The sequence below is a fragment of the Ranitomeya variabilis genome, chromosome 4 (assembly GCF_051348905.1).
Source record: "Ranitomeya variabilis isolate aRanVar5 chromosome 4, aRanVar5.hap1, whole genome shotgun sequence".
NCBI lineage: Eukaryota > Metazoa > Chordata > Amphibia > Anura > Dendrobatidae > Ranitomeya > Ranitomeya variabilis.
Genome location: NC_135235.1, coordinates 489,445,499 through 489,733,856, shown reverse-complemented (window position 1 = coordinate 489,733,856; position 288,358 = coordinate 489,445,499). Strand labels below are relative to the sequence as shown.

General features: G+C 44.5%; 1 protein-coding gene across 2 annotated transcripts; it reads left to right on the top strand.

Annotated features, from left to right (window-relative positions):
* The first annotated feature begins 59,688 nt into the window (after nt 1-59,688).
* NECAB3 (N-terminal EF-hand calcium binding protein 3) lies at nt 59,689-242,970 on the top strand. 2 transcript variants are annotated; one of them, XM_077251953.1, is made up of 13 exons: nt 59,689-60,264; nt 65,776-65,800; nt 69,107-69,215; nt 73,681-73,706; nt 77,724-77,821; nt 180,320-180,456; nt 188,528-188,640; nt 188,717-188,784; nt 192,247-192,300; nt 192,853-192,965; nt 220,644-220,721; nt 232,237-232,328; nt 242,522-242,970. In XM_077251953.1, the coding sequence occupies exons 1-13, from the start codon at nt 60,142-60,144 to the stop codon at nt 242,545-242,547; spliced, it is 1,062 nt and encodes a 353-aa protein (XP_077108068.1). In that variant the 5' UTR covers nt 59,689-60,141; the 3' UTR covers nt 242,548-242,970. The 2 variants fall into 2 exon arrangements, with proteins under 2 accessions (XP_077108068.1, XP_077108067.1); XM_077251952.1 differs by having other exon boundaries at nt 192,244-192,300.
* The last annotated feature ends 45,388 nt before the right edge of the window (nt 242,971-288,358 follow it).

Here is a 288,358-nt window from a genome sequence, read left to right as displayed (position 1 = left end):
CAGAATAAGGAAAAATGTGCAGAGAAAAAAAAAGTGAAGAAGAGGTACATGTATGCCTGCGGGATTACCTGTAGGACTGTCGTGCCACCCGCCCCAAGGCATGTTTCGGCACAGTGCCTTCTTCTGGGGGTTACAAAGAGACAGGAAAAATCTTTCCAGGGTCCCAACCTAGTGGGACCAGGGGTCAGTACGATTCACAGACACAAAAGAGAGGACGTCGTACAAGGAAGAAGAATAGAGGGGGTGTGGACTGTTTATTAAGATTTTGGAATATAATGGTTTTTATGTGTTTCTTCCAGTACAATATGGTCAAGAACGACCATCTTTTGCCGTGTGTGCATGCAAGAGAAAACATTGTGGTAAGAGAGAGTTGTATTTTATAGAAGTGTCATATGGTGACAGGTTTTATATATATATATATATATATATATATATATATATATATATATATATATATATATATATATATATAAATGTGCATTTTGTCCTTATGACTGGTCTGTGTTTCAGTTTCCTAGAGGTTTAAATTGAAGGCCGTCCCCTGGGATTGAGGAAGGCTGTCCACTAGGGAAACCAGTGTAAGGCTGTAGGGATATAGTTAGTAGATATGGGGTTAAGAAACAGTTAAATATTTTGGGGATAGCCCACATACTGAGAGTGGCTGTATCAAACAAAAGGCGGAATCACTTCTTGATTAAAGAGTTCAGAAAGAGTGAGAGTCTCAGACAGGGCTAGTGCCAGGTTCAAGTCACTTCAAGTACAAGCTGCGATGGGCCCTAACAGTATAAAGCTGCCAAACATGAGGAGGGCGCACCGAGAGTCTAGCGTAGATCCCTGGACAATCCGGGGCCTATGACCCGGAAGAGGCATTGCAGTCCATGTCTCATTCTCTTCTAAAAGGAAGAGGCCAGTTGGGGAAGAGCAAGAGGATACATTAGCAGACCTCAGAATAGCTGGGTTGCTGGATAAGGAGTCCCTAGTGCCAACAGAAGCTGTTGAGGTGGAGACCGTTTGGACAGACCAGAGACAGGACCTTGAAGTGTACTGTTTTATAGGAACATCAACTGGAGGGGACTTTGCCTCAGATGTAGCAGAGATTTCCAGCCCACAAGTGCAGAGCGAGCACAACAGCACAACACACATGGGAAGAATATCCGTTTAGAGGAGGACTTCCAAGGTGAAGAGAAATTAGAACCGGTCCACATCACCAGCCTTCAAAACAACCATTAATAACCTCCTTAATAACATGCTATGGAGTGTAAGTGCGAGGATTTCTGTGTGTGGTGTTCATACTCAATAATGAATAAATTGAAACCTTTTGAAAATGTTGTTTCCATGTTTTCATCATATGCATATCACTAACATGTTTTGAAAACACAAAAAAAAGCACAGTAAAACCAAAACCACTCTGTTGCAAAAAAATCACAGTGGACAGCAAGTGCTAGTAAAAAGATGGAAAAAACAGGGTATTTGGTTAATACGTTTTTTGCAAAAAATGTATATTAAGCCGCTGTACCAATCGCCAAGGTATACCCATATCACAGCAGTCCTAACTAATGAATGTAATCCCTATCTGATGTATTTAAAACCTGGTCATATGTACAATACCTGTATGAGCAGGATTCAGAAAAGGAATATCACTAACATGTTGCAGCTTCAATATTGAGGAGTGCGTATCCTTGATATTCCACTAATGGTGTTAAATGAGTAAAACCCTGTCATAGCATTGTCATTGTGTCAGAATTTCACTAGAAGATGCCCTTTAAGAAGATCTGTCACAGCAGAATAACATCTTTTAATATCACAGTTTGCTCTCTTATGACTCAGAAGCTCAAGCTTTTTCCTACCTCCAATGTCAACCACTGCCTGGAGCAAAAAAACATGAAGACCTTTTGGTGTCAGAAGTGTAAATGATCCAATAATTACATCAGCCCTATCGTTTTGTCGTGATGCACATGTACATTGCAGATAGTTGAAATACATAATTATTGAATAGAATATAATAAGTATAAATTGCACGCGGAAATGGCATTTTGTGATTGATTAAGTGAACTTCCTTTTTGAGTGCTGCTTCACATATTAGATTGTTTTGGTGCTCCAGACCTTTTCCTCCTTATTTTGACCCATATCTAATTAATGGTAATCATTTTTAAGTGATTTTTTTTCAGTAAATGACCCTTTTAAAATTTTATTTGTGGTTTATGGTTACTCTACTTGCTCTGCTTTTTTGGTAACTGTTTTAGGATACTCCACCGTTTGATTAAAATCAGTCTCTGTAATTGATTAAGGCTTCTTTTACACTTGCCATGATTTTTGCAGCCCGTTATTGCAGGCCTTTTTTGCGGGCCGTACTGCCGTGATTTTCACAGTCTGCCGCAAAAACGGACAGCAAAAATCTTGCGGATCGCCGTTTTCTTGGTTTCGAATACTAGGGAAAAAGTATTGAAAAAAAACGGCGTTCTACAAATACGGTAATCATGGCGCACCGCAAAAACAAGCTTCCGATGCTTTTGCGGCCCCATTGATTTTCAATGGGGCCCGTGTCCTTAGGCCGTGAAAAATATCGAGCAAGCTCAATATTTTTTCACGGCCCTAAATATGGCCCTCACGGCCATACGGCATACGGCGCTCTGTCAAATTTATGAAGCCTGTTTTTGCGGCCCCATAGAAATATATTGGGGCCGCAAAAACATATATTAATGGTGGTGCCCTTCTGTATTCAGCGATGCAGTGTGGGGGGATGTCTTAGTCAGTAAACAAATGTGCATAGGAGCATAGGAAAAGAGGATGGGGGAACATAGGGACCTAGGATGGGAAACATTATTAAATAATGTATATAGTGTCAGTGTACAGGTAGTACAGTAATAACTGATGACTATGCACAGGAGCTCTGTATATAGTGTCAGTGTCCAGGTAATACAGGGATTACCAATTACATTGTACACAAGCGCTCTGTATATAGTATCAGTGTACAGGTAATACAGTGCTCACCGGTGACAGTATATATAGGAGCTCTGTATATAGTGTATAGTGTTAGGTAATACAGTGATCATCAGCGACATTATACACAGGAGCTCTGTATATACTGTATAGGTACATGTAATACAGTGATCTCTAGTGTCATTATACACAGGAGATCTAAATATAGCGTCAGGGTACAGATAATACAGTGATCACAAAGTGACATTATAGACAGGAGCTCTGTATTTGGATGTTTTGGGTTGTCATTATGATTTAAAAAGAGAAAACACAGTAGTTTGATGATAAACAGCTTCACGCAACCACTAACCATCAGTGGAGAAAAAGTTTTGGTGTTATCATTCATATTCTCTGAAAAAAAGCCAAGACAGCAAGAATTCTGTTCGGGTATGTAAACTTTTGAGCACAACTGTATTTGTTATTATTCAGTCACTATGTGGTCGTAATATGTGGTCTGGTCATGGCTGTATTTGTACATTGCATTTGTTATTATTCGATCACAATGTGGGGTGTGGCGGTATTTTTCCCTTGTACAGTCATGGCCAAAAGTATTGACACCCCTGCAATTCTGTCAGATAATACTCAGTTTCTTTCTGAAAATGATTGCAAACACAAATTCTTTGGTATTATTATCTTCATTTAATTTGTCTTAAATGAAAAAACACAAAAAGAATTGTCCTAAAGCCAAATTGGATATAATTCCACACCAAAAATAAAAAAGGGGGTGGACAAAAGCATTGGCACTGTTCGAAAAATCATGTGATGCTTCTCTAATTTGTGTAATTAACAGCACCTGTAACTTACCTGTGGCACCTAACAGGTGTTGGCAATAACTAAATCACACTTGCAGCCAGTTGACATGGATTAAAGTTGACTCAACCTCTGTCCTGTGTCCTTGTGTGTACCACATTGAGCATGGAGAAAAGAAAGAAGACCAAAGAACTGTCTGAGGACTTGAGAAACCAAATTGTGAGGAAGCATGAGCAATCTCAAGGCTACAAGTCCATCTCCAAAGACCTGAATGTTCCTGTGTCTACCGTGCGCAGTGTCATCAAGAAGGTTAAAGCCCATGGCACTGTGGCTAACCTCCCTAGATGTGGACAGAAAAGAAAAATTGACAAGAGATTTCAACGCAAGATTGTGCAGATGTTGGATAAAGAACCATGACTAACATCCAAACAGGTTCAAGCTGCCCTGCAGTCTGAGGGTACAACAGTGTCAACCCCTACTATCCATTGGCGTCTGAATGAAAAGGGACTGTATGGTTAGAGACCCAGGAAGACCCCACTTCTTACCCCGAGACATAAAAAAGCCAGGCTGGAGTTTGCCAAAACTTACCTGAAAAAGCCTAAAACATTTTGGAAGAATGTTCTCTGGTCAGATGAGACAAAAGTAGAGCTTTTTGGGCAAAGGCATCAACATAGAGTTTACATGAGAAAAAAAGAGGCATTCAAAGAAAAGAACACGGTCCCTACAGTCAAACATGGCGGAGGTTTCCTGATGTTTTGGGGTTGCTTTGCTGCATCTGGCACTGGACTGCTTGACCGTGTGCATGGCATTATGAAGTCTGAAGACTACCAACAAATTTTGCAGCATAATGTAGGGCCCAGTGTGAGAAAGCTGGGTCTCCCTCAGAGGTCATGGGTCTTCCAGCAGGACAATGACCCAAAACACACTTCAAAAAGCACTAGAAAATGGTTTGAAAGAAAGCACTGGAGACTTCTAAGGTGGCCAGCAATGAGTCCAGATCTGAATCCCATAGAACACCTGTGGAGAGATCTAAAAATGGCAGTTTGGAGAAGGCACCCTTCAAATGTCAGGGACCTGGAACAGTTTGCCAAAGAAGAATGGTCTAAAATTCCAGCAGAGCATTGTAAGAAACTCATTGATGGTTACCGGAAGCGGTTGGTCGCAGTTATTTTGGCTAAAGGTTATGCAACCAAGTATTAGGCTGAGGGTGCCAATACTTTTGTCTGGACCATTTTTGGAGTTTTGTGTGAAATGATCAATGTTTTGCTTTTTGCTTCATTCTCTTTTGTGTTTTTTCATTTAAGGCAAATTAAATGAAGATAATAATACCAAAGAATTTGTGTTTGCAATAATTTTCAGGAAGAAACTGAGTATTATCTGACAGAATTGCAGGGGTGTCAATACTTTTGGCCATGACTGTATGTGGTATTATTGGTCTTGGTATTTAGGATTGTGTTGTATATGGAAGTCACTTGTTCTCTCTGATATCAATAAGGTGAAGATTCTTTATTTCCAGTAGAGATTAAATACTTGGACGGTTAACCCCTCCCAATTCTGTGACTATTACACAGTAACAAATATGCACTGACAGAGGTTACCCAGTGAAAACAAGTAATCACCTATTCTAAGTCCACATTAACACGTTGACTATTTTACATCCCTATTTGCAAGCCAAAACAGGAGTTGGTGAAAAACGCAATAGTGAAGCACCTGTTTCTATTATACTTTTCCTCTGACTAGTCCACTGCTGATTTTGGCTTACAAATACTAATGTAAAATACTGACTAAATACAGAATGTGTAATCGTGACCTAAGGATAAGTGATACATTATTGATTGGAGGGGGTCTGACTGTTGGGACTCGCACCGACTGGCAGAGTTTTCAACTTTTATCCCCATTAGTATGGAGCGGCATGGTCGACTCGGCCACTGATCCATTCACTCCCTAAGTGGCTGCACTTGGCTTTTTCTGGAAGATCAAAGATGAACGGACCTACCACTCCATTTTAAAATGGGTATAAAAGTGCTCTACCAGGAATAAAAGTTCCCCATTCTTGCGATTTGTGCGGCTTCCAATGGTCGGATTCCACCGATCAATGTTATCACCTACCTTACCAGTGGATCGGTGATAACTTGTTTTCATCAAAGAATCCCTTTAATGCAAATTACCGTAATTGTACGTCCTAGTTATGGTGTGTGCACAGCAGATGTGCAGGAGCCTCCTGTGTTTTACAGTCGACGCTGCACTATAACAGGAATAATGGCTAACAGGTATTTGCATATAGCTGGAGGGTGTGCCCCTGGAGTAAATTCCTTCTGTGGGCCCCAGACACCCCAGTCCGACCCTGCCTACATTCAAGCCAATTGGCGGTTATTTAACAGCCTCATTATACAGGCCGACCATCGCACTTCCATTCGTGCAGTATGGAGGTGGTATGACAAGTTTAGCAGGACCTATTCCATCAGCCGTCAGCAATCTGTGGCTGGAAGGACAGAAGTCCTGAAAACTGACTCGTACCTCCTGGCAATGGCAGCTTCTTTTGATTTGCCGGCCTATTATAACATCATTGTTGCTGCATGATGTATATGTGACATTGTGCAAGGACGGCTAGTCAAAAGAAAAGCCGCAGATGCCAAGAGGTACAAGTGCTTCTCACTAAATTAGGATATCATCAAAAAGTTAATGTATTTCAGTTCTTCAATACAAAAAGTGAAACTCATATATTATATAGAGTCAATACAGAGTGATCTATTTTAAGTGTTTATTTCTGTTAATGTTGATGATTATGGCTTATAGCCAAACCCAAAAGTCATTATCACAGTAAATTAGAACACTTTATAACACCAGCTTGAAAAATACAAAATGTTGGCCTACTGAAACATATATTCAGTAAATCCACTCAATACTTGGTCGGGGCTCCTTTTACATCAATTACTACATCAATGCGTTGTGGCATGGAAACTATTAGCCTTTGGCACTGCTGAGGTGTTATGGAAGCCCAGGTTGCTTTGATAGCAGCCTTCAGCTCATCTGCATTGTTGGCTCTGGTGTCTCTCATCTTCCTCTTGACAATACCCCATAGATTTTCTATAGGGTTAAGGTCAGGTAAGTTTGCTGGCCAATCAAGCATTTAGTGAGAATTTAATGAGAAGCACTTGTAGAAGGTGGCTTCTAGAGCTCCTGTCTGATGGCTATAGATTACTGACATTGCTGACTGGACTGTGTTCTGGAAATCGATTAGCACCAACTCTCTCACAGAACAATCATCAATACAATCAATTTATGCACATACTGTAACATTTCATTGTCCTCAGCATGACATTGTGCTACCAAGAATGATGATCTTTACACAACCTTCAAAACATTGCTCGTTGTGTGATTGGTGTCCTATTTATAAAGGCCAATAATCAGAAAACAAGTTTTCCGAGGAATGCTCATTACCGATTATCAGCCAGTGTAAATGCACCCTTAGTTTTAATTTAAAGGGAATCCGGGGCTTGCGGTGCCTGGAAGGAAAATCAGCCTCTGGTCTTCAATTACTCGCACCTGCACAGAAGAAACAAAAAGCCAGTGCCCACAAAAGGGCGGAATATCGCAATTGCAGGGCGCAGGGACAACCACTACACGTCACAGAGTCCTGTGACGCTGATAGGAGGCGACAGGAACGCAAAAGAAGACAGAAGGCCCAATTTCCTTCCAGGAACCGAGCGCCCCGGAGCCTGAAAGACCGGATTAACATAAAAGATTAAAAGAGAATATCTGATGAATAAGACCGCAGATAGGAGGCATACAGGTATGACTACTTTAAGTATTCTAGTACCTGTATGCCCATATTAATAGCTTAGGTATGTCAAAGGGAGTGACAGATTCCCTTTACAGCGAACCTGTCAGCAGGATTGTGCACAGTAACCTACAGACAGTGTCAGGTCGGCACAGTTATTCTGATTAAAATGAAACCTGGTTGGTGAAATCCGTCTTGTGGTTGTTGTTTAATCTTTATTTTCAGTTTTCAGTTAATGATATGCCCGTGCTTCGGGGCTGCCTGTGGGGGGGGTCTTCATGTGGTGCTCTGATTAGGTATTCACCAGTATGGCTGCTGACAGGTCACTGATCCCTCACTGATCAGTTTTTGAATTTCCACAAAAATTTAAAATAACCAATACATTTCGTTCAACTTCACAATTGTGCTCCACTTGTTGCTGATTCTTCACCAAAAATTTACATTTGATATCTTTATGTTTGAAACATGATATGTGGGAAAAGGTTGAAAAGTTCCAGGGGGCCGAATACTTTCGCAAGGCACTGTATGTATTCTATGTGTATATATCTATTCTATCTATTCTATTCTAACCTTTCAGTGTGATTTTACTGTACCCGCATATGAATTGCCGTTTTTTTCAAAATGAGATAGGTGTATAAAAATCAGACAGCACTTGCATGGTGCGAGTGCTGTGCGATTTTTTTTCTCCCACCCATAGGCTTCTATTGCGGGATGTGATCAGAATTCTGATTACAATCGCAGCATGCTGCAAGTTTTCTCCAGTCCGATCGTGATCGGATCCGAGCTGGAAAAAAAAGCAGATGAACACACTATCATAGAATAACATTGGTCCGAATTCAATCCGATTTTTTATCGGATTGCATTTCTTCGATTTCATCGCAAGTGGGAATGAGCCCTTACCCACAGTTACGTGCCCCACCTGCTCCTCTGTTGCTGAGTTTCACCCCTCTCCTCTCTCCAAACATCTGAGGAGCAGCTAGATACCTTATCATAGTCCCCCTGATTGCCTGTAGTTACTCTCACTTCTATATGGAGGTCCCTCGACATGTGGGGCAGCCTGCTGCAGCTTCCTCAGCGATGCAGCACTGTGTGCTTCCTCCTCTCCGATTGGTGGAGTACTAGTCACACTGTCATCAACCGCTAGGGATTAATGCTCCACCAAGCAGAGAGGAGGAAGCAGACAGTGCAGCCTGTGACCCACCAATCAGAGAGCAGAGGGCACACTACAGCCTCAAGTGACTGGTGGTCTACAAACAGCAGGATGCACACAGTAGGCTCCGGTGACGTCTGCTGCGCCAATCAGCGTGATGTGACTGTGTCAGAAGAGCATGTAAAGGCACTGTGCGGCTGCCAAAGTAATGTAGCTAGGAGACCAGCCCAGGGGGCATATGCACCTCTGCCCCTGGCCCAGCCCGCCCCTGCATATAATAAACATTAATTATTTATAGGTAACCCCTCTTTTTCATACTTTTCTTTCTTATTGTAGCTTTTTGGTATGCAATAGGCTTATCCCTATTATTAGATTTGTGCCCTCTTTATCCCCCTTGTTATCTTATTACAGGGGAGCTTTCTTCACCTTCTCTGTGACTCAGTCAGCGCGATGATGTCATGGGGCCAGAATGCATGCGCCCGGTCAGAAGACAAGGTGGAGCCACAAAAGACTGTATGGAGAGGTAAGTATTAATTCTTTTCAAATTAAGTGAATGAAATGGGGGTGGGAGAGAGCAAATTATATTATCATGAATTGAGGGTGGGAGGTGGGAGAGAGTACATGACATACTTACTTGGGGTAGGGGGGCACGTGTATATAATGACTTGGAGGGGCATGTATTTATAACAAATTGTGGATGCGGAAGGTGCACAGTTGTGGACCGTTGAGAATATACAAAAGTGACTGTTAATGAATTGGTGAAAAGAGTACAGTAACTAATTAACATCTATTTGTTGGACTGCGGAAAAGTGTCTAATTATAGTTCATGGTGGGCACAGTGGTGAATTATCAATTTATATTTGGGATCGAGGGTTGCATAACAGCTAATAATATATTTAAAGGGTTAAACAAAAAAATGTCCTAGGTAAGAAAAGGCACTTCATTATAGATATAACGACAAAACCCCAAAACATAAGGCAGATGTGGTGAGACAAAGAAGAGATCCACAAAATGTCATAAAAATTAATCAATTTTATTTAAATATATATTAAAAACATATCATAAAAAATCAAAATGCCATAAAGGGACATCGAAAAAGGGGAGGAAGAAAAAAGTGATGTTGTGTTCTAAATAGCAAATTGTAAAGGGGATGACTACAATATTTCCCCATAGCACAATAACAAATAATTAAACTATACTAATGGCACAGAACATGGTTATAATCCTCCAAAAACATCCTCACTGTGGTGGCAAATATAATATACAATTACACCATATAACATGTCAACATGGAAATATATTATGTACCTCCTAACAAAAGGACAAAGAAAGGCTGGATACGAAACCAATAGTAATGGGTACAATAATGCAGTGCTGACAGCCTGGTACAAAACGTGTCAATGGGTAAATGGAATGAATAATTATTGTTATGAAGTATAAGTCAGCCATGGGAGGTGTGCTCGGCGTCCCCTCACCCCAATGCGCGGGCCCCCAAAAGAAGCTGACTGCGAAACGTGCGTCGGGGTGAGGGTGAGGCGTTAGGACATCATCATGAAGGTTTGACAAGATGAGTAAGAAGGCTGTAATCAGACTAGACTTAAGTGCTGGATGTACAGTAAATATTTATTCTGTATCTATACTGTATAGGAGTATGTTTCAACGGACCGACCGATGTCACTAAATTACCACTAATCGGTAAACCGCTACCAATTGGCAGTCGTTTACTATGGTCTGTTTGTTTAAACAGGCTATTAAACTTTGTGCTCTCAGCGATCCATCCCATATTATATAGCATTCCTTTTTGTTATATATAGCGTCGTCCCATATTATATAGCGTCCTCTCGTTAAATATAAAGACATTTATTACGTTTCTTATTCCTATTATGTATAGTGCTATGCTATGTATAGCTCTCTGTGTAAAGGAAAAAAATTGCTGCATAGCTCTCTGTGTAAAGGAAAAAAATTGCTGCACTCTCTGTTTTTTTCATCTGCAGATGTGCACCAGAGCACCTGTGTGTTAATCGAGTGACCTATTACATGATCTCTCAAGGAAATCATGTAAGATGTCACGTGATACATCGGGTGCTGTGGGGTCCACTCCCTTTGAACTGCCTGGGGGTCCCAGCTACTCTTAATCTGCACCTGAGTGTGATGCGCTGGGCAATGTACTCCTGGGAAGCTTTGGGTCCTAACATTACGTAGATGTTATTTTGGAACAAACCACATGCCAAAGAATGTGGCAGACCAAGTACACACTTTAATGGCGGTCATATTACTTAATCACAGATTTTGCAGGATAATGCTCTTTGCCACACTACAATTTTTTTTGAGGAACGGTTTGAAGACAAAGTTTAAGGTGGTGATGTGGCCTCCGAATTCCTCTGTCTGAATCCTCTGATCCATCACCTTTCGGTTGTGCTGGGAAATCCCAAAGTCCAATACATGAAAGCTCCAATTCACAACATCATGACTAAAAATATCTGCTACTAACATCTTGTTTCCAGATACTAAAGGACACCTTGAGAGTTTGTGAGGAGTCCACGTGTCAGAAGTCTATTGGCAGATGGTCTTAATGTTATGACTTCATATAGCTGCTCTTGTTGCTGACCAGGCCTGTAGTAGGAAGTTAGGAGTAATGAACCATAACATCGACATGAACCAAAACACTTTTTTTCATTTTGGAATCAGATCCGAAGACAAGACAAGAGACAGTCATTCGTTTTTTTCTACCTGCGGTACATGTCTTCACAGATATAGAAAGCTTCATTTCTCCATTATTAGGGAGATGCCACATGGCAGTGACTGAAGCCTGTGCTCCAACAGAACATTTTTTTTTTCAAAAGGTTTTTATCTTACATAACAGACCTATTATACTAAGATTTTCTTGAAGAGATCAATGTTGTTATTTCAACAGTTTGTTCCACTTTCAGATACTTCTCCATTGCATAACCTGATGCCTATATGTTACTGTTCTCCACAGAGATTGAATTCAAGGCTGCCTGGAAAGAGTCAGAAAATAAGGCTGCCCTCGGTCATGGCAATAGCAGAAAATAGAAGTTTAATTACTGAAAATCATTCCTGTTTCTCTTCTAATAGTATATAAAGCTTTTTGAAGAGAAGAAAAGAGATCCAAAAGTCAAGAAGCAATGTGCTATGAAGAAAGTAATAAGAAAACTAGTTCTGTAAAGTGTATAAAGCCAGTGACATACATTTCTATATACTGGGATTCAAGAAGTATGGTTTCTCCTTGCGGAGAGTGACATGTTAAGCATGTCGAGGTGAGGAGACTTAAAGCCGCAATGCTCCTCTGGGAAATATGCAAATTGTCTCTTCAGAGATTCTGGTTTGGCTATTATCCTAAGTCATGTGACAAGGCTCGTTAAAGGGTCGACATTGACTGTTAGGATTGCCATTTCTATATACTGTAATACTACACTTGGCCTACCACTAGGTACTGCCTAAACCACCAGTCTTCTTGTCGCAGTCATCAAATATAACTAGCCCTGGAAACTCCTGGGTATTATCAATAAAGTCCCTTCTCTTCTTCTTCAATATTCCTGCTCTATAAGACAGACACTGGCAGCCGAGGGTCCCCGTTTAAGTGTTTGTGGGTCTACACACTACTTGCTTGTTGGTTGTGTACTGAAAATGCCCAATGACACACTGGAAATGTGCCTCATCCTCCTCGCTCCCATTTGGAACACATGCTTCACATGTGACCCCACTGGACATGTGCTCCCCCACCTCCCCCCATGCTGTACACTTGCTTCACGTTTGACTCCACTGGACATGTTCCTCACCCACCTCGCTTCTATGCTGTACACTTGCTTCACATGTGACTCCAAGGACATGTGCCTCACCCGCAGGGCCGGACTGGGACTAAAATTCAGCCCTGGCATTTGAAGTTACACAGGCCCACTTGTCACATGGTGACTGTATAATATCTTTGTACACTTGTAGGTTACAAGAAGTGAGGGGAGTGTAACACGCAGGGGCAGGCTGGGCCGGGTGGGAAAGGGGCATGTGCCCCCCGGGCCGGTCACCAAGCAGCTGATTCGGGCTGCTGGTGGCCGGCGCTGTGTTCTCTATGTCCTGGCAGCTGCCTCACAGTGGAGCAGACACGCCCCTTGCTCCCGGTGTGCAGCCGGCTGCTGAGGTAGAGGGAACACTGCTGCATGTAACTGCTGGAGATCTGCATGTGGATGGCTCAGACATCAGTGAGTACCTTCAGATCTCTGTGTGGTGAGGAGGTGGACGCTGCTGCTCACCTACCGATTAGTCCAGGGCCGGTCCCTGTATAGTATCAGTGGCAGCTCTGCTGATGCTCACAGATTTATTGCAGGAGTCTGAACTTTCACCCTGTCAGTGCCAGGTCATCGGCTCCAGAGTCACCAGACTGCAGGAAAGTTCAGTCTCCTGCAATAAATCTCCCTATACTGAGAATGAGCAGAGACTGTCTGCAGAATCCAGCACTGGAGTGATCAAGCCTGAACCTGGTGACTGGACATCACATGCTATACACATGGCCCTGTATATATACAGTGCATGTATGTCCTGGGCCAGGTGCAGGATTGATCCATCCAGTGTATATAACATTGTATATCTGTGCCTATGGTATACCACCGTCAGGGACGTAACTACAGAGGTTGCAGCGGGGCCCGGAGTGCTAAGGGGCCCCTAAGCACGCTGAGCTACAAAATGGGCCGCCGGCCCCTTAAAATCCTCTCCACAGGCCATGGTGCGTGCTCAATTGGTGAACGCGCTGACCAAGGCCGTGGCGGCCCACATGAGCACGGCCCTCGTTCATGCTTGCGTACACGGCTGCAGCCTTTGTCAGTGAAGGCAAACAGGAGAGCGCACGCACCAGGGCCTGTGCATAAGTTTGAAAAAGCCGCCACCGCGCACAGAGATGCCTGAGCCTCACTGTGTCTGACCCTGGCCAGAACCAGCGTCAGAGAACAGTGCTCTCCTCACCAATCCCCGGCCGGCATCTGCTCCACGTCCTCAGCACCTCCAATGCTGGCTGGACAGTGGACCCTCCTCATCCCCCCTATCTCAGGTGAAAACCAAGATGAAAACTTTTTTATGTATATGCAACATTTGCAGTTTGACCTGTCTAATGTATATTGACTGTTGTATATACAATATATACAGTAAGTGATACTGCGATTATATACCGCAGTAGCAGTATCACCTATATTATATAGGTGAAACTGCGGTACATACGTTATATAGGTGATACCACTGTGTGTAATATACTGCGACCGCTGTATATAGCCCATATAGGTCAGCCACAGTGTATATATGTGTGTGTGTGTGTGTGTGTATATACATACATAAACACACACACAGCGCCTGGCCTATATGGGCTTTACATAGCGGCCGCAGTATATTACACACACAGTGGTATCACCTATATAAAGGACGTACCGCAGTCACAGCTTCACCTATATAATGTGTGAGTGAGTGTGTGTATGTATGTGTGTCTATGTGTGTATGTATGTATGTGTATATATATATATGTGTGTGCATGTATGTACAGTATGTGTGTATGTATGTATGTATGTATGTGTGTGTGTGTGTGTGTGTGTCTATGTATGTGTGTGTGTGCGCGTGTATGTGTGTCTATGTATGTGTATATATATGTGTGTGTCTATGTATGTATGTGTGTGTATGTGCGTGCGCGTGCGCATGTATGTATGTGTGTCTATGTATGTATGTGTTTGTATGTATATACATATATATACGTGTGTGTGTCTGTCTATGTGTGCGTGTGTGCGTGTATGTATGTGTGTCTATGTATATGTGTATATATATGTGTGTATGTGTCTATGTATGTGTGTGTGAGCGTGTCTATGTATGTGTGTGTGTTTGTGTGTCTATGTGTATATATATATATATATGTATTATACACACACACACACACTTATTTTTTGGATTATATGACGTATCCGGCATATCCGGTGCTGCTGCCGGGTGTCTCTGGGTGCCTGGCGGTTGCTGGCCGGTGCTGCGGGTGTCTCCGGTGCCCAGCAGTGCTGCGTGGGTGTCCGGCGCTGCCATTTTGCGACAGACCAGAGCCTGTTATGATCCTTAGTGGTTGAGGATCACAAATACTCCAGCTAAGTAACAAACATAGGACAAGCTCTAGGGAGGTGGCAAACTGGACTGACCGCAAATCTGAACCTATCCAAACACACTAGAAGTAGCCGGTGAACGTGCCTAAAAATCCTAGACGTCTCGAGCCAGCCTGAGGAACTAACTACCCCTAGAGAGAAAGAAAGACCTCTCTTGCCTCCAGAGAAATAATCCCCAAAGATATAGAAGCCCCCAACAGATAATAACGGTGAGGTAAGAGGAAGGCACATACACAGGGGTGAAAGCAGATTCAGCAAATGAGGCCCACTAATACTAGATAGCAGAAAATAGAAAAGGGAATCTATGCGGTCAGTAAAAAACCCTTACAAAATATCCACTCTGAGATTTCAAGAACCCCCACACCAACTAACGGTGTGGGGGGAGAAACTCAGTCCCCTAGAGCAACCAGCAAGCGAGGAAATCACATTTTAGCGAGCTGGACAAAAAACATAATGAACACTGATAATCAAAAAATGATCAAACAAAAACTTAGCTTGTCTTGGAGAGACTGGGAGCAAGGTAGACACAAGGAATCTGAAGAGCACTGAATACATTGATAGCAGGCAAGGAACTGAGTCTCCAGGTGAGCTAAATAGGAAACCAACCAAGGATAACGAACCAGCTGATGCAGCCAACCTGCAGAAAGACAACACTACACAGTACCGCTTGTGACCACTAGAGGGAGCCCAAAAATAGAATTCACAACAAGAGCCCCGGTAATTCCACGGTTCCCTGTGTGTGTGCGGTGGACTCCGAGAATATGGCATAGAATATGGGCTAATAAAGAGTCCACTGCTTAAAGGGATTGTCTCCCACTAGGACAACCTCGTCTTAAACTGAATGTTCGGCCCCGATAAATTAATAAAACCTATACTCACCTGCCGTGCCAGCGCCGTTCCCACAGTGGCTGTTATGTGGTGTTGTGCCACATGTTGCCCGGAACCAATCAGTGCTGGTGTCACTGTCTCTGCCTTCAGACAAACTGAACATGAAGAGGAAGTGCAGGATAAGCTGCTTGATCCCAGACATCCTCTTCATGTTCAGCTCAGTTCTGCTCCCATATGTCTGTAGTAAGCTCGGTTCTGCTCCCATATCTCTGTAGTAAGCTCGGTTCTGCTCCCATATCTCTGTAGTAAGGTCGGTTCTGCTCCCATATCTATGCAGCAAGCTCAGTTCTGTTCCCATATCTCTGTACCAGGCTGTTTTTAAAGCCTGTTATGTCTGCTGCTTTAATGCAATGGCCAGAGGTAAGCAAGGAAAAGGAGGGCCACCGCAACTCGAGGGCCACTGCCTTGTGATTGCCCCCAGGCTGAAAAGTGCCAGCCAGCCCCTGGTAACACGACTATATAACATATAATTACAGCTGTATCCAGCATTACAGCTCAGTCCTCCTTATTGCATTTAGTTGCAGTACCAAGAAAAGCCGCTACTTTACCTACATAACTGGATCTCGTAGATAATGAAGGGATGAGACGACCAAAGGCTATGGAACCTCATTCTGATGCTCCATAAACGTTGCCTACAGCCACTTTTGGTTCCGCTGCATAGCACGAGACCCGGTGACTCTGAAAAGCGGTGATATCAGTAACGTCACCGCTCTTCAGATATTCCGGGTCTTGCGCTGAGCTCGGTGACTTTGAAGAGCAGTACTGTTACTACCGTCACCGCTCTTCAGAGTCGCTGGGTCTCGCCAGGTCTGGGCTAGTAGTGGGAGTGTCTGATAGACACCTCTCCATTACTTACACCAGGGATTGATAGCAGCTGACATCAGCTCTAAAAATCATTACACATACCAGAATTAAATGCTTTGCCGGCTGGAAAAAGCAGTAGAGTTAGCGCTATTCCCAGGCGCCGGGTGCTAACTACAACTGTCATCATCCTTGCCTCATCTCCCTGCGAAGCATTTCTGCTGTATTTACATGCGCTGATCTCATTATGAATAATTATGGGGACAGAACAATCACAATTAGATCAATCTGTCCCCATACAGTATCATGTTAACTGCAGCACATCTACAGTTTACCCTGGCGATGTGCTGCTGAGAACAAGGATTTCTGTTCCCACGTAAACAATCCAATCACTTGATGAATAGGCAGCATTTTGCTTGTTTGGTATAATACACCCCATAGTCCTCCATATATTATAATGTGCACCTCAGTCCTCCATATAGTATAATACACTCCTCAGTCCTCCATATAGTATAATACACTCCTCAGTTCTCCATATAATATAATATACTCCTCAGTCCTCCATATAGTATAATACACTCATCAGTCCTCCATATAGTATAATACACTCCTCAGTCCTCCATATAGTATAATACACTCCTCATAGTCCTCCATATATTAAAATACACTGCTCAGTCCTCCATATAGTATAATACACTCTTCGGTCCTCCATATAGTATAATGTACTGCCACAGTCCTCCAAATAGTATAATACACTCCTCATAGTGCTCCATATAGTATAATGCACCACCATTGTCATCCATGTAGTACAATTCACTTCCCATAGTATATAATGCACCCCATAGTTTTTCATATAGTATAATGTATTCCCCATAGTCCTCGATACAGTATAATGCAGCCCACATATAGTATAATGATGCCACTCCAGAGTATAATGCAGCCACCCCACAGAATATATTGTGGCCCCCTGAGTATAATGTAACCCCCCAGAGAATATAATGCAGCCCCTCATATAGTATAATGCAGTCCCTGCATATATATGGATGGTAGCCCCCTCATAGAGCATAATGCAGCCCCCATATAATATAATGTAGCCCCTCCATAGAATACAATACAGCCCCCTCATATAGTATAATGCAGCTCCTCATAGAATATAATGTAGCCCCCTCATAGAGTATGAAACAAAAAACCCTCATAGAATATAATACAGCCCCCCATACAATATAATGTAGCCCCCAGAGAATGTACTACAGCCCCCATAGAATGTAATAAAGCCTCCCAATAGAATGTAATACAGCAATGTAATGCAGCCAGCCCCATATAATGTAATGCAGCCAGCCCCATAGAACGTAATGCAGCCAGCCCCATAGAATGTAATGCAGCCAGCCCCCATAAGAATGTAATGCAGCCAGCCCCCACAGAATGTAATGCAGCCAGCCCCCATAGAATGTAATGCAGCCAGCCCCCATAGAATGTAATAAAGCCCCCCATAGAATATAATACAGCAATATAATGCAGCTAGCCCCCATAGAATGTAATGCAGCCAGCCCCCATAGAATGTAATGCAGCCAGCCCCCACAGAATGTAATACAGCCAGCCCCCATAGAATGTAATGCAGCCAGCCCCCATAGAATGTAATAAAGCCCCCCATAGAATATAATACAGCAATATAATGCAGCTAGCCCCCATAGAATGTAATGCAGCCAGCCCCCGTAGAATGTAATGCAGCCAGCCCCCATAGAATGAAACGCAGCCAGCCCCCATAGAATATAATAAAGCTCCCCCATAGAATGTAATACAGCACAGCCCCCATAGAACGTAATACAGCCCCCCCAATTGCCCCACAATCCAGTTATCACTCACTGATATATTTAAAAAAAACAACACTCTCCTCACCTTTCCTCGTACCCGTGCTGCTCCCGGCTCTGGTCTCAGCAGCTGCAGTCTGCCCAGCCACACAGCAGGTGCGTGATGATATGATGTAATCACGCACCTGCAGTGTCAGCGCAAGGCAGAGCGGGGAATGATGTGAGAGGGAGCGACAGCGGACGCTCTCTCCTCCATCATTGCATTCAACTGTATCGGCATCATAGATGCTGGTACAGTTGAATGCGGGGCGGGCGATGGGGGGGGTGAGTCAGCGCTGGCGGGAGGAGTCAGCCTTGGCGCCGCTGATAGTGGCAGCGGCCCACTCCTGGCACCGGCCCCTCTGGCATTTGCCAGAAGTGCCCGATGGCCAGTCACCCACCTCGCTCCCATGCTGTACACAGGCTTCACATGTGACTCCAAGAACATGTTCCTCACCCACCTCACTCCCGTGCTGTACACTTGCTTCACGTTTGACTCCACTCGACATGCTCCTCACCCACCTCGCTCCCATGCTGTACACTTGCTTCACGTTTGACTCCACTGGACATGTTCCTCACCCACCTCGCTCCTATGGTGTACACTTGCTTCACACGTAACTAAAAGGACATGTACCTCACCCACCTCGCTCCCATATTGTACACAGGCTTCACATGTCACTCCACTGGACATGTGCATCACTCACCTCCTCCCATGCTGTACACTTGCTTCACATTTGACTCCATTGGACATGTTCCTCACCCACCTCGCTTCTATGCTGTACACTTGCTTCACATGTGACTCCACTGGACATGTTCCTCACCCACCTCACTCCCATACTGTACGCTTGCTTCACATGTGACTCCAGTAGACATGTGCCTCACCCTCCTCGCTCCCATGCTGATCACATTCTTCACATTCACAATGGATACACGCCTCATGTGCCATTTACGCACTGAGTGCCACCTTTATGCTGGGCATATGCCACACATGCACCATTCACACAGTAGACACATTCCACAGGTGTACTACATACACACTATACGCATATTGCTCATAAGACACACGGACACAAGTGCCTCTCTGAAGTGCCACACTAGTAGCAGGATGTGGCTTGGTATAAAAGCAGTGATTATGGTTTCATCTTCTCCATGACCTTGTAATACCTAGCAGACTAAAAAGACAATATAGCATTGAAGAAAAGAGATTTGTATAACGTAAATTTTAGCCTTCTGAGATCTGATTGGCTGCTGCTGATATACTTAGACGGATCACGTACCGTTATATGGAGTTTTAATAAAACACCCATATATACACATCTGTCCTCCAACAGTAAAGTAATGGTGCCATACTTCCTCAGACTCTGTGTTAGGGCTGTCCCACACGTCCAGATAATTCCGGTACCGGAAACAATCGGTACCGGAATTATCCGTGTCCGTGTGCCCCTGCGTTTCTGGTGAACATCAGTGTGGCACACGTGTGCCGCCCGTGTGCCCACTGGGTACCACACGCACCGTGCTGGGTACCACACGTACTACCAGCATCTGGTGCTGAATCCGCAATTCATATGTTCCCTGCAGCAGCGTTTGCTGCAGAGAAAATATGAATACTAGTGTTTAAAATAAAGATCTATCTGTCCGCTGCCCTCCCACCCCCTGTGCGCCCCCCCCGCTGTTCTGAAAATACTCACCCGCCTCCCTCATTGGCTGTCGCTGCTTCCTGGTCTGGCCCCATCTTCTCCTGTATGCGGTCACGTGGGGCTGCTCATTTACAGTCATGAATAGGCGGCTCCACCCCTATGGGAGGTGGAGCCACATATTCATGACTCTAATCGTCGGCCCCACGTGACCGCATACAGTAGAAAGGGCGGCCAGCACAGAACACTGCGAGGGAGGCGGGTGAGTATTTTCAGAACAGCGGGGGGGCGCACAGGGGGTGGGAGGGCGGCGGACACATAGATCTTTATTTTAAACACTATTATTCATATCTTCTATGCAGCAAACGCTGCTGCAGGGAAGATATGAATGGCGGCTTCAGCACCATGTGGGGGGGACAGCGCTTACTGTAGCGCTGTCTCCTGCATGCCACACGGACTGCACACGGAGAAGGTCCGTGTGTGGTCCGTGTTTTACACGGACCCATTGACTTTAATGGGTCCGTGTAATACGTGCGCTCCCACGAACACTGACATGTCTCCGTGTTTGGCACACGGAGACACGGTCCGCAAAAAATCAATGACATCTGCACAGATGCATTGATTTTTATGGGTCTACGTGTGTCAGTGTCTCCGGTACGTGAGGAAACTGTCACCTCACGTACCGGAGCCACTGACGTGTGAAACCGGCCTTACGGAGCTAGTCTTTTCTAGAAGCTGTACCTATTACGGTGCCGAGCAGAACAACATGCCCCATCACAGGCATTACACAGGTGCTATGTCATATGGAACCTCAGGGACAATGCGTGGTGCCTTACAGTCTCCTCCTGTGCATGACGCCTTAGGCTAGTTTTACATTAGCGTTTAAATCCGCAGCGTTTAAAACGCATCCCCAAGTGGTGGAAAAAACGCATATAAACGTGTAAAAACGCGGCGGTTTTTAGACGCATGTGGTGTCGCATGCGGTTAAAAAAATGCCGCGTTTGTACGCGTTTATATGTGTTTTTTCCTGCGTTTGCGTTTTTGGTGCGCATGATGAGAAATTTCACGAGAGAAAAATCAAGATAACCAGACACTGCCAATGGGACTACAGAGGGCGTGTATTATTGGATCTCTATATATAGGCCCTAGGGCTACTGAAATCTTAACAGTTTACTACTGTATCCTGTGTCATGATGGATCTTCGCATGGAGAGCTTTTATTTCAACCTGGATTTAAGCATCAAGCTGTTTCTTGCCTGTGCTTTTGGTTGGGAGCAAGACAGAAATCGCGAAAGATGGAGAAGGAGACAACGTAGGTGTTTTTGGAGACACCCCATTATCGAACTACGTGAGAGCCGTGGAGCCTATCACACATTCTATGCCGAGCTTAATGCCAACCCGGAGAAATTCCAGGAATACACAAGGATGTCGCAAGACTCGTTCCGGGATTTGCTTTCTCTTGTCCAAGGAGCCATACGGAGACAGGACACCCAGCTCCGTAGAGCGATTCCACCGGAGGAACGTCTGCTGGTTACATTAAGGTACGTTCCAAATCTAAACCAATGGCAGTCCAAATTTTGTGTTTTCTGACATGTATTTTTTGGGTATTTTCCTTTCTTTCTTTAGCTTAACCACACCATAAAAAGAATAGATTGTAATATTTTTGGTGTTTGTTTTTCTTACAGATTTCTGGCAACCGGAGAGAGTTTATCATCCCTCCACTTCCAATACCGGCTTGGAATATCCACCCTGTCCGGAATAGTTGCGGACACCTGCCGGGCTTTGTGGAATGTACTCCGGGATGAGTTTATACCCCTACCCACCGTCGACATGTGGCTTGAAATTGCGGAAAAATTCTGGAGTGTGTGTGATTTCCCCAACTGTTTAGGAGCGGTGGATGGAAAGCACATTCGCATTATCAAACCAGCCAGAACAGGATCGGAGTACTTCAATTACAAAAAATATTTTTCTGTTGTGCTCATGGCAATAGCTGATGCGAACTGTCGCTTCATCGCCGTGGACATTGGAGCTTTTGGCCGTGGCAACGATTCCCAGACTTTCAAGAACTCGGATATGGGCCGCCGTGTGTATGGCAACAATTTCAATTTTCCCCCACCACAACCTCTCCCCAACACTCAAGGTCCACCTATGCCATTTGTTATGGTTGAGGATGAGGCCTTTCAGATGTGTGAAAACCTACTGAAGCCCTATTCCAGTCGGGACTTCAACCACACTAGAAGGATCTTTAACTACAGACTGACCAGGGCCCGAAGAACAGTAGAGTGTACCTTTGGCATTCTGGTCGCTAAATGGCGCATTCTTGCATCAGCCATAAATCTAAAAGTGGAAACAGTCAACGAGGTGGTCAAAGCCTGTGTGGTTCTGCATAATTATATAATGGTTAAGGAGCAACCCAACATTGAACTGGATGAACCAGTTGCACACCCACTGCCCGATTTCCAGCATCACCCGCTGCAGTCAACTGCAGCCGTTGGTCACATGCGGGACCAATTTGCTACCTTTTTTGATTCAGATATTGGACGTGTGTCATGGCAGGACAATGTTGTGTAAATGTCCTGTTGTAATTCGATCTGTACCAGTAATTTTCTACAATGATAATAATATTTCTCATTAATAAACTTTACTTTTGGTTGTGTTGACCGTGTCTCCTATTTTTTCCTCTCCAAACCAAGGCTGTCCTAAAACTGGCAGTATTTGATCTGTATTTAATATCAGTTTTTGTAATCCAAAACCAGGAGTGGGTGATAGAGGCAGAGGTGCTAGTTATTATGTTAATATCATAATTTAACTCTAATTGTTCCACTCCTTGTTTTGGCTTACAAATACTGATATAAAACACTGGCCACATACTGCTAGTGTTATGGCAGCCATGTTGCTTTATTGGTAAGCTTGTTGACGTCATTGCGTCCTGATTCTGTTCTGCTGTATCCTTTGGACACAAACTGAAGAGACAATGACTGTCACACTATCTATACTCATCAAGTCAGGTGTCAGAAATAATGAATTCATGATGCACATATAACAGCCTCATGAATTCACTATTTCTGACACCTGTGCAGGTGAGCATAGATATGCAGTATGTGACCACCATTGTCCCTCAATTTGTGTGTAATAGATTATGTATAAAGAAGAGAAAATGGTGGTTATACAAGGCAGTTCTCTACTCAACAGGTCAGGTGTCATAACTAATGAGTTTTTTGACACCTGTCCTGTTCAGTAGAGGTCTGCATTGTATTTCCACCATTTTCTCTTCAGACTGCCACACTAGGCACAGACAAAAAGAGATTATGGAGATACATGTAATATTTGTTGGCCCACCTCATATCTGTATACTAAAGACACACAAAGCTGCATTTTTTTTAACTACTGGAGATATGATGTGGCCCAAAAAGTAAGTGTGTGGCGAAGTTTCTTGGCGCACGGTGTGTGTTGCCGGCGGCGGAAAACACAATAAACCAAACATAATTGTGGCAAATCAAACTGTTTTTATTTTGTAACAACCAAAAAATTTATTTACTGCGCCGGCTTGGAGTAGAGTGATGTAAACGGGGGGTGTGAAGCACTGAGGCCTGGCTAACCGTGGACGATGCAGAGGTGGCAGGAGAAGGGGCAATGAAACTAGAAGAGTCTGGAAGTTTGGGGATGGGGCTTGACACATGAGAGGCTTGAGATGCACTGGAAGGGTGAGACAAACCTGACATTACAGACACATTGGGAGGTGAAGGTGGAGGAATGCTAAGAGTCCTCTGTTGTTTTTTTTTGTGTTTTTTTTTGGTTTGCCTGATTGTGGGAGGTCTTGGTGGGCTCATATGGCGTGGTGGCGGGTGACCAGTCAGGGTCCGGCTGCACTGTGTCAGAGTCCATAGTGCTCGTAGAGCGTGCAGCCATGCCAGAGTCCATAGTGCTCGTAGAGCGTGCAGCCATGCCAGAGTCCATAGTGCTCGTAGAACGTGCAGCCATGCCAGAGTCCATAGTGCTCGAAGAGTGTGCAGCCATGCCAGAGTCCATAGTGCTCGTAGAGCGTGCAGCCATGCCAGAGTCCATAGTGCTTGTAGAACGTGCAGCCATGCCAGAGTCCATAGCGCTTGTAGAGCGGAAGGCCATGCCAGGTCCTGCTGCATCGTGGTGGTGGCGGTACGGAAGGCCATGCCAGGGTCCTGCTGCATCGTGGTGGTGGCGGTACGGAAGGCCATGCCAGGGTCCTGCTGCATCGTGTGGTGGCGGTACGGAAGGCCATGCCAGGGTCCTGCTGCATCGTGGTGGTGGCGGTACAGAAGGCCATGCCAGGGTCCTGCTGCATCGTGGTGGTGGCGGTACGGAACGCCATGCCAGGGTCCTGCTGCATCGTGGTGGTGGCGGTACGGAAGGCCATGCCAGGGTCCTGCTGCATCGTGGTGGTGGCGGTACGGAAGGCCATGCCAGGGTCCTGCTGCATCGTGGTGGTGGCGGTACAGAAGGCCATGCCAGGGTCCTGATGCATCGTGGTGGTGGCGGTACGGAAGGCCATGCCAGGGTCCTGCTGCATTGTGGTGGTGGCGGTACGGAAGGCCATGCCAGGGTCCTGCTGCATCGTGGTGGTGGTGGTACGGAAGGCCATGCCAGGGTCCTGCTGCATCGTGGTGGTGGCGGTACAGAAGGCCATGCCAGGGTCTTGCTGCATCGTGGTGGTGGCGGTATGGAAGGCCATGCCAGGGTCCTGCTGCATCGTGTTGGTGGCGGTACGGAAGGCCATGCCAGGGTCCTGCTGCATCGTGGTGGTGGTGGTACGGAAGGCCATGCCAGGGTCCTGCTACATCGTGGTGGTGGCGGTACGGAAGGCCATGCCAGGGTCCTGCTGCATTGTGGTGTCAGTGGAGGAGGTCCAAGCAGGAGCAGCGGATGTCATGGTGGTGGCGGTGGGATGTCCAACTGCACTCGGCATGGTGGTGGTGCTGTAGTGGTGTCCGGCTGTGGAAGGAATTGAGGTGGCCGTGCAGTGGGATGCAGCAGAGGTCGGCATTGAGGTCAATCGTGACAGTGACGGCACAGGTGGATATGCCGCCACTGTCTGCTGGAAATACCAACTCTGCTGCATAGCCTGCACGTAATACCCCAAAGACCCCCCAAGATATTATATAGGCCACAGAATGTTTAGTTCAAAAGATATAAACTTTATTTTTCATCAATAAAATTATTATATTTCTTTAGTATCCATTTTATAATGTGCAAAAGTACCTCCAATCCAAAAAACTGGTCATATATGCTTAAAATTGATAATTATAACAATCTGACTACCTGTTGCATATATTACATGAATTTCTTTTTTTGTCAGATCAATGTTTTGCTGTATCCTCAGGTAAATATACTTCAATTCCAAAAAATACCGTTATACATAAATAAATAGCAATGCCCAAGAAGCTGTAACAGCCTAGTTGAGATGATGCCTTAATTAACATCCATATATAAATAAATAGAGTAAGGCTATATGCCATTTGGCGTTTTTCCCACAAAGGTGAAACTTATGCCGAATTTATCCCGTGCATTTTGGAAGAGAAGGGAAGAAATAGCTAAGTATGATATAAATTATCTAAACATATTTACCGTGCAAGCACATATGAACCAGGAACCCCTACGCGCGTTTCGATTTCTCTTCTTCCGGGGGCGTGTACTAATGAGAGGAAGGTAGGTCTATTTAAGCTCACAGCCAGCCAATCGCTGCTACGCTACAGTTATCCAATTGCTATCCGTATACCAAAAGGTTGTCTCGACCTATAGTTGAAGCCGAATCTCAATACCGTACATTCTGAAGATACGTTGCCATAGATATAAACAGCGTGTCATGCATATTACAAAAATTACAACCCCGCAGCACGCTCACCTTCCCAACTTAATAAGAAGCGCCGTGTAAAGACATAATTCTTCTAATTAAATAGCTTTATTTTTGTATAAAGGTGCGTCACCTAGCAACCTATTACACGCAGTTCAAGGGGGAGAGGACGTTTCTGCGGTGACCAAAGTATCACGTGGGAGTACATTGCTTAGCAACCCATAGAAACAAAAAGGTTTGTATTGGGAGCGTACACTTTTAAGAAAAAGGCCACATAATACATATATACAAAAAGCGCTACTCCAGAAACAAAAAGGACTCCATGCTAATCCTTATAAGCATGTCCCCATAATAAAACGGCCGAATACCGCGCACAACACGCAGCTTCAATAGATAGTCTGAACGATATTTAGTTCCAATAAGTATCTAGATCCAAATAAAAACCGTATAGAGGGACACTCTGGCCCTATATCAATAGTCAAACAATCAATACTAAATGGCCAGAAATTAAGTAAGTGCAACCATGTGTGAGTGTATAAGAAGGCACCAGGTTATAGCAGTCGGACTGAATGGCGCATGCGCGCATGGGGTTGGAGCCTATGGATCCACGCACCGGCGGTCATGGCATGACCCGCACCCTGGCCCAAAATTGGGAGAGGATGAGAGCCCCAGCCCGTGCCGCCAGCGAGAGGGTCCGGCGCCGACGCCACCGCGCATGCGCACCACCGCTGCCAACCATGGTGGAAATGACTGATTGTCCAGTGTAAAAAATAAAATCAGATTTAGGCAATGCATACACATAAGGCACTTATGTGCCGTGCTTTACAACTAGCATACTTAATCAAAATAATATACGTTGCATAATCAAAAGCAACAAATGTGCATACTATTAGTGCAATTGGCAGTACATTAATAAATAAAGTGCTAGTTTAAAGTGCTAAGTGCTAAGGTGACACATATTAAAATATAACAATTGTGCAGATGAACAAGATATAAGTATAATTAAATACAGGAAATAAAAATAAAATGCAAGAAAGTGCTAAACGTGGTAGATGAACATGAATGCAAGCCATATAGATGATTACTAGATCAATAAAATGTTCATAGATCCCGGTTTTCACTCAGACTTGATGGCCACTGATTTTCAACCGTGTTCCAAAATAACGACCGAGACTTCCATTCCCATGGTAAAGGCAATTACAGCAATGGATGGTAAATCTAATTACGAGATGCTGACTGTATGTGGATATAAATAAATGAATAAGGTTAAAACATGAAATAAAACCAACAAAAACCCACCTCACCCATAAAACTGTACCAAATAGAGACAAAATCAAGATCTACTTTGATCTACCCCAATGCTAAGGTCGAAAAATTCAACCTTTCTACCCGCTGTAAAGGTAAGTTTCACATTGACATTGTTATTATTAAGGCCTGTAGTGCGCTAGGGTTAAAGGTGAGGGGAATAGACTCTGTTACAATGGGTATACGGGAAGGCGACTTGAAACAAATTCTGTCACAAATTGAGAGCCGATGGATATATAGATTAGGTACTATGGCTCCTCAAGGATTGAATGAAAGCTTTGGTTTCGGAGCTTTCTTGTAATAACATTAAGCAAGTATACTGTCTTGATTTTGTCTCTATTTGGTACAGTTTTATGGGTGAGGTGGGTTTTTGTTGGTTTTATTTCATGTTTTAACCTTATTCATTTATTTATATCCACATACAGTCAGCATCTCGTAATTAGATTCATGGTAAATTGCTGTAATTGCCTTTACCATGGGAATGGAAGTCTCGGTCGTTATTTTGGAACACGGTTGAAAATCAGTGGCCATCAAGTCTGAGTGAAAACCGGGATCTATGAACATTTTATTGATCTAGTAATCATCTATATGGCTTGCATTCATGTTCATCTAGCACGTTTAGCACTTTCTTGCATTTTATTTCCTGTATTTAATTATACTTATATCTTGTTCATCTGCACAATTGTTATATTTTAATATGTGTCACCTTAGCACTTAGCACTTTAAACTAGCACTTTATTTATTAATGTACTGCCAATTGCACTAATAGTATGCACATTTGTTGCTTTTGATTATGCAACGTATATTATTTTGATTAAGTATGCTAGTTGTAAAGCACGGCACATAAGTGCCTTATGTGTATGCATTGCCTAAATCTGATTTTATTTTTTACACTGGACAATCAGTCATTTCCACCATGGTTGGCAGCGGTGGTGCGCATGCGCGGTGGCGTCGGCGCCGGACCCTCTCGCTGGCGGCACGGGCTGGGGCTCTCATCCTCTCCCAATTTTGGGCCAGGGTGCGGGTCATGCCATGACCGCCGGTGCGTGGATCCATAGGCTCCGACCCCATGCGCGCATGCACCATTCAGTCCGACTGCTATAACCTGGTGCCTTCTTATACACTCACACATGGTTGCACTTACTTAATTTCTGGCCATTTAGTATTGATTATTTGACTATTGATATAGGGCCAGAGTGTCCCTCTATACGGTTTTTATTTGGATCTAGATACTTATTGGAACTAAATATCGTTCAGACTATCTATTGAAGCTGCGTGTTGTGCGCGGTATTCGGCCGTTTTATTATGGGGACATGCCTATAAGGATTAGCATGGAGTTCTTTAGTTTCTGGAGTAGCGCTTTTTGTATATATGTATTATGTGGCCTTTTTCTTAAAAGTGTACGCTCCCAATACAAACCTTTTTGTTTCTATGGGTTGCTAAGCAATGTACTCCCACGTGATACTTTGGTCACCGCAGAAACGCCCTCTCCCCCTTGAACTGCGTGTAATAGGTTGCTAGGTGACGCACCTTTATACAAAAATAAAGCTATTTAATTAGAAGAATTATGTCTTTACACGGCGCTTCTTATTAAGTTGGGAAGGTGAGCGTGCTGCGGGGTTGTAATTTTTGTAATATGCATGACACGCTGTTTATATCTATGGCAACGTATCTTCAGAATGTACGGTATTGAGATTCGGCTTCAACTATAGGTCGAGACAACCTTTTGGTATACGGACAGCAATTGGATAACTGTAGCGTAGCAGCGATTGGCTGGCTGTAAGCTTAAATAGACCTACCTTCCTCTCATTAGTACACGCCCCCGGAAGAAGAGAAATCGAAACGCGCGTAGGGGTTCCTGGTTCATATGTGCTTGCACGGTAAATATGTTTAGATAATTTATATCATACTTAGCTATTTCTTCCCTTCTCTTCCAAAATGCACGGGATAAATTCGGCATAAGTTTCACCTTTGTGGGAAAAACGCCAAATGGCATATAGCCTTACTCTATTTATTTATATATGGATGTTAATTAAGGCATCATCTCAACTAGGCTGTTACAGCTTCTTGGGCATTGCTATTTATTTATGTATAACGGTATTTTTTGGAATTGAAGTATATTTACCTGAGGATACAGCAAAACATTGATCTGACAAAAAAAGAAATTCATGTAATATATGCAACAGGTAGTCAGATTGTTATAATTATCAATTTTAAGCATATATGACCAGTTTTTTGGATTGGAGGTACTTTTGCACATTATAAAATGGATACTAAAGAAATGTAATAATTTTATTGATGAAAAATAAAGTTTATATCTTTTGAACTAAACATTCTGTGGCCTATATAATATCTTGGGGGGTCTTTGGGGTATATCGAATTTTTGGATGTGTTCTTTTTTATATGGACTAATATGTATAAATAGCCTGCACGTAAGCAGCATTGCAGGCCTGCATGACACTCAGCTGGAGATGAGGAGTAAGGTGTTCCGACATGCCCTGCTCAATTTGGTTAAAAAAATGATGTGCTGGCCTCTGGAGGTCGGCTTTCACTTGATCAAGGCTTTTGCTGACCTCCTGGATACGTGCATTCAAGAGGTTATGTGAAACAACCATTCGGTCACCCAAAGCCTTGATTGCTTCGTGTAAAACCGAGCTGAAGTGCAAAAACTCGGGCATGAGTGACCTGTCCGAAGCCCTCTGCCGCTGCCAGGAGGAGCCCAAAAAAAAGGGGCAGTGGAAGAGGACTGCGAAAGGGGAAGACCTGATGGACCAGCTCCCTGGTCTCCAGTTAGTGTGGCAGGCCCACTTGCTGCAGCGCAGCTGGATGGCTGGGACTGGTCCGTGGCTGTCGGATGAAGGACCGCTCCAGAACCTGGGCCAACAGTAGTGCTGTATGTGCTGTGAAAAAAGGGAAAAGAAAATTAATATCAAAAATTTACCAGACGCAAAATCCTGTGGAATGTAAAAATACATATTATGGAAATACAATACAACCTAATGCACGTGATAAATACTTACGTTCTCTGGACAAGGACCGGTCTTAAAAATGCCAGAACTCGATGGTATTTGTATCATCTGATGCTTGCTCCTGAACCACTGGGAACACGGCTCTCTTGACGCAGGTCCTTGTTGAAGCGGTCCTTCATCGAACGCCAACGTGTTTTGACTTTGGCCACTGTTAAAAAAAAATTGTGGTCAGAAAAAGGACTTTTGGCCGTGCTCACACAACTGTGTGTGATGACAGAAACTCCTGAGAGTTTCTTTCATCACACACAGTTGAGTGAGCACGGCCAAGGTCTCTGCTGCTTCACACTGCAGTGCAATACTTACCAAATGCATTTCGGACCCGTGTCGGGGCGTTGCCCCAGCCATCCCACATCGCTTGGGCCACCTCATTCCATAAGCGCCGGATCGTGACGTTGATTGAGTGCAGTGGATCCCGGGTGTCCCACAACGGGACTCGCTCCTCGACCAGCGAGATGAGGAGGTCATTCTCAATAAGATCATCCTCCCGTTGTGAAACCTAAAAATTAAAGAAAGTCATTAAAGTTTGCTCAATTAACATAAGGAAAAGAAAGAAAAAAGATGCTGAGAAATGGCATGAATAGGAAAGTCAACATACAAAAGGATTCCAGAAGAAAAAAGTAAAGTGGAAAGAAAGGAAGATTCAAGAATATTACACTGAGGACAGTCAAACTTGTATACGTACCCGCTGCCGTCTTTCCACCGGACCTTGACTCCGCTGCTCCTGCCCTGTCTCTGCCGCAGTAGAAGAGCTCTAAAAAAAAGGAAAAATCAAATTGTCACATGTGTCGATGTGACAGTGAATACTTACCAATCTGACGAGGCAAGTACTCACCTCACTGACATGCTCTACTTCCGACGGCCCAGGACGAAACTCCTCACCAGAAGAAGAATCCGAAGAAGACATTCTGATGCATGTAGAAAGAAATAAATGACAGAAATTAGGACATGTAGAGACAGAAAATAGAAAATAAAGGCATTGGCTAGAATATACTCACATTGTTCTGAGGCTTGTTTGCTCCAAGGTGCTGTGGTCCGTCTGCTCTGCTTGGCTGTCCACTGTGGTCCATCTGCTCTGCTTGGCTGTCTGCTAAGAAGTGACCTGCTACTGTCCACACCCTCCCTTTATCACCTTGATGGTGGGGGGTGGCTTATCAGTGTCTAGACATGTTTTTCTCAATTGAAACGCATGTGTTCAAGAACGCAACCAAACGCATGTGCTTGTAAACGCATGCGTTCATATAGACAGCAATGCGTTTTTTTGTCGCAATACTTGCGCAATCGACCGCATGCGTTTCCAGGCGGCAAATAGACTCCTCTAAAAACTACTACATGTTGCATTTCCGCGCCAAGCCGCAAACGACGAGACGACGCATGCATCTTCAAACGCGGCAAAACGCGAACAAACAAAAATGCATGCGTCGATAATGTTAAATATAGGAATACACAACGCATGCGGTTATATGCGGTACAAACGCTGCGGCCACAACCGCAAATGTGAAACCAGCCTTACACATACAAATACAGAATGGATTTTGGGGGGATTGTTATTCCATACAGAAGAAAAGAAACTCCCAGGAAGTAGAAGTGTCCATCTGCTTGTAGTGTAAATGAGCCTAACGCTATTTGTCTTGTCATCCCATCTGCTGCTGCTGGTGACAGCTATACTTACACTATTTGGCTGCTTTTCTTCTATGGCATGTTTTTAATTCCATTTGTTTCATTTTTGCAAAGCAGATCACAATAATTTCTATTACATTAGTCTGTATATTAGGCTACAGTCACTCTATCAGTATTTGGTCAGGATTTTACCTCAGTATTTGTAAGCCAAAACCAGGAGTGGGTGATAAATCCAGAAGTGTTGACGTGTTTCTACTTTTCCTCTGACTGTTGCTCTCCTGGTTTTGGCTTACAAATACTGAGGTAAAATACTGACCACATACTGAAAGTGTGACCATAGCCTTAGCTGCGGAAACAAACGCTGTGTTTTCTCGCATCAGCACACATAATGATGCCAGAGCTTGTGATGTATATCAAAAGCTAAAACATCACTATACTCTGCTTGGAAAGGTTAGGCAGGGAAAGAGTAATGAATATTACCTAGACTCCTAAATCCAAGTATTGTTTGCTACTATAAAAAGGTTTGGTGCCATACAGTGTGTTGGGTCAATGTTTTATCGGTTGGATTTGACCACCAGAAGTGCCCCTTCATTGGTAACACAGCAGCACATTCATATGAGAGGCTGTGTCCGCTCCCAGTGCTTGTCCAACACGTAGGGCGAGGCCATCAGGTAGAGCACTGAATAACTCTTTAAGGATGGGGCTTCACAGTGACATACTGAATGTTGCTAGGCAGGAATTCTCAGACTCATTTGCTAAAAAATGGATCAGCACACGGTAATTAATACATGAATTGCACTATTTCTGTGTCAGGAGCAGAAATTAGTTAAGTCAAACTGGGGTTTGGGGTTTGTACTGGACACCTAGTGTCCAGTGCTGAACTCCGAATATGGACTTTTTCTGGAAGTCCTTTTTAGTGTTCAGAAAAGAGAACTTTGGCAGCCCAATAGCTATTACTACAACCATTTTGCAACTCCAAAGTTCAAGATTCTATTGACTTTTTTGGTTAAAGTTCAGGTAGAGTTCTGGCACCCAAACTAAACTTTGGACTAAACTTCGTACAAACCTGAACTTCACAGAAACAGCACACGGTTCCTCGCAGACGATCACCATTCTGTTCCCTGTATTGTCCCTCACTCCTCCAGAAATATCCACTGGATCCGCTGGTGCCACAGCTTCCTGACTGGTCAGACTAACCCGCTTCAGGAGTTTCCCGCCCGCTTCCCTCTCCAAAGGTGAAGTGGAAGAATGGCTCTTCCATTCCTTACTAGGCCGTAGGTTGTTAAGCGTTGCTCCCATGAAGTTAGCTGCTACCATCTTTATGCTGCCTGATATTCCTCCGCTACCGTGTGACTGTCAGCTTTTAGGCCCTGGACCGCTGGCTCTTCTGCTTGAATGTTCCCCTGGATACGTCTGTCCTGTGCCTGCTCCCAGATCATACTCTGGGAAGCTCCCCAACTACTCTTTTTCTAGCCCCTCCTAACCAGACAAAATCCTATTGGTCTAACTAATCCCTATTCTATTCCACTGTGCTCTCCCTACTCGTCTAAGTCCTACACTATCCCTATATCTTTACAAACCATGAACATCAGTACAATGCAATGCACAATATATAAACATTACATGACATGTGAAATATACCAGGGACGTATGCAAGGAGTGCAGGGTATTAAACTGGCCCCTCCCTGCACCCCTTACAATTGCAATACAGAATAAATGTGAGTATTGGACTTGGACAAGCTATTTGTCCAAGGCAGATTTAAGAAAACCTGCCGGGCCTTTATTTTTTAAATAGACTACAGGATGGCAGTGGGGCAGTCCGTTTCCTTCCTGGCTGGGTTTTTCAGGTGGCCTATGGCCACAGATTGCTTGTAAAAACCCCTGAAGCAGAGGGTTGGGTGTGTCAGGGACAGAGTCAGTTTGGGTTTGGCAAGTGTGCAGAGCGGAGAGCTCTGCAGGGCTCCACTTGTCCACTTGTGTGAGGCAACACAGCCAAGTGGAGCTGAAAGGCCTGGCCCCACAGCGTACACGGCAGTGTATTCGCCCACGGCAACCGGTCTCTGAGGTGGACTGACGTGTTTCTCGGCTGCAATCTGGAAGATATGTTTCCCGGCTGCGATCCGGAGGATATCATGTGCTGTGTATTTATGTAAGTTGGACATTCAGGCTATGTGCACACGTAGGTTGGGTCCTCTGCGGGTTCTCCCGCAGCGGATTTGATAAATCTGCAGGGCAAAACTGCTGCGGTTATCCCTGCAGATTTACCGCGGTTTGTTTTGCGGTTTCCGCTGCGGGTTTACTCCTACTATTGATGCTGCATATGCAGCAATATGCAGCATCAATAGTAATGTGAAAAATAATAAAAAAAATTGGTTATATACTCACCCTTTGACGTCCCGATCTCCTTGGCGCTGCACGCGGCGGTCCGGTTCCAAAGATGCTGTGCGAGAAGGACCTTCGTGACTTCACGGTCATGTGACCGCGACGTCATCGCAGGCCCTGCTCGCACAGCAACCCTGCCACCAGACGGCCGCGTGCAGCGCTGAGAGGTGAGTATATCATTATTTTTTATTTTAATTCTTTTTTTTTAACACAAATATGGTTCCCAGGGCCTGGAGGAGAGTCTCCTCTCCTCCACCCCGGGTACCATCTGCACATTTGCCGCTTACTTCCCGCATCGTGGGCACAGCCCCATGCGGGAAGTAAGCGGATCAATGCATTCCTATGTGTGCAGAATCGCAGCGATTCTGCACAAAAGACGTGACATGCTGCGGAATGTAAACCGCTGCGTTTCTGCACGGTTTTTCCCGCAGCATGTGCACAGCAGATTGCGGTTTCCATAGGGTTTACATGTAACTGTAAACGCAATGGAAACTGCTGCGGACCCGCAGCTGCAGAAACGCTGCGGTTCCGCGGTAAAAACCGCTATGTGTGCACATAGCCTAAAACTCATTTTGCATTGAACTTTGCTGGGTCACTGCCTCATCACTGCATAGTGTGAATACCGCTGCGCTACAGGGTATTTAGTATGTGTATGGAGGTATTTAATGTGTGTGTGGGTATTTAGTGTAGGGATGGAGGTATTTATTGTGTGTGGGGCTATTAAGTGAGGCCGTCGTGCTAATAAGGGGATAGATAGAATAGACAGAGAGAGGGAGGCAGTAGGGGTAAATAAGGATTTAGGGGAGGCTGGGATATTCAATGAAAGTAGGGAGTTGTGTAGTTGTAACAAATGTGCTAATAAATAATATTAAATGTCTGCTGGCAAATGCAAGAAGTCTAGCAAGCAAAATGAATGAACGAGACTCTTATGATGGTCACAGAATTTGATGTGGTGGGCATTACAGAAACCTGGCTTGACGAGAGCCATGACTGGGTAGTAAATGTAGATAATTATACTATTTAGAAAGGACAGGAAAGATAAAAAAAGGTGGAGGGGTGTGCATCTTTGTAAAATCCACATTAAAACATGTGCTCAATGAAGACATTGGGGGGAGGCACAGCAATGTAGAGTCACTATGGTCAAATGCACATGGGGATGGCAATAATGGAAAGCTGCTAGTCAGAGTTTGCTACAAGCCTCCTAATATAGCTGAACAGGTAGAGGATAAAATGCTGCAGCAAATTAAGCTAGAAGAAGAGGGGATGGGAAGAAAAACATTAGACTCTAACATGAAGCCAGAAAACATACTGATGAAGGATATGAGGTTCGGCAAAGACCCAAGACAACATACTCAGAAGGGAGGTAAGAAAATTTCTAAAACAATCCAGAGTCCACAGGGAGGAGACTGGAACAAAACAAAATCCTCTAAACTGCATGCTCGCAAACGCCAGAAGCCTGACAAACAAGATGGAAGAACTAGAAGCAGAAATATCTACAGGTAACTATGACATAGTGGGAATAACCGAGACATGGTTAGATGAAAGCTATGACTGGGCAGTTAACTTACAGGGTTACAGTCTGTTTAGAAAGGATTGTAAAAATCGGAGAGGAGGAGGGGTTTGTCTCTATGTAAAGTCTTGTCTAAAGTCCACTTTAAGGGAGGATATTAGCGAAGGAAATGAGGATGTCAAGTCCATGGGCAGACATACCGCCTGTTCAAACAGTGCGGCTGCACCGGGGCCCAGAGGATCCGGGAGGCCCTGCAGGGCCACTAATAATGAGGGCAATCTGGCCAGTTTATCTGGCCTCGAGGCTCCAGGGGGGCCCTGGCCAGATTGTCCTCATGTGTGGCGGACAGGGAGCAATCCCTGCAGCTCCGCTGCCTGCAAGAGGAAAAATGGCAGCAGAGCGGAGGTGCAGGGATCTGTCCTGCTTCTTGTTGTGCTTCCTGTCTCATACAGCAGTGGCTCAATGACATCATCATTCAGCGTCGAGGCTGTGCGAGACAGGAAGCTGCCGGCGATGGTGTGGCTTCAGGATACCATTCGCAGAGGTGAGGTGTGTGTATCCAGAGAGGTGAATAGTGCTGTGTGTGTCTGTGTGTGTAGGTGGAGGAGAGGGCAATGATGGGGCTGAAGGCAATGATTGGGTTGACGGAGAGGGCAATGATTGGGTTGACAGAGATGCCAATGATAGGGGTGGTGGGGGAGAAAGCAATGATGGGGTGAAGGAAAGGGCAATAATGGGGGTGGTGGGGGAGGAGGAAATGATGGAGGTCATGGAATGGGTAATGATGGTGTGGTGGGGGAGAAGACAATGATGATGGCAGTGGAAAAGACAATGATGGGGTGGTGGGGAGGATGCAATGATGGAGGTGGTGGAATGGGTAATGATGGGGGAGGAGGGGGAAAAGACAATGATGTTGGTGGTGGAAAAGGGCAATGAAGAGAATGGTGGGCGAGGAGGAAATGATGGAGGTGGTGGAATGGGTAATGATGGGGTGGATGGGGAGAAGGCAATGATGGTAGCAGTGGAAAGGACAATGATAGGGGTGGTGGGGAAGAGGCAATGATGGAGGTGGTGGAATGTGCAATAATGGAGTGGTGGGGAGAAAGCAATGATGGAGGTGGTGAAGAGGGCAATTATGGGGGTGGGGGAGAGGGCAATAATGGGATACAGGGGGAGGAGGACAATGAGGGGTGTGGGGGATTGGGATGGGAGGAAGGGGGATTTATAATGGATTTGGGAACAGGGGGGAGGTGGGGGTAGACAATCTTATTATGTGTAACACAGTCCCTTAGTATATAGTGTACTCACTTATTATGTATAGCACAGTCCCTTAGTATATAGTGTACTCACCTATGTACAGCACAGTCCCTTAATGAATAGTGTACTCACTTATTATGTATAACACTATCCTTAGTTACATAGTTTCCTCTTTTGTTATGTATAACACCGTCCCTTATTACGTATCATCCTCTCTAGTTATATATGATGCCCTCCCTTATTATATAGCTTCCTCTACTGTTATGTACAGTGCTGTCTCTTACATAGTGTTATCTTGTTATTTTTATTATTCACAGCACCCTCTTAAATTACATAGTTCCCTCTCTCATTAGATATAAAATGACTACTGATGGGGGAGTCGGTGACCAGGTGACCAGTCCATCAGCTCCTCCTTTAGAAAAGAAGCTTTCCCATGCTCCATCAGCCATCATTCAATTATACAGCTAACAAGAGAGGACAGTATGTAATGAAAAACAGGGTTCTATAAAATCCAATATGTAAGGGACGGTGCTGTATATAACAATAGAGGGCACTGTATAATAAGGGACGGTAATATACATAATAAAGGAGACTATGTAATATATACATGTATGTGTGTGTGGCTATATATATATATATATATATATATATATATATATATATACAAACACACATATATATATGTAGCTTTGTCGCCAAAAAAGGAGGGGGGCCCAGACACATTTCCTGCACAGGGGCCCCAAGCTGTCTGTGTCCGCCCTTGGTCAAGTCCATATGGGTCGAAATACATGGAGGGAAAAATAGTAACAAAATTCTCATTGGGTTCTGTTACAAACCCCCAAATATAACAGAAATCATGGAAAGTCTACTACTAAGGTAGATAGATGAAGCTGCAACCCATAATGAGGTCCTTGTTATGGGGGACTTTAACTACCCGGATATTAACTGGGAAACTGTGACCTGCGAAACCTATAAAGGCAACAGGTTTCTGCTAATAACCAAGAAAAATTATCTTTCACAATTGGTGCAGAATCCAACCAGAGGAGCAGCACTTTTAGACCTAATACTATCTAATAGACCTGACTGAATATCAAATCTGCAGGTCGTCGGGCATCTAGGAAATAGCGACCACAATATTGTACAGTTTCACCTGTCTTTCACTAGGGGGACTTGTCAGGGAGTCACAAAAGCAATGAACTTTAGGAAGGCAAAGTTTGACTAGCTTAGAGGTGCCCTTAACCTGGTTGACTGGGACAATGTCCTCAGAAATAAGAATCCAGAAAATAAATGGGAAATGTTTAAGAACATCCTAAATAGGCACTGGAGGCGATTTATACCTTGTGGGAATAAAAGGACAAGAAATAGGAAAAACCCAATGTGGCTAAACAAAAAAGTAAGAGGGGCAATTAAGAGTAAAAAGAAAGCATTTAAACTACTAATGCAGGATGGTTCCGTTGAAGCTCTAAAAAACTATAGGGAGAAAAATACTTTATCCAAAAAACTAATTAAAGCTGCCAAAAAAGGAACAGAAAAGCACATTGCTAAGGAGAGTAAAACTAATCCCAAACTGTTCTTCAACTATGTCAATAGTAAAAGAATTATAAGTGAAAGTGTAGGCCCCTTAAAAAATTGTGAGGAAAGAATGGTTGTAGATGGCAAGGAAAAAGCTAATATATTAAACACCTTCTTCTCCACGGTATTCACGGTGAAAAATGAAATGCTAGGTGAAATGCCGAGAGACAAAGAAAACCCTATATTAAGGGTCACAAATCTAACCCAATAAGAGGTGAAAAACCGGCTAAATAAGATTAAAATAGATAAATCTCCGGGTCTGGATGGCACACACCCACGAGTACTAAGAGAACTAAGTAATGTAATAGACAAGCCATTATTTCTTATATTTAGGGACTCTATAGCAACGGGGTCTGTTCCACAGGACTGGCGCATAGCAAATGTGGTACCAATATTCAAAAAGAGCTCTAAAAAGCAAACCTGGAAATTATAGGCCAGTAAGTCTAACCTCTATTGTTGGTCAAATATTTGAAGGGTTTCTGAGGGATGTTATTCTGGATTATGCCAATGAGAATAACTGTTTAACTCCATATCAGCATGGGTTTATGAGGAATCGCTCCTGTCAAACCAATCTAATCAGTTTTTATGAAGAGGTAAGCTATAGACTGGACCAAGGTGAGTCATTGGGCGTGGTATATCTTGATTTTTTCAAAGCACTTGATACCGTGCCACACAAGAGGTTGGTACACAAAATGAAAATGCTGGATCTGGGGGAAAAATGTGTGTAAATGGGTAAGTAGTAACTTAGTGATAGAAAGCAGAGGGTGGTTATACAGTAAATGGTATATTCTCTAACTGGGTCACTGTGACCAGTGGATTACTGCAGGGGTTGGTGTTGGGATCTATTCTCTTCAACATATTTATTAACGATATGGTAGAAGGTTTACACAGTAAAATATCAATATTTGCAGATGATACAAAACTATGTCAAACAACCAAGGCAAACAGGATCATGGGTTGCATTAAAAGAGGTCTGGATACACATGATGAGAGCATTATACTGCCTCTGTACAAATTCCTGGTTCCATCGCACATGGAGGACTGTGCAGTTTTGGGCACCGGTGCTCAGGAAGGATATAATGGAACTAGAGTGAGTACAAAGGAGGGCAACAAAATTAATAAAGGGGATGGGAGAACTACAATACCCAGAGAGATTAGCAAAATTATTATTATTTAGTCTAGAAAAAAGATGACTGAGGGGCGATCTAATAACCATGTATAAGTACATAAGGGGACAATACAAATATCTCTCCGAGGATCTGTTTATACCAAGGAAGGTGAAGGTCACAAGGGGGCATTTTCTGCGTCTGGAAGAGAGGTTTTTCCACCAACATAGAATAGGATTCTTTACTGTTAGGGCAGTGAGAATCTGGAATTCCTTGCCTGAGTAGGTGGTGATGGCGAAATCAGTCAAGGGGTTCAAGAGAGGCCTGGATGTCTTCCTGGAGCGTAACAATATTGTATCTTACAGTTATTAGGTTCTTTAGAAGGACGTAGATCTGGGGATTTATTCTGACGGAATATAGGCTGAACTGGATGGACAAATGTCTTTTTTAGGCCTTGCTAACAATGTTACTATGTTACTATGTAAAAAGGCAGCAAACAGTAATAGGGTTCTTATAATGGGGATTTTAACTATCTAGACATTCAATGGGACATAGAATCTTCTGGTTGTGCTAAAAGCTACAATTTCTTATTCACAATTCAGGACAATTAGCTCTTTCAGCTGGTTGCTGAACCAACCAGGGGAGGTAATCTGCTGGATCGGGTTCTATCAAATAGACCAGATACAATTTCAGATCTACAGGTCAGGGAGCATTTTGGAAAGAGTGACCATAACATGGTAAGTTTCAATATGATTTTCAATCAAACATTCAAAAGGGGAAATGCCAAAACCTGTAACTTTAAGAAAACAAATTAAGGGAAGAGCTTAATCGTATAGATTGGGACAACATCATGGTAACTGGAGATACCGAACATAAATGGAGCATTTTTATGGAAATACTGCTAAAATCCAGCAGAAAACTCTGGTAGTAAAATGTCAAGGAATAAAAAAAAACCATTATGGATGAATAAGGCATTACAAAATTCAATAAGACAAAAACAAAGAGCATTCAAAATCTTGAAAGCTGAGAATACTGAAATAGCATTTTAGGAATATAAAGATCTAAATAAGAAATGTAAAAAAAGAAATCAAGCTAGCAAAGTTATCTACAGGGAAACAAATCGCTAATGACATTAAAATAAATCCCACATTTTTTTATAAATACATCAATGCCAAAAAGAAAAAAATTGATGGTATTGGCCCCCTAAAAGATGACAACAACAAGATAATCACAGAGCATAAAGAAAAGGCTGAGATATTAAACAGGCACTTTTCATCCGTGTTCACCAATGAACTGTCTGTTACAGGGATCATTCAACGAGGCAAAAATCAAAGTTCACAACCTGATATAACTAGTTTAACACAAAAAGAAGTGCATCTACTGTACGCCTGAGCAATTTAAACATTGACACATTTCCCAGCTCAGATGGCATTCATCCACAGATACTGAGGGAATTGATCTCAATAATTGACAGACCACTGTATCTCATATTCTGAGACTCTCTTGTAACAGGGGTGGTGCCACAGGATTGGAGGATGGCTCACGTGGTACCGATATTTAAGAAAGGTAAGAAGGTGGCTCCAGGCATCTACCGTCCGATAAGCCTGACATCAGTAGTGTGCAAAATTTTTGAGGGCATTATAAGAGATGACCTGCAGAAATTTATTGGAGATAATAATATAATAACTGACAACCAGCATAGATTCATGATGAATAAGTTGTGTCTAACTAACATGTTGGGTTTCTATGAGGAGGTAAGTGCAAATCTGGATCTAGGTAATGGGGCTGATGTGATTTATCTGGATTTTGCAAAGGCATTTGACACAGTTCCACATAATAGCCTTATAGTGAAGCTACAGAAACTGGGGAAACTATATGCAGATGGGTAAGGAATTGGCTAAATGACATTAAACAAAGAGTGGTCATAAATGGTAAGCTCTCTAAATAGGATATAGTCAGTGGGGTACCACAGGGATCTGTGCTAGGACCGATTATTTTTTACCTCTTTATTAATGACCTTGTGGATGTGATTTAGGGTACCGTCTCACTATACGATTTACCAACAATCACGACCTGCGATACGACCTGGCCGTGATCGTTGGTAAGTCGTTGTGTGGTCGCTGGGGAGCTGTCACACAGACCGCTCTCCAGCGACCAACGATGCCGAGGTTCGCTGGTAACCAGGGTAAACATCGGGTTACTAAGCGCAGGGCCGCGCTTAGTAACCCGATGTTTACCGTGGTTACCAGCGTAAAAGTAAAAAAAAAAAAAACGTACATACGCACCATCTGATGTCCGTCAGGTCCCTTGCCGTCTGCTTCCCGCTCTGACTGAGTGCCACCGTACAGTGAGAGCAGATCACAGCGGTGACGTCACTGCTGCACTCTGCTCTCACTTTCCGGCCGGCAGACAGTCAGAGCGGGAAGCAGACGGCAAGGGACCTGACGGACATCAGATGGTGAGTATGTACGTTTTTTTTTTTTTTTTACTTTTACGCTGGTAACCACGGTAAACATCGGGTTACTAAGCGCGGCCCTGCGCTTAGTAACCCGATGTTTACCCTGGTAACCAGCGAACGCATTGCTGGATCGCTGTCACACACAACGATCCAGCGATGACAGCGGGAGATCCAGCGACGAAAGAAAGTTTCAAACGATCTGCTACGACGTACGATTCTCAGCAGGGTCCCTGATCGCTGCTGCGTGTCAGACACTGCGAGATCGTAACTATATCGCTAGAACGTCACGAATCGTGCCATCGTAGTGATGAAAATGCCACTGTGTGACGGTACCCTTAGAGTAAACTGTCAGTATTTGCTGACAACACCAAACTATGTAGGATATTAAAATCTGACCTTGACATTACAATTTTGCAAAGCGATCTGAATAGGATAGCTGAATGGGCAAACACTTGGCAAATGAGATTTATTGTAGATAAATATAAAGTAACTAGATGGTGGCCCGATTCTAACGCATCGGGTATTCTAGAATATGTATGTATGTATATAGCAGCCACATAGTATATAGCACAGGCCACGACATATTGTAGAATACCCGATGTGAATACAGGCCACACAGTATATAACAGTGGCCACGCAGTATATAACACTGCCCACGTAGTATATACCATTGCCCACGTAGTATATAGCAGCCACGCAGTATATAACAAAGCCCACGTAGTATATAACACAGCCCAAACAGTATATAACACAGCCCACGCAGTATATAACACAGCCCACGCAGTATATAACATTGCCCACATAGTATATAACACTGCCCATGTAGTATATAACAGCCATGTAGTATATAACACTGCCCACGCAGTATATAGCAGCCACGTAGTATATAACACTGCCCCAATGGTGGATTATAATAAGGTCAATCTGGGCAGTAGCCTAGGGCCCAATGGTCTGGTGGGGCCCTGGGCTACCGCTCAGATCGACCGCCGCCATCAGGGCATTACTGCCCTGACTGGCATATGGGTCCGGTGGGCAAAGGGGGCCAGCATCGGGGCCCGTCTCATCTGCTCACCGTCTGATTTCATTGTCAGTCACCAGCGAGTGCACGCTGCTGGAGGGAGCTTCGCCGCTGGAGCGCAGACAGGTGAGGAGAACTCGGTCTTTTGTTTTTTTTTATTGCGAATCACAATCCGGGGGGCCCGGGCCAGAATGCTGGACACTGGGGGCAGAGATGTTGGACACACTGGGGACAATATGCTGGACACACTGGGGGCAATATGCTGGACACACTGGGGACAATATGCTGGACACACTGGGGGCAATATGCTGGACACATTGGGGGCAATATGCTGGACACACTGGGGGCAATATGCTGGACACACTGGGGGGCAGGATGCTGGACACACTGGGGGCAGGATGCTGGACACACTGGGGCAGAATGCTGGACACACTGGGGGCAATATGCTGGAGACACTGGGGCAGATTGTTGGACACACTGGGGGCAATATGCTGGAGACACTGGGGCAGATAGCTGGAGACACTGGGTGCAATATGCTGGAGACACTGGGGCAGATTGTTGGAGACACTGGGGCAATATGCTGGACACACTGGGGCAGGATGCTGGACACACTGGGGCAGGATGCTGGACACACTGGGGGCAGGATGCTGGACATTGGGGGCAGAGATGCTGGACATTGGGGGCAGAGATGCTGGACATTGGGGGCAGGATGCTGGACACACTAGGGGCAGGATGCTGGACACTGGGGGCAGATATGCTGGACACTGGGGGCAGAGATGCTGGACACTGGGGGTAGAGATGCTGGACACTGGGGGCAGAGATGCTGGACACTGGGGCAGAGATGCTGGACACTGGGGCAGAGATGCTGGACACTCAGAGCAGAGATGCTGGACACTGGAGGCAGAGATGCTGGACACATTGGGGGCAGAGATGCTGGATACTGGAGGCAGAGATGCTGGACACTGGGGGCAGAGATGCTGGACACTGGGGGCAGAGATGCTGGACACAGGGGGCAGAGATGCTGGACACTGGAGGCAGAGATGCTGGACACTGGGGGCAGGACTGGAGACAGATGGGGCAGGATTGGAGACATGGGCAGAATGTAGATACGGGGCATGATTGGAGACACGGGGCAGAATGAAAGACATGGGGCAGGATTGGAGACAGATCGTGCAGGATCATGGGGCAGGATGGATACGATGGAGACTGATGGGGCAGGATGGGGAGATCATATGGGGCAGAATGGATACTCATGAGGGCAGGATGGGAGAACATATGGCTGGAGCCAGGAATGAGATACACGGGGCCAGGATGGGGTATATTATTATTACGATAGGGGCTAATTAAGGGATATTACTACTGCAGTGATGTATTTATTTTATTTTTTGAGGGCACTGTTTTAAATGGGGGGGGGTTCCTGTTACTGTGTAGAGTGACACTATGTCGCATCTTTTTCTTCATGTGGTGTAATATAGAAGTTGGGAAAAATTAAGTAATGTGTTCTGCAAGCGGAGCTCTAGATAACTGTTATTTCCTGTAGAGACGAGCCCTGGCTGGAAGAAGTGATGGCGGTCTGTGCTGGATGAAAGATGAAGGACTTCACCTAGAGACGTCACTGATGAGTCAGTGTTACCTATACACTGACACTATACACTGTATACTATATACAGAGCTCCTGTGTATAATGTCACCGGTGATCACTGTATTACCTCTACACAGACACTGCATACTAAGTACAGATCTCCTGTGAATACTGGCACTTATGGTGATAGTATTGTGTTTTTTTTTTGTTTTTTTCTTCCTAACTGAAGGGTAAATTGACTAGATCAATAGATGTTTGGCAGGTTATAGTTTCACATAGCAACTATTTTTCTGGAATAATCTGGTTCAGGTATATGATGACCCCGTCGCATGACCCCATCGCATGACCCTGTCACATGACCGGGGGGCCCACAGTGTCTGAACAGCCCGGGGCCCTGGCTACCCTTAATCCACCCCTGCACTGCCCATGCAGTATATAATGCAGCCCACGCAGTATTTAGCAGTGTGGGCACCATATCCCGGTTTAAAAAAATAATTAAAATAAAAAATAGTTCTATACTCACCCTCCATCGTCAACCGAAGCTCTGTCGATGCGCGCGCGGCTGCCGCCATCTTCCATTCCCAGGATGCATTGCGAAATTACCCAGATGACGTAGCGGTCTCGAGAGACCGCTAAGTCTTCTGGGTAATTTCGCAATCCATCTCTGGGAACGGAAGCTGGCGGCAGCCGCGCGCGCCCCGACGGAAGGTGAGAATAGCAGGTTTTTTGGTTTTTTATTATTTTTAGCAGATCTTTTTACTATTGATGCTGCATAGGCAGCATCAATAGTAAAAAGTTGCTCACACAGGGTTAATAGCAGCGTTAACGGAGTGCGTTACCCGCGGCATAACGCGGTCCGTTAAAGCTGTCATTAACACTTTCTCAGCACTGACTGGAGGGGAGTATGGAGCGGGCGCCGGGCACTGACTGGACGGGAGTAGGGAGGGACTAATTCTCGTGTGCCCGTCGCTGATTGGTCGCTGCAGCCAGGACAGGCAGCTGGCGAAACCAATCAGCGATGTGGGATTTCCGTGACGGAAGTTGCAGATAGACAGAAGGACAGACAGAAAGACGGAAGTACCTCTTAGACAAATAAATAGTAGATGCACCTAGGATGGAGAAACCCTGTTGCTGCATATACATTAAATGGCAGTATAATCGGGACTACAGATCAAAGACTTGGATAGTCTGGTTACAATTAAGATGAGCAGCAGTACTCAATGTCAAGCAGCAGCTGGTAAAGCTAACAAGATTTTAGGATGTATAAAAGCAGAGATAAAATCCCGCGATCCCAATATATTATTATTACCCCTTTCTAAATCACTGGTGAAGCCACATCTAGAATATGGGATCCAGTTTTGCTCTCCACATTTTAAAAAGGATATTCAGAAGTTATAATCAGTTCAAAGATGGGCAACTAGATTATTATGAGGGATGGAAGGCCTGTCATATGAGGAGAGGTTGGAAAAGTTGGGTTTGTTTAGGTTAGAAAAAAGACGCCTCATAGGGGATCTCATTTACATATATAAATATATGTGTGGTCAGTACAAAGGACTGGCACATGACTTATTCCTTCCAAAGACCATACTGAGAACTAGGGGGCACTCATTATGGGTCGAAGAAAGGTGATTTTGACAGCTAAACAGGAAAGGGTTCTTTACAGTTAGAGCAGTCAGACTGTGGAATGCCCGACCACAAGAACAGTAATGGCAGACACTATAGCAGCTTTTATACAAGGGCCGGATAATTTCCTTGATACACATAACATTGCTGGTTATTGTTAAATTACTGGCAAAATGTACATTTGGTGGAGAAAGGTTGATCTTGATGGACCGAGGTCCTTTTTCAACCTACATAATTATGCAACTATGTAACAATACAGAAATAATAAGTACAATGAAGTTACAATACAGGGATAAACAGTGATGTCACAGTACAGGGATAATAAACAGTACATTGATAATGTTTGAGAATATGGATAATAAGCACAGAGATCATTGTGCTTATTGTTCATGCATGTATTTTGACATCTCTGTGTTTATTGTACTGTATCATTTTCTCTGTACTGTGACATCACTATTTTTATTATCCCTGTACTGTGACATCACTGTTATTATCCCTGTACTGTGACATCACTGTGTTTATTATCCCTGTACTATGACATCACTGTTTATTATCCCTGTACTGTGACATCACTATTTTTATTATACCCTGTACTGTGACATCACTGTGTTTATTATCCCTGTACTGTGACATCACTATGTTTATTATCCCTGTACTGTGACATCACTATGTTTATTATCCCTGTACTATGACATCACTGTTTATTATCCCTGTACTATGACATCACTGTGTTTAATATCCTTGTACTGTGACATCACTATTTTTATTATCCCTGTACTGTGACATCACTATGTTTATTATTCCTGTACTGTGACATCACTGTTTATTATCCTTGTACTATGACATCACTGTTTATTATCCCTGTACTATGACATCACTGTTTAATATCCTTGTACCGTGACATCACTATGTTTATTATCCCTGTACTATGACAACGCTATATTTATTATCCCTGTACTGTGACATCACTAATTTTATTATGCCTGTACTATGACATCACTGTTTATTATCCCTGTACTGTGATATCACTATGTTTATTATCCCTGTACTATGACATCACTGTTTATTATCCCTGTACTGTGACATCACTGTGTTTATTATCCCTGTACTATGACATCACTGTTTATTATCCCTGTACTATGACATCACTGTGTTTAATATCCCTGTACTATGACAACACTATGTTTATTATCCCTGTACTGTGACATCACTAATTTTATTATGCCTGTACTATGACATCACCATTTATTATCCCTGTACTGTGACATCACTATGTTTATTATCCCTGTACTATGACATCACTGTTTATTATCCCTGTACTGTGACATCTCTGTGTTTATTATCCCTGTACTATGACACCACTGTTTATTATCCCTGTACTATGACAACACTATGTTTATTATCCCTGTACTGTGACATCACTAATTTTATTATGCCTGTACTATGACATCACTGTTTATTATCCCTGTACTGTGACATCACTATGTTTATTATCCCTGTACTATGACATCACTGTTTATTATCCCTGTACTGTGACATCACTATGTTTATTATGCCTGTACCATGACACCACTGTTTATTATCCTTGTACTGTGACATCACTATGTTTATTATCCCTGTACTGTGACATCACTATGTTTATTATCTCTGTACTATGACATCACTGTGTTTATTATCCCTGTACTGTGACATCACTATGTTTATTATCCCTTTACTGTGACATCACTATGTTTATTATCCCTGTACTGTGACATCACTGTTTATTATCCCTGTACTATGACATCACTGTGTTTATTATCCCTGTACTGTGACATCACTATGTTTATTATCCCTTTACTGTGACATCACTGTTTATTATCCCTGTACTATGACATCACTGTGTTTATTATCCCTGTACTTTGACGTAAATATGTTTATTATCCCTGTACTATGACATCACTGTGTTTATTATCCCTTTACTGTGACATCACTATGTTTATTATCCCTTTACTGTGACATCACTGTTTATTATCCCTGTACTATGACATCACTGTGTTTATTATCCCTGTACTTTGACGTAAATATGTTTATTATCCCTGTACTGTGACATCACTATGCTTATTATCCCTGTACTGTGACATCACTATGTTTATTATCCCTGTACTGTGACATTGTAATGAGCTGGCCGGCTCTGACTGTTCTGTTATCATTGACATAGGATCTGCTGACATAGAATCTGTGACAGACACTGCCCCCGTGTGGCCAGAAGTTATACCTATACCAAATGTAATTACAGAGAAACAAACTGTATTGGCTAAGCTCCCCCCTGTTATGTCATGTGACCAGGAAGGAGGAAGAGAGGAAAAAGAGCCCGGGAAATCTGTCTGTGCAGAGAGAAGTCTGTGTATGCTGGTGCCCTCCTGTGAATGCGATATAACAGATTGCCTGGACGATTCCCCTCTCTTGAAAGCTGACTTTCAGATCCAGCTCCCAGGAACTGTAAGCGGGTCCTCTGTTGAGAGGCCGAATATTCACTCAGCGGTGACATCTCCACAGATCCTGAACCCACGAACTGTAAGCGGGTCCTCTGTTGAGAGGCCGAATATTCCACCCCTACCTGCCGTACCCCAAGGACTACAGTCTGGACCTGAGAGACGGAGCTTTGTTTAATCCCTGCAGAGACAGACAGGCCTGCGACGTGGGAAGATAACCTCCTGGAGTAAAGAGACTGGTAACGTGTGGATAGGGATAGTGAGGGAAAGTTTATTATTACACGTTAATTCTGTGAATAGGCATTTTTTGTATTGTCTACAATTGTGTTCCGCTGTGTTAAGAAAATGTTTAACAGTAAAGATACGTTTGTTAAAATGGAATCTGAGTGTGGAAGTTTTGCTGGGCCAGATCATGGATATACATGGGCGAACTTGCCCTCGGTCACTTCATCTGGCGTAGTCGGCAGGATCTGTGCCCAGCAAGATTCCCACCCAGGCCCAGTATACAGTCAGAAACCGCCGCCGGTGTCCATTGTAAACCAGGTCAGGAAATTTGGCGGGCGAAACTACCCCGTACCAGAGTGGGCGGAACAAGTGCGGATACTGGGAGAAATGTATAATATTGACCCTAAGACCTTGGCAGAAATGGCGGTACTGACGCTAGAGGGGGAGGCATGGACGACAGTCAGACTGGAGACGGTCAGGGGGCAGCGTGTGTTAGAGGATTTGGTGCGGGTGCTGGAAAAGACCTATGGACCTACTACGTACCAGGGAACACTGCGATACCTGTTCTTTAGACGGACACAGCTTGAATGGGAAGACATTCCCCAGTATGCAAATGCCCTTCAGGTACTCCTTGAACAAGTCTGTGCAAGAGGGGAACAACTGGCTACTATAGCTCCTCGTGACCTGGTACTGAGAGACCAATTCGTTATAGGGCTGAGAGACCAGTATCTTAACCGTACGCTACAGGACTTGATTCGGATGACGCCGACTCTCACCTTCGCTGAAGTCAAGCAGGAAGCCATAGAACGTTCTAGGGGACCCGTCATGGATGTGGGGACTCAAAGAGCTGCGTGCAGATCCATATTAAACAGTAACCAGCCCAACAGTGACACCGAGGAGCTGAAACAGATGGTAGCAGATTTACAGCAACAGGTGTCACAGTTAACACTAGAACGGCAGAGAGACCAGCGGATGCAACCTAGCCGTCCTGCGGGACCGTGTTGGTCATGTGGTGACCCCCGTCATAGGGTGAATCGTTGTCCTCAACGAACAAACCATCAGTTACCACGACGAACAGAATATCAGCTACATCCACGAGCAGAGCCGCCACGCCAGGTCTCACCACAATGGCCGCCGTTAAACTAGACACCCCTGCAGCTGAGGCTCGAGCAGCAGGGGGGACAGAGAATGGGGTGTAGAAAAACAGAGCCAGCAACGGAGTAATCTTGCCTCGAGTAGTCCTACACTTGAAGTTATTCTGGAGGGAGTTGCAGTACAAGGATTGATGGACACTGGGTCGCAAGTGACCACGATCTCTGAACAGTTTTATGAAAAGTACCTCAAACCAAGGACTGCTTGTGATCCAGATACCACCATTAAGATAATTGCGGCTAATAACCTACCCATTCCAGTAACCGGAGTCGCCTGGATGGATACGAAGGCCTGTGGACAAGACCTAGGGAAACGAGGAATCGTCATTGTCAAGGAAGGCTTCGGCTCCGAGACTCCAGTAATAATCGGAATGAATATCTTGAAAGACCTGGATCTTATGCTGTTGAAAAGAAAAGGGCCCAAGTACTGGCAGAAAGTTACCAAACATAAACCAACTCGTCTGGCGTTCCAGCGCGTAATCCGGACCGTTGGACTTCAACAGATGGCAAAGGAACAACTACCCCTAGCAGCCATTAAAGTGCCCCGCTGTACCCGGATTACTTTGCCCGCTGAAAAAGAGACAGTCATTTCCCTGCCTCTTAACACCAACCGACAACTTGAAGGAGTTGAAGTGTTAATCGAACCGAGGGCTCCAAGTGGGGGTAAGCTAAACCCACTAGTCGCCCGCACCCTAGCCGTCGTGAGGAACGGAAGAGTCCCTGTCAGGCTAAACAACACCGCAGACGTAGGTGTAGCTCTCGAGGCTGGTATGCAACTTGCCAGAGTATATGCTCTACCCACAGAAGTGAACCCCATGGGACCCTTACAATTCACCCCGTCTACAGAAGATGGCCGGACGGTAACTGTCTCAGCCATAAATGCTCAAGCAGATGATGAAGACATTGGGCGAAAACTACTGGAAAAAGTGCAACTGGACCCTTCCCAGTACACCAAACAGGAAGTGTCTCAAATGGAGAAACTACTGCGAGAACACCAAGACTCCTTTGCAAAGCATGACACTGACTTCGGGTACACCACCAGTATCCAACACGAGATTCCCACGGGCGACACTGCCCCTATTCGCGAGAGGTACCGACAAATACCACCTCAACAATACCAGGAGGTGAAAAGCCTCTTAGAATCTATGCTACACGCCGGAGTGGTGCGGGAGAGCCAGAGCCCATGGGCTGCACCCGTGGTGATAGTCAAAAAGAAAGATGGATCCCTGAGATTTTGCGTAGACTACCGTCGGCTGAACGCTTGCACGATCCGGGACTCCTATCCACTCCCCCGGATCGAAGAGTCACTGACCGCCCTAAAAAAGGCCAAATATTTTTCGTCTCTAGACTTGGCCAGTGGATATTGGCAGGTCCCCATGAGTGAGAGGGACAGAGAAAAGACCGCCTTCATCCTTCCCATGGGCCTGTACGAGTTTGACCGGATGCCATTCGGCTTGAGTAACGCACCAGGGACCTTTCAAAGACTGATGGAACGCTGTCTGGGAGATTTCAACTTCGAATTCACGCTGATATACCTTGATGACATCGTGGTATACTCCGCCACCTTTGAGGATCACCTTCACAAGCTTGGCAAAGTGTTCCAGCGCTTGAAGAAACACGGCTTGAAGTTGAAGCCCAGCAAGTGCCGTCTATTCCAGCAGGAGATCGATTACCTGGGACACCGGATCTCAGCCGAAGGTGTCCAACCCTCTCCAGAGAAGATAGCAGCTGTCCGAGAATGGCCACAACCAACTACCATCAAAGAAGTCCAGGCTTTCCTGGGGCTAGCGGGCTATTACCGCCGATTTGTCAAGGACTTTGCCCGGCTTGCGGAACCACTGCATGAGACCCTCCGAGGGACCGCGAACAGTCCCAGAGGACGACGCATCAGCTGGGGGCCCGACCAAGAAAAATCCTTCCGGGCGCTTCAAACTGCTCTGACATCACCCCCTATTCTGGCATTTGCGGACTACACCTTGCCGTTCCAGTTATACACCGACGCCAGCCTTCAAGGTCTCGGGGCGGTCCTCTCCCAAGTCCAAGATAACAAGGAACGCGTAATAGCCTATGCCAGTAGATCCCTCCGTGATACCGAAAAGAACCCCGTCAACTACAGCTCTTTCCGCCTGGAACTCCTGGCCCTGACCTGGGCTATGACAGAGAAATTTGCTGGCTACCTGACAGGAGCGGAGGTGCTGGTCGTGACAGACAACAATCCTCTTGCCCACCTAGAAAATGCCAAACTAGGGGCAATGGAACAGCGCTGGATGGCAAGGCTCTCTAGATTCCAATACAAAATTAAATACAGAGCGGGGAAGGAGAATCAGAATGCTGACAGCCTTTCCAGAGTGACCTCATCCCCGCCAGTGGGGAACCGGGATGAAGAGTTGGAGGAAGATGAACTGCCCGACTTTGCCCGGCTAGCTAAACAAATAGAAGATAGCCGCCAGTATGCTGTAGGCGGGATTGAAGCCGTAGTGGGATCCCCCCTGTCCCAACAAGAATGGGCCAAGCTTCAAGATCGAGACCCTGAACACGTCTTACTGAAACAGTATGTGAAGACACAAGAGAAACCACCCTCCGAAGTAAGAGCCCGACTATCAACCAGGGCCTCTGCCCTACTTGCACAATGGGATCGGCTGATCGTGAAGGATGGAGTCTTGTATCGCAGGGTCCTTTTATCCCACATGCTGGAAGAATGTTTGCAGATTGTCGTCCCGGTGCAGCTAGCCCATGAGATGGTGGCTGAAGCCCACAGAAGGAACGGCCACTTCGGCGTAGACAAAACCCTCCGGTGGACCCAGCAATTCATTTTTTGCCCAGGACTCCGTAAGCTGGTTGAAAACGTCTGCCTGAGCTGTCGTACATGTGAACTCCACAAGTCTACTGAGCAGCGTGCACCTGTCCAGACCATTAGCACATCCAGGCCCCTCGAGTTGTTGATGGTGGACTATCTGTTGATCGGAACGGCGAATAGTGGCTACCAGTACTGTCTGGTGATGGTGGACCACTTCACGAAATTCGCCGTCGCTGTTGCTACCAAAGATCAGACTGCCGAATCAGCTGCACAGGCCATCTGTCAACACTTCGTTCGGGTCTACGGGTGTCCGGAGCGGCTGCACTCGGATCAGGGGGCGTGTTTCGAAGGGCGAGTCATTGAAGAACTTCAGCAGATGTATGGAATCAAGAAGTCCAGGACCACCCCGTATCATCCACAAGGGAATGGCGCCTGTGAACGTTTCAACCGGACTCTCTTACAACTGATCCGAACCTTAGCAGAAGACAAAAAGCCCGACTGGCCTCGATTCCTCCCAGAACTGCTGTGGGCCTATAACAATCAAGTCCATTCTGTCACCGGATACACGCCTTACACCCTCCTGTTTGGCCGCCCAGGCAAAGGCATCCATGAGCTACACCTGTCTAACTCTGATGAAGACACCTGTGGTACCTATCCTTCCTGGCTACAAGCACACCGTCAAAGGATGGAAACTGTCTACCGGCTGGTGGAACAGCAGATCCAGGACCAGGTCCACACTGATCCACTTCCAGTACAAGAAGACCTACTGAGTGTGGGTCAACTAGTCCTAGTTCGTATAAAGAAACCGCAAGGAAAACTCCGGCCCAAGTGGGAGACCGAAGTCTATCGAATAATTGGACACCCGTACCCTGATGGCCCCGTCTACCAAGTACAAGGCGAAGACAGCGGCAGCCTCCGCACCCTGCACCGTAACATGTTGCGCCCCTGCCGTTCTCAGCCTGACTCCCCTCCTGTGATACCTAGAGAGATGGATATCACTAATACTGTGGGAGACACCGATACCGGGGATGTAGAGGTAGAAGACATACCTACCCCGGCTCGCCTGACTGACACGTCTGATACCCTTACCTCCTCGACTGACTTACCGACTGGGGCAGAGAGTGGAGTGACTGATCGGGGAGAGAGATTAGCACCCGTTAGGCGGACAGCTAGGACCACCGCAGGAGTGCCCCCGGGACAGTCCTACAGAGACCAATATGTGTGGCCCTCTTCACAGCCGGGTCCTGCAACCTCCACAGCCATCGCCGCACAGGAGTCAGTCGTTGACAGGGACTGCCAACCTTCAAGTGGGGGGGCGTGTAATGAGCTGGCCGGCTCTGACTGTTCTGTTATCATTGACATAGGATCTGCTGACATAGAATCTGTGACAGACACTGCCCCCGTGTGGCCAGAAGTTATACCTATACCAAATGTAATTACAGAGAAACAAACTGTATTGGCTAAGCTCCCCCCTGTTATGTCATGTGACCAGGAAGGAGGAAGAGAGGAAAAAGAGCCCGGGAAATCTGTCTGTGCAGAGAGAAGTCTGTGTATGCTGGTGCCCTCCTGTGAATGCGATATAACAGATTGCCTGGACGATTCCCCTCTCTTGAAAGCTGACTTTCAGATCCAGCTCCCAGGAACTGTAAGCGGGTCCTCTGTTGAGAGGCCGAATATTCACTCAGCGGTGACATCTCCACAGATCCTGAACCCACGAACTGTAAGCGGGTCCTCTGTTGAGAGGCCGAATATTCCACCCCTACCTGCCGTACCCCAAGGACTACAGTCTGGACCTGAGAGACGGAGCTTTGTTTAATCCCTGCAGAGACAGACAGGCCTGCGACGTGGGAAGATAACCTCCTGGAGTAAAGAGACTGGTAACGTGTGGATAGGGATAGTGAGGGAAAGTTTATTATTACACGTTAATTCTGTGAATAGGCATTTTTTGTATTGTCTACAATTGTGTTCCGCTGTGTTAAGAAAATGTTTAACAGTAAAGATACGTTTGTTAAAATGGAATCTGAGTGTGGAAGTTTTGCTGGGCCAGATCATGGATATACATGGGCGAACTTGCCCTCGGTCACTTCATCATCACTGTTTATTATCCCTGTACTGTGACATCACTATGTTTATTATCCCTGTACTGTGACATCACTATGTTTATTATGCCTGTACTATGACATCACTGTTTATTATCCCTGTACTGTGACATCACTATGTTTATTATCCCTGTACTGTGACATCACTATGTTTATTATCCCTGTACTGTGACATCACTAATTTTATTATGCCTGTACTATGACATCACTGTTTATTATCCCTGTACTGTGACATCACTATGTTTATTATCCCTGTACTATGACATCACTGTTTATTATCCCTGTACTATGACACCACTGTTTATTATCCCTGTACTGTGACATTACTATGTTTATTATCCCTGTACTATGACATCACTGTTTATTATCCTTGTACTGTGACATCACTATGTTTATTATTCTTGTACTGGGACATCACTATGTTTATTATCTCTGTACCATGACATCACTATGTTTATTATCCTTGTACTGTGACATCACTGTGTTTATTATCCCTGTACTGTGACATCACTATGTTTATTATCCCTTTACTGTGACATCACTATGTTTATTATCCCTGTACTGTGACATCACTGTTTATTATCCCTGTACTATGACATCACTGTGTTTATTATCACTGTACTATGACATCACTATGTTTATTATCCCTGTACTTTGACGTAAATATGTTTATTATCCCTGTACTGTGACATCACTATGCTTATTATCCCTGTACTGTGACATCACTGTTTATTATCCCTGTACTGTGACATCACTATGTTTATTATCCCTGTACTGTGACATCACTATGTTTATTATCCCTGTACTGTGACATCACTATGTTTATTATGCCTGTACTATGACATCACTGTTTATTATCCCTGTACTGTGACATCACTATGTTTATTATCCCTGTACTGTGACATCACTATGTTTATTATGCCTGTACTATGACATCACTATGTTTATTATCCCTGTACTGTGACATCACTATGTTTATTATACCTGTACTGTGACATCACTAATTTTATTATGCCTGTACTATGACATCACTGTTTATTATCCCTGTACTGTGACATCACTATGTTTATTATCCCTGTACTGTGACATCACTAATTTTATTATGCCTGTACTATGACATCACTGTTTATTATCCCTGTACTGTGACATCACTATGTTTATTATCCCTGTACTATGACATCACTGTTTATTATCCCTGTACTATGACACCACTGTTTATTATCCCTGTACTGTGACATTACTATGTTTATTATCCCTGTACTATGACATCACTGTTTATTATCCTTGTACTGTGACATCACTATGTTTATTATTCTTGTACTGGGACATCACTATGTTTATTATCTCTGTACTATGACATCACTATGTTTATTATCCTTGTACTGTGACATCACTGTGTTTATTATCCCTGTACTGTGACATCACTATGTTTATTATCCCTTTACTGTGACATCACTATGTTTATTATCCCTGTACTGTGACATCACTGTTTATTATCCCTGTACTATGACATCACTGTGTTTATTATCACTGTACTATGACATCACTATGTTTATTATCCCTGTACTTTGACGTAAATATGTTTATTATCCCTGTACTGTGACATCACTATGCTTATTATCCCTGTACTGTGACATCACTGTTTATTATCCCTGTACTGTGACATCACTATGTTTATTATCCCTGTACTGTGACATCACTATGTTTATTATCCCTGTACTGTGACATCACTATGTTTATTATGCCTGTACTATGACATCACTGTTTATTATCCCTGTACTGTGACATCACTATGTTTATTATCCCTGTACTGTGACATCACTATGTTTATTATGCCTGTACTATGACATCACTATGTTTATTATCCCTGTACTGTGACATCACTATGTTTATTATACCTGTACTGTGACATCACTTGGTTTATTATCCCTGTACTGTGATATATGTTTATTATCCCTATATTGTGATATCACTTTTTATTATCTATGTACTATGATACATTATCCACGTAATGTGACGTCACTAAGCAAAGTCACACAATATTGATAACAAATACTGTGACGGGGATATGGCAAAAGCGAACTTGGCTGTAACAGTCACAGTTCTGTCACAGCACATCACATGGATGATAAGGGGTGATGTTTTAGGAGAGTGTTATTTCTTATAGTGCAGGGAGGATTCACAAAGTTAAAAATCAGGAATATAGGGTTTTCCAGTACTAAAATATTGATGACCTATCCTTAGGATATGTCATTATCGGATCGGTTAGGGTCGGACACTCGGTGTCCCCATGATCAGCTGTTACTAGCTCTGGCATTGGCCAAATGTATATTGTACAAAGCCAGAAAACCACAATTCCATCAAACTGTTTAGTTTTGCTCCCAGGTCCTGTTCATTTCATTTGAGTTGGCGTCCCACTCCGTGCACTGTTTACATGCGCCCACTACTGGAGCTGGTAACAATTAATCATTGGGGGGCCAGGAGAATGATGACGAACAACCTTTGTAATATAGTGTGTTACCAGCTGGCAAAGTTTGTATGCCTAGTGCACCCATATTAGCATACAAGGCTAGGATCACACACTGTGCCACATCTATTAGCACATCTGGAGCGCCGCCATGGGGCCATGGGGTACTGGGTACCGGGTCCTGCGGTTCACAGGGGGATGTCATGGTGGCTGACCCAGTCCGTGGCCCTGGGGACGTCCGTTTAAAAGGGAAAGGTCTTTAAAGGGATAGAGTTTATGTTTGTGACGCCACCAGTGGTATTCGGTCAGGGTGACCGATGCTGCTTTAAGGGGTCCGCTGGGGAGATGTTATGTCAGCTAGATGGTATACCTTCCCACAGGTGAAGTATATCCCCAGGGCTTCCCAGTGTGTAGACGGTGGATGGTGTGAGGCACCTTGAAGAAAGAGGACACAAGGTTGCAGTCTCTTTACCTTTACTGAAGACTTCAGCATCCACAGTCCAGGGTACCAGATCACAGGGCAGGCAGAGTCCGGCCGGTTTGGAGGCAAGTCCAGAGTCCCCTTGTCCAGGTGGAAATCCGTAGCCTTCCCTTGCGCTGCAATGTTGTAGTTCCTTACTGCCTAAGGCTTCACATAAGGTCCTCACAGATGTAATGTCTCTCTCTCTGTCCCCCGTATAGGATAGGACAATCCCGTATGACTGGTGGCTTGAGGCGGTGTATAGGGACTCTATCATGCCCCAGCCTCTAAGGGGTGCCACCGTGCCTCCTGGGTGTAGGGCGGACAGGTAACATGAAATTAGCTGTCCTGCCAGTCTCTGGAGCAAGGCATAAAGGTCGTTACTCCCTCGGTGTTCTGGCTACTGGGATTCTGCACCTCAGAAGGAGGCAGCCTGTTCAGGGCTGGTCCCCTTCTGGGATCCACTCCTTTGCTACGACTTCCTTGCACACTCGCTGCAATACAGTTCTGCCTTCAATGTCTCTTTCTAGGAGCTGCAGCTCTGAGGGCATGCACAGCTCCATGTCCTTCTCCTTCGTTCTCTGACAGGATCCCACCCCTGCCAGGGACCAACCAATTGAGCGGAGCTCAGCCAGCAACTAATTTTCCCTAAATGCGACCAGTTTTATCAATGTGGGGAGTGACCTAATAAATAGGAGCAAGAGCTCCCCCTGGTGGCCTGGAGTGTGAAATGTGTTGCATGTTTGTGATACCTGGATGCAGTTATCCTTCTTTGCCTCCAAACCTCCAAACATAGCATCACTCTCCCCGAGAGGAAATCATTACCACTGCAACGACCAGGACCCTGGGGCGCCGCACTCCCCCCATTAAATCCAGTACTCCCGGACTGGGAAAAGAAAACAACAGCTACAGGTTAGCAAAAAGACATACAAATTTTTGAAATGCAATGAAAACAAATTAATATAACTGATGCTTACCTTTATGGGAGGTGAGGACTCTTGAACGTTGCATAATGGAAACACATTTACATTGTGTGCACACTTTTAATAAGAATGGAGAACAGTTACTAACTATGAAATACAATTACCCGAACGGGTATACTATCTGTTAAGTGCAAAGGCAAACGTTCTATCTTTATTCAAGTACAAATCAACATCTGATTACTTTTATTCTTCTTCAAGTGCAAAGTTTCTGTTTTTGTTTTCTCTATTTTATTCAAACGTATATCAGGATATCAATACTCATTATCAGCTATATTGAAACATCATTCTAACTAGATTCAAGTTTCAGTTTTCAATACTATCTACTATATTAACTCTCCAATATATTCTAGCAAAGTGCAACTAGCTGCAAAAGAGATGCAAAGAATTTAGACCTGAAAGTATTTTTATGTTAGATCGAAGAAAATAGTGAAAGGTGCAACTCCACATTTCTCATGTTGTAAATGCCCTGCTAAACACTTATCTGCTAGGGGACACCTGTATAACAGATGTGTGGTATAACAGATGACATGAAGACCTCAATTATTCTTGTGTATTACAGACTACCTTATATCACATTCCTTTTGCAAATGTCTAGCAGCTCCTCTATCTAGTTTTCTGCTTGATGCACTGCATGTGCTATACATCTTCATTATCTTTTCTTGTATAGGGATAGAAAATAGTACTGGCTTCTCATTGGTCCACTAAATACTAAAGGGAAATAGATAAGCCAATCAGAATGGAGAGACTGGAGTCATATGTTAAAGGGAAGAGACAGAGCCAGGAGCATCCTAAGTAATAACAGGACTGCAGTGAAGAGACCTGGCTCCTGCATTGAGGGTTCTCCTCCATCTGCCTGGCAATCACAAGCAACCTTCTCTCTGCATTTACATTGTCTCCTCTGTAGCTGATCAGCCTCTTTTAAGCTGGAAACTGCTCCTGCTTCCCTCCTGCCTCTGCATCTTGGAGATTGCACCTACTTTTGGAGCAAAGCCAAAATCTGCATGTCCAGCTCCAACTCTTCATTTCAGTTCAAGAAGACAAAGAGCTCAAACTCTACATGAGATATATGAGATCTGCTCTATTCTACTCCTAACATACTCATAATCTACTCCTATCATTGGGGTTGCTGATTCTCTCCATTTCTTCTACGGTTCCATAAACTGCATTTCCCGGCTGCTCCTTGGGCATTGGACACACTTCCTAATTGCATTGTCATTCAGAAGCAACTACAGGAAGATGATGTCTTGTACTGAGCTGATCACTATGTGTCTATTGTCTCCCAAACAATTCCAGAAGGACAAACCCATCAAAGCCCCTCCAAAGCTCACCATAGACCAGGACCTGTCAATATTCAAGGATGTAAGTGTTATCATATATGTCTGTATGTGCTTGATATATCAATTCTCATGCTTGTATTGGATACATAGTATCATCAGCATGGAGTTGACCACCATTCAATCGCACTTTATTTGGCAGCTCAGAGGTTAACCCCCTTTTGCTTGCTCCTGTCTCACCCCCTTCTGTTAGGGATCTGCTGATATTACTCTGAGATAATTGCCTTCTGCTTATAGCAATGTCATGTTGTTCTGTACTGACGTCTAATTGGGAAAGTGAACTCATTTCGATCGAAATAACGGATCACTGCCCACTTAAGTTAATTAAAGGGAAAATATATATTATATCTTATTATTTTGGGCAGAAATGAATATAAAAATATCCTTAAATTATATTTACCAAATTTTATATCTAAGTATTTTGTGTTATCAGTATAGATCCAACATGTTCTACAGCTGAGAATGAATTTGTATACATTGACTGCATCTTGTCCCAAGTGAAGCTCATATTATAATTTGGATAAATGAGGTAGTCATACATTGACCGTTACACAAGATGGTTAATATTCAAAGCCTTCCGAGCCTGTTCTCAATCCTCGATACCACAAACGGGTCCAGGAAGCTGAGATAGAAGGCGTTGTATGATGAGGGTCCTCATACAGAGCTGCTTTAGCACGCAGTTACCTGAGGTTTTCTTTCCTAACTAGTGTCTAAAGGAGTTTGGTGGGTTCTCAAAATCTGTCTTTGACCATGGTTGAAACCCTCCGGACAGTTCATAAAAATAGGACACTTTTTTGCATTGTACGTAAAAAAAATTTGAGGCGTCCATGATTTTTTGAGGCATAAGCTTTTATGGAAAATTTTCACTGTAATTATTATCATTTTACAGTGAATGCAGCTGATCTTGTCATATCAGAATTATGGGTTGTAGAAAAATATCCCTTCATATCCATAATGATTTATTATGGTGTTCCAAAGTTCTGTAAAAAATATTATCTGGCCATGATTTTTGGATAATCTGTCTAAAAAAAATAAAAAGTCAGGTTGGCAACCCTGAGTATGACTGCGTAATTTTACAGGTCCTTTATTTTGCTAGCCAGTAAAGGAAAACCAGTCACCACTCTGTTCTTTACATGTCATAGGTATCATAACTAGGCAATAGCTAGATTTTATTCTGGGACAAAGATTCAGATTTCACCCAGTGCCCTGTATGTAAATACCGTGACCAATGCAGAGTGGTGTGTTTGTGATTCTCAACACTTCTACCCCGGCTTCAGGACACATACCTACTGTATCTAATCCTCGATACCTACTTCCACCAAACAGGTTCCCAAATCTCTGCGTTTTGAAGCCCTCTCAGTGTTGAAGGGGTATTTCAATTTCAAATATTCAGAGCATAGGATATGCCATACATGTGTGATAGACATTGGTTTCATCTCAATAACAAGGCTTCGTTTCACACCACCAGCCATGGAAAGGTAGTTGTGTATGTGCAGAATCTCTCCATTCCCTTCTATGGCCTATGGTAGTTCCAAAAAAAGCTAGAGATGGAAGTACACCTTTAATTATAGTCACACGTAAATTGTTAGAAAAGTTGATCATTTTAGGTGGTCTTTTCTTTCTGCATAAGGAGTGCCCCTCTAAATGAGTCACTTTAGTTACTTTTCCCTTTGTATTGGTTATGGAGGTAACTTCATAAATAAGCAATTTTCCTTGAAAGTGGAGGCTTTCACCATTATTGTCTAACATAGATTGTCAGATGTAATAATTATCATTCTAATCTTTATCATTATCTTCATCATTGTATCTTGTTTTATCTGTACACTGATCCCAGCCTGGCGAGGCGTAACCACTGTTTTACTTCGTGCGTACCACAAATGTATTATTCATGTACAGGATTATTAATGTGGACATGGACCTGAAAAATGTGCTTTTTGCATGGTCTCCACTCGTGATGTCATCAGAACAGGGACTGTTCTTGAGATGCTTTATATTTTCAAACCAGTGGAATCAATTTCGGAAACCAATAGGTTAGACAATAGGATTCACAGTCTGGTCTCTAAAGTTTATAGCCACTTTTAACTATTGTACACCTCTGCACACCTATGCAAAACCTAAAAGCATATACTATTGTAACATTATCTTTTTCTTTGCTGGACATACATATTAGTGATGCCAATTACATGAACATCCCAGAACTTTCCCGTAATTCCAACTAAATGTATAAGTGCTAGTGGTTACCTATACATTGTCCAACATCTGTAGATACCACCTAAGAGTTCTAAGAATGAGATTAAAATACCAGTTAATATTTATCTTTAGGTACAAATCATTGTTACAATGACATAAAAACTAAAAGGTTGAATTTTATTGGCAGCATTTCTTAAAAGTTTGTGAGTTATAAGCATTATAGACAATCTAAATTATTCTGGAGAAGTTCTTCACGACCTCCATTAATGATGCATAATGGAGAGTTACCCCAAAGAGTATACATCTCTTTGGAGGACTTGTCATGTCCTTGCTTTACACAGATAAGCCCATTGATTTAATTGAGCACCATGTTATTCTTCATTTCTCTTGTGGTGGCGCTGCTAGTGGATGATTGCTGTTGAATGCTCCAGTGGTTGGACATCCTGTGATCAGCTCTTCTCTGAGGAGGCTTGGTAATAAAAAGAGATTGCATAAAATGAGTGACAAAGATATCCAAACTATATGATTGGAGGAGCTGTCAATTAGAATACAGTTTCCATGTTACTTGATAGTGTTTGCCCTTCTTATCGGCAAGCCTTTGATTTGAAGGAGAGCCATGTAATCAGCAGGGTTCTCCGTTCTGGTAATGTAGATTTTGATTTGCATATTGTAACTAGGGAATGGATAGGGCTAGATGGCAACCACAGTGGCTGCAGACACTCATCGCAGGTGCTATATGGGATCACTTTGACTTGCCATGATGAAACCTTACTGTACAATGTTCCTACAAATGTATTAATTGTGATGGTCATTTATGCAAAAGTGACAAAAGAAGGTATGTTATGATTGAATTAGTTTTTCCGAAACTCATGGTAAACTTCCATTCGTAACAGTTTTTCCATCAGGTTAAGAGAGGCAAAACTACAATATAGGGGAGACTATAGTCAATAGGATATATTAAAATAAACATTATTAAGCCATATTGCCCATAAAATTGATATAAAAGCTTAAAAAGATAGAACTGCGATAAAGAAATTAATGTTTAGAAGGGCATCATAAAACTTGAGTGTCACAATTTTGTTGTTGGGTGTCCTGGGATCAGGGGCTCCCTCCCTGTCCCTAATGCTAGGGGAGCCCTAGCTTGCCCTTTTCCCAGGATTACTTAGGATGGTGAAGACGCCAGGGCTACGTACCTTGCCTTAGCTCCTGAATCCGCCCTCAGTGTGTACCTTTCCCCAACTCAGGGAAGAGGGGAGTAGTAGGGTACCATAATACACCAACCAGACTAACAAGGTAATACAAACAGGGGTAATGAAAAATACCAAACATACAAATATACTCACACATACAACAGATGAATGCATCGGGGAGTGGAGAATGGGGTTAAACCAAAGTAGGAGAAGAAAGGGAATTATCACACACTCTAAACTTAGGAACAGTCACAGATAAATCCACCAAACGCCTTCTCCAATAATAACCACCAACAACCTCCAGGTATGCAGCATAAGCTAGCAATGACAATGAGTGTTAGCCAGGAACCAGATTATATAGGAGATGGGAGTGCCTAACAGTGCACAGCTGAGAGCCTTAACACAGGAAGTTTCCAGGAGCTCTCAACTAAGCAGATTATCCCCTGCACTGCTAAAAGAAATTTACACCGTTTAATATGAAAGTGAAGTGCTTCTAATCAGTGCAAGAGTAGGAGAAATCAGACCCTGCGGCCTTCTGGCTCCTCTCTGTCGCGGTAAACATGTGACACTAGGGAACCACAAGTGCTGGTGTATATAAAACCCAAGGAAATTATAAAAGGATTCACCAAATTATTGCATACCAAAGTAGTGCTCAACTCATAAATAATGTAAAGCAAAGTTGCAAACCTAAGACGTGTACATTCCACTGAATCCACACGGTAAAACCAAAAGTTTCAAAAGCACAAATAACCATTAACAATTCGAAAAATAGGGTCACATAGTAACAGGTATATGTTGCTCAGTCTTAGAGAACTCCAAAGCATGTTTCTCATTTAACCTCTTCAAAGGGGCTTTTTCCATTTGAAGAAGATAAATGCGAAACGTGTGTTTTAGCAATTTAGGCTGTGGACACATATAATATGATCTCTCAATGAGTAAGATGGATTTTAGCTGTTTTTCAGAGCGGTGATGAGTTCAGGATGCGAAGGGAGGGAATAAGTCGCTCATACGTGAAAAACCATACTTCTTTGGTAAGAGTGTTTGTTTTCTGAGCAGACTAATGTATTAGAAAACTGAGTCATTATTGAAATGAAATCCCTTTCCTCTTCTGACTATAAGGGGAGGATCACAAGAACGTATCAAACTTTGATCAGAGTTTGATCAGAGTTGGATTAGAATGGCATCAGTTTTTCTTAGGCATGGAAAGGGAAAAAAGTTTCTCCACCGTCTCCATTTTGTCAGTCTGTGAAAATCGGACCGTACTCAGATGTCGTCCGAGTGTGAGTGCGTTCCAATTTTTTTTCCACGGATCCATAAACTTGCATTGCCGAATTTGATCCAACGCTCGGATCAAAATTGGACATGTCTCCTTTCCACTGACCACTTTGTCCGAGGAAAAAAATCGAACATGTGCACAGCCCCATAGATTATCCTAGGTACGAATGCTATCCGGGAAAACCAAGGATAGCACTTGTCTGAGAAAATCGGTCATGTGCACGAAACATGAGACTCTACCATTAAAATACCATTTTATCATCCAAGGAAATTATAGCACCCTGCGGCAGAAGATAGAATTGCCTCCTCTCACAAAAAAGACATCTAATACTTGCTCACTACCTGTGCTGCAAGGAATGCCCAAAACACCTCCCCTGTACCAGGAGAAGAGAGTGTAGAGCTGGGCACTTATTGAACGTAGGACAAAGTTCTAAGGAAAAACACAAGCCTTGGGTAGCTGTGCTTGTCCGCCAATATGGTTTGTGTAACTGTGGGTGCATGGATTCCCAATGTCCCAATGTAATGTAGCAGAGGGTGGTGGGACAAAGACATGGGAAATGAAGCATAAGACTCCTTCACTATACAAATACCCCCTAACCCACAGTTCCAACACCATTGTGTGGTCTGCTCCATCTGACAGCCTTGATAACGACGACAGAAATTTTCCTTTCTTTTTTCAGCTTGGATCCTATTAGACAACTGTGAAACTGTGATGTGTATATTATTCTTCATCATTTATTTGTATGCACTGTATAATACGCATTGCTCAGCAGCGGGGAAAAGTCAAGGACTAGAGTGCAGGTCTTTTAATGACATTACCTGCCGTGTATGGCCGTGGTTTTTATAGTACATTGAAATTAAACACTTTTTTCTCTCTACAGATATTCCGGAGAGCTGACAAAAATGGTGAGTAACACATGTATATGAACTGAAGAGAATTGGAAATTATTATTCACCGTTTCCATAATAACTCATATTCCATTCTACAATATTCTATTTGTGAATCAGAAATGTCCTGCCGAATTTGATATGATCAGGAACTTCTGTCTGCAAAAACCCATTCATCACGCTAATATGATGCCTGCCACATACTCCATTCATGTGGTGCAGCCCTACTTTGGGTATAGGAGGGGACACCTTGGTGCAAGTGGTTTGGATGCTTGGGCACTATGTGGTTGCATGCATACGACTTCTCTTAGTATCTTTGTTATACATTTCAAATACTATATTATGACAATGTACATGTATAGATAGGGGGAGGGGGGACTGTATTTTGGATGGTAACAGTCTTTAGCCTATGATACCCAGATAAAGAACCAGATGAGATTTTATCATTAGCAGCTCCTGCCATATAGTGCCCACTACTAGAAGGGTATAATCCTTAGAGGACTAGGGAGGTCAGTTAGCAACAGGATTCATGGAGATACATTTGGGTTGAATCTTAAGCATTGTCAGGAACACAAGGGTAAGAAAACATTAATCTTGTCCAGGCCAGAGTGTGGTACACCTATGGTAGTCAGGACTCAGGAGACATGTAAGGGTTTAGTAATGGTGATACAACAGAGACAGGTACGTGATACTAAGAGGATGAAGAAGTAGAAAGGTAAAACCAGCTGAGTCAATCAGGAGTCAATATGCAAATGGTCTCTTCAGAGAGAAAGAGGATTTGAACTCTAGTGCCACCTATTGGAAGTAGCAATCCTAAAAGTCAATGTCGACCCTTTAATAAGCCTTGCCACATGACTTAGGATAAAAGCCAAAGCAGAATCTAAAATTGCAGACACGTGTTTCAAGGAAGTTGCTTCTCCTCAGCGCAAAGCTTCCTCTCTGAAGAGACAATTTGCATATGTAATTTTCAGATCTCATACTTTGCACTGAGGAGGGGCAATACCCCGAAACACATGTCTACAAGTTAAGATTCTGGTTTTGTTTTTATCCTAAGTCATTTGGCAAGGCTTGTTAAAGGGACGATATTAACTTTTAGGGTTGCTGCTTCCAATAGGTGGCACTACAGTTCAAGTCCTCTTCCTCTCTGAAGAGAGAATTTGCATATTTTATTTCTCAGAGAAACAATGCATAGCTTATAAGTCTCCTTACCCGGGCATGTCACATTCCATAAGGAGAAATGTTATCCTTCAGACCCCAATCAAGAATCAAAACAGAGCAGTCATACCAGTGTGTGAGATATACTGTGCATGCATATGTCTCCTGCCTGTAGTCCTTGAATTGGTGTAATTGTTTAAAATTGGAAGACTCTTTTTTTCCTTAAAGGTTCTCACGTGTTTGGTATGACCAATTGCCGCATCCCATATTTGATATTTGGGGTGCTTATCAATAAATTGAGCCCTATATATATTCATACCAGGACTGAGGAGGGGGCCTCTGGGTCTCATTTGCTAAGCACACTAATGTCCATCTCTTCTTCTTTCTAAATATAGGATTAGAGGAGATGAGACAATTGTGTTCTTGTGAGACGCGAGTTGTAGTAAGGTTTCAAGGCTCATACTGTCTGTGCTTCTAGATGGCAATGGGAACAGATGGCTCTGTAGACAATCTCAGCAAGAGACCAGGACTCTGGCAGGACCATAATAAACCCAGGAAATGCCCGTCATGCTGAATATTCCCTGTTGCGAACCTTTTTGTGTCCTCCTGCTCTTAGTCCTGTGTAGATAACCCTTTCAGTGTGATGATGATGATGAAATACTACTGGAAGGTAGGTATGGGGTAATAATGTTGGAAATTGTATAGCACACAAATGTGATGCGACCATGACCAGAATGGTGATCCCCAGACCTTCAGGATAGGAACACATGGCATTGCCTTATGTGTTATGTGTCCCGCTCCTGAAGGAGTTAAATGGCGGGAAAGTGGTTTCATGCCGTTTTCTGCTATGGCACGTGCCCAGCAGGTGATTGGTGGGCAGCCTTGGCTAGGTGGGGGGCCGTAGCAGGGGAAGATTGCTTCCCTGTGAACACCCCTTGATTGGGCTCAGGTATTAGTAAACAGAGTGGTAAGAGGGGGGTTAAAAGAGGAGAGTGCGGGAGGTTCACTGCCAGAACTGCTGACATCTGTAGTCATTACTGCATTATCCATGAAATAACAATGCTGGCTGAGGTTTTCTAACACTTCCATGTAGTTCTGTCCCTCAAATTGTCAGCTGGGCATTACCATTCATCTATGCAAAAATAATTATAGCATGTCAAATTGTGTGTGGTCATGCCCCGTGTAATGCCTAATTTATCCTGTGGAGGTGCTGCAGGGGAATCAAACATTTGCTTTCAGGTTCTAACCAGATTCTAAATACCTCCTGGGAGTCTCAGCATCACAACACCCTTTTTATTAGGTTCTTCTGAACAAAACAATTGTCAAAAGCAGCCCAGTCCTGAAATGGACAAACTATATTGGACAAATCTAGTTCAAAGGGTATTTTCTTTTATTCAATCAAGTTTCAAGATTTAATTTTTAGAGGCGTTATTCTGTCTTGAAAGACTTGTGCTGACATTGTTCTTTATGAATGCCGATGGTTATAAATTTGTGTTATTCCAAATACTACAGTGTATTTAAGAAAAAAAATGTAGACACCCTCATCATCCTGTTATCACCTAACCCACCTGCGAATATACTATATCACCCATCTAGAATGTACGTAAATAAGAACCTGTCACCAGGTCAAAAGTGACCAGATTTTGTCCCTTTTTTTATTCCCACTGCCATTTTGTTTCTTTTAAATCCGCCATACTGCTCCAGAGGTACGGGCCTTTTTATTTAGTGCTAATCTTTATGATCTTTTACAAAGGGGCGTGGCTCATATGATCCTCTGGGGTGGGTCATTAGGCTGCTCTGCATTTTTACCCTGTGAGCCATGACCCCTTAGTAAAGACAACAGAAATTAGCACAAAATGACAAGGTCCAAAGGTCCATATCGCTGTAACTGTATGGTGAATATATATATAAAAAAAAGAATTACTCGGGGGAGCAGCGGGAATAAAAGTAAAAACTTATCATTTGTCACATAGTGACAGGTCCTCTTTAAGGTTGTTTCGGAATTCTGAATCCTTTCCTCTGGTCCAGAAGTGATGACGGGTCTCCTTCCTGCCACTATGTTATTGCTTAGCTTCATTAACTATGAAAATGTGTGGGAGAAGCTAGATTTGCGCTGGATGAATCATCATTACTTTATAATTAATTGTATATAATACTTATCTCCTGTAGATGATGGAAAACTGTCCTTTGAAGAATTCCAGAGCTATTTTTCTGATGGTGTTCTGAATCAGGAGGATCTGAGGAAAATGTTCATCCGGATAGACAGCCAGCAAACCAAGTGAGTGACGGAAAAGAACATGGAGCGTATATAATAAAACTGGCTGGTTATCATGAGGAACAATGTAAAAAGTAGTCATACTGTATATATAGAAATTATGTTTTTATCCTTGTCTGTGCACATTTTCAGCCCTTTTGGCATTAACAATGAGCTGAAAAGCCGGAACTGGATGATGAAGGTATAAGAGGATCCCCTAGGGGGTCCAGGATCTAATTCAAATGTCCCCCAAAGGTCTGGCAGAAATAACCACACTAAAGAGGTTGTCCACTACTTTAACATTAATGACCTATCCTTGAGATAGGGCATCAATGTCTGATCGGTGTGGTGGCAACACCTGGGACTACCGCTGATCAGCTGTTCTCTGTGTCGGTGGCATCCGGAGGTGCTCATTTACGGAACTGTTCCATCCACTGATGGTAGCCGCGGCCAGGTATTGCACATCTGCCCTCTATTCAAACCAAACATCTGGCCGCGGTCACTGTCTATAGATGGAGCAGCTCCGTGACTGAGCACCTCCGGAAGCCACCGACACAGAGAGCAGCTGATCAGCGGTGGTCCCAGGTGTAGCCACCACACCGATCAGACATTGATGACCTATCTCAAGGATAGGTCATCAATGTTAAAGTAGAGGACAAGTTCTTTAAAGCCTACTTTGGATCCAGTTAATGGGCACTAGGTGTCTATTTTTTTGTGGGATTACCACAGGTTATCTTTGTCCCTGGGGCCATGATCTAGGTGTGATATCTCACAATTACACACCAATTTTCTCTCTACTGGAAGCCAAACTGTGTGTTCTATAAGAGATGCAACTTAAAACTTTTGGGTCCCCCTGCTATCATGTGCCTGCTATGCATAATGCTAATGTATTCTTATGAGACAAAGAGGCCTTTGGATCCCCATAGGTTGCATGCCCAGTAAGACTGCCCTTTATTAGACATGTATTAGATTTAAAGGGATTTACCCTCAAAAGACTTAAATGGGTTATCCACTACTTGGACAACCCTTTCTGAATCCATATGTTTCCCCCCAGTAAAATAATAACACTTATAGTCAACTCCTGTGACATTCCAGTTGTGTTGGCACTGGCTCTCCCAGGGCTTGAGTGACAATTTAATATAACAAACAAGACAATTTATGTCATGCAATCCCTGCTGATTGACTACAGTGATCGCGTGACATAATGTCACTCAAGCCTTGGGAGGGCCATTGCAGAGACTGCTGGACTGGCACTAGCACCAGAGTTGAGTATAGGTGTTATTATTTTACTGGGGGGGAAACATATAGACTCAGGAGTTGTCGAAATAGTGGACAACCCTTTAATATAATCGATGATGAATGTCTGATCACCACAATCACTAGAACGAGAGCCCTTATCTCCTCTTCCACCTTATTATTTTCAAATTAAATGGAGCAGCATTGTTGAGCAATATCACTGTCTCTCCATTTATTGATTATCACTGAGAATGAATGACGCTTTTTCTTAGTCACACAGAAATTGAATCCAGCAGCAGTTGTGCGTGACCATGCAACTTTATTTAATCCCTTCAGAGTGGGGATTGGGACATCTGCTCTAGTGATCTTTGGGGGTCCCATTGGTGGAACCTGCAGTGATCAGGCTTTTATCATCTATCCTTTAAGCCATAAATATCTAATAATACACTCCAAAGACATAGTGATAGGGACTTTAGATTGTGATCCCCAATGGGGACAGTGATAATGATGTCTGTAAAGTGCTGTGGAATTAATGGTGCTATAAAAGTGAGTAAAATTAATATCTAATAGATGCGGGTCCTACCTCTTGGACCGGAACCTATCTCCAGAATGTTGTTGTGCGGCATCTCTCTCCATTCACTGCTAGGAGTTCGAAAAGAGTCAAGGAAATGTGAAATGATAACAAAGATTAGACGAGCGCATGTTCTGCATGGGTGCAGGATGGGCCCTCACAATCTTTTACTCTGTGATCCAAAGACGGTCAGTTCAACTTTATTAACAAAAACTCAGATGTCCTATTAAAAAAAAAACCTTTCGTTATTCAGATCAATGAATTATGCGATGGTGGAGTTGGTGCATCCAGGCAATCCTTGTGCGATCTGAATGGGACTAAAGCTGTTACTGTATACAGTACATAGAAACCATCAACAAGCAGATTAGATGCTGCTAATGGCGGGTTTAGGGCTGTTTTCTATTAGTGTTTGCACTTAGTAGTCTGAACACTGGCGGACACAGACAGTTGAGGGTCCTATGCAAGAGCAACATATGGACCTTACAATCTAATAGCTCATCATAATGCACAAGTCCACCTGCTTTAGAGGGGATAAGGGGACCCCCTTACCTCTTAAGACCCCCTGTGTAGCTGCACAGGTTGCACCAATGGTGTGTCTGCTCCTGAGTCTGAAGACAGAAGGCTGTTTTGAAAGAATTGTATGTCTGCTTGTCTCATTAACCTATAAATACCTGGTACTCATTAGCACATGAGCATCCAATATATCTGATTAACATAAAACAGATGGATAGAAATAAATATGGCACGGTATCTAAGTAGAACATACACAATGTAGGGCTAAATATATTCGAGAATTTAGGTTTTGTGCTGCAACGATTGTTGTCATTGTTCCTAACTTCTGGTGTTACTTACATAGTTCTCCAGGAAACTGGAAAAGTAATTGAACTGTCTACATTTGCATCTTTCTAAATTAAGGTCTTAATCCCTTCTTGAGCTTGATGTGGAAGCAGGAAAAATAGGCAATGGATCTGAGGGGCTTTGACATAGGGGAAACTTGTGATGACAACAGGTCATGTGTTTTCCCAGTATGCAGTGGTTAGAGTCTACCAGAAGTAGCCCCAATGGTGAATAGACGGCACGATGATGGGTGCCCAAGGCTCATTGACGTGCATCCTATGTAGTTAGGGCCAACACTGACCAAACACTGGCAAAAATGTGATCCAAAACACTGATGAGCAATGGTCCAGGTTTTACTAGTAAAATCATAGATGTCTGAATAAAGCCTTATTTGTACTGACATGTCGGTTTAGCCATCATTTCCCACCTGCATTAATGAGCCTTGAATGATATGACCTTGCGATCATAATTTGGTGTTTGTCAAGGTAACTCAAATCCATTTATTAATTTTTTCTACTTCCATCTCATCATTTTCAAGAAATGCCTGTTCACTAGTTTTCTAATAATAATAGTAGTAATAATAATAATATAATATTTGAAATGTTATGGTTTAATGCTCATCGCCTGCAGTATATCAGTAGCGGTCAGGTTCCTAGGCACGAAGCGCAGCACTTACAAGTTCTTTCCAATAGAGCTTACAAACACTGCCGTGCAGTTGGCCAGATCCCTGGATTCGGCTAGCTTCAATGCCTTTGTGCTACTCTGAGAATCAGGGGCAATCCCACTCAGGACAACATCTGCAAGGAGTTTGTATGTTCTCCCTGTGTTTGCGTGGGTTTCCTCCAGGTTCTCTGGTTTCCTCCCACATTCCAAAGACATACTGATAGGGAATTTAGATTGTGAGCCCCATCGGGGATAGCGATGATAATGTGTGCAACCTGTAAAGCGCTGTGGAATATGTTAGCGTTATATAAAAATAAAGATTATTATTATTAAAACTACCTCTGTGTCCAGCAATGTAGAGCACCCAGTTTGGGACAGAGTAATAACCACGCCGCTGATCCAAACTGTCAACCAATCAAAAGCAGGAAGCCAGGAGGCAGAGGAGCGGTGCGCTCCCGATCAATGATCTGGAGATGACCCCTTTAGCTTTACCTGTGTGTGATGATAATGGCTAATTGGTGTATTTATCACATACACTACCAAGAGTAATCACAGGCTTCAAAAATGACCATAATGAAAATTAACATTCTAAAGTTTTGTTCTTTTTTCAATTTTTAAAAAAAAATCTAAATTGGATTAATATTCTGGCGTATTCAATTTCCTTGCCTATAATTTTAAAGCAGCTGGAGCTTTGCTATGTTGATTCAGCGCTCCAAATACTCTACAAAGGCATAGGGGCCTTCATAAATTAGGCTCCTAAAGTTTAATGACACATTCTTGGCTTCTTGCCACCTGGAAGGTTCTCTTTAAACATTGGGGTAAATAATTTAAAAAAAAGATTATAAGCACCCCCTAGTGGTGGCTGCATGAATTATCATGTCACAGTGGGATCACTGTTTGTAGGATTAATGCTCGGAGCCGAGTTCTGATTCTCCGTCTCCTGCCTCCGACTGCCTCTTTGTCCTCACTTGTTGTATGAGAAAAGCTCCAACCTCTAGAATAATATATAAGACATGAATTAGTACAATTTGGACTAAAATATGAGCTAGTGTCAAAAGGAAGAGCTTCAAGTATAACCAAATTGTGTTTCATTAGACTCTCAGATCCTGGAGTGTAATGTTTTTGCAAAACTGTGAAATTTATTTTTAGGAATGTTCTAATTTTTTTTTCTTTTTGTTGTAGTAACATGGATACAGAGCTGCTATGTGGTAAGCGGATTTATATATATTTTCTTTTAATTTAGCTCTCGGTATCCCATATAGTCATTTGTATTTTTAGCCAGGACAGAAACAGTTACCTATTCCAGGATCACAGGCATCTACTATTATTTGGATTGCAATAGAACAAGATTTAGAATTTTTCAATTTCATTTTAAGAATTACTGATCCATTAAATATAGCTTTAATCCCTTAAAGAGGTTTTCCTTAGAATTGATCACCAATATCAGATGCTCAGTACCTCCACCTCTCAGCTGATACTTGGTGCTGCGGCTGCTGGAGGTCCGCAGTGTATGGACGTGGAATGCGACAGCTTTGTACTTGTTCTAGTGGTCGTTCTCAGTACTGCAGCTCAGCTCCAATTGATGTGAATGTGATCTGAGCTGCAGTACCAGATAATGACCACTAGGCAGTGTATAGACCTGAAACACTACTGTTTAGTGGCCATTTTCAGGTACTGCAGCTCAACTTCAATTAAAGTGAATGAGATCTGAGATGAAGTACCAGATAACCCTACTAGGCAGTGTATAGACCTGTACACCACAAATTAGTACACTGTGCTGTGTAGTGACCGTTTCCTGGTACTGCAGCTCAACTTCAATAAAAGTGAATGTGATCTGAGCCGCAGTACCTGACAATGGCCACTACAAGGTGTACGGAGCTGTCATGTTTCAGTTCTGTTCTGTGCACTGTAAACCTCCGACGGACATGGCAGGTATCAGCTTAGAAGTGCAGGTTCCTGATTTGGGACCCTCCACCAAGATGATATTGATGAGTATAAAAATGGGAGCCTGATCTTCATGTGGCCAATGATGTAATTGTCACCCACTTTATTGACATCAGTGACCCCTGAGAATGCCCTGTAGCAAAGGTAAAAAAGTTAATCCATGATCACTTTTGATCTTTATCTTCTGTGTAAGACCCCTTAACTGCTGGGCCTGTGTGCAATGCCCAAGTGTCCATCTGCCTGTTGTGTATCTGGTTTGCCCACCAGTGAATGAAGAGTGGGCGCCCACGTGGACTCAGAATCTCCTGTAACTGATTCCAGTGATAAACTGTTCCAGTTCTTCCAATAATGTACGTTTATTTTATACCAGCGCTAGATCTTTGCTATGCTATGTCCATATCTGCAGAGTAGACATTAGACGGTCTTATGGGATCACCATTCGTAGGCTTGATGCTCGGAGATGAGTTTTGATCCTCCATCTCCTGCCTGCAGCTGCCTCTTTGTACTCACGTGCTGATTTCAAGATCCCGCATCCTTGTTATGTCTCATCTAGCGAAATTTCATCAAACACCTAACCCTATGGCACCTCTCCTGGGGAATGTTGATTTAATGAAGTGTGTGACTCATTTTAACCCTTTTATTGGTACAAAGAGGAATGTTATTTTGCCGTCACCTTACCCTTCAGCCAGTGAGGATGACATTACATCAGAGACTCACATTTCATTTGATATGTACCGCGGCGGCTCTTCCATCATGATGAACACAGTGATTCCCTTTAGACTACAAGACATTTGTGAGATCAAATTCTTCAAGATTTCTTGTGAACTAATTGGTGGAAAACTATAGATTGCTTCCAATTATTTCAAAAAAGAAGATTCATAGGGGAGTATAGCGCTGTAGTATAAAAGAAGACATAATGAAAGAAGATCTTTAGATACCCCGTATGCCGGGGCACATGCGTCAGGTTACTGCTATCCAGGTTGGACTGGCCCACAGGCGAAGAGGTGAATCTTCTGGTGGGCCCCTGGGCAGAAGTGACCTCCACCCTCTTGTATGAGCAGTACTTGGCACAACACACTGGATTCACTATGTACAGACAAATACAGCATTTAATTCAATTCACAATCTACACAGACCACTGCGATAGAAATTTGTCATTGAGGATAACATCACATTTGGATGTAACTTAAAAATGGGACCCTAACGCTGATGTTACTGGTGTGCCCTGCTCCCCAGTCTGACACTACTGCTCTCATTCCTGATAATAGTGCTTACTGGTTAATAATCAGTGTGGTAGGTAATTAGCTAACTTTACCTGTACAGTCATTAACATAGAATAAAAAGACTTCTAGATGAGAACATTTTTCTAATATTGAGCTGTACAGAGGCCCCATATAGCAGCCCAGTATGTATCTACCAGTTTGTAGTATGGAGATGCAGGGACAGTGTGCACCGCTATAAACTGATCTAAACACATTTTTTACTTTTTTCAGATGTGGTTTACTTTCTTTCTTAGTCATTCATTTTCCTTTTTCACCTTACTCTACTTTTTGTAATTCTACTACACCTTCATCATCATATTTAAAGAATCATAGTTTAATGAAGGTCTGTCACCAATCATGACACTTGTGTTTTAGCAAATACTTGTATTCATCATGAAATTGCAATTCTAAAGCTTTTCTACATCTAAATCTACAAGTGGGTGTTACCATTTCCTGCCCATGAAAAGGGTGTGTCACTACACAGTCTGACACTGTCAACACTGAATGGACAATGACATACTATGTATAGATGCACCCCTGACTAGTAGTGCTGTGTATCTGCACATGTAAACTTTTAAAAATGTTTCTAGCAGGAATAACTTAGGAATTAATTTCACAATTATTATTTCATGGGGAATACAAATCTTTGTTAACACAGATATAGTGTCACGACTCGGTTGTCGGATGACCCGTGACCAGGGACTGCTTCCCTGTGCCTAACGCTAGGGGGCGCCCTAGCTCACCCTATTCTCCGTGGTTACTTCTGAAGGTGAAGATGCTGGGGCCACGTACCTTATCTTTTCTCCTGTAGCTGCCCTCCGTCTGTACCCTTTCCAAACCCAGGGAAGAGGAGAGCAGCCGTGCACCGCAGTACACCAACCAGACAAACAAGGAAACACGAACAGGGACAAATAAAAATACCAGACATACAAATATTCACTCACATATAACAGAGGACTGCACCGGGGAGTGGAGAATGGGGATAACCAAAGTAGAAGAAGGAAAGGAAATTATCACACTTACTAAACCAAGCAACAGTCACAGGTACATCCACCAAACTCCTTCTCATATAACCACCAACTACTATCCTCCCAGCCATGCAGCATAAGCTATCTCTGACGATGTGTCTCAGTGAGGACCCAGATTATATAGGGGATAGGAGTGGCTAACTGTGCTCACATGAAAGCTCAGACTCTCAGAGCTCTTAACATGGCCGATTAACCCCTGTACTGTCAAAAGAAATTTACGCAGTTTAAAAAGAAGGTGAAGTGCTTCGGTCTTCTGGCTCCGCTCTATCGCGGTAACCCTGTGACATATAGTAGACAGGGAAGGTGCCATCTTTAACATTTTGTTTTCATGTTTTTTATCCTGTCACTCAGTATATTCTTTGCAAGTTGTGTAATGACTGCATTGTGAAAATTACAATTACCAACCTTCAGCCATGAGCTGGAAGGGATGCATTCTAACTGTGAGAACACGTGAGAGTAATGAGTCCAGAGCAGGTATGGTGGCACATAGAGTTCCTCTGTTTCATATTACAGAGCCTGAGGAACTGCATGTTCTGCCGTCTAGCAGAAGATGACAAAGGTGTTCTGCCCTAAAATAAATGCTTCTGAGAACCTCTCTGAAATATGGCGTCAGATGGCAAATGCCACAATTTATATTAATCTTCGTCATCTTGAGTTTCATATGTCACCATATAAAATCAGAGGCATGCAAACTTAGCTTTGGGTGCCATAATATATCTCTATTATGCTTGCAACCTGTATATTGCCAGAAATTGGTCACTGGCACAGGGCTTTATGCCCACCCTGTACATTGGGTCCTAAGCAATGGCATATGGGTGTAAAAGGACAAAGGTCTCAGAGTGGTCATCATTAGCTTTCTCTCTGGGAATCTTGAGTTTCCTAAGACCAGGTGGAAGACACACCCAGGCTTGAATTGGGTTCTCACCACATTTTAACCCTATGACTTTCAATGCTCTATGATGTTACATTGATGGTTACCCCTGTATTCCAGATTATTTCTCTGAATATTTGGGTGAATACAAGAATGTTCTCACTGCCCTGCAGAATCTGAACATGACTATATTGACAGCAATGGATAAAACCAAAACGGTGAGTAAAGAGGCTTAGTATTTTTAATGTCCATTGTGGAAAGAAGCAGTATGTACTGGGAATTAATGGAACAGTGCCCATTCACGATGCAAGATATATATTATTGTGCACTGATGAATCATTTTCAATATAGCTTGGATTGTAATGACTAGTTTGGTCCTAAGTTGGTAGTCAGTTTGGCTTGTCTTCCTCTTGTCAATTTGTGTTTTTCTTTCCATTACGTATTTTACCAGCCAGCCTCACAGGTTTTCAAAATGATTTATAAAGCGATTTTGCAGAAATGCGTCCAAGTGTGGGAGGACGGAGTATATGCTATATATTAGTGCATTTATGGGACTGCATTTCATACAGATTCATAAAGTAGCTACAAATGCTTCAGGTATTGGAGGCTCTTTTTAAAGTGGGGGGATGTGACATGTGAACCCTGTTGGCACTGCTGAATGTCTCAAGGGATCAACTGCAGGAGCCAAAACTCATGGCCATTAGTCATTGTAGTATTTTCCACTCTGTAGGAGAGTTTATTACAAGCAGTTATGTTCTACAGCCTATTAATAAAATATTCCCCAAAATATCATAATTTAACTCCTTTGTGCATATGGACTTTACCGTGTGTGATTGTGGTGGTGATTGCGTGTGGAGGGGGATCAGGAGCTAAACTCGCTCCACATGTGGCTGATGCAGCATACAGTTTCTAAGGGTCTGTGCACATGCAGCGCCCCAGAGTCCTGGTCGTTGCAGTACTGTGGCTCCGCCACTAAGGGGAGCCATGGTGCGTTCGATGGCACTGAAGGAGTTCCTCCAATCAGGTATCACAGACACCAATATGTTTCACAGCTGGGCCTCCGGGGGGAGCTAAGGGTGCTATTCATTAGGCCACTCCCCACCATAGTGGGTAAACTGGGGGTCAGGCAGGAAGTTAGAGAGAACGCTGACTGGATTGAACGAAGCAACACCTAGTGAGAGAGGGTGTTGTGGAGGAAGAGACAGTAGGGTCTCTGCCAGGGGTGGGACCCTGGCAGAGGCTTGGCATTGGAAAGAACGTAACGGGACCGTGCCTGCTCAGCATAGCGGCGGTGCCCAAGAAAGGACTAGAAGCGAGATAGATTGTGCTGAGTGAGAAACGAGATCAAGCAGACGGAGAATACCAGCAGGGGTTTTGTTGAAAGAGGCAGCACCTTGCTGAGGCGCATTACCGGTGGCCGGAACGCCGAGGGAGTGGAATAATATACAGCTTTAAGCCATACTCCAAACAGCGGCAGGACAGTCAGTCTCAGGCGGGCTGTCTACCACATATCACCTATGAAGTCTTGGGGGGCAATTGCGGGAGAGGGGCGTCTCTAGGGTCCCGGAAGAACTCCAGGCCTACCTGACAAACGGGTGCCGTTCCAACCTGAATACCAGGGAGGGACGGAATAAGAGAGGAACATCTAATCGAGTTGTGAGGGAACTTAAGAAACAGACACAACAGTTGTGGGGTACTTTCCGTGAGCACAGCAGGGAAGGACTACAACACACAGCGCTAAGAAGGAAGGCACTGATTTCCACCTGTGAGGAGAACTCTGGAGGTGCCATTGGACCGGCCGGACTTGCGCAGCCTGGTGGGCCAGATTCCGGACTGAGGACCAAGAGATCTCCAGTAAAGAGGTAAAGAGACTGCAACCTGGTGTCCTCGTTATTTACCGCGACCTGCACCCCACAACTGCACCGCTACACCACCGTTAACAGCACCTACTTCACCGGACGACCCCCCATTGACGGACAGGGCCACGGACCGGGTCTAGCCACCGTGACAACCCCAGGACTGAGACCTAGAGGCCCGGCTCCGGGTACCCCTCGGCCCTGCGGCGGTGTGGGGGGCGCTCCAACTTGGCGTCACGAACAGGATCTACTTAAGCCTGAAGAATCAGGTCATGTGTGCCTAGAGACTGTGATTTACTGTACTTGAACCGTACTTTATTGAAAAGACTGTGTTGTGCCATTTGCCGCCAAAATCCGCCGCCATTGCAGCGCTGAGGAGAGCGCAGGAAGAGAAGAGGGGCGTGGAGTGGGCGTAGACAAGCTGGAGAGCGCGAACAGCAATGGCCGCCCAGTCTAAGTATTTCTGTGTCCTGAGGACGTGCCCGTCAACAGCTGAAGTCCGCCTCCTGATCCTGGTCGGAGGGTGGAGACCATGGGGACGGGACCGCCCACGAAAGAGACCGCGAAAAGAGGACATTGGAGGACAAATAAAGATGGCGACACCAGGAGCACCACGCGGAGCTGACCCGGTCCGGCCCGAGGCTGCGCAACCCGAGACAGCCTCCGAGACGCCAACGCTGCGGGGCCTGACCCTCGCAGAGCCACCAATGGGTCGACCTCCTTTGCCGCTGTCTGCAGCACGTGTGGCTGCGGCCGAGGCCCGACAGCTAGCCCGCCGGCTGAGGGCCGATGCCCACGTACTTACACGGCTAGGCCAGCCCACAGAGATCCGTCTGTCCCCAGTGTCCCCTGTCGCCACCCACCCGGCCGTGGCTGGAGGCATGTCACCGACGCCGGACTTGAAGATTTCACCAGATGCTGAACATCTGCGGCGTCTGATGGCCGCATGGAGGAGCCGACCCCAGCCTGCGGAACAGGTTGACTTGACCAGCGCTCCAGAGATCCCGTCCTCACACTGGGGTGTAGTGGTGGCCTTTAACCCCCGGTATGGAAGAGGGGTGATTCAGGAAATTGGAGAGCCGCTGCAGGTCCGCGTGGATCGGGAGGAGGTGGAGCCTTGCAGCGGGAGGCTCGATCGTGACCTGGAGCCGGGAGACGCCGTCACTTACACGAGGTGGAGGAGGGACACTGGCAAGACGGGCTGGTTTGCCCAAGGTGTCCAACGATGCGTTGCCCTCCAGGCTGCTGCCGGAACACCAGAAGGAGCTGATTCAGTGGGGAAAGCAGCAGAGCCCGGCCCTGCGGAACCCCGGGAAGCCCAGCCTTGCCGTGCCCCGGAGGGACGGGTGCACCTGCCGACAAGGAGGACCTCCCGGCGAGGGATTTTATCATTACTGGGACCGGAACGGCGTCCTGGCTCACCGGTGCGATCTGTTGGCCTGGTGAGGCCGGATAAGAGGCCGCCTTCTGCAGAACCCCAGTAAGATTTTATTGCTTTATGAAAATGTAAATAGTTACTGTTTGTTCTTTTGTTCCTGTTGCTGCTAAACCCGTCCAGGGTAAACTTTAAAAGGTGACCCCTTTGTTGACCCGGGGTCACTAGTGTTGTTTTTCAGAAGTTTTGCACAAAGTTACATAAACTGCAGTAGTCATGGACTGTGCATGATTCAAACTTTCCTGTAAATAGTTTGCACCTTCTTAAAGGTGCTTCCTACTGGTTTTAGTTAAAGACACTTTGCGAAGATGCCATTCCGGAGCTCTGGTATGGACTGGTAGGCTGAGAAGAAGAGCTACCTCAGAGAGACTTGATCTCCTCTTAAAGGGGAGGTTAGAATTGAACTTGGAAGGTGATACTGTTTCCGAACAGTAATGTCATGATGATGCTTTGCAAGAAATGTAACCGTTTTACATGAAAAGTTATATGTGTTTAATATGTTTGAAATGTGAAGTTTGAATAATGTTCTTCAAAAGGAAAGATGCAGAAAGCCTGTTGAGGTGGACTAGAGTTCTGCATGGATAGAAACGTAAGAAAGTAATAATGAAGGTGAGGATAGAAGGTAAACCCTGCGTCCCCATAGAAAGTTAGTTCGTTACTAAGGACAGAAAGTAGACCCGTAGGGGTTAGTGAGTGAGTCCTTATAGGAGCCAGGCAGAGTGGGCTCCATGTTCTCAAACTGAAAGGAATGTTATGTCTATACTATGTATAGTAGAGAAAGGCAGTAGGCCCTGGCTGAACGGGGCGGTCCTGTAAAAGAAAGGAGAAGCAGTAGGTCTGGTGCCATAGGGACAGGCGGTCCTGCAGGTTCAAAAGTAGGAGAATGAAGAGTTACCTTGCCCTGTAATGTGATTATAGGAAGGCCTTTGATAAACTAAGAGTGTATGTTTCTTAAAGGCAATGTTAATTTATTGTTCCAGCATTTGCACTTAGTAGAATACCCGGTTGGGTAATGAGAGTAAATTGTAGCCTGTTGCTATGATATTTGATTATGTTTTGTAACGTTAAAGTGTCCTCACCTCCCATAAAGGGAAGCCTGTTCAAGTATGCTTATTGTTTTGCACTCAACAAATTTGTATGTCTTTTTGCTAACCTGTATTGTTGTTTTCTTCCCAGTCCCGGAGTACTGTGTTTAACCAGGGGGGAGTGCAGCGCCCCAGAGTCCTGGTCGTTGCAGTACTGTGGCTCCGCCACTAAGGGGAGCCATGGTGCGTTCGATGGCACTGAAGGAGTTCCTCCAATCAGGTATCACAGACACCAATATGTTTCACAGCTGGGCCTCCGGGGGGAGCTAAGGGTGCTATTCATTAGGCCACTCCCCACCATAGTGGGTAAACTGGGGGTCAGGCAGGAAGTTAGAGAGAACGCTGACTGGATTGAACGAAGCAACACCTAGTGAGAGAGGGTGTTGTGGAGGAAGAGACAGTAGGGTCTCTGCCAGGGGTGGGACCCTGGCAGAGGCTTGGCATTGGAAAGAACGTAACGGGACCGTGCCTGCTCAGCATAGCGGCGGTGCCCAAGAAAGGACTAGAAGCGAGATAGATTGTGCTGAGTGAGAAACGAGATCAAGCAGACGGAGAATACCAGCAGGGGTTTTGTTGAAAGAGGCAGCACCTTGCTGAGGCGCATTACCGGTGGCCGGAACGCCGAGGGAGTGGAATAATATACAGCTTTAAGCCATACTCCAAACAGCGGCAGGACAGTCAGTCTCAGGCGGGCTGTCTACCACATATCACCTATGAAGTCTTGGGGGGCAATTGCGGGAGAGGGGCGTCTCTAGGGTCCCGGAAGAACTCCAGGCCTACCTGACAAACGGGTGCCGTTCCAACCTGAATACCAGGGAGGGACGGAATAAGAGAGGAACATCTAATCGAGTTGTGAGGGAACTTAAGAAACAGACACAACAGTTGTGGGGTACTTTCCGTGAGCACAGCAGGGAAGGACTACAACACACAGCGCTAAGAAGGAAGGCACTGATTTCCACCTGTGAGGAGAACTCTGGAGGTGCCATTGGACCGGCCGGACTTGCGCAGCCTGGTGGGCCAGATTCCGGACTGAGGACCAAGAGATCTCCAGTAAAGAGGTAAAGAGACTGCAACCTGGTGTCCTCGTTATTTACCGCGACCTGCACCCCACAACTGCACCGCTACACCACCGTTAACAGCACCTACTTCACCGGACGACCCCCCACTGACGGACAGGGCCACGGACCGGGTCTAGCCACCGTGACAACCCCAGGACTGAGACCTAGAGGCCCGGCTCCGGGTACCCCTCGGCCCTGCGGCGGTGTGGGGGGCGCTCCACACACGTTCAGTATTAGGCAGCGCTGTCGGCCTTTGAACGCAGGCGAATCCGCATGTGTTCATTGAACCGTGCAGATTCACCGTGTCCAAAACATTGGATTGGTGATATTTATCTTGCGGAGACTGAGCGTCTTGGCAAGATAAATTGATATGCTGCAGTCTGGAAATACGCACCACAAATCCGTCTCCGCAGGGAAGCTGGGGTGAAGCCTGGGTGGCGTCTCAAGGGGGCCCAAAAATGTTGCCAGTATGGGGCCCCAAAATTCCTAGTGGCAGTCTTGGTGTTACTGGCTCTGTGTGTCTCAGAGGTTGAAAGTTGTGAGAGGCCACAAGAAGTGGCTAGATATAGAAGCTGAGATGCAGTTGGGGAGATGGGGCTGTTGAAGTCTCCCAGGGTTGGCATTTCTGAGGACATGATGTGTGGCAGCAAGGCAGAAAAGTGGTCAAGGAAGAGAGTGGGTGGGCCTGGGGGATGGTATATGACCGCTACTCGGAGGGAGAGGGGATGGAAGACCCTGATGGTGTGAACCTCCAAAGAAGAATGGCGTCCAATGGGCCTATAATTATAACTTTAATGATTGTTGGTGGTGGAGGAAAAAGAAGTGTGTCGGCACATCCATCCAGCATATAAGTTGAATCTTTCTTTATTGAAAAATAGATTAAAGATTAAAACATGGTAAAATGAAACCTCAGGAAACCTGACGCATTTCTGGTGTGTACAACATGCTTATTCATTTATTTTCCTATGAATAAGGGTGTTGTATACACCAGAAATGCATAAGGTTTCCTGAGGTTTCATTTTACCATGTTTCAACAGTGACACCTGGATGAGCAAGCATGGACAGGGGCATTACATTTCACTGACTGGGCACTGGGTGACTCAGGTGGATGTGGTGGCAGTCAGGGAAGGGGCTGCTCCACAAGTCTTACAATCCCCAAGGCTTGCAGGGCGCTTGGGCATGGAGAAGTAAACCACTACACACCATAACGTGGATAATTAAACTAATAGACAACAGAGATTGGAGAACTAAACTTCTAAACAGCTATGATTGTAGAATGAAACAAATACACACCAGAACATGGAGAACTAAACTAATAGACAACAGGGGTTGGAGAATTAAACTACTAAACACCTTGGGTTGGAGAACTAAACTAGTACACACCAGGATATGGAGAACTAAAGCACTAGACACCAATGTGTCACTAGACACCAAGCTTTGGAATACCCAGGGCATGCGGAACAAACATCCGTATCTAACACTTCCTGCAGTGCTTCTGAATCCTCCACCTCCTCTAGGGCCTTCATCTGCACCCTCAACTTCTGCCTTAATGAAACACACATTCCAACACTGCAGAGAGAATCCCCCCTAACTCCGTACTGCGCAGCCAGGGATGAAAACCATAATTACAGAAGAAAAGTGAGGTACCGGTAGATTGATTTACTCGACTGTTAAAAGCAAACTCAGCGAGAGGTAATAACGCAGACCAGTCCTCCTGTCGAGCTTCCACAAAGCACCTTAAAATTTGTTCCAAAGATTGATTTGTCCTTTCAGTCTGACTATTGGTTTAAGGGTTATAGGCAGATGAAAATGACAAGTCAATACCTAGTGTACTGCAAAAAGCTTTCCAAAATTTTGAGACAAATTGTACTCCCCTATCAGACACAATGTTCAGAGGGATCCCATGTAACCTTACAATATGAGAAATAAGCAACCTGGAGAGTGTCTCTGCATTTCTGCATTAGGTAATCCTGACAAAGGAACAAAATCAGCTTGTTTGCTGAATCGATCAACTACCACCCAGATAACAGTTTTCCCATTAGGGTACCGTCACACAGTGGCATTTTTATCGCTACGACGGCACGATTCATGACGTTCTAGCGATATAGTTACGATCTCGCAGTGTCTGACACGCAGCAGCGATCAGGGACCCTGCTGAGAATCGTACGTCGTAGCAGATCGTTTGAAACTTTCTTTCGTCGCTGGATCTCCCGCTGTCATTGCTGGATCGTTGTGTGTGACAGCGATCCAGCGATGCGTTCGCTTGTAACCAGGGTAAACATCGGGTTACTAAGCGCAGGGCCGCGCTTAGTAACCCGATGTTTACCGTGGTTACCAGCGTAAAAGTAAAAAAAAAAAAAACGTACATACTCACCATCTGATGTCCGTCAGGTCCCTTGCCGTCTGCTTCCCGCTCTGACTGTCTGCTGGCCGGAAAGTGAGAGCAGATCACAGCGGTGACGTCACCGCTGTGCTGTGCTCTCACTGTACGGCCGGATCTCAGTCAGAGCAGGAAGCGGACGGCAAGGGACCTGACGGACATCAGATGGTGAGTATGTACGGTTTTTTTTTTTTTACTTTTACGCTGGTAACCACGGTAAACCGGGTTACTAAGCGCGGCCCTGCGCTTAGTAACCCGATGTTTACCCTGGTTACCAGCGAACCTCGGCATCGTTGGTCGCTGGAGAGCGGTCTGTGTGACAGCTCCCCAACGACCACACAACGACTTACCAACGATCACGGCCAGGTCGTATCGCAGGTCGTGATCGTTGGTAAATCGTATAGTGAGACGGTACCCTTAGACAGAGGCAAATCTGTAATGAAATTCATGGACAAATGAGTCCATGGTCTTTCTGGAATTGGCAATGGAGCCAATTCCCTAGTCGGCCAGCTATGACTGAGTTTGGTGCAGACTTCACAAGTAGATACAAAATCTTTAGTATCATTATGCATGGACGGCCACCAAAAAAGTCTAGCAATGGCGTTCTGTGTAGCAGAAACATCGGGATGACCACTTAAAACGGAATCATGATATTCCTGTAGCACCCACAATCTTAGGTACACAGGCACAGAGGTGTATCTAGCCTTTCCTGCACCCGGGGCAAAGGATCAGTTCGGCGACCCCCCCCCTTGGGGGGCACAAATCTGGACGGTATGGGGGCACAAATCTGGACAGTATGGGGGCACAAATCTGGACAGTATGGGGCACAGATCAGGACAGTATGGGGGGCACAAATATGGACATTATGGGGGCACAAATATGGACATTATGGCCCATACTGTCCAGATTTGTGCCCCCATACTGTCCAGATTTGTGCCCCCCATACTGTCCTGATCTGTGCCCCCATACTGTCCAGATTTGAGCCCCCATAGGGGGCACAAATCTGGACAGTTTGGGGGCATAAATCTGGACAGTATGGGGGCACAAATCTGGACATATGGGGGCTCAAATCTGGACAGTATGGGGGCACAGATCAGGACAGTATGGGGGGCACAAACTGTCCATCCAGATCTGTGCCACCATCACAGTCGTCAGACTCATTCTCACAACAGTGAGTCTGACAGTCTCATCACATACCCAGGCAGTTTGCGTTGTTGCAACTTGCCGCTGCCCTGGCCGCTGCTCCCTCCCCCTCTCATGCATGATGCATGCAGGCAGGCTCTTCGGCGGTGACTCGTCGGTGTCTCTTCAAACTAACTTCAGCTCCACCCGGTCCCCACGGCCGCAGTCTGGAGCACTGACTTACCACCGGCACCGACGACATCACCGCCCAACCACACCTGTCCTACACACAGTGAGTGACTACACACGACGACACCTGAACGGTACCGAATGAACCAACGAAGCAGCCGCCCTCAGCCTGTGTCACACGCTCAGTCAGACTGTGTGACGTCAGCCGCTGCTGGCGCTTCTCTGATGCGGAAGTGCCAGCAGCGGTCAGCGCCTCACAGCTGTTGTCAGGGGCGCAGCCGGCCAGGCGCTACTGAGAAGGAAGGGGCTCCTTCCTTGTCTCACAACAAGGCAAGCAAGCGCGAACCTCCGGCGGGTACTGTACTAGAGCAGCACACACAGACACAGCACGGGATTATCTCACTGCAGGGGGCGGGTGGCAGAATGTGCCGGCCGGGCGCCGACGAGGAGCCTGGCTTTTGACAGCTGCAATGCCGCATCACATCATCAGGCGGCCCCGCTGGCGCCCCGTCAGCTGCGCCCGGGGCACATGCCCCGCCTGCCCCCCTGTTGTGAACTGTGTTTCTGGGCTCCCTCTGGTGGTCACTAACGGTATTGTGTTAGGCATGTCTTGTTGCAGGCCTGAGCTCCAGCTGTGTCGTTAAGCAGCGGGTGTTCCCTATTTAAGTCTCCTCTGGACTCAGTCTCTTGCCTGGCATCGTTGTATCCAGACCTATATGGTCTCCTCCGGATTCCTTTCAGTCTGCCTCATGCAAGAAAAGCTAAGTCTGTTTTGTACAATTTGGATCGTTTGCATTATTCAGTGTTTTTGTCCAGCTTGCTTTACATTTGATTTTCTGACTCGCTGGAAGCTCTAGGGGGCTGATATTCTCCCTCCACACCGTCAGTCGGTGTGGGGGTTCTTGAATGTTCAGCGTGGATGTTTTTGTAGGGTTTTCTGCTAACCGCATAGTCCACTATCTATTTTCTGCTATTTAGACTATTGGGCCTCACTTTGCTGAATCTAGTTCATCTCTACGTTTGTGCTTTCCTCTTGCCTCACCGTTATTATTTGTTGGGGGCTTTCTATATCTTTGGGGTTCAATTTCTCTAGAGGCAAGTGAGGTCTTATTTTTTCTCTCTAGGGGTAGTCAGTTCTCCGGCTGGCTCGAGACGTCTAGAACCAACGTAGGCACGTTCACCGGCTACTTTTAGTTGTTTGTGTTAGGATCAGGTATGCGGTTAGCCCAGTTTCCACCTCCCTAGAGCAGTATTTATATTTTTGCTATCTTGCCAGAATATCAGAGATCCTCTGCCATTGGGATCATAACACCCCCCCCTGGATACGCCACTGCACAGGCACAAATAATTTGGATTATCCAAATGTAAGGAAAAATGAAGGGCACCAGGGGTATATATTCAACACTTTTTTGGACAATTAGTCCCTTTTCACTGAAGTCAGGTGGAAAAATTCCACTGATTTTTGGTGCTCAGCATGAAAAACACAAATGGGTATATAAACTTGGAAGAAAAGAATGTGGCACTCACCAGCTTGAAAAAAATTCAGTGTCCTTTATTTCACCATGTGTGATATGGACAAAGTGTTGGACTTACAGGTTAATGAGGCATGCAGGGAGAAATGGACGATTTCTCCCTGCATGCCTTGTCAACTTGTATGTCCGACACTTTGTCAATATCACACATGGTGAAATAAAGGACACTGGATTTTTTTCAAGCTGGTCAGTGCTGCATTCTTTTCTTCCAAGTTTATATACAAATAATTTGGACCCCGGGGAAGTGGAAGGAGCCAATAAACTGGACTTTACGAATCTCCTCTTCCAATTCTGAGGTTACCATAGACACCACAATACCCTGAGGAATAATGGAGGATGGAGGATCTGGAGGAGAAATGGAATCTAGACTACGAGATAATGCATCAGCTTTCACATTCTTAGACTCTGGACTGAACGTACACTCCCAGACAGAAGTTATGTCGCTTATCCATGTTATGTAAATAAAAGCTTATAACCTGATGTTAAATTCATCCATTGGTTGTATAAATTATTCTTTTGAAAGCTGAAACCCTCCGAAATGTGGTTTAGGCTAAGAAAATAAATTGGTATCAATGCAGAAATATTGATCAGTTAATGGACACAGAATGGTCAGATTTTGGCAAGACAAAAGTTTTGTCGCCTGGTCATAATGCACCCAATCCTAGTTTACATCCTCGCCTGTTCTCAGTAAATGATTGGTTAATTAGTGTGTGTGTATAAAAAGAAACCCAGCACCCCAGACCTTCACTTGAACTGCAACTTGAGCTCTGACAACATGCCAGAAATCCACCCTGCAACCAAAGCCTGGATTATCAAGAGGCTGAAGACCAGATCCACTGCAGAGGTGACTGGCACCTTTAATGTGTCTCAGCATCAAGTACAAAGAATTAAAAAAAAGATTTGAAGAGACTGGAGATGTGTTTGACAAGCCCAGGTCTATCAGACCCCGCAAGACAACTTCTCAGGAGGAACGTTTGTTGGTTAGAAAATCCAAAGCAAGCCCCTCTTCCACTGCAGAAGAGCTCCAACAGGCCTGGTCACCTCAAGTCCCTGTGTCAACTAGAACAGTTTGTAGGATTCTGTCTTGAAATGGCCTCCATTGTCGAATCAGTGCCCAGAAGCCAGCACTAAACAAAAGGCAAATAAAAAAAACGTGTGGCATTTGCAAAGTCCCACAGCCTGCTAAACAGATGGACGCTGGAAAAGTGGCAGAAGGTGGATTTCTGTGATGAATCTTCAGTGGAGTTATACCACAGCCATTGCAAATACTGCAGGAGACCTACTGGAGCCCTTATGGATTCAAAATACACCCAGAAAACAGTTAAATTTGGTGGTGGAAAGATCATGGTCTGGGGTTACATTCAGTATGGGGGTGTGCAAAACATTTCCAAGGTGAAAGGCAATATCAATAGCCTAAAATATCAAAAAGTATTAGCTACCTCTTATATTCCAAATCATAAAAGGGGTCAAATTCTGCAACAGGATGGTGCTCCATCTCATACATCCATCTTTACAACAAAGTTCCTCCAGGCAAAAAAGATCAAGGTGCTCAAGGACTGGCCAGCCCAGTCACCAGACATGAACATCATTGAGCATGTTTGGGGTAGGATGAAAGAGGAAGCTTGGAAGACGAAACCAAAGAATCTAGATGAACTCCGGGAGGTATGTAAGACTGCATTATTTGCTATTCCTGATGACTAGTGTTGAGCGATACCTTCCGATATTTGAAAGTATCGGTATCGGATTGGATCGGCCGATATCCAAAAAATATCGGATAACGCCGATACCGATACCCGATACCAATACAAGTCAATGGGACACAAATATTGGAACGTAATAGGGAGCGATCCTGGATGGTTCCCAGGGTGTGAAGGAAAGGAAACTCTCCTTCAGGTGCTGGGATCCATATTCATGTAAAAAATAAAGAATAAAAATAAAAAATATGGATATACTCACCCTCGGACGGCCCCTGGCTGTCACCGCTGCAAGCGTCTGCCTCCGTTCCTAAGAATGCAGAGGACCTTCGATGACGTCGCGGTCACGTGAGCGGTCACATGATCGGTCACGCGACCAATCACAAGACCGCGACGTCATCGCAGGTCCTACACTCACTGCATTCTTAGGAACGGAGGCTGCCGGTTGCACCGCTGAGAGCCAGGGGCCGTCGGTGGGTGAGTATATCCATATTTTTTATTTTTATTCTTTATTTTTTACATGAATATGGATCCTGATTCCAATTTCCGATAACGCAAAAATATCGGAACTCGGTATCGGAATTCCGATACAGCGTATATCTGCCGATACCCGATATTTGCAGTATCGGAATGCTCAACACTACTGATGACTTCATTAATAAATTGTATGAATCATTGTTGAAACGCATGGATGCAGTCCTTCAAGCTCATGGAAGTCACACAAAATATTAAATATGACTCTAATAGCACCACAACTTCATTCACCAATGTTATGCAACATACATTTGTATTTTAAGTTAAATATTTGTTTAAATACCACATTACTTTCTGTGGGCGACAAAACTTTTGTCTTGCCAAAATCTGACCTTTCTGTGTCCATTAACTGAATAATTTATACAATCAATGGATTAATTTAACGTTAGGTTATAAGCTTTTATTTACATAACATGGATAAGCGACATAACTTCTGTCAGGGAGTGTAATAGAAAAATTAAACTGAGAGAAAAACAAGGACCATCTGGCCTGTCAAGGAGTCAACCTTTTAGCCAATTCAATGTAAGCTAAATTCTTGTGATTAGTGATCACCGTAACTGGATGTACTGCCCCCTCCCAAAAAATGCCTCCATTCCTCAAAGGCCAATTTGTCAGCAAGTAACTCGAGATTCCCAACATCATAATTTCTCTCCGCTGGTGAAAATTAAAAAAAAAAAAACACATGGAAGCAGGTTAGTCAGAGTTTTGGGCCCCTGCAATAAGACTGCCCCCACTCTGATCTCCGAGGCATCCACCTCCACAATGAAAGGTTCTTGGAGATCAGGTTAGATCAGAATGGGTGTGGACATAAAACTCTTAATATTTCAAAAGCCCTGATAGCACCCGGTGATGAAACCTTGAGATTCGCCCTCTTAGGGTACTGTCACACAGTGCAATTTTGATCGCTACGACGGCACGATCCGTGACGTCGCAGCGTCGTATGATTATCGCTCCAGCGTCGTAGACTGCGGTCACACGTTGCAATCACGGCGCTGGAGCGATGCCGAAGTCCCCGGGTAACCAGGGTAAACATCGGGTTACTAAGCGCAGGGCCGCGCTTAGTAACCCGATGTTTACCGTGGTTACCAGCGTAAAAGTAAAAAAAAACAAACCGTACATACTCACCATCTGATGTCCGTCCGGTCCCTTGCCGTCCGCTTCCTGCTCTGACTGAGATCCGGCCGTAAAGTGAGAGCAGAGTGCAGCGGTGACGTCACCGCTGTGATCTGCTCTCACTTTCCGGCCGGCAGACAGTCAGAGCGGGAAGCGGACGGCAAGGGACCGGACGGACATCAGATGGTGAGTATGTACGTTTTTTTTTTTTTTACTTTTACGCTGGTAACCACGGTAAACATCGGGTTACTAAGCGCGGCCCTGCGCTTAGTTACCCGATGTTTACCCTGGTTACCAGCGAACGCATCGCTGGATCGCTGTCACACACAACGATCCAGCGATGACAGCGGGAGATCCAGCGATGAAAGAAAGTTTCAAACGATCTGCTACGACGTACGATTCTCAGCAGGGTCCCTGATCGCAGTAGCGTGTCAGACACTGCGAGATCGTAACTATATCGCTAGAACGTCACGAATCGTACCGTCGTAGCGATCAAAATTGCACTGTGTGACAGTACCCTTACATGTATTGTCAATAAATGGTTTAGCAATCTACGAAAACCCTTTGATAAATTTTCTATAACAGCTGGCGAATCCCAGAAAATGCTGCAAAGCCTTAAGATAATGAGGTTGAACTCAATCAAGTATGGCCTGCACCTTCCCAGGGTCCATCTTAAACCCTTCTGCTGACAAAATAAACCCCAGGAAAGATTTCCTTAACAGAGAAAACACATTTCTCTAATTTTGCAAACAAAGAGTTCTCCCTCAATCTCTGTAACACAAAATGGACATATTCCTGGTGAGTGTTCTAATCCGGAGAGAAAATTAGAATGTCATCGAGGTAAATCACAACATATCTTCCAATGCAATCAGAGAAAATATCATCCATAACATTTTGAAGCACAGCAGGTACATTTGATAATCCAAAAAGCATGACAAGGTTTTCATAAAGACCCTCAGACGTTAAAAACGCTGTTTTCCACTCATCACCCTTCCGGATGCGTTTCAAATTGTAAGCAACTCTAAGATCAAGTCTACAAAACACCCTGGCCCCCAGAAACTGATTATATAGGTCAGGGATGAGTGGAAGTGGGCAAGTATTTTTAACCATGATCAGGGCCGGATTGGCCATCGGGCAGTTCTGGCAAATGCCAGAAGGGCCGATGGCAGTAGTGGGCCGCTCGAGTGTGCCGCTGTCGGCACACTCCCCACGCTGTCGCGGCACACTCCCGGCCCCGCATTCAACTATACCGGCGTCATAGACGCCGGTACAGTTGAATGCAATGATGGAGGAGAGAGCGTCCGCTGATGCCCCCTCTCCCATCATTCCCCGCTCTGCCTGCCGCTGACACTGCGGGTGCGCGATGACGTCATATCATCGCGCACCTGCTGTGTGACCGGGCGGGCAGATTGCAGCTGCTGAGACCGGAGCCAGGAGCAGCGCGGGGCACGAGGAGAGAGGTGAGTAGAGTGTTTTGGTTTTTTTTTGTCAATAAGTGATGACTGGATTGTGGAGCTATTGGGGGGGGGGGGGGCTGGCTGCATTCCATTCTATGGGCCTCTGCTGCATTATATTCTATGGGGCTGGCTGCATTCCATTCTATGGGAGCTGTGCTGCATTATATTCTATGGGGCTGGCTGCATTCCATTCCATGGGCCTGTGCTGCATTATATTCTAAGGGGCTGGCTGCATTCCATTCCATGGGCCTGTGCTGCATTATATTCTATGGGGCTGACTGCATTCTATTCCATGGGCCTGTGCTGCATTATATTCTATGGGGCTGGCTGCATTCCATTCCATGGGCCTGTGCTGCATTATATTCTATGGGCCTGTGCTGCATTCCATTCCATGGGCCTGTGCTGCATTATATTCTATGGGGCTGGCTGCATTCCATTCTATGGGCCTGTGCTGCATTATATTCTATGGGGCTGTGCTGCATTATATTCTATGGGCCTGTGCTGCAGTATATTCTATGGGGCTGGCTGCATTCCATTCCATGGGCCTGTGCTGCATTATATTCTGTGGGGCTGGCTGCATTACATTCTATGGGGGCTGTGCTGCATTACATTCTATGGGGGCTGTGCTGTATTATAGTCTATGGGGGTTGTGCTGTATTACATTCTATTGGGGCTGAGCTGTAATGCTGGATACAGCTGTGATTATATGTTATATAGTCGTGTTACACTCCCCTCACTTCTTGTAGCCTACAAGTGTACAAAGATACTATACAGTCACCATGCGACAAGTGGGCCTGTGTGACTTCAAATGCCAGGGCTGAATTTTAGTCCCAGTCCGGCCCTGACCATGATCTTGTTTAGTTCTCAGAAAGCAAGGCAAGGATGGAGACCCCATCTTTCTTTTTAACAAAGAAAAATCCAGCAGCTATAGGGGAGGAGGAAAGACGGGTATGACCCTTCCGTAAACATTCCTTAATATATTCTTTCATGGCCCCGACAAATTGCAAAGGCGAATTTTTGGCAATTTGGTGCTAGGAATAAGATCAATAGCACAATCGTAGGGATGATGAGGAGGTAATATCTCCTCCTCTTTTTCCGAGAACACATCTCCGAAGTCCTTCAGGTACCCCGGAAGACCCTTCAGACTAGTGGAGCATATTTGTACATTTTTAAGACATTTTTTGCAACACTTGGGGCTCCATTTCACTATCTCCTTCTGACACCAATCAATAACAGGATTGTTATTCTGCAACCATGGAAACCCCAGTACCAATCCAGCAGGTATATTATCCAACACAAAACAGGAGATGGATTCAGAGTGGAGAGCTCCCACTTGGAGAGTGAAATCCATCGTTTCTCTTTTGACCAAAATGTGAGCTAATGGTGACTTGAATGGGTCTTTATAAACTAACTGTCCTTAACCCTAACTTCAGAACCAGTCCCGAATCAATAAAGTTTGCAGCAGACCCACAGTCAATGAATGCCAATGATGATAACACCCGCTTCTCGGAGGATAACATCATATTTATCAGTACCTTATCAGAGGAACAAAAAGATACCTGGGAGTCTGGGTGACCTCCTCGGCCATCACCCAGACTCAGACGTTCTCTCGATGGTTTGATAGCTTAAGGACAAGTTTCGCAATTCTTAAAGGGAACCTGTCAGCAGGTTTTGCCGCTATAAGATGCGGCCACTGCCTTTCAGGGTTTATTTACAACATTCTATAATGCTGTAGATAAGCCCCCGGTCCGACCTGCAAGTGAAGAAAAATAAGTTATATTATACTCACCTGGGGGCGGTCCGGTCTGATGGGTATCGCTGGTCCAGGTCCGGTGCCTCCCATCTTCTTGTGCTGCCGCCCTCCTGCTTCTTCCTCGCTCCCCAGCATTGGAGCTCCTGCACAGGTGTACTTCTCTACCCAGAGCATCCTTGAGGGTCTCAGAAAGGCCTTTTTGGAACTGGCATCTGAGAGCAGCATCATTCCATAGAACTTCGACGGACCACTGCTGGAACTCAGTACAGTACTCCTCAGCTGTGCAACCCCCTTGTGCCAGGTTAATGATCTTAGCCTGGACTCTGTTAGGTTCATCATATATCAGACCTAAACTGTCAAAAAAGGAGTCAACAGAATCGTTCTGGGCAGAGGAGCATCTGGGGGGGGGCAGTCGGGGCATGTGCCCAGGCCGCAGTCATTCAGGGGGGCGCAGTCGGGCCACCTAATTTGGCGGTCCGAAGTGTTTCTCCTGGCAGCTGCATTCTGCCTCCCCCCCGGACTGGGAGTCGGCAGTTCTCTGAGCTGGCTGTCAAACTGACACCCGGAACAGAGAAGCTGCAGCCCACTGGCTTTCAGTGTTCAATTGTACTCGTGTCTTACAGACGCAAGTATAATTGAGGAGCGACAACAGCAGCTTGATCAGGTCATATCATGTCATGTCAGAGTGACTGCAGACTTTTATGATAAACCTGGACAGCCCCCTTTAAGGTGTTCCAACTACAAAGCTTCACAATACAGCTGTGTACTTAATCTGTGTTTAATTAACACAAAAACAACTACGGTAATAGGCAATTATTAATTTTGTTCAATCCCAATAATAATGAACCACTACCTTTACGGACGGAACATCATATAACTGAAAATGAGGAAAAAAGATGTCTCTCTGGGTCTTAAGATAATAGCGATGAGTAGAAAAATCTGAAACATGTTTCAGAACCTCTGTGTATGTTTTGAGAATATCCCTCAGATTAAAATTTAATAAAGTTTAAATCTATCCAGCGCAGGAAGCATTTTGTGCTAATTCCCAGGAAATGATCCGTTGCGCAGTCCATTGACTTCTACTTCATCTGCTCTCCAAATAGCGGATCGTTGTTGGTGAAAAGATTTGGGGAGCAAAGTATAATACACCCACACAGTGTCAGACTGCGAAGGAGAAGCAAAGACTGGCACAACTTTGTAGCAATGTGAAGGTTTGAAGCTAAATATTAGTTATAACACAAAGACATGTTATTTTCAGCCTAGCAACAGAACCTGGAAGCTTTTCCTCTAGAGAGGAGGAGAACATTGCACAGGTCTATAGATCAAAGCCAGAACTCAGCAGAAAGTACACGGAGGTTGCAAAGCATTGCTTGCTAACGTGATTGTAAGAGTTTATAGTCTATCGGTCGTGCCAAGAAATGCAGTTCCTTTCTCGTATGTCCTTGACTGATCGAGGCTAATGATTGGTATGATGCATGGATCAACTTTGATGCCTCCCAAGGAACATGATGACTGGTGACATGGTCTTGTGTCTCATTAGTAGAACATACAAAAAAACTCCATGAAGATCAGTTACGACTATAAATAGCAGAAACAAAGTAAACCAGATAAAAGATTTCAAGGTAAAGATGTATATTTGGACTTATTGGGGGCATATTTTTTTTTTAAACTTTTTTTTAATGTTTTTCAAATATGGATAAAGGACGTTTACTATTTTATGGACAAACAAAAGAGAAACGTAAAATACATTGTATATTGACATGACCATAAGTTTTCAAGTATCGAGATTATATACAGTATGTGAAATATAACACCCCAGGGGCTGACACTAGACGTGAAGTCTGTACAGATTGTGTTTGGGCCCCTTTCCCGTCAAGCCCCAACCATGTAAACACACGCACATTTACATTTATGCACAAATACATAGTGCAAATATGCGCATAACAATCATATATAAAATACTCAAATACACAAAATACATAATTACATTTTTGAGATGCATTTTGTTCTTCATTCATATTTTGTAACAGCTTGTACTATTGATTCATTAAATAAAAATAAAACAAGGTTTACTAAAGAAGTATTAAAGCAAAGAAACAGCAATTGTGGCTTACTTCTGCTGAGTTTCATTATCTGCCTCAAAAAGTGGGAGGGAAGGTGGAAAAGATATACGGTATGTAATTTCTGATATGTGGGAACACAGGACTTATACACCACGTTTCAAATTGTTATGCAAATTCTTATTTTCTCTAATTTTCCTAAATGGTCTATTCAAGTGGGTCAGTATAATGTTAAATTATCAACTGTTAGGGTGTACTGTAAATCACATTTTACTGGACAAACCTCTGAATGATTTTACAGATTTTACCCATGACTTGAGAATGAATGATCAGTCGTGGAGGAAAAAGAAACAGGTTTCTCTAATAAGATATTTTGCAAGCTTGCTTGTACTGTTGACAATGAAAATTCTTATAGCCCCTTTACGACATGCATCGTATATGTACGGCGCATGTCAGGTCTCTCCCTTTTATGTGGATTCCAGCGATGAGCCTGCATCTTTTCTGGCACATGTCAGTTGATTTGAACAGCTGACATGTGACCCTAAGAGCCGCTGGTGGAATCGCGATCCACCCGCGGCTGTTAACATGTTAAATGCCACTGTCAATCTATGACAGCGGCATTTATGTCACGGACGTGGTTTGTGGAACCACTGTGTCATGGACCGCGGAGAGCCTGGAGGGACGTGACTAAGCGAGCACCAGACTGTTCACTAGAGCCTCTGATGGCGAGGTTAGACTTGGCTCCCAATGAATGCCAGGTGCCAATCCAGGACAGACCAACGATCGAGCAGCAGCTGGACCCAGAAGGACAGACTGAATGGATCAGCAGGCAGAATTCGTATCAGAGTGCGGCAGACAGAGTTCGTATCAGAGTGCGGCAGACAGAGTTCGTATCAGAGTGCAGCAGGCAGAGTTCGTATTTGAGTGCAGCAGGCAAAGTTTGTATCGGAGTGCAGCAAGCAAGGACTGCACCAGAGTGCAGCAGGCAGGATTTCTACCAGAGTGCAACAGGGACTGGTATGTAACTGTGATGCCCCAGGGTCCTGGTTGTCACAGTGACATTGCTTTTCTCACGGGGAGAGTGATGTTATGTTTGCAAGCGACGAAGGATATCTTTTCTCAGGTAATCACAATGCATACAACATGTTCACACTCCAGGCCAGAAGGGGGAGCTCTAAGCCTGGTTTAGGATGGACTCCTTTATAAATACACTCTGATCTGGAGAGAAAGGGTCAGAGAGTTCCGAAAGTGACAGAGAAGAGAGCAGACCGACATAGAGTGTCAGAAGGTCTGAAGGGGTACTGTAGTCTGAGGTACTATAGCCCCTGGAGAAAGAGACATACAGAAGGAAAGAACATCGTTTAGTGAGCACGCAGGAGAGCGAAGCACAGGAGAGTGACATCAGGGGAGACCAGCTGCGAATGAACTATCTTCCTCTGAAGGGCAGATCACTGGTAGCCGCAACACCGAGGCTTTGGTGGGAATCTAAGACACAAAGCAGAGACTGGCAGGACAGCTGAATTGCAAGTTACCTGTCCGCCATACACACCTGAAGACACAGTGACACATAGGGCCCGGGGCGTCATAGAGTCCCTGTAAAAAGGCTAGAGTTACCTGTCATACAGGTATTGCCCTATCCTATATGGGGGACAGAGAGAAGAACTGTGAGGACCTTATCTGAAACCATAGGCAGTAAGGGACTACAACACCACCGTGCTAGAGGAAGGCTTTTAACTCCACCTGGTAGAGGGGACTCTGGATTCGCTTCCCTGTGATCTGATACCCTGGACTGTGGCTGCATGATGTCTTCAGTAAACCAGGTAAAGAGACTGCAAACCTGTGTCCGCAGTTCTTTACTGCACCATTCACCATCTTCCATCTACACACCGGGAGCCCTGGGGATACACTTCACCTGTGGGAAGTTATACCATCTGGCTGCCATAACATCACCCCAGAGGACCTCTTAAAGCAGCGTCGGTCCCCACTGACCGAATACCACAAATGGCCACACGAACATAAACTTTATTCAATTCCCCTTTTACATGGGCGCCCAGGGCCACAGATCGGGTCGCCACGTGACATCCCCCTGTGAACACCGGACTTGGTACCGGGTACCCCACGGCCCTGGCGGGCAACTAATAACCTTACATAGGCTGCAAAACAGGAAGGTTGCTCAAGCACCTCCCCAGTGGGGAGGATGCAATATATACATACTGCCCCACAGCCATTGGCTGGGGAGGAAATAGCAATTGCACGCACTGGCCCTTTAAAAGGGTGGGAGCGAGCGTGCGCGCGTTCGTGCTTTCTCTAAGGACATGGCTAGAGGCCCAGCTGGAAGTTCTGCTGGAAGCATGCGGAGCACGAGAAAGGGAAGAACCGACCGCAGCGCAGGTGAGTGAAGTGACACGCCGGAGACCCTGCCTGTCAGAGCAGGGATCCGGCGTAGTGCTAACAATTTAACATACTCGTGCCAGAAGCACGTCACTGATCCCACCCATCATCGCCCGTGTCACATGACAGTGGGTTGCCAATGAGTTGGCATGATGACCCGGGATCTGCAGCAGACTCCTGTGGTTGTCATTGCCGGATCGCTATGAGCGCCGCCCATTGGATGGTGCTAATAGCAAGTGAGTATTTCTGAAGCACACAGCACACAAGGGTTCGCAGCTTCTAGTCTCCCATGGAGACTATTGAAGCAAGTGTAAAGTAAAAAAAAAAATGTTTTTAAAAATATTTAAAAAATATATACATTTAGATCAACCCCCATTCGCCCCATTCAACATAAAACAATTAAAATAAATTAAAAATACACATATTTGTTATCGCAACATTCAGGTTCGCCCAATCTATCAATATATAAAAAGATTTCATCTGATCGGTAAACGGCGTAGTGGGGAAAAAAAAACCTCCAGAATTATGTTTTTTTTGGTCGTTGCAACATTAATGCAATAACAGGTGATGAAAACATCGTATCTACACTAAAATGGTATCAATAAATATGTCAGCTCGGTGTGAAAAAAAATAAGCCCTCACCCAGCCCCAGATCATGAAAAATGGAGACGCTATGGGTCTCGGAAAACGACACATACATACCTATACATGTTTGGTATCTACAAACTCGTAATGATCTGGAGAATCATAATGGCCCGGTCAGTTTTAGTATTTGGCGAACATGGTAAAAAAAAAATTGTGGAATTTCACTTTTTTGCTATTTCACCGCATTTGGATTTTTTTCCCTGTTTTCCAGTATACGATATGGTAAAACCAATAGCGTCGTTCAAAAGTACAACTCATCCTGCAGAAAGCAAGCCCTCACATGGCCATATTTATGGAAAAATAAAAAAGTTATGGCTTACAAAGCATGGAATGACATAACTCCCCCAATAAAAAATATTCCCGAATTGCTAGTTTTCGTTCATTCTGCCTCCCAAAAATTGGAATAGAAAGCAATCAAAAATGTGTCTGAAAATGGTACCAATAAAAGCGTCAAATCAACTTGCAAAAAACAAGCCATCACATGACTCTGTGGGCCAAAATATGGAAAAATTGTAGCTCTCAAAATATGGTGATGCAAAAACTATTTTTTGCAATAAAAAACGTCTTAGTGTGTGACTGCAGGCAAACATGAAAACGTGATATAAATCTGGTATCGCTGTAATCGCACTGACCCAAAGAATAAAGTGACCTAATCACATATACAGCATGAGGAACGGCGTAAAAAAATAATAAATAAAACCAATTCTTCACCTGCTGTTGATTTTTAAATTCTGCCTCTCAAAGATCACAATAAGACTCAGCGCATATTTATCCTGCGCTCTGCACTTGCATTGGGGTTTCTGTGTAAATCTCTGAAATACGTGATTCATACGGAACCCTCAGCAGAAGATTCCCTATAATGAGGCAGATGGAAGCACGGTGGATGCCATAGGACCTGTGATCTGGCAGTGTGCGTCTTTTTAGAATTGCGTAAAAGTTTCATCAGCCACAGTTTTGTGCACATCTGAAAAGAAGGACACAGCTGAACAGAGGCCAGATGATGTCCAGAGTAAGGCCGGTTTCACACGTCAGTGTCTCCAGTACGTGTAGTGACAGTTTTCTCACGTACCGGAGACACTGACACACGTAGACCCATTCAAGTGAATGGGTCTATGCACATGTCAGTATGTTTTGACGGACCATGTGTCCATGTGCAAAACACGCAGACATGTCTGTTTTTACCCGGACACACGGGCCACCAAACGTGCCACACACGTGCACACGGAGAACAGTGCACACTGTCCTCCGTGCGCACGGACTGCTGACAAGGAAGCAGCTCTACTGTAAGTGCTGTTCCCCTGCGTGTGGTGCTGAACGCGGCTTTCATCCATTGTCCCCTGCTCTGCCGGCAGAAGCGTGAGCAGGGGACAATGAATTAAAGAAAATCCCGATGTGGGGTCCCCCCTATATTTTTCAACCAACCCGGCAAAACTCACAGGTGCAGGCTGCTATTTTCAGGCTGATAAGGGGCCATCCCCAGCCTAAAAACAGCGGCCCGCAGCCGTCCAGAGAAGGCACATCTATTAGATGTGCAAATTTTGGAGCTTTGCCGATTATTTCCACTTGCCCTGTAGCGGTGACAAGTGGGGTAATGAGGGGTTAATGCCACCTTCCTACAGGGCAAGTGGGAAGAACCGGGTAAAGCTCCAGAATTGGCGCATCTAATAGATGTGCCTTTTCTGGACAGCTGCAGGCTGCTGTTTTTAGGCAGGGGGGGGCCCATATCCATGGCCCCTTACCAGCCTGAAAATAGTAGCCTGCACCTGTGAGTTTTGCCGGGTTGGTTTAAAAATATAGTGGGGACTCCACGTCGGGATTTTCTTTCATTCATTCATTCTCCCCTGCTCGCCGTCCGAGCAGAGGAAAAAGGACGACAACCATGTTCAGCACCACACGCAGGGGAACAGCACTTACTGTAGGGCTGCTTCCCCAGTGGTCATCTGTGTGGTACTGATACGGCACACAGTTGCCACACGTGTGCCGCACATAGTTCACAGACGGACACATCGATAGGGATATCTCCGGTACCGTGCTTACCGGTACCGGAAATATCAGGATGTGTGAAACCGGCCTAACTCTGCTGCCTCATTATAGTGAATGGATCCCTCAGAGGTTTCATCTGAATCATGTCACCCAGAGATTTAGATAGGAACCTCAAAGTAAGTGCTTTGTGTAATGTGACCCTGAACATTATGTAAAATGTTCCCAATAAAAGCTTCAACTCAATCCACAAAAAAAGCAAATCCTTATTCAGGTCTGTCATCTGTTAACGGAAATATAGGGGGCTTTCACGTTAGTTGGTAGTAGTACAAAGGCCCTGGAAAAGCAAAATGGCTCCTCACCAGCCAAAAGAAGTTCAGCAAATTCTCTGCTCCCAAATCCAAATACTTCCCTTCTGAGCACCAGTGTGCCTAAACCACATATAGCGTTCACATGTTTGGCTTTTTTGAATTGATGAGAGCCTGCCTAATGGGTGTATGTCTCCAGAAGCACGAGCTGTGCTTAACGTAATGGTGACTTAAACGTACTGGTCACTACTGCATACTGGTCACTACAACGGCAGTTTGCAATTTTCACTCTGCAACATTCATTGCTGTTTGTTTTTGGAAAAAATCGTCAATACATCTGTAGATAAATTCCCATATGGGTATAATTTCTAAAATTGGGTTACGTGATGGGGGATTTTGCTCTTATAGCATTAGGGGCTCTGTATATGAAGTCCATAAACTGTTCAAGGAAAATCTGTGCTCCAGGAGGCAAATAGCACTCCGTTGCTCCCAAGTCTCTCCATATTGCTAAGAAATACTGTACAGCCACATATGGGGTAGTGCCACATTCAATAGAAATTGTGGGAGAAATTATGGTGCCATTTTTACCCACTTATTGTGTGAAAATGTAAAATCTGGGGCTAAAACAAAATTTTGGTGATAAAAATGTAGTTATTTTTTCTTCACTGCCCAATGGTATAAAATTCTGTGACACACTCATGGTGTCAATATGATCACTGTACCCCTAGATGAATTCATTGAGAGGTACAGTTTGTAAAATGGGGTCAATTATGGTGGGCTCTGCTGTTTTGGCCCCTTATAAGCTCTCCTAGTGGGTCATGGAACCTGCAAACCATAACAGTAAAATCTGGCACTCCTTGCCTTCTGAGCTTTGCACTGTGCCTGAAAAATATTTCCTTATTACATGTAGGGTATTGGCGCACTCTTGAGAAAATGGACCTCCGTCTTTTGTAAAAAAAATGCTATTAGCCCTTAGAAAAATTAAAAATTGGGGGCTAAAACAACATTTTACTGGTAAAAATGTAATTTATTCTTTCTTCAGCGCTCAATGGTATAAAATTCTGTGAGGCACATGTGGTGTCAATATGATCACTGCACCTCTATATGAATGAATTGGGGAGTGTAGTTTGTAAAATGAGTTCACATATGGGGGGGTTTCTGTTGTTCTGGCACCTCAGGGGCTCTGCCAATGTTACATGGCACCCTCAACCCATTCCAACAAAATCTGAACTCCAATCTTCCCTTCTGAGTTTTGCACTGTGCCTCAAAAGTAGTAGTCCCCCACATATGGGGTATTGGCGTACTCTGGAGAAATTGCACAACAAACTGTATGGTGCAATTTCTGCTGTTACCATTAATGAAAATGCAACATTTGGGGCTAAAAACATATTTGTGGGGAAAATGTGATTTTTTTTTTATTTTCACGGCTCAACATTATAAACTTCTGTGAAGCACCTGAGGGTTCAATGTGCTCACCACACATCTAGATCAGTTCTCTGAGGGGTCTAGTTTACAAAATGATGTGACTTGTGGGGGATTTTCACTGTTTAGGGACATCAGAGGCAAATGCAACATGGCGTCCCCAATTGTTCCAGCAAATTTTGCATTCAAAAATTCAACTGGTGCTCCTTCCTTGCCGAGCTCTACCGTGCGCCCAAACAGTGGTTTTCTCCCTCATATGGGGTATCGGCATTCTCAGGAGAAATTACACAACAAGCTTTGGGGGTCCATTTTTTTCCTGTTACTTTTGGCAAAATGAAAAAAATTTGGATCTGAAGTAACTTTTTTGTGAAAAAAAAGTTAAATGTTCATTTTTTCCAAAAATTCCTGTGAAGCACCTGAAGGATTAATAAACTTATTTAAAGTGGTTTTGAGTACCTTGATTTGTGCAGTTTTTAGAATGGTGTCACATTTGGATATTTTCTATAATCTAGACCCCTCAAAGTCACTTCAAATGTGATGTGGTCCCTAAAAAATGGTTTTGTAAATTTTGTTGGAAAAATGAAAAATCGCTGGTCAAGTTTTAACTCTTATAACTTCCTAACAAAAAAAAATCACCGGGATATGATGAAGCGTTCTAGAGTTATAACCTCATAAAGTGACAGTGGTCAGAATTGTAAAAATTGGCCCGGTCATTAACGTACAAACCACCCTTGGGAGTAAAGGGGTTAATGTAGTTTCAGTGTAATAAAGTATTTGTGCTATTCATATGTTCATCTATATGATGTCCACATTGTAGTTGGCTATTGTTATCTATTTCTGTGCATTGTCTCAGGGGACTCCCATTCTCCCATTCCCTGTCCTTGTCCATTGTGCCTGATAGGCTCAGTAATTTATTGTCACAGGCACCGAGTATGTCAAGTACGGTCTATGGGCAGGTCACTGTGCAGAGTCACTTCTTCATATCGCTATCAGTCTTTTAATGAGCCACATTGGGCCCCCTACTATGCACATATATTAATGCACCCCTAGTGAGTGTCTGCATAAAAGGCTGCAAAATATAGGTCACTAGCAATATAAAGGAAAGTGTGAACGCAGCAGTATTTTATCTAAGAATGTTTAACTGCTGCATGGATAAATTGAATGTTACTAACGTTGCTTAAAGATGCACTCTGGCATTTTTCTTATTTAGCTCAGTCAGTCACAATAACATATTTATAGTCTACATAAGTGTCTATTCCCTTACTCCAATATCATTTATCAGGGAGTTTCTTCATGGTCAACAACGGCAGCCATCACAAGAGACCATCCTCTTCTCTATTGCGTCTTGACGTGGACCTTGCTGGTATCGAGGATTTTTATAATTTTAGAAAATTGATAAATATACTGAAATATTAATCAAGAGTAGCAAGAATCATGCAGCCCAACTCAAAGATGTGTGACCAGAGGTATGATATGGAAATAGCCTCTTCACACAGGAAGCAAACAAGCTCAAAAAGGTATACGTATCCAACTGTAGAGAACACCATTAAAGCTTGGTGGCTAGTATTAGTAAATAATCGGTAACTGGAGACAATTATAAGTTTATGGTTCTTAGTCAATGGAAAAGGAATGAATCAATGAAACATGCCTTCTTCTGCCACCCTACATGGCTTTCTAACCTTATTTAACCTCTGAAAAAAGGTTTTATTACCTCAAAGTTGGTTTGGAATAGGAGAGGGTAAAGTTTCCATATTTTAATTTTGAGTGACAGAAGGGCCTTAAACACAAATGCATAATCTGTTGGATGAACATTGGTTCCTGATCATTGTCCAGAATTTGCCAGCAAATAGCAAAACTGTCATATGTTTCATTGCATCTTCAACTTTCATTACATAAATAAAAGTAAACGCCTATACTGACATCCAGGGCTCGTTATGAGCAATCGGCCCATGTAAAAAGACCCTTACTGACAGCTTTTCCTAATAAACCCCAAAATAAGCATTTATGAACAGGTGATTCCTACTACAGGGTTAATCAGAGATGAGTCAGCAAATCCAAGCCATCATCCTATTTAAAGGGAATCTGTCAGAAAGATCAACTCTCATAAGCCGTCTATATGGGCATAGGTATACAGGGTTGAATGAAATGATACCATGATATCTGCGATCTGATGTCTAATTCATGACAAATCCTACTTTTCTTAATATGTAAGTAAGCTATTAAGATCTATGGGCCACACATAGTTATCACTGAAAATCTGCCCCAGAGCTTATTTATTGAAATGAAATAGCGAGTTATCAGTGTTAGACATGTAATAACTGATAGTCTGCTTTCCTGATCACACAGCAGAGCTGTGTGTGATTACAACTAACCCAGTACAGCAGAGCTGAGCTTTGTATCATTACAAACACATCTTCAGCCGCAGCTCTACTTTCATAGTGCTGTCAGCTCCGCTGTACTCTGCTCCTCCCACACTGGCTCCTGTGAGTTGGAAGATGATGAAGTGTTCATTGTAGTCAGGCACAGCACATTAGAAAAGCTGACAGCCTTATAAGTGGACAACTGCAGCTGTGAATGTGTTTGGAATGAGACAAAGGTCAGTTCTGTTGTACTGTGTTTGTTGTAGGCAAAGCTCTGTAGTGAGATCAGGAGAGCAGACTGTCAGTCACTCATTGATAACAAACCCTTTCATTTAAAATAATCTCCGGAGGCAGACTCTATGTCCAGCCCAGACATCTTTAAGAGCACTCGTTAGCAGGATTTCGAACTCTTAACAAAAGACATGGCTGTAATACCTCTTTGAACCTGATTAAAATGATACCTTCTTGGCAGAAATATATTTTGCCATTTTTCTGTAATCTTCTGCAGTCAGACACGGAAATTTTATGGGTATGAGGCGTAAGTGCAGCAAAGTTGGGCCTTGCACTTGTGCCAGTCTGGGTATTATATGTCCCCTGCTTGTGTCTGCGATCCCACCAGTAGGGGCACATGGTGGTCAACTCTACAGATGGCCCAGCTTGCCTGCTAAAAATGGTTAAAAGATACGCCGTAATAAGACACGCTGGTATAATTTTCTTCAATCATACAGACCAATCAGGTGTTCAAGGAGATGGTTAGCAATCAGGTGTTCAAGGAGATGGTTGGCAAACAGGTGCTCAAGGAGATGGTGGGTGGCATAGCAAGGAAGACGGAACGTCCTGTGATAATGGTGTTACACGCGGGTGGCAATGACCTTGGCAAACAAAAGGTGGCCGAATTGTACAAATGGGTGACAACGGATATGGAACGGTTCAGCTGTCTGTTCAGGAACATAATACTGGTGTGGTCGGATATAACACCACGGGCCGTTTGGCGAGGAGCAAGAGATAAAAAAGCCATAGAGCGGACAAGGAGCAAATTCAACGCGCGGATGGGAAAATATGTGAGAAGAAGAGGCGGTATCGTGATTTGTCACCAATACCTACAAGGAGATAACACGCTACAATTAAGATCGGTCGAAGTTCACCTAAAGGACATTGGCCTCGATATTTTTCTGTCTGGTTTACAGGATGGGGTTGAACAGGCCTTAACATTGATGGGTGGGGTCGGAGTCCCGCGTAGGTAATACACGGGATCCTCCGTGGCGGAAGAAGCGGAGGAGGGCAAAGGTCGTAACCGCTCGTTGGTCCAATTCCCCTGTCTATCACGGACAGGAGCTCGGCGCGAGCCGCTCGTTACGATATGTAATTGCCTTTCTCTGCTTATTTAATGAATAAACTGTGACCGACCTGTTCAACCCACCTAGGACTGTGTGTGTTTCATTACGGGATTGATGGGAGGGGGGAAGGCACTGGTTACGACACCCAGGTCTCCACAGTCTGGCAGACGCGGTACTGAATAAGGTGCGCGTCTCTGACTGGGGAGCACACTGATAGAGCAGCATTGAAGGTTGTCAGTGCCAGTTCCCCCCTAGCATCACTCCCCTTTAGTGATGCACTAATTGGAAGACCCCCAGCCGGCCAGTGGTCACTGGAGGGGAGGGGTCCTACGGCCACTCCTACAGGGGTTAAATCCAGGTGTCCGGCCGGGAACTTTCTCTTTTCCTCCCGGCGGACACCTGGAAGCTTTTGTCCCACCCTCCCTCCCTCCCTTTTAAAGGCTAATGAGGAGACTAACCTGCGTGACAATGTAAATTTGTGAATGCTATTGTAATAAAAAAAAAAAAAAAAGTATTTACGTATGTGATATAACTAACCCTAGTAACCTTTATTAAGTCACAGCGGAAGAAGCGGAGGAGGGCAAAGGTCGTAACCGCTCGTTGGTCCAATTCCCCTGTCGATCACGGACAGGAGCTCGGCGCGAGCCGCTCGTTACGATATGTAATTGCCTTTCTCTGCTTATTTAATGAATAAACTGTGACCGACCTGTTCAACCCACCTAGGACTGTGTGTGTTTCATTACGGGATTGATGGGAGGGGGGAAGGCACTGGTTACGACACCCAGGTCTCCACAGTCTGGAATTGACAGACCACTATCTTTTCAGTGATCTCCTCCTCCTGTTATTGCCAGTGTCTGGACATGCAAAGTAACTTCCAAATGATGTAATTGAGCCAAGACATTGATCTGCATAAGGGCCACCCCTGGCAATTCTAGCGCTTGCGCATAAGTTTGGCTAGAAGAGACAGGTCAAGCAGTGACCTGTGAGTCATAGACCAGAAGCAAGTGGGGTGTGGATAATACTTAGACAAAACACCAAACATAGTGTCCAGCCTTTCTGCACTTGTGCCTCATTGGCATAAAATTTCCACTGCTGATTACAGTAGAGCGACAAAATGGATTTCTTCAAAAATGGGATCATGTTAATCATCTTCAAAACCCCATTACAGCTATGTCTTTATGTAAGAGTCTAAAATCTTGCTGATTGCATTAACAGCTCATTTACATATATGAAAAATGTGGATTTCTCTGTAATAAGACTTCGAATTGCTGATATCATTTTATTCAATTTTCTATCACCTATATGCTCATAGACAGCTTAGAAGGGTTGATCCTACTGAAAGATTACCTTTAGTAGCATAAAGGTTATAAAGGGACATTTATTATTGCATTTAGAGCAAAAGTCTCACATTAAATTATTGAAATAGGCTGAAATTATGGTGCATGACATAAGAATGTCATAATTTGCAACTTTTACAATTTTCAAGCCCTACGCAAGCCTTTTCTCTAAAAAGTGGGTGGAGATTTGCCAAAAATTGGTCCTGTTCCACCAGAAACTGCAGATGTGCACCAGCCTAGCAGTATGTTGTTTGAGTCCTAGTTGTGAGGTAGGGTCTTCATGGATCAAATCTGTTTTTTCCAGCACACAAATGCCCAATAGGATTGACATCTTGGGAATTTGAAGAATTAATTATCTTCTTAAACTCTTTGTTACAGGGCAGTTTGTTGGGGAGCATTATTTTGTTAACAGGAGGATGATGTCCACATGACTGCCAGAACTCAACATTTCCTAGGAGAACATCATAACAGCTTGCTGGCTCAGTGGTTAGCCCTATATAACCTTGCTGGGGTTCTGGGTTCCAATCCCTCCAAGGACAACATCTGCAAGGAGTTTGTATGTTCTCCCAGTGTTGGGTAGATTTCCTCCCATGCTCTAAAAAGGAATTTAGCTTATGAGCCCCAAAAGGGACAGTGAGAATAATGTCTGTAACGTGTTGGCTCTATGTAAGTGAGTAAAATAAATACCCATAGACTTGAATGGGTGAATCTCATCCAATTTACAGAAGAAATTAGTGCAATGTTTTTTTACACACAGATCAGTGAATAAAAAATAATAAAATGGTCATGTGCACCGTCCCATTGAATGATATTGGTCCGAGTGCTGTCTGTTTTATTTCATTATTTCACATATAGCTCTCGGACCGACAGTACAGTTGTGTGAACGAGCCCTAAGTGACACACACAAATTAAAGAGGTGAATGGGGATAATCTTATTTTTTATCAATTTGACAGTTATAACAAAAAACGGTGTTAGCTATCAACCTATCAACATCAAGCTTTACTCTTCCCTCTGTGTTATGGAAACTTGTTAATAATAATAATACTTAATTATAAGTGCTCGGGATTGATTATATATGATCATGACTTGTCTTCCACAAATTACAATCAGTCCTCTATATTATTTAGAGGTTAGGTTGTATTCCAGCATTTCGGTGTGTTACTAAAGCTATGTGCTCCAGATTATTCCTCTGTGAATTCAATGAGAACATTTAATGGGAATGACCTAGTATCGGATTCCATTCTGTGACTACAATAGTAACTGCAGTGAGAATTGGGAGGAGATTGGGGATAATCCATACAGATGACTGCCAAATGCTAATGTCATTGGTGATTGTGACCGATGAGAGCTGTGTAATACAGGTAGGCTAGATGAATGAGCATTTAGGTGGATATTGCTAGGACACAAGAGTATATATACCACGACCAACCCAATGGCTGCAAGGGGGTCTTGCAAGAGGTAGAACCCAGTCACAGGTCAAATTCATCACCCTTCAACACTTTCATCACAATTTTAGCAAACGTAAGCCTGGATGAAGGATCAAATAATACAAGTAATGAAGGGTTATTGTGACAGGTGGGGTGTTGATTGCACCGGCACCAGTAGAGAGCCATTTGCTAATTTTTGTAGAAATGACACATTTTGTTTCTGTACTCCCTTACTGGTATATGACACATTTATTTATGGTGATACTATGCATGCTGTTGGGGATCATATATTGCTTAATTACTTACCAACATTGTGAAGCTCATAATTGGGACATTTATGTGTTGCTCTTGGAATCAACTAGAAACACCCTAAAATGCCAAGGACCCCCACAATATGCACACTTTTGTAGTCTGTGTGATGTCTCTGGCAAAATTTGGACTGTGAGTGAATGTATATATACTGTAGGGAAAGGTGTAGAGATAAACTGTTATCTATAGTTCTCACTGGGCCCAGAGAGAATGGGGGGCCTATCACACCTACACAGCAGTGTACCAGTCAGTCAGAAGCCAGGCAGTACTTCTAAATTTGGCCATAAAAGATTAAAGGATTTGTATAAAATATTTCTTTAACTTGTGGCATAAAGGGCAGGCCTTAATATGATGAGGTTAGCATAATTTGGGAGTGGCAAAGCTTCGTTGTGCAACGCCAACATTTAAAAGACGATGCATGCAGAAGAAATCAGGTAAGTGTACTACAGCGAGTGATTCTTGATAAGTGTTTTACATGTTTGTAATGCAGTTTGTAAGATGTTTGTCTTGTGACATATACCTCTGAGGCCAGTGATTGGCTGCAGCAGTTACCTGGCACATGCAGGCTATGATGTCTGCAGCCAACATAAACGGAAGTTGATGGGAAACATTAGGTCGCAGTGAGTATAGATAGTTTATATATTTTGAATTCTGAATGTATTACTGCCTATGGGCTGTTTTTTCATTGCCTTGGATATCAACTTTAACATATGTCCAAGGTATGAAAGACTGAAATACACAATTATTCTTTGAATAGAGACCTGCACAGAAGAGCTAACAGCAATGAAAGTCAATGGCTCACCATTTCTACCCAAGTCAGGGGTGAATGGGCACATTGTCGTTATGACCATGAGTCTTGACTTTCGCTTGTGACCCTATAAGAAATGTTGTTCACGGAGACTTTGGTTCCGTAACGATTCCACCCCACAGTGTGTCTTGAATGCAGTTGTTGGCAGCTCATATCCAGTCTGGTGCAGGGGCGTGCTGAGCTGTCTGTTTTGATTGACAGCTCGGCCGTCCAATCTGAAACTGAGAGGTGCTGGGCTTCTGTCAGGTATTCACTGTTCCTGATGATTACCCAGCTACTGCTGGCAGTCCCAGATAGCTGTCAGTGGCAACAGCAGATCAGTCTGGTTTGTTTCTCTGTGCCTTGTGCTTTGCTTGTAGATCTATTGCTGCCAGACCTTGGACCTCGTTCTGATTACGTGTTTACCTAGCCCTAGCTCTGATCCACTATCTTCCTGGTATTCTGACATCTGACCTTTACCTGACCACGCCTCTGTATTTTCCCTCTATTTATGATGTACTCTCCTGGCTCTTTACCTCAGACTCACTGGCTTGTCCGTGAGAAGTGACTCCGCACCATAAGTTCATTGTTGGTTTATAGGTGGCAGTTGCTTGTCCTGAATTCTGATGCCCTAAATCTTTTTCTAGTCTTTTGTTCCGCATCTCTTGATCCATTGACATAACAATAACGCAATTGCCTGATGAGTGATGGACGTGGCTGTGGCTGTTTTCACTACTAGGACATTTATTAGCAAACTCACAGAGAGTGTATAGTATATACACATCTGATTCCAATGCACAGAATATACACTGCTCAAAAAAATAAAGGGAGCGCTTAAACAACTCAATGTAACTCCAAGTCAATAACACTTATGTGAACTCAACCTGTCCAGTTATGAAGCAACACCTTTTGTGAATCAATTTTTCCTGCTGTTGTACAAATGGAACAGACAAGTAGAAATCATAAGCAATTAGCAAGACAACCCCTATAAAGGAGTGGTTCTGCGGGGAGTGACCACAGACCATTTCTCTGTTCTCATCCATTTTGCTTGTTTTGTTGGTCACTTTTGCATTTTGTCATTGCTCTCACCCCTAGAGGTGCTAAACAATAGCATGAGGTGGTGTCTACAGCCCACAGAAGTTGGTCAAGTAGTGCAGCTCATCCAGGATGGCACATTAATACAAGCTGTGGCATGAAGGGTAGCTGTGTCTGTCAGCACAGTGTCCAGAGCAAGGAACAGATACCAGGAGGCAGGCCAGTACACCAGGAGACACAGAGGGGGTTTTAGGAGGACAACAACCCAGCAGCAGAACCGCTACCAACTTTTTTGTGCAAGGAGGAACAGGAGGAGCAGTGCCAGACCTTGCAAAATGACCTCCAGCAGGCCACTAACATCCATGTGTCTGCTCAAACTGTCAGAAACAGACTTCATGAGGGTGATATGAGGGTCCGACATCCACAAGTGGGTGTTGTGCTTACAGTCCAAGACCATGCAGGGTGATTGGCCTTTGCCAGAGAACGCCAAGATTGACAGATTATACATTGGCGCCCTGTGCTCTTCATGGATGAGACCAGGTTTACACATAGCACATGTGACACACGTGACAGAGTCTGGAGACGCCATGGAGAATAATCTGCTGCCTCTAACATCCTCCAGCATGATCAATTTGGCAGTGGGTCAATAATGGTGTGGGGAGGGCCGCACAGCCCTCCATATGCTAGCCAGAGGTATCCTGACTGCTATTAGGTATGGGGATGAGATCCTCAGACCCATTGTGAGACTATATGCAGGTACAGTGGGCTATGGGCTCCTTTTGATGCATGACAATGCTAGGCCTCAGCTATGGCTTATCTGCCTGTTCCCCAGACCTGAAACCAATCGAGTACATCTGGAACATCATGTCTCATTCCATCCACCAACGCCACGTTGCACCACAGACTGTCCAGAAGTTGACTGATGCTTTACTCCAGGTCTGGGAAGAGATCCCTCAGGGAAACATCCTCCGCCTCATCAGGAGCATGCCCAGAGGTTGTAGCGAGGTCATACAGGTACGTGCAGAACACACACACTACTGGCATATTCCCCGGTACAGTCACTGCCAAGTCCACAATAGCAAATTAAATTAGTTGCTACCAATTGTTTATACAGGTAGATTGGACAATCATTATAAATAGTGTATTGCTTCAGGGGGTGGGGTTTATTGAGCAAGAGGAACAAAACTCTTTTTTTATATATATATTTAATCCAAATAGTAGTGTTTATAGAAATATACAAAGATGTTACAAACTGGACAAAACAATATGGTATATATAATTGCATAAAATAAAAAAGATAGACTACTACACTTGATATTGCAGGGTTAGCTCTGTCTCTTATGAAGGGGTAACGGGACAGAACCACAGCACACTGTGTGTCACAGGACTGACACTGATCATAGTTTGCTATTTGCTTTTATTAAAACAAGTCATGCTCACGTATCCCTCTCTGGTGACTCATAGTAGGGCTGGTCATAGGATGTGTCTGGTCCTCAGAAAATTATGGGATCCTCAACTTCCAGAATATCTTTGCCCCTGGAGGTACCAGGCAGGAGCTATCAATTTCGTATTTCCAATCATGAATTCATGTTTCTATAGGTATGAAACATGGCATGGATATTGTCATCCATCTGACTGGTATTAATTTGGAGGTGTTGACGTGACTGCCCAGAAATGGAATACAATGTGTTACTTTCGCCACTTTGTCATGTCTCTTATATCTGTCATGTCTATACCATTCATAAAAATCTGAATATTAATAACTGGGGTCTAACTTAAGCAGTGTGCTTGCCTTTCAGTTCACGCTGAGACAAAAGCTGATAAGTTACCTCTCCCGGCCATAAATCTGTTGTGTCCCCAAAGTGTCTCCAAATTCGTCTGTCAGCCTTGACTGGTCTGCAATCGATCAGATAATCCTCTTTAATTACCTGTTCACATCAGGGGGCTCTCCTTGCACCAGGGTTACCTGGAGGTCATAACCATGCTTCTGTATTCACTATCAACTATGAAATGGTTTATAGATTTTACAATTCCATCTATCACAGCCCCAAGGAAAAAAATATACCAGGACCGCCAACTGCCATGTGCATTTTAACTTACGTGGCGAAGGGGTCTTTGGGCCCCCTCAGTCATCAGGGCCACTCATAACTTTGCCCCTGTCTAAGGTGAACCCCATGGATTATATACATGAATTTCTATGGGCACAGACTAGCACAATTCCATGTACTAGGGCTAATTAAGTTCTATGAACAATGTTCCAAAAGACTGAATAACATTGACCTGCAAATGATTTTCTGTGTTCCTATCTAGATATATAGTTCACATTGAATACCCCTCACCCATTATTCCCATCAGTTGGATTATTAACTATGAATGAGGTTTATAAACCCAGAAGAGCTGTCTCAGCTGTGGTCTCGGCAGGACTTCCACTTCTGTGGATTTATATTAGCATCTCAGGGACATTATAAAGCAGCCCACAGTGAATGGCATGAAATTTCACAAGCCCATTAGGGCCAAGCCTGAACCGGGGAAAGAAGAGACTTTACATATTTCTACTGATGCAAAATACAGTAACTGGAGCAGCAGTTTAAGAAATTTGTGTCTCTAGTGGGATTTTCTTTCTATTAATTAAGCCATCGGTTTCCCCTAGGAGAGCGTTCATACTGAGCTATTTAGGAAAGCTCCTCCGGCTACATACCGTACATATAATTGCTCTTCATTAAAATCTCTGGGGTCATATTTTTGCTTCTTTTCATAACTGTTCTGCATAACCTAAATTGTCAGGCTGTAGTAGTGATAAAACTTGCTCTGAAATACGTGAGGGAAGAAGGAAAATCTGGTCACCAGGGCTGACTATTTATTTGTTTTTTTGGTCTACTTGGTTAATTCCGAATTGGTATCCAGGACTGTCTGCTGTATTTGGGCCAGGTCAGTGGTACCGGGTGTCTGGACAGGGTCCCCAGAGCTGCTGTTGACTAGTCCGGGCAGTGCAACGTCATTTGTGCATCCTACTCTTCTTTAGTTGGGACCTGTGGATTTATTTTTGTTCCTTCATTCACAGTCAGAGCCATCAGAACTTTCTCATCTTTATGTAGCTTCACGATATGACATCATCCCTGTAAGGCCATGTTCACATTTTGCAGAAATACTCTGAGTTTTTTTCCGCAGGATCCACACCATACTACACAATTATAATCTTCTCCCCCTTATTTGATGCATTTCTGGTGCAGATGTGAAGCCATGTTATTAATGTGTTTTATATGTTAATGTTTTTATATACAAAAAATCTTTGATTCTGCACTTAAAAAAGTAACTCTAATTTTTACATGCATTTTTTTAAGCTTCACATAGAAGAAAATAGAGAAGTAAAAATCACCACACCTGCACAGTTCAGCGGAACCTTTAGGCCGGCATCACACTCAGCGTATGAAAATACGGTCCGTTTTTTACGGCCGTAATACGCAGAAATGTTCCCAAAATAGTGATCCGTATGTCATCCGTAGGCAGGGTGTGGCAGCGTATTTTGCGCATGGCATCCTCCGTATGTAATCCGTATGGCATCCGTACTGTGGTATTTTCTCGCAGGCTTGCAAAACCGACATCTAATGGATTTATGTGCTGTGGTGATACGCTACCTGAGTGTGTTGGGGGACACTCGCTTGGCATGGGATTTAAGCACTCAGGCACGATTTCTCCACTTAAACAGTCTATTCCGGTTTATTAAACGTCATAAACCATAACATAAACAGTTCATTATTTATATCAACGGAACACATTAATCATCGATAGTCTGTTCCAATGGCAGATCTGTGTCTACCCGTAACCCCCTTGTTACCTGGAGTTACCTTACAGGAGCTCCGGCTCCATATACTGACTCCTGCCAGTGCTGCTTCACAAGGGAAAGCTGCCTCACTGGGATCACCGTCCTTGTGACCAGGGCACCTCGGATAGTCCAGACCCACAGTAGGAACTGTAGCTTCCCCAATACAGAAGCCGTCACAGGTTCTGTAGTTGCAGCCTCTCCATGTGCTTTCAGGAAGTCCAGTCACAGGCACTTTCAACACACAGGCCATCAGTCCATGATCATACCAGGTGCTTGCAGGACTCTAGTCCAACCCAGGACAATCCAACACCCTGACCATTCCAGGACTCACACTCTTATCAGGTGTCTGCAGGACTCCAGTCCATACCAGGACAATCCAACACCTCGTCCACGGTCCCAGGTGATTCCAGGAAGACTCCACTCACAGGAGCCTCCAACACCGACTGTCCAGGACCTTGCACAGGAACCAAACGGATCCATACACAGGAACCATGTGACCCACACCCTGGTCACATTACATACCTGTAACCACTCCCATGGGTGGGAGTGTGGGTGTGTGTGGCTAGTCTGACCCTCCCATCTCTCATAACTAGCCCTGCCAATTTCCCATTAGAACTACACAATCACACGTGGGTAGTGTTGAGCATTCCGATACCGCAAGTATCGGGTATCGGCTGATATTTGCTGTATCGGAATTCCGATACCGAGATCCGATACTTTTGTGATATCGGGAATCGGTATCGGGATCGATATTAATGTGTAAAATAAAGAATAAAAAATATTGATATACTCACCTCTCCGACGCAGCCTGGACCTTACCGATGTAACCGGCAGCTTCCGTTCCTAAGAATGAGCGCTTGAAAGACCTTAAATGACGTCGCGGCCTGTGATTGGTCGCGTGAGCGGTCACGTGACCGCCACGCGACCAATCACAAGCCGCGACGTCATCTAAGGTCTTTCAAGCGCTTTAAAGTCCTTAGATGACGTCGCGGCTTGTGATTGGTCGCGTGGCGGTCACGTGACCGCTCACGCGACCAATCACAGGCCGCGACGTCATCTAAGGTCTTTCAAGCGCTCATTCTTAGGAACGGAAGCTGCCGGTTACATCGGTAAGGTCCAGGCTGCGTCGGAGAGGTGATTATATCAATATTTTTTATTTTTATTCTTTATTTTACACATTAATATGGATCCCAGGGCCTGAAGGAGAGTTTCCTCTCCTTCAGACCCTGGGAACCATACAGGATACCTTCCGATACTTGGTGTCCCATTGACTTGTATTGGTATCAGGTATCGGTATCGGCGATATCCGATACTTTTCGGGTATCGGCCGATACTATCCGATACCGATACTTTCAAGTATCGGACGGTATCGCTCAACACTACACGTGGGACTACAGGTCCCAGCACACCAACTTAACTTCAGACTGACAGCTCAGAGTGACCTCCTCTGCGACACACATACCGGCCATTTATAATCCTGCCGGACTTTCTCTCATCACCATTATGCCTCCAAGCGCATCTTGAAGCGCACACACAGCGCCCCCTGGCTGTAACATTGGTCACTGCACCACATACCTCCCTGTTGTGAACTCTGTTTTTGGGCTCCCTCTTGTGGTCACAAGTGGTACTGTGTAGTGCTGTCTTTGGGCTCCCTCTGGTGGCTCTTTGTGTCATTCTGCAGGTCTGAGGCTGGATCAGCTGTCTCGTTATCTGTTAGCTGGTTCCCTATTTAGCTCACCTGGACTATCAGTGGTTGCCTGCTGTCGATGTATTCAGTGCTATTTTGATCGCTCCTGAATTTCTTCGTTATCAGTCTCGCCAAGAGAAGCTAAGTTTCTGTTTGGTTATTTTTTGCTCATCAGTGTTCAATATGTTTCTTGGTTATTTATTTGTCCTTGTCCAGCTTGCTAATATGTGATTTCCTTGCTTGCTGGTGCTCTAGGGGGCTGAGTTTCTCCCCTCACACCGTTAGTTGGTGTGGGGGTTCTTGAACTCTCAGCGTGGATATTTTGTATAGGGTTTTTTACTGACCGCACAGTTCCCTGCCTGTCTTCTGCTATCTAGTATTAGTGGGCCTCATTTGCTGAATCTGTTTTCATTTCTACGTTTTGTATTTTCCCCTTACCTCACCATTATTATTTGTTGGGGGCTTCCTATATCTTTGGGGTCATTTCTCTGAGGCAAGTGAGGTCTTACTTTCTCTATAGGGGTAGCAAGTTTCTCAGGCTGCGTCGAGATGTCCAGGAATTTAGGCACGTTCACCGGCTACCTTTAGTGTGTTTGGTTAGGATCAGGTTGTGCGGTCAGTCCAGTTACCACCTCCCTAGAGCTTGTTCTATGTTCAGTAACTTAGCTAGTCCTATCTGTGATCCTCAGCCACTAAGGATCATAACACCTCCCCCCTTTGTTCAACCCTATTGGGGTGGACACATGACATAAACCCGGGGTTCCGATACCGGGAACCCATGTCACCTTTGATAGGCCTTCCCCGCCCCCAGCGGTCAGTTTGTCGGCCTTGGGTTTCAACCCTTGAGTCTCATCCGTCTGTGTCAGCAGATCTTTAGTCACCACAATTTTGCTACAAGATCTTCCACCTATGTCACTCATCCCTGAGTCAACTGAGGTGACACTACTCCTTTCATTAGGCTGGGTACTTCCACCCTTTTTCTTGTCCACATTTCGAGTCAAACGTGGCAGCCCTCTTCCATCAACTGAACGCAGCAGTCCTGTAAGGCGCCGTCCTTCAACTCTTAGCTGCTCCATTTCCTCTAAATATACCATACGATATTCCAACAGAGTTCATATTTCACTAAGACTCTCCTCTGTTCCTACAATGAAGAAGGGAACCATACCCTTTTTCCGAGGCAACTGTACTTCGTGGACACCAGGTATTCTCAACCTCACCACTCCAGATTTATCCACCATATTCTTGCATGGCTTGACCATTCCTTCCAATGACTTTTTTTACCATAGAGACGGGTATCTGTATTACAGTTTCCTGACGACTCCCAGCTTTTCTCACATGCTCCAGTCGTCTAGCAGCGTCTTCATTCCGCAATTGGATCATCCACTTTGTGCACACATATCTCCAGTGCATGTCACTCAGGGTAGCTACTCTCTTCGCTGTGACATCAGTTGTGGACAGTATCACTAACTGACTTGTTTCCGGGGTCCAGCTCACCTTACACGCCCCCACAGCCTTCTTGAACCCTTCATGCATAGACTCCCTGGCACATGCCTCTCTCAGGTCTTCAGGTACGTCTGTCATGCACTTAAACAAGGAACTCTCCTTCTCTTCTGCTGTCATTAGACACCCATCTTGTTCAGCTTTCAGAGCCGACTTCCTCTGAATATCACCAGTTTCCAGATGTTTGGCCAGGATAGACACCTGCCGCTCCACCTTCTCCCAGGCTGCTTTATGCATTGACTGGCTTTCTTCCAGGTGAACTTTGAGCTCTGCCACCTCTTTCGCTAAGGCACTCACACGGCACTCAGCAGCCTGTCTCCAAAGCTCTTCTTGCTTTAACCGGGTTTCTACTTCAGCCCCCACTCCTTTGGTGGCCTTCTGCACTTCTTCACAAGGTGCAACTGGTACCATTTCTTTGCACCCTTTACGTCTCCAGCGACGGGAAGATTTTTTCTTTTGGTGGGGCTCTTCTTTACTGTACTCCCTTGCTTCCTCAGAGTCACAGTCACCCGCATAGTATGTGTCACACCCCACAGTATGGTGAACTCCCAATTCACTCACTAACTGGGTGTCAGCTCCACAGGTTCTATTTACCACATTACAAACCGTCATATTGGGGTACACATCAGGTGACATCATGCCCGTAAGTTGGGCCCATCCACGACTTCCTTTGGTCACCAGTTTATCGGACCCATCAGTTTTGGGAGGTGTTACTGCCAACGTCGTGTCACTAAGTTGGGCCCGTCCACCATTTTCCTTGGTCACGCCCACCTTAGGACTGTCAACTATCGGGGGTGCATTCTCTGCAACAGTTTTCATACACATTTTCCCTTTTATCCACCAGTCCCACAGGGTTTCCAAGTATCGCCCTATTACCATAGTGTACCGTAAGTCCGGGACTACCCTTACTTCATGGTATGTGGACTCCTCTGTTGTGTCAATGTAGGGGCAGGCTGTCAAATGTCGTTTAAAGTCCCCACCTGTCATTCACTCTTGTCCCTAACCCCGGTGACACAGTGCATTCAGAAGGGGTTCTCAGTAAAGTCGCTTCACTCCCTGGGTCTATCAGTCCCACCATACTTTCTCCATCCAAAGAAAAGGAGCACTGTCCTGACAAAACATTAGCTGAGCAATTCACAGTATAGCATGGACCTGCATGGCACAACTGCGCCTGGGGCCCACCGTTCTGTGCCACCCCTTTAACTTCAGGAGGCTCCGCCTTTTTTTTATTTCACCCGCTTTAGGGTCACCACCCCTTTTTGGGCAACTACTACCTTTTGGGAAACCGCCCCCTTTTTGGACTCCGCCCCTTTTTTGGCAACCATCCCTGATAGGGTTTTCCGCACCATTTTTGGACACTACCCCTTTTAGGGACACCACACAACGGTATTCTCCGGCACCAGTTCACACAGTACAGGAAAAAACACGTCTCTTTGGGTTGCACTGGCCCTTTAAGAGGCTGCAAAACAAAAATAATGTTTTTTTCCCCAACTCTTCACCAGCTCCTGCTGGCAATCACAAGCCGCTGCTGCTGAACCCCTTGCTGCAACTGCAGCTACGCTCCACAAGGCTCTGCACGGTTCCACCGCAAACTTCGTGGACCCGCTGATCCACAGCAAGCCGCTTGTCACCTTCGTGGACCCGCCGATCCACAGCAAGACGCTTGTCACCTTCGTGGCCCCGCCGAGCCACAGCAAACTTCGTGACCTCACCGAGCCATAGCAAACTGACTCGAGAAAAAAAAACTTCACAGTCTCTCACTGACAGCGGTCAGCATAGCACAGACTCCTGTCTGTTACACACGGTTGTCAGACCGTTTACTCCTCTGGCTCAGATCAGCCAGCACTGCAACATGTGCTTCTTGGACCGTTGCCCGCATTCGAAACACCAAATGTGGTGATACGCTACCTGAGTGTGTTGGGGGACACTCGCTTGGCATGGGATTTAAGCACTCAGGCACGATTTCTCCACTTAAACAGTCTATTCCGGTTTATTAAACGTCATAAACCATAACACAAACAGTTCATTATTTACATCAACGGAACACATTAATCATCGATAGTCTGTTCCAATCGCAGATCTGTGTCTACCCATAACCCCCTTGTTACCTGGAGTTACCTTACAGGAGCTCCGGCTCCATATACTGACTCCTGCCAGTGCTGGTTCACAGGGGAAAGCTGCCTCACTGGGATCACCGTCCTTGTGACCAGGGCACCTCGGATAGTCCAGACCCACAGTAGGAACTGTGGCCTCCCCAATACAGAAGCCGTCACAGGTTCTGTAGTTGCAGCCTCTCCATGTGCTTTCAGGAAGTCCAGTCACAGGCACTTTCAACACACAGGCTATCAGTCCATGATCATACCAGGTGCTTGCAGGACTCTAGTCCAACCCAGGACAATCCAACACCCTGACCATTCCAGGACTCACACTCTTATCAGGTGCCTGCAGGACTCTAGTCCATACCAGGACAATCCAACACCTCGTCCATGGTCCCAGGTGATTCCAGGAAGACTCCACTCACAGGAGCCTCCAACTCCAACTGTCCAGGACCTTGCACAGGAACCAAACGGATCCATACACAGGAACCATGTGACCCACACCCTGGTCACATTACATACCTGTAACCACTCCCATGGGTGGGAGTGTGGGTATGTGTGGCTAGTCTGACCCTCCCATCTCTTATAACTAGCCCTGCCAATCTCCCATTAGAACTACACAATCACACGTGGGACTACAGGTCCCAGCATACCAACTTAACATCAGACTGGCAGCGCAGAGTGACCTCCTCTGCGACACACATACCGGCCATTTATAATCCTGCCGGACTTTCTCTCATCACCATTATGCCTCCAAGCGCATCTTGAGTGCACACACAGCGCCCCCTGGTTCATAGGAAGCTCAGAACCAACTGTGTCTGGATGTAATTAAAATCACAGCATGGTGAAGGGCGGGGCATTCAAGTCAGAAAAAAATAGTACATAGTAAATAGATTCTTAGCACAAGATTTGGCCAAAAGTTGTGAGCCCATCCACCAAACGTCAAGGTAATCTCAAAACGGATGGGTACCTGAGCTGACTGCTCAAAACGGATGGGTACCTGAGCTTCCTATGAAAGCAGGCTTTACCATGTTATTAGCCTTAGGTAAGTGTTCACACTAGGCAGTCAGCTCAGGTACCCATCCGTTTTGAGATTACCTTGACGTTTGGTGGATGGGCTCACAACTTTTGGCCAAATCTTGTGCTAAGAATCTCATGTGTTTTTTCATAAATTTCCCAAGCCATTATGCTATTCACATTTCATGTATTGCACATTTCCTTGCCTTAGCACAGTAAATTTTGAGTGCAGCCATTGATCTATTTGCTATATGACTTTTCTGGTTATGCACCAGTTCAGACTATATTGCTGTTCAGTCAGTTTTCTTATATTTACTATTTGTTAAAAAAAAGCGCCATATTCTGATAGCTGTAGCATCTCCATTTTTCATGATCTCAGGTTGGGCTTATTTTTTGCGCTCCGAGCTGACATTTTTAATTATACCATTTTGGTGCAGATACAATCTTTTGATCACTCATTATTGCATTTTAATGCAATGTTGCGGCGACCAACAAAATTTAATTCTGGTGTTTTGACTTTTTTCCACTGCCATTTAGCGATCAGGTTAATTTTTTTTTTATATTGATAGATCGGGCGATTCTGAACGCAGCAATACCAAATATGTGTATGTTTGATTTTTTTTATTGTTTTATTTTTAATGGGGGTGATTTGAATTTTTTATTTTTTTAATATTTTAAAAAACTTTTTTTTAACTTTTGACATGCTTCATAACCCGATCGGCTCTGCTACATACAGGAGATGATCAGATCGCCTGCATGTAGCAGAATTGCTCACATGCTATGAGCGCCGACCAATGGGCGGCGTTCATAGCAATCCAGCAGTGACAAACATAGAGGTCTGCTGGAGATGTCTGTTTGTCACACTAACCCGTCGGTGATCTGTGATCACGTGACGGGGTCACCGATAGGTGGGATTTCTAGCGCGATTGCTGGAAGCATGCGTTAAATGCCACTGTCAGAGTTTGATAGCAGCATTTAACTAGTTACCATCCGCGCGGTGGAATCGTGAGAGGCACATGTCAGCTGTTTAAAACAGCTGACATGTGCCTGCAAAGATGTGAGGCTCAGCGCCGGAGACCACATCAAAGGGAGGGAGTCCGAGGTGGGTGTACTATTATGCTCGATGTCGGAAAAGGGTTAAGAAAGCAGGAGATAAGATCGTGGATGGTGCTGGTAATGTAAGGTGTACCAGTAACACTAGGTTACTGAAAAGGTTTGATGTGACTGGATTTTGGGTCTGGGTTTTTTTGAGTAACCAAAAGAACCTGGCTGGGTCAAGTCAATCCTATGATTCAGTCTGGGGTTTACAGGTGTATTAACAGTACCTGGGTTAGCACAGCAGTGTGGAGTGTGTTGAGACTGGAGAACAGCAGAACTGCTTTTTAGTCTGCTTTGTAAAGAGATGTGCTGGAGACAGGTGTTTGTTTAGTGAATGCCTTTAATACAAGTGTGAGCTTCTGCTGGAAACACCAAGGTTGGTGAGGCTGCTGCATTTACTAAATTAGAATATCATCAAAAAGTTAATTTATTTCAGTTCTTCAATACAAAAAATGAAACTCATATATTATGTAGACTCATTACAAACAGAGTGATCCAGGGCCGGACTGGCCATCGGGCACTTCTGGCAAATACCAGAAGGGCCGGTGCCAGTAGTGGGCCGCTGCACTCTTTCCTCCCCCTCCCCCCCTTCAGTGCCGCCGCCGCATTCAACTAGTAGTAGTTGAATGCAATGATGGAGGAGAGAGCGTCTGCTCATGCTCCCTCTCCCATCATTCCCCGCTCTGCCTCTGACACTGCGGGTGTGCGATGACGTCATATCATCGCGTACCTGCTGTGTCCCGGGCAGACTGCAGCCGCAGAAACAGGAGCAGGGAGCAGCATGGGCAAGAGGAAAGGTGAGGAGTGTTTTTTTTTTACTGGACTGTGGGGCCATTATCGGGGGGGAGGAGAGATGAGATGTGGGCTGTGCTAGTCTGTCATTGCCTCAGTTACAGTTGTGTGGGCTGTGCTGTATATACTACTGTGTGGGTTGAGCTGCATACTGTGTGGGCTGTGCTGTATATACTACTGTGTGGGCTGTGCTGTATATACTACTGTGTGGGCTGTGCTGTATATACTACTGTGTGGGCTGTGCTGTATATACTACTATGTGGGCTGTGCTGTATATACTACTGTGTGGGCTGTGCTGTATATACTACTGTGTGGGCTGTGCTTTATACTACTGTGTGGGCTGTGCTGTATATACTACTATGTGGGCTGTGCTGTATGAACTACTGTGTGGGCTGTGCTGTATATACTACTGTGTAGGCTGTGCTGTATATACTACTATGTGGGCTGTGCTGTATATACTACTGTGTGGGCTGTGCTGTATATACTACTGTGTGGGCTGTGCTGTATATACTATGTGGGCTGTGCTTTATATACTACTATGTGGGCTGTGCTGTAATAACTACTGTGTGGGCTGTGCTGTATATACTACTGTGTGGGCTGTGCTGTATATACTACTATGTGGGCTGTGCTGTATATACTACTGTGTGGGCTATGCTGTATATACTACTGTGTGGGCTGTGCTGTATATACTACTGTGTGGGCTGTGCTGTACGTACTATGTGGGCTGTGCTGTATACTGTGTGGGCTGTGCTGTATACTACTGTGTGGGCTGTGCTGTATATACTACTGTGTGGGCTGTGCTGTATATACTACTGTGTGGGCTGTGCTGTATATACTACTGTATGGGCTGTGCTGTATATACTACTGTGTGGGCTGTGCTGTATACTACTACGTGGGCTGTGCTGTATACTACTACGTGGGCTGTGCTGTATACTACTACATGGGCTGTGCTGTATACTACTGCGCGGGCTGTGCTATATTATGCAGGCTGTGCTATATACTATGCGGGTTGTGCTATATACTATGCGGGCTTTGATATATACTATGGGGGGTATATTATATTCTATGGGGGAGGCCGTGTTATATACTATGTGGCTGTGTTATATACTATTGCGGGGGTATATTATATTCTATGGGGGAGGCTGTGTTATATACTATGGAGGGTATATTATATTCTATGGGGGAGGCTGTCTTATATACTATGGGGGGCTGCATTATATTCTATGGGGGGCTACATTATATATTATGGGGAGGTGGGCTGTATTATATTCTATGGGAGCTGTATTAGATTTTATGAGGGATGATTGCATCTTACTCTTTGATGGGGCTGCATTATATTCTATGGGGAGGTGGGCTGTATTCTATTATATTCAGGGGCTACATTATATTCTATGGGGGGCTGTATTATATTTATATTCTGTGAGGGGTGATTGCATCATACTCTATGAGGGGGCTGCATTATATTCTATGGGGGGTTACATTATACTCTGCGGTGGCTGCATTATACTCTGAGGTGGCTGCATTATACTCTGGGTTGGCTGCATTATACTCTGTAGGGTGGTGGCTGCATTATACTGTATGTGGGCTGCTTTATACTGTATCAAGGACTATGGGGAATACGTTATACTATATGAAGAACTATGGGGTGCATTATACTATGGGAAGTGAATTGTACTACATGGATGACTATGGCGGTGCATTATACTATATGGAGCACAATGAGGAGTGCATTATGCTATATGGAGGACTAAGAGGAGTGTATTATACTATGTGGAGGACTGAGCAGCGTATTTTAACATATGGAGGACTATAGGGAGTGTATTATACTATATGGTGGACTGTGGTGCACATTATAATATATGGAGGACTATGGGGTGTATTTTACTAAACAAGTAAAATGCTGCATATTCAGATTGTTTTTGCCGGAACAAAAATCCTTGCTCTCAGCAGCACATCACCGGTGTAAACTGTAGATGTGCTGCTGATAACATGATACTGTATGGTGATCTGTTAGTGATCTATTAGTGATCATTCTGTCCCATCATTCTTTCTCAGGCGGTGGAAAGAGGCCGGGAAACAAGCGTTGAACAACTTCAGTATTGTCGATCAAACTCATTTAGCGGCCTGAACTCAGAGCATGTAAATACAACCAAAATGCTTTTGTGTGATGTGCAATATGTTAGCTTTTGGGGCCCCATTTTAAACTTTACCTAGGGCCCCAGTTTGCCTAAAACCGGCCCTGCCTACAAGTGTACAAACATATTATACAGTCACCATGTGACAAGTGGGCCTGTGTAACTTCAAATGCCAGGGCTGAATTCTAGTCCCAGTCCGGCCCTGGAGTGATCTATTCCAAGTGTTTATTTCTGTTAATGTTGATGATTCTGGCTTACAGCCAATGAAAACCCAGAAGTCATTATCTCAGTAAATTAGAATATTTTATAACACCAGCTTTAAAAATTATTTTAGAATCCGAAATGTTGGCCTACTGAAATGTATGTTCAGTAAATGCACTCAATACTTGGTCGGGGCTCCTTTTGCATCAATTACTGCATCAATGTGGCGTGGCATGGAGGCTATCAGTCTGTGGCACTGCTGAGGTGTTATAGAAGCCAAGGTTGCTTTGATAGCAGCCTTCAGCTTATCTTCATTGTTGGGTCTGGTGTCTCTCATGTTCCTCTTGACAATACTCCATAGATTCTCTATGGGGTTAAGATCAGGCGAGTTTGCTGGCCAATCAAGCACAGTGATACTGTTGTTTTTAAACCAGGAAACAAACACTACAACCAAGACCTGGAACGCCAAAAGGAGTGAATCCACACAGGAGATAAATATTAAATAGCCTTTATTATAGTGAGATGGCAACAAAGTTATACATAAAAATATTTAAAAAATAAAATAAGAACAAGTACGCGGTTTTATGACAAGACAATTAGAAAAAATACACAATGCTAGTAATAAATAAATAAATATGGTGACCTCCAATACTGGTTAATACAGACAGGACACTAAAAAGTTAAAAAATGTGTAAAGAAAAAATAAAAAATAAAAAATAAGAAATCCCCCAAAAATATATATAATAATATCTGTGTATTGAAGCAAAATTGAAAAAATAATTAAGTCAAACAGCAAAAAATATATTATTTATCCGAAGAGGCCCACTAAATAGTGATGTTTATAAAATACAATATACCCTGTGTAAAAATATATGTACTACATAAATAAGAGTCAAATTATCGGCTCAAAGGCACTGGATAAAGTGCATACGTGCAAACAAAAAAATATAAAAAAAAAATTGCAGGAGGTGAACAAAATATCCACAAAAATATAGCAGCACACAACCAATGTATTGAAATATAGTGCAAAGAAAAGAAAAATCTATCCACGTGCCACATATATTAATGTGCAGACACATAAAAAACACACAGCCATAATATATAATGTGCCATGAGTATTTTCTCAATAAATGCAGAGCCACAAGTGAAGGCAGTGCGCAGCTATGAACAAAGTGAGCACACCGGCAAAGTGCAAGGTGCAAATAAGTAAATAAAATAAAATCACTGTCTGTAAATTACCTCTCGGGAGAATCACCAGGTCCTGACACCGCGCACCCCGACGCGCGTTTCGGAAATCACTTTCCTTCGTCAGGGGGTGTCAGTAAGTACACAAAAAGGGCTTTATATATCGTATCAATTTCCATTGTTGTGACCTGGGTGGGACCGGCGCATGCGCCACCAGGAGGACCCGGAAGTCCGAGCGCCCGAGTCACGTGCCAGCCCGCACAGGGACGGAGTACCCGGCGTTGCTAAGACACAGAGACTCGGACGCCAGGGCTCCAGGACACAGGCAGCGCAGGCGCACTCCCAGGAACACCGCAAGGGAAACAGGATTACATGCCGGAAACCCTAAAATCACATAATGTCTATAAGTAAGACTGGAAAATAAGGAAAAAAATAAATGTACACTAAATTAATACTTATCTAAGCCATAATATGGGCTAAATCTCAAAATCTATATGGATAACGCAAATTGCTGATAGATATAGTAGAAAAAAGAAGAATATATTAATTAAAAAATATATATATATAAATAAATATATTACTTATTAAATGTACCAAACAGGACTAATGATGGAGAATTAGAAATAAAATAAACAAATACAAGAAAATTACAAAAAAATATAAATAAAAAATAATAAATAATAAATAATACTACTGCTGACAAATAATAAAACTTATTATATATGTATCCATAATAACATCAGTTAAATTTTTCAGAGATCATATCCTTCAGGAATGGCGAGAAATACGGCACTCCATCCCAGTTGTTCTCCACCAAAAGGCAACCAGTCCAACTCGACATTTTCAACAGAAAGAAGAGGCCGGCCACAATATGTGAGTATAATAGACTAAAAAATACATAAATAATGATTATTCATAAAAAGCCATAAATAATTAAAAACTACATAGCATATATAACTAAAATGAGATAAAATATATTATAAAAATGGGGCAAAACTAAGATTTTCATTCAATCCATATGGGGACACAGAATTCAAAGTCCATATCCATTTGGTTTCTATCTGTGCGAGTATAGTACTTATTTTTCCTCCTCTCTCATTAAGTGTTATCTTATCAATACCTTTGACCCTCAACAACGATGCCTCACAGTTATGTTTCAATTTAAAATGCTTGGGGATGGTTTTTAATGAGGATATATCTTCAACCTCCTTTGCTGCTTCTATCCCCAAGACATGCTCGCGAACCCTTATTTTCAGTTGGCGCGTAGTCATACCCACGTAGATTAGCGAGCATGGACATGTGGCGTAGTAAATAACGGCTGTAGTTGTACATGTTATAGCCTGTTTAATATCATAATTTATTGTCCCATCAAAATTGCAAAAAGTCTGTGCTTTATCAATATTGGGACACGCCACACATTTACCACATGACTTGCAACCAGTGGCCTGTTTACTGTTAGTTAAAAATGATGGTAAAACTGGATTATAGGCATAGTGGCTCTTCACCAAATAGTCTTTTAGGTTCAAGGATCTTCTATAGGTGATGTTTGGTTCTTTACCAATATATCGAGCTAAAATGGGGTCGGCCTTAAGAATTCCCCATGCCTTAGCTAAACATGATCTCATTAGATCATTTTGTCCATGATATCTGGTGATATACCTAACTACTTGATTAGATTTAGGAGTCTTTTGACCATACAGCGCTTGATGTCTGGTAATATTTTTGGCACGATTATATCCCTTCTTAATAGAGCGTTTACTGTATCCTCTTTCAAGAAATCTTTCCCTAAGATCCTGGGCTTGTTTTTCGAAATCGATATCACTGGAGCAAATTCTCCTTAATCTGAGGAATTGTCCTATTGGGTTAGAGCGTACCATCGCAGGGGGGTGTGAGGAAGTAGCATGTAATAATGCGTTGACTGCTGTAGATTTCCTATAAATATTGGTATATAAGCAGTCATCTTCTCCCTTAGAAACACATACGTCAAGGAAGTCCAAGGATTTAGAATTGCATTTATATGTAAGATGTATATTGGAGTTATTGTGGTTCAAATCGATCATAAAAGACTGTAACGAATCCTCCGATCCCTGCCAGATAAAAAATACATCATCAATGAATCGTACCCATAATAAGATACGATTCATCCATGTCTCAGACATAAAAAGGTCCCTCTCCCACAGCCCCAGGAATAGGTTGGCATAAGCGGGCGCAAATGCAGCCCCCATTGCTGTGCCCTGGAGCTGTAGGTAGAGGGACCCCTTAAAAAGAAAAAAATTATGCGATAATGAGAACTCAAGTAAACGTATGGTAAATTGTCTCATTGGGCTAGGCATAATTGAAGACCCCATAAAGTGTGTAACTGCTCGGACCCCATCACTATGGCGGATATTTGTATATAGACTTTCCACATCACAAGACACTAGAAGTGTGTCATTCCCTATATGTAATCCATCAATCCTTTTGAGGAACTCATTAGTATCTTTAATATAGGACGGTAGTTCCTCAACTAGTGGTTTTAATCTAGAGTCTATAAATTTATTGACATTTTCCAGAAAGTTCCCACATCCGGAAATTATAGGTCTGCCTGGTGGCGTTGTTGGATTTTTATGCACTTTAGGGAGTAAATAAAGTGTAGAAATTATTGGTTCGGATACTTGAAGAGCAGTAAATAAATCTTTATTAATGACATCTGAATCCAACGCTTCCCGAAGAAGGCCAAGTAATTCTGATTTAAATTTAATCAAGGGGTTAAATGTCATTTTTTTGTAGTAAACCTCATCTTTTAACTGACGGAATACTTCACTTTCATAGAGTTTTTTGGGCCAAATAACTACATTTCCCCCTTTGTCAGCTGGTTTAAATATCACATCAGGTAAATTTTTGAGCCTTTCAAGTGCCAATTTTTCATGTTTGTTTAGATTTTCACAATCAGAGAACCGAGGAATTCTATCAAATTCCCTACTCACAGTCTTAACAAAGACATCAATAGTTGAACAGCCTGACAAAGGGGGAAATTTCTTTGATTTTGGTCGAATGCATTCAGGGATCTTACCTCCTATTGGGTCATTATGCTCTTGGGCCAGTTCATCCAATATACCTAGTGCCTCCTGCTCCGCCTCTGTAGGGAATAATTGTAATGTAGTTTCGTTATGAAAGTGTCGTTTAAACAATAACTTCCTTGCAAAAAGGTGTAAGTCCTTTACCGCCTCAAATTTGTCAAATTGGGCTGTAGGACAAAACATAAATCCCCTTTTTAAGACATCAACCTCAATATCAGATAAACTATGTGTACTTAAATTAATCACCTTTAAATTTGTTCTGGATTCTTCAGAGAAGTTTGTAAAACCACGTTTAACCGGCACATAGCGTGGTTCACGCTTACGTTTAGGTGTAGATATAGTAGAGATCGAGGTAGAGGCGGAGGAAGAGGCACCAGAGACATCCCCCAGTCCAAGGTTTGATGAGGTCGAATCAGTTCTATTTCTTGAAGTATCCGTAGGGTTATGCTTACGCCATCTGTATACCCTTCCATTAGTAAAGTCCTTCTGGTCTCTTGACAGCTTGTTAGTCTGATTGATTCTAATATCCTTTATCCATTGTTCAATCTGCTTTTCCAATTGGTTATCAATGGATCCAAGTTGCTCTGGAGATAAGCACTCCTTAGCTTTGATAAATAATTCATCTAGGGATTTGTCAATCTCGATCAATATTTGTGAATTATATTTCACTAAAAGTTCCATGAGCTGTCTGGAGGCTATGTTACACACTTTTTCCCAATCCTTGACAAATTCCTCATCATTAATAGGGAATGATGGAGCTAATTGTATCCTAAGCCCCCTTGGAATCAGTTGCCGTTGGATGTAATTATCCAGAAAGGCTCTGCTCCACCAGGATCTGGTTCTCCTATATGTTAAATTCTTTATTGTTTTATATAACTCATCATATTGAACACCACCATTATTAGTAGTTGCCACATCACCATTGGAGAATACTGCGTTAATTTGTCCCTGCCAGGACATCTCCCTGGCCTTAAAATCCATGTCCAGTTGTAGAGAAAGCAGCCTGTGCGGAACACAGTATAATTATATGTTAAAAAACACACAGACGGACACACCAATATAAAATAAAATAATATATAAATAGATAGATAATAATATAAATCTAAGATCAATAATATCGGTGCTCTGTGAAGAAATAGTGAATGAACACTGAAATGTGAAAACAAACACTACAACCAAGACCTGGAACGCCAAAAGGAGTGAATCCACACAGGAGATAAATATTAAATAGCCTTTATTATAGTGAGATGGCAACAAAGTTATACATAAAAATATTTAAAAAATAAAATAAGAACAAGTACGCGGTTTTATGACAAGACAATTAGAAAAAATACACAATGCTAGTAATAAATAAATAAATATGGTGACCTCCAATACTGGTTAATACAGACAGGACACTAAAAAGTTAAAAAATGTGTAAAGAAAAAATAAAAAATAAGAAATCCCCCAAAAATATATATAATAATATCTGTGTATTGAAGCAAAATTGAAAAAATAATTAAGTCAAACAGCAAAAAATATATTATTTATCCGAAGAGGCCCACTAAATAGTGATGTTTATAAAATACAATATACCCTGTGTAAAAATATATGTTCTACATAAATAAGAGTCAAATTATCGGCTCAAAGGCACTGGATAAAGTGCATACGTGCAAACAAAAAAATATAAAAAAAAAATTGCAGGAGGTGAACAAAATATCCACAAAAATATAGCAGCACACAACCAATGTATTGAAATATAGTGCAAAGAAAAGAAAAATCTATCCACGTGCCACATATATTAATGTGCAGACACATAAAAAACACACAGCCATAATATATAATGTGCCATGAGTATTTTCTCAATAAATGCAGAGCCACAAGTGAAGGCAGTGCGCAGCTATGAACAAAGTGAGCACACCGGCAAAGTGCTCATTATTGAGAAAATACTCATGGCACATTATATATTATGGCTGTGTGTTTTTTATGTGTCTGCACATTAATATATGTGGCACGTGGATAGATTTTTCTTTTCTTTGCACTATATTTCAATACATTGGTTGTGTGCTGCTATATTTTTGTGGATATTTTGTTCACCTCCTGCAATTTTTTTTTTTATATTTTTTTGTTTGCACGTATGCACTTTATCCAGTGCCTTTGAGCCGATAATTTGACTCTTATTTATGTAGTACATATATTTTTACACAGGGTATATTGTATTTTATAAACATCACTATTTAGTGGGCCTCTTCGGATAAATAATATATTTTTTGCTGTTTGACTTAATTATTTTTTCAATTTTGCTTCAATACACAGATATTATTATATATATTTTTGGGGGATTTCTTATTTTTTATTTTTTATTTTTTCTTTACACATTTTTTAACTTTTTAGTGTCCTGTCTGTATTAACCAGTATTGGAGGTCACCATATTTATTTATTTATTACTAGCATTGTGTATTTTTTCTAATTGTCTTGTCATAAAACCGCGTACTTGTTCTTATTTTATTTTTTAAATATTTTTATGTATAACTTTGTTGCCATCTCACTATAATAAAGGCTATTTAATATTTATCTCCTGTGTGGATTCACTCCTTTTGGCGTTCCAGGTCTTGGTTGTAGTGTTTGTTTTCACATTTCAGTGTTCATTCACTATTTCTTCACAGAGCACCGATATTATTGATCTTAGATTTATATTATTATCTATCTATTTATATATTATTTTATTTTATATTGGTGTGTCCGTCTGTGTGTTTTTTAACATATAATTATACTGTGTTCCGCACAGGCTGCTTTCTCTACAACTGGACATGGATTTTAAGGCCAGGGAGATGTCCTGGCAGGGACAAATTAACGCAGTATTCTCCAATGGTGATGTGGCAACTACTAATAATGGTGGTGTTCAATATGATGAGTTATATAAAACAATAAAGAATTTAACATATAGGAGAACCAGATCCTGGTGGAGCAGAGCCTTTCTGGATAATTACATCCAACGGCAACTGATTCCAAGGGGGCTTAGGATACAATTAGCTCCATCATTCCCTATTAATGATGAGGAATTTGTCAAGGATTGGGAAAAAGTGTGTAACATAGCCTCCAGACAGCTCATGGAACTTTTAGTGAAATATAATTCACAAATATTGATCGAGATTGACAAATCCCTAGATGAATTATTTATCAAAGCTAAGGAGTGCTTATCTCCAGAGCAACTTGGATCCATTGATAACCAATTGGAAAAGCAGATTGAACAATGGATAAAGGATATTAGAATCAATCAGACTAACAAGCTGTCAAGAGACCAGAAGGACTTTACTAATGGAAGGGTATACAGATGGCGTAAGCATAACCCTACGGATACTTCAAGAAATAGAACTGATTCGACCTCATCAAACCTTGGACTGGGGGATGTCTCTGGTGCCTCTTCCTCCGCCTCTACCTCGATCTCTACTATATCTACACCTAAACGTAAGCGTGAACCACGCTATGTGCCGGTTAAACGTGGTTTTACGAACTTCTCTGAAGAATCCAGAACAAATTTAAAGGTGATTAATTTAAGTACACATAGTTTATCTGATATTGAGGTTGATGTCTTAAAAAGGGGATTTATGTTTTGTCCTACAGCCCAATTTGACAAATTTGAGGCGGTAAAGGACTTACACCTTTTTGCAAGGAAGTTATTGTTTAAACGACACTTTCATAACGAAACTACATTACAATTATTCCCTACAGAGGCGGAGCAGGAGGCACTAGGTATATTGGATGAACTGGCCCAAGAGCATAATGACCCAATAGGAGGTAAGATCCCTGAATGCATTCGACCAAAATCAAAGAAATTTCCCCCTTTGTCAGGCTGTTCAACTATTGATGTCTTTGTTAAGACTGTGAGTAGGGAATTTGATAGAATTCCTCGGTTCTCTGATTGTGAAAATCTAAACAAACATGAAAAATTGGCACTTGAAAGGCTCAAAAATTTACCTGATGTGATATTTAAACCAGCTGACAAAGGGGGAAATGTAGTTATTTGGCCCAAAAAACTCTATGAAAGTGAAGTATTCCGTCAGTTAAAAGATGAGGTTTACTACAAAAAAATGACATTTAACCCCTTGATTAAATTTAAATCAGAATTACTTGGCCTTCTTCGGGAAGCGTTGGATTCAGATGTCATTAATAAAGATTTATTTACTGCTCTTCAAGTATCCGAACCAATAATTTCTACACTTTATTTACTCCCTAAAGTGCATAAAAATCCAACAACGCCACCAGGCAGACCTATAATTTCCGGATGTGGGAACTTTCTGGAAAATGTCAATAAATTTATAGACTCTAGATTAAAACCACTAGTTGAGGAACTACCGTCCTATATTAAAGATACTAATGAGTTCCTCAAAAGGATTGATGGATTACATATAGGGAATGACACACTTCTAGTGTCTTGTGATGTGGAAAGTCTATATACAAATATCCGCCATAGTGATGGGGTCCGAGCAGTTACACACTTTATGGGGTCTTCAATTATGCCTAGCCCAATGAGACAATTTACCATACGTTTACTTGAGTTCTCATTATCGCATAATTTTTTTCTTTTTAAGGGGTCCCTCTACCTACAGCTCCAGGGCACAGCAATGGGGGCTGCATTTGCGCCCGCTTATGCCAACCTATTTCTGGGGCTGTGGGAGAGGGACCTTTTTATGTCTGAGACATGGATGAATCGTATCTTATTATGGGTACGATTCATTGATGATGTATTTTTTATCTGGCAGGGATCGGAGGATTCGTTACAGTCTTTTATGATCGATTTGAACCACAATAACTCCAATATACATCTTACATATAAATGCAATTCTAAATCCTTGGACTTCCTTGACGTATGTGTTTCTAAGGGAGAAGATGACTGCTTATATACCAATATTTATAGGAAATCTACAGCAGTCAACGCATTATTACATGCTACTTCCTCACACCCCCCTGCGATGGTACGCTCTAACCCAATAGGACAATTCCTCAGATTAAGGAGAATTTGCTCCAGTGATATCGATTTCGAAAAACAAGCCCAGGATCTTAGGGAAAGATTTCTTGAAAGAGGATACAGTAAACGCTCTATTAAGAAGGGATATAATCGTGCCAAAAATATTACCAGACATCAAGCGCTGTATGGTCAAAAGACTCCTAAATCTAATCAAGTAGTTAGGTATATCACCAGATATCATGGACAAAATGATCTAATGAGATCATGTTTAGCTAAGGCATGGGGAATTCTTAAGGCCGACCCCATTTTAGCTCGATATATTGGTAAAGAACCAAACATCACCTATAGAAGATCCTTGAACCTAAAAGACTATTTGGTGAAGAGCCACTATGCCTATAATCCAGTTTTACCATCATTTTTAACTAACAGTAAACAGGCCACTGGTTGCAAGTCATGTGGTAAATGTGTGGCGTGTCCCAATATTGATAAAGCACAGACTTTTTGCAATTTTGATGGGACAATAAATTATGATATTAAACAGGCTATAACATGTACAACTACAGCCGTTATTTACTACGCCACATGTCCATGCTCGCTAATCTACGTGGGTATGACTACGCGCCAACTGAAAATAAGGGTTCGCGAGCATGTCTTGGGGATAGAAGCAGCAAAGGAGGTTGAAGATATATCCTCATTAAAAACCATCCCCAAGCATTTTAAATTGAAACATAACTGTGAGGCATCGTTGTTGAGGGTCAAAGGTATTGATAAGATAACACTTAATGAGAGAGGAGGAAAAATAAGTACTATACTCGCACAGATAGAAACCAAATGGATATGGACTTTGAATTCTGTGTCCCCATATGGATTGAATGAAAATCTTAGTTTTGCCCCATTTTTATAATATATTTTATCTCATTTTATTTTTATGTCTTTTACACCACCTTTTAGTTATATATGCTATGTAGTTTTTAATTATTTATGGCTTTTTATGAATAATCATTATTTATGTATTTTTTAGTCTATTATACTCACATATTGTGGCCGGCCTCTTCTTTCTGTTGAAAATGTCGAGTTGGACTGGTTGCCTTTTGGTGGAGAACAACTGGGATGGAGTGCCGTATTTCTCGCCATTCCTGAAGGATATGATCTCTGAAAAATTTAACTGATGTTATTATGGATACATATATAATAAGTTTTATTATTTGTCAGCAGTAGTATTATTTATTATTTATTATTTTTTATTTATATTTTTTTGTAATTTTCTTGTATTTGTTTATTTTATTTCTAATTCTCCATCATTAGTCCTGTTTGGTACATTTAATAAGTAATATATTTATTTATATATATATATTTTTTAATTAATATATTCTTCTTTTTTCTACTATATCTATCAGCAATTTGCGTTATCCATATAGATTTTGAGATTTAGCCCATATTATGGCTTAGATAAGTATTAATTTAGTGTACATTTATTTTTTTCCTTATTTTCCAGTCTTACTTATAGACATTATGTGATTTTAGGGTTTCCGGCATGTAATCCTGTTTCCCTTGCGGTGTTCCTGGGAGTGCGCCTGCGCTGCCTGTGTCCTGGAGCCCTGGCGTCCGAGTCTCTGTGCCTTAGCAACGCCGGGTACTCCGTCCCTGTGCGGGCTGGCACGTGACTCGGGCGCTCGGACTTCCGGGTCCTCCTGGTGGCGCATGCGCCGGTCCCACCCAGGTCACAACAATGGAAATTGATACGATATATAAAGCCCTTTTTGTGTACTTACTGACACCCCCTGACGAAGGAAAGTGATTTCCGAAACGCGCGTCGGGGTGCGCGGTGTCAGGACCTGGTGATTCTCCCGAGAGGTAATTTACAGACAGTGATTTTATTTTATTTACTTATTTGCACCTTGCACTTTGCCGCTGTGCTCACTTTGTTCATAGCTGCGCACTGCCTTCACTTGTGGCTCTGCATTTATTGAGAAAATACTCATGGCACATTATATATTATGGCTGTGTGTTTTTTATGTGTCTGCACATTAATATATGTGGCACGTGGATAGATTTTTCTTTTCTTTGCACTATATTTCAATACATTGGTTGTGTGCTGCTATATTTTTGTGGATATTTTGTTCACCTCCTGCAATTTTTTTTTTTATATTTTTTTGTTTGCACGTATGCACTTTATCCAGTGCCTTTGAGCCGATAATTTGACTCTTATTTATGTAGTACATATATTTTTACACAGGGTATATTGTATTTTATAAACATCACTATTTAGTGGGCCTCTTCGGATAAATAATATATTTTTTGCTGTTTGACTTAATTATTTTTTCAATTTTGCTTCAATACACAGATATTATTATATATATTTTTGGGGGATTTCTTATTTTTTATTTTTTATTTTTTCTTTACACATTTTTTAACTTTTTAGTGTCCTGTCTGTATTAACCAGTATTGGAGGTCACCATATTTATTTATTTATTACTAGCATTGTGTATTTTTTCTAATTGTCTTGTCATAAAACCGCGTACTTGTTCTTATTTTATTTTTTAAATATTTTTATGTATAACTTTGTTGCCATCTCACTATAATAAAGGCTATTTAATATTTATCTCCTGTGTGGATTCACTCCTTTTGGCGTTCCAGGTCTTGGTTGTAGTGTTTGTTTTCACATTTCAGTGTTCATTCACTATTTCTTCACAGAGCACCGATATTATTGATCTTAGATTTATATTATTATCTATCTATTTATATATTATTTTATTTTATATTGGTGTGTCCGTCTGTGTGTTTTTTAACATGTTTTTAAACCAGGTATTGGTACTTTTGGCAGCGTGGACAGGTGCCAAGTCCTGCTGAAGAATGAAATTTCCATCTCCTAAAAGCTTGTTGGCAGAAGGAAGCATGAAGTACTCTAAAATTTCCTGGTAAACGGCTGCACTGAGATTGGTCTTGATACAACACAGTGGGCCTAAACCAGCAGATGACATGGCTCCCCAAACCATCACTGATTGTGGAAACTTCACACTAAACCTCCAGCAGCTTGGATTGTGGCCTCTCCACTCTTCATCCAGACTCTGGGATCTTGATTTCCAAATGAAATGCAAAATTTGCTTTAATCTAAAAACAACACCTGCTTGGACCACTGAGCAACAGTCCAGTTCTTTTTTTTCTTGGCCAAGGTAAGACGCTTCTGGAGTTGTCTATTGGTCATGAGTGGCTTAACACAAGGAATGTGACACTTGTAGCCCATGTCCTGGATATGTCTGTGTGTGGTGGCTCTTGAAGCAATGACTCCAGCAGCAGTTCACTCCTTGTGAATCTCCCCAAAATTTTTGAATGGCCTTTTCTTAACAATCCTTTCAAGGCTGCATTGCTTGTGCACCCTTTTCTACCATACGTTTTCCTATCACTCAACTTTCCAATAATATCCTTGGATACAGCACTCTATGAACAGCCAACTTCTTTAGCAGTGACCTTTTGTGGCTTACCCTACTTGTGGAGTGTCAATGACTGCCTTCTGGACATCTGTCAAGTCAGCAGTCTTCCCCATGATTGTGGATCCTATTGAAACAGACTAAGGGACCTTTTTCCTTCGCTTAGGAAGCCTTTGCAGGTGTTTTTTTGCTAATTATTGTAATTTACTGAGTTAATGACTTTTGGGTTTTCATTGGCTGTAAGCCATAATTGCCAACATTAACAGAAATAAACACTTGAAATAGATCACTCTGTTTGTAATGACTAGGGTTGAGCGAAACGGATCGAACAATTTCAAAAGTCGCCGACTTTTGGCAAAGTCGGGTTTCGTGAAACCCGACCCGATCCCAGCGTGGGATCGGCCACGCGCTCGGCGACCTTCGCGCCAAAGTCGCGTTTCGTATGACGCTTTCAGCGCCTTTTCTCAGCCAATGAAGGTGGATGCAGAGTGTGGGCAGCGTGATGACATAGGTCTCGGTCCCCACCATCTTAGAGAAGGGCATGGCAGTGATTGGCTTGCTTTCTGTGGCGTCACAGGGGCTATAAAGGGGCATTCCCGCTGACCGCCATCTTACTGCTGCCGATCTGAGCATAGGGAGAGGTTGCTGCCGCTTCGTCAGAAGCAGGGATAGCGTTAGGCAGGGTAAATTAACCCCCAAAACCGCTTGTGCTGTAGCGATTTCCACTGTCCAACACCACCTTTTCTTTGCAGGGACAGTGGAGGCTAGATTTTTCTTAATCAGCTCTGTAGCTTATAGGGCTGCCCTAGAAGGCTCCCTGATAGCTGCGTTGCTGTGTGTACGCCGCTGTGCAAACCAACTGCTTTTTTCAAAGCACAAGTCCTGCTGCTCCTTCCTTTCTGCACAGCTATCTTGTTTGTTTGTCCACACTTTTTGTGTGCAGCCGTCCCTTTAATTGCTGCCTGCCATACTTTTCTGAGATTATTGTTGGGAGATAGTAATTGTTGTTTTTTTTATATCTTCAAGCCACTGTCTGCCCCTGAAACTGTGTAGTGTAAAACAGTGGGCCTGTATTTTTCTGCACTGTCCCACACCTAAAAAGGGAGATTTATATTGCCAATCAGTGCATCTGCGCCAGTCCTGTCTGTGGTATCTCTGTCAGTCATTTTGTGCCACAGAAACTATACTGTAATATAGTGGGCCTCATTTATTCACTAGTCTCCCAAAAACAAGTTAATTAAAATAAAGGGAGAATAATATTGCCAAATCTGTGCATCTGTGCCAGTCGTGTCTGTGGTTGCTCTGTCAGTCATTTTGTGCCACAGAAACTATACTGTCATACATTGGGCCTGATTTATTCACTTGTCTCCCATATAATAAAAAGAAAGGGAGAATGATATTGCCAAATCTGTGCATCTGTGCCAGTCATGTCTGTGGTTGCTCTGTCAGTCATTTTGTGCCACAGAAACTATACTGTCGTACATTGGGCCTGATTTATTCACTTGTCTCCCATATAATAAAAAGAAAGTGAGAATAATATTGCCAAATCTGTGCATCTGTGCCTGTCGTGTCTGTGGTATCTCTGTCAGTCATTTTCAGCCACAGAAACTATACTGTCATACAGTGGGCCTGATTTATTCAGCACTCACCCACACATAAAAAGGTAGATTTATATTCACAACAAGGTAACATACACCTTCTACCTTGTTTTTCTGTACCATATAACGGTTGTTAGTTTGGTTACATTTTCCAAAGAATGAGGAAGGCTGGTGGAAGAGGTCATGGCCGTGGGTGGTCATTGCCATCTGGTAATGCTGATGGTGGTGGTAGTGGTGGTGCTGGTGGAGCATCGGGTGGTAGAGGGAAAATCAAAATAGCACCTAAGTCTCAAGTTGTTGAGCCAGCGTCATCGTCCGGCTACACAAGGCCTCGAACGCTACCTTTTCTGGGAGTTGGAAAACCGCTGTCAAAGCCAGAGCAGCAGGAAAAAGTTTTGGCTTTCCTTGCTGACTCTGCCTCTAGCTCTTTTGCCTCCTCTTCGGATAGTTCAAAATTGAAAAGGAGCCAGTTGTCGGTGGCTGCTCCCGGTCAGGAACAAGTTGATTCCTTGTGTCCTTCCCTCAAAACAACAGTGAAGGATGCGTCAGGTGACACAACAGTTTACTCCATGGAGCTCTTTACACATACCGTGCCTGGGTTAGAAAGGGAAATAGTTAACAGCCCACTAGAAGATGATTCGGACACGGAGTGCACTGATGCACAGCAACAGCTAGATTGTCATGCTGTTCCATCGACTCACATCACTACATTGCCCTCGCAGTGTACTGAGCCAGAAACTGACCCTGATGAGACTATGGTGCCCATTCCCGAACGTTATAGCACCTTACACGGTGACACAGAGATAGCTGAACATGAGATTGAAGAGGAGGTGATAGATGACCCAGTTGTTGACCCAGATTGGCAGCCATTGGGGGAAGAGGGTGCCGCTGGCAGTAGCTCAGAAGCGGAGGAGGAGGATCGTCAGCAGCCATCAACATCACATTTGCATTCATCTGGCAGGCCCTTCTCTGGCCAAAAAAGTTTGGCAAAACCAAAACCATTTTTCGGACAGCGTGGCCATCCAGTTAAAGTAGCACAGTGTGCAATGCCTGAAAAGGTATTCAATAGTAGGAAGAGTGCAGTCTGGCAATTTTTTAACCAAGATCCGAATAATCAGTGCAAGGTGATCTGTAAGGAATGCTCAAGGACATTTAGCAGAGGTCAGAATGTCAAAAGTTTAAATACAACTTGCATGCGTCAACATTTAACCACCATGCACTTGCAAGCCTGGACTAGCTGCCAAACGTCCCATAACGTTGTTGCACCCGCTCACAATGAAGCTAGTCAGCAACGCTACATTCCTTCCCTCACTGTAAGCCCACCGGTTAGAACAACAACAACAGCAAATGTGGAGGTGTCGTCGCTAGGGAAAAGCAGTCAGGGAACCACAAGTTTATTGGTAGGAAACACAGCATGTAGGTCTACATCGAGAATACCATCACCACCCCTCTCTCAATCCGCCATGTCCACCACCACCACCACCACCACCGCAAGTCCCACCATATGCACCTCGCCAGTCCAGCTCACCCTCCAAGAGACTCTCATTAGGAAAAAAAAGTACTCACCCTCTCATCCGCGTACACAGGGTTTGAACGCCTACATTGCTAGACTTATATCGTTAGAGATGATGCCCTACCGCTTGGTTGAAAGCGAAGCTTTCAAAGCCTTGATGGCCTACGCAGTACCACGCTATGAGCTACCCAGTCGACACTTCTTTTCGAGAAAAGCCATCCCAGCCCTCCACCAGCATGTCAAAGACCGCATTCTCCATGCACTGAGGCAATTAGTCAGTAGAAAGGTGCACCTCACAACTGATGCATGGACCAGTAGGCATGGTCAGGGACGTTACGTGTCCATCACGGCACACTGGGTTAATGTGGTGGATGCAGGGTCCACAGGGGACAGCCATATTGGGACAGTTCTGCCTAGCCCACGGTCTAGGAAACAGTTGGCAGTAGGCGTTCGACACCCCTCCTCCTTTTCCTCCTCCAGAAGCAAAACCTCGACCACACAGCGCAGTCGCCCTACCACTCCATCCGCAGCTGCCAGTGTTGCACACGAGGTGTCCCATTATGGAACAGCTAGTGGTAAGCGTCATCAGGCTGTGTTGGAAATGAAGTGTTTGGGCGACAACAGACACACCGCAGAAGTTCTGGCCGAGTTCTTGCAGCAAGAAACTCAGTCATGGCTGGGCAGTGTACATCTTGAGGCAGGCAAGGTAGTCAGTGATAACGGAAGGAATTTTATGGCTGCCATAGCCCTTTCAGAACTGAAACACATTTCTTGCCTGGCTCACACCTTGAACCTGGTGGTGCAGTGCTTCCTGAAAAGTTATCTGGGGTTACCAGACCTGCTCCTGAAGATGTGAAGACTTTGTTCGAACATTCGCCGGTCGCCCGTACACTCCATCCGTATGCAGAACCGTCAGCGATTGCTGAAGCTTCCCCAGCACCACCTAATAATCGACGTTGCAACAAGGTGGAACTCTACACTGCACATGCTTCAGAGGCTGTGTGAACAGAGGCGTGCTGTCATGTATTTGTGGGAGGATACACATACACGGGCAGGCAGTTGGATGGCAGGCATGGAGTTGTCTGCTGTGCAGTGGTCGAAGCTCCAAGACCTCTGTCAAGTCCTTCAGTGTTTTGAGGAATGCACACGGCTGGTCAGTGCGGACGACGCCATCATAAGCATGAGCATTCCACTAATGCATTTGCTGATGCAAAGTTTGATGCACATTAAGGAGCAGGTGTCTGCAGCCGAGGAGGAGGGAAGCCTTGATGACAGTCAGCCATTGTCTGCTCAGGGAAGTCTCGGGGACGAGGTTGCAGACGAAGAGGAGGAGGAGGAAGATGGGGATGATTATTTATGGGAGGAGGAAGCTTCTCAGGGGGGAATAGAAAGTGTTGGTGGTGCAAGGTCAGGTACAGTTTTTTTGCGGGAGGCAATTGATGTGGATTTGCCAGAAAGTGCTCCTCAACCCAGCACAAGCATTGATTTGACACCTGGAACATTGGTCCACATGGCTGATTATGCCTTGCCTATCCTTAAAAGGGACCCCCGCATTATCAAAATGATGACCGATGACGATTACTGGTTGGCCTGCCTTCTGGATCCACGCTATAAAGGGAAATTGCAAAATATCATGCCACATGAGAACCTTGAGCAAATATTGGCTACCAAACAAGCAACTCTTGTAGACCGTTTGGTTCAGGCATTCCCAGCACACGGTGTCGGTGATGGTTCTCACAAGAGCTGCAGGGGGCAACATGGCAGAGGTGTTAGAGGGGCACAAATCAGAAGTGGCGTTGGACAGAGGGGTTTTTATGACCAGGTTGTGGAGTGATTTCGCAATGACCACAGACACGACAGGTACTGCAGCATCAATTCAAAGTGACAGGAGACAACATTTGTCCATTATGGTTACCAACTATTTTTCCTCCCTTATCGATGTTCTCCCTCACACGTCATTCCCATTTGATTACTGGGCATCCAAAATAGACACCTGGCCTGAATTGGCCGAATGTGCATTACAGGAGCTCGCTTGCCCAGCTGCTAGTGTGCTATCAGAAAGAGTATTCAGTGCTGCAGGTTCAATACTGACAGAAAAAAGGACTCGTCTGGCTACCCAAAATGTGGATGATCTAACCTTCATTAAAATGAACCAATCATGGATTTCTAATTATTTTGCCCCACCTTCCCCTGCTGACACCTAGCTGTCCTGTAAAAATATCTTACTTTTGGACTTGTCTTAATGACTGCTCCAATTTCTCCATTTGCAGCTGCTGTATGTCCAGCATAGGCAATTTTTACACCTCCCTAAATGGGCTGACTCCCCCCACGGGGTCGTGGGCACCACTTGGCGCAAGCACCCGTGCGAGTGCCGTTTGGCTGAACAGGTGGGTGTGCCCACTTTTGGGCGACGGCACTGGCACAGGGTCCCTCATAGTACAATGAAGTGTCTCTGGCGGTGGTGGTGCACACCCAACGTCAGACACACCGTCGTAACATAAGGGGCCCTGGGCCAGTACCGCCGCCCACGAGAGAGTGTTCCCCCCAGCTCAAACAGTGCTCTACCACTTGCAAAATTACCTCTCACTGCTCCACCACTGTTTAGTCTGTGCTGTTAAATCCTTCAGTGGCACTGCCAATACCAATTTCTTGACATGATTGATGCTAGTTAAAATATTCATGGGCCCTTTCCTACATTTACACCAGTTAATACTTTGTGCCAACTACCACTGTGTGCAAGTCAGCAGAAGAGCCCACCCCTGTACCTAGGTATGCCACCAGTTTGTTTGCTATTTTTTTTTTGCCAGACATTAACCTCACTTTATTATTTTGTCCTACTAACTGTGTCAGACACTCCTTACAGTTGTCCTCCACTGAACAAAGCTAGGCCGCCTGCGTACTCCTGTAACCGATTTTTAACTGCATTTTGCCTATTCCTTTTTTGGCCCTACTAACTGTGTCTGCCCCTCGGTGCAATTGTCCTCTGCTGACCACACCAATGCTGCCTGTGTACCCCTGTAGCCTAATTTAAACTGCATAGAGGCTGCTTTTTATTTTAGGCCTAGGAAGTCTGTCTGCGGTCCCTCCTTGTAATCGTCCTCCGCTGACCACACCAATGCTGCCTGTGTACCCCTGTAGCCTAATTTAAACTGCATAGAGGCTGCTTTTTTATTTTAGGCCTAGGAAGTCTGTCTGCGGTCCCTCCTTGCAATCGTCCTCCGCTGACCACACCAATGCTGCCTGTGTACCCCTGTAGCCTAATTTAAACTGCATAGAGCCTACTTTTTTATTTTAGGCCTAGGAAGTCTGTCTGCGGTCCCTCCTTGCAATCCTCCTCCGCTGACCACACCAATGCTGCCTGTGTACCCCTGTAGCCTAATTTAAACTGCATAGAGCCTCCTTTTTTATTTTAGGCCTAGGTAGTCTGTCTGCGGTCCCTCCTTGCAATCTTCCTCCGCTGACCACACCAATGCTGCCTGTGTAACCCTGTAACCTATTTAAACCTGCATAGAGCCTACTTTTTTATCTTAGGCCTAGTAAGTCTGTCTGCGGTCCCTCCTTGCAATCCTCCTCCGCTGACCACACCAATGCTGCCTGTGTACCCCTGTAGCCTAATTTAAACTGCATAGAGCCTCCTTTTTTATTTTAGGCCTAGGTAGTCTGTCTGCGGTCCCTCCTTGCAATCTTCCTCCGCTGACCACACCAATGCTGCCTGTGTAACCCTGTAACCTATTTAAACCTGCATAGAGCCTACTTTTTTATCTTAGGCCTAGTAAGTCTGTCTGCGGTCCCTCCTTGCAATCGTCCTCCGCTGACCACACCAATGCTGCCTGTGTACCCCTGTAGCCTAATTTAAACTGCATAGAGGCTGCTTTTTTATTTTAGGCCTAGGAAGTCTGTCTGCGGTCCCTCCTTGCAATCGTCCTCCGCTGACCACACCAATGCTGCCTGTGTACCCCTGTAAAGACTTACTAACCAAAATAATTACTGAGGGAAGAACAAAAATGGCTTACACACAGAAAAAACCCCCATAAAATAGAATACTTTATTCAATGATAAACTAAAAACCAAACCCCTATCTACTAGGTAAGTATTGAGGGGGTAATAACCCCGACTTATAAAGATCAACACCCTATACTGGAACCATATCAAAGGTAGATAACCTACATGTATTATGAAGGTGATATAACATAAGTGATATACAAAATATAGCTAGAAGAGTGTATGAATATACGTGCACTACCCCTACCAGTAAAGCAAATATGAATTTGCGACCCTAGGGTATATTCCTACCTAGGTGCGGGGGTTGGCACCCTAAGAGAAAACGAGAGTGGCGCCCCCGCTCGTACGGTGGCTGTCCCTGGTCTACTAAACACTCCCTATAAGGGATAGAGTGTGAAACAGAAGGCCAGGTGGCTGTAAATAACTTGTCAAAATATGTGGTACCACTTAAAACAGCATAACAGGCCCACCCCCTGCAGTGTGCTGTAAGGTAGGGATAGAAACAACCGCTAAATATAACTTAATAAAATTATCACTTCATATAAGGACCTAACGTTATAAGATGAAATATAACAAATATATACACCAGGTATAACCAGTATTGTAAAGGGCTAATAACAACAACAATTGCCACAAAAGAAGTCCCCACCAAATATAGCTGGATATACACAGATAAATACAATCAGCTCATAGGTAATGCAGCAGGTAGTGAAGACACATATCAGTAATGGTAATGGTATACTCATCTGCTGCAATAATAGACCCCAGCCGATAATTCATCCAGTCATAGTGGCTCACACAGTGAAACGGGGCAAACAAACTCCACAAACAACCTCTCGACGCGTTTCCCCCATAACCATGGGTTCATCAGGAGAGTAGGATAACAATATGGCAGTACGAAGATATATACTAAGATAGGGCTGCAGCAACATACCTAAGGGCCATGTTTAAATAGGTAATCTCCAAGTGGAGGAGATGAGTGTACTTCCTGTTTAATGATAGAAACCAGTAACCGTACCTTACTCCAGGGTGTACATATCGCAGGTACAGGTAAAGCACATATAACGCCATGTTAGTGAAGCACCCAGCGGCCCCACACGGAAGTGTGAAGTAACAAATACCTCTATCAGCAGCGGACCCCGGAAGTGTCCGATACAGGCGCTAAAGAACAGCGCATGCGCCGGATAAAATAACGGTAGAGGATCACAAACCACCATGATGTTGGAGACCATGGGCGCTCTATGGAGGCATTAAACACAGCGCATGCGCCGAATCGAACCAATGAAAGAAATAAAGCCCCACACACCCCCATAATGCTGGAATACAAAAAATGAATGAAAAGATATATATATATATAAAGAGCGCAATAAAACTACAGGAAACAGACAACAGTACTGATTAATACACAAAAAAGTAATGGACCCACACATCCAATACTAACAACATACATGCGCAATGGGGCAGTGCATCAGCACCCCCAACAAGGGAAGAGGGGGGGGGAGGGGGAGGGGGGGGGGAAATGGCACTCCACAACAATATAAAGGTAATAAACAGACGTTATAAATGTATATAACTTAGTTACCAATAAATATGTGCATAGGCAGGAAAATATAGCAAACCAGGAAAATGCATATATATATATATATAAAAGATATACAAATAGTAAATAATACAGACCCTATGGTGATGCTGCAGAGAAAAAGGGATAAACAATACACAGAAATAGATAAATAGAAATCAATAACACAAACCGGGCAAAATAACCCAATACAAAAGGCTAGCTACATATCAATAAATAAATAAATAAATGTACCCATCATAAGAAACAGCAATAATTTTGCTGTTCATTCAGGCCGTAAGGTGCAAGAGTGCGTAACCTAAAGATCCACTGACATTCCTTTTGAAGGAGCAATTTATCCAAGTCGCCACCTCGGGGATTACGTCGCACAACCTCAAGGACACAAAAGGAAATTGCTCTACTGTCATTTGAATGAACACATCTGACATGCTGGGCTATTGGTGTATCCCGCTTATGTTTTATGTCCCCCAGATGTTCACCAATACGTCTTCGTAGCTCTCTTCTGGTTTTCCCAATATAATTAAGCGGACATGAACAGGTTGCCATATACACTACACCCTCGGATTTACAGTTGGCAAAATCCCTCATATAATAGATCTTGTCTAATGTTGTACTCTTGAAGGTTTTTACCTTTTTTATCCATGGACAAAATTTACAGCTACCACACCTAAACGTACCGCAGGGTTTACGGTCCAACCAAGTACCAGGTAACTTCGGGCGTTCATAAAAACTGTGGACCAAGCGGTCCTTAATGGATCTACCCTTCTTGTACGTAATTCTTGGGGTGGAGGGAACAAAGTCTTTCAAATCTGGGTCCGCCCTGAGAATACCCCAATGCTTTTTCAAGATATTCTGCACCACACTCGATCTATTATCGAACATACCAATGATTCTCGGAATCCCAGGTATGTCCTCCTTTCGTGGTGGATAAAGCAATTCATGCCGAGTACAACCAGCTGCATGTCTCAGGGCCCCATCCAAAACCAAACCAGGGTATCCTCTCTGGCCAAATCTACATCTAAGGTCATAGGCCTGTTCAGTAAAGTCATGGTTGTTAGAACAATTTCTCCTGATACGTAGAAATTGTCCTTTCGGAATCCCTTTACGTAAAGTGCCAGGATGGAAACTATCCCATCTAAGGAGACCATTAGTGGAAGTGGGTTTCCTAAAAGTCTTGGTGGTAAGTCTACCCCTATGATCCTTTCTAATATTAAGGTCAAGGAAGTTGATGGATTCTTCCTGTATCTCGGATGTGAACCTCATATTGATATTATTCTCATTAATGTGCAGAATGAATTGGTCAAACTCAGCAACAGTGCCTGACCATAATATGAACACATCGTCGATAAATCTCGACCAAAATAAAATCTTGGGGAACCACCAGGCTTCTTCCACAAAAATAACGGTCTCCTCCCACCAGCCCAGGAAGATGTTGGCGTACGATGGGGCACAAGAACTCCCCATCGCCGTCCCCCTGAGCTGGTGGTAGGTCTTACCAGAAAAAAGGAAACAATTATGGTTCAATATAAATGCCATCAATTCAACCATAAATTTATTGTGTGGGGTACATTGGGTGGCACGTGTATTGAGGAAGAATTCCATCCCCCTGATGCCTGCCTCATGTGGAATGTTACTATACAGCGCTTCCACATCTATGGACGCTAGATAAGTATTGGTGTCAGTGTCCAAATCCTCAAGTTTTGTGAGTAAATCCAGAGTATCCCTCAAATATGAGGGCAAAGATGTAACGAAAGGGCGAAGAATTTTATCAATGTAGATCCCTACATTCTGGCCCACCGAATTAACCCCCGACACTATAGGGCGACCCTTAAGGGGCGAAAGCCCCTTATGCACCTTCGGAAGACAATAAAAGGCAGGCACCTAGGTAGGAATATACCCTAGGGTCGCAAATTCATATTTGCTTTACTGGTAGGGGTAGTGCACGTATATTCATACACTCTTCTAGCTATATTTTGTATATCACTTATGTTATATCACCTTCATAATACATGTAGGTTATCTACCTTTGATATGGTTCCAGTATAGGGTGTTGATCTTTATAAGTCGGGGTTATTACCCCCTCAATACTTACCTAGTAGATAGGGGTTTGGTTTTTAGTTTATCATTGAATAAAGTATTCTATTTTATGGGGTTTTTTTCTGGCTGTGTACCCCTGTAGCCTAATTTAAACTGCATAGAGGCTGCTTTTTTATTTTAGGCCTAGGAAGTCTGTCTGCGGTCCCTCCTTGCAATCTTCCTCCGCTGACCACACCAATGCTGCCTGTGTAACCCTGTTACCTATTTAAACCTGCATAGAGCCTACTTTTTTATCTTAGGCCTAGTAAGTCTGTCTGCGGTCCCTCCTTGCAATCGTCCTCCGCTGACCACACCAATGCTGCCTGTGTACCCCTGTAGCCTAATTTAAACTGCATAGAGGCTGCTTTTTTATTTTAGGCCTAGGAAGTCTGTCTGCGGTCCCTCCTTGCAATCGTCCTCCGCTGACCACACCAATGCTGCCTGTGTACCCCTGTAGCCTAATTTAAACTGCATAGAGGCTGCTTTTTTATTTTAGGCCTAGGAAGTCTGTCTGCGGTCCCTCCTTGCAATCTTCCTCCGCTGACCACACCAATGCTGCCTGTGTAACCCTGTAACCTATTTAAACCTGCAAAGAGCCTACTTTTTTATCTTAGGCCTAGTAAGTCTGTCTGCGGTCCCTCCTTGCAATCCTCCTCCGCTGACCACACCAATGCTGCCTGTGTACCCCTGTAGCCTAATTTAAACTGCATAGAGGCTGCTTTTTTATTTTAGGCCTAGGAAGTCTGTCTGCGGTCCCTCCTTGCAATCGTCCTCCGCTGACCACACCAATGCTGCCTGTGTACCCCTGTAGCCTAATTTAAACTGCATAGAGGCTGCTTTTTTATTTTAGGCCTAGGAAGTCTGTCTGCGGTCCCTCTTTGCAATCGTCCTCCGCTGACCACACCAATGCTGCCTGTGTACCCCTGTAGCCTAATTTAAACTGCATAGAGCCTCCTTTTTTATTTTAGACCTAGGTAGTCTGTCTGCGGTCCCTCCTTGCAATCGTCCTCTGCTGACCACACCAATGCTGCCTGTGTACCCCTGTAACCTATTTTAAACTGCATAGAGCCTACTTTCTATTGTTGGCCTACTACCTGTGTCTGTCTCAGCCAGTCCACTCCTTACAGTTGTCCTCCACTGAACAAAGCTATGCTGCCTGTGTACTCCTGTTACCGATTTTGAACTGCATTTAGCCTACTTACTTATTTGTGCCTAGTAACTGTGTAAGCCTCTCATAACAGTTGTCCTCCCACTGGTTTGTCCTGCTAGCAGTTTTGAACAGCATTTAGCCACCTTTTTTTATTGTAGGCCTCTGTCTGTCTGTCTGTCTGTCTGCACCACACATTACACTTACAACTGTCCCCCGCTGTAAAAAGCTAGGCGGCCTGTGTACACTTCTTACCAATTTAGAACAGCATTTAGCCAACTTACTTATTTGGGCCTAATGACTGTGTCAGACTCTCACAACAGTTGTCCTCCACCGCTGAACCCAGCTATGCCACCTGTGTACTCCTTTTACCAATTTTGAACTGAATATAGCCTTCCTTTTTATTTTAGGCCTACTAAGGCCGGCGTCACACTCGGCGTAAGACAATACGGTCCGTATTTTACGGCCGTAATACGGCCGTAATACGGAGAAATGTTCCCAAAATAGTGATCCGTAGGCAGGGTGTGTCAGCGTACTTTGCGCATGGCATCCTCCATATGTAATCCGTATGGCATCCGTACTGCGATATTTTCTCGCAGGCTTGCAGAACCGACATCTAATGGATTTATGTGCTCAAATGTTCGGGAAAACACATATACAGTATATATATATATATATATATATATATATATACAGTGGGGCAAAAAAGTATTTAGTCAGTCAGCAATAGTGCAAGTTCCACCACTTAAAAAGATGAGAGGCGTCTGTAATTTACATCATAGGTAGACCTCAACTATGGGAGACAAACTGAGAAAAAAAAATCCAGAAAATCACATTGTCTGTTTTTTTTATCATTTTATTTGCATATTATGGTGGAAAATAAGTATTTGGTCAGAAACAAAATTTCATCTCAATACTTTGTAATATATCCTTTGTTGGCAATGACAGAGGTCAAACGTTTTCTGTAAGTCTTCACAAGGTTGCCACACACTGTTGTTGGTATGTTAGCCCATTCCTCCATGCAGATCTCCTCTAGAGCAGTGATGTTTTTGGCTTTTCACTTGGCAACACGGACTTTCAACTCCCTCCAAAGGTTTTCTATAGGGTTGAGATCTGGAGACTGGCTAGGCCACTCCAGGACCTTGAAATGCTTCTTACGAAGCCACTCCTTCATTGCCCTGGCGGTGTGCTTTGGATCATTGTCATGTTGAAAGACTCAGCCACGTTTCATCTTCAATGCCCTTGCTGATGGAAGGAGGTTTGCACTCAAAATCTCACGATACATGGCCCCATTCATTCTTTCATGTACCCGGATCAGTCGTCCTGGCCCCTTTGCAGAGAAACAGACCCAAAGCATGATGTTTCCACCACCATGCTTTACAGTAGGTATGGTGTTTGATGGATGCAACTCAGTATTCTTTTTCCTCCAAACACAACAAGTTGTGTTTCTACCAAACAGTTCCAGTTTGGTTTCATCAGACCATAGGACATTCTCCCAAAACTCCTCTGGATCATCCAAATGCTCTCTAGCAAACTTCAGACGGGCCCGGACATGTACTGGCTTAAGCAGTGGGACATGTCTGGCACTGCAGGATCTGAGTCCATGGTGGCGTAGTGTGTTACTTATGGTAGGCCTTGTTACATTGGTCCCAGCTCTCTGCAGTTCATTCACTAGGTCCCCCCGCATGGTTCTGGGATTTTTGCTCACCGTTCTTGTGATCATTCTGACCCCACGGGGTGGGATTTTGCGTGGAGCCCCAGATCGAGGGAGATTATCAGTGGTCTTGAATGTCTTCCATTTTCTAATTATTGCTCCCACTGTTGATTTCTTCACTCCAAGCTGGTTGGCTATTGCAGATTCAGTCTTCCCAGCCTGGTGCAGGGCTACAATTTTGTTTCTGGTGTCCTTTGACAGCTCTTTGGTCTTCACCATAGTGGAGTTTGGAGTCAGACTGTTTGAGGGTGTGCACAGGTGTCTTTTTATACTGATAACAAGTTTAAACAGGTGCCATTACTACAGGTAATGAGTGGAGGAAAGAGGAGACTCTTAAAGAAGAAGTTACAGGTCTGTGAGAGCCAGAAATCTTGATTGTTTGTTTCTGACCAAATACTTATTTTCCACCATAAAATGCAAATAAAATGATAAAAAAACAGACAATGTGATTTTCTGGATTTTTTTTTCTCAGTTTGTCTCCCATAGTTGAGGTCTACCTATGATGTAAATTACAGACGCCTCTCATCTTTTTTAGTGGTGGAACTTGCACTATTGCTGACTGACTAAATACTTTTTTGCCCCACTGTATATATGTCATTGAGACACATATATATATATAGTCTGTATTTATATTTACTACAGCGTGATATCTGTGAAAAGCCAGTAATTCAATTGCCGGCTTTTCATTTCTCCTTCACAAACCCGACAGGATATGAGACTTGGTTTACATACAGTAAACCATCTCATATCCCCATTTTTTTTTGCATATTCCACTCTACTAATGTTAGTAGTGTGTGTATGCAAAATTTGGGCGCTGTAGCTGCTAAATTATAGGGTTAAATGGCGGAAAAAATTGGCGTGGGCTCCCACGCAATTTTCTCCGCCAGAGTGGTAAAGCCAGTGACTGACGGCAGATTAATAGCCAGGAGAGGGTCCATGGTTATTGGCCCCCCCGTGGCTAAAAACATCTGCCCCCAGCAACCCCAGAAAAGGCACATCTGGAAGATGCGCCTATTCTGGCACTTGGCCACTCTCTTCCCATTCCCGTGTAGCGGTGGGATATGGGGTAATGAAGGGTTAATGCCACCTTGCTATTGTAAGGTGACATTAAGCCAGATTAATAATGGAGAGGCGTCAATTATGACACCTATCCATTATTAATCCAATTGTATGAAATGGTTAAAAAACACACACACACATGATTTAAAAGTATTTTAATGAAATAAACACAGCGGTTGTTTTAATATTTTATTGCTCTCTCAATCCATTTGCAGAGCTTCGCTTGGCAAAACAATAAACCCACAATATACATACCTTCTGCTGACCCGTCACGTCCCACGAGGTAATCCATCTGAAGGGGTTAAAATAATTTACAAGCAGGAGCCCTGCAAATGCAGCTGTGCTCGTGCTTGTAATTCCCCGGCGAATGAAGGAAATGTAGGTCATTGACCTACATTCCCTTCAGTCGCGGTGATGCGCCCCCTGGTGGATGTCCTCATATGACCTGGAGCGTGGGAAAAAGTTCCCAGGCTGCAGTTCATGAGAACATCCAGCAGGGGCGCATCACCGCGACTGAAGGAAATGTAGGTCAATGACCTACATTTCCTTCATTCGCCGGGGAATTACAAGCACGAGCACAGCTGCATTTGCAGGGCTCCTGCTTGTAAATTATTTTAACCCCTTCAGATGGATTACCTCGTGGGACGTGACGAGTCAGCAGAAGGTATGTATATTGTGGGTTTATTGTTTTGCCAAGCGAGGCTCTGCAAATGGATTGAGAGAGCAATAAAATATTAAAACAACCGCTGTTTATTTCATTAAAATACTTTTAAATCATGTGTGTGTGTGTTTTTTAACCATTTCATACAATTGGATTAATAATGGCTAGGTGTCAGAATTGACGCCTCTCCATTATCTGGCTTAATGTCACCTTACAATAGCAAGGTGGCATTAACCCTTCATTACCCCATATCCCACCGCTACACGGGAATGGGAAGAGAGTGGCCAAGTGCCAGAACAGGCGCATCTTCCAGATGTGCCTTTTCTGGGGTGGCTGGGGGCAGATGTTTTTAGCCACGGGGGGGCCAATAACCATGGACCCTCTCCTGGCTATTAATATCTGCCGTCAGTCACTGGCTTTACCACTCTGGCGGAGAAAATTGCGTGGGAGCCCACGCCAATTTTTTCCGCCATTTAACCCTTTATTTTAGCAGCTACAGCGCTGAAATTTTGCACATACACACTACTAACATTAGTAGTGTGGAATATGCAAAAAAAAAGGGGATATGAGATGGTTTACTGTATGTAAACCATGTCTCATATCTAGTGTTGAGCATTCCGATACCGCAAGTATCGGGTATCGGCCGATATTTGCTGTATCGGAATTCCGATACCGAGATCCGATACTTTTGTGGTATCGGGTATCGGTATCGAAACAACATTAATGTGTAAAATACAACATTAATGTGTAAAATAAAGAATTAAAATAAAAAATATTGCTATACTCACCTCTCCGACGCAGCCTGGACCTCACCGAGGGAACTGGCAGCGTTCTTTGCTTAAAATGCGCGCTTTTCCTTCCTTCCGTGACGTCACGGCTTCTGATTGGTCGCGTGCCGCCCATGTGGCCGCGACGCGACCAATCACAGCAAGCCGTGACGTAATTTTCAGGTCCTTCTAGGCATTCAGTATTTTAAAATTACGTTCCGGCTTTGTGATTGGTCGCGTCGCGGTCACATGGACGACGCGACCAATCACAAGCCGTGACGTCACGGGAGGCAGGAAACGCGCGCATTTTTAAAATTACGTCGCGGCTTGTGATTGGTTGCGTGCCGCCCATGTGACCGCGACGCGACCAATCACAGCAAGCCGTGACGTAATTTCAGGTCCTGAATGCAGAAATAGGCATCAGGACCTGAAATTACGTCACGGCTTGCTGTGATTGGTCGCGTCGCGGTCACATGGGCGGCACGCAACCAATCACAAGCCGTGACGTAATTTTAAAAATGCGCGCGTCTCCTGCCTCCCGTGACGTCACGGCTTGTGATTGGTCGCGTCGCCCATGTGACCGCGACGTGACCAATCACAAAGCCGGAACGTAATTTTAAAATACTGAATGCCTAGAAGGACCTGAAAATTACGTCACGGCTTGCTGTGATTGGTCGCGTCGCGGCCACATGGGCGGCACGCGACCAATCAGAAGCCGTGACGTCACGGAAGGAAGGAAAAGCGCGCATTTTAAGCAAAGAACGCTGCCGATTCCCTCGGTGAGGTGAGTATAGCAATATTTTTTATTTTAATTCTTTATTTTACACATTAATATGGTTCCCAGGGCCTGAAGGAGAGTTTCCTCTCCTTCAGACCCTGGGAACCATCAGGAATACCGTCCGATACATGAGTCCCATTGACTTGTATTGGTATCGGGTATCGGTATCGGATTAGATCCGATACTTTGCCGGTATCGGCCGATACTTTCCGATACCGATACTTTCAAGTATCGGACGGTATTGCTCAACACTACTCCTATCCTGTCGGGTTTAGGCAGGAGAAATGAAAAGCCGGCAATTGAATTACCGACTTTTCACTAACACCGCTGCGTATTTCTCGCAAGTCACACTGCTGGTCCGTGTGGAATCTGTATTTTTCTCGCCCCCATAGACTTTCATTGGTGATTTTTTTTGCGCGATACGCTGACAAACGCAGCATGCTGCGATTTTCTGCGGCCGTAGAACGCCGTATATTACGGATCCGTAATATACGGCTGATAGGACGAGACCCATTGAGAAGCATTGTGCCGTATGTTATGCGAGTTTTACGCACGTAGTTTCTGCGCTCTTACGTCCGTAAAACTCGCATGTGTGACGGCGGCCTTAGTGTGTCAGAGCCACTAATTACACATGCCCTCCTCCGCTGAACCACGCTATGACGCCTGTGTACTCCACTTACCAATTTTGAACTGCATTTTGCCTAATTACTTATTTAGGCCTACTTATTGTGTCTGTCTCCCATTCAGTGTCCTCCACTGAATAAAGCTGAGCTTCAATCTTCAGGCTTTCGGCCTATGTTATCAGATATTAAACTGCATTTGGCCTACGTGTCTGGTTGGGCCCTACTAACGGTGTCTGCCGCTCCTGGGTTTTCTCCTGTTTGGTTTTCTTCAGCTTCAATCTTCAGGCTCTCATTAAGTTGTTGTTTATATAACACTGCAGTTGGCCTACTAGTTTGGTTGGGACCTACTAACGGTGTCTGCCGCTCCCTGGTGTTGTCCTTCACTGTACAAAGCTGAGCTTCAGTCTTCAGGCTTTCAGCCTATATTATCAGATATTAACCTGCGTTTGGCCAACTTGTCTGGTTGGGCCCTACTAACGGTGTCTGCCGCTCCTGGGTTTTCTCCTGTTTGGTTTTCCTGAGCTTCAATCTTCAGGCTTTCGGCCTACATTTTAAATATTAAACTGCAATTGGCCAACTCGTTTGGTTGAGCCCTAGTAACGGTGTCTGCTGCCCCTCGCTTGTCTCCTCCACTGAATAAAGCTGAGCTTCAATCTTCAGGCTCTCATTAAGTAGTTGTTGTTAATATAACACTGCAGTTGGCCTACTAGTGTGGCTGGGGCCTACTAACGGTGTCTGCCGCTCCTTGGTGCTCTCCACTAAACAGAGCTGAGCTTCAATCTTCAGGCTCTCATTAAGTTGTTGTTTATATAACACTGCAGTTGGCCTACTATTTTGGATGGGGCCTAATAACGGTGTCTGCCGCTCCAAGGTGTTCTCCAGGTTTACTTGCCTGAGCTTCAATCTTCAGGCTCTCATTAAGTAGTTGTTGTTAATATAACACTGCAGTTGGCCTACTAATGTGGTTGGGGCCTACTAACGGTGTCTGCCGCTCCCTGGTGTTGTCCTTCACTGTACAAAGCTGAGCTTCAGTCTTCAGGCTTTCAGCCTATATTATCAGATATTAAACTGCATTTGGCCAACTTGTCTGGTTGGGCCGTACTAACGGTGTCTGCCGCTCCTTGGTTTTCTCCTGTTTGGTTTTCTTGAGCTTCAATCTTTAGGCTCTCATTAAGTTGTTGTTTATATAACACTGCTGTTGGCCTACTAGTGTGGTTGGGGCCTACTAACGGTGTCTGCCGCTTCCTTGGTGTTCTGTTGTGGATTCTGTTTGTGGGCTCCCTCTGGTGGTTACTGCTGGTACTGGGTGACTTTGGTGGGTTGCGGCCTTTGGTTTCCACCTGTCCATCAGAGGCTGGGTGTTTCCTATTTTACCTGGCCTTTCTGTCATTCCCTTGCCGGCTATCAATGTATTCAGATGTGCTCTGTTTGGTTCCTGCCTACCTGCTCCCAGATCTTTCAGGATAAGCTAAGTGCTGATTTTCAGTTGTTTGGTTTTTTGTCCAGCTTGCTTATTATGTCTCTATGCTAGCTGGTAGCTCTAGTGGACTGAGGTTCTCCCCATGTGCCATGAGTTGGCACATGGGTTCTTGTAATCTCAGGATGGTTTTTTTGATTAGGGTTTTTTGCTGACCGCTCAGTCCCCTTTTGTATCGTTCTGCTTTCTAGTTTACAGCGGGCCTCAATTTGCTAAATCTATATATATCATCTCTATGTGTGTGCCTTCCTCTCATTTCACCGTCAATACATGTGAGGGGGCAACTATATCTTTTGGGGTTCATTCCTCTGGAGGCAAGTGAGGTCTTTATTTTCTCTGCAGTACTAGTTAGCTCTTAGGCTGGTGCGTGGCGTCTAGAACCAACGTAGGCACGCTCCCTGGCTATCTCTAGTTGCGTTTGTCAGGCGTAGGGCAGCGGTCAGCCCAGGTTCCATTACCCTAGAGCTCGTCCGTTATTTATTTGTACTTTGCTTGTCCTGTGCTATCCCTAGCCATTGGGGATTCATGACAGTATAGCCGGCCCACAAAGTGTTAATTGTTTGGGCTGAAGCAGGAGAAAAAGAAGTGTTTAAGGGAAATTTTTTTTTTTTTTTTTTTTTTCCCTTCAGAGTTTTGCTGCCTAGCCCTTAATTGCTGTCTAGCTGCTTCTTACCTCCTCTTAACCCTTGAATGGCTCTGATCTTAGCTGTTTAACATGGATGTCCAGAGTTTGGCTTCCAGCCTGAGTAATCTCGCGGCAAAAGTTCAAAACATACAGGATTTTGTTGTTCACACTCCCATGTCTGAACCTAGAATTCCTATTCCAGAGTTCTTCTCTGGAGATAGATCTACCTTCCTGAATTTCAGGAACAATTGTAAATTGTTTCTTTCTTTAAAATCTCGCTCCTCTGGAGACCCTGCTCAACAGGTCAGGATTGTAATATCTTTCCTGCGGGGCGACCCTCAGAATTGGGCATTTGCATTGGCACCAGGGGATCCTGCATTGCTCAGTGTGGATGCGTTTTTTCTGGCATTGGGATTGCTCTATGAGGAACCCAACCTGGAGATTCAGGCTGAAAAGGCTTTATTAGCCCTCTTTCAGGGGCATGATGAAGCGGAAATATATTGTCAAAAATTTCGGAAATGGTCGGTGCTTACTCAGTGGAATGAGTGCGCCCTGGCTGCAAACTTCAGAAATGGTCTTTCTGAGGCCATTAAGGATATTATGGTGGGGTTCCCTACGCCTGCAGGTCTGAATGAGTCTATGGCTATGGCCATTCAGATTGATCGGCGTTTGCGGGAGCGCAAACCCGTGCACCAGTTGGCGGTGTCTTCTGAACAGGCACCTGAGACTATGCAATGTGATAGTATTCAGTCCAGAAGTGAACGGCAAAATTATAGGCGGAAAAATGGATTGTGTTTTTATTGTGGTGATTCAGCTCATGTTATATCAGCATGCTCTAAACGCACAAAAAAGCTTGATAAATCTTTTGCCATTGGTACTCTGCAGCCTAAGTTCATTTTGTCTGTGACTCTGATTTTTTCACTGTCTTCCATTTCCGTTGATGCCTATGTGGATTCGGGCGCTGCCCTGAGTCTTATGGATTGGTCATTTGCTAAACGCTGCGGTTTTAGTCTGGAGCCTCTGGAAGTCCCTATTCCTCTGAAGGGAATTGACTCTACACCATTGGCTATGAATAAACCGCAGTATTGGACACAAGTGACCATGCGCATGACTCCCGTTCATCAGGAGGTGATTCGCTTCCTTGTACTGTATAATTTACATGATGTACTAGTGCTGGGTCTGCCATGGTTACAAACTCATAATCCTGTCCTGGACTGGAAAACAATGTCTGTGTTAAGCTGGGGATGTCAGGGGGTTCATGATGATGCACCTCCGATTTCTATCGCTTCATCTACTCCTTCTGAGATCCCTGAGTTTTTGTCTGACTATAGGGATGTTTTTGAGGAGCCTAAGCTCAATTCGCTCCCTCCTCATAGAGATTGTGATTGTGCTATAGAACTGATTCCTGGCAGTAAGTTCCCTAAGGGTCGTTTATTTAATCTGTCACTGCCAGAGCATACTGCTATGCGGAATTATATTAAGGAGTCCTTGGAAAAGGGACATATTCGTCCATCTTCGTCCCCTCTGGGAGCAGGTTTTTTTTTCGTGGCAAAAAAAGATGGTTCCCTGAGGCCTTGTATAGATTATCGCCTTCTGAATAAGATTACAGTCAAATATCAGTATCCATTGCCATTATTGACTGACTTGTTTGCTCGCATTAAGGGGGCTAGGTGGTTCACTAAGATAGATCTTCGCGGTGCGTATAATCTGGTGCGGATAAAACAAGGTGATGAGTGGAAAACCACATTTAATACGCCTGAGGGCCATTTTGAGTATTTGGTAATGCCTTTTGGACTCTCCAATGCTCCGTCAGTCTTTCAGTCCTTTATGCAAAATATTTTCCGTGAATATCTGGATAAGTTTATGATTGTGTATTTGGATGATGTTTTGGTGTTTTCTGATGACTGGCAGTCTCATGTTCTACAGGTCAGGAAGGTGTTTCAGGTTCTGCGGGCCAATTCTCTGTTTGTGAAGGGCTCAAAGTGTCTCTTCGGAGTCCAGAAGATTTCTTTTTTGGGGTACATTTTTTCTCCTTCTACTATTGAGATGGATCCCGTTAAGGTTCAGGCAATTTGTGACTGGACACAACCTACATCTGTTAAGAGCCTACAGAGGTTCTTGGGGTTTGCTAATTTTTATCGTCGGTTCATTGCAAATTTTTCCAGTATTGTTAAACCTTTGACTGATTTAACTAAAAAGGGTGCTGATGTTGCTAATTGGTCTCCTGCGGCTGTGGGGGCCTTTCAGGAACTTAAGCGCCAGTTTTCTTCTGCTCCTGTGTTGTGTCAACCAGATGTTTCACTTCCTTTTCAGGTTGAGGTTGATGCTTCCGAGATTGGAGCGGGGGCGGTTTTGTCACAGAGAAGTTCTAAGGGCTCGGTGATGAAGCCATGTGCATTCTTCTCTAGAAAATTCTCGCCCGCCGAGCGCAATTATGATGTGGGTAATCGGGAGCTTTTGGCCATGAAGTGGGCATTTGAGGAGTGGCGTCATTGGCTTGAGGGTGCTAAACATCGTGTGGTGGTCTTGACTGATCACAAGAATCTCATTTACCTTGAGTCTGCCAGGCGTTTGAATCCTAGACAGGCTCGTTGGTCGTTGTTTTTTTCTCGTTTCAATTTCGTGGTTTCATACCTGCCAGGTTCAAAGAATGTGAAGGCAGATGCTCTTTCCAGGAGTTTTGTGCCTGACTCTCCTGGAGACTCTGGGCCTACTGGTATCCTTAGGGATGGGGTAATATTGTCCGCCGTATCCCCAGACTTGCGACGTGCATTGCAGGAGTTTCAGGTGGATAAACCGGATCGTTGTCCACCAGAAAGACTGTTTGTTCCGGATGATTGGACCAGTAGAGTCATCTCCGAGGTCCATTCTTCTGTGTTGGCTGGTCATCCTGGAATATTTGGTACTAGAGACTTGGTGGCCAGGTCTTTTTGGTGGCCTTCCTTGTCTAGGGATGTGCGTACCTTTGTGCAGTCTTGTGAAGTGTGTGCTCGAGCTAAGCCTTGCTGTTCTCGGGCCAGTGGGTTGTTGTTATCCTTGCCCATCCCGAAGAGGCCTTGGACGCACATTTCCATGGATTTTATTTCTGATCTCCCGGTTTCACAGAAAATGTCCGTTATCTGGGTTGTGTGTGACCGCTTTTCTAAGATGGTTCATTTGGTGCCCTTGCCTAAGTTGCCTTCCTCCTCTGAGTTGGTCCCTTTATTTTTTCAGAACGTGGTTCGTTTGCATGGGATTCTGGAGAATATCGTTTCTGACAGGGGATCCCAGTTTGTGTCTAGATTTTGGCGGACGTTTTGTGCCAAGATGGGCATTGATTTGTCTTTCTCGTCTGCATTCCATCCTCAGACGAATGGCCAGACGGAGCGAACTAATCAGACCTTGGAAACTTATTTGAGGTGTTTTGTTTCTGCTGACCAAGATGACTGGGTTGCTTTTTTGCCACTGGCCGAATTTGCTCTTAATAATCGGGCTAGTTCTGCCACGTTGGTCTCTCCTTTTTTTTTGTAATTCGGGGTTTCATCCTCGTTTTTCCTCTGGTCAGGTGGAGTCTTCGGATTGTCCTGGAGTGGACATGGTGGTGGACAGGCTACATCAGATTTGGAATCAGGTGGTGGACAATTTGAAGTTATCTCAGGAGAAGACTCAGCAGTTTGCTAATCGCCGTCGCCGCGTGGGTCCCCGACTTCTTGTTGGGGATTTGGTGTGGTTGTCTTCTCGTTTTGTCCCTATGAAGGTCTCTTCTCCTAAGTTCAAGCCTCGGTTCATCGGTCCTTATAGGATCTCGGAGATTCTTAACCCTGTATCTTTTCGTTTGGATCTCCCAGCATCGTTTGCTATTCATAATGTGTTCCATCGGTCGTTGTTGCGGAGGTATGAGGTGCCCGTTGTTCCTTCGGTTGAGCCTCCTGCTCCGGTGCTGGTGGAGGGAGAATTGGAGTATGTTGTTGAGAAGATCTTGGATTCTCGTGTTTCCAGACGCAAACTCCAGTATTTGGTTAAGTGGAAGGGTTATGGTCAGGAGGATAATTCCTGGGTGGTCGCCTCCGATGATCATGCGACTGATTTGGTCCGCGCCTTCCATAGAGCTCACCCTGATCGCCCTGGGGGTTCTCGTGAGGGTTCGGTGACCCCTCCTCAAGGGGGGGGTACTGTCATGAATCCCCAATGGCTAGGGATAGCACAGGACAAGCAAAGTACAAATAGATAACGGACAAGCTCTAGGGTGATGGAACCTGGGCTGACCGCTGCCCTACGCCTGACAAACGCAACTAGAGATAGCCAGGGAGCGTGCCTGCGTTGGTTCTAGACGCCACGCACCAGCCTAAGAGCTAACTAGTACTGCAGAGAAAATAAAGACCTCACTTGCCTCCAGAGGAATGAACCCCAAAAGATATAGTTGCCCCCTCACATGTATTGACGGTGAAATGAGAGGAAGGCACACACATAGAGATGATATATATAGTTTTAGCAAATAGAGGCCCGCTGTAAACTAGAAAGCAGTACGATACAAAAGGGGACTGAGCGGTCAGCAAAAAACCCTAATAAAAAAAAAAACCATCCTGAGATTACAAGAACCCATGTGCCAACTCATGGCACATGGGGAGAACCTCAGTCCACTAGAGCTACCAGCTAGCATAGAGACATAATAAGCAAGCTGGACAAAAAACCAAACAACTGAAAATCAGCACTTAGCTTATCCTGAAAGATCTGGGAGCAGGTAGGCAGGAACCAAACAGAGCACATCTGAATACATTGATAGCCGGCAAGGGAATGACAGAAAGGCCAGGTAAAATAGGAAACACCCAGCCTCTGATGGACAGGTGGAAACCAAAGGCCGCAACCCACCAAAGTCACCCAGTACCAGCAGTAACCACCAGAGGGAGCCCACAAACAGAATCCACAACAGTACCCCCCCTTGAGGAGGGGTCACCGAACCCTCACGAGAACCCCCAGGGCGATCAGGGTGAGCTCTATGGAAGGCGCGGACCAAATCAGTCGCATGAACATCGGAGGCGACCACCCAGGAATTATCCTCCTGACCATAACCCTTCCACTTAACCAAATACTGGAGTTTGCGTCTGGAAACACAAGAATCCAAGATCTTCTCAACAACATACTCCAATTCTCCCTCCACCAGCACCGGAGCAGGAGGCTCAACCGAAGGAACAACGGGCACCTCATACCTCCGCAACAATGACCGATGGAACACATTATGAATAGCAAACGATGCTGGGAGATCCAAACGAAAAGATACAGGGTTAAGAATCTCTGAGATCCTATAAGGACCGATGAACCGAGGCTTGAACTTAGGAGAAGAGACCTTCATAGGGACAAAACGAGAAGACAACCACACCAAATCCCCAACAAGAAGTCGGGGACCCACGCGGCGACGGCGATTAGCAAACTGCTGAGTCTTCTCCTGAGATAACTTCAAATTGTCCACCACCTGATTCCAAATCTGATGTAGCCTGTTCACCACCACGTCCACTCCAGGACAATCCGAAGACTCCACCTGACCAGAGGAAAAACGAGGATGAAACCCCGAATTACAAAAAAAGGAGAGACCAACGTGGCAGAACTAGCCCGATTATTAAGAGCAAATTCGGCCAGTGGCAAAAAAGCAACCCAGTCATCTTGATCAGCAGAAACAAAACACCTCAAATAAGTTTCCAAGGTCTGATTAGTTCGCTCCGTCTGGCCATTCGTCTGAGGATGGAATGCAGACGAGAAAGACAAATCAATGCCCATCTTGGCACAAAACGTCCGCCAAAATCTAGACACAAACTGGGATCCCCTGTCAGAAACGATATTCTCCGGAATCCCATGCAAACGGACCACGTTCTGAAAAAATAAAGGGACCAACTCAGAGGAGGAGGGCAACTTAGGCAAGGGCACCAAATGAACCATCTTAGAAAAGCGGTCACACACAACCCAGATAACGGACATTTTCTGTGAAACCGGAAGATCAGAAATAAAATCCATGGAAATGTGCGTCCAAGGCCTCTTCGGGATGGGCAAGGATAACAACAACCCACTGGCCCGAGAACAGCAAAGCTTAGCTCGAGCACACACTTCACAAGACTGCACAAAGGTACGCACATCCCTAGACAAGGAAGGCCACCAAAAAGACCTGGCCACCAAGTCTCTAGTACCAAATATTCCAGGATGACCAGCCAACACAGAAGAATGGACCTCGGAGATGACTCTACTGGTCCAATCATCCGGAACAAACAGTCTTTCTGGTGGACAACGATCCGGTTTATCCACCTGAAACTCCTGCAATGCACGTCGCAAGTCTGGGGATACGGCGGACAATATTACCCCATCCCTAAGGATACCAGTAGGCCCAGAGTCTCCAGGAGAGTCAGGCACAAAACTCCTGGAAAGAGCATCTGCCTTCACATTCTTTGAACCTGGCAGGTATGAAACCACGAAATTGAAACGAGAAAAAAACAACGACCAACGAGCCTGTCTAGGATTCAAACGCCTGGCAGACTCAAGGTAAATGAGATTCTTGTGATCAGTCAAGACCACCACACGATGTTTAGCACCCTCAAGCCAATGACGCCACTCCTCAAATGCCCACTTCATGGCCAAAAGCTCCCGATTACCCACATCATAATTGCGCTCGGCGGGCGAGAATTTTCTAGAGAAGAATGCACATGGCTTCATCACCGAGCCCTTAGAACTTCTCTGTGACAAAACCGCCCCCGCTCCAATCTCGGAAGCATCAACCTCAACCTGAAAAGGAAGTGAAACATCTGGTTGACACAACACAGGAGCAGAAGAAAACCGGCGCTTAAGTTCCTGAAAGGCCTCCACGGCCGCAGGAGACCAATCAGCAACATCAGCACCCTTTTTAGTCAAATCAGTCAAAGGTTTGACAATACTGGAAAAATTAGCAATGAACCGACGATAAAAATTAGCAAACCCCAAGAACTTCTGAAGGCTCTTAACAGATGTAGGTTGTGTCCAGTCACAAATAGCCTGAACCTTGACGGGATCCATGTCAATAGTAGAAGGAGAAAAAATGTACCCCAAAAAAGAAATCTTCTGGACTCCGAAGAGACACTTTGAACCCTTCACAAACAGAGAATTGGCCCGCAGAACCTGAAACACCTTCCTGACCTGTAGAACATGAGACTCCCAGTCATCAGAAAACACCAAAATATCATCCAAATACACAATCATAAACTTATCCAGATATTCACGGAAAATATTGTGCATAAAGGACTGAAAGACTGACGGAGCATTGGAGAGTCCAAAAGGCATTACCAAATACTCAAAATGGCCCTCAGGCGTATTAAATGCGGTTTTCCACTCATCACATATTTATCCGCACCAGATTATACGCACCGCGAAGATCTATCTTAGTGAACCACCTAGCCCCCTTAATGCGAGCAAACAAATCAGTTAATAATGGCAATGGATACTGGTATTTGACTTTAATCTTATTCAGAAGGCGATAATCTATACAAGGCCTCAGGGAACCATCTTTTTTTGCCACGAAAAAGAAACCTGCTCCCAGAGGGGACGAAGATGGACGAATATGTCCCTTTTCCAAGGACTCCTTAATATAATTCCGCATAGCAGTATGCTCTGGCAGTGACAGATTAAATAAACGACCCTTAGGGAACTTACTGCCAGGAATCAATTCTAAAGCACAGTCACACTCTCTATGAGGAGGGAGCAAATTAAGCTTAGGCTCCTCAAAAACATCCCTATAGTCAGACAAAAACGCAGGGATCTCAGAAGGAGTAGATGAAGCGATTGAAATCGGAGGTGCATCATCATGAACCCCCTGACATCCCCAGCTTAACACAGACATTGTTTTCCAGTCCAGGACAGGATTATGAGTTTGTAACCATGGCAGACCAAGCACTAGTACATCATGTAAATTATACAGTACAAGGAAGCGAATCACCTCCTGATGAACGGGAGTCATGCGCATGGTCACTTGTGTCCAATACTGCGGTTTATTCATAGCCAATGGTGTAGAGTCAATTCCCTTCAGAGGAATAGGAACTTCCAGAGGCTCCAGACTAAAACCGCAGCGTTTAGCAAATGACCAATCCATAAGACTCAGGGCAGCGCCCGAATCCACATAGGCATCGACGGAAATGGAAGACAGTGAAAAAATCAGAGTCACAGACAAAATGAACTTAGGCTGCAGAGTACCAATGGCAAAAGATTTATCAACCCTTTTTGTGCGTTTAGAGCATGCTGATATAACATGAGCTGAATCACCACAATAAAAACACAATCCATTTTTCCGCCTATAATTTTGCCGTTCACTTCTGGACTGAATTCTATCACATTGCATAGTCTCAGGTGCCTGTTCAGAAGACACCGCCAACTGGTGCACGGGTTTGCGCTCCCGTAAACGCCGATCAATCTGAATGGCCATAGCCATAGACTCATTCAGACCTGTAGGCGTAGGGAACCCCACCATAATATCCTTAATGGCCTCAGAAAGACCATTTCTGAAGTTTGCAGCCAGGGCGCACTCATTCCACTGAGTAAGCACCGACCATTTCCGAAATTTTTGACAATATATTTCCACTTCATCATGCCCCTGAGAGAGGGCTAATAAAGCCTTTTCAGCCTGAATCTCTAGGTTAGGTTCCTCATAGAGCAATCCCAATGCCAGAAAAAACGCATCCACACTGAGCAATGCAGGATCCCCTGGTGCCAATGCAAATGCCCAATTCTGAGGGTCGCCCCGCAGGAAAGATATTACAATCTTGACCTGTTGAGCAGGGTCTCCAGAGGAGCGAGATTTTAAAGAAAGAAACAATTTACAATTGTTCCTGAAATTCAGGAAGGTAGATCTATCTCCAGAAAAGAACTCTGGAATAGGAATTCTAGGTTCAGACATGGGAGTGTGAACAACAAAATCCTGTATGTTTTGAACTTTTGCCGCGAGATTACTCAGGCTGGAAGCCAAACTCTGGACATCCATGTTAAACAGCCAAGATCAGAGCCATTCAAGGGTTAAGAGGAGGTAAGAAGCAGCTAGACAGCAATTAAGGGCTAGGCAGCAAAACTCTGAAGGGAAAAAAAAAAAAAAAAAAAAAAAAAAATTTCCCTTAAACACTTCTTTTTCTCCTGCTTCAGCCCAAACAATTAACACTTTGTGGGCCGGCTATACTGTCATGAATCCCCAATGGCTAGGGATAGCACAGGACAAGCAAAGTACAAATAGATAACGGACAAGCTCTAGGGTGATGGAACCTGGGCTGACCGCTGCCCTACGCCTGACAAACGCAACTAGAGATAGCCAGGGAGCGTGCCTACGTTGGTTCTAGACGCCACGCACCAGCCTAAGAGCTAACTAGTACTGCAGAGAAAATAAAGACCTCACTTGCCTCCAGAGGAATGAACCCCAAAAGATATAGTTGCCCCCTCACATGTATTGACGGTGAAATGAGAGGAAGGCACACACATAGAGATGATATATATAGTTTTAGCAAATAGAGGCCCGCTGTAAACTAGAAAGCAGAACGATACAAAAGGGGACTGAGCGGTCAGCAAAAAACCCTAATCAAAAAAAAAACCATCCTGAGATTACAAGAACCCATGTGCCAACTCATGGCACATGGGGAGAACCTCAGTCCACTAGAGCTACCAGCTAGCATAGAGACATAATAAGCAAGCTGGACAAAAAACCAAACAACTGAAAATCAGCACTTAGCTTATCCTGAAAGATCTGGGAGCAGGTAGGCAGGAACCAAACAGAGCACATCTGAATACATTGATAGCCGGCAAGGGAATGACAGAAAGGCCAGGTAAAATAGGAAACACCCAGCCTCTGATGGACAGGTGGAAACCAAAGGCCGCAACCCACCAAAGTCACCCAGTACCAGCAGTAACCACCAGAGGGAGCCCACAAACAGAATCCACAACAGGGTACTGTTGTGGATTCTGTTTGTGGGCTCCCTCTGGTGGTTACTGCTGGTACTGGGTGACTTTGGTGGGTTGCGGCCTTTGGTTTCCACCTGTCCATCAGAGGCTGGGTGTTTCCTATTTTACCTGGCCTTTCTGTCATTCCCTTGCCGGCTATCAATGTATTCAGATGTGCTCTGTTTGGTTCCTGCCTACCTGCTCCCAGATCTTTCAGGATAAGCTAAGTGCTGATTTTCAGTTGTTTGGTTTTTTGTCCAGCTTGCTTATTATGTCTCTATGCTAGCTGGTAGCTCTAGTGGACTGAGGTTCTCCCCATGTGCCATGAGTTGGCACATGGGTTCTTGTAATCTCAGGATGGTTTTTTTGATTAGGGTTTTTTGCTGACCGCTCAGTCCCCTTTTGTATCGTTCTGCTTTCTAGTTTACAGCGGGCCTCAATTTGCTAAATCTATATATATCATCTCTATGTGTGTGCCTTCCTCTCATTTCACCGTCAATACATGTGAGGGGGCAACTATATCTTTTGGGGTTCATTCCTCTGGAGGCAAGTGAGGTCTTTATTTTCTCTGCAGTACTAGTTAGCTCTTAGGCTGGTGCGTGGCGTCTAGAACCAACGTAGGCACGCTCCCTGGCTATCTCTAGTTGCGTTTGTCAGGCGTAGGGCAGCGGTCAGCCCAGGTTCCATCACCCTAGAGCTCGTCCGTTATTTATTTGTACTTTGCTTGTCCTGTGCTATCCCTAGCCATTGGGGATTCATGACAGTGTTCTTCACTGAACAGAGCTGAGCTTCAATCTTCAGGCTCTCATTAAGTTGTTGTTTATATAACACTGCAGTTGGCCTACTAGTTTGGTTGGGGCCTACTAACGGTGTTTGCCGCTCCTTGGTGTTGTCCTTCACTGTACAAAGCTGAGCTTCAGTCTTCAGGCTTTCGGCCTATATTATCAGATATTAAACTGCAGTTGGCCTACTAGTGTGGTTGGGCACTACTAACGGTGTCTGCTGCTCCTGGGTTTTCTCCTGTTTGGTTTTCCTGAGCTTCAATCTTCAGGCTTTCGGCCTACATTTTAAATATTAAACTGCAATTGGCCAACTCGTTTGGTTGGGCCCTAGTAACGGTGTCTGCTGCCCCTCGCTTGTCTCCTCCACTGAATAAAGCTGAGCTTCAATCTTCAGGCTCTCATTAAGTAGTTGTTGTTAATATAACACTGCAATTGGCCTACTAGTGTGGTTGGGGCCTACTAACGGTGTCTGCCGCTTCCTTGGTGTTCTCCACTGAACAGAGCTGAGCTTCAATCTTCAGCCTCTCATTAAGTTGTTGTTTATATAATACTGCAGTTGGCCTACTATTTTGGTTGGGCCTAGTAACAGTGTCTGCTGCACTTTGGTGTTGTCCTGTGTTATTTTCCAGAGCTTCAATGTTCAGGCTTTCGGCCTATATTTGTAATATTAAACTGCATTGGGCCTACTAGGGTGGTTGGGCCCTTAAAACGGTGTCTGCCGCTCCTGGGTTTTCTCCTGTTTTGTTTTCCCGAGCTTCAATGTTCAGGCTTTCGGCCTACATTTTAAATATTAAACTGCACTTGGCCCACTACTTTGGTTGGGCCTAGTAACGGTGTCTGCCGCACCTTGGTGTTGTCCTGTGTTATTTTCCTGAGCTTCAATCTTCAGGCTTTCGGCCTATATTTGTAATATTAAACTGCATTGGGCCTACTAGTGTGGTTGGGCCCTTAAAACCGTGTCTGCCGCTCCTGGGTTTTCTACTCCACTTAACAAAGCAATGCCGCCAGGTTAGTCCTGTTACCAATTTTGAACTGCATTTAGCCCACTTTATTATTTGGGCCTATATCTGCATTTCCTCCTCATCCTGCCCATTGCCCAGCCAGTGCTAGATGAGTCTTGTGGTACATTGACCCAGACCACCACATACCCCTTGCACGCTACACAGCCACAATCTGACCCTGCTGAAAGTCAGGTTCCTTTTCCCGCATACTATACCACCTTACACAGGGACAAAGAGGAAGGTGCAGATGAAAGTGCAGGTTCCTTCATCAGGTGGGGGGGCATACTCGTTGGCGACGTCACTGGCACATGGCCCCTCAGAGTACGCAAAAGTGTCGCTGCCGGTGGGAGGCGCCCCCGCTGTGCAAACACACCGCCGTACTTTGAGGGGCCCTGTGCCAGTGCCAATGCCAACGAGTGGGCCCCCCCTGCTTGCTCAGGATCACAGCACTTGCAAAGTTGAAATACTTACTTCTCACTGCTCCACCGCCGTGACGTAGTCCACGTTTCCTGGGCCCACTAAAAAATTGAACCAGCCCTACCCCCCACAACTTTAGCCAAATAACCCCCAATTTCCAATGCCTAACTATTATTATAAAGTAAAGTAAGATTGACAAGCTTCAGTAACAAGAATGGATGTTTTTACCATTACAATGGGCACTGTAGGTGTTTTCCTGGCCTCCACTCACTGCCGACTATGCTTCCCCAGTGACTTGCATTGGGTTTCGTGTTTCGGTCGATCCCCGACTTTTGGTGATAATCGGACGATTACACTCGACTCGACTTTTGACAAAGTCGGGTTTCGCGAAACCCGATTCGATCCTAAAAAAGTGAAAGTCGCTCAACCCTAGTAATGACTGTATATAATATATAAGTTTCACTTTTTATATTGAAGAACTGAAATAAATTAACTTTTTGATGATATTCTAATTTAGGGAGAAGCACTTGTATGTTGTTTCATTCCGCCTGAAGAAAAAAAAAAATTTTTTTCCATGGATATTGAAGGCAGGCTGTTTTCGTTTTGGAGCTGTAAAGTTTATGATAGACAATAAACTACATGCTGTTTTGATATAAAACCGTGTGCCACGTGTATCCAAGTGGCTACCCGAGGGCGTGAACCCCTACAATATATATATTTTTTTATATGTACCTTACTATTTGATGTCTATAGGATTTCTGAGCTTATGCATTATCTGCAATTTTGGCAATTTGACCATATACTGTACATATACAGTATATGCAGTAGTGTGCCATGGAAATATATGGAATTTCCCAGTCAAAGCATGCTGGTATTTATAGTTGTGCCTATTTTATGCCTTCTGTGGAGAAAATACTTGAAAGCATAAATTCAGTGAGTGTAATCAGGCAGCAGGTACGCTCCGAGGTTGCCTCTTGCTACATTGAGTCCGTACACCCTGTAGTGCTGCATTCAGTTCCCAACGGCATTTGTAGTTTATAGCGCAGAAAATTACTGCTATTGTTATAAAAATAGCCCTTTTCTTTATCTGTGCTGAACAAAGCCTGACTCTCTGCAGCGATAAACAGGCTGCAAGTTTGGGCAGGCACGGTTTTTTTACAGCAGCAAATTATCTTTGGACTTGAAAAGAACTTGTTAAGCTTAAGCTTTGTTGTGAAAGCTCTGCCCTGATGTCAAGTGCTCACACTTCTAAATGCTGACCATGGCAATGGACATGACTTATGTGAAAATTTGGGATTCTTCCTGTCAATATGGTTGCATATCCAACATTTGCAGCTTTATCTAGCAATATATAAGCTTATCTTCTTTGTGGTCCTGGCTTATTGTACTCGCAGAATCAAATCACAAATGTATAGACTTTTTATTTTTAGAGATAAAATGTTATGGTGGAGAAGTATGAAAACGAATGGTATGGAAAAGTGGAACATGAGGTGCTAGAGAAGCATTTCTGATATTTAAGAATATGACTACTCTATGGCACTAGACTTAATATTTATCTTAAAACCCCTTTCTGACCTCGGACGGGATAGTACGTCCGAGGTCAGAACCCCCGCTTTGATGCAGGGCTCCAGCGGTGAGCCCGCATCAAAGCCGGGACATGTCAGCTATTTTGAACAGTTGACATGTGCCCACAATAGCGGCGGGTGAAATCGCGATTCACCCGCCGCTGTTAACTAGTTAAATGCCACTGTCAAACGCAGACAGCGGCATTTAACCGGCGCTTCCGGCCGGGCGGCCGGAAATGAGCGCATCGCTGACCCCCTTCACATGATCGAGGGTCGGCGATGCTTCTGTATAGTAACCATAGAGGTCCTTGAGACCTCTATGGTTACTGATCGCCGGTAGCTGTGAGCGCCACCCTGTGGTCAGCGCTCACAGCACACCTGCATTTCTGCCTCATAGCAGCGATCTGATGATCGCTGCTATGTAGCAGAGCCGATCGCGTTATGCCAGCTTCTAGCCTCCCATGGAGGCTATTGAAGCATGGCAGAAGTTTTTAAAAAAGTTAAAAAAAAGTTAAAAAAAATAAAAAAAATATAAAAGTTTAAATCACCCCCCTTTCGCCCCATTCAAAATAAATCAATAAAAAAAAATCAAACCTACACATATTTGTTATCCCCGCGTTCAGAATCGCCAGATCTATCAACAAAAAAAAAGGATTAACCTGATCGCTAAACGGCGTAGCGAGAAAAAAATTAGAAACTCCAGAATTACGGTTTTTTGGTCGCCACAACATTGCATTAAAATGCAATAACGGGCGATCAAAAGAACATATCTGCACCGAAATGGTATCATTAAAAATGCCAGCTTGGCCCGCAAAAAATAAGCCCTCACCTGAGCCAAGATCATGAAAAATGGAGACGCTACGGGTATCGGAAAACGGTGCCTTTTTTTTTTTTTTTAGCAAAGTTTGGAATTTTTTTTTACCACTTAGATAAAAATAACCTAGACATGTTAGGTGTCCATGAACTCGTACTGACCTGGAGAATCATAGTGGCAGGTCATTTTTAGCATTTAGTGAACCTAGCAAAAAAGCCAAGCAAAAAACAAGTGTGGGATTGCACTTTTTTTGCAATTTCACCGCACTTGGAATTTTTTTCCCGTTTTCTAGTACAAGACATGCTAAAACCAATGAAGTCGTTCAAAAGTACAACTTATTTCGCAAAAAATAAGCCCTGACATGGCCATATTGACGGAAAAATAAAAAAGTTATGGCTCTGGGAAGGAGGGGAGCGAAAAACGAACACGGAAAAACAGAAAATCCCAAGGTCATGAAGGGGTTAAAATATTCCCTTTTTTTTTCAAAAGTTGCTTGCAAAGTATTCCTTCAATGTTCTTGATGTAAGGTGGTAGAATCTATCACCTACAAGTGGAAAAAGTTTAATATTTTATATATAAGATAACTCACTACTTCACAGATACCCTTTTGGCATCATCACAGTTAAAAAACAAACCAAATAGCCAGAGAATACAACTGTAATCCTGGTTTAGATGATCGGGAGATGCTTAATAATATTCAGGATGTGGCTGTAGTATAATGCATTTCCCACTTGTAAGAAAAAACACACACGAGGAGAGCTGGGGGATATGGATATCCACCTGCCATTACCAATCGGTGATGGAGCTTACACAGTCACAGCGCTCTGGTGTACCCCTTACCCTCAGGTCAGTCAGGGAACTGCACCTAGGATAAGTAGTTGCCAGAGAGGCTGCCCTGTCATGTGCTGGTTATCGAGGCACTCTGCAGTGTGGGCGGTATATATATCACCAGTCCCAGGCCGAGAATATATATATATATATATATATATATATATATATATATACTAGCTATTGAACCCGTTCTACGCCCGGGTGGCGAGCATTTATATTGGTATATGGTCTCCATCCTGGTATGTGCTGCTCCCATCTTGCTCTCCCATCCTGTCATGTGCTGCTCCATCCTGCGCCCCCATCCTATCATGTGCTGCTCCATCCTGCGTCCCCATCCTGTCATGTGCTCCCATCCTGCGCCCCCATCCTTTCATATGCTGCTCCATCCTACACCCCCATCCTGTCATGTGTGTGCCCCCATTCTGTCATGTGCTGCTCCCATCCTGTGCCCCCATTCTGTCATGTGCTGCTCCCATCCTGTCATGTGCTCCCATCCTGCGCCCCATCCTGTCATGTGCTCCCATCCTGCACCCCCATCCTGTCATGTGTGCGCCCCCATTCTGTCATGTGCTGCTCCCATCGTGCGCAATCATTCTGTCATGTGCTGCTCCCATCCCGCGCCCCCATTCTGTCATGTGCTGCTCCCATCCCGTGCCCCCATTCTATCATGTGCTGCTCCCATCCTGCGCCCCCATTCTGTTGTAATGTGCTGCACCAATTCTGCCTGTTCCTGTTTCCATTCTGCCATATGTTGCTCCCATCTTTCTCTCTCCGGCTCTACTGCCCGAGTGCGGTTGTGCTGAGTGCGGGCGGCTGTGCTGAGTGTGGGCGGCTGTGCTGAGTGTGGGCGGCTGTGCTGAGTGTGGGCGGCTGTGCTGAGTGCGGGCGGCTGTGCTGAGTGCGGGCGGCTGTGCATGGCTGTGCTGAGTGCGGGCAGCTGTGCGTGGCGGTGCTGAGTGCGGGCGGCTGTGCGTGGCGGTGCTGAGTGCAGGCGGCTGTGCGTGGCGTTGCTGAGTGCGGGCGGCTGTGCTGAGTGCGGGCGGCTGTGCTGAGTGCTGGCGGCTATGCGTGGCTGTGCTGAGTGCCGGCGGCTGTGCGTGGCTGTGCTGAGTGCCGGCAGCTGTGCGTGGCTGTGGTGAGTTCCGGCGGCTGTGCGTAGCTGTGGTGAGTGCGGGTGGCTGTGCGTGGCGGTGCTGAGTGCGGGCGGCTGTGCGTGGCGGTGCTGAGTGCGGGCGGCTGTGCGTGGCGGTGCTGAGTGCCGGCGGCTGTGCGTGGCTGTGCTGAGTGCCGGCGGCTGTGCGTGGCTGTGGTGAGTGCGGGTGGCTGTGCGTGGCTGTGGTGAGTGCGGGCGGCTGTGCGTGGCTGTGGTGAGTGCGGGCGACTGTGCATGGCGGTGCTGAGTGCGGGCGGCTGTGCGTGTCGGTGCTGAGTGCAGGCGGCTGTGCGTGTCGGTGCTGAGTGCGGGCGGCTGTGCGTAGCGGTGCTGAGTGTGGGCGGCTGTGCGTAGCGGTGCTGAGTGCAGGCGGCTGTGCGTGGCGGTGCTGAGTGCGGGCGGCTGTGCGTGGCGGTGCTGAGTGCGGGCGGCTGTGCGTGGCTGTGCTGAGTGCGGGCGGCTGTGCTGAGTGCTGGCGGCTGTGCGTGGCGGTGCTGAATGCGGGCATCTGTGCGTGGCGGTGCTGAGTGCGGGCGGCTGTGCGTGGCCGTGCTGAGTGCGGGCGACTGTGCGTGGCTGTGGTGAGTGTGGGCGGCTGTGCGTGGCTGTGGTGAGTTTGGGCGGCTGTGCGTGGCTGTGGTGAGTGCGGGCGGCTGTGCGTGGCTGTGGTGATTGCGGGCGGCTGTGCGTGGCTGTGGTGAGTGCGGGCAGCTGTGCGTGGCTGTGGTGAGTGCGGGCGGCTGTGCGTGGCTGTGGTGAGTGCGGGCAGCTGTGCGTGGTGGTGCTGAGTGCGGGCGGCTGTGCGTGGCGGTGCTGAGTGCGGGCGGCTGTGCGTGGCGGTGCTGAGTACGGGCGGCTGTGCGTGGCTGTGCTGAGTGCCGGCGGCTGTGCGTGGCTGTGGTGAGTGCGGGCGGCTGTGCGTGACTGTGGTGAGTGCGGGCGGCTGTGCGTTGCTGTGGTGAGTGCGGGCGGCTGTGCGTGGCTGTGGTGAGTGCGGGCGGCTGTGCGTGGCTGTGGTGAGTGCGGGCGGTTGTGCGTGGCTGTGGTGAGTGCGGGCGGCTGTGCGTGGCTGTGGTGAGTGCGGGCGGCTGTGCGTGGCTGTGGTGAGTGCGGGCGGCTGTGCGTGGCTGTGGTGAGTGCGGGCGGCTGTGCATGGCTGTGGTGAGTGCGGGCGGCTGTGCGTGGCTGTGGTGAGTGTGGGCAGCTATGCGTGGCTGTGGTGGGTGCCGAGTGCTGGGGGCCTGAGCAGGCGGGGACACCGGCGCGCTGTGGGGGTCAGGTGCCAGAGTCGCCGCTAGCTCAGGCCCCCGGCACTTGCTATATTTACCTGTCCCCCGTTCCACCGATGCGTGCTGCTCCATCCTCCACATCCTCTGGCTGTGACTGTTCACTCAATCAGAGGGCGGCGCGCATTAAGCGCGTCATCGTGCCCTCTGAACTGAATGTCACAGGCGGAGGATGGAGCAGCACGCATCGGTGGAACGGGACAGGTAAATATTGCATACTCACCCTCCTGGCTCGTCCCTGCTTCTCCATTGGAGATCGCGGTGTGCGTTCAGTGCTTACGCATACCGCGATCTCCTGGGAGCGTCACTCTGTGGGGTCCAGACTGCGCCGGCGCTTGCGCAGTCTATAAAGGCTTCGGACAGAGTGACGCTCCCAGTGTTATATTATAGATATATAAACTGGCCACTGCCAGGATCCACCAATAACACCAGGACGGTATGCTGCCACAAGTTCCTCGTTAGATATCAGCCCGGTTCGTTGACAAGCTTATATCGGGTCATATGCTACAAATATATACAGAGTAATATACAGGTATTACAACCAGAAGTATAGATAAAAATAGGGTACAAGTTGGAATTGCAGTTAGCTGTATGTGTCACGTTACCGTTTCTGATCACTTGAGGATAAAGGGAAGCTCTCATGTCCACAGATATCCACAGGCACCTTCTTAGCTTCTGGTCCGTCTCCACACGTGATGTGATGTGGCTTCTATGGCAGAACAAAGACAAAGGCTAAAGGTGGGTGGCTAGCTTTTAACCCCTAGCTTGCCACCTCCCATATTCGCTACCACCCCCCCTGGTTGGACTGAATTCTCCTCCCTTGACCTCCTAGCTGAAATAATTCGCAATATCTAGGATGGGTCATAACTTCTGAGCAGGAGTCCAAATGGGACGACTGATGTCTCAACGAGTTCGTTGGGGCTGGACCGATACGGAGAGTCCAAACTTGGGTCGGCTAAGTGATTCTGGAGAGCCAGTTTCGATAGCTCGGTATCCAGGACAGCTAGAGAAATGTGAGACACTGGGGTGTGTGCGGAGGGCTCCCAGGGTTCTGATGGTATGTTGGACCTAACCCTGAGATGAACGGTACTCTCATAATTCGTCTCTAGGTGTCAGTGCCAAAGTGTCTACACTTTCCCCTTGATGTGAGCCGCCTTGGAGTGGAGGAAGATCTCTGGATAATCTATGGGGCCTGAATTAATAAATCCAAAATGGAGTCTCCCTCGTGCCTCACATTGGTGTGTTGCCTTGTTCTGCATATTGATTGAGAAGAAAAACACTATAGTATGTCTACACAATGCAGACAAGGACAACTTTAAAATATATACACATACATAATATCTGCTAATATTATAACAAAAACACAGCCCGGAAATACAAAATGCAACATCATCAGGATAAATAAAATGCTATAACTCAGGAGCCACATGTGGCTGGCAGGCCATGATTTGTGGCTCCCAGCTGTTTGCCAGCATGGTGCATTACCACCATGTCTAGCAATGAATTGCTGGTCTCCAGATGGTGACTTTTATGAGTAACCTGTACAGAAGTCCAAATCTGGATGCACATATATTGACCATGATGGTGGAGAGATAATCATGGTAAGCTGGAGACAGGATTGTAGTGTAAGGAGATGGACATGCTGCCCACATTCTCCCTTGAAGACACTCATATTGTTGTGATGTGTAATGTGCATTGTGAAATGAGTTTTTAGCGACAGTGTTATATTTGGCCCAACAGTTTGGAGAGTTAGGGTTAATGCTTGGGACTTTCCCAGAGTGGGAGGGGCTAAAGTGAAGAATAGATACAAAAACAGTTTCCTGTCAAAATGTCAGATAGGGCTCAGCGTCCAGTAGAAGAAGACCTATGGTCTAATCAGTGAGTAGTTTTGCATGACATGAAAGGAGACCGAAACAGTAGATAGTGTGATCTTCAACAGAGAGAGGAGAAGCAATAGAAGGACAGTTATGCACTGGAGACAGGTCCTTGGTCAGGATGCCTAGTAGTACGGCCCTGAGATCACAAGATAAGAGAGTAACGGGCCAGGATGAAACAAGGAGCATGAAATGAAGAGAGTGCCTTGGGAGGGCATTCCAAGGTGTTAGCAAATAGAGAAGCTAAGTAATAACCATAGTGGCACTCTAGCTCTCCTAAGGGGAAAAGAGGATGTGGAACCGGATGAAGTACAGGACTCTCACTTTTTGTACGGTAGTATCATTATTGGGGACCAGGGAAGCTTCTATGGTACTGTGCTTGGTTGTGGTGAGAGCAGAGGAACTAGCATGGGCAGAAACCAACCAGCCTAGAAATAAGAAGAGAGAATGTGTGTGATGATGCTCAATGTTCTAAAGAAAACGTTCGTGAAGTTATGCACCCGCTATCTATTGTACATAATCCCCACCAGGTTTATGTTTAATAAAAGACTGTTTATGTTTGACTGGTGGTCTCCCTCATTGAACCTTTCAACATCAGGTCCTGGCCAACCCAAGTCATCGGTATCTTGCGGCCTTCAAGGGCGTATTGCCCCCACAGAAGAAGGCCACGCACCTTGCCAGGACCCCCATCTCCAGGGCCGGACTGGCCATCTGGCAATTCTGGCAAATGCCAGAAGGGCCTGTCTGGTCATGGGCTGCCTTGTCTGCTACGTTGTTAACAGAATCGGTGTTCTCAAGGCACTCATAATGTTAAGAGTTGTGTCGGAGCACAAAGTCACTGACTCCATCACTTACTCCAGTAGCCCACAGGTATCATTAGAAATATTGGTCTTTTAGTAAATCTTGCTTTCCTCCATCCAGGGTAATATATCCCATCTGGTGCTTGGGATGGGGACAGCATGGGCCTGTGTGATTTTAAATGCCAGGGCTGAATTTCAGCCCCAGTCCGTACCTGCCCATCTCTATGTAGTGTGCCTGACCGTGGAAGACGAGTACCTCGTCCATGGCCACTACCCCGCACCCCGTTACAATGTCACTAGTTAGAGGGGTGATTGAAGCTGGATGCCATACTGTCGTGGGAGGGCCTGATGCACCCAATTTAAGTGGGAAAACCTTGATGTAAGAGTGATGTCTATAAGGAAAGGCAGAGTAAGATCTTAGTGTGATTTCTGAGGGGAAGCTATACCTATCATTATTCCGACAAAGGGGGGCTCTTGGTGTAACTACTGGGGGAGGATGGAAGAACTGGATGCTACTACTCAGAAGACTTTAGATATAGCTCAATGCTGAGCTGAATGCAGCCCTTAGAGTAGTAAAGGTTGGGGACCAGGGTTGCCAACTTGACTTTTTATATTTTCTGGACAGCTTATCAAAAATCACAGACAAACAATATATATTTTACAGACACATTGGAAAAATATAATAGATCATTATGATTTTCAGTGATCCATGTCTACAGCCCATAATTCTGATATAAAGATATCAGCTCAATTTACTGTAAACTGTAAAACAATTTAAATTACAGACAAAAGAATCTGTATAAGTTTCTTTGGTTTAAAAAAAAATCATGGATGCCATCATTTTTTACAGACAGATAAAAAAAAGTTCCCTATTTTTATGGTCTGTGCTGGAATATCTGAACAGCTGGCAACCCTGTTGGGGAGCACTGCCCTAGAGGTTAAGGATTTACATTAATACTAATATTAATTACTAATATTAATTCATAACTAATATTAATACTACAGAATGAGGGCACTGTTGTCTCGTTAATTGCATTGTTTGTCTAGTTGTCTATCCCTCCTAAATAGTAGTTATATTATCTTATCCAACAGGACTATGAAAAAGCCTCCCAGATGGAGCAGTTTGTAACACGTTTCTTGCTGCGAGAAACAATGACTCAGTTGCATTCCCTGCAGAGCTCCTTGGAGTGTGCCTTGGAAGCTGTAGAGACCCAGACTAGGCAAGACAGGTAAGATACAAATTCCGGTAGCTCATAGTTTGCCACCTTGTGTGAGACGCACAATTTCTTGCTGTGATCACATTTGGCAAAATTAATGCAGTAGTTTTTGAGCTTCTAAAATGTTTTAAAAGTATGTACAGTCATCATAACCTCACCTTGCTACTAGTTGAATTCTCAGGTTTGTCAAATTAGTGACAAGTGAAGCAAATTGAATGGCCAGTATGAAAAACAGCAAGGCTGGGTGGGCTTTTTTGTGCCCACATCTCTTATGGAGACATATGTGTCTCTATGGTAACAGACGACTAACAAACCCAGTGTAGTCTGATCCTGCAATCAAATTATGATTTTTTTTCTGCATTTGACTAGTTTACTGAATTAATATGCTTGCATATATAGCCCCATCATATTCCTCAGCACTTCACAATAACCTCATGCAAAAGGGAATCTGTCACCACATTTGACCGATCTAAACTATTAGTTTGGCCATACTGGTTATAGAATGCTGAAAACAGTCCTACCTGTGTGTCTCATATCAGATGGGTTGTTGCTGAGAAATCATCTTAAATCACTTTATATAAGTGACCTCTTCCATTCTCCAAGGAGGATGGTGGCTGGAGATAACTGCCTCCAGAGCTTGTTTTAAATATAATGGGGAGTTACCAGTGTGATGTGACATGGTTACCACTGTTACCAGTGTGATGTGTAATAATGGCCGCTCTCTGCTCTCCTGATAACAGACACATCTGCAGGTTCCTCTAAGCTTCCACAAGAGACAGGGCTGCAATATTGTTGCCATACAGCAGAGCTGAGAGAGAAGCAAAAATGTGTTTGCAAGAAGACAAATGTCAGTTCTCCTGTCGTGTGTTGATGTCTCACTGGTAACTCCCCCTTCATGAAAAATAAGCTCTGGAGGCAGAGTTATCTTCCAGGTACCATCCGCCCCAGAGCCTGGAAGAGGTCACTTATATAAAGTAATAAAAGATGATTTCTCAGCAACAACACAGCTGATATGAGACACACAGGGAGGACTGTTTTCAGACGTTTATAACCTGAATGCCCATATTAAAGGGAACCTGTCACCCCCAAAATCGATGGTGAGATAAGCTCACCGTCATCAGGGGCTTATCTACAGCATTCTGTAATGCTGTAGATAAGCCCCCGATGTTACCTGAAAGAGGAGGAAAAGAGGTTAGATTATACCCACCCAGGGGCGGTCACGCTGCGGTCTGGTCGGATGGGTGTCTCAGGTCCGCTCCGGCGCCTCCTATCTTCATTTCATGACGTCCTGTTCTTGTCTTCCTGCCGCGGCTCCGGCGAAAGCGTACTTTGTCTGCCCTCTTGAGGGCAGAGCAAAGTACTGCAGTGCGCAGACGCCGGGCCTCTCTGACCTGCCCCGGCGCCTGCGCACTGCAGTACTTTGCTCTGCCCTCAGCAGGGCAGACAAAGTACGCCTGCGCTGCAGCCGCGGCGTGAAGACCAGAAGAGGACATCATGGAATGAAGATGGGAGGCTCCGGAGCGGACCTGAGACACCCATCCAACCGGACCGCAGCGCGACCGCCCCTGGGTGAGTATAATCTAACGTCTTTTTCTCCTCTTTTAGGTAACATCGGGGGCTTATCTACAGCATTACAGAATGCTGTAGATAAGCCCCTGACGACGGTGAGCAGGGCCGTCGTCAGCACCCGGCACACCCAGGCAAGTGTCGGGGCCCTGGTGAGATGGGGGGGGCCACTCACGCTGTCATAGATACAGCTGGCACAAGCATCTTCTCACTCACTCAGTCAGTGCAGCCAGGCAGGCAGGCACATAGGGGTTAAGAGCATGCAGCCAGCGTGACTGTTTGTGGGCGGAGAGAGCACTTTCTCCTGCTCTGCTCTCTGCCCCTGGCTGCAGTGCTGAACTTATCAGGCAGATTGTGGAGGAGCTCCTACCGGCGCCTGAGTTAGTGCAATGGTATTGCTGTATTCTGGGGCTCTAGGTGAGCTGGGCGGCTGCAGGTTGCAGCTGAGATGCTGAAGTATATACACTGTACAGTACCACTCCCCCTGTATTTATACAGTGCACAGCACCTCTCCTGTATATATACACTGCACAGCACCTCTCCTGTATATACACACTACACAGCACCTTTCCTCCTGTATATATACACTGCACAGTACCACTCCTTTATATACACACTGCACAGCACCTCTCCTGTATATATACACTGCACAGCACCTCTCCTGTATATACACACTGCACAGCACCTTTCCTCCTGTATATATACACTGCACAGTACCACTCTGTATATATACACTGCACAGCACCTCTCCTGTATATATACACTGCACAGCACCTCTCCTGTATATACACACTGCACAGTACCTTTCCTCCTGTATATATACACTGCACAGTACCACTCCTGTATATATACACTGCACAGCACCTCTCCTGTATATATACACTGCACAGCACCTCTCCTGTATATACTATACACACTGCACAGTACCTTTCCTCCTGTATATATACACTGCACAGTACCACTCCTGTATATATACACTGCACAGCACCTCTCCTGTATATATACACTGCACAGCACCTCTCCTGTATATATACACTGCACAGCACCTCTCCTGTATATACACACTGCACAGCACCTTTCCTCCTGTGTATATATACACTGCACAGTACCACTCCTGTATATATACACTGCACAGCACCTCTCCTGTATATATACACTGCACAGCACCTCTCCTGTATATATACACTGCACAGCACCTCTCCTGTATATACACACTGCACAGCACCTTTCCTCCTGTATATATACACTGCACAGTACCACTCCTGTATATATACACTGCACAGCACCTCTCCTGTATATACACACTGCACAGCACCTTTCCTCCTGTATATATACACTGCACAGTACCACTCCTGTATATATACACTGCACAGCACCTCTCCTGTATATATACACTGCACAGCACCTCTCCTGTATATATACACTGCACAGCACCTTTCCTCCTGTATATATACTGCACAGTACCACTCCTGTATATATACACTGCACAGCACCTCTCCTGTATATATACACTGCACAGCACCTTTCCTTCTGTATATATATACTGCACAGCACCTCTCCTCCTGTATATATACACTGCACAGTACCTCTCCTACTGTATATATACACTGCACAGCACCTCTCCTCCTGTATATATACACTGCACAGCACCTCTCCGGTATATATACACTGCACAGCACCTCTCCTGTAAATATACACTGCACAGCACCTCTCCTCCTGTATATATACACTGCACAGCACCTCTCCTCCTGTATATATACACTGCACAGTATCACTCCTGTATATATACACTGCACAGCACCTCTCCTGTATATATACACTGCACAGCACCTCTCCTGTATATATACACTGCACAGCACCTTTCCTCCTGTATATATACACTGCACAGCACCTCTCCTCCTATATATATATACACTGCACAGTACCTCTCCTCCTGTATATATACACTGCACAGTACCTCTCCTCCTGTATACATACACTGCACAGCACCACTCCTCCTGTATATATACATTGCACAGTACTGCTCCTTCTGTCTTGTATATATACACTGCACAGCACCTCTCCTCCTGTATATATACACTGCACAGTACCTCTCCTCCTGTATATATACACTGCACAGCACCACTCCTCCTGTATATATACATTGCACAGTACTGCTCCTTCTGTCCTGTATATATACACTGCACAGAACCACTCCTCCTGTCCTGTATATATACACTGCACAGTACCACTCCTCCTGTCCTGTATATACACTGCACAGTACCACTGCTCCTGTATATATACCGTACATTGCACAGTACTGCTCCTCCTGTCCTGTATATGTACACTGCACAGTACCACTCATCCTGTCCTGTATATATACCGTACATTGCACAGTACCACTCCTCCTGTCCTGTATATATACACTGCAGAGTACCACTCCTCCTGTCCTGTATATATACATTGCACAGTACCGCTCCTCCTGTCCTGTATACATACACTGCACAGTACCACTCCTCCTGTCCTGTATATATATACACTGCACAGTACCACTCCTCCTGTCCTGTATACATACACTGCACAGTACCACTCCTCCTGTCCTGTATATATACACTGCACAGTACCACTCCTCCTGTATATATACATTGCACAGTGCCGCTCCTCCTGTCCTGTATACATACACTGCACAGTACCACTCCTCCTGTCCTGTATATATACACTGCAGAGTACCACTCCTCCTGTCCTGTATATATACATTGCACAGTACCGCTCCTCCTGTCCTGTATACACACACTGCACAGTACCACTCCTCCTGTCCTGTATACATACACTGCACAGTACCACTCCTCCTGTCCTGTATACATACACTGCACAGTACCACTCCTCCTGTCCTGTATATATACACTGCACAGTACCACTCCTCCTGTATACATAACCTGCACAGTACCACTCCTCCTGTCCTGTATATATACACTGCAGAATTTACAATAGTTGTCACTCATGTAAGAAGTGAAATCTGGCATTATACTATACCTATATTTCTCTGCCGTATTTGTGCATCATAAATCGGGGTATGTGTTAAAGGGGGGGGGTCGCTGAGACTCTTTCGCCCAGGGCCCTCAAAAACCTGGAGCCGGCCCTGACGGTGAGCTTACCTCACCATCGATTTTGGGGGTGACAGGTTCCCTTTAATAGTTTAAATGGGTCAAACGTGGTGACAGATTCCTTTTAATTGTAAATATGGTCACCCTTGTAATACAAAGATGGCTCAAGCCTTTCAGAACAGGATCTTGAGATCACATTGCCATCTCATCACAAGACAGAATGCTGCCAGCACCCGACACTTCCTGAAAATAGCAAGCCTTGCTGGAGATGCTGTAGCCAAATGTAGAGGCTATGCAGATGAACAAATGTAAAATGTACAGTAAATCTAGCACCAAAAAGTACTTGACAAAGCAGTCTTTATTTAGAAAACTACATAAAATCAGGATTCAATACAGCCACAGTGAAGAATGCACAACATAATTACATGAAAAATGGAGAACATGGTTTACTGTTTTAGCTGCTTTCCATTTTCTTCAGTACTTGTGAGAGCCTTGATCTGTGACCCCAATGTTGCATTCATTACTTTCAGATACCACGCAGTGACATTACACACAAGAGCAATGTATATAGTGTCACTGTACAGGTAATACAGTTATAGCCAGTGACATTATACACAGGAGCTCTGTATATAGTGTCAGTGTACAGATAATACAGTGATCACCAGTGACATTATACACAGGAGCTCTGTATATAGCGTCAGTGTGCAGGTAATATAGTGATCACAAGTGACATTATACACAGGAGCTCTGTATATAGCGTCAGTGTACAGGTAATACAGAGATCACTAGTGACATTATACACATGAGCTCTTTATATAGTGTCTGTGTACAGGTAATACAGTGATCGCCACTGATATTATACACAGGAGCTCTGTATATAGTGTATATACAGATAAAGAAAAACAGCAACATAGTGCTGCCTTCCACAGTAGCAGGACCTCCCTTTTGTTCCCCAATGGAAGACAGTACCCTCAAAAGTAAAGTATATTACATCAGTAATGTCCCCTAATAGGCCTCTACAGTAATTATGTTCCCACTTGCCATCATAATGTCCCTAATTCTGTCCCCATACAGTAATTGAGCCCCTGTGTATCTAACCCTATCCTAAGCCTCTATGTATCCTCCCTCTTGCTGGGCCTCTATGCTCTATGTATCCCTCCTATCCTGGGTCTCTATGTATCCCCCCATTCTGGGCCTCTATGCATTCCTCCATCCTGGTCCCCTATATATCCCCCAAACCTGGACCTCTATATATCCCTCCCATCCTGGGCCTCTATGTATCCCCCCTATCCACAGCCCCTATGTATCACCCCCATCCTGGGTCACTATGTCCCCCCCATTCTGTGCCCCTATACTGCCCCATCCTAGGTCCCTATTTCACTACCCTGCCTCTTCACACTGGGAAAAAAATCTACTTACCTTCCTGCGTCCTCTTGCAGCTTTATATTAGGTGTGATCGGTTATATGGTGGCCGGCGACCCATCAGAGGTCACATGCTGATGTTGGTGTGTGGCGCATATCAGTGACATTTAAAGGCTGCCAGGTGCCATTTATCATCACTAATATGCGCAGCGCACTGACAGTGACCTTTGATTGACCGGTGGCCTTTAAACATCACTGCTATGCGCTGCATGACGTCAGCACATTGTGCATAGCGGTGATGTTCTCAATGGCCATCTTAACTTTAGTAGTCTAATGACCACAGTTACCAGCTGGCTCCCACTATACTTGGCACAGGGGCTCACTGAGGACCCAGGGCCCACCGGAGGATGGTCCGGTGTCCCGACAGCCAGTATGGCACTGGTTGTACTTGTAATACAAGGATGACATGAGCCTGCCAGAACAGTATCATTGAGTCATACTGTCACCCATTCTATCACTATGTCTTGCAAACTTATTGAATACATAGTAGTAAGTAGAACTGCAGTATCCAGCTGGATTTTTAGTAGTCTTGTATATTGAAAAGTCAGCGCTTCAGGACTAAAGACAAAATATATTGGATTAGTCAAAATAATCCTTCTGTTGGTAGGAAATCTTTTTTAGTTAGGTATCAATCCACTTGAAATGGCGTGTCTATGAATCCACCACCTTCTCTACTACTAAATGTTTTATCATCTAAAAAAATCATACCAAGAGGAAGTAATTTCAGAACTTTTTCTACCTTTGATGTCATGCATAATCTGAACAAATCCATTGAGAATCCCCTTGTGAAGAGTGACATTCCAGGTCAGGCACACCAGTATGAGGAGTCCTAAACACCTTGCATGCTCCTCTGGGTAATTAAATATGCAAATTGTCTCTTCAGAGAGGGAGGGGGATAAAAGAAACAAAACTAAAATAATGTGGTTGCAAGAGTGTGAACACCCTCTTATAATTGAGTGTGTGATTGTGTCCATAATTAGCCAATCACATTTAAACTCATGTTAAATAGTAGTCAGTACACAGTTCCATCATTTATAGTGATTCTGATTTACCCAATATAAAATTTAGCTGTTCTAGTTGGATTTTCCTGACATTTTCTTAGTTGCCTTTTATAGCAAATGCCATGGTCTGTAAACAACTTGCAACACAGCAAAGGGATTTAATTGTTGAAAGTTGCTACAGCAACATTAAAGAAGCTGCGGAATTTCTGAAAATTATTGATAGTGGGCTGCAAGAGACAACAATGTCCCATCTTCATATGTCTGGCATGTGGGGTACGGTGGCAAGACAGAAGCATTTTCTTACAAAGAATAACATCCAAGCCCAGATATGTCTTGACAAAACCTACAACAATTCTTCTAAAAGCGTGTGAGAAAACGTGTTATGATCAGATGAGACTGGGATTTCACTTATTGGCCATATTTCCAAAAGGTAAATTTGACACAAAATCAACACTGCATATCATCAAAAGAACAGCATACTCTCAGTGAAGCACTGTGGAGGCAGCATTATGCTTTGGGGCTGTTTTTTGATGGCTGTAATTGGGGCTTTAGTCAAAGCAGAAGGAATTATGAATAGTTCCAAATATCAGCCAACTTTGCTACAGAATCTTCAGACAACTGCTAAAAAGATGAATATGGAGAGGAATTTTGCCTTTCAACATGACAAGGACCCTAAGCATTCAATTTAATAAATTAACAAAAGAATGGTTTTGCCAGAAGTAGAACAAATATATGATCTGGGTGCTGGCCGGAGAAATAACTTTGGGGCTTGTTAATTGCTCTATCATGCCCAGAGCATTTAGCACCTAATTTACGTATGAATGAAAATACTAATTACTTGAGATAGCAGTGACAGATTGAAGACATAAAGTGTCAATTAATTTACAGTTAAAAGACTTGCATGTTCATTCGTGTGGTTTGGGGAGGAGGGAGGGTTATCTTACTAACAAATTCCCTTTAAATATATATTGTTGAGTTCTATCTAATTTTTGCTTGTTTTGTGAATTCAAGACATGATGTTGGAAAGCTAGAGCCTAAGAGAGTTGGACGTAAATGCAATCGTCGTACTCAAAAGTCTGGCAGTGTTGCACCTTCAGATGTCTATTCTGCTCTCCTGAGAAAAGGTATATTGTCATCTCCCTATATACAAGGTGTTGCCTTCTCTATAACTTTGTGTATCTGTGTCCCTATCTCTGTCAGATGGCGACCCTCAGTGGTCTCTACAGATTAATCGCTTGGAGCAGCTCATTGACAAGCTGGAGTGTACGGTAAGTGATAATATCAGCTTCATGTCAGGAACACCAGTGTCGTGTTACCACAAATTTTCTATGGAATTGATACTTTTTTCATCATATTATTTATTATACATATGTTTCCATTATACATCAAGTATTGTGTTAAAAATTAATGAAACCTCAAATCTCTTTCCATCAGCATATTTTAGGTAACCCTATGACATAACTAAAAAGTCCTTAAAATCACCGTGGTACATAGTCCTCCTTTATAGTATTTAGTAAAAGCCATTGAGATGTTTCTTTGGTCTCTTCTCAGACCCCTTGGGTAGTAAAAACATTAAGAATGCAGGACAACAAAGAGAGCACTCAGAAAGGGCACATATTTATTAAAAGTGTTGAAATTGACTTATGTCACGATGGTGATTGTTTATTCCTGGCGAAGTTGCATCTTAGATAAATTCTGCAACCAATGCTGTCCTACTCCAGAGATCTTATGCCAGTCATAAACCTGCTTGGGCACAGGACCAAACTCATCTTCCTCCCTTCCTCATCAGTGTGCCAAGGTGAATCCAGTTAGTCTCACTTAATTGAAGAACCAGCCCAATAATAAAAGGGGGGTCACTTTATGTTTATTGTAAGCTGTCTGCTGGACATTTAATTTATGGGAAATATGTATCATGGAGGTGGTTGTCCTCTGTGATGTAAACCTGCAGCAAGCCTTGTTAGGGCATCTGGGTCAGGTTTATTGGCCATCTGCCTGCATACCCAACCCTTGGGTGTGGTTCCCATGGAAAAATAGAGTCTGTTTGTTTCACACCTGGTCTGTGTGTGGAGGTAAGAAGACTGCCTGTATGATGTCTCTTGACTGAGCCGGTATACTGGATGTATATAACCTGTGTATCCTGGACTGTCTCTGAAGTGCAACTGTTGGAAATGTTTAGTTTGTTTTGCCTGCACTGAAAGGCCATTTATTTTGCTTTACTTGTGGCATTTGTTTATGAAGTACCAATAAACCAGCCTGGACATTTAAATAGAAATGGTTCCTGCGATACCTCACCACGCACCCAAGTGAGAAGCATTACCACATTATTTAAAGAAATGTTTTGGAAACATGATTCCTTTAAATATATACTCTACTCACTTGGTATTAGTAATCCATCTCCCTGTGTGGTCTGTCTGTGGATCCTGATGCTAAGACGCTGTGTACAGTACTTGCTGAACAAGCCATGCTAGAGAATGCATGAAAATTCTTGTAGAGCCAGGCTACACATTTTTAGAATTTTCTTCACATCCTTTTGCATGAACAGCAGATCAAAAAGCTCAGTACAGGATATGCACCAGCTTGCTGCAACAGAAACCTTCCCCTTTCTGTTATAAAAACTATAGCCCTTTTTGATAAATTCTACTCATCCTGAGGGCAGGTGAAGATGAGCATATTTTCAATCTCAGTGCGATTCGACAAAATATCATATCACACTCGGACCAATGTTCATGTAAGGGCCGTACACATGTCCGACAGAGACTGTCTGAGGAAAAAGTTGCTGTATGCCTGAGTTTGATCCAGTATTCGGATTGTACTCAGCCATGCAAGTCAGTGAGCCCATGGAAACCATTGGACTGCACTTGGATGACATCTGCGTGTAGTTCTATTTCCACGGACCGACAAAAAGGACAAGATGGGGAAATGTTTTTCTCCATCTTCTCCTTATCCTAGAGAATCGGATCACACTATGCTCACACTGATCAGAGTTTGAACAGAGTGTCATTTGCATAATCGATCCAATTCTCTCAGATGACAGAATCTACAGCTGTCTTAGGGTACCGTCACACAGTACCATTTTAATCGCTACGACGGCACGATCCGTGACGTCGCAGCGATCGTATGAATATCGCTCCAGCGTCGTAGACTGCGGTCACATGTTGCAATCACGGCGCTGGAGCGATGCCGAAGTCCCTGGTAACCAGGGTAAACATCGGGTAACTAAGCGCAGGGCCGCGCTTAGTAACCCGATGTTTACCCTGGTTACCAGCGTAAACGTAAAAAAAACAAACAGTACATACTCACATTCCGGTGTCTGTCCCCGGCGTTCTGCTTCTCTCCACTGTGTAAGCGCCATAGCCGGAAAGCACAGCGGTGACGTCAGACTTCACCGCTGTGCTCGCTTTCCGGCCGGCGCTCACAGTGCAGAGAAGCTGAGACGCCGGAGGACAGACACCGGAATGTAAGTATGTACTGTTTTTTTTTTTACGTTTACGCTGGTAACCAGGGTAAACATCGGGTTACTAAGCGCGGCCCTGCGCTTAGTTACCCGATGTTTACCCTGGTTACAAGCGAACACATCGCTGGATCGCTGTCACACACAACGATCCAGCGATGTCAGCGGGTGATCAAGCGACAAAAGAAAGTTCCATACGATCTGCTACGACGTACGATTCTCAGCAGGATCCCTGATCGCAGTAGCGTGTCAGACACAGCGATATCGTAACGATATCGCTAGAACGTCACGAATCGTACCGTCGTAGCGATCAAAATGGTACTGTGTGACGGTACCCTTACCCTGTCCTGAGGCTAAGTTCACACGTCTATATTTTGGTCAGTATTTCACAGGACTATCAGGTCAAAAATACAGAAATGGTACACATGCTTCTATTATACTTTTTCTGATTGTTCCACTCCTGATTTTGGCTTATAAATATTGATGTAAAATATTGACCAAATACAGATGTGTGTACATGGCCTTAGGCTACATTCGCACATTGATGTTACAAGTCCTTTTTTTTTCTCGATAGCACACTGACCCGTACACACATCAGTTTTAAAAACGGGTTTGTGTCTCCTGTCCGTGGTACTCGGAACGCATCTGTTTTGGTGAGCAGACTCAGTCATAAAACTCTATGGGGATCTATGAGACAAGGATGAAAATGAAAAAGCATACTTTGTACTTCAGAGTTTCATCTTAGCTTCAGCAGTTTTTAACCTCTTATATGTCAAGAGTTAATTGATAAAAACAAAACATTGTCTACCCGCTTCACTGAAACAATAGGGATAACGAAAAAACACCTGAAGCAACTAGGATGACTCCTGAGACAAAAATTGTGTGATGCTCTGTACAGTTATGCGAACTAGCTCAGGAGTTGCCTCCTATTGTCAGGCACAAATATGGCTTGTGCAAGCTTCGATTCTTTTTTTCATGCGGACCATCGGTCCATGTGAAAGTCAATGGTGTGCACAGGAACACCGGTTATTATTGGATCAATGTGTTGTCCGTTGAGTACATGGATAGCACACTGGCCAAAATACGGGCATCTGAACCTGGCTTAAGATCAAGAGGACCACCAGCACATGGGCACCAAACTTCAGCCAGACATGTGGTTCTAGAAAGTCTACAGGTATTTAGCAGAATTATTGACTCATTATATTGAGTTTTCTTCACTTTATCTCTAATAGATACAATTTATTAGACATAATTCTCATAACTTTGTTCTCACAAGCAGAGTCCGCGGCTACATCCTGTGCAGGAAGATATGACTCCTAGTACGACACAGATGGTAAGTTGTCTTATTAAAGTAATGAGAAATAAGTGACATCTGCTGAACTGAAGACTAAATAATCCATCTGTGGTTAAAGGAAATGTTAATATTCTTATATATAATACTCTTAAAGGTATATCCCACTTTGTACAATGATGGTCTATTATAATGAAAAGTTATGCAATATTATAATATAATTTTTATCTTATGTCCTTACAGTTTCCAAGATCTCTACTTGCTATCTCTCCATAAGAAGATAGTTGGATTACTTTTAGTGGATATAAATCTGTCCTGGTCATGTAATAGGCTCATACGGGTTGCATTGTAGAGTAGTACCAGTACCAGTAAGTACCAGAGGCAAAATTGTATTCTCTGGGAGTAAGCAATGAAGATTCTGATTAAGTGCTACAAGTAGAGCTCTTGAAAATGGAATATCGCTTTAAGTGATTTGAAGTGTATGGAAGAAAATCATGTTAATTCAGGAAGCAGGTTGTAAATAATAACTTTGTCATATAGTCATGAATGAATGCATGTGTATGGTATTAACTGTTTTTGAAATATGCTCTGTAGGAGATCCTGGTGGCCCAGAGAAAGCTCTCAGTAAATGGAGTCTATATGGATCAGTTCAAAATGGCACTGACGAGTTACATTGAATTTACTGCAGCACAAGAAAATTGCTTACAGTAAGTCTTCATACCGTTATATGCCTCAGAATTAATACTAGTTCTATCTGCCATTTTTAGATATTTTGTTTGCCAATTTTCCACCACGAGTCTTTTTAAATAGTGGATTGGTCAACTGTGTGCAAAAGTGAGCATTAAAGAAAAATCTCTTCCCTAAAAAAATGTGTAATACCTTTGCTCTATGCTGAAGTAGTAGGGGTAGAATTCAGAATACAATCTGTTATCTTACGATTCATCTGTTATATTTACATTGATTTACTATATTCGTAAAGTTGCTTTGTATTTGGTACTTTGGTATACAGTTTAGCAACGCCATAAGGTAGGTATCCTGTACACACATTAGATGAACATTAGGAAGCTGGTTGCTTTTGGCTTAACCAGCCAACCATCTAATGAGGATGGGAGTTGTTCCAACGCGCTCTCCGATGGCAGACATTGGGGGGACCAAAGGGTGGGATATTTCAGCAGGTCTGATTCATTATTTTCATGATACAGAAGCTGTTGCCAGTGGGGTCTGACTGCAGCTTACTCCTCACTCCCTAATGAAATACATGCATGCATGGTTATGTGTGGTCAGAAAGAAGAGCTATGTTCAGGGGCATAACGATAATGTGCAGGGGTTGCAATTGCACCTGGGCCCTGCATCGTAGTGGGCCCAAAGGTCCCTTTGGCCTATATGAAAAGACTGTTATTGCTAAAAACCAGTGATAGTTGGGGGCCATATTGGTGATTTTGTGTTGGGGGCCACAAGCTTCAATTTACGCCAAAGAAGTGGCCGGCAAACAATTATCTAAGGTGTATGGCCACCTCTAGCTGTTGATTTGTCTTTTGTTTTGCAAGAGTAAAATATGAAATCAAATCCATGCTATGATTGGTTGTTGTGGACAACAAATAAAGAGGTTTTTTAGACAGTTTAAAAAAAATGTATTGAGTGGTATCAGATCAAGTGAAGATGATGCATGTCCTCCTGTATGAACAAGTGAAGATTATGTCTCACTGCTTCCTCAATGACAGATTTATCAAGCTGCCGTATAGCAAAATTGTCTTTTGTTACCCAGATCAGCCATTCACAGCTCAGCTTTCATTTATTGTGGAGCTCTGATAAAATGAAAGTGGAAATATGGCTGCTACGGGCAGCAGTGGATATTCTTACTATGTAACAGCTAAATCTCCCCTATTCTGTTCCATTGTATGGCACGTCTACAGCAGTGTAGCCAATATTAAAGTTCCAACCCTCGAAAATTGCCAATATTTTGTTATCCTCAAATTAAAATGTAGCGTAATTTTTTGAGAATATGCTCCAGCCTTTTTTAGCTGGTCCAAATAACATTGTCAGGGGACATATACTTAATTTGTGTTAACAACATTTGTGTCAAGTGAAATTTCTGTTCTAGGGACACATTATCTTGTCTTAATCCTATAAATTTCCCCCATAAATCCTTGTTACGAATGCTATTGAGGACAGATCGTCCTGTATTATGTTTGGCATGCTAAAATGATAATTGTAGATATGTGTGTCACATAGGTCAAGGGTAGTACACAAAAGAAAACTCTTCTTTTATGTTTTTCTTTTAGTTGCTATGACAACTGGTGTTTGTGAATCCAATCAACCATAGAGATCCCATGCTCTATGTCTAAACCATATGAACTTTCCTTCTGCACATCTCTAAGTGATGAAGAAATGACATTCTGAACCCAGTCCATTGATTACATGTCATACATCACTCTTTTTCAAGATTTGAGGTTTTGTAATGCCCAAAGTGGAGACTATTGTATCACAATAATAACCTTTGTCATTAGGTTGCTCTTTTTGTATTTTCTTAGACATTCAGCATTAAGGGTGTCCGTTCCTGTACTTTATTGAACAATGTAACTAACAAAAACTACATTCAAGAACATTTTACAAGAATTAATGTGAAGCTGTATCAAGCATAGTACTATCTGACCCGATCCCCTCCTTGTAATGTAGCTCCCACGCTAATAATGACTTCTAGTAGGAGGTGTCACTGGATAGGGAAGAAGTAGTGTTTGGTTCCTCTTGTATGTATAATCCAGGATCTGCCTGACTCCACATGGACTTATAGTTCCGTCTTGGCTAGAAGAACAAACAAAAGCATCCTACCTGTGTCATCTGCCTCTTTTAGGGTATGTTCCCACAGTCAGTAAACGCTGTGGGTTGAACACTGCATACATCCACAGCGTCCAACCCGCACGTGCGTTCAAAAGTCGGCAGCGCTTTGGACGGAGCGGACATGTGCTGCGTCCAAAGCGCTGCTGATAACTGACTGTGGGGACATAGCCCCATACATTTGCTCCGCAGTTAAATAGTTTTGTTAGCTGTTGGCAAAACATAGGAAACTGCAAGTTTGATCAACTTTAAACTAATGGATATGGCAGCCTGTATGCTATGTTCATAGAGCAGTTATGGACTCTGCTTGGACATTCCATCAGCAATTCTGTTACCATTGACAGTAATGATAGCACAGTATCATCCTTGCCATTAAAACTAAAGGAACATCGGTGAAATCATTATTGACATCTTTAGAATGTCTGGTAGAACAATCTGAATAGTCTTCAAAGAACTCATGATTTGATCCCAGGCAACACCTTTGGGGTGTTGTGTCCCAATATGAGGTGTCCAACACAAAAAAATAGTTTCCATGTCTGAAAATTAGACATGTGCCCCAGGAGTGCAAGATAACATCAAGTGAGTATGTTTTCCATGGATCAGTGTGTGTACGGTATTTACGTTAGAATTTGAGCAATCTGATTAAATTCATGGCCATTGAAGATAGATTAGCCGTGGGGAGTTGTCACGGGGATACCACGACAGAGAGGAGCCAGAAGATTGCGATGTCTGGTTTCACGAACTCCTGCACTGATTGTAACTGCTTCACCATCTTATTAAACAGTGCAGTTTTTGTCCTTCGTGGCAGTACAAGGCTTAATTAGTTCAGTTGATCTCCTGAAGCTCTCCAACCTGGATTTTCAGCTCTTCAATGTTGACCACTCCCTTCTGCTTTATGTGCTCGCCATTGGCACTTGGGATTTGCCAGTGATAGTTCTTACTGCCTGGTTAGGAGTTGGAGGTGAAGTTCATGTTTGGAGTAGGTGTTTGGAGAGTTGTCCAGGAGAGTGTTGCGTGGAGTTTGTCTGTTTATCCTCATCCCCTCCTAATTGGTTTCACCTTTCTAGACCTCCATTTTCCACTATGTTGTTTGGTGAGTATATTTTGTATTATTGTAGTTTCCATTTATCCCTGTCCAACTTCCCTTGTTTATCTGGTTAGTGTTATCTTATACATTTCAGCCTCACACCTCCCTGGGTGGGGGAGGGAACAGAGAAGGGTTAATATAGGAGCATAGCAAGTCACGTGACCCCAGCATCTCCATCTTCAGGAGTAATCCGGCGGACAGTGATAAACTAGGGCGCCCCTAGTTTGAGGGATTGGGTAGGTGCCCACAGTCCTTAGTCAGTGACAGCAATTTTTTAAAAACTGTTTTGTGTTTTTGATGCGCCCACAGGGCTGCGGGGTACTCGGTACCGGGTCCGGTACTTAAAGGGGATGTCATGGTGGCAACCCAGTCCGTGGCCCTGGGCATCAACGTTAAAGGGGGAAAGGTCTTTAAAGTGAATAAAGTTTATGTTCGTGATGCCACCTGTGGTATTCGGTCAGTGGGGACTGACACTGCTTTAAGGGGTCCTCTGGGGTGATGTTGTGGCAGCTAGATGGTATAACTTCCCACAGGTGAAGTATATCCCCAGGGTTCCCGGTGTTGTAGATGGAAGATGAGGAATAGTGCAGTAAAGAACAAGGACACAAGGTTGCAGTCTCTTTACCTTTACTGAAGACTTCAGCATCCACAGTCCAGAGCACCAGATCAGAGGGCAGGCAAGGTCCAGCCGGCTTGAAGGCAAGTTAGGAGTCCAATTACCCAGGTGGAAATCAAAAGCCTTCCTCTAGCGCTGTGGTGTTGTAGTCCCTTACTGCTAAAAGCTCACATAAGGTCCTCACAGATGTTGTCTCTCTCTCTGTCCCTCGGATAGGATAGGACATAACCCGTATGACTGGTGGCTTGAGGCTGTTTATAGTAACTCTAGCACCCCCGGCCTCGGAGGGGTGCCACCATGCCTCCTGGGTGTTAGATCGGACAGGTAACATAAAGTTCAGCTGTCCTGCTGGTCTCTGATGTAAGTCGTAGAGGGCCTTATGATCCTCGGTGCTCCGGCTGCCGATTTCTGCGCCTCAGAAGGAGGCAGCTTGCACGGGGCTGGTCTCCCTCTGATCTCCACTCCTGTGCTTTGCTCTCCTGCACGCTCTCTGCAATCAATTCGGCTTTCTAAATGTCTATTTCCAGGAACTGCTGCTCTGAGGCTACACAGCTCTGTAAAACATTCTGCTACCTCAGACTGGTCCAGTCCGTCTCGTGACTGGTTCTGCCTGGAACTAACTAACTTACCCTACAGACTACCAGTTATATACAGTACAGACGAAAAGTTTGGACACACCTTCTCGTTTAAAGATTTTTCTGTATTTTCATGACTATGAAAATTGTAAATTCACACTGAAGGCATCAAAACTATGAATTAACACATGTGGAATTATTTACTTAACAAAAAAGTGTGAAACAACTGAAAATATGTCTTATATTCTAGTTTTTTTAAAGTAGCCACCTTTTGCTTTGATGACTGCTTTGCACACTCTTGGCATTCTCTTGATGAGCTTCAAGAGGTAGTCACCGGAAATGGTCTTCCAACAATCTTGAAGGAGTTCCCAGAGATTCTTAGCACTTGTTGGCCCTTTTGCCTTCACTCTGCGGTCCAGCTCACCCCAAACCATCTCGATTGGGTTCAGGTTTGGTGATTGTGGTGATTGCACCCTATCACTCTCCTTCTTGGTCAAATAGCCCTTACACAGCCTGGACGAGTGTTTGGGGTCATTGTCCTGTTGAAAAATAAATGATGGTCCAACTAAACGCAAACCAGATGGAATAACATGCCACTGCAAGATGCTGTGGTAGCCATGCTGGTTCAGTATGCCTTCAATTTTGAATAAATCCCTAAGTGTCACCAGCAAAGCACCCCCACGCCATCACACCTCCTCCTCCATGCTTCACGGTGGGAACCAGGCATGTAGAGTCCATCCGTTCACCTTTTCTGCGTCGCACAAAGACACGGTAGTTGGAACCAAAGATCTCAAATTTGGACTCATCAGACCAAAGCACAGATTTCCACTGGTCTAATGTCCTTTCCTTGTGTTCTTTAGCCCAAACAAGTCTCTTCTGCTTGTTGCCTGTCCTTAGCAGTGGTTTCCTAGCAGCTATTTTACCATGAAGGCCTGCTGCACAAAGTCTCCTCTTAACAGTTGTTGTAGAGATATGTCTGCTGCTAGAACTCTGTGTGGCATTGACCTGGTCACTAATCTAAGCTGCTGTTAACCTGCAATTTCCGAGGCTGATGACTTGGATAAACTCATCCTCAGAAGCAGAGATGAATCTTGGTCTTCCTTTCCTGGGGCAGTCCTCATGTGAGCCAGTTTCTTTGCAGCGCTTGATGGTTTTTGCAACTACACTTGGGGACATTTTCAAAGTTTTCCCAATTTTTCGGACTGACTGACCTTCATTTCTTAAAGTACTTATGGCCACTCGTTTTTCTTTACTTAGCTGCTTTTTTCTTGCCATAATACAAATTCTAACAGTCTATTCAGTAGGACTATCAGCTGTGTATCCACCAGACTTCTGCTCAACACAGCTGATGGTCCCAACTCCATTTATAAGGCAAGAAATCCCACTTATTAAACCTGACAGGGCACACCTGTGAAGTGAAACCCATTTCCGGAGACTACCTCTCAAGCTTATCAAGAGAATGCCAACAGTGTGCAAAGCAGTCATCAAGGCAAAAGGTGGCTACTTTGATAAACCTAGAATATAAGACATATTTTCAGTTGTTTCACACTTTTTTGTTAAGCATATAATTCCACATGTGTTAATTCATAGTTTTGAGGCCTTCAGTGTGAATTTATCATTTTCATAGTCATGAAAATACTGAAAAATATTTAAATGAGAAGGTGTGTCCAAACTTTTGGTCTGTACTGTATACAGTCATATGAAAAAGTTTGGGCACCCCTATTAATCTTAAGCTTAATGTTTTATAAAAATTGTTTTTTTTTGCAACAGCTACTTCAGTTTCATCTATCTAATAACTGTTGGACGCAGTAATGTTTCTGCCTTGAAATGAGGTTTATTGTACTAACAGAAAATGTGCAATCTGCATTCAAACAAAATTTGACAGGTGCATAAGTATGGGCACCCTTATCATTTTCTTGTTTTAAATACTCCTACCTACTTTTTACTGACTTACTAAAGCACTTTTTTTTTGTTTTGTAACCTCATTGAGCTTTGAACTTCATAGCTAGGTGTTTGCAATCATGAGAAAAGCTACTTAAAGTGGCCACTTGCAAGTTGTTCTCCTGTTTGAATCTCCTCTGAAGAGTGGCATCATGGGCTCCTCAAAACAACTGTCAAGTGATCTGAAAACAAAGATTATTCAACATAGTTGTTCAGGGGAAGGATACAAAAAGCTGTCTAAGAGATTTAACCTGTCAATTTCCACTGTGAGGAACATAGTAAGGAAATGGAAGAACACAGGTACAGTTCTTGTTAAGGCCAGAAGTGACAGGCCAAGAAAAACATCAGAAAGGCAGAGAAGAAGAATGGTGAGATCAGTCAAGGACAATCCTCAGACCACCTCCAGAGAGCTGCAGCATCAACTTGCTGCAGATGGTGTCACTGTGCATCGGTCAACTATACAACGCACTTTGCACAAGGAGAAGCTGTATGGGAGAGTGATGCGAAAGAAGCTGTTTCTGCAAGCACGCCACAAACAGAGTCGGCTGAGGTATGCAAAAGCACATTTGGAGAAGCCAATTTCTTTTTGGAAGAAGGTCCTGTGGACTGATGAAACCAAGATTGAGTTGTTTGGTCATTCAAAAAGGCGTTATGCATGGCGGCAAAAAAACACAGTACGTTGTATAGTTGACCGATGCACAGTGACACCATCTGCAGCAAGTTGATGCTGCAGATCTCTGGAGGTGGTCTGAGGATTGTCCTTGACTGATCTCACCATTCTTCTTCTCTGCCTTTCTGATGTTTTTCTTGGCCTGCCACTTCTGACCTTAACATGAACTGTACCTGTGTTCTTCCATTTCCTTACTATGTTCCTCACAGTGGAAATTGACAGGTTAAATCTGAGACAGCTTTTTGTATCCTTCCCCTGAACAACTATGTTGAATAATCTTTGTTTTCAGATCATTTGACAGTTGTTTTGAGGAGCCCATGATGCCACTCTTCAGAGGAGATTCAAACAGGAAAACAACTTGCAAGTGGCCACTTTAAGTAGCTTTTCTCATGATTGCATACACCTAGCTATGAAGTTCAAAGCTCAATGAGGTTACAAAACCAAAAAAAGTGCTTTAGTAAGTCAGTAAAAAGTAGGTAGGAGTATTTAAAACAAGAAAATGATAAGGGTGCCCATACTTATGCACCGGTCAAATTTTGTTTGAATGCAGATTGCACATTTTCTGTTAGTACAATAAACCTCATTTCAAGGCAGAAACATTGCTGTGTCCAACAGTTAGTAGATATATGAAACTGAAATAGCTGTAGCAAAAAAAACAATTTTTATAAAACATTAAGCTTAAGATTAATAGGGGTGCCCAAACTTTTTCATATGACTGTATATGGGGAGTCACGTAGTAAATAGGATCAAAAGCTCCCCCTGGCGGCCTGGAGTGTAAATGTATTGCATGTTTGTGGTACCTGGTTGCAGTTATCCCTTCTTGCCTTCAAGCGTAACATCACTCTCCCCGTGAGGAAAGCAATGCTACTGTGACGACAGGACCCTGGGGCGCCACATTTTTCTTTTGTGCTCAGTGTTGATACTATACCAAGCTTGGTGTGATCACAGAAAACCAGCATCAAAAAGGCATCTTGTGAATGTTAGCAACTTATTGATGAAAGAGATTCGAGGAGAATATCTAGAATTGTTTTTATGAAAAGGCAATGTACAGTGAACACATTGCAGCTGAATATAATACTGGTGTGTTTGAATGTACAACATTTAAGGGCTGTAACAGCAGGCCACCAATGAGCATTCCTTTGCTATCTAAGAGAAACAGAAACACAAAACTCTAATGGGCAAAAAAACACAAAAACTGGACCACTAAACAGTGGAAAAACATTGCGTAGTCAAATGGATTAAGATTTCTGTTACACCATGACAATCAGACGGTCAAGCTCTTTCTGTCAGCTGTGGTCCATAGGAAATCAAGATGCCAAAAGAAAATAAAAAGTTTGATCTGCTGAGGCTGCTGCAGTTGAAGACTCTGTGAATTTTAAAATACGGCAACATGCAATAAGAGACTAAGTTCTCCACAATGGTTGCAACTACTTTTATTTAGATAAAATATGAAAACTATTATGTCTTTTTAAGCTATATCAGCTTCTTCTTCAGGGGCAATCGTTTGAGACTTGTAGAAGTGAAATTATGATGTGGACAATGTTTTCTTAGTACATGATTGGTCTTCTGATGTTTGTGGATGGGCTTACATAAGCAGTGTAGTTGAAAAAACTTAGCTCTTCATGGCAGCCTTTTTATCCTATGGTAGAAGGACACTTTCAGCAGGATAATGCATTCATCTACGAGGGTCATATAGTTGCAGATTGATTCCTTGCTACTTTGGCCTTTAAAGTCCCTAGATCTTAATCCTATAGAGCACTTGTGAGATGATGTAGAATAAGTTGTTTATGGCCTGTCAATACCATCTCTATCCAACCATCTTCCATTTCATTTGCGGAAACTGCAAGAAGAAATCCTGCTAAACAATTTCAACACCTTGTGGAATCTATGCCATGATTAACTGCTTTAAATTTGAAGGCCATAAGAGGTCCAGCATCCTACTACATGGGTATTTCTAATAATCTAGATGGAGGCCCGATGCTATCGCATCGGGAGGGCGGTAATGTCACGATGGGGCAGGCACGTGGCGCTGTTGTTGCCTAATGGCATCCTGTGATAATCTAATGACTTTTGCATCAGGGGACTCATGTGCTTGATGCCTACGCTTATATGCATTGTTTCTGTCCCAGCGATCCTGTTGCTCTTCAAGAGTCTCATTTGCCCTTTTGTTGTCTTCGACATTGTGCCTTTGCTGCTTTCCTTTCATTGACATTGGCGTACTTTTTAGGAGGAGCCATGTTGGCATTGATATTTGCTTTTTAAAGGGGTTTTCCCATGAACAAAAGTTAATTTAAAAAATTGTCTGTGTCTGACCGTGTACCAAACATATCACAGCTCCTGGGCAGGGGAAAAAGCAAAAGACAGTACTAACATGACATCAGGAGATCGCAAAGGATATATTTTGTGAGGTAAAATATTTTTAAAAAACAGTCAGTGAAATATTTACCTCACAAAATGAATCCACTGTGATCCCCTGCTGTAATGTCACCTACTGTATCCTCACCTATCCCTTGCAGATTGTGAGCCCTCGAGGGCAGGGTACTCTCTCCTCATGTACCAGTCAGGACTTGTATTGAGTAAGATTATTGTACTTGTTTTTTATTATGTATACCCCTTCTCACATGTAAAGCGCTATGGAATAAACGGCGCTATAATAATAATAAACAATAATAATAATATTGTCTTTTGCTTCGTCACCTACCCAGGAGATGTGGTATGCTCCATACACGATCAGACACACTCACCCCTGTGTCTGACCATCTACAGAACATACCACAGCTCCTGGGCAGGGGAGGAAGCAAAAGACAACACTGACATTACAGCAAGAGATCGCAGAGGATACATTTTGTGAGGTGAAATATTTTGCCTCACAAAATGAATCCACTGTAATCTTCTACTGTAATGTTAGTATTATCTTTTGCTTCCTCCCCTGCAAAGGAGATGTGGTATGCTCTGTACACGGTCAGACACAGTCAATTTTTAAAATTAACTTTCGTTCGTGGGAAAACCCCTTTAATGGGACCGGCTTCCTCTGCCTGTAGACACGTCACGCATCTGCCGCCGGGATCAGCCGAATGATTCACTGCGCCTGAGTGGAATTTGCGCAGGCGCAGTAAATCAGACCTCCGCCATCTTTGTGTAGACAGATAGCGGCAGTCACTTTAAAACGGCGCATGCGCTCCTCCTGTACAAAGATGGCGGCAGTCAGTGAATCATTCGGCTGATCCTGGCGATGGCTTGTTCGCGACTGTGTTCCTCTGGTGGTACCACGCAAGAGGCCGCGTGAGTGTGTGAGAGTGAGTGTGACTGAGTGTGTGTGTGGTCATTGGCCATTCATTAACTTTATTCCATGATTTGTCCTTTTATACAATACAAAGTCTGAATATATTTCCCCTTATCTGGGTATAGAGACATTATAATACAACATGCTTTTTCTGTGTGTTCTTTAACATGTACAGTATATTTTCCATGGGTGAATATATCTGAATAAAAAGTCAAGGTGATGTTCTAATCAGATTTTCAAGAAGTATGACTCAGTGTTCAGATGTTGATTGTCACCTTTCTATCGTATGGTGGTGAACGAAAACTAAAAATATCTGTTATGAAAGGATTGCCATTGCGAAACTTTTCTGGATAGATATTTCCTAAAGCCTTATCAGCAGGAAAAGTTCTGTTTATGGAACATGTAGGGAATGGGACATTTGTGACGGTAAATTTAGCACATTTCTTTAAGGGTTTTACATGACTGCAATGATTTCCTATCCTTGGAAGTGGTCATTAATATTTGATAAGCTGAATGATGAAGCACCAAGTTGTTGGCTGTGTGTGTGCCAGGTACTGCATCTTACTGCAAATCCGCCCATTCAAGTGAATCTACAGTACCAGGCACAATAACCAAATTACTTAACCCCTTTCTGACATTAGACATACTATCCCGTCGAGGTGGGGTGGGCCCGTATGACCACCAATGGGATAGTACGTCATATGCGATTGGCCGCGCTCACGGGGGGAGCGCAGCTGGTCGCGGCCGGGTATCAGCTGACTATCACAGGTGACATCCGGCACTATGTGCCAGGAGCGGTCACGGACTACCCCGCCACATTAACCCCCGGAACACTGCGATCAAACATGATCGCAGTGTTCCGGCGGTATAGGGAAGCATCGCGCAGGGAGGGGGCTCCCTGCGTGCTTCCCTGAGACCTCCGGAGTCTTCAATAAATTCACGTTTCACAGCATTTTTCTGGGTGAGTGCCGCATTTTATTTTTCTCTCATTATGGATTGCATTGCTGTTATTTCATGCTGAGCACCATATGCCCACAGCTGTAGTTATACCTGCTTCATCAACGGTCCGTCAGTCAGTCCCATGGCAGCAGAATTCGTATGGTTCTAGTGCCGTCTTTTTTGCTCTATATATTTTTTTTTAAATAACCATGGTACTGCTGAAAACGTCATCTTGTCCCACAAAAAACGAGCTGCCATACAGCGTCATCAAAGAAAAAATAAAAAAGTTATAGTCCTCAGAATAAAGCGATGCAAAAATAATTATTTTTTCTATAAAATAGTTTTTATCGTATAAAAGCGCCAAAACATAAAAAAAGATATAAATGAGGTATCGCTGTAATTGTACTGACCCGAAAAATAAAATTGCTTCATCCATTTTACCAAATGCAGAACGGTATAAACGCCTCCCCCAAAAGAAATTCATGAATAGCTGGTTTTTGGTCATTCTGCCTCACAAAAATCGGAATAAAAAGCGATCAAAAAATGTCACGTGCCCGAAAATGTTACCAATAAAGACGTCAACTCGTCCCGCAAAAAACAAGACTGCACATGACTCTGTGGACCAAAATGTGGAAAAATTATAGCTCTCAAAATGTGGTAACGCAAAAAATATTTTTTGCAATAAAAAGCGTCTTTCAGTGTGTGACGGCTGCCAATCATAAAAATCTGCTAAAAAACCTGCTATAAAAGTAAATCAAACCCCCCTTCATCACCCCCTTAGTTAGGGAAAAATTAAAAAAATGTATTTCTTTCCATTTTCCCGTTAGGGTTAGGGCTAGGGTTAGGGTTAGGGCTAGGGTTAGGGCTAGAGTTAGGGTTAGGGTTGGGGCTAGGGTTGGGGCTAGGGTTAAGGCTACAGTAAGGGTTGGGGCTAAAGTTAGGGTTAGAGTTGGGGCTAAAGTTAGGGTTAGGGTTGGGGCTAAAGTTAGGGTTTGGATTACATTTACGATTGGGAATAGGGTTGGGATTAGGGTTAGGGGAGTGTCAGGATTAGGGGTGTGGTTAGGGTTACCATTGGGATTAGGGTTAGGGATGTGTTTGGATTAGGGTTTGTTATAATTGGGGGTTTCCACTGTTTAGGCACATCAGGGGCTCTCCAAACGCGACATGGCATCCGATCTCAATTCCAGCCAATTCTGCATTGAAAAAGTAAAACAGTGCTCCTTCCCTTCCGAGCTCTCCCGTGCGCCCAAACAGGGGTTTACCCCAACATATGGGGTATCAGCGTACTCAGGACACATTAGGCAACAACTTTTGGGGTCCAATTTCTCCTGTTACCCTTGGGAAAATACAAAACTGGGGGCTAAAAAATAATTTTTGTGGAAAAAAAATGATTTTTTATTTTCACGGCTCTGCGTTATAAACTGTAGTGAAACTTTTGGGGGTTCAAAGATCTCACAACACATCTAGATAAGTTCCTTTGGGGGTCTAGTTTCCAATATGGGGTCACTTGTGGGGGGGTTTCTACTGTTTAGGTACATTAGGGGCTCTGCAAATGCAATGTGACGCCTGCAGACCAATCCATCTAAGGCCGGGGACACACTTAACGTATAAAAAAACGGTCCGTTTTTCACGGCCGAGAATCGCACAAATGTTTCAAAAACAGTGATCCGTGTGCAGTGCGAGGATGCGATTTCCTCGCATCAAATGATCCGTGTGACATCCGTGTGACATCCGTATGGCATCCGTATGCCGAGATTTTCTCGCAAGCTTGCAAAACCGACATCTAATGGATTTATGTGCTCAAATGTTCGGGAAAACATATATACAGTATATATATATATATATACAGTGGGGCAAAAAAGTATTTAGTCAGTCAGCAATAGTGCAAGTTCCACCACTTAAAAAGATGAGAGGCGTCTGTAATTTACATCATAGGTAGACCTCAACTATGGGAGACAAACTGAGAAAAAAAATCCAGAAAATCACATTGTCTGTTTTTTTAACATTTTATTTGCATATTATGGTGGAAAATAAGTATTTGGTCAGAAACAAAATTTCATCTCAATACTTTGTAATATATCCTTTGTTGGCAATGACAGAGGTCAAACGTTTTCTGTAAGTCTTTACAAGGTTGCCAAACACTGTTGTTGGTATGTTGGCCCATTCCTCCATGCAGATCTCCTCTAGAGCAGTGATGTTTTTGGCTTTTCGCTTGGCAACACGGACTTTCAACTCCCTCCAAAGGTTTTCTATAGGGTTGAGATCTGGAGACTGGCTAGGCCACTCCAGGACCTTGAAATGCTTCTTACGAAGCCACTCCTTCGTTGCCCTGGCGGTGTGCTTTGGATCATTGTCATGTTGAAAGACCCAGCCACGTTTCATCTTCAATGCCCTTGCTGATGGAAGGAGGTTTGCACTCAAAATCTCACGATACATGGCCCCATTCATTCTTTCATGTACCCGGATCAGTCGTCCTGGCCCCTTTGCAGAGAAACAGCCCCAAAGCATGATGTTTCCACCACCATGCTTTACAGTAGGTATGGTGTTTGATGGATGCAACTCAGTATTCTTTTTCCTCCAAACACGACAAGTTGTGTTTCTACCAAACAGTTCCAGTTTGGTTTCATCAGACCATAGGACATTCTCCCAAAACTCCTCTGGATCATCCAAATGCTCTTTAGCAAACTTCAGATGGGCCCGGACATGTACTGGCTTAAGCAGTGGGACACGTCTGGCACTGCAGGATCTGAGTCCATGGTGGCGTAGTGTGTTACTTATGGTAGGCCTTGTTACATTGGTCCCAGCTCTCTGCAGTTCATTCACTAGGTCCCCCCGCGTGGTTCTGGGATTTTTGCTCACCATTCTTGTGATCATTCTGACCCCACGGTGTGGGATTTTGCGTGGAGCCTCAGATCGAGGGAGATTATCAGTGGTCTTGAATGTCTTCCATTTTCTAATTATTGCTCCCACTGTTGATTTCTTCACTCCAAGCTGGTTGGCTATTGCTGATTCAGTCTTCCCAGCCTGGTGCAGGGCTACAATTCTACAATTTTGTTTCTGGTGTCCTTTGACAGCTCTTTGGTCTTCACCATAGTGGAGTTTGGAGTCAGACTGTTTGAGGGTGTGCACAGGTGTCTTTTTATACTGATAACAAGTTTAAACAGGTGCCATTACTACAGGTAATGAGTGGAGGAAAGAGGAGACTCTTAAAGAAGAAGTTACAGGTCTGTGAGAGCCAGAAATCTTGATTGTTTGTTTCTGACCAAATACTTATTTTCCACCATAATATGCAAATAAAATGTTAATAAAACAGACAATGTGATTTTCTGGATTTTTTTTTCTCAGTTTGTCTCCCATAGTTGAGGTCTACCTATGATGTAAATTACAGACGCCTCTCATCTTTTTAAGTGGTGGAACTTGCACTATTGCTGACTGACTAAATACTTTTTTGCCCCACTGTATATATATATATATATATATATATATATATATATATATGTCATTGAGACACATATATATATATTCTGTATTTATATTTCATTCAGCGCGATATCTGTGAAAAGTCGGTAATTCAATTGCCGGCTTTGCATTTCTCCTGCACAAACCCGACAGGATATGAGACATGGTTTACATACAGTAAACCATCTCATATCCCCCTTTTTTTTGAATATTCCACACTACTAATGTTAGTAGTGTGTATGTGCAAAATTTCAGCACTGTAGCTGCTAAAATAAAGGGTTAAATGGCGGAAAAAATTGGCGTGGGCTCCCGCGCAATTTTCTCCGCCAGAATGGTAAAGCCAGTGACTGAGGGCAGATATTAATAGCCAGGAGAGGGTCCATGGTTATTGGCCCCCCCCCCCTGGCTACAAACATCTGCCCCCAGCCACCCCAGAAAAGGCACATCTGGAAGATGCGCCTATTCTGGCACTTGGCCACTCTCTTCCCACTCCCTGTAGCGGTGGGATATGGGGTAATGAAGGGTTAATGCCACCTTGCTATTGTAAGGTGACATTAAGCCAGATTAATAATGGAGAGGCGTCAATTATGACACCTATCCATTATTAATCCAATTGTTTGAAAGGGTTAAAAAACACACACACACATGATTAAAAAGTATTTTAATGAAATAAACACAGCGGTTGTTTTAATAATTTATTGCTCTCTCATTCCATTTTCAGACCCTCGCTTGGCAAAACAATAAACACACAAGATACATACCCTCTCTGATGAACTGTCACGTCCCACGAAGTAATCCATCTGAAGGGGTTAACTAATATTACAGGCAGAGCTGCGATAAACCACTCGCTGGTGCCTGTAATCCCCGGGTGCTGAAAGGAAAGCAGTGATCTATACTTACATTCAGTCGCGGTGAGGCGCCCTCTGGTGGATGTTCTCATGAACTGCAGCCTGGGAACTTTTTCCCACGCTCCAGGTCATATGAGGACATCCACCAGGGGGCGCATCACCGCGACTGAAGGAAATGTAGGTCAATGACCTATAGTTACCTTCAGTCGCGGTGATGCGCCTCCTGGTGGATGTCCTCATATGACCTGGAGAGTGGGAAAAAGTTCCCAGGCTGCAGTTCATGAGAACATCCACCAGAGGGCGCCTCACCGCGACTGAATGTAAGTATAGATCACTGCTTTCCTTTCAGCACCCGGGGATTACAGGCATGAGCGAGTGGTTTATCGCAGCTCTGCCTGTAATATTAGTTAACCCCTTCAGATGGATTACTTCGTGGGACGTGACAGTTCATCAGAGAGGGTATGTATATTGTGTGTTTATTGTTTTGCCAAGCGAGGGTCTGAAAATGGAATGAGAGAGCAATAAAATATTAAAACAACCGCTGTGTTTATTTCATTAAAATACTTTTTAATCATGTGTGTGTGTGTTTTTTAACCCTTTCAAGCAATTGGATTAATAATGGATAGGTGACATAATTGACGCCTCTCCATTATTAATCTGGCTTAATGTCACCTTACAATAGCAAGGTGGCATTAACCCTTCATTACCCCATATCCCACCGCTACAGGGAGTGGGAAGAGAGTGGCCAAGTGCCAGAATAGGCGCATCTTCCAGATATGCCTTTTCTGGGGTGGCTGGGGGCAGATGTTTTTAGCCACGGGGGGGCCAATAACCATGGACCCTCTCCTGGCTATTAATATCTGCCCTCAGTCACTGGCTTTACCATTCTGGCGGAGAAAATTGCGCGGGAGCCCACGCCAATTTTTTCCGCCATTTAACCCTTTATTTTAGCAGCTACAGTGCTGAAATTTTGCACATACACACTACTAACATTAGTAGTGTGGAATATGCAAAAAAAATGGGTATATGAGATGGTTTACTGCAGAGGTCCCCAACCTTTTTTGCACCAGGGACCGGCTTTAAGCAAGACCAGTTTTCCATGGCCCGGTGGGGGTGGGGCAGGGGCGGGGCTTTGGTCATATGGGGGTGGGGTTATGGAGGGATGGAGCTTAGTGCATACTCATCATATAATTATGACATTTATAATGAGAATGTGATTGAACTTACCATAGGTTCAGAATGAGTGGGAGCACCATGCTTGTTTCCCTGGTGCTCTGCACCATTATTGCCCCATAGCTGTGCCATATAGTGCTCTGCACCATTATTGCCCCATAGCTGTGCCATATAGTGCTCTGCACCATTATTGCCCCATAGCTGTGCCATACAGTGCTCTGCACCGTTTATTATTGCCCCATAGCTGTGCCATACAGTGCTCTGCACCGTTCATAATTGCCCCATAGCTGTGCCATATAGTGCTCTGCACCGTCCATTATTGCCCCATAGCTGTGCCATACAGTGCTCTGCACCATTATTGCCCCATAGCTGTGCCATATAGTGCTCTGCACCGTCCATTATTGCCCCATAGCTGTGCCATACAGTGCTCTGCACCATTATTGCCCCATAGCTGTGCCATATAGTGCTCTGCACCATAATTGCCCCATAGCTGTGCCATATAGTGCTCTGCACCATTATTGCCCCATAGCTGTGCCATACAGTGCTCTGCACCATTATTGCCCCATAGCTGTGCCATATAGTGCTCTGCACCATTATTGCCCCATAGCTGTGCCATATAGTGCTCTGCACCATTATTGCCCCATAGCTGTGCCATATAGTGCTCTGCACCGTCCATTATTGCCCCATAGCTGTGCTGCTGCTGCAATAAAAATAATAAATGACATACTCACCTGTCTTGCTTGCAGCTCCTCGGCGCCATCTTCCCGGCGTCTCTCTGCATCTGCACTGACTGATCAGGCAGAGGGCGGCGCGCACACTATATGCGTCATCGCGCCCTCTGACCTGCACAGTCAGTGAGGAGAGACGCCGGGAAGATGGAGACAGCGCCCGGCGTGTGGAACGAGGACAGGTGAATATGTAATACTTACCTGCTCCCGGCGTCCCGCTCCTTCCCCCGGACAGCTGGTCTTCGGTGCCGCAGCCTCTTCCTCTATCAGCGGTCACCGTTACCCCTGATTAGAGAAATGAATAGGCGGCTCCGCCCCTATGGGAGGTGGAGCAGCCTATTCATTTCTCTAATGAGCGGTCCCACGTGACCGCTGAACAGGGGAAGAGCTGCGGCACCCGGAGACCGTGGGACGGGCAGGGGGAGCGTCAGGATCGCCGGGACTAGGTAAGTATGCCTCAGCGCCCTCTCCTCCTCACCCGCCGACCCCACCGCCGACCGTGACTCGAGTATAAGCCGAGGGGGCACTTTCAGCCCAAAAATTTGGGCTGAAAATCTCGGCTTATACTCGAGTATATACGGTAGCTGTCAGCGGCGCCGCGGACCGGCTGAAAAACCCCAACGGCCTGGTCCCGGTCCGCGGACCGGCGGTTGGGGACCTCTGGTTTACTGTATGTAAACCATGTCTCATATCCTGTCGGGTTTGTGAAGGAGAAATGAGAAGCCGGCAATTGAATTACCGGCTTTTCTATAGAACACCGCTGCGTATTTCTCGCAAGTCACACTGCAGGTCCGTGTGTAATCCGATTTTTTCTCGCACCCATAGACTTTCATTGGCGAGTCTCGGCCGAGATACGCTGACAATCGCAGCCTGCTGCGAGTTCCCTCGGATCCGAAATACGGTGGAGAAAATATCGGATGATGGGAGCTGCACCATAGATTAACATTGGGCCGAGTGCTATGCGATTTTTTATCGCATAGCACTCGTCCGTATTACGGTCTAGTGTGACCCCGGCCTAAGTCTGCATTCTAAATGACGCTCCTTCCCTTCCGAGCTCTGCCATGCGCTCAAACGGTGGTTCCCCCCCACATATGGGGTATCAGCGTACTCAGGACAAATTGGACAACAACTTTCGGGGTCCAATTTCAACTGTTACCCTTGGAAAAATACAAAACTGGGGGCTAAAAAATATTTTTTGTGGAAAAAAAAAGAATTTTTATTTTCACGGCTCTGCGTTATAAACTGTAGTGAAACACTTGGGGCTTCAAAGCTCTCACAAAACATCTAAATAAGTTCCTTAGGGGGTCTACTTTCCAAAATGGTGTCACTTGTGGGGGGTTTCAATGTTTAGGCACATCAGTGGCTCTCCAAACGCAACATGGCGTCCCATCTCAATTCCTGTCAATTTTGCATTGAAAAGTCAAACAGCGCTCCTTCGCTTCCGAGCTCTGCCATGCGCCCAAACAGTGGCTTATTCCCACATATGGGGTATCGGCGTACTCAGGACAAATTGTACAACAACTTTTGTGGTCCATGTTCTCCTGGTACCCTTGGTAAAATAAAACAAATTGGAGCTGAAGTAAATTTTTTGTGAAAAAAAGTTAAATGTTCATTTTTATTTAAACATTCCAAAAATTCCTGTGAAACATCTGAAGGGTTAATAAACTTCTTGAATGTGGTTTTGAGCACCTTGAGGGGTGCAGTTTTTAGAATGGTGTCACACTTGGGTATTTTCTATCATATAGACCCGTCAAAATGACTTCAAATGAGATGTGGTCCCTAAAAAAAAATGGTGTTGTAAAAATGAGAAATTGCTGGTCAACTTTTAACCCTTATAACTCCCTAACAAAAAAAAATTTTGGATCCAAAATTGTGCTGATGTAAAGTAGACGTGTGGGAAATGTTACTTATTAAGTATTTTGTGTGACATATGTCTGTGATTTAATTGCATAAAAATTCAAAGTTGGAAAATTGCGAAATTTTCGCCAAATGTCCGTTTTTTTCACAAATAAACGCAGGTAATATCAAAGAAATTTTACCACTATCATGAAGTACAATATGTCACGAGAAAACAATGTCAAAATCACCGGGATCCGTTGAAGTGTTCCAGAGTTATAACCTCATAAAGGGACAGTGGTCAGAATTGTAAAAATTGGCCCGGTCATTAGCGTGCAAACCACTCTTGGGGGTAAAGGGGTTAAAGATATGTGCCAGAGTAAAATTAAAGCAGATATTATACTAGGTGTGGTACATTCAGCTGTTCAGAACCCCACAAATCAAATTTTAAAATCTTCACAAATCTTAAGGAAGCATTCCCATCAAAGTTTTTATCCTGTTAATAAATTGCAGTCATCATATTATATAGCACTGTATACTTACAATTGCTCATTTTGCCTTCCTACCCAGCTTATAATTCTCCTTGCTCTGCTCTGTGTAGAAACAGGAAGTCTCTTGTCCCTGTGTTTATTATTCCCCTCTTCAACTCCTAACCCAGCTGCTTCCTAGCCACATGCCGAGGATTTTTGCAGTGACTGATGACTCCTACAGAGAAAATCGACCTCCTGCTTCTACATAGAACTTAGAAGGGTTCAGCTAGCCTATTTTTATCATGTGATGTCATAGACCTAATGGAAAAGAGAAGAATTAACTAGGTAGAAAGACAAAATGAGCAATTGTAAAGGTACACAGTGCTGTATACTATGATGCTTTGCAATATATTCAGAGGATATTAATGTTGATGGCAGGAGTGCTTCTTTACTAGAAAAAAATAAAGCTTTGCATTTCAATATTAAAGCTGAATTTCAAGCGAAATGTGAAAAGTGAGTTTGGACCTCTATCAGTTCCCTAAAAACAAGGCCATGGTGCTTAATAAAATGCCTGAAACCCCATGGATGGTTGGAGATTTTAATACAGGTTCTGCACATGTGCATATTATAGCTATGGGAATTGTTAGAGAGAAGTACCTTGTGTGAAACAGGGAAAATTATTCTGAAGGAATTATTGCACTTTCTCATTGCTCTATATGCGTAAAAAAAAAATAATAATGCTGCAGTGATAAAATTCAATCAGGAAAAAAATGTGTGCCTGGGATTTCTGAAATCTCACAGGTTTTACTGATGCTGTAAAACTCAGCTTTTTATTTGTATAAAGCTGCTGTAAAAACTCTGCTTGTGAACATAGCCTTAATGGAAGGCTAGCTTATTACAATTCCAGAGACAGAACCAAATCCACGGCGCACTTTGTATGACAAATTGTCTTGTGAGTGTGAAATGACCATAGGCTGAATATGTGCACTTGCTGTCCCATTCCTGCATATGCTCTATTATGTCTGAATAGAAATATTATTCTGCTTTTATGTGAAATAATCTCTTAGAAATGGTAACCCTGTAATACACAGTATCATTCTTACTCCGGAGCCCACATTTCTGACTCTGGGGGCCATCTGGTGGGTTGGCTATATGTGTCTGATTTGTATATTTGGTAGCAAGGACAGAATCATATGATATTCTGAGACATCAGAGAGACCTTTATCACAGAAATGCTTTCCTGAACTACCAGTACAGATCTCGTCATTGGCTCTAATACAATTGTAAATAATACCACATTTCCCCTGCAGATGGCCACTGTCACCATTGTCAATAGCAGATGCAAAATTGGGGCCGGCTTCAATTAGAGGGAACCTGTCACCCCCAAAATCGAAGTTGAGCTAAGCCCACCGGGATCAGGGACTTATCTACAGCATTCTGGAATACTGTAGATAAGCCCCCGATGTATCCTGAAATATGAGAAAAAGAGGTTATATTATACTCACCCAGGGGCGGTCCGCTGCGGTCCGGTCCGATGGGCGTTGCGGTCCAGTCCGAGGCCTCCCATCTTCATAGGATGACGTCCTCTTCTTGTCTTCACGCTGCGGCTCCGGCTCAGGCGTACTTTGTCTGCCCTGTTGAGGGAGAGCAAAGTACTGCAGTGCGCAGGTGCTGGGCCTCTCTGACCTTTCCCGAAGCCTGTGCACTGTAGTTCTTTGCTCTGCCCTCAACAGGGCAGACAAAGTACGCCTGCGCTGGAGCCGCAGCGTGAAGACAAGAAGAGGACATCATCTGATGACGATAGGAGGCGCCGAACTGGACCGCGACACCCATCGGACCGGCCTGGGACCGGGACTGCCCCTGGGTGAGTATAATCTAACCTCTTTTTCTCATCTTTTAGGATACATCGGGGGCTTATCTACAGCATTCCAGAATGCTGTAGATAAGCCCCTGATGCTGGTGGGCTTAGCTCACCTTCGATTTTGGGGGTGACAGGTTCCCTTTAAAAAGAGGTTGTCTTATCTTCACTTTAGAGCTACTAAGTGGTGATGCATTTCTGCTGCAGTAATACTGACCTTATTAATATCCAACCTTACCAAGTAGATGACTTATCCTGAGGGCTCATGCCCCCTCACACGACCACTTATATCAGATGAGTGCTATCCGTGGTTCTGGCAGATAGTACGCATACCCATGTTATTCTATGGTGCTGTGCACATGACAGATTTTTTATATGTCCGATTTTTATCTGAGTATCGATTTAAAATTGGCAATGCAAGTCTATGGGTCAGTGGAAATCATCAGACAGCACTCGGTTTGCCATCTAAATGCGGTACGATTTTCATGGACTGACTGATTTGAGAAAGTGGAGAAACCTTTTTCTTCTCTACACCACTGAGAAAAATTGATCCCACTCTGATGAAACTCTGATCAAAGTCTGCTTAGAATAATCGGACCTATTTTCTCGTATGATGACAAAATGGTCGTCTGCACCTGCCCTTAAAGGGAGCCTGTCAGCAGGATTGTGCACAGTAATCTACAGACAGTGTCAGGTTGGTGCCATTACACTGATTGAAATTATATCTGGGTTGATGAAATCCGTCTTGTGGTTGTTGTTGAATCTTTATTTTCAGTTTTGAGTTAATGAGATTCTTGTGTGTCGAGATGGCCTGTGTGTGGGGGTCTTTATGTGGTGCTCTGCTTAGGTATTCATCAGTATGGCTTCTGATCAGTATGGCCACTGATCCCTCACTAACCTGCCCCCTAGTTTACATAATGAATATAATATATATATATCTCTTGAAAAATAAATCCTCTTTTGCAGGCAGGCGCCTGTGCCAGTGTAACGGAGGCCAGGGGGGGTAGTGGTGGCTGAGGGTGGCAGTACTGGCACACCCTGGCCCTCTGTCACATAAACACATTCCCTTCTGTGGTGTACTTGGTGGTCCACCACTTACTTGTACATCAGGATCCATCTCGGTCTGCTGGGGGTCCTTTTCTTTAAGCACCAGGTAATGACAGGCGGAGTCCAATTCCAGTTTCAACAAAACAACTTTACTCAGTCCGTCCAATTCAGTCACAGAAACAGCACAAAGTTCTCCCTCACTTCTCCAGGAATATAGCAGGGTCATACCATCACTTTCGGTACCGCAGCTTCTTGACTGGTCAGCATAACTCGCTTGAGGAGTTCTCCACCTGTTTCGCACCAGACATTTAGGATAGTTCCCATGAAATTAGCTGCTACCATTTTGATGCTGCCCTGTATTCCTCCACTACCGTGTGACTGTCAGCCCATAGGGCCTGGACAACTGGGCTCCCCAGCTTGAACGTTATGGGACAAAGCTGTCCTGTCCTGGCTCCCAGCCTTCTCTGACTAACTCCAGGAAGCTCCCCAAACAACTGTAAGTTGACCCCTCCTAACTAACTAGATCATATTGGTCTATCTAATTCTTACTGTGCTCCCCCTAGTGGGCTAAATCTATATCCTATACTTTCCCTATTTCTACACAGTACAGAAATATATATATATTACATTGCAGCGCCCCAGAGTCCTGGTCGTTGCAGTACTGACGCTCCGCCACTAAGGGGAGTGATGGTACGTCTGATGGCACTAAAGGAGTTCACCTGACCAGGTATCCCAGTCACACATTACACTTCACACTCTGGCCACCAGGGGGAGCAAAGGGTTCTATGTATTAGGCCACTCCTCACAATCTGGTAAAACTGGGGGCTGGATAGGAAGTTAGCCAGAAGCTGACTGGGTTTGATCCAGGCAACATCCTGTGGCAGAGGGTGTTGCAGGGGAAGATTAGGGGGGTCTCTGTCAGCGGTGGGATCCTGACAGTGGCCTAGCGAAAAGAACAGAACGTTACGGAGCCACGCCTGCACCCGTTGCGGTGGCATCCTAAGGAAGGAAACGAAGCGAGGTTTATTGTGGAGAAGTGAGAAATGAGATCGCAGCAAAAAGGAGATAAAGCCAGTAGGAGTCGTGCCTTAAGATCGTGGCAACATCCTACTGAGGCGCGTAGCCGGTGACCGGAACGCCGAGGAAGTATTGGGCTCCAAGCATTACTTCAAACAGCGGCAGAACAGTTGATTATAGGTTGGCTGTCTCACCTAAAACACCTAAGCAGACATAGGGGGCAATTGTGGGAGAGGGGCAACGCTAGGGTCCCGGAAGAACTCCAGGCCTACCCGTCATATGGGTGCGTCCTAGCCATATCATCTGGGGGACGGAGAAGAACATCAGAACAGAAACGAGAGTTGTGAGAAAGAACATCAGAAACAGACACAACAGTTGTGAGGACTATCCCGTGGTGCTCAGCAGGGAGGTACTACAACACACAGGCGCTAGAAAGGTAGGCACTGATTTCCACCTGCAAAGGGAACTCTGGATGTGCCTTCGGACCGGCCGGTCTCAGCCAGCCCTGTTAGCAGTACTCTGGATTGCGGATCCTGAAGCCTTCAGTAAAGAGGTAAAGAGACTGCAACCCTGTGTCCTCGTTATTCATCGTGCCTCGCACCACGCACCACCATCACACCTTTCATTGGACGCCCCTTAGCAGGGTCACGGACCGGGTCTAGCCACCGTGAGAACCCCAGGACCGAGACAGAGAGGCCCGGTACCGAGTACCCCGCAGCCCTGCATCTGGGGGCGCTCCAACATTACACATCATAATAACATTATAAGACCCATGAGGCATATCAGCTTTCACAGGAACATGGGGAAACATGGGCAGGGAGAGTGGGGCACAGACTAGCCCTGGTACACCCCTACACCTGCACTGCTACATAATTGCATGTAAAATATGCATTAAATTGTTTTATTTAGTCTTATACATTGATTCTGAAAAAAAAAAACTTTCTCAAAATGTCGTCAGCCGCGACTGCGCAGTAGCATCTATCGGCAATCCGATAGATGCTACTGCGCAGGTGCCGGTGGAGCCATTTTACTAGAGAAAAAATAAATATATTTGTCTCCACCAAGATGGAGCAGGCGCCGGCAGCAGCATCTTGGTGGAGACAAATGTATTTATTTTTCCTCTACCAAAATGGCGTCGGCACCTGCCCAGTAGCATCTATTGAATCGCCAATAGATGCTACTGATCAGGCGCCACCGGCGCCATCTTGGTGGACACAATTTTTTTTACTCTAGCAAAATGGTGCCGCCAGTGCCTGCACAGCAGCATCTATCAGATCGCCAATGGGTGCTACTGCGAAGGCGCGGCCGCCACCATTTTGAGAACTTTTTTTTTTCAGAATCCATGTATGAGACTAAATAAAACAATTTAATGCATATTATGCCTGCAATCATGCTGCAGAGCAGGCGCCGCCACCGGCACCTGCCTGCTAAAGGTGATTTTTGTTTTTTTTCAATAAATATAATAGTCAGTAGGTAAAATAAGGAGCAGGTCACTGAGGGATCAGTAACCTGCCATAAATCATCAGTATGAATACCTAATCAGAGCAGACATGAAGACCCCCCTTCCCCCACAGGCCGCCCTGGAGCACAAGAATCTCATTAACTGAAAACTGAAAATAAAAATTAAATAACAACCACAAGACGGATTTCATCACTCCAGGTATCATTTTAATCAGTATAACGACCTGACACTGTCTGTAGGTTACTCAGCACAATCCTGCTGACAGGTTCCCTTTAAGATCAAGAGGACCACCAACACATGGGCACAAAACTTCAGTCAGACATGTCATTCTAGAAAGTCTACAGGTATTTAATCGGTATTAGATCGGTGGGGATTCAACTTGGCACCTTCTCGGAGTAGCTGTTTGAAGTGCCCCTAGCATTCACATGCGAGCCTCAATTGTTCAATGTTTACAGCGGCTTACAAATTGGTTCATGCTTGCTTGCTTCATATTTTTTTACAGCCATTCCAGATATTATAGTTGGAGCGGCCCCCAGACGCAGGACGATGGGGTACTCGGATCCGGGTCTCTCGGTTCTGAGGATGTCACGGTGGCTCGACCCGGTCCGTGGTCCTGCTAAGGGGCGCCCAATAAAAGGTGTAGGTGGTGGTGTAGGTTGCAGTAAATAACGAGGACACAGGGTTGCAGTCTCTTTACCTCTTCTTTACTGAAGGCTTCGGCATCCGCAATCCAGAGCACTGTTAACAGGGCTGGCTGAGACCGGCCGGTCCGAAGGCACATCCAGAGTTCCCTTTGCAGGTGGAAATCAGTGCCTGCCTACTAGCGCCTGGGTGTTGTAGTACTTCCCTGCTGAGCACCACGGGATAGTCCTCACAACTGTCGTGTATGTTTCTGTTCTTTCTCTCCGTCCCCCAGATGATATGGATAGGACGCACCTGTATGACGGGGTAGGCCTGGAGTTATTTTATAGGGACCCTAGAGACGCCCCTCTCCCACATTTGCCTCCGTTGTCTTCATTAGGTGTAAAGGTGAGACAGCCAACCTAAAATTAACTGCCCTGCTGTTGGTTTGGAGTAATGCGTAGAGCCCAATACTTCCTCGGCGTTCCGGCCACCGGCTACGCACCTCAGTAGGATGTTGCCGATCTCGGGGCACGACTCCTACTGGTTCTATCGCCTTTGTGCTGTGATCTCGTTTCTCACTTCTCCACAATATACTTCGCTTTGTGTCCTTTCTTAAGATGCCACCGCAATGAAGTGCAGACGCGGCTCCGTAACGATCTGTCCTTTCGCTAGGCCTCTGTCAGGATCCCACCCTTGACAGGGACCCCCCTGGATCTTCCCAAGCAATGCTCTTCTCTCACTAGATGTTACCTGGGCAAAACCCAGTCAGCTTCCCCCTCACTTCCTATGCAACCCCCAGTTTTACCAGAGTGTGAGGAGTGGCCTAATATGTAGATCCCTTTGCTCCCCCTGGTGGCCGGAGTGTGAAGTGTAATGTGTGACTGTGATACCTGGTCAGGTGAACTCCTTTAGTGCCATCAGATGTACCATCACTCCCCTTAGTGGCGGAGCGTCAGCACTGCAACGACCAGGACTCTGGGGCGCTGCAATAGCATTGTTCAATTAAGGCCCTTTCACATAGTGTTTTTGTCCACATTTGTTGGTCCCATGGGGGCTTACTTCCGAACCCCTCCGCAAAACAGGATTCGGACGTATGCATAGACTGTAAAGGTGCTGACAGAGTCAACATGTGCTCTGACGTGCATCATTTTCGGGTGTATATGCATTCTACTGCGTCTGAGTGTCCGCCTCCAGTGGGCATATACTCCCAAAAATGATGCATGTCACAGAACACATTAACTCTGTCGGCATCATTATAGTCAATGGCCCCATCGGTGCATACATCTGAAGCCTGTATTGTGGGGGGTTCGGACTCACGTCCTGACGGGACTGATGAACATGGAGAAAATCGCTATGTGAAAGGGCCCAATACCTGCAAGCAGCTTTTAATATTCAAGAGGCTGCGGTACTCTCACCAAGAACAGCAGCACGGTGGCTCAGTGGATAGCACTGCAGCCTTGCAGCGCTGGAGTCCTGGGTTCAAATCCCACCAAGGACAAGGCAAGGAGTTTGTATGTTGTCCCCGTGTTTGCGTGGGTTTCCTCCAGGTTCACCGGTTTCCTCCCACATTCCAAAGACATACTGATAGGAAATTTAGATTGTGAGCCCCATCGGGGACAGCGATGATAATGTGTGCAAACTGTAAAGCGCTGCGGAATGTGTTAGCGCTATATAAAAATAAAGATTATTATTACAGATTATTATTATTATAACAGCAGACTCTTTAAATAGCTGATCAGAGGGAGTGCCGATTGTTGATGACAATAAGCTATCAATTTTATAAAGTTGAAAAATATTTTCAAGGTTATATTATTACACACAGATCGTTATTTCTTCCTAAAATCTGTTATATTAAATATAAATATATATTTTTTCTAAAATCAACATTTAATTAAAATATGTTTTTTTTTTAAGTGTATCCACCCCAGAACATCACTCCCAACCTGGCTATGTCTTGTATGAAATATGGAGGGATGAGGAGTCTTGGAAAACGTAAGTCTTATGAAAGTGTTTTCTCTGCATTTGATGAACAATATAATCTTTAAAGAAGTTGTTCACTACTTGGACAACTGCTTCTCATACCCCTTGCTTGGCCCCGTAAAATAATAAAGCTTATATTCACCTCCCATGCTGGCGCCATTACCGCATGTCGGCACTCAGTCTCCTGGGGCTCCCGTGCTGTTGTTATGACACGTGATGCCGGCGGACAATCAGAGCTAGCGTCACTGTCCCCACTTCCTGTCGAATTGAGCAGGAAAAGGAAGTCCGAGATCAGCTGCAGCCCGGACTTCCTCTTCATGTTTGAAGGCGGAGATAGTAACGCCAGAGCTGATTGGGTCCCAATGTGACGTGTCACAACAACCACACAGGAGGCCTGGGAGAAGGAGAGATGACATCGTGGGAATGGAACCAACAGAGGAGGTGAGTATAGGCGTTATTATTTTATGATTACAAATTTTAAAAAAACTGACCGTCACATCCAAAGATAGACTAGGTGTGAACAGGTGCTAACCTAGAATCACCAACTCATATACAATCAAATAAATAAGGCAGCAGTCTGTAGCGCCATAGCTTGCAAACATGAAACATGAAAATTGAATTGCATTACTGCACTAGAAATATGAAAAATTGAGAAAGCTTAGCGTATAAATTAACCAATTCATGTGTACCTGGTAGTCACGGTAAGGCATTTCTCTTTACCAGGACCTAACAATGCCAATCCTCTCTTAGAATAAAGTCTTCATCTGCATGGGAACCTGTGAGTCCTCTCTTAGACTGAAATATATATCTCTGTGGAGGGGTAGGGTCCTGCTTTGATTAAAAATGCCTGAAGCTAAAAGGCGGAGTGCTCAGTCAGAAGTCTAATGAATACAAATTTCAAAAAACTGACCGTCACATCCAAACATAGACTAGGTGTGAACAGGTGGTAACCTAGAGTCACCAACTCATAATCAAATAAATAAGGCAGCAGTCTGTAGCGCCATAGCATGCAAACATGAAATATGAAAATTGAATTGCATTACTGCACTAGAAATATGAAAAATTGAGAAAGCTTAGCGTATAAATTGGCCAATTCATGTGTACCTGGTAGCCACGGTAAGGTATTTCTCGTTACCAGGACCTAACAATGCCAATCCTCTCTTAGAATAAAGTCTTCATCTGCATGGGAACCTGTGAGTCCTCTCTTAGGCTGGTTTCACACTTGCGTTTTTTGCCGCTGCGTTTTAGCGCTAAAAAACGCATGCGTTTTTTTCTATACTTAACATTAAAAACGCATGCGTTTTTTGCATGCGTTTTGACGCGTTTTTGGCAACGCATGCGTTTTTAATGCTTGCGTTTTGTTGCAGAAATGCAACCTGTAGCAATTTCCAGTGGCGTTTTTTCGCGGCAAAAAAATGTATTGCTGTCTATGTAAACGCATGCGTTTTTAAGCACATGCGTTTGCATGCGTTTTTAAACGCGTGCGTTTCTATAGAAAAACACAAGAAAACACAAGAAAAAACAAGAAAACCCTAACCCTAACCCTAACCCTAGGGTTACTAGGGATCCTAACCCTAACCCTAACCCTAAGGTTAGGATCCCTAGTAACCCTAGGGATCCTAACCCTAACCCTAACCCTAGGGATCCTAACCCTAACCCTTAGGGTTAGGATCCTAACCCTTAGGGTTAGGGTTAGGATCCCTAGGGTTACGGTTAGGGTTAAAGTTAGGATCCCTAGTAACCCTAGGGATCCTAACCCTAACCCTAACCCTAACCCTAGGGATCCTAACCCTAACCCTTAGGGTTAGGGTTAGGATCCCTAGGGTTACGGTTAGGGTTAGGGTTAGGATCCCTAGTAACCCTAGGGATCCTAACCCTAACCCTAACCCTAGGGATCCTAACCCTAACCCTTAGGGTTAGGGTTAGGATCCTAACCCTTAGGCTTAGGGTTAGGATCCCTAGGGTTAGGGTTAGGGTTAGGATCCCTAGGGTTAGGGTTAGGGTTAGGATCCCTAGGGTTAGGGTTAGGGTTAGGATCCCTAGGGTTAGGGTTAGGGTTAGGATCCCTAGGGTTACAAGGGATCCTAACCCTAACCCTAACCCTAGCTATTTCTGTTTATAGAGGGTTTCTAGTTGATTTTGATGATTGGCAGCTGTCACACACTTCTCAGCATGCGTTTAAAAAACGCAAACGCAGGAAAAAACGCATGTAAACGCGGCAAAACACCGCTTTTTTTTCTGCATGCAAAAACGCATGCGTCTAAAAAACGCAGCGTTTGCATGCGTTTACATGCGTTTTTTCACCACATGCGTTTTTTTTTAAAACGCTGCGTTTTTAAACGCAAATGTGAAACCAGCCTTAGACTAAAATTTATATCTCTGTGGAGGGGTAGGGTCCTGCTCTGATTAAAAATGCCTGAAGCTAAGGGGTGGAGTTCTCAGTCAGAAGGCTAATGAATACAAATTTAAAAATCTGACCATCACATCCAAACATGTGACTGTCAGTTTTTTTAAATTTGCAAGCTATGGTGCTACAGAGTGCTGCCTTATTTAGTTGATTATTTTATGGGGGCCAAACATTTTGATCAAGTAAGGGTTGTCCTAGTAGTGGACAACCCCTTTACTATAGAAAGAAAAAAAATTAACCAGCTATATACACTTCTGCCGCTAGAGCAAAGCCACTTTAAAACACATATATACCTGCTGAACATGGATATCCATCTTTGTTTATTTCATTAATTTCTAATGTGGGAAATCCCCTTTAAAAACAACATAAAAATATTCTGTTACTCTGTTCCACTTTTGCTTTCTTCTGCATTCATATCTAGAGATAATTTAGGAATCCTGCTGGTTTCCTTACAACAAAAAATAGTGCATTCTATGATCTTAGATAAAAGAATATGGAAACTTACCCAACATTTACATGTAGGTATGAGCTGTGTTTCTACTGAAATTCTATGACTCATACTGCTTATAGGGGTTGTCTAGGTTTGGCACGAAAGTCTCCAGTCACTTCAAGTGACTGTAGAACTGTGAATCCTTACAGCACACGTAATACGCAAGTTCTCAGGATCAGAGATGGGCGAACCCGAACAGTAAAGTTCGGCGTCCGTACCAAACACCTACTGTTCGGGCACGGACACCGAACACGGACTTCACCAGGAAGTCCGTGTTACTGTTCAGGTTCGACCCCCGAACACCAGGTGTTTGTTGCGCTGTCAAGTACAGGACAGTGTGGAAAACACTGCTTCTAATCGACGGTATAATCTTCACCGCCAGTCAGACAGTCAAAAAGACAAAAGATAGTGAGAGCCCGCAGCTGTGATCGGGAGGCATAAAGTTAATCGCCAACATTAACAGAAATAAACACTTGAAATAGATCACTCTGTTTGTAATGACTCTATCTAATATATGAGTTTCACTTTTTTGTATTGAAGCACTGAAATAAATTAACTTTTTGATGATATTCTAATTTTGCAAGAAACACCTGTATGTAAATACTGGTTAATAGGTTCAGAATAACTTCCTATATTACGACACTGATTTGTTTAGGAATCTTAGGCTATGTTCACACGCTGCGGTTTTTGCTGCGGATCCGCAGCGGATTTGCAGCTGCGGATCCGCAGACGTTTTCCATGCAGGGTACAGTACAATGTTACCATATGGAAAACCAAATCCGCTGTTCCCACGTTCCTTTTTTCCGCTGGAAAATCCGCGCTGATTTTCTGCGGAAAAAAAGAAGTAGCATGTCACTTCTTTCTGCGGATTCCGCAACTGTTTTCCACCTGCACCAATAGGAAAGTGCAGTTGGAAAACCGCAGTGGAATCTGCAGGAGAAACCGCACAAAAAACCGCAGGGAATTCCACCGCGGTTTAGCACTGTGGGATTTCCAAATCAGGACCTGAAAAATCCGCAGAAAAAAAAGGATGGTGTGAACAAGCCCTTATACCTCCCATGCAGGCAGTAATTTTTGCAATTATCTGCATATATTTGTTATATATGTTTCAATAAAGAGTACATACGGTAATTTTATCTGGCATTTGCTTCCTTGCTTTTGTAGGATTGCTATAAAGACAGAAGTGCCACAATTCTAGGAATTTAGTGGGTTTTATTTGCATGTTTTTTTCATGCTTTTCTGGGAGCATGTTCCTTGTTCCTTTAAATTCATTCCTAACAAGCATTTTGGGTGGACATTACCAATACACAGTAATAGTAATTTCCAACACCTTTCAGAAAAGCAATATAATGAGGACATGCCGGGTTAGGCTTTATAGACCTGAGGGGGACACAAATTAGAAGTCTGCACTGGCTGCTGGAAACAGCGGGATGTAAATCCAAGAAAAGTGCACAGGGAGCGACTGTAAACCAGGTCCGATAATCTGGTTAACGTCACAGCATGAAACCCTGAGCAGGAAATGGAGTCATCTGTAGGGGAACCGCGCTTGCACAAAAGGACTTTACACAGCTGGTCATTTCCAATGTGTTCTCCCAAATCCACTGCTAGGCTATACTCTCTTGGTAATTGACACTGTTTTATGGATTCCAGATATAAAGTTTGCTCAAACTAGATTTTATGTGTAATAAGAGAACAACTAAACCCACAAGTTAGAAATCACTAAACTCAACAGTGTACGAAAGAACTTTGTGATCTCATGGACATACAGTATAGTGCAAACGTTTTGGGTAGGTGTGGAGAAATGCGGCGAAGTAAGAATGCTTTTAAATATAGAAATGTTAATAGTTTATTTTTTATCAATTAATAAAATGCAAAGTGAATGAACAAAAGAGAAATCTAATTGTATCAATATTTGCTGCATTAGGTGGCAAAATTCCGCTGACAGATTCCCTTGAAATATTGTAAGGTACCCGAGTGGTGTAGTCGTGGATGAGCTGCTGCTCCTGCACACTCTGGCACCCTACAGAAAAATCGTGTCCCAGTCCCAGTGTGATGTTAGGTGTGGGGTGCTTCACACTCGCTTGGGAGCCAAGGAGTCAGCTTGCTCCAGGTTTCCATCTTCGGGAACCACCACACACAATCCAGGAGACATGAAATGCTTTTCAATAATCAAACGTTTGCTGAACAATTCATGGTTATTACAGTGAAGCATGTGGAATAGGGCACAGCGGGTTACAGTCTTTACCTCAGGTATCGGAAATTACTTCTGGATGAAGCATCCCTTTTCCTAATGACTCCACTAACAATAGACATTCCTCTCCACTGATGGCAGTGCACCCTGTTCCAATTCCTTCCCCCTTAGGGAGTCTGTGTCTATCTTTCCCTGCAGTATTGCGGGCATTAGGTGCTGATAGCCCTGACGCCAATCTCAAGGTCCCGGGCCCAACAGACGGATCTGCAAGGAATAGTTATATGGCAATCCACTGCCCCGACTGATAGGTCCATGTTGGCCCTAACAGTCCACTGCACGTGACGTCAACAATGAACATCTACTCCTATCTGACTATAACCAGGAAGTGATCCCCCTTTTATCAGCACTATTGCCCTCCCATCTGTGGGCTTGTACCTAACATTAACTATTCCTTACCTATTCCTTACAGTATATTCATAATAATGTTTCCCCTTTTTATCTATGAAACACTTATTCTTATACACAATCATGGGGTTCCCACATTAACCCAGCTATTCTACACATTATCATGACACACTACATAGGGATTATACCTATACCCATTAAATGCATAAAGCCTCATAACACCGTTCACATTACACGTAAGTGCAGTTGCCTTTGGGGAAGGAACAGGGCAAGACAGTCCACATCCTCACAATATCACACATCAATAAGATTTAAAAAGATATAAATATCAATATCACATCAGAAAGCAGTCACTGCCATGCAAACTTTAGTATCTTGAATTAAAAACTTTTTTTAGCAAAGACTGAGAAGATTAATTTTATAGTGTCAAGTTCTCATCTCAGCGTCCATTCCCGAATACAAAGTCAGTGAAGATGAGGAGCTTAGAAGATGATGGTCTTTTCTGGATGTACAGATACAAAACAGCTCTGCTGTCTGCAGACACTGGATTACTTCTAAACAGCTTTAGAAAACTGAGAAGCCCAATAACATTATATTCAATCAACTACTGTACAAATCAGCTCTGGCCTTTGGTTATGACATAGAATTGCTGATTTCAAAACCCCTTGTATATGCTGCATGAGCACCACAGAATAGGAGTGTGCAAGACTGGATTCACTCATGGTGAACCAATAAACCAATAAAGGTGTAGAAACAAACAGAGCACATTTTAATTAATAGATCTTGAGGTGTAGAAACAAACAAAGCACATTTTAATTAATAGATCTTGGCATAAAAATACATTCCATACAGCCACTTCTCTCTATATACAAAGCGGTTACTGAAACTGTGCCAGCGCCAGCCCAACACAGGTTAATGGCGTTATTTTATATGACAGGTACCATTTAAGACCCTCATATACAAAAGACTTAAAGGGAACCTGTCACCACGTTTTTGGAAGATGGGATAAAAATAGCGTTAAATAGGGGCAGAGGTGGGCGTTACATTAGTGTGTTTGTTATGCGTTTATTACCCACCTAAGTTGCCGAAATACCTTTGCAAAGTCTCCGTTTTTGCCTGTCAATCAGGCTGGTCTGGTCAAAAGGGCATGTTGTCTTCCCCCAGATTTTGCGTAGTTTTCCGTTGGTGGCGTAGTGGTGTGCGCATGCCCAAGGTCCCGAATCCACTGCCAGGGGATTTAAAAGAGCGCGCTGTTCGTTATTTCCTTGGTGATCGGTGGGCGCGGCCATCTTCCTTTGGCCGCGCGTGCGCAGAAGCGGCGCTCTGCTGGCCGCGGCTTCAGGAAAATGGCCGCCGCGATATCCATCTGCGCACGCGCGGCCAAAGGAAGATGGCCGCGCCCACCGATCACCAATGAAATCACGAACAGCGCGCTTTTTTAAATCCCCTGGCAGAGGATTCGGGACCTTGGGCATGCGCACACCACTACGCCACCAACGGAAAACTACGCAAAATCTGGGGGAAGACAAGACGCCCTTTTGACCAGACCAGCCTGATTGACAGGCGAAAACGGAGACTTTGCAAAGGTATTTCGGCAACTTAGGTGGGTAATAAACGCATAACAAACACACTAATGTAATGCCCACCTCTGCCCCTATTTAACGCTATTTTTATCCCATCTTCCAAAAACGTGGTGACAGGTTCCCTTTAAGGACCCCATTACACATTATACTAATGTCGGTCGTACCTGCCAATATGAACAGGTTTGCTAAATGGTCTAATATGTATGGAGGCGCTGGCCAACTGATTGTCGATTGCGCATGTCTGATTTCGTACTGCTGCTGATCACATTCTTCACCCATAGATAAGTGTGTCAGATGATGACTTTCTCAAAGAGCACACAGGGGCGCTCAGCCAAGCGAGTACTCCTGTGTACGAGGGAATCGGCTCAGATGGCCGTCAGATGAATGATTGGCCAAAGCATTGTTTAGCTGACAGCCACCTAATGTGTGTGGCCAGCTTAAAAGCGGCCTACCCTACCAATATCAGCGGAATCAGATGACTGTCTAATATGCATGGTGACCTCCCGACTCACACATGTCAGGGAATTGAAGAATCCGACCTGCTGAACATCAGTAGCAAATTATTTTATCTTTTTGTTCTGGAGATAAGCCACTGCATGAGAAGTGTGGCAGAGGCTCTATCATACAAAACATAGGAGTGCTTGGCCAAGCCTCCTGTGTATGGGGAGAGATAGACAGTTATATGTTGTGTATGGGGGTCTTCAGAGTTCCTATATACCCATAGATGATGTCATAGTGGATATGGCATGATATAATTCAGAATATAATCATAAACAATATATGTAATATCATTTTAGACATTTCCTTTGAACTGGGTGATAAAATAATGACTTTAGTATCGGAGATTTCATTTATATTGTTGAGGGGCTGCACTCCAATAGTATTATTAGAACAACCATAATGGATATGGGACAGCAATAATGACAAATCACAATTCATTAATTTTTGTGTACTTCACATTTTAAACTTTCTAGTCATTTATCAGAACCCAAAAAATGGGAAACAAAGAATGTAATTAACAATGAGCAAAATGTATTAATACATTTACATCACAATAAAAATAAAATGGATGCCTCGTGTCAGACTATAGAGACACAGGAAAAAATTGACTGACACCCTTTTTATAGGTAGAGTATGAAGTTGCATTAAGCTAAAGTGGTTCTAATCACAAGCACATTTGGCCACATGATTAGATATATATTTGTATATAAATATATACCCTGCAATAGTTTAATATTTCCCGGTGACACCTGGGCCAATAGAACCTCTGCACGATCTGTTCCTGCCTTTTTTCCACTCCCTGATGTCCCCCAAGATGTGTGAATGGGCCATATCTAACACCTTCCATCTATAGGGGCCTGGCACTATTAACTGCTCCACCAGCTCCCCCTCACTTTCATGGCCCGATACAACAACTCCTTACTCATAAAATAGGGAAATCTTGTGTCAGCCCCCAGCTTCTGTGCAACCCCATTTATGACGGTAACATTATTAAATGCTTCCTTCAGAGTTGGATTCCTATGTTGGGCAGTCACAAAATTCTCACTGGTCATGCCTAACTCTGGAATGTCAGACACTGGGGACATCTCCTCCTCATCCCCCACAATGACACAAAAGGGAAAACCGTCTGCCTCTGGGTGTGGTGATACCTTACTAGGGTTCACTGGTTTCCTATTTGCACCAGCGAACTCAGAACCCTTCCCCCACAGATCCCAAAATAAACAAAAGTCCCAGCCTGTAATAATGGGGTTCAACAAGTCCAGAACAACGCCGACCTCATGGGACTCAGTACCGTGGGCCATTTCAATGTCCACTCTGCCTAGACAGTAGTCGTTAGCGTCACCATGTATGCACCGAACACCGACTTTTTTCCCCTGGATCAGTTGGACGGGAAACATGGCCCTCCCATTTTCCTTCTTGGGACACCCTTGAGGCCCCTCATTGGGTGGAGAGTTCACACTGCAGGCCGGATATGCATAATAAGATAAATTATGTCCTATGCTGCAGTCCATCTGCTCAGGGGTCAGGGGACAACGGGCAGCTATATGGCCTGGGCCGTTGCACCTCCAGCAAACAATATCACCTGTAGGCACTTTGGGCACCACCTCCCCAGCCCCTTTGGACTTTGGATGCCCCACCTCCTTTTGAGCTTCTGCCCCCTGTTGTGACCTCCAGTATGGAGTGGGCTGCTTTCTCACGGAACCTTCAACCCCCTGGTATCTCTTGACCAGTCCAACCAGTTCACTGACATTCTGGGGATCACCATGGGCAACCCAAGTCTGTACGAGCCTCGGCAGGCAGTGCACAAACCAATCCATCACCACCCTTTCTACCATCTGCGCAGGTGTAGAGGACTCTGGCTGCAGCCACTTCTGGACCAGGTGACACAGGTCAAACATTTGGGAGCATGGTGGTTTGTCCCAGTGATACGCCCAACTGTGAACCCGCTGCACACTGAGAGTCATTGTTACCCCCAACCATGCAAGAATCTCAGTTTTTAGCTTGCCATACTCTTTGGTGTCCTGTGAAGCTAAATCATAGTATGCTTTCTGGGGTTCTCCCGTTAAGTATGGCACCAGTACCTCTGCCCACTGCTCTGGTGGGAGTTTCTCCCTCTCGGTGACCCTTTCAAACGCCGTCAGGAAGACCTCACCATCATCCCCGGAAGTCATTTTCTGCAAAGCCCGTCTTAATGCCTTCAGGACGTTGGCGTCTTCAGCCGAACTTGGGGTTGGGGCGCTCATCCTGCCCTGAATGGCGGTTGCCAGAGCTGCATCTGCTGCCATTGCTTCTGCTGGCTCTGCTGGATCTGCTATAATAACAGTCTGTTGGTCTCTTGCTGTTGCTGCTGTGACTGGACCAGGCGTTTCAGCAGGTCCCCCATCTTGTCTGGCGATGCTTGCTGGCTTGCGACAGACTTAACCCAGAACATGCAGTCCTTCCTGTATCAGTCTCACGTCTCTGCTGGGAACACTGCCCGCACGTCCAGCACCAAATGTTGGGGTTTTACTCACTTGGGTGTGACGGGAGGAAAACAGAAGGCCCGTGCCCTTTAAAAGTTCATGGGGGTTTATTACTTCATAAACCCCGGAATCACAAACAGAAAATAAACAGCCTTTAGGTCAGGCAAAACAAAGTCACAGTGTCCAAAACAGAGCTCTGCTCCGTCAGGCCTGTGTGTACACAGGCTGGGTTAGTATCCGGTTCTCAGGCTTGATCTGGAGCAAAACACACAGGAGGCCTTCTCCCTCCCAACACACACACATGTGCCAAACAACAGACATTATATAGGCTGTAAACACACCCAGAGGTGAGTTATGTGGGTAGTCAGACCCGCCCATCTCTCATAGCTACCCACAACCCGGTCCCAGGTGCAACAAATGAACCTCTTAATGCTTACATGCACTAAAGAAGATACTCTGGGTTACATCACAGAGCGTAGCCATCTCTGTGACACATTCATACCTCCCATCGACTATGCGGCCATTAGCCTCCTTATAGTTGTCTATTATTGGGATTGCATAATGTAAAATAAATCTAATTTGCATTGAAACTAATAAAGCTATATAAAAAAACTCAAAACCTCTAATTGGTTATGATGTATAAAAATGTGCAGATGAAGACAGAGGTGTCCACTCCTGACAATGAACCAGTATCAACATGGCCAAATTCTTTGTCTATTTCCTAGTAGTTTCTGAGCCTAACCCCAGGTACATTTTATGTTGCTTAGACCAGGGCTTCTTTTACCTTTTCTTCGCGGCCCTTACCTATGTGCATTGTGAAATTTAAAATATTGCACAATTTATCTTTTGTCTCCTGAATGCTGTATAATATTAAGCAACAGAAAATGTGCCAATATCTTTGCTAAACCAGACAATTCTGCAGCTGGAGAAAATACACTTTTGTGAATCCTGCACTTTAGCTGTGCCTCGCCAACAACCAGGGGGCACCTCAGAATTTGAGAATCACTGACTTAGACAAACTCTTCTCGCAATGCAGGTTCCCTAAAGACAAATGCATTTTGATGACAACTTGTGTACTAGCACAAAAGTGACCATTGTTCTTTCAAGAAAATAAAGCATTACATAGTGTTCGATGAAATCAGTGGGCGTCCATTCATGTTAATCCAGTACCATGAGTCTTCCAGAGATGAAAGCCATGCTGGATGTGATTCTCTTCCCTAATAGGGATAGTGTTTGATGTGAAGGACACATGTCCATTAGCTCAGCAAATCCAAAGGGGTCATTGAACAAGTTGTCTTAACCACACTACTCAATGAAAGCGTTATAACTTTGATATAAGGAATACATTGATGTAGCCTTCACACTATTGTTCTGCTGCTCTATTATATTTAGTGATGGGTTTCTTATTATAGCACTCAATGTGGAGCTGATTAGTCATGTAAGTAAAGTCTTTATTCATTTCACATCATGTTCTCTTTCTTTTCGCAGACATCTCCAAACTACACAGAGCAAAACCTTTCAGAGAGCCATCATTGATTGTCTTGAAGGTCCAGAACAGATGAAGACCATGCTATTCCCAGGTAAAGACCATGAAGTTGGATTTATAACAGTAGTGGATCAGTCAATAATGGCATCACCAATTCTCTTATTTTTCATAATAAACATCATCCTTACTGGTATGCACACCTACTAAAAGCATACGGTCATTAAAGGAGTTGACCAGCCTTATGATATTAAAGGGAACCTGTCTCCCCCCTCAGGCGTTTGTAACGAAAAGAGCCACCTTGTGCAGCACTAATGCTGCATTCTGACAAGATGGCTTTTTAGTTACAAACGCCTGCACACGCTGAAATAAACACTTATAAAATGTGCCCCACATACCCTGAAATTGTCCCGGCGCCTGCGCTGTAAGTACGAAGGGCATCGCAACTGCGCATACCCAGAAAAAAACTTACAGCGCAGGCGCCGGGGACGATAATGCAGCAAGAGGAGGGGCGCGCGGCGCGCACAGCTCCGGAGTGATGGCTGTGCTGCATCTAATTAGGAAGGAAAGTCTCACCCCTGGATGATTTCAGGGTATGTGGGGGCACATTTTATAAGTGTTTATTTCAGCGTGTGCAGGTGTTTGTAACTAAAAAGCCACCTTATATACCTATAAAGAAAGGCACCACACTTCGATAATATAAAAGAACCGCTTTATTAGTATCAATGAAAGACCATGAATGGTCATAAAAAGCCTAAAATAGGCAGCAGGTAAGAGACAAACAAACACAGGAAAAAAGGGTAGACACCTGGTAAAGGATTATAGCAATGTATACATACATATACACATACCGCTCACATTTTATACAATTTACGTATAAGCAAAAAATGGTAATTAAGTGTAGCATAGTAATGCAGTCTGACAACAAGTCAAAAAATCAAATGCAATGTTACATACGGATTCAATATGTGGTCACAGTAAAAAGAATAGCATGCCATATAGATCCACATATAAAGCCATAATTGGCTGTACAGACACTTATCAGATATATTAAGTCACACACCAACACATATTTACCAAGCAATGGAGCAATGACCAGGCATCCACCACACCCGACGCGCGTTTCGCAAGAAGTTGCTTCGTCCAGGGGTGATATGTGGATCTATATGGCATGCTAGCCTTTTTACTGTGACCACATAGTGAATCCGTATGTAACATTGCATTTGATTTTTTGACTTGTTGTCAGACTGCATTGCTATGCTACACTTAATTACAATTTTTTGCTTATATGTAAATTGTATAAAATGTGAGCGGTATGTGTATATGTATGTATACATTGCTATAATCCTTTACCAGGTGTCTACCCTTTTTTTCTGTATTTGTTTGTCTCTTACCTGCTGCCTATTTTAGGCTTTTTATGACCATTCATGGTCTTTCATTGATACTAATAAAGCGGTTCTTTTATATTATCGATGTGTGGTGCCTTTCTTTATAGGTATATATTGAATGCGCGGCTAACCACCGTAGGATATATTATTGGTGTTGTAAAAAGCCACCTTGTCAGAATGCAGCATTAGTGCTGCACAACGTGGCTCTTTTAGTTACAAACACCTGAGGGGGGTGACAGGTTCCCTTTAATGACCTATTTTTAGGACAGCGACAGTGATCAACCTGAACCTCTCTGCTCTGTTCACTGTGTCGTGGCCATTGCTGAGAATTGCAGCTCAGCTTCTATTTAATTGAAACTGCAAAATTTTGGGGGAAAAAATCTTCACATATACAGTGAAAAATGTGAAAATTTTAATCCCATAAACAAGTTTATTCGCACAAATCTAAATATGATATACCAGTCTCACGCATTGCAGTGTATATTAAAGTATATGGGAAATGCTAATGTTGTTATAGTCAAACAATCTTGACATGACCACTGGAGAATAGCATATTTGTAGAAACTACTTGAAGAAAATAACCTTGTCTCAAACCTGAAACAAAAATGTATTTAAAGGGTGATGATTTACATTAAAGAGATTAGTCTTGCCCAGAAAAACAATTTCAGTAAAGGAGGTTACCAGATTCAAGATCCACATCTATAAGTCAAAATGAAAATTAGCCGCAAAGAGCATCTCCTAATTCCTGGCCAACAAGACCATGCATTGGAACTCTAATACATGCCATTTTTTATAAAGCTTCCAGTATTATACAACTTGTTGATGTAGTTGATATATAACCCCAATTCCAAAATGTTATAAAGTTAAGTAAAATGTAAAAAAACAAACAAGAATGCAATGATTTAGAAATCGTATAGCCATATTTTATTCAGAACATAGAACATAAATCAGAAGTTAAAAGCAGACGTTTCCATTTCATTTGAAAAACATAACTCATTTAGAAATTGATGGCAGCAACACATCTAAAAATTGATGGGACAGGACCATGTCTACCACTGTGTAGCATCCAGTCCTGTTTTACAACATTCCTTAAGTGTCTTAGGGTACTGTCACACAGTACCATTTTGATCGCTACGACGGTACGATTCGTGACGTTCTAGCGATATCGTTACGATATCGCAGTGTCTGACACGCAGCAGCGATCAGGGATCCTGCTGAGAATCGTACGTCGTAGCAGATCGTGTGGAACTTTCTTTCGTCGCTTGATCACCCGCTGACATCGCTGGATCGTTGTGTGTGACAGCGATCCAGCGATGTGTTCGCTTGTAACCAGGGTAAACATCGGGTAACTAAGCGCAGGGCCGCGCTTAGTAACCCGATGTTTACCGTGGTTACCAGCGTAAACGTAAAAAAACAAACCGTACATACTTACATTCCGGTGTCTGTCCTCCAGCGTCTCAGCTTCTCTCCACTGTGTGAGCGTCTGCCAGCCGGAAAGCGAGCACAGCGGTGACGTCTGACGTCACCGCTCTGCTTTCCGGCTATGGCGCTTACACAGTGGAGAGAAGCAGAACGCTGGGGGACAGACACCGGAATGTAAGTATGTACTGTTTGTTTTTTTTACGTTTACGCTGGTAACCACGGTAAACATCGGGTTACTAAGCGCGGCCCTGCGCTTAGTTACCCGATGTTTACCCTGGTTACCAGGGACTTCGGCATCGCTCCAGCGCCGTGATTGCAACGTGTGACCGCAGTCTACGACGCTGGAGCGATAATCATACGATCGCTGCGACGTCACGGATCGTGCCGTCGTAGCGATCAAAATGGTACTGTGTGACGGTACCCTTAGAATTTAGAAAAACAAGTGTTGTAGATTTGGGAAAGGAATGTTGTCCCATTCTGGCCTAATGTAGGATTCTAGCTGCTAAACAGTTTTAGGTCTTCTTTGCCAGATTGTGAAATTCACATTTTGATCCATCTCTTCACAGAACAGTTTTCCATTTTGCTTCAGTCCATTTTAAATTAGCATTGGCTATCTTTGCATGATAGACCTTTAACTTGCATTTGTGGATTTCACAGCAAATTGTTTTTCACAGACAATTATTTCTGGAAGTGGTCCTGAGCTTATGCATTGATTTTCAAGGCCGAATCATTCTTGTTTTTAATGTAGTGTAGGGACCAAAGAATACTAGCATCCAGTATTAACCACTGGCCATGTTCCTTGAGCACATGATTTTACATAAAGTCTCAGAATTTGTTAATAATACAGTATGTACTATAGATGATGGGATACTCAAAATATTTTTCTGAAATAATTCTACAATTTTTAAACACGTTTGCTCATATATTAGTGAACCTCTGACTATCTTTTCTTCTAGAGACTCTGCCTCTCTAAGGCTTCTTTCACACTAGCGTCGGGCTCGGCCCGTCGCAGTGCGTCGGGCTGAGGTTACCGACGCTAGCGTTGTATACGCCGCACAACGGGGGCAGCGGATGCATTTTTCCAGCGCATCCGCTGCCCCACTTGTTGTGAATTTGCTTTTTGCTCCCTCTAGTGGTTACTAGTTTTTTGACTCTGGTTTTTCTGTCTTTCCTTTTATCCGCACCTGGGTCGTTAGTTAGGGGTGTTGCTATATAAGCTCCCTGGACCTTCAGTTCAATGCCTGGCAACGTAGTTATCAGAGCTAGTCTGCTGTGCTCTTGTCTACTGATCCTGGTTCCAGTTATATCAGCTAAGTCTGCCTTTTGCTTTTTGCTATTTGTTTTGGTTTTGTATTTTTGTCCAGCTTGTTCCAAATCTATATCCTGACCTTTGCTGGAAGCTCTAGGGGGCTGGTGTTCTCCCCCCGGACCGTTAGACGGTTCGGGGGTTCTTGAATTTCCAGTGTGGATTTTGATAGGGTTTTTGTTGACCATATAAGTTACCTTTCTTTATTCTGCTATCAGTAAGCGGGCCTCTCTGTGCTAAACCTGGTTCATTTCTGTGTTTGTCATTTCCTCTTACCTCACCGTCATTATTTGTGGGGGGCTTCTATCCAGCTTTGGGGTCCCCTTCTCTGGAGGCAAGAAAGGTCTTTGTTTTCCTCTACTAGGGGTAGCTAGATTCTCCGGCTGGCGCGTGTCATCTAGAATCAACGTAGGAATGATCCCCGGCTACTTCTAGTGTTGGCGTTAGGAGTAGATATATGGTCAACCCAGTTACCACTGCCCTATGAGCTGGATTTTTGTATTCTGCAGACTTCCACGTTCCTCTGAGACCCTCGCCATTGGGGTCATAACAGTTTGCCAGGCCAGTATTAAATGTTTAATGCATTGCAGAAGAGGGATTATAAGAAAGAAGATTCTGAGTTTTTTTTTTCTCCTTCCCCTTTACCTCAGAGTGGCTATGCTTGCTGCAGACATGAATGTCCAGACCTTGATTACAAGTGTGGACCAGCTGGCTACTCGTGTGCAGGGCATACAAGACTATGTTATCAGAAATCCTAGGTCAGAACCTAAAATACCGATTCCTGAACTGTTTTCCGGAGACAGGTTTAAGTTTAGGAATTTCGTGAATAATTGTAAATTGTTTTTGTCCCTGAGACCCTGTTCATCAGGAGATTCTGCTCAGCAAGTAAAGATTGTTATTTCGTTCTTACGGGGCGACCCTCAGGATTGGGCTTTTTCGCTGGCGCCAGGAGATCCGGCATTGGCTGATCTTGATGCGTTTTTTCTGGCGCTCGGTTTACTTTATGAGGAACCCAATCTTGAGATTCAGGCAGAAAAGGCCTTGCTGTCTATGTCTCAGGGGCAGGACGAGGCTGAAGTGTATTGCCAGAAATTTCGGAAATGGTCCGTGCTGACACATTGGAACGAGTGTGCACTGGCCGCTAATTTTAGAAATGGCCTTTCTGAAGCCATTAAGAATGTTATGGTGGGTTTTCCCATTCCCACAGGTCTGAATGATACTATGGCACTGGCTATTCAAATTGACCGGCGGTTGCGGGAGCGCAAAACCGCAAATTCCCTCATGGTGTTGTCTGAACAGACACCTAATTCGGTGCAATGTGATAGAAAAACCGCAAATTCCCTCATGGTGTTGTCTGAACAGACACCTGATTTAATGCAATGTGATAGAATCCTGACTAGAAATGAGCGGAAAATTCATAGACGCCGGAATGGCTTGTGCTACTACTGTGGTGATTCTACACATGTTATCTCAGCATGCTCTAAACGTATAGCTAAGGTTGTTAGTCCTGTCACCGTTGGTAATTTGCAACCTAAATTTATTCTGTCTGTAACTTTGATTTGCTCACTGTCATCTTATCCTGTCATGGCGTTTGTAGATTCAGGTGCTGCCCTGAGTCTCATGGATCTCTCATTTGCTAAGCGCTGTGGATTTACTCTTGAACCATTAGAAAATCCTATTCCTCTTAGGGGTATTGATGCTACACCATTGGCAGCAAATAAACCGCAGTATTGGACTCAGGTTACCATGTGCATGACTCCTGAACACCGCGAGGTGATACGTTTCCTGGTTTTACATAAAATGCATGATTTGGTCGTTTTAGGGCTGCCATGGTTACAGACCCATAATCCAGTCCTGGACTGGAAGGCTATGTCAGTCTCAAGTTGGGGCTGTCGTGGTATTCATGAGGATTCCCTGCCTGTGTCTATTGCTTCTTCTACGCCTTCGGAAGTTCCGGACTATTTGTCTGATTATCAGGATGTCTTCAGTGAGTCTGAGTCCAGTGCACTGCCTCCTCATAGGGACTGTGACTGTGCTATAGATTTGATCCCAGGCAGTAAATTTCCTAAGGGAAGACTGTTTAATCTGTCGGTACCTGAACATACCGCTATGCGTTCATATATCAAGGAGTCTCTGGAAAAAGGACATATTCGTCCGTCTTCTTCCCCTCTTGGTGCGGGATTCTTTTTTGTGGCAAAAAAGGACGGATCTTTGAGACCTTGTATTGATTATCGGCTTTTAAATAAGATCACTGTCAAATTTCAGTATCCTTTACCGCTGTTGTCTGACTTGTTTGCCCGGATTAAGGGTGCCAAGTGGTTCACCAAGATAGACCTTCGTGGTGCGTACAACCTTGTGCGCATTAAGCAAGGTGATGAATGGAAAACCGCATTCAATACGCCCGAAGGTCATTTTGAGTACTTGGTGATGCCTTTTGGGCTCTCCAATGCGCCTTCAGTTTTTCAGTCCTTTATGCATGACATTTTCCGGAAGTATCTGGATAAATTTTTGATTGTTTATCTGGATGATATTTTGGTTTTTTCTGATAATTGGGATTCGCATGTGGAGCAGGTCAGGTTGGTCTTTAAAATTTTGCGTGAAAATTCTTTGTTTGTCAAGGGCTCAAAGTGTCTCTTTGGTGTACAGAAGGTTCCCTTTCTGGGGTTCATTTTTTCCCCTTCTGCTGTGGAGATGGACCCAGTCAAGGTCCGAGCTATTCTTGATTGGACTCAGCCCTCGTCAGTTAAGAGTCTTCAGAAGTTCTTGGGCTTCGCTAACTTCTACCGTCGTTTTATCGCTAATTTTTCTAGCATTGTGAAACCTTTGACGGATATGACCAAGAAGGGCTCCGATGTAGCTAACTGGGCTCCTGCTGCCGTGGAGGCTTTCCAGGAGTTGAAACGCCGGTTTACTTCGGCGCCTGTTTTGTGCCAGCCTGACGTCTCACTTCCCTTTCAGGTTGAGGTGGATGCTTCGGAGATTGGGGCAGGGGCCGTTTTGTCGCAGAGAGGCCCTGGTTGCTCTGTTATGAAACCTTGTGCCTTTTTCTCTAGGAAGTTTTCGCCTGCCGAGCGAAATTATGATGTGGGCAATCGGGAGTTGTTGGCCATGAAATGGGCATTTGAGGAGTGGCGTCATTGGCTCGAGGGTGCTAAGCATCGTGTGGTGGTCTTGACTGATCACAAAAATCTGATGTATCTCGAGTCTGCTAAACGCCTTAATCCGAGACAGGCCCGCTGGTCATTGTTTTTCTCCCGCTTTGATTTTGTTGTCTCGTATTTACCAGGTTCAAAGAATGTGAAGGCCGATGCTCTTTCTAGGAGCTTTGTGCCTGATGCTCCTGGAGTCGCTGATCCTGTTGGTATTCTTAAAGATGGAGTTATCTTGTCAGCTATTTCTCCGGATCTGCGACGTGTGTTGCAGAGATTTCAGGCTGATAGGCCTGAGTCTTGTCCACCTGACAGACTGTTTGTTCCGGATAAGTGGACCAGCAGAGTCATTTCCGAGGTTCATTCCTCGGTGTTGGCAGGGCACCCGGGAATTTTTGGCACCAGAGATCTGGTGGCCAGGTCCTTTTGGTGGCCTTCCTTGTCAAGAGATGTGCGGTCATTTGTGCAGTCCTGTGGGACTTGTGCTCGAGCTAAGCCTTGCTGTTCTCGTGCCAGCGGTTTGCTCTTGCCCTTGCCTGTCCCGAAGAGACCTTGGACACATATCTCCATGGATTTCATTTCTGATCTTCCGCTATCTCAGGGCATGTCCGTTATCTGGGTGATATGTGATCGCTTCTCCAAGATGGTCCATTTGGTTCCTTTGCCTAAGCTGCCTTCCTCTTCCGATCTGGTTCCTGTGTTTTTCCAGAACGTGGTTCGTTTGCACGGCATCCCTGAGAATATTGTGTCAGACAGAGGATCCCAGTTCGTTTCCAGGTTCTGGCGATCCTTTTGTAGTAGGATGGGCATTGATTTGTCGTTTTCGTCTGCTTTCCATCCTCAGACTAATGGACAGACGGAGCGAACCAATCAGACTTTGGAGGCTTATTTGAGGTGTTTTGTCTCTGCTGATCAGGACGATTGGGTGACATTCTTGCCGTTGGCTGAGTTTGCCCTTAATAATCGGGCTAGTTCCGCCACCTTGGTTTCGCCTTTTTTCTGCAACTCTGGTTTCCATCCTCGCTTTTCTTCGGGTCATGTGGAGCCTTCTGACTGTCCTGGGGTGGATTCTGTGGTGGATAGGTTGCAGCAGATCTGGAATCATGTGGTGGACAACTTGAAGTTGTCACAGGAGAAGGCTCAGCGCTTTGCCAACCGCCGCCGCGGTGTGGGTCCCCGACTACGCGTTGGGGATTTGGTGTGGCTTTCTTCCCGCTTTGTTCCTATGAAGGTCTCCTCTCCCAAATTTAAACCTCGTTTTATTGGGCCTTACAAGATATTGGAAATCCTTAATCCTGTATCTTTTCGTCTGGATCTTCCTGTGTCGTTTGCTATTCACAATGTATTTCATAGGTCCTTGTTGCGGCGGTACATTGTGCCTGTAGTTCCTTCTGCTGAGCCTCCTGCTCCGGTGTTGGTTGAGGGCGAGTTGGAGTACGTGGTGGAGAAGATCTTGGATTCTCGCCTCTCCAGGCGGAGGCTTCAGTACCAGTGGAAGGGCTATGGTCAGGAGGATAATTCCTGGGTGGTCGCCTCTGATGTTCATGCGGCCGATTTAGTTCGTGCCTTTCATGCCGCTCATCCTGATCGCCCTGGTGGTCGTGGTGAGGGTTCGGTGACCCCTCACTAAGGGGGGGGGTACTGTTGTGAATTTGCTTTTTGCTCCCTCTAGTGGTTACTAGTTTTTTGACTCTGGTTTTTCTGTCTTTCCTTTTATCCGCACCTGGGTCGTTAGTTAGGGGTGTTGCTATATAAGCTCCCTGGACCTTCAGTTCAATGCCTGGCAACGTAGTTATCAGAGCTAGTCTGCTGTGCTCTTGTCTACTGATCCTGGTTCCAGTTATATCAGCTAAGTCTGCCTTTTGCTTTTTGCTATTTGTTTTGGTTTTGTATTTTTGTCCAGCTTGTTCCAAATCTATATCCTGACCTTTGCTGGAAGCTCTAGGGGGCTGGTGTTCTCCCCCCGGACCGTTAGACGGTTCGGGGGTTCTTGAATTTCCAGTGTGGATTTTGATAGGGTTTTTGTTGACCATATAAGTTACCTTTCTTTATTCTGCTATCAGTAAGCGGGCCTCTCTGTGCTAAACCTGGTTCATTTCTGTGTTTGTCATTTCCTCTTACCTCACCGTCATTATTTGTGGGGGGCTTCTATCCAGCTTTGGGGTCCCCTTCTCTGGAGGCAAGAAAGGTCTTTGTTTTCCTCTACTAGGGGTAGCTAGATTCTCCGGCTGGCGCGTGTCATCTAGAATCAACGTAGGAATGATCCCCGGCTACTTCTAGTGTTGGCGTTAGGAGTAGATATATGGTCAACCCAGTTACCACTGCCCTATGAGCTGGATTTTTGTATTCTGCAGACTTCCACGTTCCTCTGAGACCCTCGCCATTGGGGTCATAACACCCACTGTGAGGTGCGGGGAAGTGCGGGGAGGTGGGGGCGGACCGTCGGCGGCAAAAAACGTTACATGTAGCGTTTTTTTGTGCCGACGGTCCGCCACAACACAGCGCAACCGTCGCACGACGATTGCGACGTGTGTCAATCCGTCGCAATACGTCGCTTAATGTTAGTCTATGGGGAAAAAACGCATCCTGCAAGCACTTTTGCAGGATGCGTTTTTTCGGCCAAACGACGCATTGCGACGGATTGCAAAAAACGCTAGTGTGAAAGTAGCCTGACATGCTCTTTTTAAACACACTCATGTGATTTAGTTAAAAATTGACCTTCTAGAAGTTTTTTATTAGCATCATTTACTTTTCTTGCCGGCTGTTAACACTGTCCAAATTTTTTTAGATGTCTTGCTGCCATCAATTTCTAAATTTATTACTTTATTCAAATTACATGGAAAAATGACTACCTTTCACCTTCTGATATGTGTTCTATGTTCTGAATAAAATATGGTTGTAAGAAATTTAATTTCTAATTTTCTTTACACATTGTCCAAATTTTTTATGTAATTGGGGTTACTGAACACCTGCCACAAAGTAGAAACAATAGCATTTATTCCTGTTTTGTTTTGTTGTTTTTCAGCGAAATGGTGGGCTTTTGAACCATAAATACTGAGCTACTTGGAAGGACCTTCTGGGCCACAGTGATAAATATCTGCTACCAATATCGGATCTTCTTTTTCACACATTGAGCAGTTTAGTCAAGTTCTCTCCTTACTGTCGTTACTGGTTTCAAATTTTATTTTACCAAAATGCTATATCATGATTAGATTAGAACATCTATGTACTTCCACATGCATTTTCCATGCTTTTTGCATTTCTTCCCAATTAACCCTTCTTAATAATGTATTTCTCTAAAGCTGAAGTGTAGATTCTTGAGAATGTGTTGATGTGCATGAATATGATGGCCTCCTCGAGAATTACAGATCTGATATCAGAACCTCTTGTCGGCTGAAATGTTCTTAATCAGTCATCAGAGGTTCCATATTACTTCCAGAGAACGGTAAATAAAGTTTTGTGTATGAATAATCACATCTGTTATAGTCTCATCCATTCTATATAAACCTGCAGCTAAACTAATGAAGTGGACCCTTCATGCTCAGAACAGACAAAGTTGTTCCATCGATACAGTAATTTTTTTCTGGATGCTAAGGGGATGTGCACATGTTGGCAGAAAACAATGCTGCTTAAAAAAACACGCATTTCTGTGTGAAGGAAAATGCTGCAAAAATGCTGGACAAAGTGAAATGCTGCAGATATGTTGGTGGATAGTACAGATATCTCAGTGCAGGGAGTCAGTGGCTCTCTGTTCTGCAATAGTTTTCAACTGTTCAGTGTAACTTTTCTGCTAGTAACATGACACACACTGGTAATGTCCACCTCTATGTCCGGTGCCTCCCTTCTTCTTGCGACGCCGCCCTCGTGCTTCTTCATTCCTCCCCAGTATCGGCACTCCTGCGCAGGTATACTTATCTGCCCTGTTGAGGGCAGAGTAAAGTACTGCAGTGCGCAGGCGCTGGGAAAGGTCAGAGAAGCCCAGCGCCTGCGCACTGCAGTACTTTACTGTGCCTTCAACAGGGCAGATAAATATGCCTGTGCAGGAGCACGATGCCGGGGAGCCATGAAGCAAGCAGGAGGGCGGCATCTCAAGAAGTTGGGAGGCGCTCGACCCAGACCTGCGACACCCACCGGACCGGATCGCCTCGCAGGTGAGTATAATAAAGCTTATTTTTCTTCACTTGCAGGTCGAACCAGGGGATTATCTACAGCATTATAGATTGCGGTAGATAAGCCCTGAAAGGCAGTGGGCACAGTGGCAAAATCTGCTGACAGGTTCCCTTTAAGTCTTAGTATCCAGATACAAATTACATGTGGATAAACAGAGGCTATTATACCTATGCCTATAGAAAATGTAAATCTTCTGCATCCAGATAAAAAGTGCATGTGGATAAATTGGGAAATTCCAAAGATAAGTAAAGTGCAGATAAGTTTGAAAAACAAATGATCTTGGAGGTCCTCAGGAACTGAGTGTAGGCACAAATGAACCACCTTTTTATATGGAAACACATATGCCCCACTTCAAAGCTTTTATGCAAGGAAGAGATTTGAAAAGTTGCAAAAATTGTGCGCAACAGAAGGCTGAATGAAAATGTTGTGACTTTTGGCATTTTTCGAGCCATTCTTACCCAGCTCCAGCAAAGTGGATGGAGCTGGGGATGGGCAGGGCATGGTGACCCCAACTCGTCGAATCCATGCTGTTCCTTACATTATAAGGGCTCTTTTAGACATCAGTGACATGAGTACGAATGGTGACAGTTTTCACACGTACCGGAGATACTTACACACGTAGACACATTCAAGTGAATGGGTCTGTGCACGTCAGTGTGTTTCCACAGATAGTGTGTCTGTGGGCAAAATACGCTGACATGTCAGTTTTTTAACAGCAGTCGCAAAACGTCTCACACACATGCAGACTGAAGACACAAGGATGACAAGGATGTCACCGCACAAATATGAACCCCACTTGCCACCACCACAGGGCAAGTACGAAGAGCTGGTTAAAGTGACAGAATTTGTGCATCTAGTAGATGTGCCTTTTCTGAGCGGCTGTGGCCTGCTATTTTTAGGATTGGGGGCCCAATATCCATGGCCCCTTACCAGCCTGAGAATACCAGCCCACAGCTGTCTGCTTTAGCAAGGCTGGTTGTCAAAAATGGAGGGGACCCCATGCCATTTTTTACATTATTTTTTTTAATGAAAAATACAGTGTGAGGACCCTTGTATTATTGATACAGTGAGGAGACGGGGGGAGTATGATCTAGCACAGCTGTTCAGGTAGTACAAAATTCTCTCTTTTATTGGAAATCAATTAAAACAGAAACATTAAAAACAACACCTGGACAGCTGCGTTGGATTATACTCCTCCCCTATCCTCATGGTTTCAATTGGCTACAATCACACCCTCCAGAGAACTGCAGCTGGGATCTCTCACAGTGACGTGATGAGCTGGATTTATATTCTTTCCTCCTCTATTCTTGATAACCAGCCTTGCTAAAGCTTACAGCTGAGGGTTGCAGCCCGCAGCTGTCAGTTTTGCCTGTCTGGTTATCAAAAATACAGGGGAACTCATGGCATATTTTTTATTAATTTATGTATTTATACTCCCATCAGCTGCTGCCTTATCTCACTGTTATCAGCTGAATAGAACGCTCAACAATCTCCCAGCTTGATGATGGAACTCGATATTCTGATACAAGGATTATTTTTATTTCAAACTAGAGCACAACGGGTTTCGACTTCTTAGAGTCTTCCTCAGGTATAATGTCATGCAACCTGAGGAAGACTCTAAGAAGTCAAAACCGTTGGTGTTTGTGTTAGTTTGAAATAAAAATCATCCTTGAATCAGAATATCGAGTTCCATCATTATCCTTCAGGAGCGCAAATTGCTGGGAAAAATATATACTAAGTGCTATCACCTATGAAAGCAGTGTTCAGTGCGCTCATCAGTTCCCAGATCTCTGCAGCAAACTGAACGGAAAAAGGAATGGAGTGATCCATGGACTGGATCTATACGCAGTATCTCAGGACATCAAAAAATTGAGTGGATTCACACTGAGCATACACCTTTGGAAACCAACAACTACACTCAGAAGCCTGCACTTCCCATTACTCTCCCTATAATCCTCTCTTGTTTTCATTCTCCCAAGCTAGCACTAATTGCAGTGGGAGCAGGGGAAAATGATGAGAGCTGTCTTCAGCACCCGGTGCCAGTGAACAGTGTGAACAATACCATTGATTCCCAGTCGTCAGATGATGAACACGTGCAGCACACATGACACACTCAGAGGAGATCGCATTTACATGTATAAATATCTGTGTGGCCAGTACAGAACACTGGCACATGACTTATTCCTTACAAAGACCAGGGGCACTCATTATTGGTGGAAGAAAGGCGATTCAAGCAGCTAAACAGGAAAAGGTTCTTTACAGTTAGGGCAGTCAGACTGTGGAATGCCGACCACAAGAGGTAGTAATGGCAGACAATATAACAGCTTTAAAAAAAATGGAGGGACGATTTCCTTGATACACATAACATTGTGGGTTATAGTTAAATTAGTGATAAAATGTACAATTGGTGGAAGAAGGTTGAACTTGATAATTGAACTTGATGGACCTAGGTCTTTTTTCAATCTATGTAACTATGTGTGCCACAAGTATTATACACACGGACACTGATTTCTCTGGTACTGGTTTTTCCAGTACTGGAAACATCAGGACGTGTGAAAGAACCCTTAGGCACACGTCACTTTGAGCCTCATCTGATTCATTAAGAGGTATGCATTTTTTTATAAAACAGACGCCTCACTTTCACTCCACTCCACGCCCTCATCAAGACAAGTGTGAAAAATGAAGATGAATGACGGCCCATACGGCCCTTATTCACACATCTGTTTTTCCTTGTATGTGAATAAAGGACTAATTTTCATCTTTGCTTGATCAGTGTGTCTGTTCATACCATCAGTGATTCTCTTGTATGCCATAGGAAAAAAAAAATCTCATATCCAATGTTAAAAATGGACAGCACACGGATTACACAAAGATGGTATCTGTGTACTGTCTGTGATGTTCACAAACCAATAGACTTGTGTGGATGATTTTGATTCATGATTTGGATCAAAAATGGACAGGTCTCCATGATTTTGTTGTGGACACAGATAAGCACGGACATGGAATCAGCCCCTCAGAGTATAAAGGGAACATGTTCTATCAGGGAAAGCACATACAGGACACATACCTGAATGAGAATAATAAAGAAAAAGGAGTATACCAGAGCAAAAGAATAATATAAATATATTTTATTAATTTAACAGACAGTGCATAAATACATGTTAGTAATACAAAAGAAACGGATGGTAAAAACTAGAGTGAGTCACCACTGGCAAACAGCACCGCTCTAACAAAGTGTTCAGCATACAGAAAAGTAATGAGGAAACAGCCAGAAAGTGCGCACTACGTTAACCCTGGGAGGGGCCAATAACCCTCCACATAGTGAATACCGGTAACTGTGCAGCGCTTACCAGAGGGTATGCAGACGGCGGTGTGTGCCAGGTGGGATTCAGTCCACGGAAACCCCGACGCGCGTTTCGCTGACGCGAATGTTGTTGCTTTTTCAAGGGGAGGTGCCCCAGATACAAAACCGGACCCCTTTAATAGTACAGACAAAGATACATGTGATGAATCACATGTGGGATTTCGGCCAATAGCGGCCATGATTGCGGCGCATGCGCGTATCCAGCGCCCCGTCCCGCGTCAGAGATGACGTCAGGCGTCGGTCAGACGCGGCGGGGAAACCTCCACCGCGTCTGCGCGAGGCTGAAAGACACCACTCGGACCGGGAGCTGGGGCAGTCAGAAGCCGCGCATGCGCACCCTGGCCGGCCGAACCTAATAAATGGGAAAGGAACCCCTGTCATAAATACCGTGCCCCATGTAACAAAATATAATAATAGAAAAAAGTATTTATACATATTATAGCGCAAACATCATCAAAGTGCTAGTTGCCATAGATAAAATACAATTTATGTTACATTGGAATACACAGGACAAATAATAGTAGATAGGATGGTTCTGTGATGTGGCCACGTCTGTCCATATGGGGAGTCCTAGAGATCGGAGCAGGATAGATGTCAGAATAAAAACTAGAAAATAATAGAACAAAAAAATCATGAATAAAAACACAATAAAAGAGAACAAAGAATCCCATCGCAGAGACCCACGCATTAAAGGGACCCGGGTGAGGGCATAAAGTAGGGATAACCTCTAGTGTACAGGAGCAATCTGAGAGAGAACAAAGGGCAAAACAATCAATGTTTTAACCCAAGAAAGAGGAAAAACTGAGGGACTCATTCAGACCCTTTGGGGCAAGAGTATTAAGACGCACAATCCAGGCGGTCTCACGTTGCGCTAACACTTTCTTATAATTGCCACCTCTTGCTCCCAAGTGTACACATTCAATGCCCCTGACCCGAAGAGTCCCCGCGTCGCAATTGTGAAATTGCCTAAAGTGACGGGGGAGTGTCTTCAGGTCAGAGTCATCAGTGGCCGTGCGTGCAGCGTGAATGTCCCTAACATGTTCCCGGACACGCACCCGAAGCTCCCTGGATGTGAGCCCTACGTAGATCAGGGAACAACCACACGTGGCGTAATATATGACATTAGACGTACCACATGTGATGTGTTGTCTAATGTCATATGATTTGGATCCGTCTGAAGATTTAAAAGACGTAATCCGTATCATGTTAGTGCAGGCTAGGCAGTGGCCGCATTTGAATGAGCCTAATAACGGGCCCCTGGTGCTAAAGGGGTTGGAGATGGGAGGGACGTAGTGACTCCTAACTAGCAAATTACCCAGGTTGGGGGATCTCCTAGCCGTCATTGATGGAAATTCTCCTAGGACAGAAGCAAGTGCAGGTTCCGACAACAGAACCGGCCAGTATTTGTTCAATATCCCCCGCATGTGTGACCACTCATGGTTGTACGTGGTTATGAACCGAATCCTATCTCCCTCTTTTTGCATAGTCCGTTTATTAGTCTTGGAGTACAGTAGGTCTCTCCGTGATGTCCTTCTGGCTCTTTCGAACCCCTGCCTAATGGTCCTACGGCTATATCCGCGAGCCTCAAAACGTCCCTTAAGATCTTCTGCCTGTGCCATGAACTTAGCGTCAGTGGAGCAGATCCGCCTCATCCTCAGGAATTGCCCGACCGGGATGGCCCTAATGGTGTTATAATTGTGTGCTGAGCCGGCATGCAACAGAGCGTTAACAGATGTCGACTTCCTGTAGACGTCCGTCTGAATGCGACGGGCATCATCGATTTCGAAAGTGACATCCAGGAAGTCGACATGTTGATGGTGATACTGATATGTCAGTCTTATATTAAGCTCGTTGTCATTAAGCCGGCTCATAAATTCATCAAGTTGCTGCGCCGTTCCCCCCCACAAAAATAGGACATCGTCTATATAGCGCATCCAGCACAGCACATGGTCTGCGGACTGCGCGCCCCCGTCGCCAAAAATTAATCTCTCCCAAGAGCCCAGGAAGAGATTGGCGTACGAGGGCGCACAGGCCGCGCCCATGGCTGTGCCGCGCTTCTGTAGATAATAACAGTCCTTAAAAATAAAAAAATTGTGGGTGAGAACAAAGCGCAGCAAGCCGAGAATGAGTTCACACATAGGGCCCCCCAGGTCGGACGCCCCGAGGAAGAGGCGGACCGCCGCCAGACCATGCTCATGGCCAATACACGTGTAAAGAGTTTGGACATCGGCAGTCACCAAAAGGACGCCGGGATCGACAAGGACGCCATCAACACGTGACAGGACGTCCGTTGTGTCTCTAATGTACGACGGCAAGACCTCAACAAGAGGTTTCAGGTAAAAATCAATAAACTTACATACTGGATCACATAGGCCGTCAATACCTGACACAATCGGACGCCCTGGTGGGTTGACGGCGTCCTTGTGGATTTTCGGTAGTAGATAAAAAGTTGGCGTCCTAGGTGACCTGACCGTAAGTCCCTCTAATACTTTTTTAGTAATGAGACCCTCGTCTAACGCCTTCCCAAGAATGGTCTGTAACTTGGAGGAAAAGGATGCCATTGGGTTAAATGATAATTTAGTGTAAGTCAGGGGATCCCTTAATTGTCGGAAAGCCTCCTTCTCATATTTTACACATGGCCAGATGACGATGTTCCCCCCCTTGTCTGCGGGCTTAAATACCACATCTTCAAGAGCTTTTAGTTCATTGATGGCTATTCTCTGTCTATGTGTCAGGTTATCAAACCTGCGTTTCGAGGATAGATGCTTTAAGTCCTTGGTAACCAGGTGTGTAAATATCTCTACCGCGGGACATAGGGACAGGGGGGGGAACCTCGTCGATCTGGGCATGGTGGCTGGTGGAAACATACCTTGGGGTGCGATGGTTTGCTCCTCCAAGAGTTCCTCTAGTACCCGTAGGGCCTCCATCTCCGTCCCGGTCACAGACCCGTGAGGTGAGTAGTTCTTGGTATGAAGTTTTTTTAAAACTAACTTCCGGGAAAAGAGGTGAAGGTCCTTCATAGCTACAAAGAAATCAAAGGGGTTAGTTGGAGAAAAGCTCAAGCCCTTACTAAGCACCTCAATCTGGTCACCAGTAAAGGTGCGTGTAGATAGATTTAATACCTGGAGCCCACTGCCACCACTGGCCCCTTGCACTTTTCCAGATGAGTTCTTATTTTTAGAGGTCTGGCGTGTCACGATCTTATTAGATTGTGGCTTAGGCCCAGATTGACTTCTGGAGGGTTCAGGGCATGACATATTATCATCCGATGGAATATTAGAGGCAGTAGATCTGGATCTAGATCGTGAGTTTGAGTAATTCCTGAAACGAGGACGTGCACGGTCATTGGGATTGCGCCATCTGTACACGTTACCAGTCTGTTTATCGTGGACGTCACGTTTAAATTTTCTTGCTTTTGAGTTTTGTATTTCGTTGACCCATTTTTGAAGATCGACGTCCATCTCATCATTTAGTTTTTTAATTGCCTCATTTGACATATCTTTTTTCAGTGTTTGCTGCACCCCTTCAATTTCTTCTTCTAATAGACTGAGTTTCTGCAGGTCTAAACCCTTTAAGAGGGAAATAAAACCTAGAGAACAGTTAGTAGACAGTTCCTCCCATTTATTTTTAAACTCATCGTCCAAAACGGGAAAAGAAGGAAATACTTGAATTCTCAGGCCGCGTGGAATCAAACCCCCTTCCATATATTTTTCAAGGTAAGCATGGTTCCACCATACCCTTGTTCTCTTTCGTAAGAGCTCTTTAAATAAAACAATAGTCTCCTGTAAATCCCTACCCAGCCCGTCCGGGCCCCCGTTAAAACCATCCTTAAATGTGTAGTTGATTTGGGCACGCCAAGTAGAGTCCCGTGCCCGAAAATCCATTGTGGGCCTAAAAAAGACTGTGAAAAACACAGAAGCATGAATGATAACAAGACTAGGCAGCATGTTAACTGGGAGATTTAAAGCACTAGATAGCACCGCAAAAACCCAAAGCCCCAAGGGCAAATTAGCTCCATAAGAACCATAAAGAAAAAGGAGTATACCAGAGCAAAAGAATAATATAAATATATTTTATTAATTTAACAGACAGTGCATAAATACATGTTAGTAATACAAAAGAAACGGATGGTAAAAACTAGAGTGAGTCACCACTGGCAAACAGCACCGCTCTAACAAAGTGTTCAGCATACAGAAAAGTAATGAGGAAACAGCCAGAAAGTGCGCACTATGTTAACCCTGGGAGGGGCCAATAACCCTCCACATAGTGAATACCGGTAACTGTGCAGCGCTTACCAGAGGGTATGCAGACGGCGGTGTGTGCCAGGTGGGATTCAGTCCACGGAAACCCCGACGCGCGTTTCGCTGACGCGAATGTTGTTGCTTTTTCAAGGGGAGGTGCCCCAGATACAAAACCGGACCCCTTTAATAGTACAGACAAAGATACATGTGATGAATCACATGTGGGATTTCGGCCAATAGCGGCCATGATTGCGGCGCATGCGCGTATCCAGCGCCCCGTCCCGCGTCAGAGATGACGTCAGGCGTCGGTCAGACGCGGCGGGGAAACCTCCACCGCGCCTGCGCGAGGCTGAAAGACACCACTCGGACCGGGAGCTGGGGCAGTCAGAAGCCGCGCATGCGCACCCTGGCCGGCCGAACCTAATAAATGGGAAAGGAACCCCTGTCATAAATACCGTGCCCCATGTAACAAAATATAATAATAGAAAAAAGTATTTATACATATTATAGCGCAAACATCATCAAAGTGCTAGTTGCCATAGATAAAATACAATTTATGTTACATTGGAATACACAGGACAAATAATAGTAGATAGGATGGTTCTGTGATGTGGCCACGTCTGTCCATATGGGGAGTCCTAGAGATCGGAGCAGGATAGATGTCAGAATAAAAACTAGAAAATAATAGAACAAAAAAATCATGAATAAAAACACAATAAAAGAGAACAAAGAATCCCATCGCAGAGACCCACGCATTAAAGGGACCCGGGTGAGGGCATAAAGTAGGGATAACCTCTAGTGTACAGGAGCAATCTGAGAGAGAACAAAGGGCAAAACAATCAATGTTTTAACCCAAGAAAGAGGAAAAACTGAGGGACTCATTCAGACCCTTTGGGGCAAGAGTATTAAGACGCACAATCCAGGCGGTCTCACGTTGCGCTAACACTTTCTTATAATTGCCACCTCTTGCTCCCAAGTGTACACATTCAATGCCCCTGACCCGAAGAGTCCCCGCGTCGCAATTGTGAAATTGCCTAAAGTGACGGGGGAGTGTCTTCAGGTCAGAGTCATCAGTGGCCGTGCGTGCAGCGTGAATGTCCCTAACATGTTCCCGGACACGCACCCGAAGCTCCCTGGATGTGAGCCCTACGTAGATCAGGGAACAACCACACGTGGCGTAATATATGACATTAGACGTACCACATGTGATGTGTTGTCTAATGTCATATGATTTGGATCCGTCTGAAGATTTAAAAGACGTAATCCGTATCATGTTAGTGCAGGCTAGGCAGTGGCCGCATTTGAATGAGCCTAATAACGGGCCCCTGGTGCTAAAGGGGTTGGAGATGGGAGGGACGTAGTGACTCCTAACTAGCAAATTACCCAGGTTGGGGGATCTCCTAGCCGTCATTGATGGAAATTCTCCTAGGACAGAAGCAAGTGCAGGTTCCGACAACAGAACCGGCCAGTATTTGTTCAATATCCCCCGCATGTGTGACCACTCATGGTTGTACGTGGTTATGAACCGAATCCTATCTCCCTCTTTTTGCATAGTCCGTTTATTAGTCTTGGAGTACAGTAGGTCTCTCCGTGATGTCGGAGTCTGACCGACGCCTGACGTCATCTCTGACGCGGGACGGGGCGCTGGATACGCGCATGCGCCGCAATCATGGCCGCTATTGGCCGAAATCCCACATGTGATTCATCACATGTATCTTTGTCTGTACTATTAAAGGGGTCCGGTTTTGTATCTGGGGCACCTCCCCTTGAAAAAGCAACAACATTCGCGTCAGCGAAACGCGCGTCGGGGTTTCCGTGGACTGAATCCCACCTGGCACACACCGCCGTCTGCATACCCTCTGGTAAGCGCTGCACAGTTACCGGTATTCACTATGTGGAGGGTTATTGGCCCCTCCCAGGGTTAACGTAGTGCGCACTTTCTGGCTGTTTCCTCATTACTTTTCTGTATGCTGAACACTTTGTTAGAGCGGTGCTGTTTGCCAGTGGTGACTCACTCTAGTTTTTACCATCCGTTTCTTTTGTATTACTAACATGTATTTATGCACTGTCTGTTAAATTAATAAAATATATTTATATTATTCTTTTGCTCTGGTATACTCCTTTTTCTTTATGGTTCTTATGGAGCTAATTTGCCCTTGGGGCTTTGGGTTTTTGCGGTGCTATCTAGTGCTTTAAATCTCCCAGTTAACATGCTGCCTAATCTTGTTATCATTCATGCTTCTGTGTTTTTCACAGTCTTTTTTAGGCCCACAATGGATTTTCGGGCACGGGACTCTACTTGGCGTGCCCAAATCAACGACACATTTAAGGATGGTTTTAACGGGGGCCCGGACGGTCTGGGTAGGGATTTACAGGAGACTATTGTTTTATTTAAAGAGCTCTTACGAAAGAGAACAAGGGTATGGTGGAACCATGCTTACCTTGAAAAACATATGGAAGGGGGTTTGATTCCACGCGGCCTGAGAATTCAAGTATTTCCTTCTTTTCCCGTTTTGGACGATGAGTTTAAAAATAAATGGGAGGAACTGTCTACTAACTGTTCTCTAGGTTTTATTTCCCTCTTAAAGGGTTTAGACCTGCAGAAACTCAGTCTATTAGAAGAAGAAATTGAAGGGGTGCAGCAAACACTGAAAAAAGATATGTCAAATGAGGCAATTAAAAAACTAAATGATGAGATGGACGTCGATCTTCAAAAATGGGTCAACGAAATACAAAACTCAAAAGCAAGAAAATTTAAACGTGACGTCCACGATAAACAGACTGGTAACGTGTACAGATGGCGCAATCCCAATGACCGTGCACGTCCTCGTTTCAGGAATTACTCAAACTCACGATCTAGATCCAGATCTACTGCCTCTAATATTCCATCGGATGATAATATGTCATGCCCTGAACCCTCCAGAAGTCAATCTGGGCCTAAGCCACAATCTAATAAGATCGTGACACGCCAGACCTCTAAAAATAAGAACTCATCTGGAAAAGTGCAAGGGGCCAGTGGTGGCAGTGGGCTCCAGGTATTAAATCTATCTACACGCACCTTTACTGGTGACCAGATTGAGGTGCTTAGTAAGGGCTTGAGCTTTTCTCCAACTAACCCCTTTGATTTCTTTGTAGCTATGAAGGACCTTCACCTCTTTTCCCGGAAGTTAGTTTTAAAAAAACTTCATACCAAGAACTACTCACCTCACGGGTCTGTGACCGGGACGGAGATGGAGGCCCTACGGGTACTAGAGGAACTCTTGGAGGAGCAAACCATCGCACCCCAAGGTATGTTTCCACCAGCCACCATGCCCAGATCGACGAGGTTCCCCCCCCTGTCCCTATGTCCCGCGGTAGAGATATTTACACACCTGGTTACCAAGGACTTAAAGCATCTATCCTCGAAACGCAGGTTTGATAACCTGACACATAGACAGAGAATAGCCATCAACGAACTAAAAGCTCTTGAAGATGTGGTATTTAAGCCCGCAGACAAGGGGGGGAACATCGTCATCTGGCCATGTGTAAAATATGAGAAGGAGGCTTTCCGACAATTAAGGGATCCTGTTGTGAATTTGGATTCTGGGCTCCCCCGGTGGCTACTGGTGGAATTGAACTTGTGACATCATCTTCCCTGTTCACCTGTTCTGATTAGATCTGGGTGTCGCTATATAACCTGGCTTCTCTGTTAGATGCTTGCCGGTCAACAATGTTATCAGAAGCCTCTCTGTGCTTGTTCCTGCTCCCAGACATCTACTAGATAAGTTGGACATTCGTCCATGTTTTGTTTTTGTATTTTGGTTCCAGTTCACAGCTGCAGTTTCGTTACTGTGTCTGGAAAGCTCTTGTTGATCAGGAATTGCCACTCTGGTATTATGAGTTAATGCCAGAGTCCTAAAGTAATTTCTGGATGTGTTTTGTTAGGGTTTTCTACTGACCTTGAAAGTATGCTTTCTGTCTTCTGCTATCTAGAAAGCGGACCTCAAATTTGCTAAAACTATTTTCCTGCTGCGTTTGTTGTTTCATCTCATATCACCGCCAATATATGTGGGGGGCTTCTGTCTCCTTTTTGGGCATTTCTCTAGAGGTGAGTCAGGTCTTATATTTCCCTCTGCTAGCATTATTTAGTTCTCCGGCCGGCGCTGGGCATATAGGGATAAAAAGTAGGACATGCTACCTGGCTACTTCTAGATGATGCGGTAGGTTTAGTTCATGGTCAGTACAGTTACATCTTCCAAGAGCTTGTTCCTATTGAGGCTTATGCTAGTTCTCTGGCCATGGAGATCATGACAGTTTGACCGGCCCACTAAAGGGTTAAAATCCTTGGCTGAGAAAGGAGAGAAATAAGAAGTCTGCTAAAAATTTTTTTTTTTTTTTTTTTTTTTCTCTAGTAGTTAGTGTGCTCTTAATTGGATCACTTGCCAGTCTGTCTATGCTGCAGTCTTTCTTTTTTTTCTCTCTCCTTCTAATCTTTGAATGGCTCTATGTTCACCTGTCTATAATGGATCTACAGAGTGTAACTGCAGGTTTGAATAATCTCGCCACGAAAGTACAAAGTTTGCAAGATTTTGTTGTTCATGCTCCGGTATCAGAGCCGAGAATTCCTTTGCCGGAATTCTTCTCAGGGAATAGATCTAGCTTTCAGAATTTTAGAAATAATTGTAAGTTATTTTTGTCCCTGAAATCTCGTTCTGCTGGAGACCCTGCACAGCAGGTTGGGATTGTGATTTCCTTGCTCCGCGGCGACCCTCAAGATTGGGCTTTTGCATTGGCACCAGGGGATCCTGCGTTGCGCAATGTGGATGCGTTTTTTCTGGCCTTGGGCTTGCTTTATGAGGAACCTCATTTGGAACTTCAGGCAGAAAAAACTTTGATGTCCCTATCGCAGGGGCAAGATGAAGCTGAAATTTACTGCCAAAGATTCCGTAAATGGTCTGTGCTTACTCAGTGGAATGAGTGTGCCTTGGCGGCTACTTTCAGAGAGGGTCTTTCTGATGCCATTAAGGATGTTATGGTGGGGTTCCCTGTGCCTGCAAGTCTGAATGAGTCCATGACAATGGCCATTCAGATCGATAGGCGTCTGCGGGAGCGCAAACCAGTGCACCATCTGGCGGTGTCCACTGAGAAGACGCCAGAAAACATGCAGTGTGATAGAATTCTGTCCAGAAGCGAGCGGCAGAATTTTAGACGGAAAAATGGGTTGTGTTTCTATTGTGGGGATTCTACTCATGTTATATCAGCATGCTCTAAGCGTACTAAAAAGCTTGATAAATCCGTTCCCATTGGCACTTTACAGTCTAAATTTATTTTGTCTGTGACCCTGATTTGCTCTTTGTCATCTATTACTACGGACGCCTATATCGACTCTGGCGCCGCTTTGAGTCTTATGGATTGGTCCTTTGCCAATCGTTGTGGGTATGATTTAGAGCCTTTGGAGACTCTTATTCCTCTGAAGGGGATTGACTCCACCCCATTGGCTAATAATAAACCACAATACTGGACACAAGTAACTATGCGTATTAATCCGGATCACCAGGAGATTATTCGCTTTCTGGTGCTGTATAATCTACATGATGATTTGGTGCTAGGATTGCCATGGCTGCAGTCTCACAACCCAGTCCTTGACTGGAGAGCTATGTCTGTGTTGAGCTGGGGATGTAAGGGGACTCATGGGGACGTACCTTTGGTGTCCATTTCATCATCTATTCCCTCTGAAATCCCTGAGTTCCTGTCTGATTATCGTGACGTCTTTGAAGAACCCAAGCTGGGTTCGCTACCTCCGCACCGTGAGTGCGATTGTGCTATAGATTTAATTCCGGGTAGTAAATACCCAAAGGGTCGTTTATTTAATCTGTCTGTGCCTGAACATACTGCTATGCGAGAATATATAAAGGAGTCCTTGGAAAAGGGACATATTCGTCCATCGTCATCTCCCTTAGGAGCCGGTTTTTTCTTTGTGTCAAAAAAAGACGGCTCTTTGAGACCATGTATTGATTATCGGCTTTTGAATAAAATCACGGTTAAATATCAATACCCATTGCCGTTGCTGACTGATTTGTTTGCTCGCATAAAGGGGGCCAAGTGGTTCTCTAAGATTGATCTCCGTGGGGCGTATAATTTGGTGCGGATCAGGCAGGGGGATGAGTGGAAAACCGCATTTAATACGCCCGAGGGCCACTTTGAGTATTTGGTGATGCCTTTTGGTCTTTCTAATGCCCCTTCAGTCTTCCAGTCCTTTATGCATGATATTTTCCGCGATTTTTTGGATAAATTTATGATAGTGTATCTGGATGATATTCTGATTTTTTCGGATGATTGGGACTCTCATGTCCGGCAAGTTAAGAGGGTTTTTCAGGTTTTGCGGTCTAATTCTCTGTGTGTCAAGGGTTCTAAGTGCGTTTTTGGGGTTCAGAGAATTTCCTTTTTGGGATATATTTTTTCTCCCTCTTCCATTGAGATGGATCCTGTCAAGGTTCAAGCTATTTGTGATTGGACGCAGCCCTCTTCTCTTAAAAGTCTTCAGAAATTTTTGGGCTTTGCCAACTTTTATCGTCGATTTATTTCTGGTTTTTCGGATGTCGTTAAGCCATTGACCGATTTGACTAGACAGGGTGCTGATGTTGCTAATTGGTCCCCTGATGCTGTGGAGGCCTTTCAGGAGCTTAAGCGCCGTTTTTCTTCTGCCCCTGTGTTGCGTCAGCCTGATGTGACTCTTCCTTTTCAGGTTGAGGTCGACGCTTCTGAGATCGGGGCTGGGGCAGTGTTGTCGCAGAAAAGTTCTGACTGCGCCGTGATGAGGCCTTGTGCCTTCTTTTCCCGTAAATTTTCGCCCGCTGAGCGGAATTATGATGTTGGGAATCGGGAGCTTTTGGCCATGAAGTGGGCGTTTGAGGAGTGGCGCCATTGGCTCGAGGGGGCCAGACATCAGGTGGTGGTATTTACTGACCACAAAAATTTGATCTATCTTGAGACCGCCAGGCGCCTGAATCCTAGACAGGCGCGCTGGTCATTATTTTTCTCTCGGTTTAATTTTGTGGTATCGTACCTACCGGGTTCTAGGAATGTTAAGGCGGATGCCCTTTCTAGGAGTTTTGAGCCTGATTCACCCGGCAACTCTGACCCCACAGGTATTCTTAAGGAGGGAGTTATCTTGTCAGCCGTTTCTCCAGACCTGCGGCGGGCCTTGCAGGAGTTTCAGGCGGATAGACCGGATCGTTGTCCGCCCGATAGGTTGTTTGTTCCTGATGATTGGACCAGTAGAGTCATCTCTGAGGTACATTCTTCTGCATTGGCAGGTCATCCTGGAATTTTTGGTACCAGGGATTTGGTGGCAAGATCCTTCTGGTGGCCTTCCCTGTCACGAGATGTGCGAGGCTTTGTGCAGTCTTGTGACGTTTGTGCTCGGGCCAAGCCTTGTTGTTCTCGGGCTAGTGGATTATTGTTGCCCTTGCCTATTCCTAAGAGGCCTTGGACACACATCTCGATGGATTTTATTTCAGATCTGCCTGTTTCTCAGAAGATGTCTGTCATCTGGGTGGTGTGTGACCGTTTTTCTAAGATGGTCCATTTGGTTCCCCTGCCCAAATTGCCTTCTTCTTCCGAGTTGGTGCCCCTGTTTTTTCAAAATGTTGTTCGTTTGCATGGTATTCCTGAGAATATCGTTTCTGACAGAGGAACCCAATTTGTGTCTAGATTTTGGCGGGCATTCTGTGCTAGGATGGGCATAGATTTGTCTTTTTCGTCTGCTTTTCACCCTCAGACTAATGGCCAGACCGAGCGGACTAATCAGACCCTGGAGACATATCTGAGGTGTTTTGTGTCTGCTGACCAGGATGATTGGGTGGCTTTTTTGCCATTGGCGGAGTTCGCCCTCAATAATCGGGCCAGCTCTGCCACTTTGGTGTCCCCGTTTTTCTGTAATTCGGGGTTCCACCCTCGATTTTCCTCCGGTCAGATGGAATCCTCGGATTGTCCTGGAGTGGATGCGGTGGTGGAGAGATTGCATCATATCTGGGGGCAGGTGATGGACAATTTAAAGTTGTCCCAGGAGAAGACTCAGCTTTTTGCCAACCGTCACCGTCGTGTTGGTCCTCGGCTTTGTGTTGGAGATTTGGTGTGGTTGTCTTCTCGTTTTGTCCCTATGAGGGTCTCATCTCCTAAGTTTAAGCCTCGGTTCATCGGTCCGTATAAAATATTGGAGATTCTTAACCCTGTTTCCTTCCGTTTGGACCTCCCTGCATCCTTTTCTATTCATAACGTTTTTCATCGGTCGTTATTGCGCAGGTATGAGGCACCGGTTGTGCCTTCCGTTGAGCCTCCTGCTCCGGTGTTGGTTGAGGGTGAGTTGGAGTACGTTGTGGAAAAAATCCTAGACTCCCGTGTTTCCAGACGGAGACTCCAGTATCTGGTCAAGTGGAAGGGATACGGCCAGGAGGATAATTCTTGGGTCACTGCATCTGATGTTCATGCCTCTGATCTGGTTCGTGCCTTTCATAGGGCCCATCCTGATCGCCCTGGTGGTTCTGGTGAGGGTTCGGTGCCCCCTCCTTGAGGGGGGGGTACTGTTGTGAATTTGGATTCTGGGCTCCCCCGGTGGCTACTGGTGGAATTGAACTTGTGACATCATCTTCCCTGTTCACCTGTTCTGATTAGATCTGGGTGTCGCTATATAACCTGGCTTCTCTGTTAGATGCTTGCCGGTCAACAATGTTATCAGAAGCCTCTCTGTGCTTGTTCCTGCTCCCAGACATCTACTAGATAAGTTGGACATTCGTCCATGTTTTGTTTTTGTATTTTGGTTCCAGTTCACAGCTGCAGTTTCGTTACTGTGTCTGGAAAGCTCTTGTTGATCAGGAATTGCCACTCTGGTATTATGAGTTAATGCCAGAGTCCTAAAGTAATTTCTGGATGTGTTTTGTTAGGGTTTTCTACTGACCTTGAAAGTATGCTTTCTGTCTTCTGCTATCTAGAAAGCGGACCTCAAATTTGCTAAAACTATTTTCCTGCTGCGTTTGTTGTTTCATCTCATATCACCGCCAATATATGTGGGGGGCTTCTGTCTCCTTTTTGGGCATTTCTCTAGAGGTGAGTCAGGTCTTATATTTCCCTCTGCTAGCATTATTTAGTTCTCCGGCCGGCGCTGGGCATATAGGGATAAAAAGTAGGACATGCTACCTGGCTACTTCTAGATGATGCGGTAGGTTTAGTTCATGGTCAGTACAGTTACATCTTCCAAGAGCTTGTTCCTATTGAGGCTTATGCTAGTTCTCTGGCCATGGAGATCATGACAGGATCCCCTGACTTACACTAAATTATCATTTAACCCAATGGCATCCTTTTCCTCCAAGTTACAGACCATTCTTGGGAAGGCGTTAGACGAGGGTCTCATTACTAAAAAAGTATTAGAGGGACTTACGGTCAGGTCACCTAGGACGCCAACTTTTTATCTACTACCGAAAATCCACAAGGACGCCGTCAACCCACCAGGGCGTCCGATTGTGTCAGGTATTGACGGCCTATGTGATCCAGTATGTAAGTTTATTGATTTTTACCTGAAACCTCTTGTTGAGGTCTTGCCGTCGTACATTAGAGACACAACGGACGTCCTGTCACGTGTTGACGGCGTCCTTGTCGATCCCGGCGTCCTTTTGGTGACTGCCGATGTCCAAACTCTTTACACGTGTATTGGCCATGAGCATGGTCTGGCGGCGGTCCGCCTCTTCCTCGGGGCGTCCGACCTGGGGGGCCCTATGTGTGAACTCATTCTCGGCTTGCTGCGCTTTGTTCTCACCCACAATTTTTTTATTTTTAAGGACTGTTATTATCTACAGAAGCGCGGCACAGCCATGGGCGCGGCCTGTGCGCCCTCGTACGCCAATCTCTTCCTGGGCTCTTGGGAGAGATTAATTTTTGGCGACGGGGGCGCGCAGTCCGCAGACCATGTGCTGTGCTGGATGCGCTATATAGATGATGTCCTATTTTTGTGGGGGGGAACGGCGCAGCAACTTGATGAATTTATGAGCCGGCTTAATGACAACGAGCTTAATATAAGACTGACATATCAGTATCACCATCAACATGTCGACTTCCTGGATGTCACTTTCGAAATCGATGATGCCCGTCGCATTCAGACGGACGTCTACAGGAAGTCGACATCTGTTAACGCTCTGTTGCATGCCGGCTCAGCACACAATTATAACACCATTAGGGCCATCCCGGTCGGGCAATTCCTGAGGATGAGGCGGATCTGCTCCACTGACGCTAAGTTCATGGCACAGGCAGAAGATCTTAAGGGACGTTTTGAGGCTCGCGGATATAGCCGTAGGACCATTAGGCAGGGGTTCGAAAGAGCCAGAAGGACATCACGGAGAGACCTACTGTACTCCAAGACTAATAAACGGACTATGCAAAAAGAGGGAGATAGGATTCGGTTCATAACCACGTACAACCATGAGTGGTCACACATGCGGGGGATATTGAACAAATACTGGCCGGTTCTGTTGTCGGAACCTGCACTTGCTTCTGTCCTAGGAGAATTTCCATCAATGACGGCTAGGAGATCCCCCAACCTGGGTAATTTGCTAGTTAGGAGTCACTACGTCCCTCCCATCTCCAACCCCTTTAGCACCAGGGGCCCGTTATTAGGCTCATTCAAATGCGGCCACTGCCTAGCCTGCACTAACATGATACGGATTACGTCTTTTAAATCTTCAGACGGATCCAAATCATATGACATTAGACAACACATCACATGTGGTACGTCTAATGTCATATATTACGCCACGTGTGGTTGTTCCCTGATCTACGTAGGGCTCACATCCAGGGAGCTTCGGGTGCGTGTCCGGGAACATGTTAGGGACATTCACGCTGCACGCACGGCCACTGATGACTCTGACCTGAAGACACTCCCCCGTCACTTTAGGCAATTTCACAATTGCGACGCGGGGACTCTTCGGGTCAGGGGCATTGAATGTGTACACTTGGGAGCAAGAGGTGGCAATTATAAGAAAGTGTTAGCGCAACGTGAGACCGCCTGGATTGTGCGTCTTAATACTCTTGCCCCAAAGGGTCTGAATGAGTCCCTCAGTTTTTCCTCTTTCTTGGGTTAAAACATTGATTGTTTTGCCCTTTGTTCTCTCTCAGATTGCTCCTGTACACTAGAGGTTATCCCTACTTTATGCCCTCACCCGGGTCCCTTTAATGCGTGGGTCTCTGCGATGGGATTCTTTGTTCTCTTTTATTGTGTTTTTATTCATGATTTTTTTGTTCTATTATTTTCTAGTTTTTATTCTGACATCTATCCTGCTCCGATCTCTAGGACTCCCCATATGGACAGACGTGGCCACATCACAGAACCATCCTATCTACTATTATTTGTCCTGTGTATTCCAATGTAACATAAATTGTATTTTATCTATGGCAACTAGCACTTTGATGATGTTTGCGCTATAATATGTATAAATACTTTTTTCTATTATTATATTTTGTTACATGGGGCACGGTATTTATGACAGGGGTTCCTTTCCCATTTATTAGGTTCGGCCGGCCAGGGTGCGCATGCGCGGCTTCTGACTGCCCCAGCTCCCGGTCCGAGTGGTGTCTTTCAGCCTCGCGCAGGCGCGGTGGAGGTTTCCCCGCCGCGTCTGACCGACGCCTGACGTCATCTCTGACGCGGGACGGGGCGCTGGATACGCGCATGCGCCGCAATCATGGCCGCTATTGGCCGAAATCCCACATGTGATTCATCACATGTATCTTTGTCTGTACTATTAAAGGGGTCCGGTTTTGTATCTGGGGCACCTCCCCTTGAAAAAGCAACAACATTCGCGTCAGCGAAACGCGCGTCGGGGTTTCCGTGGACTGAATCCCACCTGGCACACACCGCCGTCTGCATACCCTCTGGTAAGCGCTGCACAGTTACCGGTATTCACTATGTGGAGGGTTATTGGCCCCTCCCAGGGTTAACGTAGTGCGCACTTTCTGGCTGTTTCCTCATTACTTTTCTGTATGCTGAACACTTTGTTAGAGCGGTGCTGTTTGCCAGTGGTGACTCACTCTAGTTTTTACCATCCGTTTCTTTTGTATTACTAACATGTATTTATGCACTGTCTGTTAAATTAATAAAATATATTTATATTATTCTTTTGCTCTGGTATACTCCTTTTTCTTTATGGTTCTTATGGAGCTAATTTGCCCTTGGGGCTTTGGGTTTTTGCGGTGCTATCTAGTGCTTTAAATCTCCCAGTTAACATGCTGCCTAGTCTTGTTATCATACATACCTGAATGAGGCCTTACTAGTTCTCCACACATTTACTAATCATTTTTTACAGGAATAATTGAGCCTAGACAGTCTTACGATACAATGAACTTATCACAGAGGCTCCTGCTGGTTGATAAATCTGGTTCATTTTGAGACACTTTTTCAACAAAAAGTTTGAGACAGTATTCTACATTTCCGGTAGTAAATGTGCCCAAAGCACCAGATATTAGGTAAATGCATGGTGAAGAATACGCTGCTGTGTAGGAAAAACAATATAGGGCAAAATGCCACTTAATACAGTTAAAAGGGTTTAGTGTAAGCAATTACCAGATCCCAAATCTCGTTATTGATGACTTGTTATTATGAGGCTGCATATTTGCGCTTTGAGAGTCTAAATTTACATACCTCTGAGCTCTAGCCCGTTCATTATGAGATTTAAACCATTCGCACAAAGATATACAGTATAGGCCCCGATTCATAAAAGCAAAGGTGCCAAAATTCTGGGGAAAATTGCTTTAAAAAGTCAAAAAATCTTTGCTCAAAGTTAAGCTGCACAAAAAAATGCCAACTTTAACCCCTTCATGACCCAGCCTATTTTGGCCTTAATGACCTTGCCGTTTTTTGCAATTCTGACCAGTGTCCCTTTATGATGTAATAACTCGGGAACGCTTCAACGGATCCTAGCAATTCTGAGATTGTTTTTTCGTGACATATTGGGCTTCATGTTAGTGGTAAATTTAGGTCGATAATTTCTGCGTTTATTTGTGAAAAAAATGGAAATTTGGCGAAAATTTTGAAAATTTTGCAATTTTCACATTTTGAATTTTTATTCTGTTAAACCAGAGAGTTATGTGACACAAAATAGTTAATAAATAACATTTCCCACATGTCTACTTTACATCAGCACAATTTTGGAAACAACATTTTTTTTGCTAGGAAGTTATAAGGGTTAAAATTTGACCAGTGATTTCTCATTTTTACAACAAAATTTACAAAACCATTTTTTTTAGGGACCACCTCACATTTGAAGTCAATTTGAGGGTTCTATATGGCTGAAAATACCCAAAAGTGACACCATTCTAAAAACTGCACCCCTCAAGGTGCTCAAAACCACATTCAAGAAGTTTATTAACCCTTCAGGTGTTTCACAGCAGCAGAAGCAACATGGAAGGAAAAAATGAACATTTAACTTTTTAGTCACAAAAATGATCTTTTAGCAACAATTTTTTTATTTTCCCAAGGGTAAAAGGAGAAACTGGACCACGAAAGTTGTTGTCCAATTTGTTCTGAGTACGCTGATACCTCATATGTGGGGGTAAACCACTGTTTGGGCGCACGGCAGGACTCGGAAGGGAAGGAGCGCCATTTGACTTTTTGAATGAAAAATTGGCTCCAATCTTTAGCGGACACCATGTCGCGTTTGGAGAGCCCCCGTGTGCCTAAACATTGGAGCTCCCCCACAAGTGACACCATTTTGGAAACTAGACGCCCCAAGGAACTTATCTAGATGCATAGTGAGCACTTTAAACCCCCAGGTGCTTCACAAATTGATCCGTAAAAATGAAAAAGTACTTTTTTTTCACAAAAAAATTATTTTAGCCTCAATTTTTTAATTTTCACATGGGCAACAGGATAAAATGGATCCTAAAATTTGTTGGGCAATTTCTCCTGAGTACACTGATACCTCACATGTGGGGGTAAACCACTGTTTGGGCACAAGGTAAGGCTCGGAAGGGAAGGAGCGCCATTTGACTTTTTGAATGAAAAATTATCTCCATCGTTAGCGGACACCATGTCGCGTTTGGAGAGCCCCTGTGTGCCTAAACATTGGAGCTTCCCCACAAGTGACCCCATTTTGGAAAGGAGACCCCCCAAGGATCTTATCTAGATGCATAGTGAGCACTTTGAACCCTCAGGTGCTTCACAAATTGATCCGTAAAAATGAAAAAGTACTTTTTTTTCACAAAAAAAATCTTTTAGCCTCAATTTTTTTATTTTCACATGGGCGACAGGATAAAATGGATCCTAAAATTTGTTGGGCAATTTCTCCTGAGTACGCCGATACCTCATATGTGGGGGTAAACCACTGTTTGGGCGCATGGCAAGGCTCGGAAGGGAAGGCGCGCCATTTGACTTTTTGAATGGAAAATTAGCTCCAATCGTTAGCGGACACCATGTCGCGTTTGGAGAGCCCCTGTGTGCCTAAACATTGGAGCTCCCCCACAAGTGACCCCATTTTGGAAACTAGACCCCCCAAGGAACTTATCTAGATGCATAGTGAGCACTTTAAACCAACAAGTGCTTCACAGAAGTTTATAACGCAGAGCCGTGAAAATAAAAAATAATTTTTCTTTCCTCAAAAATGATTTTTAGCCCAGAATTTTTTATTTTCCCAAGGGTAACAGGAGACATTGGACCCCAAATGTTGTTGTGCAGTTTGTCCTGAGTGCGATGATACCCCATATGTGGGGGTAAACCACTGTTTGGGTGCACGGCAGGGCTTGGAAGGGAAGGCACGCCATTTGGCTTTTTGAATGGAAAATTAGCTCCAATCATTAGCGGACACCATGTCGCGTTTGGAGAGCCCCTGTGTGCCTAAACATTGGAGCTTCCCCATAAGTGCCCAAGGAACTAATCTAGATGTGTGGTGAGCACTTTGAACCCCCAAGTGCTTCGCAGAAGTTTATAACGCAGAGCCATGAAAATAAAATAAAAAAATTATTTTCTCAAAAAATTTTTTTTAGCCCTGAATTTTTTATTTTCCAAAGGGTAACAGGAGAAATTTGACCCCAATAGTTGTTGTCCAGTTTCTCCTGAGTACGCTGATACCCCATATGTGGGGGTAAACCACTGTTTGGGCACACGTCGGGGTTCGGAAGGGAAGTAGTGACGTTTTGAAATGCAGACTTTGATGGAATGCTCTGCCGGCGTCACGTTGCGTTTGCAGAGCCCCTGATGTGCCTAAACAGTAGAAACCCCCCACAAGTGACCCCATTTTGGAAACTAGACCCCCAAAGGAACTTATCTAGATGTGTGGTGAGCACTTTGAACCCCTAATTGCTTCACAGAAGTTTATAACGCAGAGCCGTGAAAATAATAAATACGTTTTCTTTCCTCAAAAAAAATTTTTTTAGTCCTGATTTTTTTATTTTCCCAAGAGTAACAGGAGAAATTTGACCCCAAGAGTTGTTGTCCAGTTTCTCCTGAGTACGCTGATACCCCATATGTGGGGGTAAACCACTGTTTGGGCACACGTCAGGGTTCGGAAGGGAAGTAGTGACGTTTTGAAATGCAGACTTTGATGGAATGCTCTGCGGGCGTCACGTTGCATTTGCAGAGCCCCTGATGTGCCTAAACAGTAGAAACCCCCCACAAGTGACCCCATTTTGGAAACTAGACCCCCAAAGGAACTTATCTAGATGTGTGGTGAGCACTTTGAACCCCTAAGTGCTTCACAGAAGTTTATAACGCAGAGCCGTGAAAATAATAAATACGTATTCTTTCCTCAAAAAAAACTTTTTTAGTCCTGATTTTTTTTATTTTCCCAAGGGTAACAGGAGAAATTTTACCCCAAGAGTTGTTGTCCAGTTTCTCCTGAGTACGCTGATACCCCATATGTGGGGGTAAACCACTGTTTGGGCACACGTCGGGGTTCGTAAGTGAAGTAGTGATGTTTTGAAATGCAGACTTTGATGGAATGCTCTGCGGGCGTCACGTTGCGTTTGCAGAGCCCCTGATGTGCCTAAACAGTAGAAACCCCCCACAAGTGACCCCATTTTGGAAACTAAACCCCCAAGGGAACTTATCTAGATGTGTGGTGAGCACTTTGAACCCCCAAGTGCTTCACAGAAGTTTATAACGCAGAGCCGTGAAAATAAAAAATCATTTTTCTTTCCTCAAAAATAATTTTTTAGCCCGCAATTTTTTATTTTCCCAAGGGTTACAGGAGAAATTGGACCCCAAAAGTTGTTGATCAGTTTCTCCTGAGTACGCTGGTACCCCATATGTGGGGGTAAACCACTGTTTGGGCACACGTCGGGGCTCGGAAGGGAGAGAGCACCATTTTACTTTTTCAACGCAAGATTGGCTGGAATCAATGGTGGCGCCGTGTTGCGTTTGGAGACCCCCTGATGTGCCTAAAAAGTGGAAACCCCTCAATTCTAACTCCAACACTAACCCCAACACACCCCTAACTCTAATCCCAACCCTAACCACAACCCTAACCCCAACACACCCCTAACCCTAGTCTTACCCCTAATTCCAACCCTAACCCTAAGGCTATGTGCTCACGTTGCGGATTTGTATGGATTTTTCCGCAGTTTTTGAAAAATCGCACTGCGCTTTACCTGCTGATTTACCGCGGATTTCCAGTGTTTTTTGTGTGGATTTCACCTGCGGATTCCTATTATGGAGCAGGTGTAAAACGCTGCGGAATTGCACAAAGAATTGACATGCTGCGGAAAATACAACGCAGCGTTTCCGCGCTGTATTTTCCGCACCATGGGCACAGCGGATTTGGTTTTCCATAGGTTTACGTGGTACTGTAAACGTGATGGAAAACTGATACGAATCCGCAGCGACCAATCCGCTGCGGATCCGCAGCCAAATCCGCACCGTGTGCACATAGCCTAATTCTAACCCTAATTCCAACCCTAACCCTAATTCTAACCCTAATTCTAACCCTAATTCTAACCCTAGCCCTAAGTGCAACCCTAGCCCTAAGTGCAACCCTAGCCCTAAGTGCAACTCTAGCCCTAAGTGCAACCCTAGCCCTAAGTGCAACCCTAGCCCTAAGTGCATCCCTAGCCCTAAGTGCAACCCTAGCCCTAAGTGCAACCATAAGTGCAACCCTAAGTGCAACCCTAAGTGCAACCCTAAGTGCAACCCTAGCCCTAAGTGCAACCCTAAGTGCAACCCTAAGTGCAACCCTAGCCCTAAGTGCAACCCTAAGTGCAACCCTAGCCCTAAGTGCAACCATAAGTGCAACCCTAAGTGCAACCCTAAGTGCAACCCTAAGTGCAACCCTAGCCCTAAGTGCAACCATAAGTGCAACCCTAAGTGCAACCCTAAGTGCAACCCTAGCCCTAAGTGCAACCCTAAGTGCAACCCTAAGTGCAACCCTAAGTGCAACCCTAGCCCTAAGTGCATCCCTAGCCCTAAGTGCAACCCTAGCCCTAAGTGCAACCCTAAGTGCAACCCTAGCCCTAAGTGCAACCCTAAGTGCAACCCTAAGTGCAACCCTAGCCCTAAGTGCAACTCTAAGTGCAACCCTAGCCCTAAGTGCAACCCTAAGTGCAACCCTAAGTGCAACCCTAAGTGCAACCCTAGCCCTAAGTGCAACCATAAGTGCAACCCTAAGTGCAACCCTAAGTGCAACCCTAGCCCTAAGTGCAACCCTAAGTGCAACCCTAAGTGCAACCCTAAGTGCAACCCTAGCCCTAAGTGCAACCCTAAGTGCAACCCTAAGTGCAACCCTAGCCCTAAGTGCAACCCTAAGTGCAACCCTAAGTGCAACCCTAAGTGCAACCCTAGCCCTAAGTGCAACCATAAGTGCAACCCTAAGTGCAACCCTAAGTGCAACCCTAGCCCTAAGTGCAACCCTAAGTGCAACCCTAGCCCTAAGTGCAACCCTAAGTGCAACCCTAAGTGCAACCCTAGCCCTAAGTGCAACCCTAAGTGCAACCCTAAGTGCAACCCTAAGTGCAACCCTAAGTGCAACCCTAGCCCTAAGTGCAACCCTAAGTGCAACCCTAAGTGCAACCCTAAGTGCAACTCTAACCCTAAGTGCAACCCTAAGTGCAACCTTAAGTGCAACCCTACCCCTAACCCTACCCCTAACCCTAATGGAAAAACAATAAAAATAATTATATTTTCTATATTTTATTATGGGGGTGATAAAGGGGGGGGGGATTTATTTACTATTTTTTTTATTTTGATCGCTGTGATAGAACTTATCACAGCGACCAAAATGTGCAGGAACGAATCTGCCGGCTGGCAGATTCGGCGGGCGCACTGCGCATGCGCCCGCCATTTTCCAAGATGGCGGCGTCCATGAAGAAGACGGCCGGACACCGGGAGGGACATCGGAGCTAGGTAAGTATGGGGGGGTGGGATTGGAACACGGGGGGGGGGATCGGAGGACCTGGGGAGCGGACAGGAGGACCGGGGGAGCCGACAGGAGGGAGGAGGGGAGCGGAACGGAGATCGGGGCAAAAAGGACGACTGGGGAGGTGATCGGTGGGGTGGGGTGGGGGCAGATCGGGGTCTCCAGCCATGGCAGATGCTATTGCAGCATCGGCCATGGCTGGATTGTAATATTTCACCATTTTCATAGGTGAAATATTACAAATCGCTCTGATTGGCAGTTTCACTTTCAACAGCCAATCAGAGCGATCGTAGCCACGGGGGGGTGAAGCCACCCCCCCTGGGCTGAAGTACCACTCCCCCTGTCTCTGCAGATCGGGTAAAATGGGAGTTAACCCTTTCACCCGATCTGCAGGGACGCGATCATTCTGTGACACAGCATATGCGTCACAGGTCGGATTGGCACCGACTTTCATGACGCATACGCTGTGTCACAGGTCGGGAAGGGGTTAACATAATGGAGTGGCGCTGCCAACTTGCCTTATTCTTAACAAACTGTGGTGTGCCTTATGGTACAAAATTAACTCCAGTGTCGGTAGTAAGATTTGTGGTGAGGTGCATCCCTACTTTTCAGTCATGCCTGATTCATTAGGATCCATTGCCTTTGACCAAAACAACGCCCAATGAAGAAGTGCAGATGAAACGCGCATCGGGGTGGAGAGACACGGCATCAAATCTACACATTCAGTAAGTATTTATACAGAGATAGCTTTAGCCCTTACAGGCATTGGCAGCTTATCACGTAGTCACCATAAGTGATTAATGGCAGTGACACACGGTGCACTATAGTAGGCCAGGATGGCTGTTGTGAACTCTGTTTTCAGGCTCCCTCTTGTGGTCACAGGTGGTATTGTGTGACTTTTGTTTTGGGCTCCCCCTGGTGGCTTTGTTTGTTATCCTGCGGGTCTGTGGCTGATCAGCTGCCTCGTTATTCACTTGGGAGTTTCCTATTTAGCTCTGTTTCACTTCCACTTGTTGCCGGCTGTCAATGTACTCAGTGCTATTCTGATTACTCCTGATTATCTTCGGTTTCAGTCTCTTCAGGAGAAGCTAAGTTCTGTTTAATTATTTTTTTCTCATCAGTCTGCAATATGATTTCTGTGTATGATGAGTTTAGTCCAGCTTGCTAATATGTGATTTCTTCTGCTGGTTTGCTCTGGGGTACAGAGTTGCTTCCCCCGCACCGTTAGTTGGTGCGGGGGCTCGAGCGATCTCTGCGTGGATATTTTGAATAGGGTTTTTAATTGACCGCACAGTTCCTTTTCTATTTTCTGCTTTCTAGTGTTAGCGGGCCTCATTTGCTAAATCTAATTTCATCTCTGCGTTTGTGCTTTCCCCTTAACTCACCGATAATATTTGTGGGGGGCTATTCTATATCTTTGGGGTCATTTCACTGAGGCAAGTGAGGACTTTCGTTCCCTCTAGGAATAGTCAGTTTCTCAGGCCGTGAAGAGACGTCTAGGATTTTCAGGTAACGTTCCACGGCTGCCTATAGTTGTTTGCGGATAGGATCAGGTTGCGGTCAATTCAGTTACCACTTCCCCAGAGTTTGTAGTCGGTTTAGTTACTTAGCTAGTCCTACTTGCGATCCTTGCCACTAGGATTATAACAGATGGCTATTTGGCTCCAGTGCTTTCACATGTGGCTCCGGTGTTAGCCATTTAACCTAGGACAATCCATATGCCTGTATTATTATACATAGAGATCGGTATTGTGTGGTAATCTCCTCTAATAGAATCAATTCTGATTACAGATTGCAATAGAAGATTTTCATAATTGTGGTTAAAGGATTCATTAGCCAGGTGTCTCTCACATCTGAGGTCTTGATTCGTATTTTAATTGTTGTACTAATTTTAAGAAATTTGTAATAAAACTAATATTTTTAATCTATATTCGGTGAAATGTGCTTTTTCTGTTCACTTCCCCTAGGCTGAGGGAATATAGTGATATGGATTGATTTGTGACTAGTGTTGAGCGATACCGTCCGATACTTGAAAGTATCGGTATCGGAAAGTATCGGCCGATACCGGCAAAGTATCGGATCCAATCCGATACCCGATACCAATACAAGTCAATGGGACTCATGTATCGGGACGGTATTCCTGATGGTTCCCAGGGTCTGAAGGAGAGGAAACTCTCCTTCAGGCCCTGGGAACCATATTAATGTGTAAAATAAAGAATTAAAATAAAAAATATTGCTATACTCACCTCTCCGACGCAGCCTGGACTTCAGCGAGGGAACCGGCAGCGTTGTTTGCTTAAAATTCGCGCTTTAACTTCCTTACTTGAAGTCCCGGCTTGTGATTGGTCGCGTGCCGCCCATGTGACCGCGACGCGACCAATCACAGCAAGCCGTGACGTAATTTTAGGTCCTTCAGGATTTTAAAATTACGTTCCGGCGTTGTGATTGGTTGCGTCGCGGTCACATGGGCGACGCGACCAATCACAACCCGGGACGTCACGGGAGGCAGGAGACGCAACCAATCACAACGCCGGAACGTAATTTTAAAATCCTGAAGGACCTAAAATTATGTCACGGCTTGCTGTGATTGGTCGCGTCGCGGTCACATGGGCGACGCGACCAATCACAAGCCGTGAGGTCACGGGAGGCAGGACACGCGCGCATTTTAAAATGCGCGCGTCTCCTGCCTCCCGTGACGTCACGGCTTGTGATTGGTCGCGTCGCCCATGTGACCGCGACGCAACCAATCACAACGCCGGAACGTAATTTTAAAATCCTGAAGGACCTAAAATTACGTCACGGCTTGCTGTGATTGGTCGCGTCGCGGTCACATGGGCGGCGCGCGACCAATCACAAGCCGGGACTTCAAGTAAGGAAGTTAAAGCACGAATTTTAAGCAAACAACGCTGCCGGTTCCCTCGGTAAGGTGCAGGCTGCGTCGGAGAGGTGAGTATAGCAATATTTTTTATTTTAATTCTTTATTTTACACATTAATGTTGTTTCGATACCGATACCCGATACCACAAAAGTATCGGATCTCGGTATCGGAATTCCGATACAGCAAATATCGGCCGATACCCGATCCTTGCGGTATCGGAATGCTCAACACTATTTGTGACATATTTGTTCAGCACATGTTTTTTGTTGGATTATTAATTGATGTCTTTCACCAAAACAAGCCTTCCTCAGTATGACTAGTATAAACAACGCTGATCTTGATTAATCGGGGCTATAACATAATATTTACTTGGACTATAAGATATTTCAAATATCCTAGAATACTTTAACGGGGATGTTCTACAATTCCAATGTATCACATATTCTTGGGAAAGGTGATTATTGTTTGATCGCTAAGATCACATTGCTAGGACCTCCCCTGTTTGCATGGTGGATTCATTTTCCATTAGTCCATTTCCTTCAGTCTCATAAACAATACATTGAAAGTTAACAAATATGCACTTCCATCACTCCATTCAAGCAGGCAACATAAGACCTTAATTTTCATATGATAAGTTATAATCGTGGCATGACCTCTGTAGTTTTCATTGAGGAAAATCAATTTCTCACTTTGAAGTCATTTTGATTGACCATAAAGAAATTATCTTCATTGTTCATATTCTCAATGTACTATGTATAAGGAACTAAAAAAGTGATGTTTTGCAGGATGGGGCTGTGTATAGGGGGTTGACAGGAGTGATGTTTTGCAGAATGGAGCTGTGTATAGGAGGCTAAAAGGAGTTATGTTCTGTAAGATAAGGCTGTGTACAGGGGTTGAAAGGAGTGATGTTCTGCAGGATTAGCTATGACTAGGAGGATGAAAAGAGTGATGTTCTGCAGGATGGGTCTGTGTATAGGGACCGAAAAGGAGTGACATTTTGCACATGTTGCTGTACATAGGGGGCTGAAAAGAGTTAATATTCTACAGGATTTGTGTATACATGAGAGAAGTGATGTTCTGCAGGATGTGGCTGTATATAGAGGAGCAAGTAATGTTCTGTGGGATGGGACTGTATCTAGATTATAGAGATTCTACAGGGTTTGAAATAAGTGATGTACTGCAGAATGGCAGCTGTATATACATCAGAGGAGTGATGCATGTAACAGCGTGTCCCTCCCCCGGCCTTTGTCTCTGAACTGCCATGTAATCAGGCTTGAGTCAACAACCAGTGGGGGGAGCCCTCTCCCTTGGAAGGGTGGATCCCAGGACACAGAACAATAGACTCATGTGTTGGCTGGTTCAGTTGTGAGGTGACTTGGGAAGGGCTGGGATCTTATGCTGAGGCGAGATCCTGGTGCCCATGTGTGGAGGGCTAAAAGCTGCCATATTGGACTGTGTTGTGTCCCTAATCTGCTGGAGCCACTGAATTCACTGAAGGACTATTTCTATTTCCCTGGCGTCGGATTGCCGGGTGGCGCCCCCGGATCTGCTCCCTTTGTGTGGACTCATTGTGGACTACTTACGGACGCTGCAGAACTACTTTCATTTGTGTTATCTCAGTCCCCTGTTCCAAAAAATCTTGTTGGATTGTCTATCGGCCTGGTGTCTCTTTCTGCTCTGTCGTATACCCCGTCACAAACTGGTGGCAAGCAGCGGGATCAGAGCAGAGGGAATGGAGATCAGTGGCCCAGCAACAAATGAAACCAGAACCTCAGGATACAGGAACTGGACTGTGATGAACCTACAGACAAAGCCCGTGAATTAGGGGTCAGTTACAAAGGACTGTACAAGGATCAGCTGATTGAGGCTTTGGAAGGAGCTGGCCTTCAAGATGGCACTGGAGAGGGACTCCCACAGCAATTGGAGGAAAGCCAGCACCTGGAGGTAAATACTCTGAAAAGTCAGTGGGTTGTGTGGTATGAGGAGGAGATGGCCTTGCTGGGAGAAGAAGCCACCATAGAAGATAAACGGGAGGCTATTCGGAGAGCTCATGAAAGGCAGCTCTCTGAGGAAGCAGCTAGAGCCCACAAGCAAACCTCCACCATAACTCCCGCCATTTAACAAGGCTGCAGGGGACATTGAGGGATTCTTCCAGGACTTCGAACAGCAATGTCGATTAATGGAAGTCCTGAACAAGAAAAGAAGAGACACTGCATAAATGTGTGCACACCTGTGTATCAAAAAATGAATAACAACTTTATTATAAGACAAAAAAACGTTCAAAATGTAAAAACATTAAAACCATATCCCATAAGGATCAAACAACGAACACACCATTCTACTGAATGTATAACAAGAGAGCCACAGCCTGAGATGAGATGATGGAAAATACTAGTACAATCCTATGCGTGAATGCATGGATGAATATAAATGCAAACATATAAATATATTAAGGCCGAGCGCTTGTAACTTGTACAACTATAGCACCACAGATCCCGATAACAAATGGGCGTCCCCAGAGTTATCACACCGTAAGCCAAGCCCCAAACGTGAAATAATCACTATATAAATGGAACCCTGTGACTAAGATAGACCATACATCACAAGGGAAAATAAGGGAAAAAGAAGTATATTGGCTACATCAGCAATGGGGCACTGTTGTGAATTAGACTTTTTTTGGCTCCCTCTTGTGGTCACTAGTGATATGACTCTGGGATTGTCTTTCCTCAATTTGGCACCCACCTGGGTCGTTAGTCCAGGGGTGTTGTTATATAAACTTCCTGGATCCTCAGTCCAGTGCCTGGCATCGTTGTAATCAGTTCCTTTCTGTTTGCTCCTGTCTGCTGGTCCTGGATCTTGCAAAATTAAGCTAAGTCTTGCTTCCTTGTTTTTTGGTTATTTGCATTGCTATTATTTTTGTCCAGCTTGTACTAAATGTGATTCCTGATTCTGCTGCAAGCTCTAGGGAGCTGGTGTTCTCCCCCCGGGCCGTTAGACGGTTCGGGGGTTCTTGAATATCCAGCGTGGAAATTTTGATAGGGTTTTTGCTGACCGTATAAGTCATCTTACTATATTCTGCTATTAGTCAGTGGGCCTCTCTTTGCTAAATATCTAGTTCATTCTTACGTTTGTCTTTTCTCCTTACCTCACCGTTATTATTTGTTGGGGGCTTGTATCCAACTTTTGGGGTCTTTTCTCTGGAGGCAAGAAAGGTCTATCTTTTCCCTTCTAGGGTTAGTTAGTTCTCCGGCTGGCGCGAGACGTCTAGAACCAACGTAGGCACGTTCCCGGCTGCTGCTATTTGTGGTGCTAGGATTAGATATATGGTCAGCCCAGTTACCACTGCCCTATGAGCTGGTTTTTTGTGTTTGCAGACTTGGTATGTATTTTTGAGACCCTCTGCCATTGGGGTCATAACAGTATGCCAGGCCAAGGTTGAATGTTTAATGCATTGCAGAAGTGGATTACAAGAAAGGAAAGTCTGAGTTTTGTTTTTTTTTCCTTTCCTCTCTTTTTTCCTCCCCTTTACCTCTGAGTGGCTTGTGCTTGCTGCAGACATGAATGTCCAGACTTTGATTACAAGTGTGGATCAGCTTGCTGCTCGTGTGCAGGGTATACAAGATTTTGTTACCAGTAGTCCAATGTCTGAACCTAAAATACCTATTCCTGAGCTGTTCTCTGGAGACCGATTTAAGTTTAGGAATTTCAGGAATAATTGTAAATTGCTTCTATCTCTGAGACCCCGTTCATCTGGGGATTCAGCTCAGCAAGTAAAAATTGTTATCTCTTTCTTACGGGGCGACCCTCAGGATTGGGCCTTCTCGCTAGCGCCAGGAGATCCGGCATTGGCAAATGTTGATGCGTTTTTTCTGGCGCTCGGATTGCTTTACGAGGAACCCAATCTTGAAATTCAGGCAGAAAAAGCCTTGTTGGCTATTTCTCAGGGGCAGGATGAAGCTGAAGTGTATTGCCAAAAATTTCAGAAATGGTCCGTGCTTACTCAGTGGAATGAGTGTGCTCTGGCCGCAAATTTCAGAAATGGCCTTTCTGAAGCCATTAAGAATGTGATGGTGGGTTTCTCCATTCCTACAGGTCTGAATGATTCCATGGCGCTGGCTATTCAAATTGACCGGCGTTTGCGGGAGCGCAAAGCCGCGAATCCTCTGGTGGTGTTGTCTGAAGAAACACCTGATTTAATGCAATGTGGTAGAATTCAGACTAGAAATGAACGGAAAAATCATAGACGTCAGAATGGGTTGTGTTTTTACTGTGGTGATTCTACACATGTTATATCAGCATGCTCTAAACGCCTAACTAGGGTTGTTAGTCCTGTCGCCATTGGTAATTTGCAACCTAAATTTATTTTGTCTGTGACTTTAATTTGCTCATTGTCCTCCTACCCTGTTATGGCGTTTGTGGATTCAGGTGCTGCCCTGAGTCTTATGGATCTGTCGTTTGCCAAGCGTTGTGGTTTTGTCCTTGAGCCATTGGTAAATCCTATCCCTCTTAGAGGTATTGATGCTACGCCATTGGCGGAAAATAAACCGCAGTTTTGGACACAGGTAACCATGTGCATGACTCCTGAACATCGGGAGGTGATTCGTTTTCTTGTTCTGCATAAAATGCATGATTTGGTCGTTTTGGGTCTGCCATGGTTACAGACCCATAATCCAGTCTTGGATTGGAAGGCAATGTCTGTGTCAAGTTGGGGCTGTCAGGGAATTCATGGTGACTCCACGCCGGTGTCTATTGCTTCCTCTACTCCTTCGGAAGTTCCTGAGTATTTGTCTGATTACCAGGATGTATTCAGCGAGTCCAGCTCCAGTGCTCTTCCTCCTCATAGGGACTGTGACTGTGCTATAGATTTGATTCCAGGTAGTAAATTTCCTAAGGGAAGATTATTTAATCTGTCTGTACCTGAGCATACAGCAATGCGTTCGTATATCAAGGAATCTCTGGAGAAGGGGCATATCCGTCCATCCTCTTCCCCTCTTGGTGCGGGATTCTTTTTTGTGGCCAAGAAGGACGGATCTTTGAGACCTTGTATTGACTATCGGCTTCTGAATAAAATCACTGTTAAATTTCAGTATCCTTTGCCTCTGTTGTCGGACTTGTTTGCCCGGATTAAAGGTGCCAAGTGGTTCACCAAGATAGATCTTCGTGGTGCGTACAACCTTGTGCGCATTAAGCAAGGAGATGAATGGAAAACTGCATTTAATACGCCCGAAGGTCATTTTGAGTACTTGGTGATGCCTTTCGGGCTCTCTAATGCTCCTTCAGTGTTTCAGTCCTTTATGCATGATATTTTCCGGAAGTATCTGGATAAATTTATGATTGTTTATCTGGATGATATTCTGTTTTTTTCTGATGATTGGGACTCGCATGTAGAGCAGGTCAGGATGGTGTTTCAGGTTTTGCGTGAGAATGCTTTGTTTGTTAAGGGCTCAAAGTGTCTCTTTGGAGTACAGAAGGTTCCCTTTTTGGGTTTTATTTTTTCCCCTTCTGCGGTGGAGATGGACCCAGTCAAGGTCCGAGCTATTCATGATTGGACTCAACCCACGTCAGTTAAGAGTCTTCAGAAGTTCTTGGGTTTTGCTAACTTCTACCGTCGTTTTATCGCTAATTTTTCTAGCATTGTTAAACCTTTGACGGATATGACCAAGAAAGGTTCTGATGTTGCTAACTGGGCTCCTGCAGCCGTGGAAGCTTTTCAAGAGTTGAAGCGCCGGTTTACTTCAGCGCCTGTTTTGTGCCAGCCTGATGTCTCACTTCCCTTTCAGGTTGAAGTGGATGCTTCTGAGATTGGGGCAGGGGCCGTTTTGTCGCAGAGAGGCCCTGGTTGCTCTGTAATGAGACCATGTGCTTTCTTCTCTAGGAAGTTTTCGCCTGCTGAGCGGAATTATGATGTTGGCAATCGGGAATTGCTGGCCATGAAGTGGGCATTTGAGGAGTGGCGTCATTGGCTCGAGGGTGCTAAGCATCGTGTGGTGGTCTTGACTGATCACAAGAATCTGATGTATCTCGAGAGTCTGCTAAACGCCTGAATCCTAGACAGGCCCGTTGGTCATTGTTTTTCTCCCGTTTTGACTTTGTGGTCTCGTATTTACCAGGTTCAAAGAATGTGAAGGCTGATGCTCTTTCAAGGAGCTTTGTGCCTGACTCTCCTGGAGTCACAGAACCAGTTGGTATTCTTAAAGAGGGATTAATCTTGTCAGCCATTTCTCCGGATTTGCGACGTGTGTTGCAGAGATTTCAGGCTGGTAGACCTGACTCTTGTCCACCTGACAGACTGTTTGTTCCTGATAAGTGGACCAGCAGAGTCATTTCCGAGGTTCATTCCTCAGTGTTGGCAGGGCATCCGGGAATTTTTGGCACCAGAGATCTGGTGGCTAGGTCCTTTTGGTGGCCTTCCTTGTCACGGGATGTGCGGTCATTTGTGCAGTCCTGTGGGACTTGTGCTCGGGCTAAGCCTTGCTGTTCTCGTGCCAGCGGCTTGCTCTTGCCCTTGCCTGTCCCGAAGAGGCCTTGGAAACACATTTCCATGGATTTCATTTCAGATCTTCCGGTGTCTCAAGGTATATCTGTCATCTGGGTGGTATGTGATCGCTTTTCCAAGATGGTCCATTTGGTATCTTTGCCTAAACTGCCTTCCTCTTCCGATCTGGTTCCCTTGTTCTTTCAGAATGTGGTTTGTTTACACGGCATTCCTGAGAATATTGTGTCTGACAGAGGATCCCAGTTTGTTTCCAGGTTCTGGCGATCCTTTTGTGCTAAGATGGGCATTGATTTGTCGTTTTCGTCTGCCTTTCATCCTCAAACTAATGGACAAACGGAGCGAACTAATCAGACTCTGGAGGCTTATTTGAGGTGTTTTGTTTCTGCAGATCAGGATGATTGGGTGACCTTCTTGCCGTTGGCTGAGTTTGCCCTTAATAATCGGGCTAGTTCCGCTACCTTGGTTTCGCCTTTTTTTTGCAACTCTGGTTTCCATCCTCGTTTTTACTCGGGACATGTGGAGCCTTCTGACTGTCCTGGGGTAGATTCCGTGGTGGATAGGTTGCAGCAGATCTGGAATCATGTGGTGGACAACTTGAAGTTGTCACAGGAGAAGGCTCAGCGTTTTGCCAACCGCCGCCGCGGTGTGGGTCCCCGACTTCGTGTTGGGGATTTGGTATGGCTGTCTTCTCGATTTGTTCCTATGAAGGTCTCCTCTCCTAAATTTAAGCCTCGCTTCATCAGTCCTTACAAGATATTGGAAATCCTTAATCCTGTGTCCTTTCGCTTGGATCTTCCGGTGTCGTTTGCCATTCACAACGTGTTCCATAGGTCTTTGTTGCGGCGGTACGCTGTACCTGTGGTTCCTTCTGTTGAGCCTCCTGCTCCGGTGTTGGTTGAGGGCGAGTTGGAGTACGTGGTGGAGAAGATCTTGGATTCTCGTCTCTCCAGGCGGAGGCTTCAGTATCTGGTCAAGTGGAAGGGCTATGGTCAGGAGGATAATTCCTGGGTGGTTGCCTCTGATGTGCATGCGGCCGATTTAGTTCGTGCCTTTCACGCTGCTCATCCTGATCGCCCTGGTGGTCTTGGTGAGGGTTCGGTGACCCCTCCTTAAAGGGGGGGTACTGTTGTGAATTAGACTTTTTTTGGCTCCCTCTTGTGGTCACTAGTGATATGACTCTGGGATTGTCTTTCCTCAGTTTGGCACCCACCTGGGTCGTTAGTCCAGGGGTGTTGTTATATAAACTTCCTGGATCCTCAGTCCAGTGCCTGGCATCATTGTAATCAGTTCCTTTCTGTTTGCTCCTGTCTGCTGGTCCTGGATCTTGCAAAATTAAGTTAGTCTTGCTTCCTTGTTTTTGGTTATTTGCATTGCTATTATTTTTGTCCAGCTTGTACTAAATGTGATTCCTGATTCTGCTGGAAGCTCTAGGGGGCTGGTGTTCTCCCCCCGGGCCGTTAGACGGTTCGGGGGTTCTTGAATATCCAGCGTGGAAATTTTGATAGGGTTTTTGCTGACCGTATAAGTCATCTTACTATATTCTGCTATTAGTCAGTGGGCCTCTCTTTGCTAAATATCTAGTTCATTCTTACGTTTGTCTTTTCTCCTTACCTCACCGTTATTATTTGTTGGGGGCTTGTATCCAACTTTTGGGGTCTTTTCTCTGGAGGCAAGAAAGGTCTATCTTTTCCCTTCTAGGGTTAGTTAGTTCTCCGGCTGGCGCGAGACGTCTAGAACCAACGTAGGCACGTTCCCGGCTGCTGCTATTTGTGGTGCTAGGATTAGATATATGGTCAGCCCAGTTACCACTGCCCTATGAGCTGTTTTTTTGTGTTTGCAGACTTGGTATGTATTTTTGAGACCCTCTGCCATTGGGGTCATAACAGGGCACATCAAAGCAAGCCACTATGGATGTGTACAAAAATCACAGCTACAAAAATGAAGATGCTGCAAGTATGGCTGGACGGTGATACAGCCAGAGACACAACCAACGACAACAGACCGGCTCACAACAAAGAAGGAGGAGCCGAAATAGTTACATGTCTTACGGCTGTCATAGAGAAGACCCCAGTGCTGACAGATCTGCGGGCAGTCAAGGAGAAGGTGTGGCAGAAGGTGTTGTCGTTGGTTGTGTCTCTGGCTGTATCACCGTCCAGCCATACTTGCAGCATCTTCATTTTTGTAGCTGTGATTATTGTACACATCCATAGTGGCTTGCTTTGATGTGCCCCATTGCTGATGTAGCCAATATACTTCTTTTTCCCTTATTTTCCCTTGTGATGTATGGTCTATCTTAGTCACAGGGTTCAATTTATATAGTGATTATTTCACATGTTTGGGGTTTGGCTCACGGTGTGATAACTCTGGGGACGCCCATTTGTTATCGGGATCTGTGGTGCTATAGTTGTACAAGTTACAAGCGCTCGGCCTTAATATATTTATATGTTTGCATTTATATTCATCCATGCATTCACGCATAGGATTGTACTAGTATTTTCCATCATCTCAGGCTGTGGCTCTCTTGTTATACATTTAGTAGAATGGTGTGTTCGTTGTTTGATCCTTATGGGATATGGTTTTTAATGTTTTACATTTTGTACATTTTTTTGTCTTATAATAAAGTTGTTATTCATTTTTTGATACATAGGTGTGCACACATTTATGCAGTGTCTCTTCTTTTCTTGTTCAGTAATTGCATTTTCCATGCATTGTGTAGCACCCTAGTAGATACATTCATACATTTGTTGTGCTCCCGACATACTTCTTTATCTGATTAATGGAAGTCCCGGAAAGGGAGCGAGTCAGACATCAGGTGGGGCTCTTAGATGGTGGAGCTGCCGAAGCCTACAGAGCTATGGACCCCGGTAGAGCAGTGAGTATGAGGAGGTAAAAGAGGCCATTCTTGAACATTATGCTGTAACTCCAGACACTTATAGAGCGCAGTTCCGCTCCTTAGCCTGTGAGGGGGAAGTTTCTTTCAAGATATATGCCCAAAGGCTCAAACAAGTGTGTCACCGCTGGCTGGAGGGAGAGGGGGCCTTAACTTGGGAGGCCTTCCTCCAGGTCATCCTAAAAGAACAGTTCTATGTCCAATGCCCCGCTGAGATCCGGGAATGGGTGCGAGAGAGGAAACCAATGACAGTGGAGCAAGCTGCTACTTTAGCTGATGAGGTTCTCACCATCAAGCCTCAGTGGAAAAATTTACTGGTGGATGGAGTACAAACTACCAACACGCCACCACCAGTAGTCTCTTGTCCTTCAGTCCCCAAAGTTTGCTGTCCCACTAAACAACCACCTCATGTTGATACCCATGTGACTCACCTTCCAGCTAGTCCTGCCCCTTCCTCTGAAATGCGACAAGGAGAGAAATTAGTAGAGCGCAGGTGTTATGGATGTGGGCATCCCGGGCATCTGCAGGCTACATGCCCAGCTATACAGTGGAGAAATCGGTCTCAACCCCAACAACCACCTCATGCACCGTCACATAGATATCAGCCTCCAGGTTCCCTTACCTCCGTCCCCAGAGTACATATGGGAAGGAGTGCGATACAGCGCAGCTGTTACTGATGTGGGCAGACTGGGCATCTGCAAGACACCTGCCCTCACAGTCGATTGAGGATTGACCCTGCACCAAATCGGCCTATCAATTATTTACAACCAAACACAATGGAAGAAGAGGTGCCACCCCTACAAATTGATTTGCTTAATAGCGCAGAAACCCATGTTTGACCATTAGGGGTTTATGGGGTGCGGGCCACAGCCACAAGTTCCTTTAATCCGCAAAGAAAGCACTTACAGGAGGTCATGTTGGATGGTCGGAGAGTTCTTGGCTTTTGTGACTCTGGGGCATTTCTCACCATAGCTGATCCCAGAGTGGTTCGGCCAGAGGCAATACAGCATGGACCTGGGATTACCATTGAATTAGCTGGAGGCCAATGGAAGAATATCCCAAAAGCAAGTGTAGAACTGGACTTTGGCTTTGGGGTCAAGCAATGCGTGGTTGGGTGATGAGGGGCCTGACTGCAGATATTGTCTTAGGAAATGATGTGGGAGAGCTACAATGTCGATTTGTGGGTGCCGGAATCAGAGTTTAAGTCAAAGAGAATGTAAAATGGAGCCCGCCTTTAAGCCTACAATTTCACCATACAATACAGAAGAGGAAGTCAACACCAAAATGCTGATGGATTGTCCAGGCAGGAGGAGTCATGAGTCATGTTGGCCATGTCTAGTGTACTTGACAAGTGACCTGTTGAGGTCACTAGTCTAGTCTGTGCACAATCTGAGAGGGGAATGGGTTGTAACAGCATGTCCCTCCGCCGGCCTTTGTCTCTGAACTGCCATGTAATCAGGCTTGAGTCAACAACCAGTGGGGGGAGCCCTCCTCCATGGAAGGGTGGATCCCAGGACACAGAACAATAGACTCATGTGTTGGCTGGTTCAGTTGTGAGGTGACTTAAGAAGGGCTGGGATCTTATGCTGAGGCGAGATCCTGGTGCCCATGTGTGGAGGGCTAAAAGCTGCCATATTGGACTGTGTTGTGTCCCTAATCTGCTGGAGCCATTGAATTCACTAAAGGACTATTTCTATTTCCCTGGCGTCGGATTGCCGGGTGGCGCCCCCGGATCTGCTCCCTTTGTGTGGACACATTGTGGACTCATTGAGGACTACTTACAGACGCTGCAGAACTACTTTCATTTGTGTTATCCCAGTCCCCTGTTCCAATAAATCTTGTTGGATTGTCTATCGGCCTGGTGTCTCTTTCTGCTCTGTCGTATACCCCGTCACAATGCAGGGACCTAGAGAACAAAAACATTGATGACAGTAATAAAAGCGAACACTTCTTATTAGAGCAAAAGATAGTTCTTTTTTATTGCTGTTTATTTTTTTATGTAGAGATGGGCGGACCCGTGGATTTTTGGGACTGGTGGGTTAGGCTGAACATTTTAAAGTTCGGTTCATGTACCGGAACGGTACCCAAACTCGAATCTGAACCCAGACCTCATTCAAATGAATGGAGGGCCAAACGTTGGGTGTTTCCTGCTCTGTCATACAGATAACTTTAGCTCTCATCAGCGGTAAGTTCATACAGATGACAGCGTGTGAGCCAGCAGCTGTGACCGGCGGTTACCACTGGTCACAAGCGTCGGCTGATGAGAGAACTACTCTCATCATCCAACACCTAGTCTCAATGATAGCAGTGAGAACAGGTGTAGAATGATGGCAGTATTCACCAGCCAATGCCTTTGCAAATTTGTCTGGTGATCAAAAATAGAGGGGTCCCAACGAGAGATGAGCGAATATTTCAAAGTTCTGTTCGGATTACGATCGCTGAATTTGCAATATTCGTCAATTTGTCGAATATTCGCCAAACATAACCGAATGCCATTACAATCAATGGGAGGCAAAAACAAACGCATGCACAACACCTTAAACCACCCACAAATGCTGCCAAAACACATCAAATGAGGGACATACACCAGGAAAGTGGCCTCAATTCACCCACAGTACAAATTGTAGCATTTTACTGCAGTAATCAGCCAGGCATGAGGTATTGGAGTCTGGGACAGCATTTACAGCTCTCAGTTGAACGTCACAGCAAGACGAGGTGGGTGAGGGATCGGTGTAGGCCTCCTTTGCTGGTAGCTGTGATACCAACACCTCTACCTGCTTTCATGCTGAGCCACACTCATATGGCACAAATATCAAGTTTGTAGACTACCATTGTCAGAAAAATTTAAGGATAGTAACACAGATAGTTGAGTCCAAGGAAGTGGAGGCCTGACGGTCTTGGAGGCCTTCTGCTAAAGGCAACACGCATGAAGGAGACCCAACCAGGAGTGTTCACATTTCCAAAAATTATTGGCAGACAATACCAAAGTGGCATCAATTTCACCACAGTATAGATAGTATAATAGGGACCGACAGGTCTTCCACTACACCCTATCCAACAGATGGACACCCAACAAGGAATGTTCATGTTTAAACAAATGAGGGCCTTACACCACAGAAATGGCATCAATTTCACCACAGTTGAAATAGTATAATAGGGACCAATAGGTCTTCCACTATGCCCAATCTAGCAGATGGACACCCAACCAGGAATGTTCACATTTCCAAAAATTACTGGCAGATACCACAAAAGTGGCATCAATTTCACCACAGTATAGATAGTATAATAGGGACCGACAGGTCTTCCACTACACCCAATCCAGTAGATGGACACCCAACCAGGAATGTTGGATCCAAGCTAAAATAAATTTGGGCATCGGTGCAGATTTCCTCCTCTTGACTCTGTGAAGCTTTTTAGCACACTTCTGATGACCAAGGCATAGAATGTAGGAACAGCTCTTAGAAGTCACCTATCTGTGGTTCAATACAGTCAGCTGTACGGTTGTAGAGTTGGGACAAGGAGGAAAGCAGGGGGAATTTGGGTGCCACCTCTGTGGACTGTACTGGGTGTGATGCTGTTGTGGAGGAAGAGGAGGAGAGGCCACTTGAAGCTGCGCTTGCCATCCACTTGAGCACATGCTCTTTCTGGGCATCATCAATAAGTTGTACCGCCATGCGTCTGCCAAAGAAAGGCAGTGGAGTAGCCCATCCAGTAACATAAGTTGTCAGTTGTCTTTGCATAGGATGTGATGTTGGTTCACCAGTGCTTTCACAAACATTACCACCTACCCCACGCACACCTTGAACACCAAGCCTAATTCCCCTTCTACCACGGCCCCGCTTTTTCCCAGTCATGTTGCTCAGATAGTGTGGTAGGAGTACAGTATTAGTAGAAGAAATTAGACTTTAAACTCTGTACCACCTCTGCAAACAGATGCATTTCATCAATAGTAAATTCCAAGGTGAAATATGGCGTGCTGTATCATGTTAGTCACAGAAGAAAAATTGTTTGAGTGTGAATGAGGCCCGTATGACAAAGAAGATATGCTACAAACAATATGACAGTCATCTGTCCCCAACTGTATGACGTTAGGAACACAAGATTTTTTTGGTGGCCTCTGGTTAAGGCCTCTATAACACACTAAATGCTGCAACTATTTGAAAGTCAGGTCTCCTACTGTATGATACTAGGAACAGAATAATTGTTTGTGGCCTCTGAATCATGCCTCTATAACACACTAGATGCTACAAACTATTTTAACCCCTTTCTGACCCCGGACGGGATAGCACGTCTGAGGACAGATCCCCTGCTGTATGACACTAGAATTGCTGGCTCACACGCTGTCCTCTGTATGACAGCATGAGAACTGCAGCGCTCTGACAGGTGGTATCAATTTTACTGCCAATTAGAGCCGGTGTATCTTGTGCTGTCACACAGAAGACTGCATGGAAAACGTGATGTTCAGAGTGCCGAACTCGAACAGTAACATGGACTTCTGGGAGAAGCCTGTGTTTGGGGTCCGTACACGAACACTTGGTGTTTGGTACAGAACCTAAACTTCACCGCTTGTGTTTGCCGATCACTAGTAGAGAGGGGGCAGATTGAACAAAGGAGTATTGTGGGGACAGTATAGGCTACTTTCACACTAGCGTTTGTAGCAGCTGCGGAGGGCTGCGGACTTCCTCCGTGAAGCCCCGCCCTCAGCAGCACCTCCACCGCTAGCTCCGCCTATTTCTGCATGCGGCCGGCATGCGGCCTGTGTACCTATCTTTAACATTAGGTACGCAGGTCGTGCCACAGTATGCGGATACTTCCGCATGCGTCGTTTTGACGATGCGGAAAAAAAAAGAAATTGCTACAAGCTGCGTCCTACGCTGGTCGCCGCATCGTCAAAACGACGCATGCGGAAGCATCCGCATACTGCGGCACGACCTGCATACCTAATGTTAAAGATGGGTACACAGGCCGCATGCCGGCCGCATGCAGAAATAGGCAGAGCTAGCGGCCGAGGGCGGGGCTTCATGGAGGAAGTCCGCAGCCCTCTGCAGCTCCTGCAAACGCTAATGTGAAACCGGCCATAGCATGAGGACAGCATTGTGAGGACACTGTGGAGAGGGTGCGGGGTTGGAGGAGATAGTGAGGAAAGCAAAAAGGATTAGGACAGAATGGAGAGGAGATAACATGTGGGACAGTAAAAAGTGAGGTCACTGTGGAAGCCACATTCATAAGACATATGAGTGCGGAGTTCGTTCAGAGAATTAAACCATCATGAGCAGGGTGAGTATTTACAGTACAACTTAATGCTTTATTAGGATAAAACTGCAATGAGTGTCTGCAAATTGAGATTCTGGTTTGGCTATTATCCTAAGTCATGTGACAAGGCTCGTTAAAGGGTCGACATTGACTGTTAGGATTGCTACTTCCAATAGGTGGCACTAGAGTTCTAGTCTTCTTCCTCTCTGAAGAGACAATTTGCATATTTCCCAGAGGAGCATTGCAGCTTTAAGTCTCCTCACCTCGACATGCTTATCATGTCACTCTCCGCAAGGAGAAACGATACTTCTTGGATCCCGATTCCAAACTCAGGAAGTGACAAGTGGATGAAGAGATCTCTACTTGAAACCGATCTATAATAAAGTTGTAGCCACAGTGCAACTGCAATAGGTGAGAGGACATTCTCTACATTTATTTTATTCTTATCACTTGCAATATTACACTAGGGAGCGCCCTTCCCTCTATTTTCAATTTTTCAATATTCATGAGGGAATATCCTAGAGTTCAGATGTTCATAAGGGAAGACAGTATAGAGAAATATTTTATAAGAGAGGACAGGGACATATTTGAAGCATAGTGAAGGGCAAATAATTATTCATTTCAGAGGCACAGCAGATATTTTAATACAGGGAGCATTTTATTGACACTTTTATTTTGGGGGCACCAGGTGGAGATGTGCTGCGGAAAAATGAAGAAGCGGGAAAGTCTCCAGAGATGGGGTGTGGGTGTGAAAAATCATCTTGGACATGATGTAGAAGAAATGAATGAGAACAACTCCAATCAGAGAAGATATCCGATAGTGGCTACGTCTCATCAGTACTGTGGTTCCTGTATGGTCCGCAGTCTGATGATGACTGGTAACAAGTCTAGGCATCTCCTTAACATTGGTTAATTGGCTTAAACAGGTTTTCCAATTGCAAGAAGTTGTGTCCACAGGTGCAGTTTATTGCAAAAATAAACTATTCTTTACTCACCCTCCCTGGGTCCAGCGCAGAGTCTCTGCAGCTGCTCTTGTTGTCAGTTATTGTCAAGAGCACTGATGTCATAGACAAAGCTGCAGACAGTCACTGAACTCAGCAGGTCATGCTATCTACACAGAAAGAGCCGCTGAGCTCAGTGATTGGCTGCAGCACTGTCAACATGATGCTGCAGACAATAAAAGACTTCAGAAGCAGCGGTGCAAA

Coding starts and splice junctions, on each gene's coding strand:
- NECAB3 (XM_077251952.1), top strand. CDS start 60,142: ATGATGTCTTGTACTGAGCTGATCACTATGTGTCTATTGTCTCCCAAA. Junction 180,457..188,527: donor ACCCAGACTAGGCAAGACAG/GTAAGATACAAA, acceptor TGTGAATTCAAG/ACATGATGTTGGAAAGCTAG. Junction 192,966..220,643: donor GCACAAGAAAATTGCTTACA/GTAAGTCTTCAT, acceptor TTTTTTTTTAAG/TGTATCCACCCCAGAACATC.